At 36.4% G+C, this 271525-nt stretch overlaps 43 protein-coding genes, 1 non-coding gene and 1 pseudogene across 84 annotated transcripts; 24 read left to right on the forward strand and 21 right to left on the reverse strand.

Annotated features, from left to right (window-relative positions):
- Nucleotides 1-1039: 1039 nt before the first annotated feature.
- Nucleotides 1040-11472, forward strand: LOC105177126 (Protein kinase superfamily protein). The gene is made up of 21 exons (XM_088884671.1): nucleotides 1040-1416; nucleotides 2796-3420; nucleotides 4099-4353; nucleotides 4707-4831; nucleotides 4951-4995; nucleotides 5083-5164; nucleotides 5256-5324; nucleotides 5395-5565; nucleotides 5670-5735; nucleotides 6946-7014; nucleotides 7096-7236; nucleotides 7481-7554; nucleotides 8353-8616; nucleotides 9272-9363; nucleotides 9484-9560; nucleotides 9999-10121; nucleotides 10195-10237; nucleotides 10329-10375; nucleotides 10531-10595; nucleotides 10678-10729; nucleotides 11002-11472. The coding sequence occupies exons 2-21, from the start codon at nucleotides 3253-3255 to the stop codon at nucleotides 11053-11055; spliced, it is 2082 nt and encodes a 693-aa protein (XP_088740797.1). The 5' UTR covers nucleotides 1040-1416; nucleotides 2796-3252; the 3' UTR covers nucleotides 11056-11472.
- A 300-nt stretch (nucleotides 11473-11772) lies between these two features.
- Nucleotides 11773-14383, reverse strand: LOC105177125 (proteasome assembly chaperone-like protein). Its single transcript, XM_011100164.3, has 7 exons — nucleotides 14119-14383; nucleotides 13846-13893; nucleotides 13718-13764; nucleotides 12425-12491; nucleotides 12272-12315; nucleotides 12140-12197; nucleotides 11773-12034 (listed from the first exon to the last, which is right to left on the reverse strand). Exons 1-7 carry the CDS (start codon nucleotides 14176-14178, stop codon nucleotides 11978-11980), a joined length of 381 nt encoding a protein of 126 aa, XP_011098466.1. The 5' UTR covers nucleotides 14179-14383; the 3' UTR covers nucleotides 11773-11977.
- A 3809-nt stretch (nucleotides 14384-18192) lies between these two features.
- LOC105177124 (NAD(P)-binding Rossmann-fold superfamily protein) lies at nucleotides 18193-21337 on the forward strand. Of its 2 annotated transcripts, none has more exons than XM_020699123.2 (4): nucleotides 18193-18695; nucleotides 19359-19537; nucleotides 20427-20621; nucleotides 20713-21337. In XM_020699123.2, exons 1-4 carry the CDS (start codon nucleotides 18437-18439, stop codon nucleotides 21157-21159), a joined length of 1080 nt encoding a protein of 359 aa, XP_020554782.1. In that variant the 5' UTR covers nucleotides 18193-18436; the 3' UTR covers nucleotides 21160-21337. The 2 variants fall into 2 exon arrangements, with proteins under 2 accessions (XP_020554782.1, XP_011098464.1); XM_011100162.3 differs by having other exon boundaries at nucleotides 18200-18695; nucleotides 19356-19537.
- Nucleotides 21338-22181: 844 nt separating this feature from the next.
- LOC105177123 (uncharacterized) lies at nucleotides 22182-28343 on the forward strand. Its single transcript, XM_020699012.2, has 3 exons — nucleotides 22182-22543; nucleotides 24210-24295; nucleotides 27371-28343. Exon 3 carries the CDS (start codon nucleotides 27573-27575, stop codon nucleotides 28107-28109), a length of 537 nt encoding a protein of 178 aa, XP_020554671.1. The 5' UTR covers nucleotides 22182-22543; nucleotides 24210-24295; nucleotides 27371-27572; the 3' UTR covers nucleotides 28110-28343.
- Nucleotides 28344-31199: 2856 nt separating this feature from the next.
- LOC105177122 (universal stress protein A-like protein) lies at nucleotides 31200-34014 on the forward strand. The gene is made up of 4 exons (XM_011100160.3): nucleotides 31200-31646; nucleotides 33207-33328; nucleotides 33511-33629; nucleotides 33810-34014. The coding sequence occupies exons 1-4, from the start codon at nucleotides 31460-31462 to the stop codon at nucleotides 33916-33918; spliced, it is 537 nt and encodes a 178-aa protein (XP_011098462.1). The 5' UTR covers nucleotides 31200-31459; the 3' UTR covers nucleotides 33919-34014.
- A 439-nt stretch (nucleotides 34015-34453) lies between these two features.
- Nucleotides 34454-37409, reverse strand: LOC105177120 (PWWP domain-containing protein 6). The gene has a single exon (XM_011100159.3). The coding sequence runs from the start codon at nucleotides 37407-37409 to the stop codon at nucleotides 34806-34808; it is 2604 nt and encodes an 867-aa protein (XP_011098461.1). The 3' UTR covers nucleotides 34454-34805.
- Nucleotides 37410-39388: 1979 nt separating this feature from the next.
- Nucleotides 39389-40205, reverse strand: LOC105177338 (large ribosomal subunit protein bL12c). Its single transcript, XM_011100461.2, has one exon. The coding sequence runs from the start codon at nucleotides 40101-40103 to the stop codon at nucleotides 39531-39533; it is 573 nt and encodes a 190-aa protein (XP_011098763.2). The 5' UTR covers nucleotides 40104-40205; the 3' UTR covers nucleotides 39389-39530.
- Nucleotides 40206-40433: 228 nt separating this feature from the next.
- On the reverse strand, nucleotides 40434-40505 carry TRNAP-UGG (transfer RNA proline (anticodon UGG)). Its single transcript has one exon. It is a non-coding gene; the product is annotated as a tRNA-Pro (tRNA).
- A 142-nt stretch (nucleotides 40506-40647) lies between these two features.
- On the reverse strand, nucleotides 40648-45830 carry MDAR4 (monodehydroascorbate reductase 4). Of its 2 annotated transcripts, XM_011100157.3 has the most exons (8): nucleotides 45695-45830; nucleotides 45435-45589; nucleotides 44657-44708; nucleotides 43898-43978; nucleotides 43218-43336; nucleotides 42456-42675; nucleotides 42082-42200; nucleotides 40648-41625 (listed from the first exon to the last, which is right to left on the reverse strand). In XM_011100157.3, the coding sequence occupies exons 2-8, from the start codon at nucleotides 45552-45554 to the stop codon at nucleotides 40897-40899; spliced, it is 1440 nt and encodes a 479-aa protein (XP_011098459.1). In that variant the 5' UTR covers nucleotides 45555-45589; nucleotides 45695-45830; the 3' UTR covers nucleotides 40648-40896. The 2 variants fall into 2 exon arrangements, with proteins under 2 accessions (XP_011098459.1, XP_088741484.1); XM_088885358.1 differs by lacking the exon at nucleotides 45695-45830 and having other exon boundaries at nucleotides 45435-45674.
- Nucleotides 45831-48771: 2941 nt separating this feature from the next.
- On the reverse strand, nucleotides 48772-51798 carry LOC105177337 (MYB-like transcription factor EOBII). Its single transcript, XM_088884395.1, has 3 exons — nucleotides 51565-51798; nucleotides 51264-51393; nucleotides 48772-49223 (listed from the first exon to the last, which is right to left on the reverse strand). Exons 1-3 carry the CDS (start codon nucleotides 51698-51700, stop codon nucleotides 48905-48907), a joined length of 585 nt encoding a protein of 194 aa, XP_088740521.1. The 5' UTR covers nucleotides 51701-51798; the 3' UTR covers nucleotides 48772-48904.
- Nucleotides 51799-59081: 7283 nt separating this feature from the next.
- Nucleotides 59082-62849, forward strand: LOC148787030 (uncharacterized). Its single transcript, XM_088885039.1, has one exon. The coding sequence runs from the start codon at nucleotides 59082-59084 to the stop codon at nucleotides 62847-62849; it is 3768 nt and encodes a 1255-aa protein (XP_088741165.1).
- Nucleotides 62850-63651: 802 nt separating this feature from the next.
- Nucleotides 63652-65925, reverse strand: LOC148787031 (polygalacturonase At1g48100-like; annotated as a pseudogene).
- A 689-nt stretch (nucleotides 65926-66614) lies between these two features.
- On the reverse strand, nucleotides 66615-72339 carry LOC105177118 (uncharacterized). 15 transcript variants are annotated; one of them, XM_088885489.1, is made up of 7 exons: nucleotides 72164-72338; nucleotides 71743-71923; nucleotides 71537-71642; nucleotides 70838-70998; nucleotides 70566-70761; nucleotides 70129-70191; nucleotides 66615-66949 (listed from the first exon to the last, which is right to left on the reverse strand). In XM_088885489.1, the coding sequence occupies exons 2-5, from the start codon at nucleotides 71751-71753 to the stop codon at nucleotides 70620-70622; spliced, it is 420 nt and encodes a 139-aa protein (XP_088741615.1). In that variant the 5' UTR covers nucleotides 71754-71923; nucleotides 72164-72338; the 3' UTR covers nucleotides 66615-66949; nucleotides 70129-70191; nucleotides 70566-70619. The 15 variants fall into 15 exon arrangements, 6 of the variants coding, with proteins under 6 accessions (XP_088741615.1, XP_088741616.1, XP_088741613.1 ...); XM_088885490.1 differs by having other exon boundaries at nucleotides 70117-70191; XM_088885487.1 differs by having other exon boundaries at nucleotides 70129-70309.
- Nucleotides 72340-72848: 509 nt separating this feature from the next.
- On the reverse strand, nucleotides 72849-75135 carry LOC105177336 (polygalacturonase At1g48100). The gene is made up of 7 exons (XM_011100459.3): nucleotides 74834-75135; nucleotides 74532-74663; nucleotides 74229-74426; nucleotides 74073-74117; nucleotides 73787-73994; nucleotides 73502-73692; nucleotides 72849-73408 (listed from the first exon to the last, which is right to left on the reverse strand). Exons 1-7 carry the CDS (start codon nucleotides 75065-75067, stop codon nucleotides 73019-73021), a joined length of 1398 nt encoding a protein of 465 aa, XP_011098761.2. The 5' UTR covers nucleotides 75068-75135; the 3' UTR covers nucleotides 72849-73018.
- Nucleotides 75136-78641: 3506 nt separating this feature from the next.
- Nucleotides 78642-81381, forward strand: LOC105177117 (DNA (cytosine-5)-methyltransferase DRM2-like). 6 transcript variants are annotated; one of them, XM_011100152.3, is made up of 5 exons: nucleotides 78642-78782; nucleotides 78905-79009; nucleotides 80219-80360; nucleotides 80480-80564; nucleotides 80803-81381. In XM_011100152.3, the coding sequence occupies exons 3-5, from the start codon at nucleotides 80353-80355 to the stop codon at nucleotides 81064-81066; spliced, it is 357 nt and encodes a 118-aa protein (XP_011098454.1). In that variant the 5' UTR covers nucleotides 78642-78782; nucleotides 78905-79009; nucleotides 80219-80352; the 3' UTR covers nucleotides 81067-81381. The 6 variants fall into 6 exon arrangements, with proteins under 6 accessions (XP_011098454.1, XP_088740782.1, XP_011098456.1 ...); XM_088884656.1 differs by having other exon boundaries at nucleotides 78905-78998; nucleotides 80772-81381; XM_011100154.3 differs by having other exon boundaries at nucleotides 78905-78998.
- An 843-nt stretch (nucleotides 81382-82224) lies between these two features.
- On the forward strand, nucleotides 82225-88061 carry LOC105177116 (ATP-dependent RNA helicase-like protein DB10). The gene is made up of 9 exons (XM_011100151.3): nucleotides 82225-82439; nucleotides 83087-83415; nucleotides 83608-83748; nucleotides 84207-84275; nucleotides 84789-85058; nucleotides 85359-85709; nucleotides 85832-86109; nucleotides 86733-87104; nucleotides 87255-88061. The coding sequence occupies exons 2-9, from the start codon at nucleotides 83110-83112 to the stop codon at nucleotides 87877-87879; spliced, it is 2412 nt and encodes an 803-aa protein (XP_011098453.1). The 5' UTR covers nucleotides 82225-82439; nucleotides 83087-83109; the 3' UTR covers nucleotides 87880-88061.
- Nucleotides 88062-89857: 1796 nt separating this feature from the next.
- On the forward strand, nucleotides 89858-92016 carry LOC105177335 (uncharacterized). Its single transcript, XM_020698892.2, has 3 exons — nucleotides 89858-90441; nucleotides 90585-90711; nucleotides 91481-92016. Exons 1-3 carry the CDS (start codon nucleotides 89861-89863, stop codon nucleotides 91961-91963), a joined length of 1191 nt encoding a protein of 396 aa, XP_020554551.2. The 5' UTR covers nucleotides 89858-89860; the 3' UTR covers nucleotides 91964-92016.
- A 140-nt stretch (nucleotides 92017-92156) lies between these two features.
- LOC105177115 (S-adenosyl-L-methionine-dependent methyltransferases superfamily protein) lies at nucleotides 92157-94451 on the reverse strand. The gene is made up of 4 exons (XM_011100150.3): nucleotides 94181-94451; nucleotides 93593-94076; nucleotides 92672-92916; nucleotides 92157-92581 (listed from the first exon to the last, which is right to left on the reverse strand). Exons 2-4 carry the CDS (start codon nucleotides 94039-94041, stop codon nucleotides 92355-92357), a joined length of 921 nt encoding a protein of 306 aa, XP_011098452.1. The 5' UTR covers nucleotides 94042-94076; nucleotides 94181-94451; the 3' UTR covers nucleotides 92157-92354.
- Nucleotides 94452-95073: 622 nt separating this feature from the next.
- LOC105177113 (uncharacterized) lies at nucleotides 95074-99889 on the forward strand. Of its 2 annotated transcripts, XM_088885132.1 has the most exons (10): nucleotides 95074-95467; nucleotides 95624-95795; nucleotides 96147-96482; nucleotides 96671-96704; nucleotides 96873-97097; nucleotides 97613-97702; nucleotides 98430-98495; nucleotides 98594-98685; nucleotides 98763-98810; nucleotides 99358-99889. In XM_088885132.1, the coding sequence occupies exons 3-10, from the start codon at nucleotides 96148-96150 to the stop codon at nucleotides 99473-99475; spliced, it is 1008 nt and encodes a 335-aa protein (XP_088741258.1). In that variant the 5' UTR covers nucleotides 95074-95467; nucleotides 95624-95795; nucleotide 96147; the 3' UTR covers nucleotides 99476-99889. The 2 variants fall into 2 exon arrangements, with proteins under 2 accessions (XP_088741258.1, XP_011098451.1); XM_011100149.3 differs by lacking the exon at nucleotides 95624-95795 and having other exon boundaries at nucleotides 95076-95467.
- A 380-nt stretch (nucleotides 99890-100269) lies between these two features.
- Nucleotides 100270-103589, forward strand: LOC105177112 (anthranilate phosphoribosyltransferase, chloroplastic). Of its 3 annotated transcripts, none has more exons than XM_088885131.1 (11): nucleotides 100270-100630; nucleotides 100726-100869; nucleotides 100968-101129; nucleotides 101246-101329; nucleotides 101532-101720; nucleotides 101798-101865; nucleotides 102140-102225; nucleotides 102320-102379; nucleotides 102745-102863; nucleotides 102945-103079; nucleotides 103175-103589. In XM_088885131.1, the coding sequence occupies exons 1-11, from the start codon at nucleotides 100436-100438 to the stop codon at nucleotides 103202-103204; spliced, it is 1272 nt and encodes a 423-aa protein (XP_088741257.1). In that variant the 5' UTR covers nucleotides 100270-100435; the 3' UTR covers nucleotides 103205-103589. The 3 variants fall into 3 exon arrangements, with proteins under 3 accessions (XP_088741257.1, XP_088741256.1, XP_011098449.1); XM_088885130.1 differs by having other exon boundaries at nucleotides 100272-100630; nucleotides 103172-103589; XM_011100147.3 differs by lacking the exon at nucleotides 101798-101865 and having other exon boundaries at nucleotides 100282-100630; nucleotides 102135-102225; nucleotides 103172-103589.
- Nucleotides 103590-105898: 2309 nt separating this feature from the next.
- On the reverse strand, nucleotides 105899-107876 carry LOC105177111 (glutaredoxin). 3 transcript variants are annotated; one of them, XR_016067414.1, is made up of 5 exons: nucleotides 107715-107876; nucleotides 107415-107503; nucleotides 106921-107019; nucleotides 106691-106827; nucleotides 105899-106166 (listed from the first exon to the last, which is right to left on the reverse strand). XR_016067414.1 is itself a non-coding variant. In XM_011100145.3 (4 exons), the coding sequence occupies exons 1-4, from the start codon at nucleotides 107768-107770 to the stop codon at nucleotides 106748-106750; spliced, it is 324 nt and encodes a 107-aa protein (XP_011098447.1). In that variant the 5' UTR covers nucleotides 107771-107876; the 3' UTR covers nucleotides 106552-106747. The 3 variants fall into 3 exon arrangements, 1 of the variants encoding a protein (XP_011098447.1); XR_016067413.1 differs by lacking the exon at nucleotides 105899-106166 and adding an exon at nucleotides 106198-106484; XM_011100145.3 differs by lacking the exon at nucleotides 105899-106166 and having other exon boundaries at nucleotides 106552-106827.
- Nucleotides 107877-109404: 1528 nt separating this feature from the next.
- LOC105177110 (polyribonucleotide nucleotidyltransferase) lies at nucleotides 109405-117817 on the forward strand. The gene is made up of 17 exons (XM_011100144.3): nucleotides 109405-109818; nucleotides 110711-110866; nucleotides 110959-111129; nucleotides 111782-111907; nucleotides 111976-112137; nucleotides 112258-112377; nucleotides 112651-112788; nucleotides 112920-113082; nucleotides 113512-113637; nucleotides 113826-113956; nucleotides 114587-114806; nucleotides 114994-115077; nucleotides 115280-115359; nucleotides 115877-116020; nucleotides 116110-116437; nucleotides 116578-116705; nucleotides 117247-117817. The coding sequence occupies exons 1-17, from the start codon at nucleotides 109492-109494 to the stop codon at nucleotides 117346-117348; spliced, it is 2706 nt and encodes a 901-aa protein (XP_011098446.1). The 5' UTR covers nucleotides 109405-109491; the 3' UTR covers nucleotides 117349-117817.
- Nucleotides 117818-121482: 3665 nt separating this feature from the next.
- CRK42 (cysteine-rich RLK (RECEPTOR-like protein kinase) 42) lies at nucleotides 121483-124993 on the forward strand. Its single transcript, XM_011100143.3, has 6 exons — nucleotides 121483-122382; nucleotides 122991-123104; nucleotides 123212-123562; nucleotides 123654-123888; nucleotides 123992-124136; nucleotides 124232-124993. The coding sequence occupies exons 1-6, from the start codon at nucleotides 121620-121622 to the stop codon at nucleotides 124607-124609; spliced, it is 1986 nt and encodes a 661-aa protein (XP_011098445.1). The 5' UTR covers nucleotides 121483-121619; the 3' UTR covers nucleotides 124610-124993.
- Nucleotides 124994-126260: 1267 nt separating this feature from the next.
- On the reverse strand, nucleotides 126261-127436 carry LOC105177108 (Cytochrome c oxidase subunit Vc family protein). 4 transcript variants are annotated; one of them, XM_011100142.3, is made up of 2 exons: nucleotides 127281-127436; nucleotides 126261-126699 (listed from the first exon to the last, which is right to left on the reverse strand). In XM_011100142.3, the coding sequence occupies exon 2, from the start codon at nucleotides 126689-126691 to the stop codon at nucleotides 126506-126508; it is 186 nt and encodes a 61-aa protein (XP_011098444.1). In that variant the 5' UTR covers nucleotides 126692-126699; nucleotides 127281-127436; the 3' UTR covers nucleotides 126261-126505. The 4 variants fall into 4 exon arrangements, with proteins under 4 accessions (XP_011098444.1, XP_088741610.1, XP_088741609.1 ...); XM_088885484.1 differs by lacking the exon at nucleotides 127281-127436 and adding an exon at nucleotides 127245-127277; XM_088885483.1 differs by lacking the exon at nucleotides 127281-127436 and adding an exon at nucleotides 127240-127275.
- Nucleotides 127437-127726: 290 nt separating this feature from the next.
- Nucleotides 127727-129327, forward strand: LOC105177106 (chaperone protein dnaJ C76, chloroplastic). The gene is made up of 6 exons (XM_011100137.3): nucleotides 127727-127978; nucleotides 128070-128238; nucleotides 128307-128481; nucleotides 128558-128664; nucleotides 128768-128969; nucleotides 129094-129327. Exons 1-6 carry the CDS (start codon nucleotides 127884-127886, stop codon nucleotides 129216-129218), a joined length of 873 nt encoding a protein of 290 aa, XP_011098439.1. The 5' UTR covers nucleotides 127727-127883; the 3' UTR covers nucleotides 129219-129327.
- Nucleotides 129328-129373: 46 nt separating this feature from the next.
- Nucleotides 129374-131466, reverse strand: SIRB (sirohydrochlorin ferrochelatase B). 3 transcript variants are annotated; one of them, XM_011100139.3, is made up of 6 exons: nucleotides 131309-131466; nucleotides 130964-131175; nucleotides 130560-130621; nucleotides 130320-130430; nucleotides 130101-130193; nucleotides 129374-129749 (listed from the first exon to the last, which is right to left on the reverse strand). In XM_011100139.3, the coding sequence occupies exons 1-6, from the start codon at nucleotides 131353-131355 to the stop codon at nucleotides 129645-129647; spliced, it is 630 nt and encodes a 209-aa protein (XP_011098441.1). In that variant the 5' UTR covers nucleotides 131356-131466; the 3' UTR covers nucleotides 129374-129644. The 3 variants fall into 3 exon arrangements, with proteins under 3 accessions (XP_011098441.1, XP_011098442.1, XP_011098440.1); XM_011100140.3 differs by having other exon boundaries at nucleotides 130964-131172; nucleotides 131309-131462; XM_011100138.3 differs by lacking the exon at nucleotides 131309-131466 and having other exon boundaries at nucleotides 130964-131302.
- A 1595-nt stretch (nucleotides 131467-133061) lies between these two features.
- Nucleotides 133062-136215, forward strand: LOC105177105 (glycosyltransferase BC10). Its single transcript, XM_011100135.3, has 11 exons — nucleotides 133062-133292; nucleotides 133758-133874; nucleotides 134057-134157; nucleotides 134261-134332; nucleotides 134445-134526; nucleotides 134689-134769; nucleotides 134872-134910; nucleotides 135058-135123; nucleotides 135218-135367; nucleotides 135758-135886; nucleotides 136008-136215. Exons 1-11 carry the CDS (start codon nucleotides 133062-133064, stop codon nucleotides 136050-136052), a joined length of 1113 nt encoding a protein of 370 aa, XP_011098437.1. The 3' UTR covers nucleotides 136053-136215.
- A 5600-nt stretch (nucleotides 136216-141815) lies between these two features.
- Nucleotides 141816-144789, forward strand: SIP1 (Raffinose synthase family protein). The gene is made up of 4 exons (XM_011100134.3): nucleotides 141816-143239; nucleotides 143338-143515; nucleotides 143614-143981; nucleotides 144076-144789. Exons 1-4 carry the CDS (start codon nucleotides 141995-141997, stop codon nucleotides 144637-144639), a joined length of 2355 nt encoding a protein of 784 aa, XP_011098436.2. The 5' UTR covers nucleotides 141816-141994; the 3' UTR covers nucleotides 144640-144789.
- Nucleotides 144790-145380: 591 nt separating this feature from the next.
- Nucleotides 145381-148858, forward strand: LOC105177103 (uncharacterized). Its single transcript, XM_011100133.3, has 3 exons — nucleotides 145381-145925; nucleotides 146428-146718; nucleotides 147630-148858. Exons 1-3 carry the CDS (start codon nucleotides 145620-145622, stop codon nucleotides 148725-148727), a joined length of 1695 nt encoding a protein of 564 aa, XP_011098435.1. The 5' UTR covers nucleotides 145381-145619; the 3' UTR covers nucleotides 148728-148858.
- Nucleotides 148859-149767: 909 nt separating this feature from the next.
- On the forward strand, nucleotides 149768-156914 carry LOC105177102 (zinc finger (CCCH-type) family protein / RNA recognition motif (RRM)-containing protein). The gene is made up of 5 exons (XM_011100132.3): nucleotides 149768-150115; nucleotides 151808-152710; nucleotides 153532-154746; nucleotides 155287-155607; nucleotides 155998-156914. Exons 2-5 carry the CDS (start codon nucleotides 151931-151933, stop codon nucleotides 156535-156537), a joined length of 2856 nt encoding a protein of 951 aa, XP_011098434.1. The 5' UTR covers nucleotides 149768-150115; nucleotides 151808-151930; the 3' UTR covers nucleotides 156538-156914.
- A 511-nt stretch (nucleotides 156915-157425) lies between these two features.
- RST1 (ARM repeat superfamily protein) lies at nucleotides 157426-174943 on the reverse strand. Of its 2 annotated transcripts, XM_088884345.1 has the most exons (26): nucleotides 174387-174943; nucleotides 172875-173156; nucleotides 172631-172714; nucleotides 172239-172515; nucleotides 171588-171838; nucleotides 170868-171051; nucleotides 170220-170410; nucleotides 169973-170073; nucleotides 169138-169213; nucleotides 168761-168892; nucleotides 168603-168684; nucleotides 167428-167500; nucleotides 165932-166100; nucleotides 165539-165669; nucleotides 165352-165449; nucleotides 164768-164853; nucleotides 164483-164698; nucleotides 164311-164388; nucleotides 163625-163807; nucleotides 162258-163148; nucleotides 161550-161846; nucleotides 160641-161300; nucleotides 159735-159885; nucleotides 159490-159608; nucleotides 158218-158599; nucleotides 157426-158059 (listed from the first exon to the last, which is right to left on the reverse strand). In XM_088884345.1, exons 1-25 carry the CDS (start codon nucleotides 174765-174767, stop codon nucleotides 158237-158239), a joined length of 5556 nt encoding a protein of 1851 aa, XP_088740471.1. In that variant the 5' UTR covers nucleotides 174768-174943; the 3' UTR covers nucleotides 157426-158059; nucleotides 158218-158236. The 2 variants fall into 2 exon arrangements, with proteins under 2 accessions (XP_088740471.1, XP_011098433.1); XM_011100131.3 differs by having other exon boundaries at nucleotides 157426-158599.
- A 613-nt stretch (nucleotides 174944-175556) lies between these two features.
- On the reverse strand, nucleotides 175557-176338 carry LOC105177100 (oleosin 18.2 kDa-like). Its single transcript, NM_001305986.1, is given in 1 exon segment — nucleotides 175557-176338. A coding segment is annotated over 1 exon segment (501 nt). The 5' UTR covers nucleotides 176316-176338; the 3' UTR covers nucleotides 175557-175814.
- Nucleotides 176339-185364: 9026 nt separating this feature from the next.
- Nucleotides 185365-187467, reverse strand: LBD25 (LOB domain-containing protein 25). Of its 3 annotated transcripts, XM_011100128.3 has the most exons (3): nucleotides 186993-187467; nucleotides 186878-186911; nucleotides 185365-186230 (listed from the first exon to the last, which is right to left on the reverse strand). In XM_011100128.3, the coding sequence occupies exon 3, from the start codon at nucleotides 186218-186220 to the stop codon at nucleotides 185615-185617; it is 606 nt and encodes a 201-aa protein (XP_011098430.1). In that variant the 5' UTR covers nucleotides 186221-186230; nucleotides 186878-186911; nucleotides 186993-187467; the 3' UTR covers nucleotides 185365-185614. The 3 variants fall into 3 exon arrangements, with proteins under 3 accessions (XP_011098430.1, XP_088741597.1, XP_011098429.1); XM_088885471.1 differs by having other exon boundaries at nucleotides 186878-187467; XM_011100127.3 differs by lacking the exon at nucleotides 186878-186911 and having other exon boundaries at nucleotides 186993-187465.
- Nucleotides 187468-189997: 2530 nt separating this feature from the next.
- On the reverse strand, nucleotides 189998-194988 carry LOC105177097 (Transducin/WD40 repeat-like superfamily protein). The gene is made up of 16 exons (XM_011100125.3): nucleotides 194683-194988; nucleotides 194472-194584; nucleotides 194282-194390; nucleotides 194105-194169; nucleotides 192966-193004; nucleotides 192649-192745; nucleotides 192411-192498; nucleotides 192137-192200; nucleotides 191980-192056; nucleotides 191796-191871; nucleotides 191474-191553; nucleotides 191161-191245; nucleotides 191002-191070; nucleotides 190863-190930; nucleotides 190723-190771; nucleotides 189998-190634 (listed from the first exon to the last, which is right to left on the reverse strand). Exons 1-16 carry the CDS (start codon nucleotides 194864-194866, stop codon nucleotides 190266-190268), a joined length of 1632 nt encoding a protein of 543 aa, XP_011098427.1. The 5' UTR covers nucleotides 194867-194988; the 3' UTR covers nucleotides 189998-190265.
- A 1177-nt stretch (nucleotides 194989-196165) lies between these two features.
- On the reverse strand, nucleotides 196166-212016 carry LOC105177096 (A-kinase anchor-like protein). Of its 4 annotated transcripts, none has more exons than XM_011100123.3 (24): nucleotides 211876-212016; nucleotides 209424-210860; nucleotides 209161-209289; nucleotides 208562-209002; nucleotides 208306-208434; nucleotides 207718-208152; nucleotides 207432-207560; nucleotides 206851-207294; nucleotides 206246-206695; nucleotides 205714-206112; nucleotides 205121-205573; nucleotides 204520-204966; nucleotides 203954-204376; nucleotides 203446-203859; nucleotides 202889-203290; nucleotides 202381-202737; nucleotides 201828-202235; nucleotides 201336-201689; nucleotides 201043-201249; nucleotides 200326-200442; nucleotides 198754-200229; nucleotides 198505-198642; nucleotides 198211-198405; nucleotides 196166-197993 (listed from the first exon to the last, which is right to left on the reverse strand). In XM_011100123.3, the coding sequence occupies exons 1-24, from the start codon at nucleotides 211921-211923 to the stop codon at nucleotides 196305-196307; spliced, it is 11121 nt and encodes a 3706-aa protein (XP_011098425.1). In that variant the 5' UTR covers nucleotides 211924-212016; the 3' UTR covers nucleotides 196166-196304. The 4 variants fall into 4 exon arrangements, with proteins under 4 accessions (XP_011098425.1, XP_011098424.1, XP_011098426.1 ...); XM_011100122.3 differs by having other exon boundaries at nucleotides 203966-204376; nucleotides 206851-207312; XM_011100124.3 differs by having other exon boundaries at nucleotides 201043-201216; nucleotides 206851-207312.
- Nucleotides 212017-216805: 4789 nt separating this feature from the next.
- On the forward strand, nucleotides 216806-217867 carry LOC105177095 (cyclin-dependent kinase inhibitor SMR3-like protein). The gene has a single exon (XM_011100120.3). It carries the CDS (start codon nucleotides 217270-217272, stop codon nucleotides 217588-217590), a length of 321 nt encoding a protein of 106 aa, XP_011098422.1. The 5' UTR covers nucleotides 216806-217269; the 3' UTR covers nucleotides 217591-217867.
- Nucleotides 217868-224247: 6380 nt separating this feature from the next.
- Nucleotides 224248-225956, reverse strand: LOC105177334 (RNI-like superfamily protein). The gene has a single exon (XM_011100456.3). It carries the CDS (start codon nucleotides 225860-225862, stop codon nucleotides 224465-224467), a length of 1398 nt encoding a protein of 465 aa, XP_011098758.3. The 5' UTR covers nucleotides 225863-225956; the 3' UTR covers nucleotides 224248-224464.
- Nucleotides 225957-228041: 2085 nt separating this feature from the next.
- LOC105177094 (ABC transporter B family member 26, chloroplastic) lies at nucleotides 228042-234229 on the forward strand. 3 transcript variants are annotated; one of them, XR_002288401.2, is made up of 10 exons: nucleotides 228042-228700; nucleotides 229132-229259; nucleotides 229361-229403; nucleotides 230430-230474; nucleotides 230578-230700; nucleotides 230778-230881; nucleotides 231432-231486; nucleotides 231577-231647; nucleotides 233383-233514; nucleotides 233630-233769. XR_002288401.2 is itself a non-coding variant. In XM_011100118.3 (10 exons), exons 1-10 carry the CDS (start codon nucleotides 228254-228256, stop codon nucleotides 233834-233836), a joined length of 1326 nt encoding a protein of 441 aa, XP_011098420.1. In that variant the 5' UTR covers nucleotides 228048-228253; the 3' UTR covers nucleotides 233837-234229. The 3 variants fall into 3 exon arrangements, 2 of the variants coding, with proteins under 2 accessions (XP_011098420.1, XP_088741465.1); XM_011100118.3 differs by having other exon boundaries at nucleotides 228048-228700; nucleotides 233412-233514; nucleotides 233630-234229; XM_088885339.1 differs by having other exon boundaries at nucleotides 228526-228700; nucleotides 229181-229259; nucleotides 233412-233514; nucleotides 233630-234229.
- A 1784-nt stretch (nucleotides 234230-236013) lies between these two features.
- EMB3012 (embryo defective 3012) lies at nucleotides 236014-243521 on the forward strand. Its single transcript, XM_011100115.3, has 3 exons — nucleotides 236014-236468; nucleotides 236568-236833; nucleotides 237829-243521. The coding sequence occupies exons 1-3, from the start codon at nucleotides 236296-236298 to the stop codon at nucleotides 243231-243233; spliced, it is 5844 nt and encodes a 1947-aa protein (XP_011098417.2). The 5' UTR covers nucleotides 236014-236295; the 3' UTR covers nucleotides 243234-243521.
- A 315-nt stretch (nucleotides 243522-243836) lies between these two features.
- Nucleotides 243837-246386, forward strand: LOC105177093 (RNA-binding (RRM/RBD/RNP motifs) family protein). The gene is made up of 6 exons (XM_011100116.3): nucleotides 243837-244163; nucleotides 244264-244304; nucleotides 244582-244745; nucleotides 244864-244960; nucleotides 245081-245250; nucleotides 245618-246386. The coding sequence occupies exons 1-6, from the start codon at nucleotides 244033-244035 to the stop codon at nucleotides 246155-246157; spliced, it is 1143 nt and encodes a 380-aa protein (XP_011098418.1). The 5' UTR covers nucleotides 243837-244032; the 3' UTR covers nucleotides 246158-246386.
- Nucleotides 246387-247111: 725 nt separating this feature from the next.
- Nucleotides 247112-248763, forward strand: LOC105177091 (uncharacterized). Its single transcript, XM_011100114.3, has 3 exons — nucleotides 247112-247389; nucleotides 247476-247595; nucleotides 248483-248763. The coding sequence occupies exons 1-3, from the start codon at nucleotides 247354-247356 to the stop codon at nucleotides 248660-248662; spliced, it is 336 nt and encodes a 111-aa protein (XP_011098416.1). The 5' UTR covers nucleotides 247112-247353; the 3' UTR covers nucleotides 248663-248763.
- A 2921-nt stretch (nucleotides 248764-251684) lies between these two features.
- On the forward strand, nucleotides 251685-255698 carry LOC105177089 (protein kinase PVPK-1). Its single transcript, XM_011100113.3, has 3 exons — nucleotides 251685-252515; nucleotides 253085-254258; nucleotides 254724-255698. Exons 2-3 carry the CDS (start codon nucleotides 253090-253092, stop codon nucleotides 255589-255591), a joined length of 2037 nt encoding a protein of 678 aa, XP_011098415.1. The 5' UTR covers nucleotides 251685-252515; nucleotides 253085-253089; the 3' UTR covers nucleotides 255592-255698.
- Nucleotides 255699-256065: 367 nt separating this feature from the next.
- LOC105177333 (U-box domain-containing protein 45) lies at nucleotides 256066-257607 on the reverse strand. The gene is made up of 3 exons (XM_011100455.3): nucleotides 257199-257607; nucleotides 256701-257112; nucleotides 256066-256592 (listed from the first exon to the last, which is right to left on the reverse strand). The coding sequence occupies exons 1-3, from the start codon at nucleotides 257405-257407 to the stop codon at nucleotides 256218-256220; spliced, it is 996 nt and encodes a 331-aa protein (XP_011098757.1). The 5' UTR covers nucleotides 257408-257607; the 3' UTR covers nucleotides 256066-256217.
- A 1764-nt stretch (nucleotides 257608-259371) lies between these two features.
- On the forward strand, nucleotides 259372-262349 carry LOC105177088 (putative glucose-6-phosphate 1-epimerase). 2 transcript variants are annotated; one of them, XM_088885340.1, is made up of 9 exons: nucleotides 259372-259529; nucleotides 259793-259935; nucleotides 260319-260393; nucleotides 260664-260720; nucleotides 260803-260960; nucleotides 261048-261179; nucleotides 261408-261510; nucleotides 261738-261837; nucleotides 261929-262349. In XM_088885340.1, exons 2-9 carry the CDS (start codon nucleotides 259861-259863, stop codon nucleotides 262141-262143), a joined length of 915 nt encoding a protein of 304 aa, XP_088741466.1. In that variant the 5' UTR covers nucleotides 259372-259529; nucleotides 259793-259860; the 3' UTR covers nucleotides 262144-262349. The 2 variants fall into 2 exon arrangements, with proteins under 2 accessions (XP_088741466.1, XP_020554948.1); XM_020699289.2 differs by lacking the exon at nucleotides 259372-259529 and having other exon boundaries at nucleotides 259735-259935.
- A 189-nt stretch (nucleotides 262350-262538) lies between these two features.
- On the reverse strand, nucleotides 262539-263976 carry LOC105177087 (chalcone isomerase-like protein 1). Its single transcript, XM_011100111.3, has 4 exons — nucleotides 263563-263976; nucleotides 263166-263406; nucleotides 262971-263062; nucleotides 262539-262882 (listed from the first exon to the last, which is right to left on the reverse strand). Exons 1-4 carry the CDS (start codon nucleotides 263900-263902, stop codon nucleotides 262749-262751), a joined length of 807 nt encoding a protein of 268 aa, XP_011098413.1. The 5' UTR covers nucleotides 263903-263976; the 3' UTR covers nucleotides 262539-262748.
- Between the last annotated feature and the right edge of the window lie 7549 nt (nucleotides 263977-271525).

Raw genomic sequence — 271525 nt, forward strand, 5'->3', positions numbered from 1 at the left:
GGCGTATGAATTCTAGATCGTTTACGTGTTATTTAAACCATATTTGAAAGCATTTCAATAACATAATTCATGTATGACTAACACATCATTTGTCCACAAAAATGACAATTTAAATGGGCTCAAAGTATCTTACCATTTCTCCTAAAAAGAATTAAAAAAAATCATAATTGTGCTCTTAGTTAGGACATCACTTACTAAAATGATTATAAATCAGGACAAGTCAAAGTGCAATATCTCTGACACGACTAAAATATCCAAAAAAAAAAAATAATGAAAAGATAAAAAAAAAATATTTGATATGACTGGAAAGGAATTAATTAGGCTTCTTGATTCAGGTACATACCATGAAATTCCCCCGAAAAGGCCCAAATATTACTGTCTTGGCCCAGTGTCCAACATCTTCTGCATAATGGGCCTTCTTATGGTTCAGAAAAAAAATGGCCCAGCTAATGTTCCAATTAATAAGCAAAAACCATTTGACTATAATATTATTTATCCAACCACACTTAACAATAGATGAGAATGAGAACATGACAAGTTGCTTGGTGATCACAAGAAATTACAACATTAGAAATAATACAGAACATTATAATCATATTCTAATAAATAACAGAAAATGGACAACCAATATCTTCTCGATCTACTACAACTAGTCTTGACTTAACGCTATCAAGCCAAGCCATTATACATACATACATATATGATATATTTATAAAATGTATTTTCAAAGAAAATTATGAAATCATAATGATAGTTGACTAATAATAGTTCGAATTCATGTGATGTGATTCAGTCATCTCTCTTTACCTGTTCTGTGGTGTGTCCTCTCTCCTCCCCCAGATCCCCACTGCCGATTTTGATCCACGGCTCATATCACCTTCTCTCGGTCCCACACCAATGTGCTTCTCTCACTCATACAGTTGTACTCTCATTTCTTTTTTAATTTCCCTTCATAGAAATAGAATTTCCCGGTTCGGCTTATATCTATCTATCTTTATTATTACATTACCCCCACCTGCCAAATTATTCCAAAATATTAGTATAATAAAGTTTTTCTTTGTAAATATAATTACTCAGAGATACTGGAAATTGTAAAATTTCATCTGCTTTTACTACTTTTATCAAAAATATTTCTGAAAAACAAAAGTAAATTTGGAAACTCTCTTTTTTTTTTTTTTTTAATTGGAAAGACGCAGTCATAAAGTTATTAGTTTAGTCAGTCCGCAGGCGGAAGAGCTTCTTATATCTGATTGATGATTTCTATTGACATCGTCTACGGCGGACTACTCCAAACCAGAGGATTTTATCACCGCCGTGGGGGCTGTTTGCTCGGCTTGCACTTCATCGACGGTTAATCAGAACAGCCTGTTTTCTGTTTTGTTTACTGTCCAGGAATCTCCGGCGCCGAAACCCTAGGTCCGTTGGAACACTATCGGAACTGTTGCTGAGTTGATGACTGTTTATCGGTTTTTTGTCTAGTTTCTCTCGTGATTGTTACTTTTGCTGCGTCCTTCAATTTTCTGCTATCTGGTGTTGGTGGAGAGCTGAACTTTTGTTAAATACTCTCTAAGATTGTTTTGATTTGGTCATGTTGCCGTTGGGAGATCGTCTTGGTTATGCGTTCTCGATTGATACTCCAGGGTTATTAGACATCTTGTTATTCGAATTTTTAGCTTGAACGCAACCTAGCATTGCAGTAGCACTTGAGTAATTTGGTAGAAGCTCTTCCATAGGACAAACGGAACTGTTTCTTCTTTTGGTCAATGTTTAGTTGTTTAACATTACACAGTTTGCGTTATTATTTTTTTTTTTTAGCTTTTCCATGATCTCACCCTATCACATAGCCAATTGAACTTCAGCCTGCGAATCCACAGTTCTTTGATGTAAATGTGACACTTTGTAAGTTGAGGCTTCTGTTGTGCTTATTAAATATTTCATGGTGCACTTTATTGGTGGAAAAGAATGCAACTTAACTGCCTTTCTGTTTCTATTTCTGTTAGACTGTGTTTGATCTTTTGGTCACTTCAGATTATGTGATTTGAGATGATTGAGTAATTATTATATATCCCTATACACACCAGCATCTTGAGCCACCTTGATTTAGGCAAAATGGAAGTATATAAAACAGCTTCTGCTCTGGTTGCGAATATTTAAAGTGATTTGGTGATAGATTTAAAAACTTCACAGATCCATAATTAGGTTATTAAGCTTCCTAAAGAAGGCAAGTTGTGTTGTTTACCTGAGTTGAGGTATGTGAAAGTTGTTGGTTTGTATACTTTCACATGATCATGTGACCTCATTTGGCTGGGATAGTAGCAAAACATCTTTAGGAAACATACGACAAAGACAAAATTGGAGAATTTGTTAACTTCTAGAATTTGACAATCTCAAGCAGTGAGTTAGGGTTTCTAAGTGGATGAGTTAAGTTTCAAATACATGTACTGATATAAAATTAAAAGAAATTCAATTTGAATTCTGAGATACTTTACCAATACCCACTCAATTTACATACTTTTAACTCCTTATTCCTAGTTTGCTTTTGGAAGACCCAGTGAGGAGATGAAGTATATCCTGCAAAGATTAAAGTGTGCTATTATCACTAGAATATTCTAGTATCTTGCCTTTGGTTAGACCTGGCTGTTCACAGAATGTGATAAGCAGATAAGTATCACTGTAATTATGCACTCATGAACCTGGTTGATGCATTTCTACCCCCCAGGTTATCTGATTGCATAATGTTATTTTTTATTGAAGTCTTTTATTTTATATATTATAACATCAGCTTCTATGAACAGGCGAATTTGGTTCTTGCATTTAGCTGAACTCCTGGAGTTTCACAAGACAAGAAATTCTCAGAGAAGTATGAAGCATGGTCCTGATTAACCTCTCTTACCATATATAGAACTGGATAATAATCTCTTCTATAAGTGTTGAATACGATTCTGTTAGTTATCTTCAGGCATCGAGGCTTTGATTGGCAGTGTGGAATTTCAGTGGCTGTTTTGTTCTTTATGTTTGTTCTCTCGGAAGGGTCATGATTGGATATTGACCTGGAATGGTATCCACATCAAAATATAGGGGCTTAGTATACAAAGTTTTGAGGTTGCTGCAACCTTTTGTGGATGAGGACAATGTTAAATTATTGGCATCGTCATGACATTGCTTGGCTTCCTGCCTCCATTGTCTGTAGCCAGTTGATGTTTAACAGGGCATCCAGTTGTAGAAGAGTAACATTATAACATAAGGAAAATCATGGAACAGGCTTCAGAGAAAAAATATCCCCTTACTGCGAAAGATTACAAGTTGTATGAGGAAGTTGGAGAAGGCGTCAGTGCTACTGTTTATAGAGCTCTTTGTGTTCCACTTAACGAGATCGTTGCAATCAAGGTTCTTGATCTTGAGAAGTGCAACAATGACTTGGTATGTAATCTTATTATGACTGTTCTAGTTAAATGGATGCCTCTTTTATACAGTTTTATGGTGTAGGGAGCAATCTAACTTTCTCTGCTACTCTTTTACTGTGACATCTTTTGAATCCATCCTGATGTTTCTTACTTCATTTTTCCATATTTTCCTAAATCTGAGTTTTTTCCTTTTTTAGTTGTTTTAGTTCCTAAATCTGTGGTAATGTATGTCCTATCTGGTTTTTCTGTCTATAAAAAGGAATTTAAATTCATGTGATTTGTATCTGCAGAACTCATTTTAGGAGTCAGACTTTCAGCAAATTTGAACTTGTGTGTTGTGCCACAAAATTTGATATAGAAAGCTTGACTTCACGAGTAATATGATCTGCACACCAAAATGTTATTTAACAGGGCATCATTCAACTTCTCACATTAAATGAAATTTCTAAATATGTGTTTCTGAATGAGAAGAAATTGGCTGGAAAGGCATTGCGAGCAGATGTAATGAGAATTTTTGAAGTAAGATTTTGTACACTCCATTGGAGCAAGAATGAGGAAGGCACTTAGCTGTCAATATGTGCAAGGGAGAAAAATATTGTCTTAATTGTTAAATCCTTATTCATAATTTGTAGTTGCAATTGCTACAACTTTTCTCCTCTCTCTCAATCTCGCTATTGGGTTGTCAAATCAATAGGATGGCATTCGGCGTGAGGTACAGACAATGATTTTGATTGATCATCCAAATGTCTTGCGAGCTCACTGCTCCTTCACCACCGGCCATAACCTATGGGTTGTGATGCCATACATGGCTGGTGGATCTTGCCTTCATATTATGAAATCAGCTTTCCCAGAAGGTTTTGAGGAGCCTGTTATTGCTACATTATTACGCGAGGTTTTGAAAGCTCTTGTTTATCTTCATGCTCATGGACATATCCACAGAGATGTGAAGGTATCAGTTTTGCACTTTGTTTTCTTCCTATTGTTCTTAAGCTTTTTCCTGTTGTGTTTTATGTGTTATTTAATTTCTTGACCTGAGTCCTTTTTCTATTTACCAATATAGATTCATCTTGTATATTGGTACTCTGACTGTCTTCTCAATCTTTTAGCTTCTCTGGTAATACTAGACATTTCCTTGCCTCGGGCATCTTTGTTATTTTCAGACCATTTTTGGTCATTTGTGTCATGTAGTATATGATTCATATGCTTTTGTCCATCCAGCCAATTGTTTTTGTCGTTTGTGATTTAATATTTTCAACAGCCATATCACTTTATTTACTTCTCTTTCTTTGTTGCACATTGCAGGCTGGGAACATACTGATTGATTCTAATGGTGCTGTTAAATTAGCAGACTTTGGAGTTGCTGCATGTATGTTTGATACTGGTGATCGTCAGCGTTCAAGAAATACTTTTGTTGGGACACCATGCTGGTAAACTATCTTGCATGAGTGGCAATGTTATGGTTTATTAGGTAGTTATTACTTTCTAGATGGACAACTTTATTGACTTTGAACCTTTTTTTTTTGCTTAAATTTATGTATTACACCAGGATGGCTCCTGAAGTCATGCAACAATTACATGGATATGATTTCAAGTGAGCATCATCTGAACAAATTTATTCTATTAATTTCTTTAACTTAGTTATGTTTCTATGCTTAAGCAAAAAATTTTGCTTTGACAGAGCAGATATCTGGTCATTTGGAATAACAGCTCTTGAACTTGCTCATGGTCATGCACCATTCTCGAAGTACCCGCCAATGAAGGTTGTTATGTTATCATATATCTAAATCTTACTTTTCAATCATAATTTGCAGGAACATAATGATCTGAACCTTGTTTGTTAACTAAATGCAGGTTCTGCTGATGACTCTACAAAATGCTCCACCTGGGCTGGATTATGAAAGAGACAAAAGATTCTCAAAGGTTTGCCTTGTTTTGGGAGAACTTTACTGCTGAATGTTGTGTATTGTTGCTGAAATACTGCATTTTGCAGTCTTTCAAAGATCTGGTTGCTGCTTGCTTGGTGAAGGATCCCAAAAAACGTCCCAGCTCTGAAAAACTTTTGAAGCACCCTTTCTTTAAACATGCTCGCTCAAATGATTATTTGGCGCGTACAATCCTTGATGGTCTGTCGCCGCTAGGTGAACGTTTTAGGAATCTTAAGGTCTCATGCTAATCTCATTCTTTTGCCTTTATAGAAATGGTAATTTCCACATTAATCTAATTTTTGCTTTCTCAGAATTTCTCTATAACCACATTGCATTTCAGGATAAAGAAGCAGATATTCTTTTACAAAATAAGGCACTGTATGAGGACAAGGAACAGTTATCACAGGTAAGCAGCCAAAGTCAAATTTACAAAATTTGTCTAAAGAACAAAACGCTTACATAAAATCTTAATGCTTCAAAATTGCAAATCGAATTTGCTTGATTTTGAGTCTTATTTGGAGTTGATTGAGCATATCTCACTTACTCTGGAACTCTAATTCAAATAAACCACCAAATATTCAACACTCCTGCAAATGCACTTGCTGGTCAAAAAGTCCATCCAGGATAGGCGAACACTTCCATGATTTTATGCGTTGATCAGCTTTCCCTCTCTAATCTCTAACTGCCTGATTTTCTTCTGTGTGCTTGGTTTTGCTTACCAAGTCCAAAGTGGACAAAGACTTCATGCATATGTTAATATTCAGGAACCAAAACTGTACCAGAGACCAAAATTTCATAATTAATTGAAAGAGAAACTTCCATTCAGCAACCAGAAGGAAGTCTTCGTGTTATCCTCTCTTGTGCTTAAAGCAACTTCCATTATACTTGTCTCACGTAAAATGATGAGGCAGTTAAGCTTGCTGGTACCTTTTGCTGAGGCTCCTTATTTCTTTTAACTTAAACCATCAAGCAATTAGAATGACTGATCTGATGTTGATTAGTTATTTAATGCACCTATACTAGTCTACTTCTTGTGCATTGGAAATGATGAGGCTGAGGCAGTTGGGCAACTGCAGCAAGCATTTATTACGGCTGTAGTAGATGGATCATTTGTGTGTATTAAACCTTCAATAATAATTAAAATTACCAGACATGATAGTGAGTATATTTTTAACACACTTATATTTTATCTTTCTGAAAAAATTATTTCAGCTGGATGCCTAAGATGTGACAATTTAAACTGGTATTTCTGAAACTTAAAGAAATTAATGATGGAGAGTATGCTAATGGGAATAGCATAATTAGGTGAATAAGACTGAGAAAATCAGAAGAGCATGTGATAAACCTTAGGATACAGTAAGTGAAGGAATGGCCAATTCATTGTTTATAAATATATTGAATTTATTACATTTATTCTTGCTGTTATCGTGCTTTGGCTTTATTTGTAATGATAAAATTGGGTCTTCCTGTGGCTGCATGTGGTTCCTTAAACTGAAGATAAATGGTTAAGATATGATCATCCGATACTAGCGCAATAAAATTACAAATTTCTTTCCCAAACATATTACTACAGCAGTTGAGATTCTACCCTTACCATGACCTGTTGTTATCTGCAGCAAGAGTACATTCGAGGAATCAGTGCATGGAATTTCAATCTCGAGGATCTGAAAAATCAAGCTGCCCTTGTATGCCATATATCCAGTGATAAGTTGGTCAATATTCACTTCCTAAATGCCAGCTTTATAAGTTCTATCTGTTGCTTGCAGATTCAAGATGATCCTGTTTTAAGTTCAGAAGAGTCAAGTGTGAGTGGGAAGCACACAGATGGCCATGATGATGATGTCACCCCTGTGGATAGGGTGTACTCGGAGCGGGCTAATCACTCAAATGCTGCATGTCAATTGGAAGTAAGAGTTATAACTGGAGATATTGCATGGTTCTTATCTAGACACCCCTATAATACTTTATAGTTTGTTTGCATTACCTTACTGTCCGTTTGTTGTTTATTATTTTCTAGGATGAGCTCAATGATATTGATGGTTGGAGAACTTGCTTGCCTCATTCCATTTGAATACTTTATAGCTTCTTTACATTGCCTTATTATCTTTTTGGTTTTCTTTTCCTGACATGTATAGTTCTTAATTATCGTAGGAGGAACTCAACAATATTGATGATTTGGAGAATTCACTTGCTGCATTTCCTATAAAACCTCTTCAGGCTCTCAAGTATGCCATCAATATCTATTTGACCTGTTAGCTTCTGCTCTTGTTTTCCAGCTAAGATAATGCTTCACCTTTATTTGTGTTAATTTGCTTGCTAGCTGTTACTACAGTGCTGTCAAACTTAACTGGGTATAATGGAGTTTTCTGATGCATATATTCTGATCAGAAAATATTTCTCCCAAAATGATGTTGAAAGAAGAAATCAACTGGTCTAAGCTCTTCATTTTCTTATGTTAAAACTGCTTTTTTTCTTTTTTTTCTCTCTTCTAAAGAGTTTAGTAATGCCTTGCCTATCGTACTCTAGGATGTTCATTGTTGAATTTGAACAATTCTTGTGTGTGAGATCAACATGTTCGAACCAACTTATAGAAGAGAAGATCTTTAGAGTTACTCTTTACATGCTCTTAGCACTTGGACGCATGAAAGTAGGTTCAAGGTGTCTATCATGTCAGCTTTTTATCCTCTTACTTGGAAGTAGCTTCAAGGTGTGTGCGCTTACTTCGTGGCCAAAATTGGAAGCCACCAGCTTTTGGACTTTTTTTTAAGGTTTCTCAACAAGAAAAGATTCAACTCTCTCATAAAAGAGGAAAATGTTGTATATTGCGGGTGTTCCTGGAATCAAGCATAGGTATAATAAATATGCATCCTCAGGCTTCTTGTGATTCCCAACCCATCCACTGGATTGATGAGTCAATTTGAGGATTTCATCAGCCACTACCATGTGATTTTAGATATTCACTGTGCAAATGCACTTTTAAGGACTAAAGTTATTGAACTTATGGAAATCTTCTATAAACACAGAGGTTGTTTTGATGTATGCGATGATGACATGGGTGCTGGTAGTCCAAATTCAAGAGATTCTGCGCATTCAGATTCTGAACAGCAAAGTCAACAACAGTCATTGATGGGTGATGTGGATCGAGAATCAGGAAGAGATGACGCCGGAGATTCTGGTGAAAGCTCTTTGTCATACTCTGTCCCTGCAGCGCCAAAAAAGTTTTCTAGTGGTTCGCTGCTGCAGGATAATGTTCTCGCCCATAAAAAGTTAACTGGTGATGGTGACAGGTATAGTCATCTCTTTGCGGTTTAAAATCCATAGTGAGAAAATAATTTTTTTTTTTAGTTTTGATAGTTAAATGGCTGGACCGGGAAACTGGTTGCCTCTAGATTATAACTACTGATTTGGACAAGTAATTTTTTCCGAGTTTTTTTAACTCTGTGGATGTATGTTCTTTACAGATATAAATTTTAAATTTATTCAGCATTTCATCTTCAGACTTGCCTGCTTATCCTTTTTTCCCCTTTTTTCTTTTTCATTTCCTGCGTCATGGGGAGGATTTGTTTTGGTAGCTGACGGGATTTGTGGGTGAAAATGCACCAAGTTTCCTTTAGATAACGAAATAACTTTACTAGTAATGAAAGAAATATCCGCGTCGTTAAAAGGTTTTGTGGGGAATTAAACCCGATCTGCATCCAAGATTTTTTTGTAAATGTACATAATGAGAGATATTACTGAAACTCAGCTGATTAGATTTGCAAATTTTGAGTATGATGTGGTATACAAGTCAACATGCCGGTTGAGGACTTTTGCCTTCCCACACTATAAATATGATACTTGTGTAACTTGTCACGAGTTTCTATACTATTTCTTGCTTCTGCTTCCATGCATTTCTTGTAAACTTGTTTGTAATTTTGTAATCTCATTTTAATTTATATGAAGGGAATATCACCAACCAAAATACCCGACCGAGCGGAATTATAGTGGACCTATGCAGTATCGTCAGAAGAAAGATTTTAGTAACTCTACAGCTGGTAATTTATGTCGAACAAAAATTTTGCATTATTTTCTCAGATAAATCAACCTAAGCTGTCAGATTAATTATTTTACTTGATACTTTTTTGTTTCATCTTATATCATAATGTACATTTTAGGGGAAGATCCATCAGAAGGTGGTCTCATTGAACGGAGAGGACGTTTTAAAGTCACCTCAGCAGATTTGAGTCCCAAGGTATCAGTTAGGTCATATCCTATATGTTAGTTGCAGCCACCACCTTAAGTTTTTGTTTTATATTGTTAAGAAATTGGAATTAGAAGTAATAAATATCAGATTAGTACGAATGCTGCAACTAACAAGCAAGTAAATTTAGTGTTGATGTTGTACCTGGCAAACTTTTCTTGGATATACTTTGTTCTTTTTCCACTGTGATTAGTTAGTGATGTTTACTCATTCCTTGTCTCTTCAATGGCAAGTGCCACCATTAGTGTATAATATTTTTCCTTGTAGTGTAGCATTTAAACATGTAATCATTTGTTTTTTTACTTCAAATCTTCTTTCTGCTATGAGTACATGCCCTAATGATGCTCAGCTCAAAATGGCGAGTTAAACATGGCTATATTTTTAGGCAATGGCATTGTAACCATTGCCTTCTTTTTTTATCTTATTCAGGGTCCAGTCAACTACTTTAACTCAATTGCTGGTGGTTCCACAAGCCCAACAGTTCCAAGCGTCTCAGCTGCTTCCATTTTCCCGTCCTTACAATGCCTTTTGCAGCAGAACGCTATGCAAAGAGTAAGATCTGCTCATCTCGCCCATACCTTATGTCATTGACATGCTGCTTATTTGTGACTACTCATCTTATCAGGAAGAGTTACTTAAATTGATCAAGTTTGTGGAACAAGCCTCAGGTAATGACATAGATGCTTAATCCCTTGCATGCCCATTTTTAGCCTTTTGTCTCATCTTAGTATGACAGACCCTGATTTTTCTTGTATGCAGGCAATGGTGGTGATTTGACGGAGGCAGGAATAAATGATCTTGCGCAGGTAGAGTTGCTTATGTTAAAGACTCCAATTTGGCTCCGTACTAATAAGTTATCAATGTGGTTTACATTTTGGAATGACTTTGATGATGCTTTCCTATACAATTTTGCTACTCATTCACACGGAAGTGAGAATAATATTCTGTTTGGATTAAATAGCTGATGAGCCCTAGTTCTGTGCGGGAGCGAGAGTTGCAAGCTCAGGTGATTCAGATGCAACAGAGGTATAAAGCAAAACACTTGATTATGGTCTGAGCTTGCTTTGATTTACTGTCCTACCATACTTATACCAGTTTAACGTTTCAGCATTGGGAGTCTGGTTGAAGAATTACAGAGACTGAAGACGAGAAATAGTCAGGTTTGTATTCGTTTGGTAACCCAGCAACTGGCTTAGTTTCAGATATTTGGGGTTTCACATTTCTTTCTAATTTCCACGAGGACAATCTGTTCTATATCTGAAATTTCCTCCCTTTTTTTTTTGGGTGGAGAACATAATTTTGCCTACAAATGATTTTTCACAAAACTTGAATTACTTCCTGAGTCGCTTTGTTTGTCAATACCTAAGAGCTTGCAGTTGAGCTCATGCATATCATATTTGACAAAAAACAATCTTTTCTTGCTTTTTGGCAGTTAGAAAGAAAATTGAATGCCATGCTCAAGAAAGATGACAAGATACGAGAATAATGCCTCTCTAGAAAGAAAGTAAAGTTGGGTGGCGTGCATCGTATCAGATCACCCTGCCTTGTCACTCTCTTTCTTCGTTGGTTTTTGGTTGCCAATTTTTCCTACAATCTCCTATGTGATACGAGTTTCTAGCTGGGTTGGATTTTGGTGTATCACCTGAATGTACATGTTCAAGGTACATAATGTCTGGGATATAAGTGGGTTAAGTTTGTGTATTATGTGTAAAGGTTAGATTGCTCGCAGTTTCGAGTTGCCATTCCCATGGTTGATATGTAATCTTTATTTGTGTTCTGAGTTGTATTCTTGTTTAAATGTGTATTCTAGTTTGCAGTTCCATGTTGTAATTAATGTATTCTATATATTAGTTTCAACTCCTCAAGAGCAATCTTTGAGCTGATACAGAACACCTTTCCGTGACTTTGCTTGTCTTCTTTCTAGATCGCTCAATCAATGGAAAATGTGAATGCCTTTCCGTTCACACATCTGGCTTGTTTGTACCTTTTGTTATATAGCTGCTCTTGTTACATCACAAGTCAAAAGACTAGTTTGTTTCTGAAACATGTTCTATTAGTTTGGTGTGGATGTTCCGGATCATCAGCTTAAAGCAGCATATGGTATATTTTTCTTTTTAATCAAAACTAACATGGTATTTATCACTGTTATAGGATGAAATTCCCTTGCATCTCCTACCACACGGATTAGACATGCACACGAAGCTTCTGTTGTAAATAACTTTGTTACAGCTCAATATATGCTACTTCAAGTATGGATGTCAAGTGGTGAGAGTGATCTGACTAATGTCTCACTGACAAAAAAAGAGAACAAAAGCAAAGAAATTATGCAGACCGGGCAATTCTACATGTTTACATTACCAGACAAGTCAATTTTTTTTTTTAAAATTAGAACAGTTGCTCTAATCACATCAAGTTACCTCGGCAAATTTCTCAATTACAGCAGAAACTATGCCCTTGAGTGTCTCCTGCACGGGGAGTGGGGGATGGTGGGCACAAATAATGTTAAATGGTGACCTTAGTTGCCGTAACTTTATAGTTTATAGTTGAGATAAAAGGTTATATGACTGTACCCTGGAATGGTCTCGGAGACCAAGGGACAGCACTAATGCTTTTGACGATCCAGATTTACTGTAGACCATAGAAGGAAGTAGTTATATTGCAAAACAAATAAGGATATGCAGTGAAATCGTATTGCTGAATACCTTATGTGTTCAATTAATTGCCGAGCACAAGTGATTAGCATGGGCTGCACATAGTCAACTGGTACATCAGTATCTTCTGTTGATGTAGGCATCAACATGCTGTAGTAAGAAGGTACAAGATCGAAAGACATTGAATTTCATTCCAGATATTACCTCATCTCTTTTACCTAATACCACACGGACACTGAAAGTTGGATCAACTGAAACACCTTCCTCTTTCCTGGCAATCAACAAATATGATTATAAGTTTCATGATGCACATCTGCAAGTTTAAAACTTAGAACAAGAAATGCAACTTTAATCACCAATAACAGATTGCAACATCTAAGTTACAGTTGAATGACAATTGGCAAGATAAACTTAGCACAACAAATACAATTGGCAACATCTTATACTCATATATCATGTCATAGCATCAGTTATGTGTTTCCTTATTAAGTAGAACTAATACAGAAAAAATATATATATATTTAACCGGACTTTAACCTAATAAAATTGAAAACTCAACAGACTCTGCATTAACGCACCCAGACTCTCACACCAAGATCTAATATAACATTAGGGAATCTGATTTCAGCAATGGTTTTCTAAAAATAATACCATCAACTTGGTTTATAACAGTAGTTTATCCGTATGCTACTTAGACGAGAATAAGAAAACACACCCTATCTTTATTTTTTTCATGTAGAGAGTTAGGAGAGTAACAGGGAACGTAGGCTGTTACTGAGAAGAGTAGTCTAGAATCACATCATCAATGATTAATGATTTATCTTTGGTGATTATCACATGGTTCAAAACCTTCCAGTCAAAGTATAATACACTTGACAAATTATAATGCAAGCTATGCGACAGTATTTCTTCAAACTTGGGATCAGTAGAAAAGCAAGCTATTATGAGTTGCCCTTGCCTCCTGGAAATCAAGTACTCTGATATCACTCCCCTATAACTACATATCTACAGTTGAACTAGTGTAAGATTTTCTAATTTTCCAAGGTATTGCAGAAAATATCTCAGAACCAATAAAACTATGAATGATGACTCCAGGTACATATTTATGTGCCAGTGAAATGTCTCAATCCATCCATAGACCTATTGTCAAACATGGTTTCTTCAATTCACACAGTCAATTATTCAGATTCAGCCCCCTGAATTCAAAGTAAGCACAAAAACTAAATCCTTCGGACAAGCACTCCGACTCTTTCAGGACATCTATGGAATGATGGAACGGACGAATCAAATGCCTACAACTTCATGTAACCAAATTAGGAACTGATAGAATTACTGCAAACAATTCACCATGGCACAGATTTAGTGCACAACAAACTTGCATTCTCCAGCAGAAACAAGTAAGATATTTTTCCCTCAGGTTAACAATCGGTAAAAGTCATAGGCTTCAGATACCAAAAATTATATAATATAACCAAGTATTCGATGATAAGCGCACACCTAGCATGCAATATTGTTCCCATGCTTCCAATCTGAGTTGCAATAACCTGAAATATATCTAAAATATTGAGATGACTAACATAGCAAACCTGCAAACTAAAAGCGAGAGGGAACAGAAGAAATCTCACAAGAAAATGATCTTCGTAGCTGCTTATTACAATATCCGTCTTGTGCTCCTGGAGAAAACAAGCGAGAAAACAAACTGAAATCACGACTTTCATGGAGGGGGTAAAAAGAGGATTTCAACGCACGGAAACTTTGCTCTGAATTTGTCAAAAGGATAAACTCAACAAATTCGTGAGAAGCGGCGGAGTATTTTGAGCATCGCACGCTAAAATTAGCAAAACATTTGTCAGAAATTACATAATCAGTAAACGTGAAGCAGAAGGAACGGCACTCACCTTGATATTCAGACTGAACATGGTGTTGCGTACGGGGAAACCAGGATCTGACACTTCCATTTTCGTATAATCTCGAACTTTGAAGGTATTTAGGGTTTCTTTTCCTCGACAAAACCCCAGACCTGATATAAACTGATGTATGCTATTAGTATTACTGTATCAGTGTATTGTGAGTGTGGAGTGCAAATTCAAACCAGCGCGAGGATTCCAATCTCCACTTTTTATATTGGCTCGGCTCTGGAATTGAATATTGGCCCGTCCCCGTCATCAATGTTTTGACCCTACATCCATATTTTTACAGACCGGACCCTCTTACTTGGATAGTCCGGATCATTAACGGAACTTCACCATACGGGTACCCGCATGGACTCGGAGCCCACTGATTGTGGATGCCAACCAGCCCAATTAGATACAATAGTGGGCCAGTTTGGTTGGGTTGTTAATTTGGGCTCTAGATGAAAAGTATACGCCTTATCTTTTTATTTATCAATAGCTACTATGTCCGGAAGCTCCTTTTTTTTTAAAAAAAGAAAAGAAAAGAAAAATAAATAGTAATTATATTAATACTTTAATAATTTGAGTCATATATTAATTAATATATTAACATAATTACAATTAATAAAATAAATTATAAAAAGAATCATATAAAATTAAATACCTTGTATCCTGCCCCTTTATTTAATAGCTAGTTCTTATCTTATATTTTTTTTTTGTAGACTTGCATCTGTATTTAATCTGTGCCGATTTTATTACCAATCAGGTCTTTGGAGTGGGGAGCTCTATGTTATTTTTTCATATAGAGCCACCGTAGTTTCAGCTGGCAGCAAGAGTATCTCACTAGGTTTGAAATAACAAAATTTAGTTCACATTTCAATCCTAGCAACCATAGTGGTCTTGTTCTTGTAGATTGCAATTTTTTTGCATTCAGTGAAGCGAATAGCTCAACCTCATTGTTTGAAGCTTTACTAAGAGGCTCTACTTCTTAAAGCTTTCTTTTCCCTAACAGTTTCAAAAGACTTTTTTAGACCTACAACTATAATATAAGTAAAAGCCTCTCTTTGATAGCAACCATAAGGGATTTTAGAAATGATCTTATCATAGATAAAGACCCGAACTTATGTGAGACAGAGGCAAAAGTAGCCAAGTGGATCAAGACAATAGATTGTAAATCCATCATGTATGGGTTCAAAATAAATATCCACATAATTAGTGAAAATCAAACTCATAATTTTAAAGTATTAAAAGAGCTTAATATTAAATTATTAAGCCAAAACATCATTGACCATTTTTTTCCCCTCAATTTGTTGTTAGTTGGAAGCTAATAAAGTTTTCAATTTGTGACAATGTTACATTTGTCCACGAAGTAAAGATCGTAGCATGTGCTTTGGGCTACTATTGCAATCAACAAGGGAGTTTGGTCCTACTATTTCCTTATGAGATCATTATTCCCTTCATAGACTACTAATAAAAAATATCCATCACATGGCTCATGTTGATCCACACGGGCGCGCGCACACACACACACATATATATATATATATATACATATTAAAGATTCAATTAAATTTAAAAGAAATAAGATAATAGTTAATCAAACTCAATCAAATAAAGTAATTTTAAATGTACATAACAAAAATATTGTCATGACAATTAATTAAAAAATAATTATTTTGTAAAAGTAATAATATATAGTTAGGAACACTTTAATTCATGCTTGCCTTTTTTAAATAAAATAATTAATCTAAATTGTTTTCCTTAATAAATAGCCTAGATAAATATTTTTTCTTTTGAGGGAATTGAGATGTATATCTATACTAATGAAACTATCGCACCAATTATTTATGAAGTTAAAATTGTCATTCAATTGATAAAATAATTAATTTATTCAATTTTTTGAATTTTACATTAATTGATAAATTAAAATTTTCATTTTTTTTAAATATAATATATTAATTTATATATTTTTTCTTTATAATATTTAAAAATATAAAAAATATTTATTGGAATGTATATATGTAATTTAATGAATAATTAACAGGAATGATCTCTCATCCATCTACCACCGCTTCCCACATGATCCACTCCATGCGCATCGCACCTGCCGTTCAACGCTTGAGGCAGCTAACAGATCAAGTCACTTTAGTTTCTACCCCGTTGACGAATTGAGCAAGCCAGCCGCCCAAAATTCCTTAGCCGAGCCGGTACTGCTGGACGCTCGCCGTCTTTGTGTAATAATTAAATAGTCTGCAAGCTCACGAGTCACGAATCGCGTGTGAGAAAAATATTATTATTTTACTAAATAAGACAACTTGCAATAATTTCTATATCTGTATCGTATAAATAAATCGTAAAAATTATAAAATAAATAATAGTATAATATGAAAAAAAATAGTTTAATATTTATAAATTACAGTAACTATTTATACAACTGTTGTTTGTAATATAAAAATATCAAAAATAAAATAAAAATATTTTTTTCCAACATATTTTTCAGTACTAAGTCGATGATTATTTATTTTCACTATTTACAAATTCTGAAATAACGTGCACGATAAAATTCATTTCAAACTTAAAGAAAGTTTTCATTTAACTTTTTAAATCCATGATCTAAAATTTAACTAACTTTTTCTTGTAATCAAACTCACGTGTTGTTCATTTTGCAATGCTTTACTCGATTATCCATATATATATATAAATTAATATGTATTTAAGCAAAATTGGAAAATAATAATTTTAAACATATGACGTTGAATTCGAAAATTTTTTGTACTTCATTTAGGAAATTTGGTGGCGTGACGTTCATTATTTATTGAATATGGTTAGGTAAACAAAATATATTAAACTGATTTAATTTAATTATTACTGAATATTTTTGTCATCTTCTAAGTATGGTTGGTATGTCAAATAAATTATTTTTTTGAAAAGATAAGATAAAAAATTAATTCTGCTTGTACAATTATTTTATTCATTGAAATTTATCGTTACCCAACCAAAAAAAAAAAAAAAAATGCATGGGGAAAATAGTAAGAAGAGGGTGTTTGTTTTAAACTTATTTAAAATATAAACTCAATAAGTCGTTGAAGTGTTTAGATAAAAGATTATACAGACTATAAAATATTAATAATGAAATTTATAATTAAATTTTTTCAATCAAAAATTAAAATTTCTGCAGTCTTTTTAAAGAACTTATAAAGCCCGGCATCTTATTTTTTTTTTTATCTTATAAACATATTTTTCTTGACAAATAATTTGTAAAATCTTTATAATATATCTTTTAACAATTTATAAGTTGGTCTGAACACCCTTTGAATTTATTGGTTTAGTATTTGCATATTGATTAACTGAAGTACCTCATAAAGTTTATTTATTTTCATAATTTTTTTTTTATAATCTCTAATAACATCTAGCAATTTTATTTTTATAATATAATAATATGTAGAAATTTAAAAATATGGCAATTGGACGGATCCTCTCGAATTCAAGACTCATCTCCAATAAAAATCCCAACATACTAGATGTGTGAGCAGGGAAAACTTGGGACTCATCTTATACGCTACTAAGTTTATTATTTCTTTTTAGGAATAATTATGCTCTCATTTTTTAAATAAATAAGTTTATTCGTTAATTAAAATTTATTGATATTAATAAAAAAAATTTATATTTACTCATGATTGATTCATTGTATGTCATATAAATTTTTTTTTATAATCAAATTGTCCTTATACGTTTAAATGTATTAGTACCAAATGTTATATAATTTTTTTTTATAATCAAATTGTCCATATACGTTTAAATGTATTAGTACATGTAAAAAAAATTATAATTACAAAAATAATTTAATGAAAAAAAATTATTTGAGGAGTCCCAAATTAGAGTTATTAGACCCGGGCTCGGAACCCGCCTATTAAGAAGTCAAACCCATTCCGAATGGGACGGCTCTAGACGGGCCCCCAGCTAACTGTCCCGTTGCCGTCCCTAGCAGCAAATATATTGTAAATGAAGCACGCCACGTGCTTTTAGAACATCGACACGTTTTCGTGTTGCTTGTGCCGTAACCTGGAGTCGAGCCAGCTTATTCCAAGAGCCGAGCATTGGAGTTTTTGCTATTTTCACGAGTAAATAACCAGCGGAAAAGCCGACGCGCTTCATACATGATGACCGCTTATTTCTCCAACTAAACCCTTTTGTTGTTTTTGGATTTCTTGATAGATCTCCAACTAAAACCTCGAGCCATCTGTTTATCTCCAGTGTCAGTTACAAGTACTTTTGCAGAAGCTCATTAAGCTATTACCTGGTTTTGTTTGACTGAGAAGCTGCAATGGGGATTGTGAGGTTGGAGGAGACCCAGAAGGCGGAGCTCGAGGAGTTCCGCCGGATGCTGTTATCTTGCGCAGCTGTGCACCGCCGCAAGGTCGATGACGGGTTCAGGGGCCAAGAGAATGCGGTGCCTGCGGGAAACGGCGACGTGCTGGACAGGCTGGTTTGTGTCACCAGCGGCGTGTCCTACCTCGGCATCGCTATTGTGAACCAGCTCCTTGTGAACGGCTACTCTGTTCGTATCATCGTTGATAATGAAGGTGCTTTTCTCTAATTTCTCCTTTAATCTATGGTAAAATCGTTAGTTTCATGAATGAGATGTGCAATATCACGCCAAGTTCGGTTTGATTTAAAGTTTGCAGTACTTATTTGATCGTCGACGTTTCTAGTACTCTGCTAAGATTTGTTAATTCGACTTCCGTTATAGTTTCATGTATTCGTCGGATTTTGCTACTTGTTCCCAGTTTATTAAGCTTTCGTCTGGAAGACTTCTTTCCCTCTTTTCTTGGGGCATGTATCTAGCGATAAATGCAGTATTTTGGAAAGAAATGATCCATTTATTGAATACTTGAAGTAACTATTGCAGTTCTTTTTCAGATTCCATCTATCAGATTTCTTTTCATATAGGATCAATTGAAATTTTGGACTTTCAATCTTTCTTCCCTGGTAATCTTCAAGAAAAGTTGTTTATGTTTTTCGAATATAGCTGTCGCTGATATTGTAAATAATTATTTTTCTTTACTTCCGCTGGTGGTTCCCACTTGCGTCGCCCCCTTAGTGTATTCTTTTTTCATGTGTCATAATCAAGAAAACCAGGATGTCAACTCTTCGTTCAATCTTTCTTGAATGCAGTGTAGTCCCTTTTTGAATTTTATGTATAGGGTTGGTATGAAATTGATAGCATTAAATTGGAACTGCAGAAGATGTGGAAAAGCTGAGGGAAATGGGAAATTCTGGTGAAATGAGACTTAACAACAGCTTTGTTGAAGTTGTCATGGCCAAGCTCACAGAAGTTGAAAGCCTGACTGAGGCATTTGATGGTTGCCGTGGCGTCTTTCACACCGCTGCCTTTGTGGACCCTGCTGGACTATCCGGTTACTCTGTGAGTGCTTTTCATTTTTGGGTAAAAGAGAATCGAAGTTTCTAGCTAGTTTACCAAACTCAACTAGTATACAGCAAATGTAGTTACTATAGGGCTGCTGCCCACTGGAATTTCTTCATAAAGGTCTAAACCTGATCAGTACGCCAACTAACTTATTGTGTTGGTTGAGTAACCTAATTCTTCAATATCATTAATGTATGATTGTGCTGCTTGAAATAGACCTCTGGTGGTTTCCACTACACAGGTAAGACATGAAAGTGGAGGTTGGTGTAAAATGATTATTGCACTTGAACTAGAACCCGACATATTATTTAAAACCAAAATCTAGCTAATCACTTTACTGAAATATGCAGTGTTAAGGAAATTGGTATCAACCAATTATGTATGACCTGCTTTTTTGATTTAGGTGTACATAGGCCCATTGGAGAGCTTTGTTAATAACAAGATGATGAAGGAAATGGTTCTATTTAATGTATATGTCTTATACTATTATTATTAGATGATGATTGATCATGTTAAGTTTACTGTAAAGCAGCATTACAACAGTAGACAACTTGACAGGTTATCATCGTTCTAGCACGTGAAGTGGTCATAGTTCGGATGCAAGCTTTTGCTCATGATTTTTTGTGTTTTAACTTATGAAGTATTAATAGTTAGAATGCCCAACTTCTTACCTTGACAATCTGCTATGTTACTGCTTTCTTCCAAATAGCAAGACCATCTTTGTGGAAAATGATTATTGTCGAAATGCATAGTTAGCTATTTGAAAGAATCTTTACAAATCTTAGACCCTGGAGATATTGTATTGTCTTTTTTTTATTGTTGCTGCAACTTCGTCTAAGGCCCTGCTTTGCTGCTGCAACTCATCAAAAAATTTATCTTTCTGTAGAAAGCCATGGCTGATATTGAAGTGAATGCAAGCAAGAACGTCATAAAGGCATGTGGCTTGTCACCTTCCGTCAGACACTGTGTCCTCACCTCATCTCTTTTGACCTGTATTTGGCGAGAGAACCCACCTGATGAAACTTCAAACGTAATCGACCACAAGTGCTGGAGTGATGAATCTGTATGCCTAAACAAAAAGGTAAAACCCGTAGAAACAAGATCTAAAATCTGAGTATACTCTAGTACAAAGAAATTGTGCGTTAGCATAACTGTGTTCCTAAAATTGACAGCTCTGGTATGCGTTGGGGAAGCTGAGGGCAGAAAAAGCTGCATGGGATATTGCCAAACAGAGCGGTTTGAAGCTGGCTACTATCTGTCCAGGACTCATCACAGGCTCAAAGTTCTACGAGAGAAATCCAACATTTACTATTGCTTACCTTAAAGGAGCTCAAGAGATGTATACATATGGATTGCTGGCAACTGTTGACATAGACAAATTAGCAAAGGCCCATGTTCGTGTCTTTGAGGACATGAAGAAGACGGCCACTGGAAGGTACATTTGCTTTGATCAAGTAATAGAGAGGGAAGACGAGGTTGAAGAGCTGGCACGTGAGACAGGCATAAATGCAAGCTCAATCGCAGGGGGCGCCTCATGCAGTAACAGGCCTCGATATGAGTTGTCAAATGCAAAGCTTACTCGATTAATGTTGCGAACACGAAGGTGTCCTATTGAATGATGACGCAGTGGTTGTGGAAATCAAATTTTGTCATTTGATCAGTTGAAGAGCACTGCGTTAGACTTTCGAGCTTTGTGAGCGTGAAGTACGGGGTGGGTTGGAGTTTAAACGGGGTACATGTATAGCGTATTGTGAATGTGGCAGTGAAATCTAAATCAGTACTGGAGTTCTTTATTCAGCTTTTATCGTTGGTTCCAATTTCCAAACATGAAAAATGCCCTCCACTCATATTACGTAAAAAAGGTTAAAACACAACCCATATAGTTCATCCGCTGGGGATTTTGGTCCAATGGGCTATCATTTGGGCTTTGGCTACAGAAACAAATCATTGGAAATTTTTTATCCAAATTAAATTTGGTCAGATTAAACTAAATCACACTTCATCCCTCATGCTGTTGGTTCAAATCTGATCAACAATTTTGTTAATCTTCCCACCTTTTCACACTAGTACATGTATGGGCTGTAGGCTGAAAACCTTACAACTCTTCTTCCATGGCTGCATTATCAGCAACTGAATTCAATTGTACCACGCCTTATAATCCCCACAATCATGACAATTTTTTACTCAAAATAAATTTGAATGAATTAAACTAATAATAGAGTAAATATAATACTTTTTGTCATTCAATTGATCACACTTATTTTAATATGTACATCAATTATACTACAAGTATATTGTATTTGCTGTATAATTGATTCAGATTTGATTAATCTAATCTGAGTAAGAATTTTTTAAAACAATCATATACCAAACCAACATACACGAGAACCTGAAGAGGACAAAAAATAGAAAAGAACTAGCTATACGTAATACTCAAGCTCACGTTCGTGCCCACCACCACGCAGAAAGAAAAAGGACAAGTATTTTTCTACTCCTGAAATCATCATCCATTTCATATAGCCATGAACATACTCTAAACTCTATAATTAATTTTAATATATATATATATATTTTCACTCCTGTCTCCGGATAAACATATAACTACATATTAAATTATCAGGGGACAAACAAAAAAAAAAAAAGAAAGAAAGATGCTTTGCTGTAGTCAAGATTCACAAATGATTAGAATATGATTTTCAGAAGAAAGTCAGGACGAGGATGATGCATACACATACACACACACACACACACACACTGGGGCATAAATACCACAGATCTGAATTCTTAATTGCAAACATCTCAACATGAGAATGAGATGCTGATGATGATGAGAAGTAGTAGTATCTCTGTCCCTGCTTGCTTCACATAATTCTGCACTTGTTTATTTCTTCTCCTTCACCTCCCCTACATCATCCCTACGTCTTGCGAGTTCTTCTCTGAATCTACGAGCTTCTTACTGGCGGGCGACATGGAAACCAGCGACGATCTTCGAATGTATCTCAGGTACGTACGATTCGTGTGTGTAGACAATGTCTTAATTAATGACACTGCCAAAATGTGTTTATGGTTGATTTGCAATTAGGGATTATTATCAATTGAGAATGTGATTAGATGAAGAGGAGAATGTAGGTAGGAATGAGGAACAGTGGTTGACAATGAAAAAAGGCAGGCAGTGAGGAGAGTCGTTTCTCTTTCTTCTTCCTCTTTTCCCTATTTTGAGGGTTGAAGTACATGTAAAGTAGTTTATATGCCATCAAACTTTACAATGTTTCCAGTACTTTAGGATTCACATTCAACTTTCAACTGCTCACCCAATTATTCTTCTGCATTCCAACCCCTCTCTCTCTCTCTTGGATAATTAACATTTTCATCTTCAACACCTATGATTTATTTATACAAATTATTTATATATTTTAAAAAATTATACATATATTCATAGAAAACATCGATATTAATTACGCAAATCACTTATATTTTTTAAAAAATTATACCAATATTTTTTTAAAATATTAGCATCATTGTACAAATTATTTTTATTTTTTAGGTGTTATCAATAATTTTTGAAAATTACGCAAAATATAGGATTATTTATATAAATACATTATGAGCAAGGAGTATAAATGGAATTATCTTGTGTGTATTGGGGGTGGGGAGGGTGGACTAATTGCTTTTGCTTTTTTGCTTGGTAGAAAAGGATTGAATGTTTCTCAAGTTTGAACAGAGAGTAGTTTTTCACTTTCAGTTGGAACTTGGAACAATGAATGCCCCATTTCTCCCACTCCGCGTCAACGGCTTCTTTTTTAATATTCCAATAATCACCTTCAAACATCTTAATTTGATTAATATATCACTTTTACTGGATTTAGTATTTACTTAATAAGTTCCAAGGTCTTTAATTACTAATATGCTCCTCAAATTCATCCCCTCCCCCTTTTCCCCCTTGATGCACTTAACTCAAGTAATAATTTACACTTTCATCCATTACATATATGGCAAAAGTATTTGTAACATTATAGAAAATTCTAACATAGATCCACATTTATATTTCAAAACAAATGTGTCATATTTGCTCTATGATATTTGCTTTATGATTGGTTTGGTTTGACCAAACTTGATTTTTGTAATAACAACTCCAGTTCTGAGGATCACGTATTGTTTTGTTTCTTCCACTATTGTAATTGAAGCTTTTTTCACTAGGACTGGTGGTTGAAGACTGTAAGCAGATTAAAATCACTTTTAAATTTAAATTCTTAAACCGCTCTTCACTTATTTAAAAAAAAAACTCTCATCTCAACAATCAACATAGAAAAACAAGTAAACACTCGCATCCCATCGTAAAAACTGTTCATATGATTAGTAAAAAGTTCCTATTTCCCGATAATTGCATTCTTTTTCTCCTTATGGTGAATATTAATAGTTGAATGTTAGTCGCATCACATAAAATTCAAGAAATTAGACATATTTTTTATGTAAATATATATATATATATATATAATTTGGGGAAGTTTTTTTAAATTGAATCAATAATTTTTAGATCCATCCAAACTTAATTTGGGATAGAAGTTTACTTAATTTGAGATGTGAAGATTAGTGTTAACTAAATAGAGGGTCGGGGGTTATCATTAGTTGTAATTAATTAAATTGGGAATTAATTTAGTCCTGATGTCAGATGCTTGGTGGAGCTGAAGATTTAAAAAAATCGACCGTCAAGAAATGGGCAGCCAGCATAAAACTACAAGGCAAGATTAACTATAGGTAACACCCCATGTGGAATCTCCACGCTTCCTTTGCCTCTTCGTTTTCTTTTTTTATTCGCTATTTACCTTTAAAATTATAGATTGAAATTTTTTATTTTTAAATTTTGTTGCATTTGTTTAATTTTAATTAACATATATATGTTCCATGTATAAATATCTTGCATTATTTTGTTTTAAGCAATATAAAAAAGGCATATTTACCCTTACATTCGAGTATTATTTTTAGGGTTTGGGGATGAAGTGGGAATAATATCTTTGATTAACTCAAGATGTCATGAATTTCCGTGTGACTAACAATTAAAAAATCCTGCTCTCCCTCGGGAAAAGATACATAATTATTAAACAAGTAGCTAAAGTTTGTTGGGAAAAAACAATTTTGTGCCTCTTTACCTTTTATTATTGAGTTGTTCAATACATTTATTTTGCACTATGGGAGTTTAATTTTATCCTTAAATCACTATTTCTATTCTTTTTTTTTTTACCCAAATAATTAATATAAAGTAGGGGCGTGGTAATTTGAGTAGGTAATATGGTAAATAGAGGAGGGAGGGGTAAATCTATTATTGAAGAGAAGAGAAATGATGGATGGAAATAGGAATAGGAATAGGGAGGGAGTACAGAGAGGGAAGAGTGGTTTTCGGCGAAGACAAAGTAAGAAACTGTTGAAAAGGTTGTATTGGCAGAAGAGAAGAGAAGAAATGAAAGGAACTGACATTCCAAATGGAGGCAAACTTTTCATGAGTTGGGGGGGGGGGGGGGGGGATTGAGTGGTGCCTGCTCACTGCTCCCTCTCTATCTTACTCCGCACCATCACATTCCCCTTCATAGCTCTTCTTTCATATTTTTGGCCAAAATATAACAACCCCACCTTCCTGAATCACCACTCAATCACCCATGTCTTTTCCACCCCCCAACCCTTTGCCCTTCCCTTCACAAATCATCAAAATTAAATTTTAATTTATTGAGTCATCATTTTTTTGGCTTCAGATATTTTGTCGAAATATATCTCCACTGTATATTAAGAGAGAGTTTTTTTTGGTATCTATTTTTGTTTTTTTTTTTCTATTTCTTAAATATTTTTTTTAATTCTTCATCTAACTCCTCGCTCCTCCACTATCTTTTGATAGTTACTTCTTTTCTCATGTATCTTTTTATAAATTTGATATTAATTTATTATTTTATAAATACTATTAAATGACAAATATTTTTATTTTAAATAGTATTATAGAATTTACACACAGACAAGTGCGATTTGGACTCGTCAGTCGAGCTCTATGCCCCAATTTGGCTCAACGGCTGTATAATTTATTACAAACAATTAATTTTAAAATAATATGATTATATAATTTGGATTCATAATGTCATAATTATTTTTTAAGTGAAAAAAATAAATTGTATTAAATTTGAATAAATCAATATTAATCATCAATATCAAATATTTATATTTAACAACAATTGACAACTATATCACTCATATATTAATCATTAACATCATATAATTGTATCTAAGCAATAACTACTATTAATATAAAATGAACCTACTATTAAAGTATAATAGATCCCATCCATTTATGAGGTTTGAACAATAAAGTTAAAATCCTAGAATCTCAACATCCCCAATTGAATTAGGTTTCATTAACTTCACAATGTCATAATTATTGGTTGTATAAATGTAGATTGTAGTTGAATTATAAAGCTGACTTAATTCTTACTGGCAATGACGAAAAATAAAAATTATTTATTGGGTATTAATCAATAATTAGGTAAGTACGGGTATTGTAGCTTTTACCACAAAATAATATTTAAAATTGAAGTTTCATGTGAAACAAAGCAGACAAATTAGCAAATAAAATTAAGTGAGTCGAAGAAAATAGGAGTAATGCATATATTTATTTTTTTCTCTAATTGACATGTTATTCTACTACGTAACTACTGCTACTATACTTAACTGAAGTTGAATAATTATCCTTAATTAACACAGTAGTTACCGTTTGGAAAATACCAAGATGTCGTGTTCTTATTTCTCTGTTTCCCAATCATAACGCGGGTAAATCTTATCCTCAGATATTTTTGTTGCTGCCAAATTGTCAATTAGCCAAAATAGGAATATGCTGCACAAGTATTACACACCCCAAATACTTTTTTCTGTACAATCTTTATTATGTATATGTGCAACTCTTTTTTAAAAATAAAAAATAAAAATATAACAATATTTTAGCATAAATTACAATGAGCTTCCATAAAATTTGATATAATTGTGAATATTCCCTTATTATTTAAAAAATTACAAGTACCCAACTGAAATTAACAACCCGTTTAATGAATACCCTCTACAAGGGGTTTTCACGAGTGAGTATTTGTTAAATAATCGTTAATTTTAGAGGAATATCTATAACTTTTCAAGCAACGAGAGAGTATTTATAATTATAACAAACCTCGGGTGAGCCTATTGTAATATAGATTAATATTTATCTATACTAATATAAAAGGAAAAGCGCCTTCATGCTCATAAATGACGATTAATGACACCACTAGACTAGTTTTTTATAAAGTTAAAAATATCCTTGAACTCACAAAATAACCAACTTATCTAACTTTTGAAGTTATACATTAACTGATAAATTAGTTTTTTTTCTTTTAATTTTTTTAATGTAATGTATTGATTTGTATATTTTACTTTTATTTATATTATATTTTAAAATATAAAAAATTATTTATCATATAAATGTAGAAACGACGTGCCACAACTACTAATATTATAAAATTAAATGAAAGTAAAGGGATTTGAGGTACAAAACACGCGCTATGAGTGCGGGTGGTGGTGTTGGTTTCCTGGTTTCTTTTTTCAGCAAAACTTTCAACCCTCGCTACACTAAATACATGGACCTCTGCACCTCTTTGGAATTACAAGAATAAGTGCATGGAAAAACACCATATCTTGTACGTTAAAGCAATTAATATTTTACGAAACCCCTCTCCCCCAACTCGCCCTTCCCACTCCCCAGTCATTCCACCCTTTAAATCCTCTCCACTCATATATATTTCTTCATACACCTTGTTTTCATATGTGCAGAAATGGAGATTTTTCTTTATGATTTGTGAGAGAAAATTTTTATGTCTGCTCATTGTCTGTCCACCCCACTAATAAAAGAAACTCCAGTTCGTGTATGGGCACCCCTCATTGTACCAGCAGAGCTTCCGTTTGCAGAGAGAGAGTGTGTTTCCTCGCAGGCGTTTTTGCCGCATTGTAGGAACGATCGAGAAAAGGTCATCAAATGGACGATAAGTATCCATCTTCAGCTTCTTCGTCAACGTCGAGCACTGCTGTCGTCAAACCATGCCGACGACGCCACGCGGTGGAGGATGAGGGCGGAGATCCGGTGGCGTGCACGGGGAAGTCGTGCCAGTCCTGCACGGCGGGGGTGATCGCCGACTGCGTAGCAGTGTGCTGCTGCCCTTGCGCGGTAGTGAACATCTTAGCGCTGGCGTTTTTTAAGCTGCCGTGGGCTGTGGCGCGTAAATGCCTCGGAGGGTGGAAGAAGAAGAGCCGGCGGGGTATGCTGGAAGGAAAGAAGGAATGCAGTAGGTTGAAGGACAGAGGTGGGATTTCGGAAAAGGGAAGGGTGGAAAACGGGACATCGGAAAATGCATTGTCGTCCCCTGGAGGTAGGATTGGAGAAGAAGAGCAAAATGACAATTTTAGTGCGGAGTTTAGGGCAGAGGAGGTGTGGTTAGAACTGTATGAGGTTGGCCATTTGGGTTTTGGTAGGGTTTCTTTTACTGGAGTTCCTTTCCACGACAAGGGCAATTAAGGGAATTCCGTCTTTTTTTCCTTTTTTTGCTTTCTTGTCAAGGTAAAAATTTCTGGATATATTAGATATTTCTTCCTTGGGATCGGAGAGGAGAGTGCCCAACCTTTTAAGTCTATTTCCCTTTCTATTTCTAGTTTTTTTTTTCTTTTTTTCTTTTTTGGGCTTAAAGGGGTTATTAATAGCTCATTATTAAGTACCTATTTTACCCTTTGGTTGAGAGGTGTCCTGCTTTAATTTCCCAAGTGCTCATTCTCTATAAATTGTACACTTCAATTGGGGAAATTGCACTTTCAATCCGTTGAGAGTGTTGCATTTTTTATTTTATAATTTATACACTTAGCACGTTTGATTTTTCATATGCTAAAAAATTATAACATTTGAAATAAAAATTACTATAATTTTTTATCGAATCAGATCAAATATATTAAATTTATATATTATAAAATCAAAAGTAGAATTTTCCCCGCGTTAATGGTCTTTCTCCGGCCTTTTTCTTTTTTTATTTCTTTAATTGTCATTCCTCTTTAATCCGTACATCAAATATATAAATAAATCAATAATTTAGATAAGCAATTAATTAGGATATTTATTAACATTTACTGATTAAACTACAAATCTTATTCTTAATTAGAGTAGGAGGTGGGCATGGGAAGAAGAGCCAAAGCTGTGACACACAACGTCAAAGAGCATCCATCCTCATTATTATTTTAGTATTGACGCATCATTAAGTATAACTAATTAATTATGAAGCAAAACTTTTGTGCCCTTTTGGGATCATCAACTCTAAACTTCCTTTGATTTATTCACTCCTTTTTTCCTTTGGTACATTTATAAATATCTCATTATTATTTAATAAATTAGTTATATTCTTGATAATAATTTTTGTCCCACAATTTATTGACTTATTGATAATATATTGAATTGTTTAAAATATTATTTTTAAATTCTGAATAATAATTTTATAAGTATTACATTATTTTAAATATTATTTTTAAATTCTGAATAATAATTTTATAAGTATTACATTATTTTTGTTGGCTTGAAAAGTCATCTAATTCATTTTATATCAAGATATATACCTTATCACGGCATTTCTAATCTTCTTGTGATCAAGAAACGTCACATTGAAGCATATAATTAGGTAGGTAGGTTCGAGTTCACCTCTTCATTTATTTATTTTATATCATTAAAATTAAATATCCCCAAGAAGCACATATATATATATATATATATATATATATATATTCCTCCAACAGTTTCTTGCAATTAAATACTTTTTCATATTTAATTGTGTCTGTGTGATAATGCTTACTTGTCTCTCCCAATCCTTTTCTCTTTTTTTTTTGTCTTGTTTGTTGGCTAATCATGGATATTATTTTTTTTAATAGAACTGACAGTTACATAATTACATCGATATTTTAATAAATTAAATAATTAAATGATATATTAGTTCGATCAATACATCAATATAATTAAAAACTACAGAATAAATTAAAAAAAACTCAACATAAAGTGAGACAAACAAACTACATATTCGGTAATTAGGCTATGAATTAAATTTAATATGATTTTAATATCGGTAATTAAAATCTTTAGTTAACATATGTTACAACATTAGCAAGTTTTTTAATTATTTGATAAACAAAATTCAGAATAATATAATAGGCAACATATATTTGAGTTTTTCTTCCAAAAAAAAAAAAGGAAAGAAAAGAAAAGAAAGTAAAGGATTAATTAAAACATATTTATTTAAAAACTCCACGAATGGAATTAATCGAAAAGAAATGGAGTATTGTAATAATAACTCAAAATTAGAAATGAATATATATAAGGAGAAAAGAAATAGTAGGTATGGGAGTACGTAGATGGAGGTACGTGTAGTGTGTAGACAAATTTTGTTACTTGGCCTTTGAAATTCTGTCCCTTGACATTCCAAAATTGAGCATCGCACGTTGGGTACGCATAGAAAGCAACTCATGTGATCTGTTAAGGTGTTTTGAGTTTGAAGTTTATATATAGCAAAGGAACTCCTCATTTCCTACAATTATCAACTCTTCATTTCAACATTCCTCCCTACTCTATTATTATTCATCATCTCCTTCCTTTCTTTTTTATTATACTTCTATTTATACTCCAATTCATTTTTTTTTTTATATTATTTAGTTTTCACCCCCTTTTTTCTCCTTCCCATTCCAAATTCCTTTATATTTTTTCATCTCAAAATATTATCTTTTTTACTTTAATTTTTTCTATTATATGTTAGAAATTGTATTCCCCCCCCCCAAATAAATAGTGGTAAGTTGTGTGAATCTAGTTGGGAGTGAACCAACTTGTTGTAATGACGCCTTCTTGTACTAGTTATTTTTGACTTCGTGGTCATCATCCTCTAATCTATCTTATATATCCAAAAGAAAAGAAATAATACGCTAACGGATATTAGTTTAATTAAAGAAATTAAAGTTCTATGATTATGAGGTAATATGTTCAATTTATGGAATATTTCGTATTATTATGAATGTTAATACATAATGATAATTAATATTTACAATATATTTATAACCAATACGAAAAAATACAAAGTGAATAGTGGGTTTTTTTTTTTTTTGTGATTGATCACAGGTTTGAGTCGTAATTGTCTTCGTTTAGAGTTTTCAATAATCAATTATGATAACTGAAAAGTGTGAATATTTTTGCATTTTAACATGAGAAGTAATGTTTGATAATTAATTAGTGTTGCAATATCATTATTAATTTTAAATAAGTTGATACTTATGGGGAAATAATTTTGAAAATAGGATGCTATTAGTATTTTTTTCCCAAAAGTTGGTTAAGCCTATTTCTTAGGAAATGTATAAGGATTTAAGTAGATTTAGAATTTGAAGACCCTTAAAGAAAGGAATGGGCCCAAACAAAATGGGGTCAGCCCATTGGGCTTCATTTTATATTTAATATGAACACATGTTAGGAGGCCAAGCCCACTAATAATCCCGCCACTTCTCTTCTATCGAAGTGGTGACACGTCGTCTTTATGAAACTCGCATAAAAATGATCTGCTTCAACAGCTGTTTTATGGGTCACATGACATACACAAGACCGTTCCACACGGAAACATGGTCCACTTTGGGCTTGTTTGGCAGGACATAACCAGAGGATGAAGCTGAATTAATCTACTCAAAATACCTCTCTTTTTAATTTTTCTTTTTGGGAGTGAACCAAACACAGCCTTTGCTCAGTGAATTATTAAAACTGATTCATATTATGAAGTTTGTACTTTATGCGGTTCGGGCTCGCGCAGAAGCTTGTCGTGGTGGAAGAGTGGCGTGGCTCGGAGTTTGACTCGGTGAGTGGCGATGGCAGCAGAGAGCGCCGATCCCACTAGGATAATGGTGGCGGTGAACCAGTCGACGATCAAAGGGTATCCGCACGCGTCGATAAGCAGTAGCGGTGCTTTCGAGTGGACAGTGAAGAAAATCATACGCTCTAATACTTCTGGTTTCAAACTCCTATTGCTTCATGTTCAAGTACCTGATGAAGACGGTATAACTGCTAAAATCAGTCCTCGATTTCTATTAATTTATTTAGAATGTTGTTTTTATGTACTCGTGCTCGCAGCTTTGGTAAATGCTTTCATGTTGCTTATTTTGTTTGGAAATGTGTCGAATGTTTTTGCTTAGATTTTTAATATGCCTTGATTCTTTTTTTATTTGTTTTTCCTGAGTATGCTTTTGGAGCAGATGATGGTAACGAAAGAATGTTTTGTTTGGCCTGTGGTAATTTGCGAATTGATTTTTTTGGATACACCGAGTGAGTGAGTGAGTTTCCCGGAATCTGACTTATGTATAACGTGTCTAGCATGAGCTCTTTTGCGGTTGTCTATTTTCTGTTTGTCGGAGGATTGTCTGTCTTATTTGAGATTATAATTTGTGTATTATAATTTATCATTCACTACAGCTTTGAGATAATACGGTGGTGAATTGCACTTGGATTGTGGTATATCTGGTGCACTGGCTCATGTTGGCGGATATGTGCAATTCTAATTTTACGTTTTCCTGTGTTAGATATCACTAAATTTAATGGCTCTTTTGGATAGAACTGGAGAAGTTAATTAATCTATTTAGTTTTTGACATTGCTTTCTGCCTCTCCTTTGTTGGGTCTGTGGCAGTATTTCCAACTCCACTTTAAGTTTTCAACTTATAGAAAACTATTTGTGCTTTCACAGACTTCCTTTTCATGTTAAGTCTGTGTACGTAAGATCACGTGCCTTTTATAGACCTCTGTAGAATGATCAGTGTTTTGTGGGCAGACCAATTAGTCCATGAGCTTAACAGCAGCTCTCGATGCCTTTGTCCGGTGCTACCAATCATTCTTGGTTGTCTTTAGCGATGAATGAATGTGCTACAGAGGGTATGTTCATGCTCAGTAATAATATAGGGTTTTCTATTCAAGACACCACTCTATCTCCAGGGATTTGTGGATCAAGAAAATCTTACTTGCAAATATGGTGCTTCGGATATGCAAACACCTGACAACCTTATGTATCTTTGTGTTCTACAGTTCCAGTATATATTCTGAACTTGACTCTTGACTCGGCAGTACTTGCCCGCAAATTGTGACTGTGAAATCATTTCTAGTTTCTCTTTAATTTTATTAGATGATTCTTAAGCCCATGAGGACCACCTGATTTTTCTTTAAGCTGTTCATGGACGATGTTTGTATTATGTACTTACTGTTTCAGTGAGGAGTTTCATGATTCTTTGGCCTCCCAAGCAAATGTTACATAGGTTTTTCAATATGACAGAGTCCCTCCAGGGATGAACCTTGAAACAATACAAGTTTTGTAATGTGTATACGATGCTTGAATAGCGGTAGTCTCGGATGCAGAGATTGCTGGACATAGCCTTTTTCCTCCATGCCGGGACAAATCCACTACTTAAGCAATTTGTTTCTCATATTCCTTATTATAAAATACAATGTAATGATGTGCCCATGTCAGTTTGTTCTCTGTATTGTGTAACTTATTTATCCTGTTTAAACAGATAGGTACTTTATCTCTATGAAAGACATGTCGAAAATACTAAATTCCTCTATTTGTCTAGGCTTTGATGATATGGATAGCATATATGCTTCTCCTGCGGATTTCATGATTATGAAGCACAGAGACCGGATAAGGGGACTTCATCTTTTGGAGTACTTTGTGAAGCAATGCAATGAAATTGGGGTAAGAAAGGACTCCTCTAGTGGATCTTGCAATCCTCCCTCTTTGAGCTCACTTTGCCTGCATGTGTTTGTACCACGCAACTTTTTCCGATGTCCTTAGAAGTTAATCTGCCCTAGTCAGCATCTTTCAATATTTTTTTCTTTTCTGAATCACCCTTAATGAAGGAAAAATTATGATTGTAGGTTGCCTGTGAAGCATGGGTTAAGAAAGGTGATCCTAAAGAAATCATCTGCCATGAGGTAAAACGGGTACAGCCAGATTTTCTTGTCCTTGGAAGCAGGGGCCTTGGTCCTTTTCAGAAGTAAGTATACATTAGGCATCCATTACAAAATGAATGTTGAAAAATTATGGAACAATAGCCTCTGTTCATGGTTTGATCCATCATTGGAATTGTTCATGAGATGTATTCTACCTGTAAGAGTTTGAGCTGCTCTTAATGTTCTCATCAGGGGGGCGTTCAAATTTCTGATTGACTTTGTAGGGTTTTTGTTGGGACCGTCAGCGAATTCTGTGCAAAGCATGCTGATTGCCCTGTCATTGCAATCAAGCGCAATGCAGCTGAAACTCCTCAAGACCCTGTTGAAGACTGAGAGATTCTAGGAATATGATGTGGAACCATTCATCATTTGTAACTGGAACCTCTTTCTTTTAATGTAAATGGAGCATTGATTTCTTGTTTCTCTCTATTTATATTTAGTTCACGAAGTTTCAAATAGTTTTTATCCTTATATTGAATGTAACTCCTTGTTAAACCAACTCCTGAAGCATTATATTACGAATGCAATTGCTTCGGGATGTTTTTCTTGCCTCTTTTCCACTTGTTCTTGGAAACGGATTTTTATCCCTTCATGTATGTATTGCACAGTACTGAATGAGTTTCATGGCCCTGCTTCTTGATTTCAATCCCAATCTTTGGATTTGAGCTCCACTTAATTTGAAATAACAGAAGAACTTAGCTTGGAAATTATCAAATTGAATGGCTAGCTTTAGGCCAACTTGGCGTATTTAAAGTCTAAATCAAAAATTGTCAACATGCAGAACGAGCAAAATTTAACTTTTAGCATTGATGCCGTCAGAGGATATTAAGGGAACTAGACACACTGCAGAGAAATGGAATGCAAATAATTTAAACATCCGCAAATAAGAAGATAGTCTATTTTCAGTTAAAATTTCCAGAAAGGCGCATCAACAGGCCAAGACCCAGCTTCTACAAAATGTCAGGCCACCGTCACAGAGGTTTAAGAGTTGAATTGTGCAGCCGATAAAGGAATACAAAAACCAAAATAGGCTGATCCACTAGTGTCAGGCCTACTATAACAAGACTGATTAATTGTCCTATTACTATCATACAGGAGTCCTAAAGAAAGCAAAAGGATTAGCAACTGTCCTTATAAGAGTTGACTACAAAGAACCTCCAAGAAAATGAATCAGTAGATTGCCTCACACCCCCCATACAATACTCAATCTTCTTCAAAGATCACGTACTCTCGGCCATGACTCGTACCTTCTCACTCGCTGTTTCTACACTCTCCATGAGACGTTTCATCTCATCCTTCAAGCTGGACTTCTCCTCGGGTGAGAATTTGGAATGGTAATTTTCAAGAATAGCAGTCATTATCTCCAGTTTTCGCATGATGACTCTAACATCTAACATAACATCACCCGTTGGTGGTGTGGAAATATCTTGCCTGTGAGGGGCCCGGTCGGTAGACAAAGAAAGTTTTGGATGAGATTCATGAGACTTTGAGTCAGATGAAGGATGCTGCAACTGATAATCAACAGTCTCAACACCAAATGGACTGCGACTTACTGATGATCTAAAGGCTGCTTCTGCATCAGCGGCCTTCATGTAGACAATCTGGACTGAGCGGGTATCTGTCACCAATTTGGTTTCCTTCTCATTCAGGCTCCCAAACTCACCAAAGAGCCTCACAATTTCTTCCTTTGAGGGCAAAGGAAATCCGGGTCTGAATGTCAGAGAAAGGCACAACGAAGAATTTCCCTCTAGTTTCTTTGCATTTTTTTCGGCACGAGATTTCTCAGCAGCATCCTTGGACTTGGATGTTTCTGGCTTTCTTTCAGTCTTAGCGGATTTGGGAGTTTTCCGGTCACTTGATTTGGCATTTTCTTGGGCAAGGTCATTTTCTTCATTTCCCAGCCGAGAGGGCATTGATTTTCTTTTCCTACCTGTTTTGCACTTCTGATATAATTTATAGTCTGATCCGTGAAAATAGGTAGAGCTTCTGAGTGCAGAAACAAATGCCCAAATCATATCCAGAGCACCCTCCTTGCTCAAGTAAAGAGGATCAACAGCTGCATGCTGGACCTCTGATAGCAATTCATTCACAGGGAGATCAACATCAGTTACGGCAAAAGTCATCTTACTATCATTCTTCACTGTCGGATGGCTATTATTAGCAGATTTAATCTCACTGTCAGGCAATTCTCCTTCAGATGCATTATCAACAGATCTGGAAACAGGTGGTGATGTACAATGGTCTCCAGAAGCCTTCATTACGTGCTCTCCCAACCTATCTGTCTTGGTAACTTTATTAGTTTCTCTTTCCTTGGAGCTCGAATTTCCAATTGTTGACCAACTAGGATTTGTATAAGGAGGAGATAAGTACTTACTTTTCTTCCTTTCCCTGGGTGTAGATGCCTCATCCAATTCCTCTTTGGCTCCAGAAGTATTTTCAATAACATCAACTTCAATTTCTTTTGGTTTGCCTTTCTTTACACTATTGACAGCCGCAGCTGCACTGTTTTCTGCAGTTAGAACAGTATCATCATTTCCTATTTTGGGAGATTCAGAAACTTCAGCCTGTCTCTTCTTACCAATCTTCCCTGTTAAAGAAGAAGGCCTGCCCTCACCACCTTCCATTACTTCTCTATCATTATTCTTCTTCCTCTTCAAGGAGGATGTGGACTTTCCACAGTCTTTTTCCTCTTTTACTGTAGCTTTCTTCCGAATTTTGGACTTGACAGTAGTTTTTTCTCCCATAAGCTCAGCAACACTTTTCTGCTTCCGTCTATGATATATCTTATCATCTGATGAGACCTGGGATTTTGCAGCGTTAACTGTAGGTGAAGTGATCAAGTCATCCTCCGTAGGTCTCAAGATAGGGACTTCAATTGGAACACTAAAATCATCAGCTACAACAGCCACATTTTTATTCTTGTCTTCCATGCCTTCAATCTGAAGCGGTTCCAGGTATATTGGCAACTTATAACCACCTTTGGCTCGATAGAATGCAGAGAGCCAGCTTCTCAAGACAGCAAGCTCAAACACACTGTCAAAGCGGACAGCTCGGGAAACGCGCACCAATTCTGCGAGTATGTCAGCAGGCTCATATTCTGGGATAGGAAATCGACGGATATCTACCTCCGGCACAAGTACTCCTGCTCTCACTCCAGCATTTGCCGCCACAGGCCTGGCGAGGCCATCTCTTTTCTCCAACGGTACACACTTACATGTCATCTTGGACTCCAGAAGCCTACCAATCTCATTGACGGCACTCTGTACAGCATTGAGAGAGCTCTTAGAAGTACTATCCATTGACATCTCTTTGAAATTCTCCACAAAGGGTACCAGCTGTGAGGGTAAGCACCACGAACAAGAACCATCACCAAAAAAGGCCACAAGAAGACGACCCTCCTGGCTATGCTTCACAGCAAAATCTGAGGCATCTTTTGGATCGTAAATCTGGCCAGGGCACCATGGATGACACTTAATTTTACCCCACACAAAATCCCCTACACAAAACCTATTGTCACAATCCTCAACCTTCTCACCGTTCCCATATCCTTTCTCATCTCCATTCACATAAGCATATGTACAGTTTCTTTCAATTACATTAAATTTCTCATCACCATTTCCACCATTATCCTTGCAAGACCCCCTGCCATCTTGAACCTTTTCATCCCTCCCAAGCACACGATCTGAAGAACCAACAAGACCATCCCGGAGATCAATCTCATTAACCGGAACACTTGCACCACCATTTGACACACTGCTCATTAGGTTGTCAGAATTCTCAGCAACAACTTTCGTCGCCGCTACAATATCTTCAAGACTGGCCATTTATACAAAGAACACGAAATCCCCGAAAATCTTCTTTTCAACTTTAGGGGATATAGCTAGACCTGTAAAACACCAAATAAAAAGGAGAACTGTAAGAAGTTAGTTCATCAACTAAACAATAAAACAATAAACAAACATCAACCACAAACTGCTTTAGGGTTTTTCGCTTAAACCTCTTGAAGAAAAAAACAAGGAACCACGGTACACACCAACAACCAAAGCGGCAAACATTTCAAATAAAAAATAAAAAAGTAGAAGAAAACATAAACTATAGTTTCTGCGGTGATTTTCTCGCAAAACCGAATAAAAAATAGTTTCCAACGCGAATACAAAGAAAATAAAAAATAAAAAAGAATACGAACCGCAACAACAAAAGAAAATATTTCTTCTCAACTAATATCTTCAAGAAGAGTGTTCTTCAAACTATATCCGCGGAGAGCTCATGCGAAGGAGAGAAGGATCTTTCTTACAAGTGCCCCCAAAAATTAGGGTTTGATTTGGAGCTGCAATGGACAGTGTGTTTATTTATTTTATTTCCAAAGAAACAAAGATAATAATAATAATAATTACCAAAAATAAATGTGGAGCTGAGAGTGAGAAGAGCTTTTTTCCGGGCGGTGACGTTTCGTACTCTGCGATTTGAAATGGTTAAAAGTGTGCCATATACTCTCCAGAGTAGGAGCTATACGCATACTCGCCGGGTCTCGCGTGGATTTGCAACACTATCGCATGTGGGGATGGAAGGGGGCGAGTAGGAGGAGTGTTCCAGAGATGGAGAGTGAATGAGAGATTGGAAAGTTGAAAGGTGCAGGCCGGTTGTCGGTTCACGTTTGGTGTATGAAGCTGCGAGGGCGGGTAAGAAAATAGTTCAACGTGGCAGCCTCTCAATACTAGACTTTTATATCCATTTTTTTTTATTTATGTTTCTTAATTTTCTTTTATCAAAATATATTATCTAACAGAACGAAGTTTGACTAAATTAAGTTAAATTTTTGATACACCACTTCATATGTATATCTATATTTCTATTTAAATTTCTATATTTTGGTATCTTTTATACATCAGTTTAAATGTACTATTTACATTCTTTAAACTTTTACTTTATAATTTAATTTTGTTATTCTCTTTCACATTTTATATTTTTTCTATAAAAATAAATAATTTTATTTCTGTAATTCTACTGGTTTAATATTTATCTCTTTGTATTTATTATAAATTATTTTTTATATATTATAGTTTCATCCATTAAATTTTTTCTTTATATATTTTTTTTATTTTTTTGTCAAGATTTTTTATCTGTTTTGTTTTTATTTTGAAATAAAAGGAATAGATTCATTTAGTGCTAATAGGTACATATTCCATTTACTATTATCAGTCATTCTTTATTCCTATTTAAATATTTGTCCCTTTGTATTTTTTAATATATTCATTTAATATTTTTTTGTATAACTCTATTCAAATAATGATTTAGTTTTTATTACTGTTTCAATATTTATCTCTTTATATTTTATATAAACCATTTTTATTATAAATTACCATTCAATCAGTATATTAAAAAATTTTATTTTATAGTTTAATTACTTTTGTTTTTTTCTAGATTTTTTACAACAAAAAGGAACGAATTCATTTAGTGCCAACAGATACATATTTTATTTAATATTAATTTGTATAATTCTACTCAAATTATCATTTACTATTTATTTATGTTTAAATATTTACCCCTGTGATTTTTATATTCAATAAATTCATAGTATAGTCAACTAATATTATAATAAATTTAAATTAAATACACATCATAATAACCTGAGATTAAACAAAATAAACATTTAAACGCAGGAATTGGAATCCATGAGTTTCAACTGGTTATTGTATAAATTTGATATGATCAGTCCTATATATCCGAGTATAATTATATTTCCTTTGGTATAACTTAAAATAAGAATTTATAGATGTTGGAGTTATAGTTATGCAATTGGAAATGGAAGAGAAAGTTGGGTTGAAATTAAATACGAATCCACAATCACTCCATCTACATATATTTTAACTCAACTAAAAAAATAAATCGACAAAACATACGTCCAATTCCTTTCTCAATTGTTTTTCATTAACTGAGCAGCCACACTAAACAATGGCGATCTTGGCGCCGGCCTCTTCCAGCTGCTTCTTCGCCTCCTCAGCTTCCTCTTTCGACACTGCCTCCTTAAATTTCTTCGGTAATCCTTCAATCAATTCCTTCGCTTCCTTCAAAGCTAAGTTGGTCAAAGCCCTAACCACCTTAATGGTGGCAATTCTAGCATTGCTAGGAACATCCTCGATCACAACATCAAACTCCGTCTTCTCCTCAACGGCTGCGGGCGCCTCGCCTGCCGCAGGCGCCGCAGCTACGGCAGCAACGGGGGCGAAGGACGCGGCGGAGACGCCGAGCTTGTCTTGGAGGTACTCAACGAGCTTCTGCGCATCAGCAAGGGTTAGGTTTGAGATCTGGTCCCCAAGCTCGACGACTTTTTCAGGGGCGTCGACGGCAGCGAGAGGGCGGATGGAGGTGGCGCGGCGGCGAAGTAGAGTGGTGCTGTTTTTGAGGGGAAAATCGAGGGATTGTTTGGGAAATGTAACGGAGGGGTGGGAAGAATAAGCGGTTGAGGGTGTAGGGAAAGAGGGAGAGCGTAGAGCGACGGAGGACAACGCTGAAGCCATTGCGTATTAGAGAGAGATGAGAGCAGTGATGAAAAAGAAGAAGATAGGATAAGGGTTGAGGGATGAATTGTGATGTGAATACTAGAGGCACTGTTCGAAGTCTGTCTTGTCCATTCACACAAATGCCCTTGAAAGTTTGATTCAAAATAAAATGAAAAGGGACTGGGCCTGGAAATCTGGGCTGATTTCTGAGTTTTAAGGAATTGGGCCTAGCCCAGCCCATTAATATTGTTTGCACTCAAAACTTTAAAGATTATAGAATAATTGATGAGATTAGGTTAGGTTTGGTAATTGATAGGAGATGGATAACACAAGGAAAAGAAGGAAAAAGGGGCATTCCGAGAATCGAACTCGGGACCTCTCGCACCCAAAGCGAGAATCATACCACTAGACCAAATGCCCTGCTTTATGCTATTGGTTTATCACGTACTAAATTACACAAAACATGCTCACAGCAGAGCCGTACAAGTGTTTGTGCTGAATTCACAAGCCCTCTGACAACCATTGATATGTCAAACTATGAGCAGAAAACGAATTATATGAGTTAGCCCTTGGAACGTGATTTTATTTCAGATAATTGAATGTAGAGTAGGACTTCAGTATATACACCATGAATTGTGTTTGATAAATTTAAATCCGAGAACAATAAATACTTGGGAGTCTACTTCTGCCTTAAAAGTAAATTATTGTGTTATGGAAAGAGTTTCAAGTCTCATTACCCTAAAATGCTACAACATTGGTATTGCATCGTACAATCATAAATATGAAGCTTCCTTGAAGATGCCATAACATGTCACCACCTTCTTCGTCTTCTGCCATACCAATAGGCAAAGGCTGCCACTGATGCAGCAACAATAACTCCAGCAGCTGCATGCCAGGCATATAATGGTTTCTCCAGTATCATGCCAGAACCACCACCAACCTCAGTTGGCCGCGGAGAGGGAGCTTTCTCGCTCACCGACAATGCAAATTCCACGCCCTGCCTCTCAAGCTCGGCCAAATCTTCAACTTTTGGTTTAAGCCTTGTAGCCTGGGCTATGGCCTCATACTGTTCTTTAGTTCCACCCTCAAGGAAAGACCCAACAAGTTGGCCCTTGTGTATCCAGTAAGCCCCAAACGTATTTCCAGAGAAATCTCCAAAATGGACGACTTCCCCTGCATTGTCCCCATAGAACTGCCACGACAATGTGAAGACTCTGGAGTAAAAGAAGGGCAGGTAGTCAAATTCACCTGACTTTTCAGGTTCCTTGATTGCAGCAACTGCATGCCTTGCAGACTTTCGTGCAGAGTCAACATGCTCAAGTCTGCGTGTTTCTCCAACGACCTTGACTGGAAAAGCGGCAACATCACCAATTGCATAGACAGAACTGTTGCTTGATTGCATTTTGCCGTTAACTTTGATTCCTCCCTTCTCCATGGTTAGTTGACCTTCAAACAGACTTGTGTTAGGACGAATCCCAATCCCAATCACAACCATATCTGCTGGAAGCTTGCTCCCATCTCTAAGATTTACTGCAGTCACCTGTACGGAAAGTTGGTCAATCTAAATGATAGTAGCATTTGCAGGCCAAATATTAGCTAAAGAACAATAAAGTTCAACAGCAATAATTAGAAACACATATCAGTATGGATTAATTTTCAATCTGAATGGTATGGATATCTTTGAGATTGTTCCTAAAGTTGCATTAGCCAGCTCATAGTCGTAGTTTATCTGGAAGTGTTTATAATTGGGTTCATAACCTTTTGGTAAGTGATTATACTCTTTAGAACCATCATTCATTAACCGCAGTGCAGCAACACGAAGGAAATGAGAATATGTTTGAAGTTAATGAGATTGTGTTTTATATTGAACTGTGGTGCCAAATCAATATATTTCCAATAAGTACATGTAAACATGTCTTCACTTTAATAACTGTTTGGAAAACTGAAAACTCAAATGAAAACATAAACAAACAGTCAAAGAGATGAAAGTGTTTACCTTCCCATCAGCGTTAAAATCAAATGATGCCAGCACAGTTCCTTTGATAAACTTCACTCCTTTGGACTGATAAAATTCTTCATAATAACTAGCAATCTTGGGGGTAAATAATCGGGCCACTGCAGAAACCAAAAGGACTATAGGACTTGGGAAGGAAGGTTACTTAGAATAGCATGCTGACTAATGAAGACAAGTGTTTTCCTTGAAAATGGTGAGTACAAGTGTAAGGACAAACAAAGGGTGGGAGGAATAGCAAAACCATAATACTCTTTACCCAAATTTATTCTATCATATCATACTTCAAACAGTTTGATCAATTAAGAAAAAGTAAACCTTGGAAATGGAAATTTTAGGCATATAAGGAAATAACTTACTGCAATGTGCCTCTGGGAATACCATGGTAACATTTAATTTGTTTATCACCAAAGATGCTGCACATTCCATTCCTATGTAGCCACCACCAATCACAACAGCATTTCCACCAGTACAAGATTGCATCACACTCACAAGTCTGTCTGCATCAGCCAAATCTCGTAAATAACACACATTAGCTGCATCTGATCCATTTACTCCAAACTCTTCAAGCTTCAAGGCCTATAATGATGTGCCACAAAATCAATCATAAACTTGGATACTTTGGTCTTTTTATTATGTCAACTTGGCCAGGCCTTATGCAATCAAACTTGGACTTCAAAGTTGAACTTGGTCCACGCCAACCACACCACTAACTCAAGGATAACTTGTGCATTTTCATACACTAAAAATTGACTGAAATTGCATAGCAGACAACAATAAGAGCATATACTAGTTCCAACCACAAATTCAGAATCTATAAAGGATATGTATACTATTCTTATGGCTCTTGGACCATCCCAAGACCACTTTGACTTAGGGAGAGATTTTGCTGCTCCCCACACAGAAAAACTAACATTCACCAATCCTTGGCTGAGCATCAAGGGCATTCTGGTAGAATAAAATGAGGCTCAAAAAGCAAAATACGCCAATGATTTTTTGTTTGTGTTTTTTTGGTTTTTAGAAGAAAAATAAACTCCAGAAATTATTTGTGAAGACAAATAAGATAAACTGCTTAACAAGCATAAGAATATCAGAACATGGAAAAAGATGAGCTTCAATACCCGAGCCCCGGTTGCAACAATGAGATATTTGTAGCTTATGGTTTCTCCTGTTGCAGTTAGCAATGTCTTCCGCCTCACATCTGCAGACTTAACTCGAGTTCCGAGAATCAATTCGATACCTGAAGAAACCAAATTTATGTGTAAGTAATACTGAATTCTAAATATGATATCCTGCAACTAATACAATCTCTAATATACATCAGAAGCGAAATAAGAGAATAGTAATGGAAGGAAATAGTTTCTGTATCAGTTTATTAAAATTTGAAATAAGATGGTACGCAGCAAATCCCCAGTAATTTATAGAAGAACACATGTCCTGGGGAAAGGAGGGGAACCCAGTTCATTTACTGGATAAGTATTGTAGTCATTGATTGAAGTAGCACGTTTAAACCAAGATCTTCCTTCAACCGATGCTTGTTTTCTATCAAGTTTTGAATTATTTCCATTGACTTAAAAAGGAAACCAATCAACTGAATACAAGAATCTGAAAGATGAAAATACCCCAACAAAAACCAAACTAATCTCATTTCAAATAGTATTTTGTTTAAATAACTTACAAGTGCCTTCTTCAATAAGCAGGTTATACACTTGCTATCCAATATGCTCAGCCGTCTAAGAAGCTGCTAATTATCCAAATAAAAAATACTATAACAATTGCTATTTTGCTAACAGATAATTACCATGTTCTTTGTACCATTTTGGAGCCAACCTTTCCTCATTGGTACCCACACAACAGTGAAATGAAGGGAGGCGTGCAGGAGCTGCATGGAATAAAAGACAAAAAGTAAATCAAATAGATGAGGATATCCTCATTCTCACGCAAACAGTAAATGAGGGATGATAATAACTTTGCATGCACATAACAGACATAGAGCAGGACAAAGGGAATGCACATGTACCTGAAAAAAGGGATCAATTAGAACTGTTCAAATTCTTAAAACTGAAACATATCGATGCTTAAGTGGAATGAGGAAGAATTTTTTATTGCAAGACTTAAGGAAATAACTCTCTCATGAAGCAGCATTTGATTTTTGCAAAATCAAATATATTAATAGGCAATATGAGTTTATAATTTGGAGGGGCATAATGACATACTGATTCTACATGTCACTTATCATTTATGATTCTTGTGCGTTCACAAAATTGCCATCAAGACATTCATTTTTACAAGTATTATGCACACAATTCACATTCTGCCCATGGGACAAGGTAAACATAGATAATAGAGCACGTGTTAGTGGTCACTACAATATATTTCAATTAATAATGGCAATACAAATATAAGAAAACAGTGAAGTCAATCTTAAGGAGACGGCTGGTCAAACTCAAGGTGGCAAGATAATTCTAGTATAGATGCCAGTACAAAGGGTGTTAAGAAGCATGTTCACATGAAATAAGTTTGCAAACACTGCTGATCTAGGAAAGCTGAGGGATAATACCTTCCGGAAGTAAATAACCTTTGCTTAATGCAGGCCTTTCATAAGGTGCAACCTGCAGAAGGCATGCCACCATGAACACTGTACCAAACTATTTTGAATAACAAATCCAGACAGACCCTTTAACATGTATAAATAGCATTGTATCATTAGCCAAACCCTTGTCTAACCTCATAACAAAACTACACCAGTATCTGAAAAGCATACTAAGTGTTTCAAATCGATAACCATAAGTGATAATGTAATATATCTGCACATCTCTGTAAATTTAATTAAGGGAAGTAATTAAATGGTTCTCAAAATAACAAGGGGTTGACCTGGATCATCCAAACCACAACTGTAAATTTTGGCAATCAAAACAAAGGCTGGAAAAATTCCTCCAAAACATAAAATCCCTGAAGCGGCTAAAATAAAAATTACACTACTCAATGTTATTCTGCACTCGTCTAAGCTTTTCCAGAACTGACATCAGACTCAAATTCAAATTGTATCTCCAAATTCCAGTTGATACGAGCCCCGGATTCTATGCGCGTAAACAGGACTATCGCAAACCATAATTGAAGCCGATTTTACAAACAAAAAGTCCAACCACCGCAAAACCATTGGCAACAAATACACCGAGGAAAGGAAACAATTGACTAATAGCGACTCCAAGAGCCGCAAACTATACAGATACAACAACACATAATTACATGTGCAGATAAATACAAATAACACACACACACACACACATATATATATATACATATATATATATATAGAGAGAGAGAGAGAGAGTTACAGGCTCTTCAGAGATGATGCAAAGTTCACCCTGAGAAACGCCTCTCTTGACAAATTCATGGGCGGCGTAGCCAGCTGCGACTCCTCCTCCAACAATCACATAAACAAACGCTCTCCCCATTTGCTGCCCAAACACTGCCTCCCCCGATTCGCCCCCTTTTTGAATATAGAATAGAAGCAGTAATGAGATTAAGAATGAATTATGGGCGTTGAGTTTCTCCCTCCAGAAGCAGAAGAGAAAAAACAGTATAGAATTTCTACCTTCCTTGAGAGTTGAGCCACCTCCCCCGCCCGCAGACTTCACCCTCTGACCAAAATAACTACCACTTTCATTATTATTATTTTTTAATTAAAATATTTTTTCCAAAGGAAATATATAAATTAAAATAGGGACCATTAATTCTCAATCCTATTTTATCCTCCCCCGACAAATTCTCAATTTTATTAATTTTTAGTTATAGCAAATAACATTATTACACATTGTAGTAATCCAACTTCTTACAACACATCTTTTCATTAAAAATATATAATATATTATTAATTACATCATTCAATATATTTAAATATTAACAAATACATCCAAATAACAACATCTATCGTTCGTGGTACTCGACAAGATTGCGGGCCTTAAGCAATATCTCATTAATAATTTCTTACAGCATATCAAAATTAATAAATTCATTCATTCATTCTACGACAATATTATTAAATAAATATTTTAGATATTGCGTGCAATATAATAAAATTATGTACTACTCATAGCATTAGGTATAAATTTGAAGGTTCTCTTTTAGCCCAATTATTAAAATTAAAAGAATTTGATTAGGAAATGTATATTTGAATTGAAATATGAATGATGATGATGATGATGAAGGATGGGTGGGGTTTGTGGAGTATTTGGATAAAGGTTGAAAAGAAATGTGATTTGTATTGAATAGTGTGAGAGTGGGAAGGGGATGAGAGAGATATATATGTTTGTATGTCACTCATGCAGATGCAGACTTAGGCTGCGTCTGCGTGCGTCCAAATTCTGGATTACCCTTTTCATATCTACCACCCATACCCTTTTGCTTTGGATATTATTATCCTTTTTCCTAACTTCAGAATTTAAATTATATTTCTTTCTTTTTTCACATACTTTTAAGGCCTTGTGTATTTTCTATTATTAAATTATATAAGCAGCTCAATACACCAAAATAAGGTGTTTACTTTGCATTATGGAGGTCCGAACAACCTAAGTAAATATAATCTAATTAATACATGATTTTTTTTTTTTTTTATATTGTCATTCAACTAACTCGTATCATAAAGTTAACAGAGCCTAATTAAAATAAGATGGACGCATTTAATCTTGTAACTACGTGGTGAACAAATTTAGTACTATAGTGAAATACACACTATTTTTCTTCAATTATCAGCCAACTTAGAACCAATTGGATTTAAATTTTGAACCCAGGACTTTGTATCACATGCACTACCAACACCCAAGTCCACAACTCTTAACATTTACCATTATGGTCCGTGAAAGGTCGTTCTCGGCCCAATAAGGAGCCCAAACATTATAGATGGCCCATTCTTATATGGGCCTGAAGTTGAATTTTGATCCATTTTGTCTTTTTATTTCTTATAGTTTTATAAACCCATTTATAACGTGATGGGAAATTTGCAATAGAGAGAGAGAGAGAGTGTTGTTTTTGGCATTGCCGACCCGCCATGTGATTATTGTTTATCCTTCACGTGCTATCCCTTTGTCGTCACCACCAATTTTCCACTTCAAACATGTGAGGAAAGAATAAACAAGTGGCTCCAATTTCTCAAGAGAGTTTTTTCTTTTTTTCCTTGGAAGAATAATTTGTGAGAATATTTTGCCGATAAATGATTACTTATTTTTTAAAATTTTTAAAAGTTTCACGTTATAAAGATATTCACTATTTTATAAATTTAATTTTGCGAGAATATTATAACATGTTTCAGAGTATAAGATGCTACAGAGTGATTGATAAATTTTATAGGAAAATATCTCAAATTTTAAAAATAAAATGTTTAGAGCTTATAAGTTTTTTTTTTTTTAAAAAAAAAGAGTAGGGAGTGACTTATTTATTCTTAAAATCTTAACAAATTCATTTGAATTAATTATAAAATTGTCATCACTAACATCTCATAAACTCCGTAATTTTATTTTACCCAAATATTTAATAAATTTATTTTTAAAATAAGATATGATATCTTATATATAAACTTATAAGATGTTTTAAATAATAAATTAATCGTGAAGGTGGGGTTGGGGGGTTTGGAGAATTCCGAAAGAGGGAGTTAGGAGTTAGGCACGAGTCCAACTTCAAATTGGCATCGCCAATCACAAATTTAGTTCTATATAGAAAGCAAATATTCAATCTTGCCAAAAATAGCTACACAACTTTTCCACGTGCCTATTCATCCTCGTCTCAGTTCGGTATTTGTTTGCTGCATCTATCTTAGTGAGTTGCCATCCACTTCACCCATTTGCAATATATCTATATATATATACATCTATGTGCATGTGCAATTCTTTAGGTGCATATATATGCATGATGCAGTTATAAGTACTCCATGCATGTATGTACATGAATTGCGTACACACATACACATTAATCGTGTGGGGGAAGAAAACCCTAGAAGACAGGGTGGGGATGAGGCATATTATAACCTTTTCGTCCTCAATGATGTGTGTGTGAAAGATACGAATGAATCAGGAAAGACGACGACGTCTTTCAAATTTGAGGTTAAGACAGTAGTTTTATATGATTAGTCGGCTGATGATGATAAAGTCACTGTCACATAAACAAGTTAATAAGTTAGCAAGCAAAGTGCTTGAGATTTCGTCGATATATAGACATGTGAGTAAGCAATGAATTATTAGATTAAGACAATCAACTAATCATTTTTTCCTTCCTATATATGCGTAACTAATTATTTAAAGTTCGATTCTTCCTATATATGCGTAGCTGATTATTTAAAGTTCGATAGACCATGTATTATATATATATATGAAGTATGCATTTTGATTGGACACGAAGTTTTTATATAATTAATTAGTGTCGAAAGGAATAAAATTTTTGTATAATGTATACTTTATATTATTGTCTTTAAAGATCGATAATGGTTGTGATCAGATAATACTTATATCACATCAATCAACATGATTAAATTTCGAGATATTAATATCACAAGATAATTGTAGGTTTAGTGTATAAACATACGGAATTCATATATACCTAACCACCATATTACATGTGAACTAATACTTAATTGAAGGACTAGAAATTGAAGTAGTACGTAGAGATATATGAACTAATTAATTAATTCATATAATATATATGTATATATATATATACGGACATCGAACGATACTAGCTAGGGCTTGGAGTTGACGACGCGTGAAAGTATACTACTACTACTATTATTATTATTATTATTATTTTGTCTTCTCCATTAATTGAGTAACTGCATGGACCAAAGGTCCTCCATGCTCCAAAAGTTGTCATTTGATTCAGTGGGGAAAGGGCCTTGAAAAGCTTCCATATTGGGATTAAAGGATGGGGGAGAGTAAGATTCAACTGCATGATCCGCAGGTCCGCAACTGGAGAGTTGGCTGGTGCTGGCTTGATCATTGGTGTGATGATGATGATGATCCGCAGGTTGGCCTGTGAAGTTTTCAGCTTGCTTTATATGCTTTTGGATTCGAGTCCTCCAGTAATTCTTGATCTCATTATCTGTTCTTCCAGGCAGATGCTTCGCGATTTTCGACCACCTGCAATATTCCCATCCATATATAACTAAATATCAAATAAAATTTGAATTAATTCACTAATTGTATAATAATACTAATATTTAATAGTTGTAAAAAATATTGAGCTCATAATTAGGTGCATCATCAAAATGGTATGAATGGACGCAATGCTGCAATGTTTTGAATGAGTACGTACATGGATGAACAGTTGAGACACGTTTATTTGGTGGTGGAAAAACGTGCTTGGCAGCGCATGTTCTACGGTTCAAATTTAAAGTAGTCGTTACTCCCAAAATTTATTTAAAGGAAACACGAGCTCTTATTGAAAGCCCCTCTCAGCACTGACAACTACTACTATATGCAGTGCACCCCCTCACTATCACTTTGATACTTACACAAATGCCATAGATCCAACAAAATCCAGTGTTTGGATAGTGTTCTGTTTGGAAGAGGAAAAGATGGCATCATCTCTAGCTCCATCAATATGGCTTCTCCATCGTCTCTCTATCGTCCTCTCAATCAAAAATGTACCGAGGTTTGATAAATTTTTCATGAAATTCCCAAAAAAATGAACATAATTAATATTATTAAAATACATAAGTTTTTCATATGAAAATAATTTAATTAAAATGATATATTTCCTTTATGCAATATATATATATATATATATATGTGTGTGTGTGTGTGTGTGTGTGTGTGTTACATTGTTAATTAATTAAATTAGACATATATACACTAAACTTTTGAGGTGGAATTAAGGGTTGATTTTCAAATTTATATTTATATGTATATATAATGCATGCATTCCAAATAATAATCATATATATAGGCATGTGGTTATTTATCCCTCAATCCATTGTCTCTATTAAAAAGATAATTAATTAATTATATGTGATGAAGCATATATATTCAAAGGGATAAAATCAAACGTCATGGGAATTCTGTCCTTGGATGCTATGCGTGCGTGTGTGTATATATATATATATATATATATATTTAATTAATTTAATTCATCCTTGTGCTTTTCTATATAAAAATAGACTAACATATGAAAAAATGAGTAACCATCCACAATATTATATGTTTTTTTATTTAATTACTCCATCATGAATTTTATTTTTTAATTGTTTGTATATAGTTAATTAGATGGATGAAAATAATTAAATAAATAGAATAAGGGTTTAATAGGGGTGGTGTAAATTGTCCTGAAAAGACCAAAACAATATGGGCAGCTGTCTACTTCAACATAAGTAGCCAGCAATTGGGAGCGCCTCTTTTCAAACTCATTGGAGTTCTTAACATGTGACCTATTGCAAAAGGGTTCTCCCAAATATGGAAAAATTCTATCCTTTTGCTCCTCCTCGTTTCACAACGTGTTCTTGTTCCACTACCTTTTCTATTTTTCTTTTTCATACATACCTTAATTAACACTAATTATACGTACACTAGTAACAACCATAGATCTACCGTCAATCGGCCAACCGTGCCCCCACTTCTTTTATACCAAAAAAAACAAAAAAAAAAAAAAAAAGAAAGGAAGAAGAAGAAGAAACTACTCTCCGATCTACGATGTATAATTTCGTTGAAGAAAAATAATTATATATATATATGTGTGTGTATGTGCATGTCTTATATTGTTTTAGAATTTGTATGAAATTAATAATTGGTTCTATAGAAAAACTTATATAGATCCATTCATATATATACATATATATATATATGTGTACTTGTTTTATAGATACTAAAATTGGGAAGAAACAAATTGATGGGAGAAATTTTTGTTAGCCATGATGAATAGACTCTATCTCTCTCCAAATCTAGATAGTACGTACTTACTCTTATATGCATCAAGAACACGATATCCACGAGCTCAAATTGTAAGACAATGAGAATGACACCGAGCTAGGATCAAACTCTTGGATGAGAACCAACCTTCCCCCTTTTTCTTTTTCAAGGGTTTTCTCTTTTTGCTGTTTTTGTTACTTTTTTGGCTTCAAATGGGTTAATGCTATGTAAGAATTAAAACCCTACGTACGTACCACACATGAAAACATGACTTACCTGTTACCCCACTTAGCATGCAGCTCCATGATCAAAAGCTGCTCCTCTGGCGTGATATTTCCCCTCCTAACGTCCGGCCGGAGGTAATTCAGCCACCGTAGACGGCAGCTTTTTCCAGTGCGTTTGAGCCCTACATCAAAATACCCACAAATAAAAAGGTGTTCATCAGATATTAGGGTTTTCTTTTTCTTTCACTAGGGTTTTTCTCTCTATGTATGGGGGGGGGGGGGAGAGAGTAGAAGAAGATGGCGATATATATACGTATATAAATAAATATATAAATGAAGTAAGAAGTGAGTACCGGCAGATCGAGCTAGAGAATTCCAGACGCCTTCTCCATGATTAGCAATGTAGTTCATGAGAATCAGATCTTCTTCCATAGTCCATGGCCCTTTCCTCACTTCAACATCTTGAGATTTGCATGGTTTCTTATCCATCCTGCTGGAGAGAGAAAGAGTGTGTGCGTTTGTGTGTGTGTGTGTGAGAGAGAGAGAGAGAGAGAGAAGAGTTATGGTAGATATTCGAAGAAAATAATGGAGTTTGGTGCCCAATTTATAGATAGATTGTGTAAAAGACTTCTTTTTTACGAGTTAAATGAGATAGAGATAGATACTAATTGAGGTTTTCACCTAACTTAATTTGTCTTGTCATTTGTAATTAGGGTCTTAATCTAATAGCTTAACCACAATTAAATGTATGCATCCATGCATTAAAAACACGGTTTGTGAACCTTCACGAGTCAAGAATACATTATATACTGGTTTGAGTTAATTAATTACTTTATATTGAGCGATATTGGAGAAATATATATAGTATTAAAAAAATAAATTAATTTACTCGATACTTGATTAAAATTGATTGATTAAAGTTCTTTCAAACATGGCTCGTTAAATTTACATACTAAATTTGAATTTTTTTTCTTTTTCTTTTTTTGAGAAGTTTTTAAGTTCAACCCCGACTTGTTTGATTCACTTAATACTTGTTTTAGTTTAATTCAATCAATAATCAAATCAAGCTCAAAATACATATTTTTCAGCTCAGTAATGAATCAAACAAGTTTGAAATGTGATGTGCAGCTTGACTCGATTCATTTACCGCGAATAAAAACACAACTGAACTTATTATTATTTTTTTATTAAGAAAAAAGAAATGCTAAAAGTATATTCGTACGTAACTTAAATAATATGGGAAAATATAAAGATCAAAAATGGAAAAAAATTACATGAAAAAAGAATGTTAGAATTATAATATATAATAGTCAGAAGGGGACATACATAAAAACATAAATAAATAAATATTTACATATATTAACTATATCAATCTTTTTTTCTTTTCTGATAGTGTGCATTGCTGCAAGATATTCTTTTATATATTCTTTATAATATATCACAAGTCGATCTATAACTACAAATACGTGCTTTCATGTGCATTTCACGTAATATATATATACATAATTTATATAATACATATATAATTAATATAAACATCAAAATTTAATGATGGGAATCGACATAACATGAAAATTCGGCCCCAGATATTTTCATATGTCGACAAATGTAATTTGGGACAAAATAATGCTGGCTGATACGTGTATATGTGTATTACCAGCCAATGATTAAATTAAGTGAATTGCTATGAATAATAATTAATGATTTCATTAATAATGTCTTTGTTTAGTAATTTAAAGTTAGAGTTTACGAATAAATTAGAGGTTATGAATTTGAATGTCTTTGTCTCACTTTACGTCAGTTTATTTGCATAAATTGGTCGATGTAATAATGTATTTACTACTTTCGAAACAAATGAATAAGAAAAATAAGAAATGAGAAAAATAAAGGGTCTTTTTTTTTAAAAAAAAGAAATAAAATAAGAATAAAAATAAACTTGAGTCCATCCTCTAATTGAATAAGAAAAATAACGAAAAAATATTCACATCTCATGCTGAATGCGATATGAATTAGAGTGATGTGATTAATTACCAAGAGTTAATGACCACAGGTCCATTTATATATGTCAAATCGAAGAACAACGTACGACTAATTGACTGAATTAAATGTCTAAGTCTTGACATTGTGGTAAAACAATTAAGATTTTCCAGAAATTAAGAAAAAGGGAAAAAATGTTAGTACTCATAAATTAAAAGCTTTTCTTCACGCTCCCGCTTCTGCTTCTCCAATTAATTATTAATCCCTGAATTCCATTTCTTAGTAACAATATTTAGCCAAAATTTGATTATATATAGTCTAAGTATATATATATATACACTTATTTTTCATGTTATTTTACATGTAATTAGGGTGAATTCCATTTAATTATAATTTATCTCTGGAGTCAACATATAATAAAGAATTCATGTGGTCATCGCGACTACATAGAAAAACCTTTACGCTTTCTATACGCAAAAGCGGCTTAAGAATCAAGGAAAAAAATAATTATCTTTGGGACAACAATATAAATAATGGAGCTTCCTCAATTAATTTAAAACAACTGCATGATTATATACACTCTCATTTCACTTGACAATCGACTCCAAAACAGTAGTCAACTTTAGTATAAACAACCAAAAAATCGAGAATTTTCCAATTTCATGATTGAAAAAAAATAAATAAAAACAACAACTCCTCCTCTTGTGCCGTGCATCAAATATTAATTAAATAGGGTTGACTTAATAGCTCTGTAGGACTGATCAGAAATCACATCCTTCCAACACGTAGATCCTGTAAAGCCAAATATTTTGATTTATAATTAATGATAACGGATTATTCAAAAATAAATTTAAAAAAAGAAAAAAGAATCATCTAAATCAAATCTTAAATACTTAATGTCAAAATAATATATAGCAACATGGATAAAAAGATCATGAGAAAGGGTAATGTAAGTGTGAATGTGGAGAAATTGTTATTAAAGTATTACTAAAGAAAGCAAAAGGTTTGACCGAAATCGAAAGACGGAGTACCCAAATCAAGTTTTATTTCAGTAGTGTCGTGACAAGACGTGGTAAACATGCCCAGACAAACGACTTTCTATATGTAGAAACTGCTGACCTGTTAACTGTTTTCTGCGTTGTGATTGGTCTTCATTTCTTTCAAGAATAAACTAAGTACATTGCATTCAACCACTACTGCCGCATCCGCATAGTATGTATGTATATATATATATATATATGTAGCCTCTTTAAATATTTTCTCTCCAAGCAATCTTGTAGAATTTCACAGACATGTAATCTATAGATTACGGCATTATATTGACAATTTTTTTTAATATTTATTTTTTCTACTAATAATCTGCATATATGCAGGATTATTCTTTTGACATTTGAAAATTTATTAGATAATGCAATGAATTTGATCGTGTCCGTTTAGATAAGTTGATATTAAGTTAAGGAAAAAAGAAAATTTTTGTCCTATAACTTTGATTTGAATTCATTTTGGTCCTTTGCCTTTGACAATATTATATTTAGTCCTTAATCTATCAATTTTGCGTAGATTTGGTCTTTTAGCGTAATTTAGGACTCTTTTGCCTTTTTTATGATAAAGGCTAATAATCTATCCCAATGCTATAAGTGTAATATATAAATAAGTATTTTTTTAATAAATCTAGATTTTTATACCATTTTATGCTAGCATTAGCTACAAGATGCAAAATAAATGGATATATATGGACTAAAATTGCTTGAAAAGTTGTATAAGGGTAAAATTTTCAGAAATTGGGCCAAAATTAAGTAATTTTGAAAGTTATTGGACTAAAATTAAAATAAATAAATCTAAAGGACTAAAATTAATAGCAGATAAAGTTAAAGGACTAAAGAAATAATTTTCTTTTAATTTAATAAAAGGTAGTATATATGAACACTTAACCTTCACATTATTACGCATTAAAAAATACTAAAAATCCTAGCGAAAATTATTCAATACTTAAATTCGACAGAATACTATAGATAGTTTAGGGTCATAAATTTCTAAGGAAATGTTAATCTAAATCATATTTGGTCAAATTTGAAATGATTATATGGCAAATATAGTTTAATTATTGTATGATTAGTGTATAGTTCAAGAAAAGTAATCAATACATGATACGTTTGGTTCGACCAATCCTAGTCACAAAATCTTTGAAATTCTTCAATTTTAAACATGAAAATTTTGTTTTGTCATTAAGGGACAATCTGGTGGTCTGAGTTTCAAAATCTCTTTTGAGAGGTTTTGGGTTTGAATTTGAATATGTCTTATGAGTGAGGAGAAAAAACAAAAATTCGAATTATATTTTATTGAATAGTGATAAATTTTGAATTCTTTTATTATGAAGTTATATTTAAAATTCTTGTTTCGAATTCAAGCCTATCAATTCAGCAGCAATTAATATTATAAATTAGTGATAGTAAACGTGAATTACATACCTCGTAAATATAAATGTAGTAAATGTAAGTATTTACATATAATTGATATATCATTGGGACCAGACTGTAGAGTGATGAATTAATGAGGTAGGAAATGACAACGTAGTGATCACATAGAAAAAAACAATGATGGGTAGTAATGATGGTGTTTTTACCACGTATATATATATATATATATATATATATCTAAGAGCAGTTTGAAGAAATAGAGAATTAGGGAGGGCATGAATAATTAATATTGATGATGATTAAAGCAAGGAAAGAGCAGAGCCATCGATGGAGTTAGGTTTAAGCACTACACGACCGACTTGTTATGAGCTCGCTCTTGATTCTTATCCACACAACAAAAGTCTACAGAGGAAATTAAGACAGGAAGGGACAAAATCACTTGTACTGCTTTATCATCTCTTGTCTAGGCTTAACCTATTAACAGTTCATCAACCCTTACATGACTCATTCCTAACTTGGATAATTATTAATATCCATCCATCCACCACTCGTCTCGTTCATCAATCTCTATTTTTACCACTGCAGAGAGCTGCACACTTCCCACAAAAGTTTCATCAAAAGAATTCTATTCTAGGATCATTTAAAAGAATTTAATTTCTTACCTAAATTAAGGTTAATTAATCTAATCTGAACTACTGTTTTAAATCTTGTATGCACTCTTGTCCTTGAGGGAAGTATACATATATAGTATAGCAGTAGAAAGAATGATATCATGTGTATTTTAAGTAACTGATCAATAAAGTGTAGGTAGTCGATTTTTTCTATTGTATATAGAGTAATACGGAGGTTTTCTTGATTGAAGGCACGCGTCAGTATGCTATACATAATTCGTGAATTGTTGGATTAATACATGACAATAATATCATGTGTGATCTAACAGTTAATATCTTATGTATGTAGGTATAAATTCACATAGACGGCATTACAGAACCTGTAAGTTAGTAGTCTTAATCAGACTCTTTTGCCATCTGATTGTGTGTCAATGTCCGATTAGTATTATCATTATATACGTATTGACTTAATTCAACCCAGTATAGAATTAATGAAATTACTGTAATAAAATAAAATTTTTAAACATCATCAATGAGATAGCGATAATAATCCAAACAAGAACTCATAAAAAGCTGGATTATAACAACTAATAATAACATGGAAAAATTTCACTAAAAGAGAATTAGAGTCTAAAAAAGCGTCCTTGACATGGAAGTGTCATTAGCAAAGCACCACTTGTTATCCTTTAAGTGTTAGCCACATGTAATGTAGTCCGAGCAAGAACACACAGTATTATGACCTTAATTAGTCGCCTTTCCCATATTCCCAAATGGAGAAATCGCTTTTACGACTTATCCTAATTCACACTCTTTCCATAAATGGATGTAAGAACCGAAAGCTATCCTATTACAGACTTTGAAGCTGTGCTTAGTTGTGATTGTCGTGGTCGTGGTATGGCTAAAACCTAAAGGGCCTGTTAAGTACGTCATTTTCTGACCACAAGCCCAGTATGTGGACTTAAAACGGGATTAATTAAGTGGGCCTGGACTATTATAACCACCAGTTTTAGCTACCTAATCAGCAATTAATGATGGTTTGTGTAAGTTAATTATTCATCACTGATTTAGTAAGATTTTCACGAGGTTTTCCATCTAACAAGGACTTGCTAGCGAAATTAAGGGTATTTGCATGTGATTGACAGCTGTGTACATGGATTGTTATTAATTATTTAATTATCGATAAATCACTCTGTTTTAATAGGGTTACTAATTATTATTTTTTCAATGGGTTCTCAAGAAACTGCAGACGTGTGAAATGTGTACGTCCCCTATCCCCTATTTAGGTTGTTTTGATGTTAACTAGGTTTTGGATGCTTGTGTTGTAACAGTTAATATTGGGTCAAACCTCAGAAGTCTGCAATAAAGGAATTGTAAAAGGTGCAGTGGAGCTGCTTCCAGAAACAGTAGAATGGAAAAGAGGACTGAGACATTGCGAGAGGTTGAGTGAAAAAGACATGGATTTCATGCATTAAATGTGGATTAGCTTTTCTTAATGGATTCAAATTATGGGCCTTATGGTGTGAAGAATGCTTGAGGATATGAGCCCATATCGCCCATGGCAAAGCCCATCATTTACGGCCTTATCTCGATTTAATTTAAAGGCTTGGTTCAATGCACCAAATACACTAGAATATCTACCACTAGCTTGGTGCCTTATTTGGCAATCCAAACCAATGCATCCTTATACGTAATTGGAAATTACAATTTGAATTGAATTGGATGCATCGAATATAAATTAATTATACAATAAGTATAATATATTTATTGTGTAATTTGTGTATTGATGAGTACTCAAATATCATACCTGCAAAAGGACCAAAACACCCCTCATTAAGGGCATTACAGTCATTTTGAGGTCAGGATCCGCGAATATTGTAACAGGCGGGTCGCATGGGACCCGACCCGGATCGCGTACACCGACTGGTAACCCGGACATTCACCACCGTTCGATCGGGACGTACACCAACGAGATAAGGCCACGTGGCCCAGTACTTACCGTACAACTGTATGTTATAAATAGACCCCGACACGCCATAAATGAGGTAACTGATACGCTTTAATTGAGACCGAACTCCTAGATCGAACCAATTTCATTCGACCAAACTAACTTGAGCGTCGGAGGGTCATTGTCGGGGACGTGCCCGACGAGCTCACAGTTCGTGTTTTCATTCTCAGGGAACCCAAAATCTGGTCTTGGACGAATAGGCGCTTCGAGTGGAGATCGAATCACGAGATCGCATTTTTCGACCCGGATCAGTTGGCGCCGTCTGTGGGAACATCTGAGAATTCCTTAGCATAATGGAAGGTTTGTCAAGGAGAAACGCCGGAGAAGAAGAGACACCAAGGAAAGGGGTGGGAGCAACCATCCAACTAACCCCCGATGAGTTACAGAAAATGATAGAGGAAGCTAGTCGAAAAGCAATCGTGGAATATGAAAGAAGAACTGCGACCCCCCTGGTCAAGGAGACAGCGAGGAGGCAACTGTTCGAAAATGTGGAGCCGCCCCGAGAGTCAAGAATACAGGGCGGACAGGAGCATCGCAGTAAACGACCAGCGTCATCCGACGCTGGCTCTAGCAGTCATAGTCGTGCGAAGAGAAGGGAACCGGTAATCTCGAGAGCGGAGGTAGAAAGTGTGGGAAGGCAGATCGAGAACCTTAACAGACAGATAGATGAACTCAAAAAATGAGGAGAAATAGTTGCGCACAACAAAAATTCACCCTTTAGCAACGACATCCTGGTTCAAGTGGTGGAACCCGGCTTCCGAGTACCCGATTTGCCAAGATATGATGGAACTAAGGACCCCTACGAACACGTAGCGGCCTTTGATATGGTTATGAACTTATACGGGCAGCCAGGCCCAATCATGGCCAAATTGTTTGCGACCACATTAACTGGAAAGGCACAAGAATGGTTCACCAATTTACCTAGGGGAAGCATTGTTTCACATGAGCAAATGATCCAAAAATTCTCCTTCCACTTTGCAAGCCGGAGGAAGCAAAAGAGATCTGCCACCCATTTATTCACCATACGGCAGAGAGAGGACGAGACATTGAAAAGTTTCGTAGGGAGATTCAATAACGAAATGATAGAGATACAGGACCTGCGTATAGATATGATGGTCAGTATTTTGATTCATGGTTTGAAAAAGGGCCCGTTCGCATCCGCACTTGCACGCGACCCACCTGGAGACGCCGAGCAGCTCATGGCCCTAGCCCAGAAATATATAGACGAGGAGGAGATGAATGCGATGAAGGACTATGAGCGGAAGGAGCGCGAGCAGATGTACAGGAAACCAAATGAAGCAAGAGAGGTCGGGGGAAGTAGACAGAAGCAAGAAAAGCTAAGAGAGCCCAAATACATTCCCAAATATCACAACTACACCCCACTGCCAATGTCGCGGGAAAAAGCGTTGATGATGGTCGAGAATGCGGATGTTCTCAAATGGCCAAGGCACACTAGATATACACCCTCCAAGAAATTTTCCAACAAATACTGCAGGTTTCACCGGGAGAGAGGGCACAACACGGAAGAGTGCTTCCAATTGAAAGACGAAATCGAAAGGTTAATGAGGCAGGGGTACTTTAGAGACCGAGTCCCCCACAACTGCAGAACAGGCAGGGAGGAACCAAGGAGAAGCAGGTCGAGGAGCAGAGACAGAAACCCGGGGCCATCGAAGTCGATGCACGCCCAGACCACCCCAAACAACGCGCCAACTAAAGGAGTAATTTACACGATTGCAGGGGGATCTAGCTCGAATAGCTCGAACAGGGATAGGAAGAGATGCGCCAGAACTTCGAACTCAAGCAGAGGAAAAGAGTTCGTGCTGAAAGTGGAAGAAGAGGAGGCCATTTCCTTTAGCAGCTCTGATAAACCCGAGGAGACGGGAGAGATGAACGACCCGATCGTCATCAGACTTGACATCGCTAATTTCACAGTTCACAAGGTCTTGGTGGACAGCGGGAGTTCCGCAGATATCATCTTCAAAAATGTGATTGACAAAATGGGCTTGGAAAATCTTCGGTTGGAGCCGGTAAAAACACCGCTAGTCGGTTTTGGGGGAAGCGAGGTAACGTCCTTAGGAATGATCGAGTTGCCAGTATCCATAGGGGACGAGCCCAGGCGGAGGACAACAATGGTAAAATTTTTGGTAGTGGATACCCCATTTGCGTACAATGTGATATTGGGCAGGCCAGGACTGAACTCTTTCAGGGCAGTCATCTCCACCTACCATATGAAGGTGAAATTCCCAACAGATCGCGGGGTAGGAGAGGTAGCGTGCGACCGGAAAGAGGCGCGGAAATGCTACAATCTATCACTGAAGGGAGAACCCGAAGCGAAGAAGAGAAGAATGAAAGAAGACGCTGAACCTCGGCCCTACGAGCCGGAGCACCTAAAGCCCACTGAGGAGTACAAAGTCGTCCAGCTCACTCCTGATGAGCCGGACAGAACCACCAGGATAGGAGCGAGCCTGAAGGAGAGAGAGGTGGCCATGATCGAATTCCTGAAAGAGAACATGGACGTGTTCGCGTGGGGTCCATCTGATTTCACAGGAATCGACCCTGGGGTGATCGTGCATAGGTTGAATACAGACCCAACGATGCGACCTGTGCGACAAAAGAAGAGGTCTTTCGGGAGCGACAAAAATGAAATCATCCGAAAAGAAGTGACCAAGCTGCTCAATGCCGGGTATGTAGAGGAGATTCAGTACACCGATTGGCTATCTAACGTGGTGCTTGTCCCCAAATCCGCAGGGAAATGGCGAATGTGTGTGGACTTCACGGATCTGAACAAGGCGTGCCCCAAAGATCCCTATCCGTTGCCCCAGATCGACGTCATGGTGGACTCCACCGCAGGTTACGAGATGTTCTCGATGATGGACGCGTACCAGGGGTATCACCAGATACACATGGCGGAAGAAGACAAGGACAAGACTTCGTTCATCACAGAAAAAGGAATCTTTTGTTACAATATGATGCCGTTTGGTTTAAAGAACGCAGGAGCTACATACCAGCGCCTGGTTAACAAGATGTTCGGAGACCTGCTCGGAAAGACGATGGAGGTGTACGTGGATGACATGCTCGTAAAAAGCAAGAGGTCGCAGGATCACCTCACTGATCTCGCCCAGGCGTTCGCTATCATGAGATCATACGGGATGAAACTCAACCCAGACAAATGCACGTTTGGAGTAGGTGGAGGAAAATTTTTGGGATATATGGTTAGCGAACGGGGAATCGAAGCTAACCCGGAGAAAATTCGAGCCATCATGGATCTGCGCTCTCCAGCCACGATCAAAGACGTCCAGAAGTTGACAGGGAAAATCACCTCTCTCGGAAGGTTTATCTCGCGGTCAGCTGACAAAAGTCTCCCTTTTTTCAGGATTTTGAGAAAACCCAAGAACTTCGAATGGAACGAGGAGTGTGAGAAGGCCTTGCACGAGCTGAAGAAGTACCTGACGACCCCTCCCTTATTAGCAAACCCGAAGGAACACGAAGAACTATTCCTCTACCTGGGTGTATCGGAACATGCAGTAAGCTCGGTGTTGGTGAGAGAAGAAGGAGGTCAGCAGAACCCCATCTACTACGTAAGCAAAATGCTCCAAGGGGCCGAATTGAGATACACGGAGATGGAGAAGTTGGCACTCGCGCTCGTGGTCACCGCTCGAAAGCTACGACCATACTTCCAATCGCATAAGGTGATCGTGCTAACGAACTACCCCTTGAAGCACATCATGTCGCGACCCGAAGCATCAGGTCGATTGATCAAGTGGACGGTAGAGTTGGGCCAACATGACATAGAATATCGACCTAGGACGGCCCAAAAAGCACAAGTACTAGCAGATTTTGTGACAGAGCTAGCAGGTGAACCCGATCTACCCAGAATGGTCGAAGAGCAAACCTCCAAATGGATACTACACGTAGATGGAGCCTCGAACGCCAACAGTGGAGGGGCCGGAGTATGGATACAGGGACCGAAGGGAGTCGAGATCGAAGCAGCCATTCGCCTGGCCTTCCCCGTGACAAACAATGAAGCCGAGTACGAGGCGCTCGTACTGGGACTAGAGCTCGCCTTCCAGGCGGGCGCCCAAGATTTGGAGGTGTTCACGGACTCTCAGTTAATCGCTCTGCAGATCGAAGGGACGTATGAGACGAGAGAGAAAACCATGACAGCCTACAAGGAAATCGCTCAGCAGTGGATGAAAAAATTTGACAGATGTTCGGTTTTGCAGGTCCCAAGAGCAGAAAATGACAAGGCAGACGCCTTATCCAAGTTCGGGGCCGCCATGGATGGGATTGGAGATCGCAAGATCACGGCTCTGGTTCGAGCACGACCAAGTATCGCAGGCGGAAAGGAGGTGCAGACGATCGCAGAACCTGAATCATGGAAGGACGAAATTGCCAAATATCTTAAAGACGGCACCTTGCCTCTTGACCCCATTGCCGCTAAGAGAGTCAAATTCAGAGCCACCCGATTCACTATGTTGTCAGGACAGCTCTATAAGCGAACGGTGGATGGACCTCTCCTGAAGTGTTTGGATGAGGAAAGAGCTCTATATGTTATGCGAGAAATTCATGAAGGGAGCTGTGGTAACCACTCTGGAAGCTGCAGGTCGAATTCGAACTTCAGGCTGTAAAAATGGTCGCCGAAAGTCAGTATGTGGGGCAGGAGAAATGTTTTGAAAGCTGGGAGTATTTATAGGCAAAGCCCCTTGAGATACGCGCCACAGATCAGACTGATAGGAGGGAGACACGTGTCCGCAGCGACGATTCGACTTCCTCTAAAGCGCGAGCTCGCACTTTGAGAAACTGAGGGAGTAATGATGAGTACTCAAATATCATACCTGCAAAAGGACCAAAACACCCCTCATTAAGGGCATTACAGTCATTTTGAGGTCAGGATCCGCGAATATTGTAACAGGCGGGTCGCATGGGACCCGACCCGGATCGCGTACACCGACTGGTAACCCGGACATTCACCACCGTTCGATCGGGACGTACACCAACGAGATAAGGCCACGTGGCCCAGTACTTACCGTACAACTGTATGTTATAAATAGACCCCGACACGCCATAAATGAGGTAACTGATACGCTTTAATTGAGACCGAACTCCTAGATCGAACCAATTTCATTCGACCAAACTAACTTGAGCGTCGGAGGGTCATTGTCGGGGACGTGCCCGACGAGCTCACAGTTCGTGTTTTCATTCTCAGGGAACCCAAAATCTGGTCTTGGACGAATAGGCGCTTCGAGTGGAGATCGAATCACGAGATCGCATTTTTCGACCCGGATCATGTATATTTAAAATTTTCAATTTGTTGATACCATGATCTGATGTGAGAGAAACATGCAACTATTATTGGAGTGTGATGCTCTCTCTTGCTCTTATTTGTTCTTATCGTCGTTGACTTAAAATTATGGCGAGTTGTAAGAGTTATCAGAACAGATAGCCAACAGCCTGCGGTGGCATAGGCACAGCTGCTTCGGGCAACAAACAGTCCTGTAATGGAGGAGAAGTATTTGTAAGCACTCTTCCATAAGCATTTTTGCAGTAGGGTGCACCCTCCTTATCTCCACCTCCCTGCCTGCTCCCTTCTGAGGCTACTATGTCGATGATCGCCACCGTCAAATTTCTACACGGCTTATACTCGCTACAATTAAGAGACACAGATATAGACGTGTATGTCCCTGTTATGTTCTCATACGCCACGCTCGTTATAGCCACCGCATTCGTATCATTTGTACAATTGCAAATCTTGGCGTCGCCGCAGTAGTTTTGGTCTATGGTTATCGGGGTTTTAACGTTGGTCACTGTAATGTTCGAGAATCTAATGTCGTGCACCGAGCCATAGCCACCCTGGAGCGTCCATGAAACAAGACGGTCAAATGAATACTTGTTATACGATTGATCGCTGTTCTTTTCTAGGCAGCACTTTCCTGAAGTACCACCACAAGAAGTGACAGAATGTGAAAGAATAATAAGTGAAGTTGGTTTTGAGGGTACCCGCCAAGTTTTGATCCTGACTCCCGTCAAGGAGTCTTGCACCGTAGAGTTGAAAACAACAATGTCTGAAACCTGAGCTTGGGTCTTGTTTGGGCCTAGTCCTCCAATGCTGTACCCATGACCAGGTCCACAATTCACATTGTATATTCTTACATCAGAGCATCCGGACACAATCATCTCCTGCAGAAGTGGGAGTTGTCAAATCATGTTTCCTATGTATATATATATATATAGATATGATATATAATATTTTGTAATAATTATATTTATATTTCTAATCTATGTTCTATTTATATCTTTGTATAATTACAAAAATCACCCATGACACCTAAAAAGTAAATATAGTTCATTTAATAATATTGATTTTTTGGGGAATGTATGTATAATTTTTCAAAAAGTATAAGTGTTTCGTATAAATAATATTGACATTTCTCATAAATGTAAGTGCAACTATTCAAAAGGTAAAATTAATTTGTAGAAATAAATTATAAATGAGGAAGTATAAATAAAATTATTCCCAATGTATTGTTTTAGGGTTTATGGTTGAGAAATTACCACAAGCAAGATTCGAGTCATGAATTTGAACGTGCTGAACATTTGAAATGTGAATGCTGTCAGTGTTAGAGCTGTCGGCTGGCAAAACGCATGCTGCTGTGAACAAGTAAAACACAGGACAACGTAAATGAAAAACATAAGATATGTTTGGGGACACATTTTCATTGTGTTTTTTGTGTGTGATTTTGTTGTGCAAAGGTTTTGAAATATTATGTGTGTGTATATGTATATAGGGGAAAGAAACCCGACAGGTAAATTTCACACATAATAAGATTTTTGAATTTTATAAATCATAATGAATGATTTAATTTCTATAATTATTATTGGGTAATTATAAAGGTCAAGTAGGTACTAATTATTAAATCCTAATGCAGATAATCCCAACATATTACAACAATTCTATAGTGTTAATCTTCGCTTGATTGGATTACTTTTTGACTAATTACCTATAATTTTCTTTTTTTCTTTTTAAATTTATTTATCTTTCCAAATGATAGAAAATTAAGTATTTTACATCATTGTTGGGTCGTTGTTATATCATGATATATATATATATATATAAAATTAATTACATATAATAAAAATAGTTGTGTTTCAAAAAATTGGAACCAACATCACGTTTGTGAACAATACTGCGAAATAATTAATCAGTACTAAATAAAAAAAGAATGGGCCGTTTTGATTTTAATTAAGGATCACAATTTTAAGCACGTAGCCTTCATTTTGATAAAAGAACTTGAATGCACGACCTTCTAATCTTTGAATGAAAATTGAATTTTCTTTTAATTTTTATCTCCCCTTGGTTTTTCAACTCTCCGTGAAGGTCGTTGTTGATGGAGGAGATGCTTCAATGAGCTTTAGAGGATTATTTAAGATAGTTAGGGGCTATATGTGCAGTTTCAAATATCATGACATTTTGTTGAATTATTCTCTATATATAGTTAGGGGCTATATGTGCAGTTTCAAATATCATGAGGACTTAACGTATATATGTCTTCTTTGGAGAGACGTTATATCATCTCAAGTCTCTTATACATGCAAATTCAAATAAAAAACCGAGAAACCTTTGTAACATTTACGATTCTTGTGTTGTTGCCAATTGAGAGTCATGCACATTTTGTACTTGTTTGAGATAGTTAAACATCGCTTCATCCCTATTTCGAGGAGAAAAGTTCAAAAATTCATTTTTCCCTATTAGATTAGAAAAGATTTGTTTAATCGACAATAAGTACTAAATAATAAGTTAATTAAGTTAAATATAGAATTTCATTCAAATCTTTTTGCTGATATTAACAAATTCTATGGATTTTGGTTAACGAATTGATTTATTTATTTAGAATTAGAAATGGTCCATGATTATAGGACTTTCTTTCCACTTTAGAAATTTGAATGTTTGACTACTTATTCTTACAATAATCCTGCACTTCATTTTACAAGTTTACTTAAAAATAAAATGTAAACACTTCGCGGGGATTAGATGTTTATACCAAAGACATGAACCCCAATGAAATTGACAATGTTTAAGTCACTATTAATGTCAGAAGTAATAAATTAAAGGGGTTTTTTGTAGTCATATATTTTGTTGATAATGCACCTAAAGTTACTATATACAAAGGTAAAAGATTAAATTAAATTACTCAATCTTTGATAGAAATTGATTGATAAATGTTGGTGAAATATAATAGACCAAACTTGGACATGCATGATTTCTTATTCGACAAAGCTTTCAAGAATGGGACAATTTTCTTAACATGAATTTAAGTTGTGGATCAAAGTTTGCGAATTGAATATGAAAAAATAGAAAGGCGAAACACATTCATTCGTTTTGTTTTTTCAACTGGTTAACAGAAATATCAAAACGTTTAAATTAATTTTCTTTTAATTTCTTTAGATGTGTCTCTAAAATGATACAGAGAAGCCAGGAGAGTACTAGAAACAAGACGTTCTTATTCACATGGGCAAGAACTTGTTTTTACATTAGATGTACGCAAATGGCCTCCAACACCCTTGATGAGGCTCATACTTAGAATCATTTGAACATGAGACAATCCGGACCTAGCACCGCAAACTTTCTTCAACAACGTTAAGTATTGTCTAGTATGCCGCTTCCATTGCACGGCGATCGAAGTCACCTTTAGCCACGCTTCGGAAGGCAATTCTTTGATCCAATGTCAGCCTGAAAGAAAAAAGAGAATGCAGAATCAAGGATATCATCAGTTTAAAGTTTGTATTTGGTTATTCCATTCTGTGCTGACCTAAATAACATCATTTCTTAAAATCTCTATGGGAATTCGAAGGTTGTATAGAAGATTTAAACATTCAACTGAAACTGTTTCATATTGACTGCTTAAAGTAATGCACTTTGACATCAAATTCAGAACCAAAGGATGGCCTGCATATCTACCTATTCCTCTCCATCATTTTTCTAACAAAAAACACAACCATTGCCCATTATCAATTTCCTCCCTACCAATTCTTCACATATCTAAAAATCAAGAAATCTACATACCATTGTATTTTTCTTTGTACACTACAAACCCAAAGGTGTTTCTGATTTTTAGAAAAACTTCACGTTCTCAACATTCTAATTTGGAATCAATAGGATTGTAAATTTTGAGAAGGCTTTAAATGTGACAAATGTAAGTTCCAAGTGGAGGCCTAAACAGGAGATAATCCTCCACTGCTTTTGCTAATTTATTCTTGGTGTATGCATTGCGTTAGACCTCATTCCAAGTTTGCTTTATCACAACTTTTTGCCGTCACACGGTCAACATTTTTGAACGAATTTGATAGAAATCGTATTTGTCTATGTCGTTGACATTGCAATTTTGCAGATGCATCACAAAAAGTTCGTTGAAACATCATTATTATACATCCATTAATTAGTTCACTTGTGAACTTCAGAAATGAAACATCACATACTATATTGTAGAAAGATCGTCTAGATGCCAACTGCATTAATTATTTTTAAAATTACCTGTATCTACATTTTTAAAAGCCCTTTCATCATATCTTGGAAAATTGCGATATAGTTAGTAATGCATATTTTTTTTAAGTGATGTTAAGAACCTGTTTAAATTCAATTATCATTAATTACAAGAAAAGTTAATTGAGCAGTTTCTTTGAAAATCCAAAAAACATGTTATTTTCCTGCATTTGTCCAAAAAATAGAAAATATGCATCTTAAAGTGTTCCAGAAAACTGCAAAAGCTATTTTAAATCCAGAATTTTTTATGAGAAAAAAAATTAATAAAACATTTTAAATCTAAAATTGTGAATTTCACGCATTTATCCGAAAACAAGAAAATGATAAATTGTTCATATTCAAACTGCACAATGATTAATTAAATATAATGTATACTTAGTTAACTTATCTTCATTATCTTTGAAGAGAAATTAGCACACGTTGATTTTGAAAATATAAGTTGATAACAGAAGATCGCTTGATAAGAGAAAACATTTGAGTAAACATGAAAAATAAATTTGTGAGTGATATAATTTTCCTCAATAAATCCAAAAGCTTCATGTTTTTTTTTTTTATAAATAAACCACCTAAGGGTGGGAGGAGCTTTTCGGGGTCCCTGATCCTTCTTTATTAAAAACCAAAAGCTTCATGTTTAAATATTATTTCAGTTACCAAAACTTTGTATTTCTCAAAAAATCATTCGGTATTATGTAAAATTCAAAAAGAAAAAAAAAATGGAAAGAAATTTAAGTTGGCATCTAGACTACTATTCCACAATTTAGCGAAGCATTTCATTTCCAAAATTCACAAATAAAATAATTAATGGTTATATAATATAGACATATCAACATACTTTTTACGTGATACACCTGCAAAAACAGTATTTCAACAACATAAACCAACATGATTTCTATAAATTCATACAAGAATGGTAACTGCATAACAACAAAAAAATTGAAAGCAAGCTCATAAAGAGAACCCAACGCAATAAATAAACCAAGAATAAATCTACAAAAAGAGAGGACCTTTTTTCTCCAATTCAATTAGGTCTCAACTCAATACTTGCATCCTTCACATTTTTAGCGTCCTCCAAAATTCCAACCCTACTATTTCCAAATAAAAATGGTGGTAGCGTGGGCTTTTCAAAGAAATCAGTGCAACAAATTTGGGTTTGAAATTTACAAAGTGTAAAATCAATGGTTTTAGCCTTTCTTGATTTCAAAATATGTGAGAAAATTCGTTAAAGAAGGATTGAACGGGGCATTGGTTACATTTTTGTTAAAAACTTGAAGAGAGGAATATGAAGATACGTAGGCTACCATTAGATTCTAAAATATCGTCGAAAGCATGCTTTTAGCAGTCAAAATGTGTTTCAATTGAGCGTTTAAATCGTACTTAACCCATTCGATTCCCATTCGTATCTCAAAGATATGACGTTATTTAGTTCACATGGAACTGGTAAACCAAATTAAAACTCTAGCCCATCAGTCTTTTAATAAACTTTTATATACAGATAACCTATACTAATCGATATTCTTCACCTGTAGAATCAAATAAATACATGTTACAAGTATTACTAGAAACGACATATATAACGTGGAATCCAGATATTGTATGCTATATGTGTTATGGGTAAGTTACTAAGTTGACACCTTTTAATAGTTGTATGCTATATGTGTTATGGTAAAGAAAATCAGATATTGCCTCCATGCTACTACATTGATTTTGAAATCCAGCATTTTTCTAAGATGTGGAAAGCTCAAGGTGTATTGCATAGGTCTACCATCGATTTCTCTCTTCTTTCCTCAACTACACAACACAGTCATCTGCATGCAACATGTTTACCATTCATGAAATAATTCGCCCACTCATTTACGGAACAGTCCAGAATATGAACATTTCAATATACCCTTGTCTTTTCATGAAAGATTAAGATCGAGAATAGTGGGAGGATATGTGACAAAACTAGATAGTTGCAAGGTGAAAGCACAAAAAGGTATATCTGTGTAGCCAGAAATTAACAATGATCCTGGTCCTTGCCATGTGCAAGAGTCAGAGAGCTAGATAACTATCAGCAGAAATGATGAGCAAACTTTTAGATTTGTATATCAATAGACAACATTTAAGGCATGCCTACAATTTAATTTCTACTGAACATTTCAGGCTCTTGGACTTCACAATACCATTGTGTGCTATTATGTTAGTTTGTTATCATAATTTTTTTCCCCCTCAAAAATTCCAAAAATGCAAATAAGAATGACCCAGAAAGGCAAGACTAAACAAAATTAGCAGCGTAGATAAGCAACACCAGTTTCAAGATGCAGAAATTTGAAAAGAAAAAAAACACAGTGCAAGAAATGCAGAGGAAAATACCAAACCTGAGTCAATACCTTGTCACGAATCCAAGTCATTGTCACCGCACACCATGAATGAAGTTGTCAGCATGACATGTTCTGTCCAGCATATAACATACATAGTATTACCAATTTCTGTTTTGTGGCCAAAGAAAAATCCCTTCAGGGGCAGGCCAAATTAGACCTCCTTCCGAAACTGAAAAAGAATACATGTTGGCTGCATGAGTTGAATAGGGAAGAGAATAAAAGGAAAGAATTAGAGCCTCGACCACTGCAAAGCCAAGATATATCCACCATCTTAAGGAGGTCACAGATAGATGAGCACTGGATCTTGCAATCAAAAGGTATTATGCAGTCAACTAAAATTTCAGAAGGGCTCATCTCAACCTGCTTGAGATGAATAACTTAGCACACAAATGAATCTTGATCCTCTTATGACCAACTAAGCCTTCTTTTACAACATGATAACGCACCTGGACAAGGATTTCTGCAAATTACCACCAAGTCCTGGTGTGCCACCGTTCAACCTAGCCATCCAAGTTAGAAATCACTACATCTGGGGAAGAACCAGATTTAGCTCCATTGTCTGATTGAGAGAACCCATTCAGAGCCTTCCACTTAAAGAAATCAGCATCAACATTACTGAGGCAGGACAAAGTCAGAGCACAACTATAAAACCAATTCAATTTATAGTAAAAATATGACCTCAAAGAGATGAAACCTACATGAGGATTGATGTTGCTACCTGAGAACTGATCCCAAGCCGAATAACATAAAGCTTAAGTCTGGCATCAAATCACCAAGCACATTCGTATATGGTGAATTATACAAACTGACTGAATTGTTTATGAGCAGCTTGTGTTTGAAGAGAAAAGAATAGGAACGTACTTCACAAGGCAATTCAAGCTGGAGAAGTTAATGAAAGAAATGATGAAATAGATATCCAAGATTGATAAAGGATATAATGCAGGAAAAAACAAGACACATTTCATGTGGAACAGCCGATCAGAAAAACATACATGAAACAATGGTTCGTATTCGGCTCGTCAATGGCCAAAAAATGATTGCCATACTTTGTCAACTACTGACACACATTAACCAATGCTGAAGCTGCTTAGAAAAAAATTCCAACCAAAGAGAAACCATTCTGCAATATTTCCAGTAACTTAGACTAGTCTCGATTCAACAACTGCAAGAATTCAATGAAACCATGCAAAGGCAATGCAGGAATTATTCAAAAACAAGGCTCCAACATTCAATTTTGGAGAGTAACAAACAAGATGATGATATATAATTAATATATAGGAAAACAAATTAAAGCCCAACACCCAAGAAACATTAAACCTCAATAAAAACAAGAATTAATTCTCTGCCAATTCCCTACTAATGGAGTACCCAAATCAACCTCGGAAAGAATACAAGAAAATAATGGAAATTTACTCACCAACAGATTTTTTGGCATCAACCTCCTACCAGATCTCGGTAAGGGAATAAAGTAGCCAATTCGACTCACTACTATCAAGGTCACAGTCATGAACAGAAGGATTCCGCTGTAATGAAAATCACCAAGCAACACATAATTCAAAACCATATTCCTCAATGTCTCAGGCTTCGGCTCCAAAAATCAACACAAGTCTCAAAACTACTCACATTCTGTCCATGCGGCCTGATCATTTACCGAGTCCTTGGGAAAACAATTTAACGACAGAAACCCTCTATCAGGAATTCACGCTTTCTTGATAAGCAAAACAGCCTTCTAGTTAATTCTGCAGTTGTCTTTAGGGAAATATGAGTTTATGAAAATCTTGAATCGTAATATGGAGGATTACGGCTGCAAAATAAAAGAAAAGCAAGAAACAGTCAACATTTGGAAGAACAACTTAGAAACCATATGATTTCTTGCCAAAATCTTGGACAAAAAAAGTAAAAAATAAATTAAATCTTTAAACAAAAGCAAAAGAATTATGAATTCTTGATAATCAAGACAATACAACAAGAACAGGACTATATAGTACAGAAGATGAAAAGAATCATAATCATTACAAAGTAAGAAAGATTTAGAAGAAGAAACCTTGAACAGAGACATGGGGTTGAGGTTTTAGGAGAGCGGATTCCACTGAAGTGGTAGTGGTGACTCTGATGATGCAAAATTTGGAAGAAACGAGAGAAAACTGCCAATTATATGCTCTACCGACTCGCCTGCTCTATTGGTGGGAACTAATGAAGTTCACTTTTGATGAGGCATGCACAGGCTCCTTAATATAATTGGTCTGATCCACAGTGCATACATAAAAAGGCCTATATGCTTCGTAATTTAATTTATTACAAATAAAGGCCTGACCCAAGCTGAAATCGAGTTACGGCCTGTTTGGGATTGCTGTGTATTTTTGTTTCTTGATTGTGCGTCGTGCACGTTTAATGTTTTATTGAAATGAAATTAGTGGAAAATTTTTCGAGAGCTAAGGATCTCCAGTTCATTATCGAGCAGGTGGCGCCAAAAATACTAAAGAGATTATTATTATTGTTACTATCTATACTATATTATTAAAATTGAGGATGTGTATTATATATGTTTATGGAGTAATTCAACCCCGACTAAAAATAAGTCTTTATGCTTCATTCTCTTTCCTCTCCATCGTATTATACTTTATATCCCGTAATTTTATAAAAGTTGTTTATGAATAAATTCATGATTATTACCATGTTCATTTCGAAAAAAATCACATTTAAGGTAATCAAATGTGGCGTATGTAATATGGTACTAATACTAATATTCTATTATTTTCAACTTTTTAAGCTACAAATACATGATCTCATACATACCACTTATCCTCTTAAATTTTGCTTGCATCAAACCAAGCTCATATCCTATTGTAAATTTCACAAACAACTATATATTTATGATTGAGTCTAATAAAAATATTGATCAGCATGAACCCCCATTGTTATTTGGTTGTTTATGGGAAGCACCTCCTGTTTGCAAACAATCAATAGGAGGAGTGGTGGCTGTTTGCAGCTCCCCATAGGCCTTCCAACAGAAGGGATTATCATTCTTCGCCTCTGATGATGGGTTCAGTACTATGCTTGATAGCGTTATCCCGGCACACGGTGTGGAGTCGCTGCATGCAAAACTCACAGGATTAACCGTGTAAGTTCCCTTTATGGACTGATAGGAAACACCAGAAACGGCTACAGCCGATGTCTTGTTAGGGCATGTGTGCCCGTTGCAATAGAATTGGTCGATAATTATAGGAGTTTCTACTTCAGAAACTTGAATGTTGGAAAACATCACTCCTTGCACTGATCCTGACCCGCCCTGTAGTTCACAAATATAGATCTAATTAGAAATAAAGAAAATCAATAATAAAAGACTGCATATTGCAAATATGCACCAAATATAAAATTTTACCTGCCAAGTCTTTATTCTTACACCATTCAACGTATTTTGTATCGTAGAGTCGCGAACGGTAATATTGGAGACACAAGCTTTAGTACCATCCTTCCCTAGTCCACCGATGCTTATACCGTGCCCAGGTCCGCAGTTCACATTGTGAACGTATACCCCTGAGCACCCTGTTTGTATTGAAATGCAATCATCTCCTGGAAAATAGTACATGTCGATCTCAAATTAAGTCGTACCATGTTTTGGCGGTGATTAAATTGTCTGATTTCAGGGGATTAATTCAATTATTACCACAGGCAAGAGAGGTGGTATGGATGACGACATCCTGGGAGTTTTGGAGGTGGATTCCGTCTGTGTTGGGACTGTCTCCAGGGGACGAGATGCTTATACCGAAGACCTGAACCCCAATACAATCGTCGAATTTTAAGTGTGTTTGTGGGCTGTTTTGAATTGTTATCCCCGTCACTGTAACATCGGTACTTCCGTAAAATCTAAGTGCCTGGAATTCAGAAACAGGGCGATTATTTTCTATACAACTCAATTAGCACGAAATTTTCCAGGGAAAGTCTGTACTCACTGTTGGCCTGGTGCTTGGCATTCCTCCTTTAGCCTCAGCGCTTGCCTGCCGAGAGAATTGGAAACGAAGCATGCATGATAAGTTTTATACATATTTGAGACTGATTTTCCCACTTGTATTCGAATTAAATACGGATAAATGTAAGCTTGTGATTACCCAATCTGGAGAACCTGCTGCGTCTGATTCGTCGGTTGGATTTGCTGTCGAGTAGTCATCCCACCAGACAGACCCTTGACCGTCGATACTTCCCTTACCTCTGATTGTTATTCCTTTCAGTTTCGTGAATTCCAGCCATTGTAAGAGCCCTGATCCCCACGCTCCCGAACTCCTTGGAGCGATTATTTTACCATCCAACTGCAGGAAAACAAGAGGAAAAAGGAGCGCATCAGCTGATAATCTGTAGGTTAATAATGCTTAATTTGCTTACGTTCTTACTGAAATTGCATACTAAAAAATTACCTGGAAAACAATGTTGGACATGCAATTGGGGCCTGAAAAGGAGATAGGTTTGACGAGGAATACCGATCCTGACGGGACCAACATCACTGATCCTTGTTCTTGGCACGCATCAGTCCATGCTGCCTCAAACGCCTGCCAAGCATTACTACAGTAAGTCAATCCCTTTTCACATGTAATAACTCCTTTGTCATGTCAACTGCTTCACTAGTAATAAACCATACATACAGTCTATGATCAAATTATAAGACGAAAACGAGATATGATCACGATAACGACATGATTAAGGTGAAACATATGCTTACATTTGTGTCGTCGGCAATGCCATCGCCTTTAGCACCATAGTTCAATACATTAAAGGTGGTGGAACTATCTGCATCGTTGTTTTCCGACATTCCACCACCAGGATATGCACTAATATTGGATTTTCCTACCTTCCTGTGCTTGTGGATTTTCGCACTACTAATGCAAAACAAACGGTTCGATGAAAGCCAGGCAAGAAATGTAACATGTACTAGAAATTTAACCATATTCTTCATTCTGAAACTGTAACTACAACACTCTTGTTTGTTTGTATGTATGTGGATGGTAATAATAATTATACTGATGATGGGGATGATTCAGATGAATGCTTGAGAGCCATATTTATACTTGGTGAAGATATGACAAGAATCACTGTAAAGCCATGGGCTCAACAGTAAAATATTGACAATTTCTTGTGCGTACGCATAACGTAATCCACTAGAAACTACCAAGCCGTCTTAACAGAGAAGCCTGGCCTGTTGACGGAAATTTTTTACACAAATCAGGTTCGGTCAAATCCAATCAATCACATAATAAGTATAATATATTTATCGTGTGAGTAGTTACTTTTCTCGAATTGTACAACAATCACACGACAAATAAATTGCACTTACACATATAATTAATTCAGATTCGACCAAATCCAATCTGAATTAAAAAAACACATTTTAATATACTTAAACTTCACTTCAACAACCCATCAATCTTTAAAATATAAGGAGTTTATTTAATTATCATGAACTCATAAGTAATAAAATAAAAACAGTGTGCTTATTAGTTTGTGTTCCAGAATCATTTGGCTTATCCAGTTTAATTTATTGAAAGGGGTAAAAAACAATAGGATAGATCTCATCTATCATGATTTGAGGGATTTTGCGCATTCCACTCATAGGCATGGGGGGGAAGAAAAAAATAAAAAGGAGTGCGTAGCATGTTGAATTAATAATTAATATTATCGTAGAACTTAAACCAAATAAAATGTTAATTTTATCAAGAAAAAAATTAAATTAGTAGGACTTAGACCAATTGATACGCCAGCAATTCTTGACAAGGATCAAGAGATTTGGCAAGGTTGCTGCACATGATGATGCTGGTTTTAATTTTCAAATTTCCAGTGAAAGGAATTGGGAGATTAATTAAGTACATCCATTTATGTTTATTGTTTAATTATCATGTTATAATTAAGCTACTGATTACCAAGAAATGTGGACTTGGAGATTTTGAAGTCAAGAGTGTGAAATATAAAACAATTAAAATATAAAATACATTTCTGGTTTGATTGGTATGACTAATATCAAGATTCGTGTATTTCTCACACGGGTTGGTTCGTCCCTGATCCGTCTCAACCCGAGAATCTAGAATTAAGTCCATTCAATGTCTCTATACTTGAGGGCTCGGGATTGCGCCACGTGTATCCATATAAATGTTCACGTCTATTTTGGGTTAACAGTACGTCATATTTTCACAATAGGCATTCCTTACGATCTCTCGAACTAACTTAACTATCTAAGGTGTCTTTGAGGACTATTCAGCGATCCTAACAATCTTCTTTCTTCTCAGGTCCCAAAACACCCAATTCGAATTGCTTCCGTTTTGGATCATTGTTTATTCTAGTTTTGTATGAGGTTCATAATTTATCCTAAAAGAGAACCTCACTAAAGAGATGAGAATTTGAAGTTTATAAACCGTTAAAGCTGGTCGTTTACAACCATTTTAAAACGTTTGGCGACATCACCCATAAATTAATAAACTCTCCTTTTCATTTTCTTCTCCATGGTTGAAACCAAGCATAGGTTCAAGTTATTTTTTTCTTGGGAAAAAGCCACGAAAGGCGGCAAGGGACAAGGTAGATTGTTGACTCTGAGGGAGGTTTAGAGGTAACATGTAGAAAAAATTTGATGAACCTATAGTTGTCGAATGTGATGCGATTATTACAGTTAACATGTGAATGTCGTTTTCAACGTTAGTGATAAACCGTTACAATTAGTATTTCATCGTCCAGAAATCATGCAATGCAATGCCTTTTGGGATTCCTTTTTTCCTCAAGAAATAATTAATTAAGAAACGCGATGCTGATAATTTTAATTACGTAACAGTGATGAAGACATGAATTATGTATATGTTGCATAAATATTTTAGGGCACGTGAAATTGCAATTTTGATCGCAGCCTATCACACTTTATATACTATTATAATAATTTGACCGATCATTTTTTTTTAATTAAACTGTACAATAATCGCATAGTAAATTATATTTATTAATTTGGATAAGACTCAAATTTTAAAATGTTGAGGATGGGCATAATAGTTAATATTATCAATAAGACCTAAGTGATGTTATTCAATAACTAAAAAAATGTAGTAAGTAATTGCATATAAAAAACTATATAAAAAAAAAAAGCGAAAATTTTCACCAACAATTTTCCGATCTAATGATTAAAATTGAGGTCTCATAGAAAAGCTTGAGGCCCTGAGTTTGAATTCCACCAAATGTATGGATATTTATTTTATTTACTGTGAATTTATTGTAATGGGTAATTTTTGTCTCGTTTAATATCAATTTATTGTAACATGAGTTTATTAATAGAATCCATGTATTTTTTAATTTATTAATATTATTGTAACTATAATAATCACCATTTATAAAAAAAATAATAATAATTGATATTTTTTGGCGTGTGGTATGAATCCAAAATCTAATGATTGGCGGTTACGAAGATAAAGAAATTAATGTGAAATGAATTAAAAGGCACCATCAAAGGACAATAATTATTGTCAAGAAATATACATTTTTAATACAATATGGCAAATACTATAGTTTTTTTCTTTTTTTTATCTTGTAGTGGACATGTGAACCTTAGGGTATAATTTATGATAAGTTGATTTAGACACGCAGCAATCTTATCATGCCCAAAAACAAAAATGCTACATTTGGAATTATACATAAACCTTTTTTTAATTATTTCGCGATCCACTTGTCAATTGATAGTTAATTCTAATGAACCCACATCTTCTTCCTTATTCATGTAATCATAATAAGATCAGAATGGGAGGATTTATTGATGTTGAAGCATCTCTTGACTTCTACAATGCTTACAAAATTAATTAAAATATAATTATAAAACAAAAAATTCATATATATATGAAGCTACCAATGTCATGTGCTTGGAATTAATTTATGTACATTGGATTATGAAAATAGTCCACTAAGCAGCATGTCACGGGCGCACATGTGAATGAACACCATACTATTTGTTGTTTGACTATAAGTAAAAATAATGTCATGTAAATAATAATAATAATAATAGAAAATAACAAATGCAGCATCATGGAGTTGGAATATTTCGTAAACATCAGTTTCTGGCTCCACAACCACTCAATATATATATATATATATATATATATATGAATACATAATGCATTTTAGATATGTGGTAGAAAATTATAAATCATCTTGAAATACGATATCAAGGCGTAAGCAGTGCTTAAATAGCTTAACATCACTTATGTTGAACTTGAACACCATGAACTTTGACAGACCAAACTTTGAATCTATTTCGGCTCAATTAGTCAATTAAAAATAAAGTAACGATATTGTATTTATTTTGAAACAATACATTAGAAATGAATAAAGCCTTGGTAAGAGTTTATTCGAATTTCTCTAGCTGAGAAATAGCTTTAGCCATTTCGCAGCTGGCTAATCACTGGTAGCCCAAAATGTCTTGGGTTTCTTAATAATACATGGCCCAATTTAGGCCCATTCCTTCTTGTATTATTAACATAGGGTCAGATGTTCCCAGTAGTCAACACCCAACATCATACAGAGAATGCTCGAATCACTGCCCTTTTTCTCTCTTTTTCACTTACTTCGTCAGAAAAATATCTCTCCACTCAGATTGTTCTTCTCTAATTTATTTCTTATCTCCTTGACTGTCAGTGAGATTTATGTAGGTATGTGCGTTTCTCTGCATGCTGCCGGTTTTTTCCGTTTCCCTTAATTTTCTTCTGTTGTGAATTTCGACTGTTTCATTCTTGTTGAAGCTGATATAATTCTGTTGTTATTTTGCTCCAAGTTTGTTTGGATTTTTGTTTGTAGGAGAAAGTACATTGCCTCTTTTGTATGAAGGGGGGTAAAAGGAAGGATTGGCGTGGAACGTTGTTCGTAAGGTAGTTTTTTGGTGAGGATCATTTCTTCTTTTGTTCCTTTTTTTTTTTTTTTCCTCCATGAGAATTTGCACGCTTTTACTTTTGATGCATTTTATTTGATAATTGAATGACATGCAAAAGGCCGGAGTCTTAAGAATTTCATGTGTCGAATGTCTTTCTGGTGGTTGGACTGAAATTTATGGGGGTTCCAAGATGAAGACGTTACAATGTTACGTAGAGTACGAAGAGAGCATGAAAAATTAAAACTGATTTCGAATCGCTAGAAAACCAAATCCAGTGTTCAAGTTTCGACACGTATTGGATCTTATCATCAATAGGAGCATTAAGATGGAATTCAGAGTGCACGGGGTGAACTCCTCAAATTCAAGAATTCCATTATGTTTTGTGTCAAACAAGTCGAATACCTGCTTTTGAAGTTGGAGAATGAGAAACGACATTCACAAGAATATTTTTTGAAATATTTCTTAAGTATAAACACATTCATCAACTAAAAGGTTTTTACAAATATCTCAAATACAAGATACCAGGCTAAAAATGTTTTTAGTAATAGAACATTATGAACGTAACATGCATGTGTAATACTTAAATTCAGTGGACTTACTGAGGATTTGGTGAGTTTGTGGGGTTAAGTTGAAGTTGATTTGACTAATTATGGATGAATGGCCGATGTAATTGTACTAGCCATTTCTTTGACTAGGTTGCTGAAAAAAACATTAGAATTAGCAATTGTACTAAGTAATTCTGTATTATCTTCCCTAGCATGAAAAGAAGCTGGGCTTTACTTCTTGTTTGGTCAAAGATCTTTTCAGCTTTTACCATTGGTGGCATGCCCTCATTCAGAAGCATGTGTTTGTTATTTTGATGCCCTAGATTTAATGATTCTTAATGGTTGTGTTTTTCTTAAAATAGGTGATTTAGCTTGATATTGTTGGATCAAACACTACACGTGCCATTTACAACTCACTAAAGATCAAATATTTGGCCCTTGCATTAGTCGGATTTTAACCTTGATTTTTACATGCTTTTTTGAAAAGGTTGAGTTGCTTTGCCTGGTGAATCTTTGGGAGAAATGGTAGTTTTTCCTTTTGGTTTTATCATTATTACTTGTGAAAGATTAGGGTATCTGGCATCTTGTTTTAGTAGTGATGAGATATTGATGACGTTTGCAATCGTTGTTAGCTTCATTTGCTTACCCTGATGTTTGAGCCCAATGATCACAGGATGGGGATGCCTCTGGAGAGGAAGGTGCTAGTGTTGATTGGACTAAGAGATGATGAACTAGAAATTCTCGCCGAAATTGGAACATCTTCTCCTCCAATTCTAACAACTAACGGTATAGACGTTGTTACTGGCAATGAAGAGGTAAAAGCTATATGCTTATAGTGATGGTTAATGCTGTGCATATATTGATTAGTGGGCCAAATTGGTTGGAAGATTGAATTGCTATATGACTGTATATCATGTATGTTCAACTTTTTCAGGCAAGTGACTTTCCCAAAGAACCACACAAGGGGAGGTGGGATAAGTAGGACCAATAGATATAAGTCTCTTGGCAACTCCTTTCAGGTTACCATTCTTCCATTTTTTGTTTTTTTCCCCAAGCTTTCCCGTGTTGTCTTCTTTCTTAAATATTTGAAGATACAATCTCAGTTGTAAGGACAAGTACTAGAATTAAAATAAGCTATGTAAATTGTTTGCCTACTGAAGTTCAGTTTATTATATTGATCCAATTTTTTATTATATTGATTCAACATGTTGAATAGCAATTTCCAGGTCAATGATTCTGATAGATTAGACTTGCTAGGTTGATGCGGCGGCTGACCACCTTTTTGTCCTGAAGGAAATTTTCCCAGACAGCCTAAACCTGTTATCCCTTTTCTCTGGAATTGGCGGTGGAGAAGTTGCACTTCATCGACTTGGCATTAAGTTGAAGAATGTGGTTTCAGATGAAAAGTCTAAAGTGAACAGGGACATAGTCAGGAGTTGGTGGGAACAAACTAACCAGAGGGGGAAATTAATTGACTTTGATGATATCCAACAGCTAGATAGCGACAGTTGGAGATTATAATGAATTCTGTAAGTCATTTTGATCTGATTATTGGTGGAAGCCCTTGCAACAATCGTGCAGGTAGTAACAGGGTTAGGAGGGATGGTCTGGAGCGCAAAGAATCATCACTCTTCTTTGAATATTTCCGGGTATTGGATTTTGTTGGGTGCTATAGCGAGCAGACTAATGCAACTGAAATTGATACCACATTGTTTTGGTACTTTCTGATTATTTCTTGATAATGTCAATAATTGCCTATTTTATTTCTGGCTCGACAGTTTAGAAGAGGGCTATGCTTCTGCTATCAATGAATGCATCTTTTGTTTCTTTTTTTCTTGTCTCCTTTTCTGTTTTGGCTTTGCTTGTCTGTGTTGGTTTAGTCGGGGAGATAGGATTTGACTCCATATTTTTACTTCACTACAAACCGTTATTATTTCATAAAATGTTAAATAAACCCTTTATTTGGCATTTAGTTTTGCTAGAAACATGGAATTACTTTTAGTCGTAAAATGTATTCTTAACCGATATAGGATTTGAATAAATTCTCTTGTTGTAATCCAAAAAAGCAAGATGAGATGTGATAACCGTTCGGTAAAACTACATGAGAATGAGACTTTCATACGCTATATTTCACAAATATGGCACACTAGTCGTTTGTGTATTATATGATCACTGATATCTACTATCAAAATAAATGATGAGTATTTGGAAACATGTAATAATCTAACTTTTTTTGGGGGAAAAACTGCAGTCATTTTTCTTGTCAAACAGAAACGTAAACAGGTGTTCTCAAATACTGAAAATAAACACTTATCAATTTTGTGTAGAATGAATTGAAAATAATGTCTTGTTTTAAGTATTTTATTTTTTAATTATTTAAATTAAATTAATTTAAATAAAAAAAATTATCAATAATTTCCTATCAATCAGTATTGTAAAATTAATTTATTCAACTTTTATTTTACACACTTTAACTTTACTACTATTTAATTATAGTGATTTCTATAATTTATTACCACAGTAAAAATAAAAAATATTGGAAAGAGCAGCCTGGACCTGGAACACCAACAAATCAGGTCGTCTAACACTTTCCATAATTGAAAATTGAAATATCAATAAAATATAATGGCTTACGGCTTAGCTTTTTTTTTTAAGGGGCCATATAAATACCCCGCGTCCCTCTATCTCCTAACTCGCCCTACGCTTCTGGTTTCTCGGAAGCGTAGATCTCTCCCCTGACCTCTCTCTCTCTACCTCTTCTGTACGCAAACATATGTTATAACTTAGTCCGCAATTACTTATCAGAGAGAAAGAGAGACTTCCATTACGGAGAGAGCGCCGGAGTAAAACGGTTTCTGTTCTCACCTTTTTATTCGGGAAAAATACGTCCTCTGGTACCTTTCTCGTCCTTGCCCTAAATTTTTGCTATTAATTTTTTGTATTTTCTGTTTGGATTGGTAAGGTTTCTAGATCTAGACGTAATAGCTGAGAATTGTTGTTTCGGTGAGAAAATTCATAATAGTTTTGTTAGGGTTTCAGATCAGGGTTTTTCTGGTGGATAACTAATGTGAATGCGTTTGCTTTAGTGTCTAGATTTTTGTTTGCTATTTTTTGGTTGATTTACATGCTCGTTCTCCATCAACAACAGCATATGAATTGAGTATTATTTTTTCTGATGTATGTATTACGAATCATATTATTGCATATATTGGGCGTCCTTGTATCTGCTAATTTTGAACGAATGGGTAAACGATGACTCTCTGTAAGTTATATGAGTATTTGTTCTCTCTCTCTCTTGTTTTAATCCGACAAGTATCTCTACTATGAGCACGCAGTTGATTTCGCATCATGTTAATCAGAAGCTCTTATTTTGCATAGTTTTTCCCCCTTTTCATATGGCTTAGCTGGATACACTCCATGTGTTTCCTATTGACAATTGAAATATAGTATTTCTTCACTTCCAGTGTGATAAACTGAATTTGGTTCGGGTTTCTGATATTTGTGTCATTCTTTGGGATTATTTTGCATTTTTTGGTGCCAGGATACTTATAGGGGAGCTTTGATATGGCAGCTACTGCAACTGGTATACGGTATGCGCCTGAGGATCCCACCCTCCCAAAACCATGGAAAGGACTGGTTGATGATACGACTGGATATCTTTACTACTGGAACCCAGAAACCAATATTACCCAATATGAGAGGCCTGTTGCATCCTCCCATGCAAGCTCCACACCATCTCACAAGTTTTTGAGTTCATCTGTTCAAAAGTCCCCCCAAGGACGCCGCAGCAACAATGGTGATGATGATAGATACATCAAAACTAGCAATGGTGGACCAACAAAGGTTGCTTCTGGAGCAGGAAACTATCAGGTGTCTCAACTGGTTCTTTAATCAATTTTCTGCATACCTTTCCATTGAATGCATGCAGTTACATTATTTCTGGACCTGTCCTTTTAAGCATTCTATTTTTGTCTTCCTTGGCGTGTTAACTGATAAACTCCTGCCCGAGCTAATTCAGGAACTTCAGTCACTAAGCTCTTTTCTTATTTTATGTTGTGTTAGACTGCCAGGAGCAGATCAGATTATTTGCAGATTGATGCAGATGTGAAAACCAGTTTTGGATATGGGTCATATGCTGCCAAAGATGCAGAAAATGGTTTGTCTGCCGAGTCGTATCGTCGACAGCATGAAATTTCTGTAACTGTGAGCATCTATACATTGTGTGCACATGCCTTTTTCTAGTCTCTGTCGACTTGGTTATTTTGACCTTAGATCAATCTCCAGTGTTGGCCCAACTTTTGTTAAAATGGGTATCGGTATTTAGATTCCAATTTGTAGAGTGTTATATTTTACGTAAACTTAATGGACTCCTCAGTATGGAATATTGTGGTTGGATATACAGAACTAAAAGTAGCTTGGATAGTTTTCTAATGCTGTTGTTTTTGGTTTGTGGTGTAAATTGGAATTCCATTTGACCGTTTTATTATTGGTAGTTGACATGTTGAACAAACCTGTTTAGTGTTTGGTGTATGAGCATTTCAGTTTATATTTAGTATTTACATTGATCTCGTTTCCTTCTTCTGTCTGCATGTTTATCATGTATTGCTACATGTTCTTTTTTTGGTAAATTCTAAATGGTTGGCTTCCCTTCAATTTGCTAGGGAGATAATGTCCCTCAACCTTTCAGCTCATTTCAAGTCACTGGTTTCCCTTCGGAGATTCTAAGGGAGGTATGGAGTTAATTTGTTTGTATAGAACTTCAAGTGCTAGAAACATTTGTACGTCTAAATTGTGAGTCAAATTAGTTTCTCGTAATGTTGAAATACTACTGCATGTCCAATATGGAGATTAAGGACTCATGCTCAATTTTTCCATCTGTACTTTTTGTCGCAGGTGCGATATTTGCTCCAGGAGGAGCCAAATGTCGTACGCTGTGCCACCCTCCTGTGGGGCTTGCATGTATTTGGAGCGCCCAAATTGGTGGACCAATTTATGTGAGGGGCTTTCCGAATCATCCAAGCTTGACCGGGACTTCTGTTGGTACCGATTCAGTCTGCCCCTTGGTCCGAATAGAAGAAGAGGCGTTCCTACTATTGCTTGCTTCGGCAAGCAGTGCATGATTTCATTGGGGGATGATGCTTCTTCTTTCCTTGGCCACTTGCTTAAGTCCAAGAGAAACAATCAGAAATTTTGAAGCACCACCACCACTTATGAGGTTGCCGGTTTCTTGTTCCATTTTACAGGTACAGCATGCTGGTTTTTCTGCTCCTACACCGATACAGGCACAGTCGTGGCCGATTGCCCTTCAAGGTCGTGATATAGTAGCTATTGCCAAGACAGGCTCTGGGAAAACTTTAGGTTACTTAATTCCTGGCTTTATTCATCTGAAACAAAGGCGTAATAATCCAAGATTAGGTCCAACAGTTTTGGTGCTGGCTCCAACAAGAGAGTTGGCAACTCAAATACAAGATGAAGCAGTGAAGTTTGGAAGATCATCAAAGATATCTTGCACAGTACGGTTTTAAGATTGCATTCTGCAAAATAATGTTTTTTTCCAGCATTTTTAGGTCTGCTTTTTGATCTTTACTGGAGGAAATGCATAAATACTCTTTTGGTGTGTCCTCAAATACTCTTTCTGTCCTGCCACCTTTATAGTTTAAACAAATTCTAATCATTGGGATTGCATTAGATCGTTGGGTTTGTTTAAAGCACTCTTTCCACTTTGACACTTTCTAAACAGTTGATGTTGTTGGGGGTGGGTGTTAAGTCATGTTGGTTTTCCTGCTGATTTGGTTTAATGTTGTCTGATGAAGTGCTTATATGGAGGTGCACCTAAAGGTCCTCAGTTGAAAGACCTTGACAGAGGTGTAGATGTCGTGGTGGCTACTCCTGGACGATTGAATGATATTCTGGAGATGAGAAAAATTAGCCTTCATCAAGTGTCATATTTGGTGTTGGATGAGGCAGACAGGATGCTAGACATGGGTTTTGAACCCCAGATAAGGAAAATTGTGAAGGAGGTGCCTTCTCGTAGGCAAACCCTGATGTACACAGCAACATGGCCGAAGGAGGTGCGAAGAATTGCTGCTGATTTGCTAGTTAACCCTGCCCAGGTTAATATTGGAAATGTTGATGAGCTTGCTGCAAACAAGGCAATAACCCAGGTACGTGTTGGAATGATGGAATGATCTCTGCATTTGATTTATTTTCTGTAATAAGAAAAGAGGAATGTTCAGATTTTTCAAGTTTGGCTTTGAATAACTTGGTAGTTTATCTTTTTCCGCAGTATGTTGAGGTATTATCACCAATGGATAAACGCAGACGTCTTGAACAAATATTGAGATCTCAAGAACCAGGATCAAAGATAATCATTTTCTGCTCTACAAAGAAAATGTGTGACCAACTTGCAGGAAACTTAACCCGGCAATTTGGAGCTGCTGCTATTCATGGAGACAAATCTCAGGGTGAGAGGGATCATGTGTTGAATCAGTTTCGAACAGGAAGGTCCCCAGTGCTTGTAGCCACTGATGTTGCTGCTCGCGGTCTTGATATTAAAGATATCAGGTTGGTGGCCGTTAAATTGATCTCTTGGATATTATGCAATGGGCACGACATTCACGGTATCTTTAGAACAATCAACTTTGCTCATTATTTAAGTCTACTTACATCCATATGTAAGAACTCATTGCATTTTGCAGAGAGAAATTGCAATAGTTTTTGGAGAATTTTAACTGTGATATGATCGTTCAGAATTTATCCTGAATACCAGGAGATCAATTAATCTTTGAACAAATTTATGAGACTTCTATCTTACTGTAAATGCTTATCTTCAACTGCGTGACCCTGTAAGCTTCCCCTTTAGTCATTTCTGTTGGCAATTAGTGTTTGTTGGACTCTTTGTTAGATAAATAATTATATCGAATATTTTTATTATTTGGATTTGGCAGAAAGCTTTGAAACATCTTCATATGTTATAACTTGGTTCTGAAGTCGTCTCTCGACCATTTTTCTTTGTGATACATATTTGTACTATTCCATGTTTTCTTTTTTGTTGCTGGAACTGTGTTTGTTATCTTCACAACTTGTTCAACCTCAATGCAAAATCCTTTAAAATAACAGACAATCTAATGAGTGTTGAGTTTTGCTGATGTGATTTATCTTATTTGATCATATGGTTTCTATGTCAGGGTGGTTATAAATTATGACTTCCCAACAGGAGTAGAGGACTATGTTCACAGAATCGGAAGAACTGGACGGGCAGGTGCCACTGGAGTGGCTTATACTTTTTTCTGTGACCAGGATGCGAAGCATGCTTCAGATCTTGTTAAAGTTTTGGAAGGGGCCAATCAGAATGTTCCTGTTGAACTTCGTAATATGGCTTCACGTGGTGGTGGAATGGGAAGGGCAAGACGTCAGTGGGGCTCAGGCCCTGGTGGACGTGATGGAGGTCGTGGTGGACGTTATGATACTTCCTACGGCGGAAGAGATGGGGGGAGGACTGGTTGGGGAATGTCGTCAATTCCAGCTAAGGGTGTCAACCGTGGGTATGAGCGTGATCGGTATGTATCAATTTTTTTTTTTAATTGTTATTTGAATGGTGGGAATGTTTGTGTTTTTTTCCCCCTTTTCTTTTCATTTTTTATTTTTATGATTATTTGTGGAATGTCTAGCTTTTGTATGTCAAAACTCTCTTTGTCCTATGCTGACAGACATGGTTCCGGAACCTCTGATGGGCAAGACACAATTGGCTTCCATTATAAGAGCTTCCATGAGAGCGTGACGGCTACTGCAAAGAACAGAGGTAGAAGTCGCAGCCGTAGCAGAAGCCCCAACAGGAATTCAGGATGGGGTGAAAGACATGGAAAAACTCGAAGTCGTAGCCGGAGCCGTAGCAGAAGCCCCTACAGGAGTTCAGGGTGGGGTGACAAACATGGGAAAACTCGAAGTCATAGCCGCAGCCGTAGCTCTGAAAGATTTAATGGAGCTGCTCCCACCAGAAAAAGCTTCCATGAATCTGTGATGGAGGGGGTTCGAGCTTCACCATCAAAGCATGCAAGAGCCTTTTCTTATGGCAACCCCACTAGCAAGGATTACAAAAATTATGATAATTTGAAGGTGGTTGATGGCGAGAAATCACTCTCACCTCGTGTTAACGAAAAGGGAACTGTTAGAGGTTCGAATAACAGTGCTGCGGAGAAAAGGAGAAGATCACCACCCAGGCAATCAACAGGTTATGAAGAATTTGCCAATGGGTTGAACTCCAATTTCAGAGACGAGGAAGAGGATGGTATGCTGCCACCAGAAGATAATGGTTTGTTTAGACCTCCAAATTGAGGATCTGACGTGTTTCTGACCGGACTTCCAGAAGTGCATTGTTCCTCTGTTGTGCATCAACATCTTATCTAATGTTGTAGTAGCTGCTAATGGGTGATTTTGTTTGTCGACAGTAAAAAGAACACGGAAAGTAATTCTGTGGAGCTTTCCCCATTGAATTGAAACATATTTTTTAGGCTGCCCGCATATTTTGTCATACATTTGTTGAGTACTGATACGAGTTTCACAGGGTTTATAGGCTGCAATGCTAATGTATTTGGCAGGTCTAGAAGAAGTCATACTTCTAGTGTTATTGGTGCAAGTATTACATCTCATCTTCTATGTGGATTTCTTTGAAAGTTCCATGAGAATTTAATCCTCTATACCACTCCACTCGCCTTTTCTTGAACTAATGACTTGACTGACTGCATAGGATGATGGGTAGCCGGTGAAAAGGCAGGCAATGAATGGTGGTGGGAAACCAACACCTTGAAATGAGTGGAAAATGTGAACAAATACAATTATGACGGATATTTATACTCTCATCTCCTTAAGTTTGATGTAATTATACATAAATTCTTGTAATTTGAGAAATTTCATTCAGCATATTTGAGGTTTGTTTTTGTTTAACAAATAAATCTCTATATTAATTAAAATTAATCGAATTTGTTAATATTAACAAAAGAAATAAAAAAAAATTATATTTATTACTGATTTATAGTAAGTTAAATAAATATTTTTGTGATCAAATTGTCCTCTTACGTTTTCACACATTAATGTATGTGAGGAGGTATATTTTCATTGTTATAAGAGTAGTTTAATTCGAAAAAATTTATTTGACCTGCAATAAGTTATTAATAAGTCAATCGAGTGTAAATATTAATTTTGCATTTAGTTTTTCTGTTAATAGTACCAAATTAAGTGAATTTTGATTAATGAAAAATTTATTTGTTAAACGAAAATAAATTAATATAATTTTCGAAACTATAGAGAATCTATAATTATATCAAATCTTGAGGAAGGAAAATGTAATTATCCCTAATTTGAAAGTTTGACGAATATTCTACTACAACCCCTTTTTCCTTTTTCCGCTTGTTCGTTGATAAAATAAAACAGAAACACACAGCCCTTTTTGTGTTTTGTTTTGGTTTTTATTTTTTGGGAAAAAGGTCAGAGGCATAAGATTTGTGGGTGGTGTAGGTGTAGGTACTCATAACTGAACAATGAATTAAATTATTAGAAATGAATGCTATCATTTCAAGAGTCAAAGCGGGATTTAAGCACTCTATTTGAATTAATTATTATTATTATAATAAATAATAATTTGTGAAGACATAAATAGAATTGATCACCTGTTTAATTACAAAATTAGAGTGCCAACTCACAATTAATTTAGAGGCTTAATCATGGAATTAAATTTATGTAGTGGTCAAATTGTGAACCCAACCTTACCTTGTCTCTAATATCTAATCTATACCATGAAAAATCATTCTCAATCACTTTTCCATAGTGAAAAATAACTTGTACTTTTCTAATTAATCATATTTTTTATTCCCAATATTAAAATTTATGCATTTCCTATTTTCATAAAATATATTTGCTAAATTAGTAATTAAGGCCCTATAATTTATATATATATATATAGAAATGGGGGGAAAAAAGCAATGATATTTTACAAGAAATGAAGCTTTGTAACGTGTGAAAAAGGAGCTGAGATCAAAATATAATCTAAATAGAAATACAAATAAATCATAATTTTCCATTTTTATTTTATTTATTAGTGTTATTATCTTTTAACGCGCGAAACTTAACAGTCTCCAATTCCCCACCGTCAGATTGGCCTCCACAACGGACGGTCATTAAATTTTATTAAACCTAACACTAATGCTCATTTTTCACTAATAAAGCTATTACGCCCCGCACACTTCACTCCTCACAGCTTATCATACTTTCACCAAACCCTCTCTCTCTCTCTTAAGCGTGTGTTGTATGCGTTTTTTGCATGGATTTTGAAGTAAAGCTTGGTCCATATGCAAAGCTTTTCTTGGAAAGTCCATACATACCACAAATGGATGAGGGTTTCTCTTCTTCTTCATCCAACGGTCCGGCCCAAGTTCTTGAAAATCTTGATCATCATTTCATGGTGGAGGGCTCTTCTCCCAACCCTTGTCATATTTTCTATTCGCCTTTCTATGATCCCTTTGATCCATTTCAATCCTCCTCTGGAAAAGTACTGAACCTAGAATTCTCTACTAGTTTCGGACAAGACAATCATGTTCACATGCACGGTACAAGGTTTTTCGATGTTGGTTCAAGAGATAAATCATGTCAAACGTTCATGAACATCGACCATCATCAGTATTATCAAGTTATGAGTTGTGAGGCGTTGGATCTTCAGATGATGAGTTCGCCAGACATAAAGTACTTAGAGAACGGATCGTGCTTGATGTCGTTGGAAGATGGTGATCATGATGATGGTAAGAACAGGAGTAGGGGTGGGGTGTTGATGCAGAAGAAAAGGAAAAGAATCAGCAAAAAGAAGTCTGAAATAGTTAAAGGGCAATGGACTCCTGAAGAAGATGGGTACTTTAATTTGTTTTATGATCATCATTCACTTGTATTTTTGTTTAATTTCAGACATGCAAAAACCATTTATATATATATATTATTAGGTGATCATAGTTAAGTAGTAAATTTTATGTAGTACTAATTGTATTGTATTGTAGGCTGCTGGTGGAGTTGGTGGAGAAGCATGGATTGAGAAAATGGTCTTCCATTGCTCAAATGCTTCCGGGTAGAATTGGGAAGCAATGTAGGGAAAGATGGCACAACCATTTAAAGCCTAACATTAAGGTTTTCCCAAACATTCTTCTATCATATTATTATCTTCCATTTCCATCATTTTTAATTCCATTTTTACTTATTTCCTGCAAATATTAATTTGCACATGCTATGAATTTACAGGATTATGTACTCTCCAAAAATTTATATATATATGGCTAAAAATCTAATAATTTATAATTTTTCTACTTTAGCCTAATTTATATAAGTGATAACATCACAACACAAAAAAGGGAAAAATATTTTCATGTGTAAATGTTCGACCTTTCGATAATTTTGAAAAGGGCAGTAGAATAATGATTAGATCTTACAATCAAAAAATTGTGAGTTCGAATCCTACGATTATAGGTATTTAGTTTAATTTGAATAGTATAATGTTGCTTCTTTGTTTATTTTGAATTTATTGATTGATTTAGATATATTGACACATTGCATACTGAATGTACCAATAATAGTATGTTAATTTGGACAAGTTGTTTCACTGCATCGTTTTGTTCCGTTCACTGTCCTTCCAAAAAGGAGATATCATAACTCAATTGCATATATGCGATGTTCAATTTTCTTAATTCTGCAGTCAATTCGGACCTCATATATAAGTAGTAAGTATTCCCTTACATCCAGGTCAAAGTCTTTTAGTACATAATTTGCTGAAAAAGATATTTATATACCCTATAAAAGATGACTAATTGATAAATATAATGCTTTGACATATATGATTTAGATTTACGTGCACACTAATTAACAACATAAGGTATACAATACAATGCAACGTTATTTGCAGAAAGATCGATGGTCTGAGGAAGAAGATAGGATACTGATTGAAGCTCACAGACAATTAGGAAACAGATGGGCAGAAATTGCACGAAGCTTGCCTGGAAGGAGTGAAAACACTATAAAGAACCACTGGAATGCAACAAAGAGAAGGCAACTCTCGTCCCGCAAAAGCAGCAAAGCAGCGAAGTCCAATAGTCCCTTGCAGAACTACATCAAGAGTGTGATTTCGACTAATTCTTCCGATGACAAGGGCTATCTGGAGGATTCCTCTTCAGCTTCTGCATCACCCGCAATTGTGAATTCCAATCAATTTGGGGAAATGGGCTGCCCAAATTTGAATCCTGAAAATGATCATCAGACTGTTGCAGCAGCCGATGAAAGCTTTAAGTTACAGCTGCAGCAGACTTCAGTGGATGCTCAAATGCATATGCAATTTGATCTACAGAAAGAGATGGATTTCATGGAAATGCTATCATATGGGTACATCTGAGTTTTAGTTTTTTCACCATGGGTTCATTTGAGACATGGAAGTAGTATGTGCCTGCATGCTTGTCGTATTTTCTCAATTAGACTTTCATGCTACGGTTGGATTTTTACTCATGACTTGTGTTTCTCTTGTAATGATATGATTTGATTATTTCTGGTGTTCATCTGATCATATTGATGGCTGAGAAAATTTCCCATTTTCTCTGCAATCCAAGCTTTGAAACCTCCATTAGAATACATATGCTTCAGAATTTCAAAGAATACACCAACTAATCTTCTACAAAAACTAGAACTGGAGCAAGAAAGATAACAGGGTGATCCAGCAGAGACAACTGTTGAAACAGAACCATTGACCTGTTAAAACTTAAAACCTCAGCCAACTAACTAGAAAAAGTTTACATAGTACACTTGAGTCTGGCAAATGTTAAATAACCGGTATGGCCTCTGGTCTCACCATTGCGTCTTGCCATTATAGTCTTTGGCTTAGAACTTTCCAGCCCATTTCCAGAACGCTGCCTCTTCTTGTTACTCTTATGCAAGCCCCCATCACTATCTTGCCAGCTCTCTAAGTTCCCTTCTCGAACTTCATATGCGTGGAGGAGGACTTCGAAAGTTCTTATATCTGCAACAAGTAATATAAAAAAGCTTAGACGCAAGAGTATCGGTTATGTCATCGCAAAACAATTAGATTGTCAAAATCTTAGAAGCCTACCAGTAAAATGGGATTTTAGTGTTTCGCAAGATCTCTGTACTTGCTCAATACATGGTGAGAATGAGCACAAGACACCATCTTGTTGCAGAACTTTTGAAGCAGAAGGAATAGCCAACCAGGGTTGTGGCAGGTCAAGGAAAACAGAATCAGCTTGCCCTAAAAATTCATCTGGGAACCCCTCACCCTGTATGTCTCTCACTCCGACTGTCACCAAACTACTCAATCCTGTCCTTTCAAAATCCTCCCTGATGAAAATAATAAAACATGTGTCATCAACGCACACAAAAAAACTGTAGAAGTATGGTGTGCGCAGCAGCAGCAGCAAGAAGAAAGACCCAAGTCTGTTTGTTATTTAATTGACCGTCTTCAAAAGTCACATTTTATATTTTCACATTTTTTTGGTTGAGTAGTAAGTAGATTACATTTCTTTACCTGAAGTTAGTTAGGGACAGTTGCTTTCTACTCCTTGTCTATAAGCTTTGTTCAAGTAGTTTCAGAAACAGTATGAAGGAAATATACTCCAGATAGCTACCCAACTTCTCTGTGAGCTCAAGAGATCGATTCCTCTGTCCCATGGATTTTACAATGCACTTGTTAAACTTTGATTTCCTACAAAAACCTATTTAACTGTTTGATGTTTGTTGGAGCTCGCAATACACAAGGTCCAACAGAATTAACAACACCTTCACCAAGACAATAATTCCCAGAACTTCATCATAACAATCAATTACAAGGACAAAAATATGATACCTATGAAAAAGTTCACAGATATATCTCAAAATCATCCGTAGCACATTTCCCTCATACTTCCCTTTAGAACGACTAGACAGAAAATTATCCTTGTCATTTTTCCTCAAGATACATATCTAGCACTTAAATATAAAATCCATACATTGAATCAATGATTAGATAACTCCTCACCTAGCTGATGCAGCCCTCTGTTCATGGAAATCAAATGTAAATACATGCCCGTTTGGAGCAACTGCACGTGCAAGAGATGTAGTCAAGGATCCACTTCCAGTCCCGGACTCGAGCACCACACAACCGGGAACTATCTCCAAGTACATAACAACAAAGCTAATATCCGCGATATATAAAATCTGCGTCCTGTGGCTTAAAACCAGAGTCCACAACTCAGGAGTTGGAGCTAGCAAGTAAACAAATCCACCCTTATTGCTGAACACTTTCGAGCCAAACGCTTTTCCAATCCAATCGGAATGCTTAAATACACCAAAGCGGTTTTGCAGAACCCCATTTTCAGTAACTTTTACGGGCTTCATACTATCATATCTCTCGTATACTACAACCAAATCTCCCTCCATTATCCGACGATTAAAAGATAATTTGTTGGTGGGATCAACCGGCAACATTTTTAGCAGTTCAAGTCAATTTTCAATCCAATACTCTGCATTTCCCGGAAGGAAAATCACAATGACGAGCTATCAGAGTCAAATTTGAAAAGAAAAACACTAAAACAAAACTGAAATAAACATAATAAGGCTGACTTACGTGTGAATACAAGAGGATCGGCAATGGCCGCTAGCGCTTAGGGGCCGGCCGGTTTGATGATCAAAGACCCACTGGGACTGGGTTGAAGAAAGAGGGACAGCAGCAAATTTGGGTGCGATACAAAGGATAAATCATGAAATTCAGAATTTGGGTGTTAGGGTTTCCCTCCAAGGACGTCAAAAATCGCTAATGAGCAAAGTCGCTTCACCACTGCAAATTGCAAGTCGTGTGCGCGACGACTAGTCGTACAGTAGTAGTCAGTATTTGTGCTCTCCTTGTCTCACAAACTGTCGACGGTTTATTTATACTTATTTTGTTCAATTTAAGGAATAATTATATGTCCGACCTGAAATTTAATATAATTTTACATATAAAATTCTCTATAAAAAATAAAATGGGTTTTGAAAATTTCCAAAACCACGTAATTCTCAATTATTTTTATTTTGTAACGATATATACCAAAATCACTATTTAATAATGTGTTTTGTTAAATAGAATAATGTAATGTGTTTGTCCAAAAAAATGAAATTAGCACATATCATTTTTCACGTTGAAATGGAGTGGTTAGAAGATGAAGTCATCCCACATTTTCTTGTTGAGAAGTTGGACAAATTTTGTTTTATTTTATGTTGTATTTGTTTGGTAAGTAAAGGGGCGGCAACTGCCAGTGGCTGGACTCCAAACTTTCTTATTTGATATTATCTATTTACATTGAGTTTCATGTGACTATTATTCAATGATTGTGTTCTCAAAGCAGCCCCGAGTCCTCATAATTGACGCCTCACATATTTTTAAAATAATATTTAGTTTTCAGAACTATAATATAAATTAATTTCTTTTCCTTTTTCAATATTTCAAATAAATCATAGATGAGGGGAAAATGTTTGATTCCAAAATATGAGAGAGGCAGGTAGTTTATCGTTGTAAGAAACTATTATAAACAATGGATGAATTGGGTAAACAATTATAAGAAAAAAAAACTTGAGATTGTCTCATCAATGGAAATTGAAGCAAGATCCCGAGGAAAGTCTCTAGAAATTCTCATGTGCGGATACGGATCAACGTGTGGTTATGGTCCACGTTCGTTTCAAAGCACGTGTTGCGTCAGCTCAATCATCATATATACATACATATATAATTCTTCTACTATGAAAAGGGACAAACTCAAACCCAGCACTCCTCCTCTTCCAATCTTATCATAGCTCCTCATTCCCAATCCCATTTCCAAAACCCAAATTTGTTTTTGTCACTCCCCTTCACTTATTTGCCGTGTTTCGTATCCTGGAGGTAGGTTACTTTGATTCTATTGCTATGCGGTTCAGCGTTTTTACTTGATTTTGATTTTTGGATGTTTCTGATCCATATGATTTGATTCATGCCCTCCACACGCTTGTTAATATGCGTGTTTATCTTTTTTTCTCGGGGTCTGGGTTTTTAGCGCAGTTGATACGTATGTCATTGGACGATTAAGTTCGACAAGTTTTCGGATTCAGAGTATGCGGTTTCTTTGATAATCCTCTGGGTCCCGACTTTGTACATTGATGTGCGTGTACGAATAGCTTGCCCGTCGCCAACGAGATTAGGACTATAAATTCTTTCTAACAGTTACCACCTAGTAAGAACTATGGTTTTCCTTCTATTGTGCCAATATGAATATGGTTTAGCCTAAGATGGTGCTAGATGGATTAGAGGATCGAGAAATTGATGTCTTGTAGCCAGAAGAGGCCATTTGTAGTTGTTGTTACTGGTGGACTAGAAATATATTAAGAAGAAAATTTTGAACATTCATTTTGTTTTACAAATTAGCTGCATGTTTTTATCATTGATATCAAATGATTAACCATCGACGTTAGCTGTGTGATTATTTTAGTGACTTATCAATAATCAGGCAAACTGTTTTTCTTCTCCCTTCTTATGTCATAGTTGTGATGAACCACTGTGACATTGGTATTGGTTTCTGTAACAGGATGCAGCTGCTCGGGACTGATGATCCTACTAATCTGAGTTATTGGTTGAATTGGAGAGTGGTTGTCTGTGCAATATGGGTGTTGCCACCTATGATTATTTCAGCATTTCTAATCTGGAAATATGAACATTCAGACAATTTAGACTCTGATGGAGAGAGGACACAACAAGAGCACTCACATATTTTGCACCATGATGAATCTTGGAGACCTTGTTTAAAAGGAATTCACCCCATCTTTTTGATGTTCTTTAGGATGGTTGCTTTCTGTCTGCTTCTGATAGCTCTGAGTTTTGATCTTGCTGTCCACGGAGTTGAATTATTTTACTACTATACTCAGTAAGTCATTCTTGTCCCTTGTTAGTGATTAGGCAATACTTATTAACAACAGATACATATAGGATCAGATGAATTATGCAAAAAGTGGAATTTAGTTGTTGATATTTGTACCATCTTCTTGCTAATTCTGTTCTTACTCTTGACAGTCTTTCTGATTGTCTCTAACTACAATATGTGCTTCATTACAGGTGGACTTTTACTTTAGTCACCATCTATTTTGGGGTATGGTTTGTGATTTCTGTTCTGACCTAAAGTAGAGACGAAATGGATCCATAACAGCGGTGTTACTGTTTTGAACCCTTTTGTACATACCCAACCTTCTGCTGCACAAGACTATTCAGTCATCAGATTTATCTTGTGACGTCTTATGTTCTCTAGTTCCTCTTGCAGCTTGGGTCGTTGCTTTCTATACATGGGTGTTACCACCATCTCAAAATAAATAGCAGCACGAAGTGCCATTTACCAGAGGAGCTGGAGCAAGGTTTATACACGCCTCTAGCACGTGGAGCGAATGGTGATCGAGTGAAATTATTAGAAAGGTTGAACCACCATGGGAAATTTGGCGCTTTACTAACTTCAGGCTTTTGGGGTCATGTGTTTCAAATTTTATTCCAGGTAAAGTTCATGTTTGTTCAATGTGAGAGGACAAAGCTGCTAAACATGTTGCCCTGGAGTATTATACACATGCAGTACACAAAACAATTCATTAGTGCATTGATCCTTTCATGGAATCTCCTTGTTGTTTGTCTATTTGTTGTATCATGGATTAATATGTTTCCTTTTGCAAAGTTATTTGGTTGTAGAGGAGTCCATCTTGGCCTTGCATAAGCTCCTATTGTTTGATATAAAGGTGCAATTTTTGAATGAAGTATGATAAATAAGCTTCATTGTGGTCAGTTTCTCTTGAGAATTCTTACTTCAGGCTATCTTCATCGAACTATTTTACTGTTCTTTACTTTCAGGATGTAATTTTTATGTATTCCCTATCTGTAATTTTGGAAACATTATCACTTTATTAGGGCGTGTATAGTTCATATAATTGTATACAACATCTTAATGCCTGTATAGAATTTACTTGTGCTTTTTAAAGCTTCAACAAGTTAAACATGTTAATACTTTTGCATGAACAGATGACAGCAGGGGCAGTAACTCTCACTGATTTTGTTTACTGGTCCGTGATATTCCCATTTCTGACTCTCAGAGATTATGAAATGAATTTTGTAAGTGCTTATCTGCTAATAATCCCTTGTGCTTCTATTATTGAGTGTCATTTTTACTGATTATAAACTCATCCTCAGATATTTGTGACTAGAGCGTAATAATGAATAATTCTATTTTCCCTCTAGCTAGAAACTTTCTTTTTACTTGCTACTGAACAATCAAGGCTGCTAAATCTGATTAGATGAGAATTCACTACCTTGCTCTTCTACTTTGGTTTTTAATTCAGACAATGAATTCTGGCTCTGTTTCTGAGGATAGTGTCAATATATTGTTAGCCCTGGAAACTTCATAAATGCTTCTTTTTGCTGTGAATAAAGATGGACCAAGTATACAAATTTCCCAATATGTAGCTTCCAGCAGTCTAAAATCACAATTTGCATCTCTATTATGTTTTCCATGTGTCCAGCTTTGACTAGTTATTCTGGGGAATGCCTATAATCATAATTATACATACTGCTGGTGCGTTATTTTCACTTGAATTTTTTTTTGGTATGATATGACCTGGAGTGTTCACTATAAGATTATTTTGCATTTAACTACGCTTGGAAATTTCCGGCATCTCCAATCAATAAATTTTGCCTTGTGTCATAGATTTTCAGGATACTACTTTCTCTGGGTTTATTTGATTTCATGAATCGAAATGCTCAATTAGTTCCTATCTGCTCCTTATTTTAGTTTTTAGTATCACCTCTGAAATTTAAGAAACATGTCTGTTTTTCTGATTAGTTGACGATTACTACGCATTCGCTGAATGCCATCTTGCTGCTTGGAGATACAGCTTTGAATAGTCTGGTGAGCTGCTGCATATTCTCTTTTTCTCTTTTGGCTAGTTGCATCCATAATAAATTATTTATTTGGTTTTTGATATAATATTTAAATCTTCTTTTCAGCAATTCCCATGGTTCCGGATTTCTTACTTCATTATATGGACGGGTTCTTATGTCATCTTCCAGTGGATTGTTCACGCGTCTGTGGCAATTTGGCAAGTGTAATTCCAATTTGGTTATTACCATTGAAAAGATATCTTGCTGATCGTTTTCCGGTGATTGTTTCTTTTAGGTGGCCATATCCTTTTCTTGACTTGTCAATGCCTAATGCTCCACTATGGTAAGTTATTAATCATCAGCAAATTTAGTATACGTCAAGTTCTCCCTCATGCATGGACAACTTTTTCTCATAACGTACTAATTTATTTGGAAACTAAATAAATAGGATGTCAAGGTTGGAGCTTACTTACCATCTGGAGGGTTATGATAGATAATAATGGGGGGAAATTGCAAGCAAAACTTATTATATTATAAATGAGCAAATTATCCCCTTAAAAAAAATATAGCAAAACAACTTTATATTTTTTTTTAAAAAATGAAGCAATTTACCTCCTTATATAGGCGATAAATTACTCTATTTTTAAAAATATTGGGAGATAAATTTTTTTTTTTTTTCCATATGGGATAATTGCTCATTTACAAATAGCAATAAATTCCATAACAATATGAAAATAGAATATAATTAACAGAAAGAAAAATAATGTTGAAAGAGAAACGTAATTAAACAAAAGAAACACTTTAATATTAGTTCCACCTATATTCTTGATTGTGCCATCCTCGGACCGTCTCAGCAACTTCTTTCCGGTATTCCAACATTTAATTGGCAGGTATTTGGTGGTGGCAGTACTGCATGTCCCGTGTTACGCTATCTTTCTACTGGTTGTGAAAGTAAAACATTTGTTATTATCCAGATGGTTCCCTCAATCCTATCAGTGTTATTCATAAGATTTGGGAGACCAAAATAGTATTTCCTGTTGGCACACAAGTTTCACAACTAATCAATTTTCCCTTGAGGGCGGTTTACAAGAAATGAGCATTTCGATTCCTGAAGGTATGGAGGAAAGACTGGGAACGGTATTATTGCAAACAACTGCAGAAGATAGGGTGACTTATACTTCTCTGCAGTGTGTTTAATCCAGAGAAGATGAACTGTCTTTGTGTTGTTAAAATTCATCTTTATTTACTTCATTCCCACACAAACAAAAGAGAGAAGAATCACCCAACAATAACCTGATTCTTGTCGTTGTTTCTATTCATTCAAAAACTTGTACAGATAATGCTTTGGCATGTAGATGAATGAATGGTTGGGGAAGATAGAACACCCGTGTGATGAATTATTGTATTGCTTGATTTGCTCAATGGTTCTCCACTGTGTTTGTGTGTGTATTTTTCCTCTAACTAATGAAGAGAGCATGTTTTCTACATAATTAAACTTTATGAGCATTATCCCTCACCAAAATACATGAAAAGGGCCGATGAAATAAGACTACAAAACATACAGTGAGAACAGGGGAAAGGGGTTTAGGCCCAATTGAGGCATCAAGAAACATTACAGTCCAAAGGTCTGCTTTCCCTCCAATCTTTGACTCACCCACCTGTTTAAATTTCAAGAAAGATTTATGCTCATTACAAATTCACAGCACATACAAGATTAAATGTTCTTACCAAACAAATATTAAATGCACCTGACACAAGCCATACGGATTATATTTATATCAGTATTAAAGAAAAGAATTAGGAGTGTAGCCTGTTAAATGTTAAGCCGTTTATCGATCAAAGATAATGATAATCATAATTCCCAAGACATTGAATGGGCAAGCCAGTTGTGAATTTCTGGCCTCCATTCAAAAAACTAAAGCAGACTACACAAAACAACTCGTCGAGTAAACAGAGCGTCATGCAGTTATGGCTGTGATTTGGAAAAGCGCCGTTCTTTCTTCCCCTTCTCCTCTGATATTCAACAACTGCAGTTACTCTTCCGAGTTTCACAAATCTTCTTTCTTCAAACCAAACTCCAGCAATTCATTCCTGAGGAGATCATTTCTCCAACCTGATTTTCACCGCCCCCCACTTCACCTGCCCATTTCATCTCCCAAAGAGGTTTCTTTTTCTTTCTTCTTTATTTTTTTTGGTAAATTACAACCCTTAGCTGCGTTTTCCGTTTCTTATCTTTATCTAATTCTGGGTTTTTCCAGCTAATTGAGTGCCTACTGAAGAAGGAGGACTTGACTGAAGAGGAAGCAGAGGGATCACTTGATTTCTTGCTAAGTGAAGGAAGTCAAGCTTTAATCAGTGCTTTTCTTGTTCTCCTAAGAGCCAAAGGCGAAACCTATGAAGAAGTAATTCATCTTTCTGTTCTCTTTTTCTTTTATGTTCTTTCCCGTTCCCTTCTTTCTAAGCTGATGTTTGTTATTTGACCGTAACATTGCAAATTTAGATCGTGGGTCTGGCGAGAGCTATGATAAAATGCTGTAAAAAGGTTGAAGGGTTGGAAAATGCGGTGGACATCGTAGGGACTGGCGGTGATGGCGCAAACACAGTGAATATCTCAACAGGTGCGGCAATTCTTGCGGCCGCTTGTGGGGCTAAAGTTGCTAAGGTGAATCGTGCTGATCAATCATCAATGTGGCGATTAAAATGTAATGTGTTTATATCTGTGAAAAGTCCAATACTGAGAATGGTCTGCGTATGTTTGCTTCTTTCTCTTTGTTACAGCAAGGGAATCGGTCGAGTTCTTCTGCTTGCGGAAGCGCGGACGTTTTGGAAGCACTAGGAGTGGCTATTGGCCTCGAGCCCGAGGTTAGTCTGTTTTAAGTTTTCACCACCAGTGAGTCCTTTTTGGTTGTTCATAACTATGATGATGAGGCATTGCCAAGTTCTAAGTTTGCAATTTACTACTGAAATATGTTAAACCAAATAGTTATGAATGCATATTGCCTTGAAAAACATTGTATATGTATTCCTAACACTGAAGTGATGATACCTCTGTTCCTAAAATTAGGGAGTGAAGAGATGCGTGGAAGAAGTGGGAATTGGATTCATGATGTCCCCGAACTATCATCCTGCGATGAAGACTTTTGCTCCTGTAAGGAGGAAGCTTGGAGTGAAGACTGTATTTAACATCCTCGGTCCCATGTTAAATCCAGCTCGTGTACCTTTTTCTGTGGTCGGAGTCTACAAAGAAGACATGGTACTATGTTCATTATTTACAATTACCTTCTTGATAATAAAACAGTGTTCTGCCCAAAGACTTATTTGTCTCTATAGTTTGTACTGATACCGACAGGTTTTGCTGCTGCATCAGAGTTGAGCTTCAATATGCATGCATTGGGAGGGTACAAAAATCAGTACAATCTGTGAATGGGAGTGTTAAATGATATCATTATGATAAAGTTTAGTCTAATGACTTTATCATAGAAAATTATCCCATTATATGTTCTCCTACATGCTGCTTATGCAATTAGATTTTCTACTACGTGGACCCTTGTAGCACCAATGACAGAACTTCGAGATAGCCTAATATAGATAAACAATTTCCTCTGGAATTTAAGAACAAGATATCTTATTTGTTGTTTGCAAATTAACTCACGTCCTACTTGGATAGGTCAGTAAGATGGCTAAAGCGCTACAACGATACGGAATGGAGAGAGCATTGGTTGTTCATTCAGAGGGCTTAGATGAAATGAGTCCACTTGGTAAGAGAATTTAAAATTTTCTTCTTTAGCAACTCCTACTTGCTTTCTTCAGTTATTCACTTTTCTCGTTAAAATTACCTTTTGATTTTATCAGGGCCAGGGGTGGTGCTTGATATTACGCCTGAAAAGATTGAGAAGTTCTTTTTTGATCCGTGTAAGAATTTCATCTAGCTTTTTTGGTTAAGTGTACTTTAAACTGTTGCAAGTTTGCGATTCTGGTCGATCACTGTTCTTTTTTGAATGATATTTATGATGAGTTTTTGTCAGAACAGAACTTAGTAAGTTTAAGATTTTACTCTTGAATACCGTTGCTCATTGAAGATTCTTCTCCCTCTATGAAGATGCTCATGGTGACTGGTCATCAAGCAATTTTGTCCACTGATAACTTTATATTGTTCCTCATGAGAATTAGAATGAGCACTTAGAAGTCATTACTAAACCTTTAATACTTAATGATTAACTCATTTCTGGAGTGAATCTGAAACCCTTTATTCTCTGGTAACTCTGCTGTACTTGCAGTAGATTTTGGTATTCCTCGATGCACCTTAGGAGATTTACAAGGGGGAGACCCAAAATATAACGCTGACGTGCTAAGGTTTGTGCTCTCTGGCAAGAAAGGAGCTGTGGCAGATGCATTTGTAAGTTATCTTAAACGGTTCCTTTCCACTAGCTTCTAGATTATGCCTGGATGAGGTGACTGAGAGGATGCTATGTTTCAGGTCTTAAATGCAGCTGCAGCATTGTTTGTCAGCGGGCATGTAGGCAACTTTGCTGAAGGGATAGCTCTGGCACGTGAAACACAGAGATCAGGGAAAGCTCTTGATACTCTTGATTGCTGGATTCGTGTCTCAAATGTAAGTTTGGTGTCACTTATGTCTGCTGATCTTTTCATGAAATAGTACATTCTGTTTCTGTTCCTTGTTCTATAAATGTGTATTTGCTATAGAAGGTGAAAGCACATAGAGCCATAACTGCCTGAGTGTAGAAGAAGAGAGGACCTACAGTCATTCATACAAGCAGCAAAAACTTTGCTTCTTGAGCTTGCCATTTGGACTCTGGACGAGATAAAGCGGCAAGAGGAGAATGTTTGTTGCCTGATTTTGATTCTCGCTAGTGGGTGTAGTCAAATTATGTTAACTGTGAACACTTGCAAATTGCTTTCATTCTGTAAATGTGCAGCTAGAACTATGTATAACCATAGGTCTTGGGGTGTAAGGACTTTTTAGCTTTTGTTGCTAAGCCTCTGTTTCTTTAGCATCACAACAGCAGGTGAAGAGAATAGCTTGTTATAAATACGCAAACATGCTGTTCGTGAACATGTAATTCCCTCAATAATGAAGCCATCTCCAGCTGTTTATAAGTTACTCATCGATGAAAACATTCAAAATACACAGCATGTGGAATAACAATTATCAAATAAAGTTGCCCACTAACCCAATAGGACAGACATGAAAAGCCAGGCCACGTAAATGTACCGAGACTTTATTATCACAGTAGCATACAGAATCACTGAGCAATCTAAGCAGAAGAATTGATAACTGCTCCAGCTTGAGTTAGCAGTGGAACAAGCTTTCCTTGATTGTGCAGAGCCATTGCCACTGCAAAACATGCAAATACGTCAATTGGGAATATGAAATCGGTTTTTAGTATGCAAGCAAATTCACAACCCAGTAATGTTAAGTCACAATACCACCAGAACCACCAATGTGCCTCCCACCAACGAACACATTCGGCAATGTTGGCTGCGCAGTCAATTTAGTCAGAGCAGACTGATATCTTAGGTCCATCATCTTCAGTTTATTTGGAAACAAACATGATTCAGAAAGAAATTCACATCAGGAACAAGAATCTAGTGGTTAGTAAGTGATTTTTCACACATCAAAAGGGTTAGAGCAGCAGAAGTTGTGATAACTTTTCAATCCTAAACCCTTTTTCTCAATTTTTAATGCTAACTTAGTTATCGGATCGGTTGAACTTCGTCTTTAATTAGGATTAGAAATGGTGGTAGATACTTCTAATTTCTGAAAACATTTTCATTTCAGTTCCATCTACGGAGAGACGCATAGAATCTTTTGTATTTTTCAATCAAAATTCACAGAATCAACGGAATAGTACGAGAGAGACGAAAGAACTAACCCTCTTTGTCCATTTCAATCAATTTGAAGGAGAGACAGGGCTTTGTCAGAAAATCCTTCCCGTGATCGCAGAAAAACAAAGATCCATACATTAATTTTCTACGTCAAAACCTTGAATTCACAGAACACAACTCTACGCACAAAAATACAATTCCTCTTCCAACATCTTTCTTTAGTACTAAATCAAACAACATTCACATTCATCAGAATTCAAAAAAATTCTCTGTGACACAAATTTTCAGTTAATATAAAAAAATACATAATAGAGTTTCTAGGACCTGAAGACGACGACAGGGTTAGAAGAAACGAGCTCCTTAACCTTGAGAAGCGCCATATCTCTCTCTGTCCCGCTGGAAATGATCTTTGAATCTCAATTGAAACGGGAAAATCAGAGTCTGATGACGACCACCACCGAAGAGGTAGATTTATATGTATTCTGGAAGATTTTGAGGTAAATGGAAGGAAACTGCGGCCTTGTCACATAATTCTGTTCTGAAAAAATACGCATTATAAGGAAAATGAGGTCTTAGGCCTATCAATTGGACAAATCCCCCCTTGTTCTTGATTCATAGTATCACCATGCATGCAAATTGAATTAATTACAATCGCTTCAATATACCAATATCAAAGTAGAGTTGGCGTGTAATTTATATATCCTAATTTGCAAAAACTTAAATGATGTGATTTTCATGTTATAGTTTCAAATGTATAATTTTTTTGTTTATGTTTATCTTAAATCAAATTAAAATAAACTATAATTGTAAATTGATGAGAAAGTTCTTATGGCAGTTAATTAAGGTATTTTGTAAATAAAATTTGACCTTTTGCCTTAATTGTTTTTTTTGTATATCTCGAAAATAATCTTGACTAAAATCTATCCACATATCATGAAAATTAAAAATTTAAATAATATCATAAATAATTTTTTACCCGACACTCCACATCAATAGTTTTCTATTTATAACTATTGCTTCTAAATACTCAACTTTTATATTTTCATCACTTATCTATTTTTTATCTTAGATTGTAGGGTGTGGCTTGCGGTGTAGCGCCAATCATGATCAGGACCTCACTAGTAATAATCCTGATGTTTTCAATCTCTGATGCTCAAAACCCTTTACACCCTAAAACCCCAACGTCTGATCTCTTTCCCGATGGGACCGCAGGCGAGAAAACCCAATCCGCTGCTCTCAAAAGCACCATGGCGGCGAATCATAATCTGCAGGATCTCCAGTGGACCCGCACCATCCTCGATCGTCAACTGCCGTCGAGTCCGCAACGAAATCGGATCTGTTGTTTTGGCTATGGTCTTGGCCAAAGTGCTGTCCACAGTATCCTCAGCCAACCGAACTCGTTACTTCTTGCCCCTCACTATAGGCGCTTTTACATTATAATAATAATAAAGCACTCACTTTCGTAGAATTTTGTGTTGCCTTGTGCTCGGTTGAAATCACTTCTTTGACATTTTTTTGTTGTTATTTATTGAAATTGGGAAACTTTATTGGATAATGCTTTAAGATTTTGAGTGTATGACGAAATTGCCTGCTAATGTTAATCGGATTCGGCATTGTTGGATATATCCTATCCCATCCATCTCATAAACTCTTTCATATGGAAATGTAAACCTTTTTTAAGCCCATCTCGACTCATTTAACATATTACATCAACTCTAGTCCTCTCAACTTCAATCAAATTATTTTTATTGGACTTTTTCTCTGTGAGATGAGATGGATGTCAAACAATACAACCTTTAGTTTAAAGCACATCTTTCTCTCTCTTTCGACTCTTAAGAACTTGTGTCCTTACCTGCAACATCAACAACAATCAAAGCCAAAGCTAGCAAGAAACAGAAATCTTGTTCTTAACGTTACACGACACTCATAAGAATCTTTTTCTTGCATGATAGTTATTGTAACTATAAAATTTCAGCCATGGGCCAACATCGCCTGCAACCGCAAATATTCAGGATCAGAGCAACACCAGGTTTGAACCTTTTTAGTTGTCTAAAGTAACTTAAGAACCTCGAGTGTTCCCTCATGCATGAACGGCTTTTTCTCTTAACATACTTGTATAACCACTTGCATCTATTTCTTTAGCACCACTACTACAGGTGAAGGAAATAGCCTGCCACAGATAAGCAAACATGCTGTTCATGAACATGTAATTCTCTCACTATGAAGTCATCTGCATCTAGTTATAAGTGACTTGTCGATAAACCATTTAAACGTACATAGAGCACAGCATTCAGTATAATTATTTTCATATCAAAAGAAGTTGCCCGCTAACCAATCGCACAGGCATATCAAACCAGGCAAAGTAAAAGTACCCACACTTTATTATCAGAGTTGCATACAGGATTACTGAGCAGGTACTGATTCATGAGCAGTCTAAGCAGAAGCTTTGGCAACTACTCCAGCTTCAGTTAGCAGTGGAACAAGCTTTCCTTGGGCGTGCAGACCAGTTGTTGCTGCAAAATATGCAAATGCGTCAACTGGGAATATATAATCCGCCTTTTAGTATGCAAGCAAATTCAAAATCCAGTAATGTTAAGTCACAATACCATCACAACCACCAATGTGCTTCCCACCAATGAACACATTCGGCACTGTTCGCTGCCCAGTCCATTCAGCCAGAGCAGATTGTATCTCAGTTCCATCACCTTTGGTTTATTTGGAGACACATGATTCAGAAAGAATTCACATCAGGAACAGGAATCTAGTAGTAAGTGATTTTTCACACATCAGAAAGGGTAGAGCAGAAGTTGTGGAAACTTTCAATCATAAACCTAGTCTTCTCAAATTTTAATGCTAACTTAGTTATCAGATCGATTGACGTTCGTTTTTGAATAGGATTAGAAATGGTCCTATTAAACTCAGAGTAGATATTCTAATTTCTTGAGCAATTCAAGGATCTGAAAACATTTTCAGTTCAATATAAAAGGGTGAAAGTTTCATCTACGGGAAGCTAAGTTTTTAAAGACGCATAAAATCACTTGTATCTTTCAATCAAAATTAACAGAGTCAACGGAAAAACGCAAGAGACGAAAGAACGAACCCTCTTTATCCAATTCAATGGCTTTGAAGGAGGCGCCGAGCTTTGTCAGCAATTCCTTCACGGTCACGCAGAAGGGGCAGTAGGTTTTGCTGCCACCGTTGAAGAAAAACTCAGATCCATACATTTCTACGTCAAAATCTTAAATTCACAGAACACAACTCTACGCACAATAAAAATACAATCCATCCTCCAACAACTTTCTTTCAATTCTTAAAATCAAACAACATTCACATCCATCATAATTCAAAAATTTTCAAATTTTCAGTTAATATACCAAATACACAATAGAGTTTGTAGGACCTGAAGACGACGACGGGATTAGTAGAAACGAGCTCCTTAGCCTTGGGAAGCGCCATATCTCTCTCTGTCCTGCTGGAATTGGTCTTTGAACCTCAATTGAAAGAGGAAAATCAGAGTGTGACGACCACTGCGGAAGAGGTAGATTTATATGCATTCTGGAAAATTTTGAGGGATGTGAATTAAATAGAAGGAAATTGTACGGCACGGGCCAATAGGTCCATTATCTGTAGATAGTGGTCCAGGATTCTGGGGAGGGCCATCAAGTCGGCCGGCCCGCGACTTACACATTGCCAATTGCAAGTAGGGAACAATTTTAGATCCGTTGAAATCCGAGTGAATTACGCGGCGCCGTAATCATGTATTGTTCTTTGCTAGAGTTAAGCGTTCCTTTGTTTCAACTGGGGGAGTGGGAAAGTGAAAGGAAGACGAGAGGTGAAAATGCGACAAAAAATTAATAATATTAATTTTAAATTATTTAGTATGATTAGAAGAAAAATAAATTTTAAATATTTTTTTTGTTTGGTATGTATGATAGTAATTCATAAAAAAAAGACTATTTTTTTTGAATTTTTACTGATCAGTCCTTTTTCTTCATTTTGTATTATAAAATAAAAAGCTTATGTTATACTAAATAATTTTAAGTTGCTAAATGTTAAAATTAAATTTAAAGTTTTGTTTATAAAAATATTCATCAATAAAAGATGAGAATATTTTTTATATGATTATTTTTCTTCAAAAATTATGTAGGAATGTTATTTGCGAAAAAAAAAAGAAAGAACTTTAAGGAAATTATATGCATGATTAATAGACTAAATAGAAAAAATAGTTACCTTTTTATTAATTTTTGATACTGTCACTTTTCTATCCTATTTTGGATGGAAATAAAAATTGATTCTTGGAGGGGTTCTATATACATCTAATTTTATATTCTCTTCGTCAATTTTTTCTAATCAAATACCAAATTTCTTTTTATATATTCTTCTTTATCTATTTGTTCTATTCACTTATTTTTTATCCAACAAAACAAGCTCTAAAATTACTAATAATTCTTTTTAACTTGTACGATATATATTAATACATTCATAAATAAATAATTACTCTTCCTGCATATATTATTATACTAAAATTTTAAATACTTTTCATATAAGCCAAGTCATTTTAGTTATTTGCCAGCTTAAACCTTGGAGTTGGACTCCGTCTTGGTGCTAATCGTCATAAAAATCCAATAAAATCATATTTAAGAATCTATGATTTAATGTGTACTTGTGGCTCGTGATCCCGAGCTGCGTGACATCATGTTTATTTTGAGTCTTGTCTTGTAATTTTTCCAAAATAACGGATTATAAGGATATTGAGGTATTCGGCCTATCAATCGTACTAGTTTTTTTTGTTTATAATTTAATTCTGATTGAAGTTGTTAATCACGTCGAGCGTCTTTTAAATAGTACTTGGGACTTAAGAAAAGAGCCCATCGTTAGTTTTTTGGGATGTCTCTAACTAAAATCTTTTGATAATTAAGTTGAGATTGAGATAAACTAAAACTATTTGAATGTATTGAATATGATTTTGAGTATAATAAATATTTTATCATAAATAAAGCATAAATAGTGAATTTATACTGTTTTAAAGAATCACTTCCGGAATGTTGCTTGCGGTGTAGCGAGAATATTTCCAGCGCGATGCACATGATCCGAACTCACTAGTAAAGAACCCAACGTTCTGGTGCTCAAAACCATTTAAACCCTAAAGGCTAAAACCCCAACGTCTCTCTTTCCCCATGGCACCGGTGGCGAGTAAAGCCAATCCTCTCCTCTCAAAAGTACCATGGCGGCGAATCATACTCCGCAGAATTTCCGGTGGCGGCATTGCACGCGCACCATCCTCGTCAACTGCCACCGAGTCCGAAACTGTAATAGCCGGAACGAAATTTCTAGAGACGTTCTCCGAGGAGTTCGAAATCGGATCGCGAAAAATTACTTTGGAAACTGGTAAAATTGCGCGATTTGCAAACGGCGCTGTTGTTCTGGCTATGGAAGAGACCAAAGTGCTGTCCACAGTTGCCTCAGCTAAGAGTGACGGCACTCGTGACTTCTTGCCCCTCACTGTAGGCGCTTTTACATTATACAGCATCCATTTTCGTGGAATTTTATGTTGCCTTTTGCTCAGTTGAATTCACTTCGGCGATATTTTTGCCGTTGTTATTTATTTAAATGGGGAAAGTTTGGTGGAATAATGCTTCAAGTTTTCTAATGTATGACGAAATGGGGCGAACGAATTGCCTGCTAAAGTAAGCTGGAGCACATTGCTTGTTGGATATATCCCATCCATCTCATCTCATCTCATCTCCTGAACTATTTCATATGTGATGTATACTTTGTAAAACCTATCTCAACTCATTTACTTAAAATAAATACCAAAAAATACTATATCAACTCTGGTCCTCTCAGTTTCGATCAAATTATTTTTATTTAATTTTTCTTTGTGTGATGTGATGGATGTCAGACAATTACAACCTTATAGTTTATATTCTATCAGCTTCTTTAGAGTGTGAAACTTTGTGATGAAACTTAAAAAATAGGAGTTCTAAAATATGGACATATTGTCAGCATGAACAAATTAAAACCAGTTCTGTTTTTATCATTATGAAGAATTTATTTAATTGGTTGGATCTTATTAGCTTGAGGGAAGTTCTGTGTGTATTAGGTATTGGAAATGAAAAGTAAACTAGGAGAAAGCGGAAATTGAATCCAGGAAATAGAAACATGTTGGTTTTACAACAAGTTAACTGCATGTTAAGAGGTTTATTCAGTTTGAAACTTGTGTTTCTCGATTAAGATGGATTAAATTGGTACATTATCTCTTCTTTTGTCAGTGCTAAGTATTCCGGGGGACAACTTAGTTGGTGGCCTGTAATTATTTAAGGTGGGAATTGGGAAATGGAGGGGCATTTTTTGTTTCTTGCTATGATGAATAGATTAATTTTGTGTTTTTTCCAGGTTGAATATCAGGAGAAACAGTTTGCTCAGGGTATGATTCCGAACACATTTATGCGGAGGGAGGGTGCTCCAAAAGAACGTGAACTATTATGTGGTCGTCTCATTGATCGACCTATAAGACCCCTCTTTCCACCTGGATTTTACCATGAGGTCCAGGTATGTCAGTACTGTGTGATATCTATGTACTATATCTTTTATATTAAACATCTGCTTTACTGCTCGTCCTGAGCTTTGTTCCTTTTCTCCAGGTCATGTCAAGTGTTCTTTCTTCTGATGGGAAACAAGATCCAGATGTCATGGCAGCCAATGCTACATCCGCTGCTCTGATGTTATCAGATATTCCATGGGGTGGCCCCATTGGAGTAATACGTATAGGGAGGATTTCTGGTCAGTTTATTGTTAATCCCAGCATGGATGAGGTATTTCATATGATTTCTTGTGTCAATGGAAGATTTATTTTTGTTCATCATATCCTTTGAGCAGTATATGATTTCTTTGTCAATTGGTATTTCCCGTAAGCAGCATTTGGTAGAAATTTAAGGTGCTCTCCCATTTTTACCGGTCTTATTGCCTGCTCAGCATGTATGAGTTCGATGGCTCTTTTTGAGTACGAACTAATGAACTATTGTTGAGTTTTATTTAATTGGTTATTTGGAACATGACTAGTCAATGATTTATTTTGGCTTTTGGTAGCACTTTGACCTCCCAAAATGACTTCATACAGTATTTGGTTTTCCAATTATTAATAAAAAACTAAGCATTACTAGATGAAAAAATTATATGTATTGTGAGTGAATCTGCCATTAGTAGTACTGGAATTTGGTAGTTCATTGAGCTATAGGTAGAGCAGAAACAAGAAACTACTAAAGGACAGATAAGGACGTGGATAATTAAGTTGGCTGTTGTCATATCAGTAATCTTGGCCTTTTTGTCTCAACCTGATTAAAGTCCACATTGAGATGTTTTTACGATAGTGAACTGATGGCTGGGTTTCTGTAATATGACGTCCAGTAAAGTAACTCATGATGCTATTGACATGATTTTTATCTATTTGTCATGGATGTTTTGCAGCTTAGTCTGAGCGATCTTAACTTGGTATATGCATGCACGAGAGACAAAACTTTGATGATAGATGTCCAAGCACGTGAGATATCAGAGAAAGACTTAGAAGCTGCTCTAAGATTGGCTCATCCTGAAGTGAGTTTTACTCTCTGTGTTGGTGAATACTGTACTTGTTTTTAAGATGCTTATCTTTGATTCTTTAGGCAGTGAAATATCTCGAGCCTCAAATAAGGCTGGCAGGCAAAGCTGGTAAACAGAAAAAGGAGTATAAGTTATCCATGGTGTCCGAGGAAACATATGAAAAAATTAGGAGTTTGGCTGAAGCTCCCATTGAAGCTGTATTTACAGACCCTACATATGGCAAGGTTCCCTACCTACCTAAATGCTGATTGCTTTATACAGAATCGTAGTGTCATGTCACTATAATCTGGTTGCAGCGTGGATTATTTCATGTTTCCAGATATGCTTTTTATGTATATGTGCAGTTTGAAAGGGGAGAAGCCTTGGATAATATTACGCATGATGTCAAAAAGAAACTTGAAGAAGAATGTGATGAGGAAGGCCTGAAAGTTCTATCCAAAACAGTAGATACTGTGCGGAAAAAGGTATTTGATATAAGTATTAACCCCCTTTAAATATATCTCTATTTGATTGCTTAAATTGTGAATCCGTGTAGAAGAGAAGAGATATATGATCCTGAAGATGATAAGCCAGCTCCAAATGAAGTTTACTTGAGGAGAAATGTTAACTGTTAAGTTTTAGGTCAATGAACCCACGGTCCTCAGGGGTCCTTTATTTTAAATAATTAGATTCCTCTCCTTACATTTTCTTTAGACATCTTGTCAAGGTAGTGACTTGTTAAGTTCTGACCATGTCAGGTCGTTCGCAGAAGGATAATTAGTGAGGGACTTAGAGTTGATGGAAGACGTCTTGATGAGGTCAGGCCCCTGTATTGTGAGGCTGGTAATTTGCCCGTACTACATGGTTCATCAATCTTTTCTCGTGGAGAAACTCAGGTCAGTAACTGTGCTGCCCTAGGCATTGCCCAAAGAGTCTGTTGATAATAAGGTGAATGGATACATTTGATGCTTGGACGCTTTCTCCTATGATGCCTAATCCTTTCTAGCACTAAATGTGTTGGTTACAGGTTCTTTGTACTGTAACCCTTGGAGCACCTGGAGAAGCTCAGCGTCTAGATTCTTTGGTTGGTCCTCCATCCAAGAGATTCATGCTTCACTACAGTTTCCCACCATTCTGCATTAATGAAGTCGGTAAACGAGTTGGCCTCAACAGACGAGAAGTTGGACACGGTAAGCTACTTGTATTTCCATGATAGTCATGAAGTTCCAATCTTATGATTCACTGCTACTCTTGACTGCGTGATATTTTTCCTATCATCTCCATCCACTGATAGTTTTGGCTTATTCTGTTGTTTTCTGATTGTGTCTGTTTCCAAAAAGGAGGGGGGCCAAAAAAAACCATATGCTATCGACATTAGACTTTATGCATGTGACATGGTGAAAAAGATTTATCTATGTTTTACATTTTATTGTCTATTTAGTCCTTGTGTATTATTTGAAAAAAACAATTTTCGTAAAGGAGAAAGGAGTTTTGGCTGTTAACTATTTCTCTTTAGTTGGAGTTTATTTCCCAAATGCCTGTCTTATAATCATCAGTTATCAAATTCTACTGACTAAATTTTTGTTCACATTGTTTTATATTGGATTTTCATTTTACAGGTACCCTTGCTGAGAAAGCTCTACTTGCTGTTTTACCTCCTGAAGATGATTGTCCATACACTGTTCGTGTCAATGCAGAAGTCATGGCATCTGATGGATCAACATCAATGGCGTCTGTTTGTGCAGGTAGTCATTTCGGAGCTATACTCTTGCCATATAAGCTTTATTATCTTATGCACCAGACTGTTGTCCAGAGCTTTAATTCCAGTGATGAAGTGCCCTCTTTCCGGGCATTGCTTCAGGCAGTCTTTCTTGTGATAATTATATTGAAGTATTTATGCAGAATGTCATGAAAATGCATTCATTCTTTGTAGGCAGCATGGCATTGATGGATGCTGGCATTCCACTGGGAGAACATGTAGCAGGTCTGTCAGTGGGCCTTGTCAGTGAAACCGATCCCTCAACTGGTGAAATCACAGACTACAGAATATTAACTGATATCCTGGTAAGGAATGCCCTTGAACTATGCGAGTATTTTGCTTCTTGTGAAAACAGCCTCTTATTTATTTCAGCTTCTGGTGTAAAAAATTTGAATCATTGAGGTTGTTAAGTTTGAGAGAAGAAAATTATTCTGGATCCCTGAAGCAAATATATCATACTTTAGTTACTGTTGGAGAATTTGGTCAACTCCTTGCCCAATTTTATTGTTTGAGAGAAAAAATTATAGTAATTATGTGTCGTTGATAGTTGTTATCCAGACTTTGTTATGAAAGATTTATTAATTGTATGCCAATCCCAGTTGAGATTACCACCATCCAGACATAGCCTGAAGGATTCATTTAGCTGACTTTGACGTTAGCCTGTAAAAACATTATATTGTCTACAAAATGGATGTGGAGAAACACCCACAATTTATTTGTTCTCTGTCCGTTAGGGTAATCTTGAGGACTTCGATTGGCAATTTGGTATCCAGTCTGTCTGGTTTTAAGGTTTTAGGTTGCATCTCTTGGTATAGAACCCCATGAAATTTCATACCAGGTTTCTGTGGTCTTTGAATTCCTGAAGAATCTCTTTTGTTGTATAAATATTTTGACTGTTTATTTGTGAGTGTTCTTTTGTTATGTATTATTTACAGGGTTTGGAGGATCATCTAGGGGATATGGACTTCAAAATTGCTGGAACCCGAAATGGAGTTACAGCAATTCAGTTGGACATAAAGCCTGCGGGAATCCCTTTAGACATCATATGTGAGAGTTTGGAGCCCGCACGTAAAGGTCGGCTTCAAATCCTTGATCATATGGAGCGAGAGATAAATGTACCACGTACTCAGGATGGCAGAAACTCCCCCCGGATATGTAAGATTATCATTTATGTATCTATCTTGTTTATGAGGAAGATGAGTTATCGTAAAGCTTTAGCTTCAAACGTCTCTGCATCTTGGTGTTGACATTCAACCAGTTCTTTTAAATATGACGCCATCAATGTCACTATCCATGTTGTGATTGAATCTCACCCATCTCACTGTTGTGACAACTGATGCAGTGACCTTAAAGTATAGCAATGATGCTATCCGCCGGTTAATTGGTCCTCTTGGTGCCTTGAAGATAAAAATTGAAGAAGAAACAGGTTTGCTTTAGTCTGCTATCATTGCTAAAGATTTCTGCGTTCTATGCGGTTAGACTTGCTATAATTCTGATAACCCTGTAGTATTCTTGTGTTCTGCATTTTCTCAATCTTGTCAGTCTCAGTGGTCTCTGGTGAAAATCTGAGATGCATGGTTTAACTCGAAATTATCTTCTATGTGTTCTGAGCCCATTGTATGCTACAGGTGGAAGGATTTCAGTGAGTGATGGTTTACTTACCATTGTTGCTAAAAATCAATCAGTATTGGATAAAGTGATGGAAAAGGTAACCATTTTATGCTTTTTTCCATGCATTTGGTTGTGAATTAAATTTGGAAGATAGACTACTTCAGCATAGCCAGTTGGCTTCACTTAACCCCACCAGTACTTGATTCTGGAGTTATGAAATTCAAGTTATTGTTAACATGGAAGTATCATGTAATTCTAGCAAAACAATTCAGTTCCAAAATTCACATTTGCAGTAGTTTCAGGAAAATTGGGTCATCTTGAAGCCATCTAATTCCCGTCTACCAAGTTACTTTATGTCTCTGAGGTATACCACAGCGAACAAAGTGCCATGAAAATAACAGTCTCTGAATGAATACTCAGTTTTCTAACTTCTGTTTCCTGGCATCCGTTCTTATGCTATGGAGTGAAAAGAATCATCAATATTTTAAATTCCTTTGCAGGCGATATTCCATTTTTATTTGTTCTATATTCTTATTATATCTGTGTTTTTCAGCTCATATATTTGCTTTCTGGACTTTACACCATAGACTTGCCTTTAAACTTGCTTATTTCAGATTGAGTTCATCGTGGGTCGTGAGATTGTAAAGGGAGGCATATATAAAGGCATTGTAACATCAATTAAGGAATATGGTGCCTTTGTGGAGTTCAATGGAGGCCAGCAAGGTCTCCTGCATATTTCTGAGTTGTCGCATGAACCGGTTTGTGAAATTTATTATATGTTCAGTTTTCATGTTGTAGGCTTGTACTGTAGTTTGTGATTCTTACAAGATATGTTGATTTCAATCAGGTGTCCCGAGTTTCTGATGTGGTTTCAGTCGGCCAAGTACTGAACCTAATGTGCATTGGATTGGACGTGCGTGGTAATATTAACTTATCTCTCAAAGCTATTCTACCTAAACTGGGATCAAACACAGACCCTGCAGTAGGAGAATCTGTTGCTCCTGTGCCACAACCACCTAAAGTCTGGAAGCCTGTTAACAATGTCCAAAAGGACCGAGAAAGTAAAGATGATCCACCAATGGGTGTTGGGGAGAGCCTGTCATCAATTGTGATCCGAAGTGCTGCTGAATGTGACGATGAGGAAAAATCTGCTGGTCTGAATCGGAGTTGTAAAGGTAGCAGTTGACTCCACTTTGTCTGTCAAGAATCTTGCCGAATTGGCAATCATGACCTTAATATGTGATAGATAAACAATATCAAATGTCTAGGGTTTGGTACACATTATTTCGTATTCTGAACAAATGTTAATCTACAGGTGAGGTTCCGATGGATGCGAAAAAATTGAAGCTTGGGACTGAAGTGACAGCTAAAGTTCATCAAATTCGTGCACACGGGCTGGTCCTTGATTTGGGTGGTGGCATCCGTGGGATGTTTCGGTTTGAGGTAAATGACAACTTATCTTTATGAACCTGATTGGTCCTTAAGTTAGGAGTTTCTGATGGGTGGTATGATATATTTTCATTTCAAGCCTCAATGCTTTTCTTTATCATGGCATTTACTACTTTTAAGTTCTTTTACCCTTATTTCTGAGTTAAAAGTTGAATATGCTAAATAATTGTGAGACCTTACCAAGTTATTTCCATTTTTCTGAAATGGAATTTCTTAAAGTTCTCATGTGAGATTAGGGATAGGCCCTTGAATTATACCTTTTTAAATCATGTTGGAAGTCTAGGTAGGCCGATATGAATGCTTTTAGAATGTTACAAATATGCTCGAAGACTTCAGCCTCTGGGTACGAGTTTTAAAATGGAGAGTGTCTGTGATGGAGTATTACGTGATTCTTCTTATGCTGGATGTAACACAGCATTCTCCATTATCAGAATATTTCTTCTCCCTCTCGCTTCTCGAATGTTGTGGGTGGCTATTCTCTCTTCCTTCTGTTTTACCACTAGCATTATTTTCATAGAATCTCTGTGCCTTGTAGACTGGTTCCAGGAGAGACTTTGAGGTTGGTGAGGAGATGCGAGTAAAGTGCTCTAGTTTCTCCAGCAAGGGGATCCCTGTAATGACTTTGGTGCGGAAGTAGGAGTCTTCTCTTGATCATATTACTTGCGAGTACAATGCTCGGCAAGTAGCTCGAACTTTGACATAAACTCCAGACCCTTGCCAGTAACTGGAGGTGTAGCGTCAGCAAAACGTGTACAATGTTCTTGGACCTGATTGCATCAGAGGCAATATTCCAGGTAGCTTTCATGCTTCCTAAGGGAAAGCTTATATATCAAAACATAATCTGCAGATGAGTCACACAATATAGAGCAACTACAATTTTGATTATTTAGATATTCGTCCTAAGTCAAGAGTAGTGTAAAATTTTTGTACCGTATATTCTTTTTATGTATATTTAACTGCCTTTTCCCTGGAGGAACAAGAATTATGTAATGATGAGAGTAGTTTACCCGTTGGAATAAGTTAATGTTCTCAAGAACGATGTTTTCGAACTCTTATGTGGGTGAAATTTTGTAGTCGTTCCTCGAATATGGAATACTTTTTACCAATCTTTTACTGGATGCAATCCAAGATTCAATAGTATAACATATTGATATTTCTGCCTAGGTCTTTTCATAACCATGGTGATTATATATATATATATTAAAGCAAAGAAACGTAGACTTGAAGATTCAATCCAGGCTTCACGTACATGAGAAGCCATATTCCACTTGGTCTTATTATTATTCTATGTCAAAGGAAATAAATGGTTCCCCCGTGCATGGAATGAATGCCCTTTCAGTATCCCTTTTCCAAGTTGGATAATTCTTCTAGAATTTATCTCCAGACGACACGAAACTCATTTGTCTTCAACCTCACTGCTGCTTTCCTCCATTTCAATTCTCCACTCCTAACTCATAAGAATAAAAGCCGTTGATCAAGGCTTCCACTTTTTATTTGACTTGAGCAGTTGAGAGCTGACAAGAAGATTTTATATAGCGGAATTATCATTACCATGTGTAGCCGTTTCTTTTGAATTTTCTTTTCTCCTTGTCATCTTCACCAACCCACCCACATCACCCTTTCTTTATTCTATAGGGTTTATTACCAAATCCAGCTTCATAACAGCATATATATGGAAATTATTAACTCCTTTGCTGTCGTTCCAAATAAGATTAGTTTTATTTCTAATGTGAGACGAGAAAACCTGTAGTGAAAAGAAAAAAAGGAGCAATGAACTTTTATTAGAGTTAGGGTATAAGCACAAATAGTAGAGGTCTTTATTTTTAGTACACTAATTTAGAGAATATTTGATTGGATTTACTTGGATGTTAAAAAGTACTTTATAAGATGTTTGATAATTTATAAGTTATCTAAAAAACTTCAATTATATTATAAATTTAAAAATGATTTTAATCAGACGTCCCGCCAAATATTATATATATAGAGAGAGACAGAAGTGTGTAGCACGATATATTTTATTTGTGGCGAGTAAATCTGCAGACAAATTTAGCGGGATTACATGGAATTGACAGAAGTAGCTTATATGTATGTAGATATGTTGGACTTTGTTCATCAAAATTTGTCCATAGATATGAAGTCCTTTTCCTCTTCTTATAAAGTTGGGGTTGCGGAAGAGAAGTCCAATTTAACGGCTGCCAACCAATAAGAAGTCTGCATCAAGATCAACCCACCTATAATATTATTACTATTAGATAATTACATCTTCATCTTATTATGCATAATTTTTTTGTAGTCTAGAAAGCTACATCTAGTAATTTTTCTTTTGTTATGCTTAAAAAATTAGATACTTTCCTTGGTTTAAAATTTTGCCGAATTTGTTGTCATAAGCAACAAAGAATGAATGAAAATTCATATTTATTTGACTTATTACAGATCGTGTATTTTTTTTTTTTAACCAAACTACCTTTATAAGTGAGAAAATATATTCCTCACATGTATTATCGTGTGAAGATGTATAAAGATAATCAGTATAAATCAATCGGGTTGAATATGAAGTTCCATTCAATTTTTTTTAATATTAGCAAATTCGATAAATTTTAACTAATGAATGAATACTAAATGTATAATTTTACAAGTCATGGAGGATTTACGTATAATTAACGTCAAACTTTAAGAGAGAATTGACATAATTATCTCTATTATTAATAACATAAGTATTTCTTTTCTTTCCTTTTTATTTTTAAATCAATGATGGGATTGATGTTTGTAAGTTGTAGGTGATGGTAAAATCAGTTTTCCCTTAGAAAAGAAAAAATGAAGAAAACAAATGGAATCTTAGAAAAATCAACAAGACATGACAGTACTTGATTTTGATGGGGATGGTATGATAAACTTGGCAATATTTTACTACTTTATTCTCACAATTTTGACTATACGAACCCAACAAAATTTTAATTCCTTTTTTTTTTTTGGACTGGTAATCGTTTCCACTGTTAAAAAAGGGGGCAATTATTTCAATTTTTTACAGCTGTTCTAGAGTTTCTTGAGTTGACCATAGCAACCATTGCTGGGAATCTTCTTCTCTGGTATATGTATGTCCCTATCTATCTACATTTAATAAAACCAAAACGACGACTTTCTTTTAAGTTATATCAACTCAATTAATAAAAATTCATTATTTATCATTCAAAAATTATGTCCGACCCTCTTTATTTTTCATATATATATATATGTGTGTGTCTGTGATATCATATTGATAGGTGGTTTGTAAGTATTTATATAATTTATAACGATGATGGAGTAGAAGCCACTTAAGAAGTAAAATAAATATGAATTGACGAAAAGTAGGAAGTTGCAGAAAAAAAAAGAGCTGCATGGAGTGTATGCAATATTTTTAAAATTGGATTGAATCGATTAAGCTACTGCCTATTGTGTAATTGGTTTGATTGGTTGGATCGAATTAAGAAAATCAATAGATTTGGGCATTATTATACACAGTTCATAACAATATTTTTATAATATGGTACAATTTATAATAATTTAATATTAAAATACTACAAACCTCTTGATGGAAGCAAATTAAATTAAAATTCAAACTAACAAAAAATTAAAATTGAAGACCCTCCGAGTATATTATATATGATTAATAACATAAATACAATTTATGATAAGATTTTAGCAACCATTGCCTTCATTTAATTTTAAAAAAATAAAAAAAAAATTGGAGAAACAAAAAAATAGATTATGAAAAAAAAAAATCTCTATTGACTATTAGAACTACTCATTGTCCCGTATTGAAAAAATATAAGCCCAATTTATTATTTTCTCATTATCCCACATTAAAAAATATAACTCAAGATTATGTGCTTTTTTATTTGTCTCACTTTGAAAAAGTATAAAACAAGCTTATCGATCTATACTGAGTTGCTTGAAACCAATTTTATAATCATGATTTAGACCGTATGTACGAGCAGTTCCCAATCGAACCGACCGGCCAATTCCATTGGGACCTGAAAAACATAGAGAATGAGAAATGAGGAAGTTGAAAAAAATTGGAGGTGAAAAGGGAGTTTGAGAATGAGGGGAAGAAAGAAAGAAAGCATATCATACATTGATGACAACTAATCCTATTGCCATTTTCTTTTTGCCCCAAAGACTTATTTGATTCTTTTAATTATGAAAAGAAAAAAAGATAAAAATAAAAGAGGGGGAACAAAATAAGGTGGTTTTGGACACCCACCCTTTGACATTGTTGCATCAATCAATTATTTTGGAATAATGTTTTATGATATCCATCAACCTATTTATTTCTCTATTATGTGAACATAAATAATCATATTTTCTAATAGCATAATACTATTTCATTTCAGGGTCTATGTACAATATATATTTATATATAAATAAACATCAGCAATATGAAAAATGTGATAAAATATCGCTCACCCTTATAATTTACTAATTTTCTTTACAGGTCATTTAATTTGTTCAATTTTTCCAACAATATATGTAGTGAGTGGTTAAATTATTAGTAAGATACAAAATATTTAGAATTTACTTATTGAAAAGTAAAAAATTTTGAAGACAAGGAGATTAGAGAAAGGGAGAGGGAGGCATGGTAAGTGAGAGGGAAATATTGACATATTTATGTGTGTGTGTGTATATATATTGATTATTGTTATTTGAAATATTGGAATGGACGCATGATTCATAACACCAAGAGTGAGAACACAAGGAAACAAGAGACTGCTGCAATTTGTCCCTACAACTACCATTCACTGCCACTGCCGCTGCCAAGAACCAAACCTCCACATAAACTGCCGCTTTTCTCCTTTCCCTCTTCTCCATCTGCATCTGCATCTGCATCTGCTGCTTTAATCACATCCCAGAAAAGAAAAGCAACTTCCGTACATGCATTTATCAACCTCCACCTTCCCCCACCTACCAATACCATGCTTCTTCCTTCTCCTCCTCTTCCATGCCCCTTTTTCTCTATCCAACCCCCGAATTTCCGAAGCCGGGTTGTTCTGCGGCCAGTCTCGCCCCCCGCCCAATGTCAGCTACATCCCGCTCTTTGTCAGAGGAATGGAAGTTCTTTCCCAGCTCGTCACCGCCAACGACTGGGGTAATTATGCTGTAAACGCAACTAATATTTCCATATACACTTTGGCTCAATGCTACGCCGATTTGTCTCACAACGATTGCCTCCAGTGCTACGCCGCCAGCCGCACTCGCCTCCCTCGCTGCCTCCCCGCTGTCTCCGGCCGCATTTTTTTAGACGGGTGCTTCCTCCGCTACGACAGTTACGCCTTTTTCAACGAAAGCGTGGACCCCGCTTGGGATAAGGTGAATTGCAATAGCTCGGTGGGGTCGGCGGGTGGGGTCGGCCTGGAATTCGAGAAGGATGTCCGGGAGCTGATCGATAACCTGACGGCGAGAGCGGTGGTGAATGGGCGGTACGCGGTGATGGGGAATAAGGGCGTGTTTGGATTGGCGGAGTGTTGGAATACTGTGAACAGGGAGGGGTGCAGGGCTTGTTTGGCTAAGGCCAGTAGAGATATTGGAGGGTGTTTGCCGGGCAAGGAAGGCAGGGCGTTGAATACTGGTTGCTATTTGAGGTATTCTACTCAGAAGTTCTTCTCTAATCAGTCTCAGGAAACAAACAGTAATTCTGGTGAGTTGGACACAAATCTTGCTTTTTCCTGTTAATTCTTTAAGCTTGATCAGAAATTCAGAATCATTATTGGATTCTTTGTTTGAAGATCGGCGATTATGATTTCTAGTTCTTTCCTCAATGTTTTGACTTAATTCATTTCCAGATGATTATCTGTTCCCTTTTCCAGTTTTCAATTCTCTTCTTCCTTTTAGGTGTTTCTACCACTACAACTCTTTGAAATGGTTGTGGTTTGCAGCTCTTGATTGCTGAATAAATTAATGCCCACCTCCTTTCTACCATTCTTGATTATTTTATTAATGGTCATGATCTGGGCTTTTCAGATGATTTTCACTTGTCAACTTTTGATTGCTGAGTACGTCAATGGCTGCCCCCTTTTCTTTTTCTTCCCCCCCCCCCCCCCCCCACTTTCCGATTCTTTATTAATTGTGATGATCTGGACTCTATTACATGCGTGATGATCAAGCATGGTGGGTTGCTTGGAAGGTTGATTTGCTTGACTTTTTTTCTTGTTACTTTATAATTTAATGATTTGGCCAAATGTTGATTTTCACTGTCATCACACCATTCGTTACTCATTGTTTATTTTGGTTCTGATTTGTTTTCAGGGGCCTCTAGAAGAGGTGCAATCGTGGCAATTGTTTTGTCCGTGGCGGCCTTCTGTATGCTCTGTCTCTTTGCTGCTTATGCAGCCTATGGCAGATGGAAAAAAAGAACGCAAGGTATTCAGTTCTAGAAGATTGGGCAGTAACTCTTCTACCTAAAACATGGTATTGCTATAATAGTAATAATAGAACTTTATTATATCATTAATTTCGATTCCATGCAGAACGTAATAATCTTGGCCGGATTTCATATTCTTACAACAAGTCCAATTTGAACTTCAAATATGAAACGCTGGAGAAGGCAACAAATTATTTTGATCCATCAAGAAAACTGGGCCAAGGAGGAGCAGGTTCTGTGTACAGAGGAACCCTTCCTAATGGGAAAACTGTGGCTGTGAAAAGGTTGTTCTTCAGCACCAGGCAATGGGTGGATGAGTTCTTCAATGAGGTGAATCTCATTAGTGGGATTGAGCACAAGAACCTTGTCAAGCTTCTGGGCTGCAGCATTGAGGGCCCTGAAAGCCTCCTCGTTTATGAATTTGTGCCTAATAAGAGCCTTGAGCAGTACCTCTTAGGTCAGTCTTTCTTTTACAAATAACACTTTGGATAAATCTCCGCTAATGAATCTATTTTCAGATGAATTAACTTTTTCCATTCTCATTGCAGATAAAAACAAGGTTAAGATTCTTAATTGGAAGGAGAGGTATAATATTATTGTCGGGACAGCTGAAGGGATTGCTTTCCTTCATGGAGGTTCTGAGTTCAGAATCATCCACAGAGACATCAAGAGCAGCAACATTCTTCTAGATGAGAATCTTGACGCCAAGATAGCTGATTTTGGTCTCGCTCGGAATTTTGCAGCTGATAAGACTCATCTCAGCACTGGAATTGCAGGCACATTGTAAGCTAAATTTCTTCCAATATTCCCTACAGACACATTTATGAGTCCGTTCAGTTCCCAGGTAATCTGAAGATTTTGATAAATCATGGTTGTTGGTGCACAGAGGATACATGGCTCCCGAATACCTAGTGAAAGGGCAGCTTACAGAGAAGGCTGATGTTTATAGTTACGGTGTGTTGGTTCTTGAAATTGTGTGCGGTAGGAAGAACAATGCCTTTGTGGAGGATTCTGGATCTCTTCTACAAACAGTAATCTTCCAGACTATCTAATACTGAATTTATGTAAAGTCACAATCTTTTAGTTGGACATTTGTTGCTTAACAATCTTGCTGTTTCGGCTTCAGGTTTGGAAGCTCTACAAGACGGATAGATTGACGGAATCAGTTGATCCTTGTTTGAATGGTGATTTTCCAGCAACCGAGGCAGTGAAAGTGCTGAAGGTCGGGCTCTTATGCGCACAGGCGTCTGTAGCTCAGAGACCATCAATGGCAGAAGCTGTTAGGATGCTTACAGACGAAAATTACGAAGTCCCAGAGCCAAGTCAGCCGCCATTTTTAAACACTGGTGCCCTCTCGGCCAGCTCTACCAGGTCATCTTACAGCATTAATAGTTTAGCATCAAATATGGTGACAAGACACGGAACATCGTATCCCTCCACCGAGTCTTTCAGTATTCAGAGTTCTGATGGACAGTCCAGAAGCGAAGAGGTAAGGCTGAGGTAGAAAACTCAATTTTCCTATGATCATTTCATAACAAAAACAGAGTTGCTTGAGATCCTGTGGAAAAGATAAGGAAACAGAAGTGCAATTCATGTACAATCCGTGAAGTTCAAGAGTCGAAGTCAGTAAAAAGTTTTTTGCCAGATTTTGTAGAATTTGGTTCTTAGGAAGAGAATGTTTTAAATACAGCCGGTGTAGCACAAGATGTGTAGCAGTGTGCAAGTAAACGTCGTTGTGTTAGTGAGTGAGGTTGCATCATAGGCCAAAATGGTCTGTTTTGGATAGAGATTGCTCTTCAAATTTAAATATTTAGGGCAGGTAACGTGGGCGGTTGATGCCGGTGACGGGACCCCATTTGCTTTATTATACAAACACACATTCTTTTCATGAGCTTTGTATTCTTCCACTTGGCAACATTGTTGTGAACAGCTCATCACTCTCTTAACTTTTCAACACACAACTGATACTGTTTCAATCATATGGCTACCAATGCTGCTCTAATTAATGATGGGACAAGGAAAAAAGCTATGGAGGAACATAATTCAAACAAGCGTTTGAGCCAAATAATGATGTACCATAATGAAATTGGCTGCAAACCTAATAGTTCCTTTATTATACATATATACATACTGGAGGAGACAAAACATAGCTGCTAACAAGCACAAAACTTGGCTCTCATCAATAGTAAGTAAATTCTACAAGGAAAAACACATCGATATAACATGTCTATTGAGTTCATTTAGCAATCAAACAGAATAGGTAGCCATAAAAAAAATCAAACATCACGGACCAAAACTAAGAAAGTAAAAAACATGTAAAGCCAAAATTCAAGTTGAAAACATGTTTATGCTTGCCTTAAGTGATTGTGTTGCAACACAATAAGATTACTGCAGAATTTGATCATGGAACAAAAAAGAATAACTTGTTGACAAGACACCGGGGGATTACTGAGACATGCCATTGGGACCTCAGATTCAGGCCGACATCCAACCAACTGCAGATTGTAGAGGTAGATGCTCGGGACCATATTGGCTGTCTCTACTAATTGCCTAGTCATTTCTGATATAAATATAATATAGCCTTTCTTCGAACCTAAGTGACACATTTTATATCATTCAGTTGACAGTAAAAATGCCTGTCAATTTCCAGGTTCAAATAATTGAAGCAATAGACACAGCAGATGAGCGCAATAAATTTAAAAAGTTCAATGAGACCTGGACCACATGTAATAACAACAACACTTTGGCTAGCCACATTAATTAGGTTCTTATCTGATTAGCAAATCTCCACGTACCAGTTCACCTACCTCATGCCAACTTCACAAAGACAAGTTTTCTTACACCTAGCAATGATGAATAAATTAAGCAATTAAGCCTCCCATGATTCATATAGGACACCATATATTACAGCTACCTAGAGATGGTGCATCATAGAAACTTGTAATTTATAATCACAAGACACCGTTTTTATGCCAATCTCTTTCAAGATTCATCTAATATAACATACCAGTTGCGCACCGCAGGGGCATATTCTAAAGGGTGCAGACAATACACGCATGTCAACTCGTCTTCAAAGGGCACGCCATTTTCATACTTAAGAAGAAACATAACTTGTTACCAGGGCCTATAAGTAAGAAAAAGAAGCAAAGGCATAATGCAGATAAATTGGAATGCCTTAACAGGAGATAAGGATGAGCACGCACGGATTGAAACTGTCATCTCCTTGCAGGTTTTAAAACTCTCATCACACAAGTTCCACCAAATTATTAAGACGAAGGACAAAGGTTATGTATTCAAGTTCCTAACCAAGAAAGTGCATATATGCATAGGGTCGAGCCAAGAACTTCCATATGCTAGATATGCATAATAGCACATAAGCAAAGATCCAGCAATGACCCTACTACTCATCCTCCCTAACAACACTGATTTCACCTTTGTCAAGTAGATCATAAAATTCCTTGGTTCTTTTCTGGTTGTTCCAATGGTGCATCTTCCAAAAACCTCCGGCCACTAGGCCAAGACCAATGCCAATGAGAATTTCCTTCAAAACACTTGGGCCCTTGTAAACTACATGCGCGGCAGCCATCCTCTCCCCTGAAAAATCAAAATCGGATACAATCAATAATCATTCAGAGGAAACAAGGATACAAGTCACAACTGTAAATAAACTAAGTGATGTGCAAATAAGTTGTTGTTCACTATTTTGCTTCTAAGGCAAGGTTCAACTTGATTTGTGTTGATTAAGAGAATCAGTTGGGTCGCTCAAGCTCAATTAAGAGGCCTACTTGTGAGCTCAAACTTAGTTTAAAAAAATCATAGAAAACTAAACAAATTAACTCAGAATATCCAATCCATCTGTACTTAAACAATATAACATGAAATATAGTTTGATACAAAAGATAAAACACAGTGAATGAGTTCAAACAGCAATCAAATTTATACAGTTGCTACTTTTTTCCTAACAAAAGAAAAGAAGAAGAATGAACAATCCATTAACTTTCAATTTCTCAACTTCTTAAACAAAACAAAAAACGAAATCCAAGTTCGTGTCTTATGCGGAAAATCTAAATACCTAAGGACATTAAAGAAAAATAATACAGAAACCACGAAATAGATTAGCGCAAGTAAAATTACTGAACCAGAAGGTAGAAATTGTTGAAACAAAAGAGACGTACCTCTCGGTTGCCAAATTTCGAGCTAAGCTAATTCCGAAGCTCCAAGCAACCGAAAACTTTTGCGAAGGGTCACGAAGCAAGACAAGACAGGATTCTATGTGGCCAAGCATACAATTCATACGTACTCCATCGGTGCGGAACCTAGATTTGCATCATGGGAAAATGGATCGAACGATCGTGATCCGTAAGTTGACCTTGCTGCGGTCAAAATTAACTAGAAGCGTGGGAACACGCACGTGAATACGCCTGCGTGCATGGGAAATTGGCGAGCAGTGTTTTGGCGCCACCACATTATATTGTCCGCCCATTAGGGACCAGCGGTTGATTTGGCGGGTTTTTGTCCGTTGCCTTTCATTTTTTCCCCTGAAATACAGTAACTAGAAGCGTTACTTCAAAAGCATAAATTAAGTCGCATTTGCGCCTTTTACATTTAGACAACGCCTCAAGATTAACTTGGTAGCAGAAGAAAAGCGACGCTGCAGAAATATCTTACAACCATTATCAAGAAATAGGAAAGTATCTGAGGTTTTGGATATTTCTTCACCAACAAACAGGCTGCAAAATTCTAGCAAACCAACAATTACTGGGAAGAAGAGAACCAAAATGCTTTCCTCCTTCTCATGTCATCAGCAATTCTCTAGGCCAAACTCTTTGCAAACTCGTCCACACTTCAATCTAAAAAATCCCGTCTGGTGGAGGTAACATGAACTGAACCCCTTCGCTAGTGAATGATCAGTTCACTTATCTTAGCGTTCTGCCTAAGATTTCTTGAAGTTGTTGTTTATGTAGGCGGAGGCAGAACTCTGTTGTGGTGGTCAGATGTGGTCGGAACGAAGTTGAAGAAAGCAAGAATTACTATGAACTGCTAGGAGTCTGTGTTGATGCGAGTTCCCAAGAAATCAAGGATGCTTACAGAAAACTGCAAAAGAAGTATCATCCAGACATTGCGGGGGAAAAGGTCGTCTCTTTTCATGTTGGTTTCAATCTTCAAAATTAGTGTTAACAGCTTGATGTGATGAGTTTCAGGGTCATGAGAGTACATTGATGTTGAACAAAGCCTACAAGGTTTTAGTGAAGGATGATCTCAGGAAGCAGTACGATGCATCAATTGGCAAGATCAGTAACAATCTTAGGATTGGCAGCATTTGGGAAGGATCCTTGAGATCTCAAGCTCTATTTGTCGATGAAAACGCTTGTATAGGTAAACAACGATTAGCCTGTTTACTTTCTATATGATGCTGAATTCACTTTAATTAAGGAACAGTGTTAACTTTCAGGTTGCAGAGAATGCGTGCACCACGCAGGTAACACGTTCATGATGGATGAAGGTTTTGGGACTGCCCGTGTTAAGGTTCAATATGGTGATGATGAGGAAAGAATAGAGGTACCTTTTGCAATATAACTGGAACAATTTTAACCAAGTTTTAGAAGAAGTAATCAGAAATCCTACCATTTCATCACTCCATTGCGACTTTGTTACCCAACAGATATCGGTGGATTCGTGCCCAGTAAACTGCATTCACTGGGTTGATACAGAAGAATTGGAAGTGCTTGAGTACTTAATTCAGCCTCAACCTAAGGTGGGCTATGGCATATATGGCCAAGGATGGGAGAGACCTGCAAATGTCTTCATGGCCGCCAAATCCTTCAATAAACAATTGAAGCAGCAGGAAGAAAACCAACAGAGATGTAGTAACTACACTCTTGCTTACTTTATATAATATCTAAATGTGCTGAAGCGGTTTTGATGTTTCACGGCAAAAATCTATATGTTCCAAAGGTAGATATATGACATAAACTACTGTAATTGCAGCAAAATCAACTGATGAGGAGGAAACTCCTGCTCAGTCACAGGCACGTGAAAGTGCATATAGGGAGCTGAAGGTTGGAAGGTTTGCTAGAATTTGGAGCTGGATGAAGAGAAGCACTGGCCAATGAACAAATGGTTGCAGATTATTAAAGAAATTATACCATGTCAATAAAGTTACCGACCATAAGAAATCGAAGGAACCAAACTGTATATATATCAGAAGCTTATATTTCAGCATTCTCTTGTATTTCTAATTTTAACATGCTGCAGGAAACCTGGGAAATGAAAACAAGAAGGTATATATCATACTATTCCGATCGAGGGAAACATATCAGAATGCGTGAGCTTAGGTATGTCAAGAGTACACAAAAGTGAATATTTTTAAAGCAGATTTCCAACTTGCGAACAGCAAAAACTACACATTTCTTAGCTTGAGCCAAGATGTTCAAGCCCCGATGGTGGAGCAGTGTGGTTTAGATACAGCAATTGCTGATTCCTCAAATCTAGCTGAGAGATTGCAGTTTCAGCAAAGCCCCCCACAAAAAACTATTCCGCTAATTATAAAGGCGGCATTTTCCTGTTCCAGCACATACTGAGCACTCATCTTCCTCGCCAGCAACATGGCTTAAGCAATAATTGATTCTGTCATTCACCACATCCTGTCACATTTATCAAAGAAAAATGCCCCATAAAAAGTCAAGGTATAAATAAAAATTAACTGATAATGATTGTCATAGAAACTATAAAATGAGTGGAGAGATTAAGTGCTGACAGTATTCCATGTAAGAAAAAGAATGATAATTAGCATGATATCCTTTTTAAATAATCTACAGGACATTAGCATTACAAAACGAGAAGGCAAGCTACTTATAGTTTACGAATGTCTAACTGCAGCATAACTGCTATAAATGTCAAAAAAATTATCCACCCCAAATAGCTTAATTTACTTTGTTAAGTTTCAGATGGGAACAAATAGAGCAGTACAACAAGAAAAAGGATAAAAGTCATACCACAAGCAGTTCATGCAGACCAAGAGGGGCAGTAATGACATAAGGCACCCCTGGATGATCCTTTGCAGCTTCAGCTGTTAGAGAAGGAATATCCTGTAAAATGAGATGCTAAATGTCAGTTTCAATTGACCTTCAGTTGACATAAACATCAGGTATCAAGTACTATGAATATCCAAGCATCATGTTCATTATATTCAAATTTCTGTAGCGCATAGTTACCTGGTGCCAATGTCTTCCAGGAAACAAGAAAAATGGGCTTACTATAACACGTTGTGCCCCTTGTTGAACACAGGAACTGAAAGCATCCTTGATGGACGGTTCAGCCAATTCCTAATTTCAATTGGAAAAGATGGGAGGAATTAGCTTTGGAATTCACAAGAAAATCTTTTTCTCAAATACAAAAAATGGGAGGAATTGATATTTTGCATCAGTATGTTTGCTGATATGAGTAATTGATACCATGTGAGCAGGCTCCACGATTGGATATTTGGTTTTCTCTCTGAACATAACCACAAACTCATCTGAACAAACAACGTAGAAACAAAGCTTTACGGACAAAAGATTGGGTGTATACCATATCAAGCTAGCTATAACAATTAACACAATAGGGTAAAGTACATATCAAACCTCTTTATAGGCCATATCATATAAAGACACTTGTTCCAGAACCAGTCTACTGAAGTTCAGGCTTTACACACAGGACGACAGGAAGTGTAAAAAACTAGTTCATTCAGTTAAAAAACAATGATTGAGAGACAACGGGTGATGGATCCTAAATAGCACAAACAACTAAAAATCCACTAAGTTGTTTTCAATTGACAGACTAATGCATTAATAATCAAAAGAGCAGAAGAAAAACTCACTCAGCATAAGATTGGAGTCATTGCGACGCGAACCATGGTCAACAATAATGACAGCATCACCTCGACCAACCCCTTTAAGCTCCTTCCTGAAGCCACCACCATTAGCAGTGGCGAAACAGAACCTTGAGGATAAATATTTGGTTTTGAAGGGGTCTCCAGGCAATTTCACAAAACCAGGAATTACCCAACAAGGGCCTCCCCCAAATTCTCTTCTAGTCGTGGCCGGGTTTAATTCAGGAACAAAAGAAATGGAAATTTTAAGTATTGACATTATTAGGTTCTCATAGCACTCTGAATTAAAATTCAAAAAAGTAAAATTAAAAAAGAAAAAAAAGTAAAAAATACCTGGTGAAAGTGAGGGAAGAAGAAGAAGATGATGATGATGCCTCCATTTTGGCATCTCCTCCAGCTCCAGAAAGTCCTTTTTCTTTCTTTCAGAAAAATCAACTCAAGCCCAATACTCAAAGGAGTGTAGATTAGGCCCAGTCCAGAAAAGCAATTGAACCCTATACCCAATTTGTGTAGATCCAGCCCACTTCTAGTCTCCTAGTCTACAAATGTGATGGCAGACTTATATATATAATAATAATAATTTGAAGCTTTGACATTCTTCTTAATTATTTATAAATAGAAAAAAGAGTTAATTATAGAATGGGAAGCTGAAGTAGTGTAGTTGAGGAACCCTCGCACGCACATGCTCATGCTGTTGTGCAAAACAATCTTAACCCAAAGTCAATAATCCTAAAAATAAAAAAGTGCATTTATTATATATGTTTATGTATGGGGGAGGTATTAATATTATTATGCTAAAGCTTTAGTAAACAAATGAGTTAGTAGCACTACCAAACCATGTGCTTTTCTTCTTCTTCTTCTTCTTTCTTTTTTAATTAACAATAATTGTAATTAAGAAAGGGTTTGATTTGATGGAACCCCTCACCTGACCTCCCCATTTATCAACTAATAAAAGGTATAAGTGTGGCAAATGGGTGAGACCTGCATAAATAGGTTGAGTTTCTACCCATATTGCCACCCCTAAGTGCTGCATAAATAGATAGGTATCCTAATTTAGAAAAAGACAAGGAGAGAAATAAGTAGATAGAGCTTGCTTTTACGTTTTCTATGTCAAGAAATAGTTAAATTAAGTGATTAAGAGAATAAGTGTTGAATACTGGATTTTGCCTAATACTAATGCTTTTTTCTTCAACCCTATCAACTTTTATTGCTGCATCCCCTCCCTTCCCTTTATTATTTTTATGTGTATATAAAACTTAATATTTTCTTTGATTTTATGGTACAATTCAACTCCAATACGATAAAATTTAAGTTGTACATTTATATTTTTTAAAAATAATAATAATAGTGTCAGTTATATATGAAGTAATATTGTATGCGGTGATGACGACTCTTATAAAACATGATTCCCTTTGTGAGTGTGGTGGATGAGTTATTTGTAGTTGAAGTGAGAAAAATAATAGATTATTAAAAAGGGAGTTATAAGTTGTTCTTGTAAATGAAGCATCCACCAAACACACGCAACGAACCTGCGTCTGCGTGTGGTAGCGACTAGTGTGTGTGTGTGTGTATATATATAGTTAGATGAGATGGATCTCCCTCTCTCGCTGCTACTCATCCTATAACTCCGATCATATGTGCTCACTTTCAATCCCAAGTCTTCTTCACTCTCTCTCCTTTTCTGTTCCAACACCTCGCGGACTGGAGAATTTTGCAGACTTTTCACGCGATTCTCACTCGAGATTCCCCATTTTTCTGGCAATCTTATTTTCTCGTACCTCGTGAAGCTGCTGCTACTCCGCCAGTCCGTGACAAATTCACGGAATTCTAGAATATGTGCTGAATCTTAAAAAGTTTTTTTCGTCTTTTTTTCCCTGTGTTTGGATCTGTTAGTTGTCCTGCGAGTAATGAAATCCAAATTGAACCGGAGTTTATGCATAGAGAAAACTACTAGTACGTGATTGCACTTGATGAACTGAAAAATGCAGTTCGAATGCGGGGAGCTTATTTATGTAGTGAAAGAATTTTCTAAAGCTTGGAGTTTTGAAACACATAAAGCCCTAACCTTGAAGCGCATTTAACACGGATGAAGCGGAAGCCGAATTCTCATAAATATCATCACAGATGGAAGAGGAAACTTTTGGTTGTGCTCTTACTGGTATTTTGTTTCGCGACCTTCGTTGTGATGGAATCGCAGTACAATAGCATCAAAATGCTGACATTAGTATCCCTGCCTTTACAAAAGCCGAAAATTGCTTTCCTTTTTATTGCCCGGAATCGGATTCCACTTGACATGGTTTGGGATATATTTTTCCAGGTTATTTGACTTCTCTTACCATATTTTGGTTTTATTACATTTATTGAGATTGATCATAATTCATTTAATTGCATTTACCGTTCGGTTGTTTGGTGGTTTGCTACAGTGACACAACGAATTAGTTTCCTATTGAGAATTCATATGGAAAGTGTGAAGATTAGGAGAAGCTATTGTTAACTTCTGTAACACTATACTTAAGTAGGTTGTAGACTTGTCTGATTGTAGGAGAAGGAAAACTCCACCACTCCGACCCCATTTTGTTATCTCCAAATTCTAATAACTTTGTGAAAAAGTTCATATGCAGTGTTCTATTGTCTTATCAGTTATGGTTGCCTGTGCATCACCATTAGCTATATCACTCTCCATCACTATCAGCATTCTCCATTCATGGCTGATTACTGTGAAGTGTGAACAATATATAGAGATCTGTATTTTTATCTGCAAAACTTTTGTGTTGATTTACAGGGTGATGCTGAGAATAGATTTTCTATCTACGTTCATTCAAGGCCTGGATTCTTGTTGAACTCAGCAACAACTAGATCAACGTTCTTCTTAAATCGTCAAATTAATGATAGCATACAGGTTAAATTTTGTGTAAAGATTATATCTTCTTACAGTAACAATTTCCATTATCTACCTGATGCACTTCAAACTTCTTTGCAATATTTTGGCGTAGTTATATTTTTTATTCAACTGAAAATGTGACCATATATCCATGCTGCAGTATTGGTTGCTTTGACCTATATGTTGGTTAATTTTATTAGGTAGATTGGGGAGAAGCAAGCATGATCCAGGCAGAGCGTATTTTGCTTCAAAATGCACTAACTGATCCTTTTAATGAGAGGTTTCTCTTCCTCTCAGATAGGTAAAAAAAATTGATGTCAACTGTGAGAGTTCTAGTATGTCCCCTACATTTTCCATTCCTCAAAAACTTGTATAATTTCTTTTTCTTTTCCCCCTTGTTACAGCTGCATACCTCTATATAATTTCAGCTACACATACGACTATATAATGTCTGCCTCAACTAGTTTTGTGGACAGGTATTGGGAATGCAATTAATATTTCTTAGTCTTTCTGTTTCTTGCCTCCTAAATTTCATCTCTCTAGTTTTTCCATATTTGTAGTGTTCATTGGTTTATAATTGTGGAGCAGTTTTTCTGATACGAAAGAAAGTCGTTACAATCCAAGAATGGATCCAGTGATTCCTGTTGACAACTGGAGGAAAGGATCTCAGGTAACATCTAATTTTGTTTTAGGATGCGTTTCCAGAGTTAAATTAGTTGGAAAGCTACCATCCCCAAAGTAAGGAAATATGAAAATGAAAACAGAAGAAATAAACACTATAAGTATCTCTTCGATTGTCTAGCTTGTTATCTTCTTTCATTCGCTCTTGCAGTGGGTTGTTCTGACCAGAAAGCATGCCAGGACTGTAGTTGAAGATAAAACTGTATTTCCTATCTTTCAGTTGCATTGCAAGGCAAGTGTCTCTGTCATTCTGATTTGCATCATTTTGTCATCAAGAGTTGGATGTATTTCTCAGGGAAATGACGAATCTTCCTTTTGTTCCCTCTACAAACAGAAAAGGTCTTTACCTGAATTTTGGCGAGACCAGCCTCAAGTAAGTTTCTGTCTGTTTATTTCCTTTCATGTCTCTTTCTGCAGCATATGGTATTTACACTAATGATAGACGGCTAAATATTTATGGGGCCTTTCATGATCGTGGTCATGATTAGTTGAAGGAGACTGATAATTATGTTTCTTGCAGCCTGTTGACGCGTCTAAAGAGCATAACTGTGTACCTGATGAACACTATGTTCAGACCTTGCTTGCTGTATGTTGATCCTTCTTTAGTCAACCTGCGCTAAGCATTCAGCTAGTGTTACCTGTAATATTGTCAGTATCCACTGATATCTTTGCATATTCAGCAAAAAGGCCTGGAGGGAGAAATTACTAGGAGGTCACTCACTCACAGTTCTTGGGATCTTTATTCTTCCAAAGATCCTAAAAGGCGAGGATGGCATCCCGTGACCTACAAGTTGGCTGATGCTACTTCCACGCTGATCGAATCTATCAAGGTATTTTTTCTACTGGGATGGACTTCCTGATCTTCCTATATTCCAACTTATATGATGCTGTAAAGCTAGAACCTGCAATAGTATTGGGACAACCTGAACCTGAAGCCTGCAAAAGAATTTGCATAATGTGTGGAATAAAATGTGAAAACCTTGTGGATATCCTGCCATTTGATGGTCAGACCGATTTGATTCCTTAGAGAAATCAGTACCTTAGAGTGAAACTATTGGGTGTGGACCAGGACTGCTATAATACTACAAAATTTATACACTAGAAAATACTACTTTTATCGTGTCAGAATACTACACTTCTACACTCTTGACAGTGAAAATAATAGAAATTCATGATGTCAAATGATGTTTAGGGCTTTATATATTTGATTACTTCTCCAGGGCATAAATAACATCTATTATGAGACCGAGTACAGAAGAGAATGGTGCACTAGCAAGGGGAAACCCTCTCAGTGCTTCCTTTTCGCAAGGAAGTTTACACGGCCTGCTGCCCTGCGGCTTCTTGATATGGTGAGTTAATTCTATTTTCAGTTTCTGTTTCTTTAAGATGAAAACTAGAAGCATTGGATGACTGAAGATTCACTATGAAAACTTCCAATTCCTCAATAAAATGCATTGGGCATTTCTGCAGTCTACTTTGGGAGTTTCCAGGGAAGCAACAGCAAGTAGAGCCTGATCTAGTGGGAGTAGAGGTTCAACTAGAACGGAATTTGTAACACATTGTGGATAAGCCAGAAAGTTGTATAGTAGCAAGATGGATATGGAAAATGAGTTGTATCTTGGTATTGTTGTTGTAATGAAGGTGATCGATCGTATTAATATGTTACTCTTTATTTTGAGATGCGAATGTTGCGCAATAAGGCTTGTGGCTAAGCAATTGTGAGATAGCTATAGCTGGAGTGTTAGCAGATTAGCTTTATTACCCTCAACAGTGTAGGGCCTGAAGTTGGGCCATTGTTCTGGATTGAGTGTTCCAGTTGATGGAATCATTCACTTTCGTGTATGTATATTAAAAAAAAGTGCAATTTTCGCTCAACATATACAAGTTTGGATTTCTTAGGGAAAAATGAAGTCGCAACATTTTAGGCCCATATTAGATAGTCTACTAGCAAACACAAGTGTGTAGTGAAAGAATAAGGAATCCCTGCAACTAATCCATGAAAAATACAGCCCTGTAAGGCTGTTCCAGATCCGTGTTTCCTCGTGACAATGAAATTTGCTGGTGAAGACTATTATATCTTTAGCCATGAAACAATTAAATTGAGTGGTTATGCAGCGGATTCAATTTCAAGAATCTTTGACAATCCCAATTCCCAACCACAAGTTTTCCTTTCATCTACCCACTTTTCTCGAATATCCGGCTCGGACCGTTCTAGCGTTTTAGAGTTTGCCCAACTCATTAGTTGACACCACCCACTAAATAACAATATCTATTAGCACCTAAAAGACGAGTCATAATCTGTACTAAAAATTGGGTGGCGTAAAAAGGGAGATGAATTCACATGGATGGTGTTCATTGGCGGGAGATAGAAGTGTAGAATTTGTGAGGTGAGGTCTATTTCCGAAAGTTGCCTGACTGTAGAAAAAGATAACCTGATCAAAAGGATACGTCTAGATTGTAATGAAATTGATACTTAATAAATTCGTAGGATTTCCTTCACTAGCTAATGCCACCTATAATTTCGGGACTGATTCTAGATTGTTCAATATTTATTATTGGCAGGGAAAATTGAACGGGAATCACAAGATTTCTCTAATTGAAACCCCTCAAGCATAGCAAGTGCAGGTTCTCATTTAATTCAGATAATTGCAGCAGGTGGGACACCAGAATTTATGGGGGACAAAACAGGTCCATAATGAGTATTTTTTGCATATAAATTCGAAAAGAATAATACCGGTAGCTGTTAGTTAACAAGTTTATACGGTGCACTAATCGATCAATACTACGACAGGGAGGATCACAAAAATATTTTCATCTAATCCTTTTATACTTACATACGAATATATAAATCTGTGCCAAAATAATTCAGGAAAATAAAGATCAAAATTAAAATTAAAAAAAAAATTAGTGGTCACTATTTATGCTCCTAAGAATTCCAACCGACACCAACGGTATGACCGTTGAATTAAAATGGCATTCGCCCACGTACTTAGTTAACGTCGCTTTTCTCTCCATTAATTTCTCCCAATTGACCTTTCTCATTTTTCTATTTTTTGCTATTTCATTTTTTGTATGGTAGAAAATAAATAAATCTTGAATCAACAAATTCACCTATTTACATTTTCACACACATATTTTCTAAATATGACTAATAATATCAATTAATTTTTTATTTGAAGTGTAAGGTTGAGATTCGAATAATACAAACGTAGGTCGACTACAATAATATATTGATTTATTAATAAGTAATTCCAAGTTCTAAATTTAACAGTAAACCGTGTTAACGGATAGCCTAAATTAATTAAAATTGACATTAACCTCACCTCAGAAAATCTCTTATCCATATTCCTATTTCCTACTTCAACTGCCCTACCAAGTCAAACTGTCTGCTTAACCAAATCCAGGGAAAACTGCAACACCACGTGCAGCGCAGTGCATTGGCACATCTGTACCTTAGATCAGAGACACGAAAAACATAGTACTAATATAGGGAGGCGGTTGAGGCCCAACGGTAATTTGACCTGTAGCAGTTACAATTAGTTAGTTTTTCGTTTGAATTAGTCGTACCAAATCTTCATTACTTGTCTCATAAGCCTTCTCGTGGCACCATTTGTAGGCCTCCACCTGTCTACTTTTGAATTTCTTGTGGGCAAGAATGCATAGTGCCCCCCGTGGTCGGTGGCGGTGGGGGCCAGGGGACACGATCCCACCGCCCCTACTAACCGTGAGGATGGCCGCAAATTTGTGTACTTTCTTATTTTGGGCCCCACATCCATCTAAAAGCTCACTCGCTTTTGATTAAAAAATAGAAAAATAATAAAAAGATTGCCTTTATTATCCACCAAGTATTATACAAATAAAGATTTGTATAATGAAGTAAAGTGTGCCCACTTCAATTTACTAATTTTTATAAAGTCCTCACTGTAAATTATCAGATTTGATACTTTTTATAAAGTACCATTTGGGATGTGTAATATCATGTTTGAATTGTAAAATTTATTTTACTTTTGTAAGTATATTGATCGGAATTGGGGTTCTCAATGATCTGATAAAGATTGACATACACACATAATGCTCGGCTTGTTTCAACTAAAATCTTCCAATAATTAAGTTAATATGAGCTCGCGCTATAGGAGTTTAAAATGCAATCTCAATATAATAAATGCATACTTGTCAAATAAACATCCAATATCTTTAGGTCAAAGAGGTGAAGGTGCGCTAAGAAAGAAACAAACTCTTAAAATGTTTATAGATTTTTCTATTTTTGGAGGGCAAATCTATTCTTCATGAGCCTATTCACTGTATTTTCCCAATCATATATCTCGCGACATAATTATTACAAAATTTCGTTACGTGCTGACTGAAAATAACTAATGCTTTGGCTTATTTAATACTTAGTTATATAATAATGTAATTTTTTTTATTATTTATATTCTTGAGGTTGAATATAAAAATAAAAAGTAATGATAATAAAATGCATTTAGTATATTCTCAAATGATATGCATGCAACGGCCAAAAAGTGTAAAAGTATTATCACTTTCTCGGAATTCTTAAGGACCACCGGAGAGTTTATTTATGTGTAGAAAAGGAAAAGAGAGAATTATAGTATTTATATATACAAATTCATGTAATTTATATATATATATATTTAAAAAAAATAGCATTTGTTGTAAAGAGAGAAAGGATCGCTTTATTCCTATTTTATTTGGATTTTGCGGAAATGATAAGTGAAGGGTAAGGTCTTTGAGGGGGTGGATAGGCTGATGCCTTCTCTCTTTTTTCACAATTTGATCAAAGATATATATATATATATATATGTATATGAGAATTTTACAAGAAAAAAGAATTTAATATGTTGGTTTTTTTCACAAAAATTGATTTGATATATATATAGTTTATTTTTTTAAGGACTATTTTCCATGATTCTTTTGAACTTTTAAAAGGTTGTACGTATTTGGGGGGAATATATGTACACATAATGTCATAACTACCCTCATGCATGTCTTCCTTACTGGTGAAGGCATGCCCAAAATTTGATCAGCAAAGTTGTGGACAATACATTAATCATAATAATATTTGCATAAATTTGAAGTGCCAAAAGTAATTTTTACCACAACAATCATTTTATAAAAATTAAAGTAGGTAGCTATATATTGATTAAAATTTCATAAAATCCCACTTTTTTCTAATATTTAATTTAATAAAAAAAAGGGGTAGCTGAGGATGGATGACAAGTCACAATTTCATTTACAAAAAGATAAAAGGAAATGAAATAAGAGTAATGAGCAGTAGAGAATAATGTAGCAACGTATGAAAAAGGTATCATGCGATAAAAAGAAGAATGTAACCAATTGCATGGTATTGTAGGAGAAGTTGGTTAGAAAAGGATCCATCAATTCAATTTTAGCTACCTTTTTATTAATATAGTTTATTTATTTAATTTCATGAATTAAGTAGTTACCAAAGTAATTAAAATGAATTATGATATATATATATATATAATGGAGAAAATATTCCATTTAATTAAGTACTGACTCCAACTTGATTCACAACGTCTGAATTAGATACAAAAAGGGCGTACGACACCGTATAATTCTTTCATATTTATTCTAGTCGTTAGGTCTTGAGATGCCATTCTCTCAATTTCAATTTCAAAAGAAATTATTTGTATAATTCTTATTTTTTTTCCTATAATTAATTATTTATTTAGTATCTGCTACGTGGTTTTTAATTATTAATTTTGAATTATTTTATTGCTCAGATTATGATCATGTAATTAATTCTACTGTCTAAACTAATTATAATATATATAATCTTTTGTATGATCACTTGTCATGAAATTGACGTTAATTATCGGAACTTTATTTAATTAAGAAATGAGTTTTTTTTTTTGGTTTAATCTCTCTAGATCAATGACTGATAAAATGAATTAATATTATGGAAAAAGAAAGAAAAAAGAATCTGAAGAATGAAGGATATATATATATAATAAGATGCATGGGGATGGAGGGGCAGAATAGATGCAAAAAGTTGCCTTTCTGTAAAGAAATTAAAATACCTTTGTTCTATTATTTTATATATATAAATAAAATTGGTTGAGTGGATGATTATATGATTCTTTACATGAATTTGAATTGTAAATATCGCATCTTATCAAGATAGGTTGATTTTAACTACTCTTGAGTTTTTTGAAGATCTCCAGGCATAATTTCATCATATGGCTTACGATTTTGGGGGAACTATCCACAGTTGATAAACTATGGCTATCATGCCTAGACGTTTGTATATTATGTGATGAGGGCGCAATGGAATACTCACCTATTTTTTCGATGCCGTTATGCTACAAGATGCCTGATAGTGATTCGACGGATTGTTCGATTTGAATGGCCTAATAGAGAGTGGCCACGGGACGTTGAGTGGGCTGCAAGGAAATGGAGAGAAAAATATATTATTAACTTGGCTTATCTTGCACTCCTTGCTGCTTGCATTTACCACATTTGGAGGGAACAAAATTTGAGACGCTTTGAGCATACCGAGCGACCACCGAGCATCATAACCACCATTATTATGGAAGATATTAGACAGAGGATTATCAGTGTTAATTTATCTCGTTCTGTTAGTTAATATGCGTTATATAAATTATGGCGTATCCCTTGACTTGTCAAGGGATCAACCACCAGTTGAGCATTGTTGTACTGTACAATCTTATTTTATTAATGAAATTTATATTTACCCAAAAAAAGAAAATATCGCATCTTATATTTATGGACCAATACCATAAAGTCTTGTAACTTTTCTCATAATTATAATCTCATAAAAAACCTCCAATATTCTTAATTACTATCAGCTTTTACAATTGGTAGCTGAATAAATATAGACATTACATTTTCTGGAGTTTATTAGTATAACTATATGCAATAAAAAAACAAAGGAAAAAGAAAGAAGAAGACAGATGCGCGCAGTTATAGCTCATGACGTCGGCAGCTAATTCAAACTCCAATCCAAGCTTGTCAACACATAATCTTCCCTCTTCACCCCATTAATTAATTAAGAAATAAATATTATGGAGGAAAATGACATTTTGGATAATATTATTAATTAACATAGTCCCCAACTGAGGGTCCCACCCACTCTCACTTGTATTCTAACCTCACCTTAACCTTTGAACCACCTCTTCCCCATTCTCATCAGCGATCCATCGCCTATATATTCCCCCTCCATCATCATCATCATCACAACTCATTAATCCATAATTTCTTCATTTTCATCACTTGTGTTTCACACCACATTCATTCATATTCCATTATTCCAGATTCTCTCAAGCTTTTTTTGCCTCCTCAACATCTATATAAACCTCCTTCCCCTCTCCTTTTTTCTTCACCAATCCCTCAACTCCACCTTTTCTCTCATTTTTTCTGCATCCTTTCTTTCTTTATACCAATTATTCTTTAATATAATGGCTCCAAGTTTGAGCAAAGGTGGTTCAAACGCCACTGTTCTTGTTGATGGAGTCACCGACTCTTTGATAACTCTCGATGACTCTAATTTCACTGTCAATGATCATGTCTTTCTCACTGAAGTTCCTCCTAATATCACCGCCATGCCCTCCCCCTACTTCGCCGGGGATAAGGCTGTTCCGCCTCCATCCGCTGCCTCCCCCGGCTGCTTTGTGGGGTTCGACACCAAAGAGCCCGGCAACCACCATGTTGTCCCAATTGGGAAGCTTAAGAACATTAAATTCATGTCCATTTTCAGGTTCAAAGTCTGGTGGACCACCCACTGGATCGGGAATAAGGGTTCCGACCTCGAGCGTGAAACTCAAATCGTCGTCCTTGACAAATCCGATGACAGCAAAAGACCCTACGTTGTGCTGCTTCCGCTCATCGAGGGCCCGTTTCGGGCCTCCCTCCAGCCAGGGACCGATGACTACATAGACATTTGCGTCGAAAGCGGGTCAACAAAGGTCAATGGATCCTCGTTCCGGGCCTCGCTCTACATGCACGCTGGGGACGACCCATTCACCCTCGTCAAAGACGCCATCAAGGTGGCGCGCCACCAACTCGGAACTTTCAAGCTGTTGGAGGAGAAAACTGCGCCCGGAATCGTCGACAAATTCGGGTGGTGCACGTGGGACGCGTTCTACCTGACCGTCCACCCCCAGGGCGTTTGGGAGGGGGTGAAAGGACTAGTCGACGGCGGATGCCCGCCGGGGCTGGTGTTGATCGACGACGGTTGGCAGTCCATCTGCCACGACGAGGACCCGATCACCTCCGAGGGGATGAACCGGACCTCTGCCGGTGAGCAAATGCCGTGCAGGCTCATCCAGTTCCAGGAGAACTATAAGTTCAGAGAGTACGAGAGCCCGTACAAATCCCGGCCTGGCCCGAAGACGGGGATGGGGGCCTTCATTCGGGACCTCAAGGAGAATTTTAACACTGTGGACTACGTGTACGTCTGGCATGCACTGTGTGGGTACTGGGGTGGGCTTAGGCCCAATGTTCCTGGCCTGCCCGAGGCAAAGGTGATCCAGCCCAAGTTGACACCTGGGCTCCAGACCACAATGGAAGATTTGGCTGTTGACAAGATTGTGAACAACGGTGTTGGGCTGGTCCCGCCCGAAATTGCTGACCGTATGTACGAAGGACTACACTCTCATCTGGAGAGAGTCGGAATTGATGGAGTCAAAGTGGACGTCATCCATGTAACTTCTCTTACTTCAAAGTCATCATATCCTTTTCAATTTTCTTTTGCTTCAACGCCCTTTTGATCTTCTTTTCTCCCGGATGTTTTGATGTACAGTTGTTGGAAATGCTGTGCGAGGACTATGGTGGAAGAGTGGAGTTAGCAAAAGCTTATTACGATGCATTGACATCCTCAGTGAGGAACCATTTCAAAGGGAATGGTGTGATCGCAAGCATGGAGCACTGTAATGACTTCATGTTCCTTGGTACTGAGGCCATTTCTCTCGGCCGTGTCGGTACGTTGCTGCAGAAATTCATATCTGATGATCAATTCTTTATACCCTATTATTGTCTTTCTTGCTAATTAGTACAAGTATGTGTTTGGATTGAACAGGAGATGACTTCTGGTGCACTGATCCATCCGGCGATCCCAACGGCACATTCTGGCTGCAGGGATGCCACATGGTGCACTGTGCCTACAACAGCTTGTGGATGGGCAACTTCATCCACCCCGACTGGGACATGTTCCAGTCCACCCACCCTTGTGCTGAGTTCCACGCCGCCTCACGAGCCATCTCCGGCGGACCTATTTACGTCAGTGACTCAGTCGGCAAGCACAACTTCGAGCTGCTCAAGAGCCTCGTCCTCCCCGATGGTTCCATCCTTCGCTGCGACTACTATGCTTTGCCCACTCGCGACTGCCTCTTCGACGACCCACTTCACAACGGCAAGACCATGTTGAAGATTTGGAACCTCAACAAGGTAAGACTAAATTCCAATGGAAAGTTCCAACCCTAATTTACTTTGATCGAATATCAACGGCGTTTCTCATCATATATCAATTTGGTTGCACCAGTTCACCGCAGTGGTGGGGGCGTTCAACTGCCAAGGCGGCGGGTGGAGCCGCGAAGAGCGCCGCAACAAGTGCGCTTCCGAGTACTCCCACGTTGTCTCCTCCGTGACAGGCCCCAGCGACATAGAATGGAAGCAGGGCAACAATCCAATCTCCGTCGACGGAGTTCAAACATTCGCCATGTACTTGTTCCACGAGAAGAAGCTGGTCCTCTCCAAACCATCTGGCACCATCGACTTGTCGCTGGAGCCATTCGAATTCGAGCTCATCACAGTCTCCCCTGTCAAGGTTCTGCCCAAGAGTTCCGTCCAGTTTGCTCCGATTGGTCTGGTTAACATGCTGAACACCGGTGGTGCCATTCAGTCGTTGGTGTACAATGATCGGGCGAATTCAGTTCAAATTGGAGTGAAGGGAAGTGGAGAAATGAGGGCGTTTGCTTCTCAGAGACCAGTGGTGTGCAAAGTGAACGGTGAGAGCGTGAGATTTGCGTACGAGGATTACATGGTGGTAACTCAAGTGCCATGGCCGAACTCTTCTGGGCTGTCTGTCATCGAATACTTGTTCTGATCATCATCACGAAATTAAAAAGGATGCCCAAGTTAAGATATTGTTAAGGGGCATTTGGTTTTTTTTTTTTACTGATTATCATGTATTTCTTTGAAGCAAGAAAATGTATTTCCAATCAATGAAATATGAATAAGTTGAAGTTTTTGCATCTATCCTTCTTACGCTCTACTTGTATACATTTTTTTTTTGTTTTCCCTTTTTCCATGCGATAAGTAAAAAACATGAGACGTGAGATTCGAACAAATTATATAAGAATTTTATCACAGTAAAATATTAGATCTTATTGTTTTCTATAATCAAGTTACGAAAATATTACTATACTGAAATTTGTAGTTAAATTGGGTCAATTCGAAAATGTTCTAATTTATGGATGCTTGTAGATTTATATGGTTAAATTTGGCGAAAAGATAATATTTTATTTATCAAGAAAGCATAAATATTTGTAGATGACAATATTCTGCAATTAATAGTTTACTACTTAAGAAAATTAAAAAAACAGTTTAAGGCCTTGAATCAATTATTCTCACTTATTAGGGTTTATTGACAAATTGGGCTAACCCAAGCTTCCAGGCCCAACAGATTTAAGGGCCCAATCAACTGACAAGAGTGATGATATCCGCAACTCTCTCTTCAGTTTCATCCCTCCAATTTCCTTCAGTTTTAGCTGAATTCATCCTACTCAAAAGCGACTAAACCGATTTCTCTGCTCCCATTCCTTTTAGGTCTCCTGCTAGCGACTTTAGTCCAAAAATAAGTATCGGAACAGAATGGAAATCTCGACCCGCACCAAGAAGTAACAGAGACGACGACTTCCACATTTCAGTTGTCTTCTTCTTCGTTCCATTTTCTCTGAAAAAAATCCCCACCAAATATCCAAAAACAAGCATTCCCTCTCCCCGATTTTTCATTATATATATATACATATACAGGCGCATATACATAGGACGGCTTGATTTGCGTGTGATCGCTTGAGTACTCAGATGAATAACAATTCGACGTCGCAGTACATGGACAAGCAGATCATGGATCTATCCAATTCCCAGGGCCCTGCTGCTACTAACAACAACAGTAGCAGCAGTAACAATGACTTCATCGATTTCATGAACCGTCCGCCGGAGAAGAAAGACGACATCGTTCCCAGCTATGATTTCATGCCGATTCGAACCGCAGTCGGACCGTCTTCGCCGACTGTCGCCCGGTCTTCGAATTTTGATTCCGGTGACGATGATGCTCCCCACAGGACGTGGAATTCTTTTGATTCCAAACCAAATGCCTCTTCAATCAGGGTATTTTGCTAAAACCTCATTTTTCTGATCTCTGACCTTGTTTTAGTGTATGCGTCTGTGTTTGAATGTAGGTACGATTATCTGTTGTTTTGATTCCGTGTTTGGCCGAGAATGGTTTGTTCTGTGATTTTGGGTGGGATGAATGATAGTAGTGATTTTATAGGGAAGAAAGCTGTTAATTTTGGTACGGAATTGGTTTGGGAATTTGTAACGGTTGAAATGCTTTTCTCCTTTGTTTGCTGGGAGCTGTTTTCGGATTGCTTTCACTCTTTGATTGTTGGCTTACTACTATGCTTAATTACTTTTTTCAGTGAATGGTACTTTATCTCTTAGGGGGAGTGTATAAGTATTTTGCTCTTTACGGGACTGGAGCTGCTGGGATGGGAATGACATGGTTAATTATGAGGAGATTTTGATTTTACTGTTCTATGTATTACGAGGCACCCTTGAGGGGATTTCCTTGGTGCATTGTTGATTGTTCATTTTTTTGTTTTGTTTTCAGAATTACAGTTCTCTTGATGCTGATGAACCTGCCAAATTTATTTTGGGGAAGAATCATAAACCTAGCAATGTGCCTTTGGATGTGTCTTTGGTTTCCGAGATTGATAAGACAATGAAAAAGTATATGGAGAATCTTATGCATGAAGTCGATAAGATGAGTGCACGATTATCACAATTGGAGACAAGAACTCGCAGCCTGGAAAATTCCATTGATGATCTAAAGGTGTCTGTTGGGAGCAACTGCGGCAGCACTGATGGAAAAATGAGACTCTTGGAGAATATTTTGAGAGAGGTATCTTCGACGTCTCTACCTATTTGTATATGCTTTTAAGGAGCATAGATATATGTGATACGTAGTTGACATGGATTAGCAGCCTGCATGTTATTGTTGGGGGACAGTGTTCCTTTTACTTTCCTTTATAATCGTCTCTTGATAACTCTTTTTTTGCAGCTTGCCTGATAACTTAATTTGGCCAATTCAGTGTTTCAGCCCATATCTTAGAGCTTGTTATATTAGATTGAAGCATTAACCTTTGAATTGTTAATTAGAGAAAAGTAGTAGTTCTTATGACGATATTGTGCATCCCCTTCAATCTTTTTGATTCTAAACTTTTCAGGAGTGATGAAAAACTGCAACAGCTACATTTTATATGCCTAATCAAATTACAGCTATATGGATCATAGTTGGAAGTTTAACATAAACTATGAAAATTAAAATATTATGCAGGTTGTCTGTATCCTATTTACTTTACATAGATCAATTTCATTATTCACATTCATTTAGAGAAGCAGGGAAGAAATCAGCAGTACCTGAATTGCATCTTAAGTTAGTTGGTTATGCAGGCATTTTAGTTGCTTACATGGTGCCTTATGACAGCTCTGTATACTTATTCCTGTTCTAATATCTAGACATCCTAAAAGTTGCAAGCATTAAATTAATGGGACACTTTTACTGCCTATGCTCTAGCCTGCTTTACTGTCATTCTACCTTTTCTATAACATAATTAAATTTAAGACTACAATTGAATGTTCGAGTACTGTCTAGATTGAAGGTGTATTTTGAATCCAAATTGCTGTAGGTTTGACGGTCCCTGATTCAGTGCTGTAATATTTAAGCTTCAGTTAAGCTTGTCATTTGTAGCATGTTTAAGCTGCATCCTTAACCTTCTTGCACCTTCTTGGTTATCATAATATTGTCTGCAGGTGCAAACAGGCGTACAGGTGATAAGGGATAAACAAGAAATAGTAGAAGCTCAATTGCACATTGCTAAGCTGCAGGTTCCGAAGGTGGAACAGGTTGACAGCAAGAACACTGCACACACTGATTCTTCGCAGACAGGAGTACCTGCTCCCCAGCAGTTCTCTACTGCTTCTGTGACACAGCCACCTCCAACTCCACCTCCATCTAATGCTCCTCCACCGCCTCCACAGCAGAACTTACAACCTCAGGTTCAGCTTCCTAACCAGTTCCCCCAAAACCAAGTTCCTCCTGTCTCTCAGCGTGAGTCTTACTTTCCCCCATCCAGTCAACCTCCAGAAAACCCAAGTCAGCAGTACCAAATATGCCCACCACAGCAGCAGCTGCAACCTGCCCCTCCCCCACCCCAGCACCAATATCAGTCACCTCCTCAGCCACATTACTCTCAGCCTCCGCCGCCTTCTCAACCACACCCTCCATTCTCAGCTGTTAACCCCTCTCTACCTCAGCCACCATTAGGTCATCATCCTGAAGAAACACCATATATGCCAGCCCAAACTTATTCAGCAGGTATTCGCCCACCTTCCTCTCATCCATCCACTGGAGTTCCTCCCCCTACCTCTCAACAATACTATGGTGCTACTCCCAATGTGTATGAGCCTCCATCCAGCAGGCCTGGTCCAGGATATTCTGGTTCTTTTGGTCCATCATCCACTCATGGGGAACCATATCCATACAGCAGCTCTCCATCAAAGTACGGTGGTGGTTCCCCTATAAAACCCCAGCATCTTTCTTCTTCTGGTATGGGCCATGGTGGTGGCAGTGGTCATCCACAGCTACCTACTGCCAGAATATTACCTCAGGCATTGCCAACAGCCTCTGCAGTAGGTGGTGGGTCTGGATCTGGTGGTGGTTCTGGGAACAGGGTTCCTATCGATGATGTGGTTGACCGAGTGACAAATATGGGATTTCCAAGAGACCAAGTGAGGGCAACAGTTCGCAAGTTAACAGAAAATGGGCAAGCGGTTGATTTGAATGTAGTCTTGGACAAGTTGATGAATGATGGGGATGGACAAGCTCCACGAGGTTGGTTTGGCCGGTAATAGGGTTACTTTTGTAGAATTTGAATTACCCATTTCTGAGTTAACTCTGCTGAAAAAGATAACTTCTCCTGTAATTTGCTTCTACACTGTTTGCATTTTTTTTGTTAATAGAGGTGTTCATAAAACCTTTATTCTTGTCTGTCATTGTGACTTGTTGCTGTGATTCTCCGTTTTCCTTTTTCTGGAGTGGTATTTCCAGATATATATATATATTCCTAACTTCTAACCATTGTCTCAACATATTTCTTTTGGAGTATGATGACGAGGCCTTACAACTCCTGGTCTAGAATGTTCCGGAGCACATCAATTTAAACAAGTTGTTGCCATTTTCTCTATGATGTAGGGAATCAGGCACCACCTATATGTTTCTTGATTTCTTTCTAGATACAAGATACAGCTGTCTTTCCAAACATATAAATGTAAAATTATGTATAGGCGGGCAGACACATTTTGTACTACAACAACAGAAGTCATTGACGGCTTTCGCATTTGAGGCTCATATATTTTCATCTCTTTCATTTTATTTTTCTCAAAGAATATAAAATTTGAATATTGTACATCAATTAATTAATCCATAGCAAACAAATGCATAGATTGCAAGACTGAATATTGAATATTGTTTTGCTAGTTGCCTCATTCAAAGCAAGCTATTAACCTGCCATAAATTTTTCAACCTTTAACTCGCATTCATAAATATGTATATAGGCCCTATTACTGTAACTTATTTATACTTGGAAACACGATTTTGAGCACTCGTTCCTCAAAACACAATCTCCGGTTATTGGCAATTAACTTGATATATATATTTGTTCATGTTTGTTACGATAAAAATGCATAAATAATTTTCAAGGACAAAAAGGTAAATTGGATGTTTGTTTCACCTCCTCAACTGGGACCGGGAGTGGGAGGTAGGCTGTAGAAGCCCTGTCCTCAACCTGACAAAAACCAAAATAAAGGGGGCTAATCTACAATAACACAAAAGATCAAACACCAAACTGTAAATGCTATATAATTCCAGGTCTCAAACACACATATTTTTCCACCCAAACAGTGCAGTAAAACGAAGAGCGAGCACGCTTCGCACATTTCTTCAAATTATGGGTTCTTCTTAATTTTTTTTTGTCCTATCCAATCCCTAAACCCCCTTTCAGCTTTTTCCTCTCCTCCATCCTAGAGAGAGAAAACTGAGAAATATACATACATAAGACACACAGCTCAACGCATACACAACCGCGGGATTATGAAAAATATTAGAAGAATAGGGCAGTAGAATTCCTGGGTCTGGTGTCGATTGAATCTCCATCCAATGAAATATATGTAAAGCCGATACGTATTTACGAATAGAAGGAACGAGGAATAAAAACCCTAGGCAAAATCCCGTTTATCAGGTTTGCTGAGCTACCTCTCCATTGTTATTTTCCTATTAAGCTTTATGTACGAGCGACTGCGTTGCATATGAGCTTTTAATATGCTGTCTATTTTGCCTTTTTATTGTGTGATTGATTCCTGTTCAATTTTTTTCCCAAGCAAAAAACCTCTTTCTCACTGTATTTTTTTTTTAATTTTTTCTTGATTTTGATATGTAGGTCTGAGAATGTGCGTTGTTTCAGTGAGTACCGGTAATTAGAAATATTTTTGTACTTTTTATTGAAGATAGGATTGACGGAAGCTCTGGATGAGTGTGTTTTTGTGTGGGATATTGATTCTGGATGCCTCTTCATTGTATCTGTAATTATATATGGATTGCAGCGAACTCATACAAATAGGTTTCCTTACAAAATACTTGCCTGTAAAAAGCACTACCCTTCCCTATTTAAAGAATTCAACTGGGAGTTTTGGATTTAAGTACCCAATGACAGTGAGGAAAGGCAGTTGGTTGCTAGGTCATGTGCACTGCATGTCAGCTGATTTGGAGTTTCCTACATTTCTATAAGAATATATGACTTCCATGTGTGAGATTGGAGGAAATATCTAGATTCTGAAACTGATTGCTGATCCCAAATTGCTTTTAACTTCTACTGCAGTTCTGCCACATGTAACTATTTTCTTGAAAAATCCATACTCCGCTTGGCCTGAATGATTATAGTAGTTTACTGGTACATATCCTAGCTAATTAAACATGAAGATGGGTGTTTATGTTTATATCTAAAGTGAGAATGATGAACTTTGTAGGTGCCTTCTCATAGATAGTTTAAACCATCTTTTCGAAATTTAAGTAAGTTTAAGTTATCTTAGCAGTGTATATGTCAGGTTAGGAAATGCATTTTGAAAAGATTGTTCGCAGGCGCTAGCTGATTGCCTATAGCTCCCATGTGATTGGACATCCTTATTTGAATATGAAGGTCCTGAGGGTTGGGGAAGTTAGCAGCTGCTGTGAGTTCTTGTGTTTACCCCTAAAATAGTTAACCCAGCAATCTGACTGCCTAAACAATAGGAATTAGAAGTTTAGGACCATATTTAAGCTTCAGATCTGGACATGTTTCTTGGGAGCAAAAATGTAGTAGCAGACAGATCTTTGAATGAAATATGCTTCAAATATCTCCTTCACTGAATCCAATCTATATGAATACTTCATCTAGTAGACAACTCAAATTGTCTGCTGATTCGAGTCCTGCCGCTTAATAATCCCTTTATGGGTGAGTCCCTATTAATTTATCATTCTCCATTTTTTGATTTCATATATCATATTCAACAGCTCAGTCTCCTTTCTGGAGGACCCGCTTTACCTAGTTAAAATTTTTACAGGAGGAATGAAATCTGTTTGGCATTTTAATGCTCCCTACTACACTCTCATCCTCTTGATGTGACATAGGAAAGAGGGAAAGAATTATTATGCATTATTATGGCAATATGCACTTATATTTAATATTATGAAATTGAATTGAGAACCCCATGTTTTTTGGTACATAACTGGTTTAGCTCTTTTAAATGGTCTGATCTAGTTGCTGTGATGTTATAATTTTTGTTTTAGTTTTCGAAATTATTGACAGTTGGAAATTGTGCTTTGTTATTTTGCACCAGTTGATTTAGCCGTATAAACCTTGTTTTTCCTTCCTTGATATGGGCTTCTCCCTTTTCAGGTCCTGGAGCTACCACAGATCGATTTATGGGACTTTGGTTAACTCCACCAACGCATCAGCTAGAAGAATAGAACTACAGGGCATAACTAACCTGATATATTTTGTTCCTTTACAAACATCCCCATGGAGCTAAAGGTTTCTTCGGAAAAGCCTGGATTTTCATCGTCTGATTGCGGCAGTGATCCTGATGAGAAAGAAATCAGTGAAGGTGAAGATGAGGATGATGATCGTAACCATAAGCATCGTCGACGCGAAGCACGTTCTCAATCTCTGGAGGAGAATTCTATTGATCAAGGTTTGGCAAGACCATATAGAAAAAGGAACAGGCCTTTTGAAAATGGGTACTCTTACAGGGAAGGTGACCCTCAATCAGGTGAAACCTGGAAAAATTATAATATTGCTACGGAGAGAGACTTCTCAAGGTTTGAGAAGAGACGTTCATACCAGGCCTCATATTCTAGAGCTCCCCTGGAATTAAACCAAAGAATCAGGGTAAACCAAACACTGTCAGGTGAAGTTGGCCCTGTTAGAGGTAGAGGAAGGGATCCTATTTCCTGGGGCATTCGAGATTCCAGGCTTGGCTTGGTTGATGTTGCATCTCAAATTGCTCAACCTGGACCTGTTCCTTCCGCCCTGTTTGGGAGAGGCTTGCCAAATATGTCTACTGCACCGAGCACATCCTGGAATGCATTTGGATTGGTTCCAGGAGTTCCTAATGGTGGACTTGACTCACTTCACCCCCTAGGTTTGCAAGGGGCGTTAAGACCAGCTATTAGTCCACCAATGAGCATTGGGATTCCACGGCAAAGGTGTAGAGACTTTGAGGAACGTGGTTTTTGCCTTAGAGGAGACATGTGCCCAATGGAACATGGTGTTAATCGTATTGTAATCGAAGATGTTCAGGTGTGTGAACTGTGCAACTGATAAGTCCTTTTTATTGTAGTATAATTCACTTGTGTGTTTGGAATTCCTTTGCTGGTTGTTCAAACTTTGAAACAAGTACTTGATTGTTTCAGAGTACTTGATTCAGATGTTTCACATATCTATGTTCTGGAACAATTAGCTGGCTGTGCATGAAAAATGCATTTAAGAGAACGATTTTGTAGTAAGAAATTAAGTTTTTATATGTTTTTAAAACTTGCAAGCTGTCTTAAGTTTCATATTTCTACAGATTCGATCAACTTCTTTAGTTTGGGGACTTTTAGAGTGGTATTGACGTCCATGCATCGGAAGGTTGTTACAAATATAGCGTGGCGGTAGTTCTTCCCCATCTTTTAAGGATTCCTGTTGTTCGGATTCCTTATATCTACCTGAACTCATGACTATAATTAAATACCTTAATCAAGAAAAATATGTTGTTTTGATTTGTTCTTTATTATTTGGAAGAATAGAAATAGGAATATCCCTTGGTTCGAATTCGTAAGGAACTTCTAGTTACACAAATCTGAAAAGTTTCCATGCTAGTATCACTGTCTGCCTATGTTCATGGATAGTGTCATCACTGTAGCCAAGAAAGAAACAAGTCACCTGCTGTTATTAGATTTTTGTCTTTCTGACAATTCAATAGATTAGCACTTCTGCCCTGCAATCTCTTTTGGATGAGAATATCTTTTTAATATATATGGTCATTTCGCCCGAGATTTATCCATTAGTTTTCCATTCAGATTTTGATTGGTTGTACTTATCACAATCACTTGATTAACTATTGTGTCTAAAATTTGCAGAGCCTTTCACAGTTCAATCTCCCTGTTTCACTTCCTGGTTCACAGCTTATGGGGACATCTTCTGCACAAGGAGCTTTACCTGTAGTAAATAGCAAAGCTTTTCCTTCAAAAAATAGCAAGTCTGGAATGACTGAGGATGGGTTTTCCCTGAATGGTGGTGTCATGGGAGGTTCTGTGGTGGGGGCATCTGATGTGTATGATCCAGATCAACCTTTATGGACAAACGATAACCCTGAAACATCAGCAGCACTCCTAGCACTTAATCAATCGAATGCTGATGAAACAGAGGCTTTCCTGGATATGGACCCATCTGATCGGCAGAACATTGAATCATATGAAGGATTTAATGATGAACGTCCACTTAGAAATGCCTCAACTGCTGGATCTCAGAGTTCATCTGTTTGGGGTCGCATAGGTAGTTCAAAACGTGGTTCCGGAGTAAAGGAAAAAAGTGATTCTGTTGCACCACCCTCTAGTTATCTTGAAAGGAACATCAATGGTGAGGAGGCTCGAAAGACAAGTCTTCCCAGTGTTCCAGATCAAGGAAAGTGGACTAGTGCAGATGGAAATGGTCCATTACTTAAGGAATCATCTCTGAAGCCACATGGTGATTCTGTTCGAAATATTCGAAAACCATCTCAAAAGGCACTTCGCACTCTATTTGTCAATGGCATTCCTTTGAAAGATAACAAAAGGGAAGCTCTTCTTTCACATTTTCAGAAATTTGGTGAGGTCATCGACATTTATATTCCCATGCACAGTGAACGGGCTTTTGTGCAATTTTCAAAAAGGGAAGAAGCGGAAGCCGCATTAAAGGCACCTGATGCAGTAATGGGCAATCGATTTATCAAGCTTTGGTGGGCAAATCGAGATAATATTCCTGATGATGGGATAAGTGGCACCAGTAATGTCCCAATTACTCCTCGTGGAGTGACAGTTAAGCCTGCTCTTCCACATTCATTTGTCCTTGATAAAGGGAAAGAAACTCCTCATCTGCCAGGTGGCAAAGATGGTAATGCTCATGGCGCTGGTACTCAAGTTCCAGTCTATGAACATCCCAAGCCTATGGTGGCTAATGGTCCCAAAGCTCTTCCCCCACAACAAAAGAAATTGGAGAGCTTAGAGCTTTTAAAGGAAGAACTTCGTAAGAAGCAGGAGATGCTGGAACAGAAACGAAATGAGTTTCGCCGCCAATTAGACAAACTCGAAAAACAAGTAATTCTCGAATTTCTGCATTTAGACTATGCCAGAAGAAATGTTTTGAGTTGTTAAAATTTTCTAATGCTCATGCCAGTTTTTTTGCAAATTTTCTTTCTCCTTTCCACATTGAGTTTCTGACATTTTAGTCCCTGGAGTGGCATAGGTTTCTCATTTTTGGTGTTTATCTGGCACAGCTGTCTCTGTTTTGGTGCTTGTAAACAAGCAGCCTCTAAATAAAGGATTATGAGATAGGTGCTAGTGCAAAGTTGACCCTGCTTATTTTGGGGGTGGCTTGGTGTTGATTTGGATGTAGTTGCTACTTGAATTAATGGGCTGATGCAGATAACGGGAAAAGTGATTGTTTTCAGGAATGAAGTGTTGTACCTATGCAAGTCTCCTTTTTTCTTTTATAAATGAAAGTATTTGCATTATGGAGTTATTGTTGGTAAAATGACATGAAACACAAAGTCCCATTCAACTTCTAATATTGGTCGAAGATTCTTTTGCCCGCTTGCTTCCATGGTTTGCCATCCTCAAGTTTTCATCCTTTTGCAGGCTGTGGGCTCCAAGGACGTGACTGTATCAGATCTGACCACTAGAAGATCTAAAGGTGAAATACCACCTGATCATGCAAAAGCAGAAACTTCCAAGTCATCACCAAGAGATGCCATAACCACTGGCAACGACACTTCTGCTGAGCATGTTGTCCCACATGCTTCCACTTCAAATCCAAGTGCGCCTGTGCGGGAACCTTTGAAACCTTCACATCGCCCGCTAGCAGCCGCTGGGCCACCTTTTACAGCAAACAGATTCAAACTGGATAATCGGCCCACAGCTTTCAGAATTCTTTCACCATTGCCTGCTGGCCTTGCAAATGTAATTTCTTACTTTCTTTCATATATATCGTCATGTATTTATTTCTCTTTGGATGAAATTTACATTGCCCATATAATTCAGGTGAGCTGTTCTTGTCAAATGGCTATTTTACATGCATGCACCTCCATTGGCCTCTTATATCATGGATTACGTACTTTGTGTACTACTGAGGTTATAACTTTCTGTTGGAAGTATTGGTATAGTGGTGTAGGACTTTTCGGGATTCTTGAATATATAAAACTCTTGAGTTAGTATATGAGATCGGGGAACTGAGTATTTTCTCTTGAGTTAGTATATTACCAGCATACGTTGAGTAGCTATCATGTGAATTATATGACGTTACCCAGTTTATACTATATGATTATAAACAATTGAGTCTCTGTTTATTAGGTCGCTGCTTTGGAGGAGCACTTCTCTACCTATGGTGATCTTTCTTCTGTGGAAATGGAAGAGTCAAAGCTTCAAGAGACTAATGATGCTTCAGTGCCATCTGATATTTCAGCTCGTATTTCCTTCACAGCACGACGGTTTGCTGAGAAAGCATTCTTGCATGGTAAATGCTGGCAAGGCCACAAGTTGCAGTTTATGTGGCTGACATCTACTAGTTCTGGGAAGGAAGGTGGTGCCGCTGGAAATCTTTCATCTTCGCCTAATATGACATCAGATGCTAAGGTTCAGCCTACTGGAGAGGATGCATCCATGCATTCTCAGAAAATTTCTGGAAAAGAAGGTGCTATTTCTGGAAATCTTTCGTCTTCTTCCAATACGATATTAGATTCTAATGTTCAGCCTAGCGGAGAAGACGCCTCCACCCATCAGCAGGAGATTGCCGCCTCAGAAACTGGTGAACCTGACCACCCAGCAACAGAAGTTGATGCAGATTCCACTGAACAGGACAAAGATGCTAAATCTTTTTCAACCTCATTTTAAAGCAAAAAGCAGCTTTCTTGAAGCTCTTGGACCCTCCACGATGCTTGTTGAGTTGTACAGTGAGGTAAAAATGATTTTCAAAATTAAATACAATTCATATGGTCTAGCTATAGCTAAATTCTGGTTTCAGCCTTATATTTCCCATTTTTGCGATATGTAAAAAGAAATCTCTGATTTTCAACTCTTTTCTGTTATTACCTTCAACTTGTATTGTTTTGTGTTCCTTTCTCTATTGATATTTCTAGGAACAAGGAGTAGAATTGAAAAAATTCGTTCCGTACTTTGGAACATTGAGCCTCCGGTCTGCTGTTTTTACATTGTGGAATTATTTAAACAACTTGCTTTCACATGTTATAACAGTCTTGGCTTCAATGTTACTTCTGCTTTTTGGATGATACATCTCACAAAATTGTGAAGTTGAAAGTTTTTAACATCATATGCTATTGTTTGTTTGGAATCAAACATATGACGCCAAACTTAAATTGGGTTAGCTATGCTGCATATTGTCTTACTTTCTCGTATGTGTACACCTGGATAAATTTCACTGGAAGTTGCTTGTAGGAACCGCAAAAGCCTATTCCAGATGTTTTGTTCCTCGCTGTTTATTTAGTTTGGATTTTGCTAGCATAATCTCTAGGCGCAGCCAACAACAATTACACCATATGACGTATTACAAGCCTTCATGTTCCTCTTCTGAACTCATGCAGCATATCATTTTCTTCAAATCGAAAAGCATAACAAGCATTTAGAAAATTTGTTTACAGACTTGTCTCGTATTGACTTTGAATAGCCAGCCTCCAGAATTTATTCCGACCTAAACCCCAAATCTTTAAAGGCAAATCACATTTAACCAACATTATTTTATCACATGCTTTTTGTGAAACTCCAGATCCAAACGCACTTGATATGTTATTTTCCTTAACTAACTTGTTCTCTATTTTATTGGAAATGGCTTACCTCGTTGAAGAGGCACTTATATTGTTTGTCATTGATGTTAATTACTCCGTGACTTCCACTTTGATCCAAGACAAATCAAACAATAGAAAAAAGAAAATGATAAGTGGAAATCCTGCACATCGTTACCAAAATCATGTTGTCCTTATCGATACTTAGAACCCTGTGAAGAAATGCCATCACAAATATCATGCACGTCCATAAGGTCTTTTGATCCCGGGAATGCTGTACTTGTTCTGCTCCGCACTCACTGCCTTCTTTTATTTCAAAGCCCAAAAATGTAATTAGTTGCAGATAGCCGGCTTGTAGATGGTTCCAACAAATAGGACCAGGGATAATTTCACAACACTTCAACATCAGTGTCCCGGGGAGGCCCTGATTGGTACCTCTAAAATGGCAAATATCAAGAAGGCTAAACTTCATCCCAATTGTGATAGCGAACCACCACACCTAAATGACTCCTGGGTAGTAATTAATATTAAGCCTTTTGACATCCAACCGAGTACTATTGTCCATGGCTTCATCAGAATGTATTAGTCTGCAATCTCCTTATCGGTTGCTATAGTTTCTGCCCGACACAGAAGAAAATGCCATCTCTTCACATAAAATCCAGAAAAGGTGTTCTAGTTTATCATAGACATCCATGAAAAGTTTCATTACGGGAATTTAGGCCATCTTCCTACTCTCTGCAAATAAGTTGAAACAACAAACTATTCTGCAGTTTACCTCAATTGTTTCCACACATTCATGTGACAACCATGTTAGCAAGCCCCAGCTGTTTCTCTACAGGCAAATATTGTTTCAGAGAAACACAGGTATGGTGCATCACTTGCAACAAGAAATCAGCCATGTGATTCTCAGTCTCGTCAATAGGTTGTGAGCCAGGCACATAAACACCACGCTTTACATGTCTGGCCCAATCATGAATTCGTTCTGTTGATTTCCAAACATATGATGCTACAGAATCTGCAACTACACCCCACCCAGGGCCCAAGAGGAGAGATGAAAGAGTGGCAGGGAGGTCCGTCAAGACATTGTTCCTGTCAGCAACCAAAACAGGCATATATTTGCAGCAGCTGCCACTTAACAGACCAAGAAACCGCAGAGCCTGCATAAAAAGAGACCATAAAGTAGCAGTTGACACGGAAAAACTAAAGATTGGGATAAGAATTATAGTGGATAGAAATAGGAACTACGACAACTAGTTTTGCGTTTCTAAGAAAAGATTAGCACTTTTTGACGCCCGTTTTTTAGCCAAGGGAACTATAATGCAGCAAGTTTTCAAAAGAATTTTGGATTTGTATCTAATCAAGTTATACATGCAAATGCCCACAGTCAGCCACATCTGCTGTTTTTGATCGAGTCCAGTAGTCCACTTATGGACTGCGGATCTGACGGATTCCAAAGCAACACATTACCCAAAGAATGGATTTTCTGGGTTGACTGTGCAATCCGAGTCCTTATTACAGCCAGCCAAGCAGAGTCGACCTTGATTAGTTTTGATCTTAAATAAAAACAGGAACCTAAAGATGATTGCCACATCAAGGACAATAAAGTTTACAACCTACATGAGCAAAACTCACATAGTATCCAGATAAAGTAGCAGAAAGGAAAGACCGAGAAACCACAATAATCGCCTTAAACTGAACCACCAAAGTTCCAGAGAAAAATCCAATATGTACTTCCATATGACTGACAAAACAATATATGCAGATTCACATTTTTTTGCATCTGTAAGGTGCATATTTAATAATGAATTGAAGTTGCATATGTTTCAATGTTGATTAAATGAAATCCAGGTTCAATCATGTGCAAATTTGCATATCTACTGTTACATGAAATATGGGAAACTAACTTCCAAAGAATATAGTATGACAGACTAGATTTTCGAACAATGAAAATCCTTGGTTCATAGTTCATACAGTTGAATGGCGAGTTATCATGAAGAATATTGTATGACTAGATTATTAATGAATATTGAAAGTCTATAGTTCATACCGTTGAAGGGTAACTGGTCACACAGAGAATTTCCGCTGTGTCAACAAGCCATTGTTTTCGAGTACTTTCATCACTTTTTTGCAAAGTTACAGCAGCTTCTACCAGGATGTTCCAGATAACTGCAGGTTGAGACATTGGGTATTCTGTTAGTGTGGATGAAGGAGTCTCAATGTCATTAACTTAAAAATCTCTTGGTATGGCTCAGGAGATTTAAACGTCATTCACTACATATTTCAGAGGCTAACCTTCTGAATTTGTGTCCAACATATATGCTTTCAACTTTGCAAGTTCCAACAGCGGGATGGAGCCAATTCGAACCAGTGCGGCTTTAACTTGAACCTTTTTTAAAGGTTTGGCAATTTGGTCATTTTCCTTTTTGAAATCGGTATCTGAAACCTGAACAACAATATAAAACAAGCTACTCAGTTATTCCGATTGACATCATGGGCATTTCCATGATTGGAAAGGCAATCCTCTCTAACAACTTCAAGGGCATTCAACATGATATTAACTCGACAGAAACAACCTTTCATTGGTACCATTCTGTCACTCTACAAGTGAATTTCAGTACTTAAAAAGGTTTACACATGTTTGATATTATATCAGGTCACTTTGCAACTCAGTTGAACGTTTGCAGCTGAGAGAGATATTTATGAGTAATGAATAAAATAATAAGCGTATTTTGCAATGGAGGCCAGGTGCACGGTTGAAAACTTTACATCAAGTGAGTTAGTTCCCTAACCATGGACATATTAACACAATCTACCAGTCTCATGTACCTACTTTGACTGCATGAGTTTAAGATGAGTTAAAAAAATGGGCTCTGCGTATGTTCTCAAAATGACCCTAAAAAAAGTGATGGCATCAAATTATTACTTTATGAAAGGGTGTCTGTTGGAAGAATTTCTCGGTTTAGGAAATGTATTATTTTAGGGCATTCCAAAAAAGAAGCACTAGTCATAAATCTGGGACACAGGATGTAAGGGTCCAACAAATTCCACAGAAGACGCAATCATAGAATTTCAGAAGGCAGATGGAGTCAGAATGAGTTACTTGCCCATAGCTACCTTGACTTCCACACTCTAAGGTGGTAAGCTTTTATGTAATTTGAGAGCTTGAACATGCAAAACCCAGTTGAAACAAAATATTACCAGCAGAAGATCTGATAGCCAGCCTTGCCGAGCCTTCCCAAGACATCCAATTGCTTCAGTCCATTCCAATTTGGAAATCTTCTGATATGATTCAAGAGTAACACCTGAATGAGACCATGGCAACATTCTAAACAGAACTTCCATGCAATGTTCCAAATGATATGCATAATATTGTGTCTCGAGTGCAGAATCATTCAAACATATCCGCAGACCCTTCCAGCATGAAACTCGTAAGGACATTTTTTCTTCTTGGTTGTATTGATCAGAAGAAACAGACCACTGTAAGAAGTCAGCCACATCATCAAAAAGCTTCACAACTCTAGAATTGGAGAATATCTTCAACAGGTCTGCCAGGTGCAAGAGCATTAATGATTGCAGATTTGACTCGAGTGACTTGAGCCTTGCTAGATCAGATAGTTCATCAAGGAAGCCAATAAGTGAATCAAATTGGTTTGCATGAGATAACAAGAATAGAAGACAATCCTCCCTCAGACTTCCTCTTCTGGGGGCTATACTTTGGGAAGGCATCTCAGCAACTTGACCACTATACTTCATGCATCGTCTGATGACTGCTTCCCAATCAAACGATGGCAATCTTGGAGCGTGTGACAGGCATCGCAAAGCAAAAGCAGTTGTTTTGATGTTTATACTGGTACCAAGCTGAAATTATAAAAAAGAAAAGGTTCGCTGATCAGAATTTTAGCTTAGCTGTACCAAAAGGAGTTGGGATTTTAGCCACAGTGGGACAATACATATTTGCTACAGAGTACAACACTGTCAAACAAAGTCGGATGATCTCAAGATAGCAACATAAACTTGCAAGGATGCTATGAAAACCTGATTTTAACTTTAAGAGCAAAATGCGATTTTGAATCTATAACCTTTTAGAATCAAACGAAGCAGGGTTACCTCAGAATAATTCATCTGCACGAGCCACACACAGAGTTTCATGACAATACTGTCTTCAGCGAATCCCTGAGGAACTGACTTACGGACACCAGAGTCATTATGTACAGCATCCTCCTCATTTCTGTGTCCTATAGAGAAGACAAAATGCCTGAGAAATGAAACTGCCCAAGCTGCATACTGCTGTAACTGAGGATCTTCAGAGTTTTGTGCCACAAGGAATATGTCTTGAATCAGTGACGTTGCTTCGGCCTCCAGATCATGATTAGAAAGTAGAGGACCCAAAACATGAGAGAGTTCCTGCCGAGAAATATGTATATCAACCCACTGACAAATAAAAATGTAAGTAAACTTATTCTTTTTCCCTCCTCTATAAATTCCACCTTTTGCCTATTTCAGGTTTGCTCATCTTCTAAACAGTAAACTGCTTATTTATTCTGTTGACAAACTATCAAAGTATCTTTGAATTGAAACCCAAGAATTTTCTTTCATTGCATTAGCACACAACAAAACTTTTCCTTTTCACATCAAGCATCAAATACAATAAAAAAAACACATTTTCATTTCATTTATGTTCTTACTCCTCAGTTTATTCCAGTTATATCATCAAAACTTACATTTCTGCATTCTTTATTATAGTTGGGAAGAGGAAAGGATAATGCCTTTTTGTAAGAGAGGATACAAGCACCAAAAGTGACTGCGACTAACAACCTTTTGATTGACTGTACTGGCCTTGGCGGGTAAAGGTAAGTGTCCTATCAGTGTCCCTGCACCAGCCCCCATCACATTTATAACACCAAGCATTCCTCCTAGATGTGTAAATGGTGGGTTAGGACTTGAGTAAGTTCTTCTAAATAATGCCAGCAAACCTCTAACATAATTGACTTCTAGAGAATGCAACCCCGCATTGAAAACAATAGGAAGGAGGCTGCCGGATGCAGCACAAGACGCCATCAACAAGCTGCAGTGGAAGGTATCAGATGGTCCAACAGACAACAGTCCAGAGATGAGATCCATGAAGATGCTCACAAGATGGGCTAACTCAAGATCATCAATCAGTTCAACCTTAATGCAGAAAGATGTTATGGTTGGTAGCGCAAGGCATGCTCCCAGAGACAACATTTGAAAACATGTTTCGCCTGCAACAGACTTTGAGAACAAAATATTTGCAGTAGGAATCCACGAAACAATGAGGGCTTTTAAATAAAGAACTGCATCACGAGCGCCAGCTCTGTATATTGCCCCAAGTGAATTCCCTAAACCGATGATAGGTCCAGCAACACTCCATGCATCCTCCTCTAGATAACTACTATCCTCCCTCAGAATTTCAACTTCAGATGAGGAGCAATCATCCGTTCCTAGTGGAAAATATATGGCCAGCTTTTCCAGAATACTAGATGAAGATCCGGTGAACTGATATATCATCTGGACTAAGGTCCTCAGGATTTTTCTTAACAGTTCAGTTTCCTGCATCCAGTATGTTTCTTTTTCAAATTTAGTATCAGCTCCAGAATCAACTCTGGTTAGAAGATCTTGACATGAAAAACCCAATCCAATTCCACAAGCTCCTCTGACAAGGGTGCTCTTGCTAATAGATGCAACCTGTAAAAGAACAAACTCAACATAATTGTAGCAAATATCAAGTGAACACAGCTAAGCAAGCTATAATACAACTAGGATAAGATTTCACAATTCATGTCTCAACAAGTAATACACTAACTTTAAAATATAAATCCATATACAAGGCAAGTAATAGAGACACAATTTTAAGTAATCATTCCAATTCATGCATCAAGTATATCGCAACCCCACTCCCACTCCAAAAAGCAGATTAAATGGTTCAGCCAAGTACACAAACAAATAAGAGACCTAGAAAACCTTTTCATAGGAAAAGGTTTCAACTCTCAAGACATGTTCTAGCGGACCCAAAAGCCTCCAAATAGCAAGAAATATAAATATTGCAAGAGCATAAATGGTGGGAGACAACCATACATATTTGTCATAAGTCAGAACACTTGCAGTAACTGAGCCCTTAATTTGTTTAATATCTGAAAATAATTGCAATAACAAACCCCTACCTCAAGGAGTCCATTTATATTCTTGAACTTCTGCTTGTGATCCGTCACATGCAGGCAACTTGAGATTAACCCAAGAGAAATCGCTGCCGACCACTGGCGATATTCATGCTCGTATTGAGACAACCAATTTAGCAAGAAATTTGAAGCCACTGACTTGATCGTATGTGAAGATGCAGGCAGTACCTACACTAGGGAATATCATCGAGCAATCCATAAAAGATACTTTACAAAGAAAAAAGATACCCATAACTTTCACTCACTTTTAATTCGAAACTTGTTCCCATTGAAATCTAATATGACAATGGCTAGTTACTTTTTGGGTATAGCTCAAAGAACATGTATGAGGGATAATAAGTTTAGCCGCTAGTTTGATTAATTAGCCCAGAAAATTATGTGTCACACTCTATAATTTCTCTTACAAATTCTATTTGCTTCTACCACTAGTTTTATTATGGTTTTGAGCCAAATGGATGGACGATATGAATGCTCCAGGACCAAATATGCATGTCATGAGCAATGCAGCACCAGCAAACAACAGAGGAGATCTTAAAATGTTTCTGATTGTGTATATACTCTGGGATTTAGTTTCCTGATTATGGTACACAAAATGAGTGGATATCGACATGTTAGAAGAAAGCATCAAATATTCCCTTCAGATGGTCAAAAGCATTCGTCCAGTTGATTACCAGACAAAAGGCCCCAAGTGCTAGAGCGACATTCTCTGCAGCTCGGGGCACTGCTGCTTCTGCTAACCTTGTTAAAGTCTGCAAGATTACATGCAACTCCATAAGCAAAATCTTTCAAACAACAACATGACTAAAGCATACACAAACACAAAAAAACAGAAGTCTACTGAACCTTCAGAATATCATTAGCAGCCTTCGAAGTTTTGTCTAACAAAGCACGATCCGCCTTTGCCTCATCTACCATGGTGCAAGACCTCAACCATCTTTGCATGAAAGGTTTCCATGATTGCACAGATAGAAGGGCAAGCAAACTATTTCTTGATAGCTGAAGAGAGGCACATATTTCCACAACTGTATCCTCATATTTAGCATGCACGTCCTGTAAACCCTGCAAAATGATGATAAAACCTCAACCCCAGCAAATGATTTGACCAAACACAGAAAATAGTTCTCTCACTTTTGACAGTCCTTGGTTCTTGATATCTTTTTGAGTAGGAAGGCAGAGTAAAGCTGCTCCAGGTAATTCTTTAATCCTGGTACTTCCTGCAAAGGAAATGTTCATACCACCGAGGACTGAAATTAAAGAATGTGGCCAACCGGCCATCTAGCTACGAATAAAAAATTTGTGATGATACATTGCCTATCTATTTTCATGATTACAGTAAATAATGGAATGATTCATGGTTCTATCAGCTTTTCAATGAAAACTAACCCCCTTGTTTCATGATTACAGTATATAATGAACTAATCGTGGTGCTACCAGTTTTGTCAAAAGCTTATAATTTATTACAAACTAAGGTTCTCTTTGGCTTAACACCTTTCTTTCAGTATAAGCCAAAGTCATAATCCTTGGGAATCAAAAGGTGTTGTCCCAAAAGTTTATGAAGAACACTGCAAATCCTATGAGTAACCACTAAATGTGCACGCAAGTAAAGGATTTCATCTAAAAAGTTAATATGTCAAGCAATTACTAGGAAAAATAAACACACCACTTTCTGTTAATTACTCGTACTAGGACTTATAGGACCAGCTGGTTTGCACCTGAACTAAAAATAACCTCGGGGACAACATCTAACAACTTGAAAATCTTGCTTCCAGATGCAGAGACCCTTTTCTGCTTTACAAATCTGCGCCTTGTACTGCAAAAACAATCAAGGATCATCAATGTGACATTTTGCAGTAGTTCATTCAAAGTAACATATAGATGAGAAAAGTAATCCTTCTTAACATGTGTTCATAATTCATAATTCTGATTTCAAATTCTTCCAATGCTGTCAGTAAATCAGGGTTAGCCTCAGAAATCAGAAATTCCATGTTCCTGGTGCTGAAATCTGGAATGCTTCTCTTAATATGCACCACCTGAGAAAAAGTGAAATGAGAAAAACCATTCAAACAGTGAAGAAAACAGAATGGCAGAGAAGGATATCATAATGCAGAAAAGAATTTTAATGAAGTCATAAGAAAGTGGTGACTTATATTAACATGGTTGGCTCTAAACTAAGTTATATCTCCAAGGTCCCTCCAATACCTGATTCACTATCACATATTTTTGGCAAGGTCAAATACAAATATACAGAATAAAACACCCGAAGAAGCAATAAAGGCATCGAAAAATACCAACCTCATATTGCCTTAAAGCTGTGAAGGCTGCTTCTCGAGCTCTCGTCCATAAAGAACTCTGAATAACTTCTCCTCTTGTTCCAATATCCCACAATATGTTCAAAACTTTTGTAGCAGCTTCTGGGTATGCTTCAGCATCCATTGCCCCCCATCTCAAAAGAAGAGACAGCCTAACGAGTGAAAATGGTCATAAAATGTCAATGGCACCACTGGAGAAAAGAGAATACTCTAAAGGAACACACCTTACATTAGTGAACTATAGAAGCAAAAGATAAAATCTCAAGGAAACAGCCTCTCTAAGAAGTCTTGACCACTCCATATTTGAAGACAATTAAATAATCGACCGATGACCAAAAAGCAGAGAAAAAGGAAGAATAGATGAAATTTCAAAAGTATAAGGCATCAATATAGAACCTTTAAGTTATCTAAGAAAAAATCCAGTCAGCTACACGGATCTCCTTCTAGTTATAAGTAAACCACCAAGGACCCTGAAGTGATTTTTGGGTTGCCTTTTTTTCTCTAAGTTCACCATTGATGAGAGTCTTATATCTTTTCCCAACTAGTTTTCGCCTCTGTTTCAAAATAAATCAGGGAGGAACAAATTAGATTAGCATATTTTTCAAGAATCCTACATCTATATAAGTTATTAAGTGAAAGACCCATAGAGTAACTAACTGTAGTTGTTATTGATTGATTAAAATACCCACAAATATATTAATATTTTTTCCACAAGACAACCATCTCTTTAATCAATTAATTATATCAACAATAATCTCTATTCATGCACATATCAAGTTAATTCATTTCATCTTTCTTCTCCTTAATTTAATGTAATTTAATAAATATAATAAAAATATTTAGGTTAGACACAAGCACTGATTGTGCTTTGGCAGCTAGTTTTTATATAGTGTGGAAAACAAATTAAAATAAACATATAAATGTCCAAGCATACATCACACATGAACATTGTAACCCGAGAAGACACAAGCCAGAACCCACTGCCAAGTAGGATCATTCTTGTTCCTATGAATCTTTAGTTCATTCTTCACCAGAACAATGAAAAAAACGTGGAAGGAAAACAATCCTTTGGAAAATAAAAATTGCTAAGTTCTGCTGAGCCAAGAATGAGCTGATGAATCAACGTATTAGGTACTGCATCAAAAACTTAAAAAGCATGACAAGAAAGCATTATTTTTTATGAAATACTAGTCTGTAATATGTACTACAGAAATATATACAGAAATGCAATGAAATAATTTGTCTAGAAAGTTCTATTATTGTCCTTTATAACTTGTTAGAAGTAACCCATTGCATTACATATAAAAAGGCATGAAATATATAGATTACCATAGAAAGTATTCATTATCTAACAGCATCATAGCTCATGCTCAATAATTCAACCCAATTGTAATTATTTGCATTTGGATGGATTTACATCTTAAAGATCATGTAGAAGTGCAAGGAAGGAGTAACAAAGAATAGCAAGTGAATAGATACCCATAAGCAACAATGGCATTTCCGAGGTAGTTCTGAATATGCTTTGCAATCACACCCCAGGCAGTATAAAAATCTGGATCAAGAGGACGACAAGACCAATCAATTTGATAACACCAAAAGAGACACAATGACAAACCAGTCTTCATATGACAAGAAAAGCATGTGTCACAATAGGAAATGGTCATCAACATGAATCTCTTGATTTGGCTTGATGAGACATTACTTTTAGCATAAGAACAATCCTCCCCAAATGCATGTCATTGTGAGAGAAAGCATCTTACTCTTTTGGAGACTACTTGTGGGTGATAAAATTGAGTTTTTGTTTATGCCAGCTGAAGGCCGAGTCCAGTTTTATGTAGGTTAACTTGAAGAATACTAAGTGGGTTGCCTTGAATTTAATTACACTTATACAGCCTTGAGAGGCAGTTGGCTCCCGTGTCGCTTGATTTAATCTTGCATGCGTTCATTTCATCCTCTGTGGATTAGTAGGTGTACAAGTAAGCTCTTTCGGGTTTCCCTATTAATTGGAGAAGAAAGGATATAGAAGGACTACTCCACCTTCAAACTACCATAAATGTTCATATGTTATGTACTGTACATTTACTTTACAGTATTTCATGTAATTATATTGCACATTAGGCATCTGCCAAATTCTCATCCCTGCAAAATCAGAATAATCTTTCAGCTAACAACACCAGCTACTGAAGTTACTTCTACTGCAAAGGCTTCCACCATGCAACACTTAGTTCTTACTAAGGCAGCCAATGTTACCCGTAACCAAGCTGACACAGTAAAAACTTATGTAAACACTTATCTTGTAGAACAGTTTTGAAAAATCAACTGCTGATTAAAGAGAAATCTGTTCGATTAAATGAAAGTTTTAAAAGGTCAATTCTGCCTTCTCAAGCATACTGTGTTAATCGGGGACCAATGGCATATAACCAGTCCACATATATGAAGGATATTAGTTATAAAAAATTAACCACATATTAGTGTATTAAAAGAAAAAACCAAAACCAAAACTAATCTACATATTAATATTAGTTTTGCAACTTGTTTAAGTAGCTAACCAGCAATTTTGTTTTTGTGAGGAATGGAAAACTGAAGTTACATTCAAATCGTTCCTACATAAGTAGCTCAAAGTTAAAGTACTTTAAACATAAAACTCAGATTACCAATCACATCAGCTTCACAAAGATGGGCAAGGCTTTGTAACCCAAGGGACTTAACCAAAGGATCATGGTTTTCTATGCAAGCCTGATAATTCAATAGAGTAATTAGAGACAGTCACGATGCAATCATAAGAAATCTAAACAAAATTAATAGAGCATACCGCAACAGACAAAATAATGTCCACACCCCTATCTGGATTTCTTTTGCAAACATCTCGAATCGAAACTGCAATACTGATACAGATATCTCTTTCAGCATCATATTGTACTATTCCACTTGGGTGCAACATTCCCTAAAACCCACAAGGAAATCATTAAGCAAGCTATTGAAAAACAAAATAAAAAAAAAGAAAAACATTTTCTTTTTGCCTTACAACTAGTTGCTTTCCTCTTTTATCCTTTTCGGATGTATAGAAATGACAGGATTAATCCAGCAATGTTAACATTGCAGTTTTCAAGAAAATCAACACTAGGTTAATGACCAAGCAATATAAACACCCCATGTGCTATATGAATAGACGACATAACAAATTCATGCCTGCAAACTCCCAAAGACACGATCATTGATCTCCCAGGTCTTACATATCAAGCGGATGGCAGTAGCTTTTACAGCACTGAAAGACGAACCAATAAAACAGAAGAAGGATAAATAGATGAAACAAGCATAAACATAGTATACTGTAAAAGAACATTTGTTTCTTTATTTTACTCCAACTTTCAGAATAAGAATTAAGGAAACAAGGAGCTCCAAAAGAAGGTACAGGAGAAATGAATCTTGTCCCTGGTACTTGTAATCTCTCAAAATCCATAATCTCAGCAGTCAGCATTCCGGAGATGCTTTTTGTGAACATTATACTGCTTCCTAACCAAAGAATTGAATATTGAAATTTCATATTGTGCAGTGTGGATATGGATCTCTTCACTCATGTTCTTTCATTAAATCTGTCCCGGGTTACCGTCCTGAGTAAACCCAAATTTGGTAATTCTCAGCCTAGTTTACCTTAACCTTCACCACTCCAATACCAGCTTTGTTTTTCTAACAACCAAATAATTCCTCATCGCGAATACCTCTACCTCTAAAACTGGTAAAACCATGCCATGTTCTTCTCTCTCATTTGTCGGCCTCTTTCATATGGAACTTTGCATTATAGGTCAGCCTAAACCATGAAAAGCATTGGAAAAATGTGGAACTACAAATAAACTCCAACACATGCAGTAAGCCACCGCTGCCGTGGAAAAGCTGGAATTTTGGAGATTGGAGAGTCACCATGTACTGTCACCCACACTCTCACATTCAATACCATCATGTGTTGTGCAGTCAATGTATACAGTGAAAAAGGACACATATACATTAATAACTGCAGATGACATACGGATTTACATCCTTTTGAAGCATTGGCATAAGAATCTGAAGTGCCAGTGGTATCATTGCAGGATGTGAAGCAACTGATGGAAGCAAACCCAAGAGTTTAAGCTGCATATAGGAAATAACAATAAAATTTCTCTTTAAATGAATGGAGGGTCAAACATTTCTTAGCACAAACATACACAACCAGATAACCGAAAGAAAGAGTGCGTGGTGTATGAATTTCAGGTCCGAGGCAATATCTAACATCTCACCTGCATATCATGAAAATCATTATCTTTTTCTTTAGTTGATAATATATGATTGTAGAAGAGAATCATAAGCAGCAAAGGAACACCAAGCTTAGGTTCAACATTACTGCCAATAGCCAACAGATCGATTGCAGAGTTTCCCATTTGATGCAAGAAGAAGACACTAGCAACTGCACAAAGTATTACAGGCATCTCTGCAAGGACAAAGAGTATAGAGGATATGAAATTCCAGAATGACTTCATATTGGATTTGAGTCTATTATAAGAACTCAATCCAATACCCGATTTGTATGCTTAGGGTTGCATTTTAAGGCCATCTGTTTTCTAGGATAAGGACATATAGTTAGAGATATATTACAAATAACCCCTTGATTTACAGAAAACTATAAACCATCAACCCCAAAAAAAAAAAATATAAACATATGAGCACACTCAGCCTCAGGAGATAATGTTCATTTAATAAACCGATAATTTGACCATTTCCTTTAATTTTTTAAATCAAGGCAAAATGGTCAATTCTTCCATTTGGGCTTTTTAACAGAGAACACTTAAAGGAAAAGTCTTTGTAATCATGAAAGTGGAAGATGATAACTTCGCAATTCAGTTTATTCAGAAGGGATGCAAGCTTAAATAAGCATAAAATGCCTTTACCTGTAAGAAATATTTCTTCTGACTGAGAGATGGTTGATCTGGATTTCTGCTTTCCAATAATTCCTAAATAATACTCCCTTACAGAGGAAGCCCAAGCTTTTAGTTGACAATGCTCTTCAGTCCCATAGACACCACCATCAGAAAAAAGATTGACATAAACCAAACCATGCAACGACAATTGATCCTGCAAAAAAGACAGTAATTGTTTTAAGGCCTGAAAAAGATGCTGCAATGGAAGAATTATTTTAAGTCAATCTCCCAATAACTAGTATTAAATTTATAAGGGAACTAAATAAGAAGAGAAGCAAGCAACCCGTATTCAGGACATTGCATATACCACAGCATATATTCCAATTGACATTAATTTAAATCAAAGGGATAGAGAACATAAGATAAGAAAATCATTTTTTAGATTAAAGTTGTCAAAATCTTGGTCAGAGTAATAAATGTAATGATAAACTCTTACTTTTAAAATATTACTACATTATACTTTAAATCAAAATGACACTTGCAACATGATCGAGTAAATGAAGACTTTCACCATAGGGCGCTCATGTTTATCTCCATTCATAATAATCTGAATCTTTTATTACTCAAAAGATTTCTTAGAAACAAACAATGTATTGATTTTCTGGCCTAATTAATGGTAAGGTGACAGGTTAGTCAGCCAACACAGAGCCCTTAAAGCACTATCTTTGGTGTGGAAGACAATTGTTATACCTCAAACCAAAGATTCCTTAAAAACCTAAACGTGATGCTTCCAGGAGCAGTGACTGAAAGATGCTTTCCATCTGTAACTCGTGTTCCCTTTGGTGCAATTTTTAAATCAGCAGCAATCTTTCCCAGAATAGAAAGTAAATCAGTGGCAGTTTGTTTGACAAATCTGGATGGAGAGGAAACAAGTGCAAGAACAGGGAAAATAAACAAAAGCTCTTCACTCAATTGACTTGGAAAAGCACCAATTCCATGTTCTGCAAAAGCAAGCAAATTATGATATTGAGAAAACATAATATACATTAATCAAGAAAAAGAAAAGAATACAAAGTACCAAGGCATTCATCATAGAAGCATGCAAGTACCAAAAATATCCCACACAACATACTCATGAAACCGACATCTTCCTAGATGATGGGAGCTTATCAACAAATTGCAACGAGACTGTAACTCATCTAGGAATAATTGACTAAGACAGAGCAAAGAAAAAAAAAATGATGCAGCAGTAATTGGTAAGGACGTAACCAGAAAGGACCGCAAATGTGGTGGCCTATGATTATCAAGCGTTTGGTTGTTTGGCGTTTCATTTTCAAGTGTACTTTTTCTACATCAGAAGCAAAACGTGATCAGAGTTTGAATTGCAGAAGATAACTGTACCGTCTTCATTCTTCCATCTTAAGAGAAACAAAACCAGTTTCAATATAGAATACTGTTCATGTTCTAGCTCCGACTGGACGAGAATTGGGAACAAGGATAACATTAGTGACGAAAGTTCAGTCACGTAATTAAGGCCAAGCTCTTTCTGGATGGCCAATAAGTGCCTTGTTACATCTAAAATTTTCTCAACCCCACCCGAGCACTTGGCAAAATCCCTATGTTGCAATAAAACTGCCTCCAGCAGTGCCAAGCCACATAACTGAGCTTCATGAACAAGCTGATTACAAAATCAAATTGAGTAAAAAAGGAAGCATAATTAGTTCAGAAATTAAACGTAGGAGAACCGGAGATTGGCATCAAAAGAAATTTGACATTTTGTATAACTAACTTACAGATCCCATCCCAACCAAAAGCCTCAGAACCACCAGATATGCATCCACCAAGCACTCAAAGATATAAGAAACATTTGTAACCTCCTACAAAATGGATATAGCAGCAAGGAAGAACTTCAGAACCTCTAAGGATAATCGAACCAAGTTCATAAAGAACCTTTCCAAAGCCATGTTGCTTACTCCATTTTGAAACCAAGAAAAGACAAATCAAAATTGCACTATCTCAAGCAACATTTAAGCTTACCTCGGCATTATTACTTGGGAAATATTTGAAACGACGTGTAAACAGTTTAATAATGGGAACAGCCTCCAGAGGAAACGAACAGCAGAATGCTGCCATTGTGGACATCAAATTCCTCACAAATGCGAAACTGGAACTTGAAGTAGGAACTTTAACAATGCAATAATTCAAGAAAGGGCCCAAGAAATCACAGACAGCCTCCATCCCTAGATGTTTACACTTCGTCATAAATATAATTACTTGTTTCACAAGCTCGCCTTGAACTTCAATACCGCAAGAAAGTATCTGCCACTCCAAGATAAAAGCATCACATTTTTATCAAGTAAACTAAATCTTAGCTAAAAATTCTCAGGGTTTCAGATAAGTATAAGAGGATATAGATTGACTGCAAACTGTGCAGCATCATGGGTGCGATGGCTATAATACAAAAAACAAAAAGACTTGCCTGTACAATAGAAACCCAGGACAACTGGTTTTACATGTATTTCATTCTTAACTCAAAAGCTATCTTCCAATATAATGGAAAATCATGAAAACAAAAGGAAATCTAATAATTAAAATTGGTAATGTCTAGGTTGCATTAACTTTTTCTTTCATTTTTTTTCTTTAGGGTTGATTACATGGACATCCTTCGAGAGTCACGTTTCTTTCATGTTTTTCTTTATGGTTGATTACATGAACCTCCTTCGGGAGTTACTGTAATCACGAAATATATTCATCTGCCATTTGAAATTATCAAAATGTTTCAAGCTACAGTGTCCACATTCTTCCACTAGAAGTTCCCAAAAACATCAGGTCCCCCTAATCTTAACAAATAGGTAATCATAAGGACATGGATGATAGAGATGTTCTTTCGGAACCATGGGAATATATGAGGATTCCATTAACGTTCTCTGTCTTGTTGTTCCATTGTTAAATTACTCTAAGAGTAAATTTGTTTTTATAATGGCTAGCAGAATTGATTCACGCATGAAAAAAAAAAAAGGGCATTGCTTACTTCAAAGTAAATGAGGTTCCCTTTATATCAATATGTTTACAATTTGGAATAGTATTTAAAGAGCTAATATTACAAAATTTAGAGCCAATAAATTGTAACGTAGGTATATAATACAAATAATATTACCTTACAATTGAATCTCTTGCGAATTCCAGTTCATTACAAAAACAACATCCAAATATATTAAATTGACAAAGGAAATGATTAAATTGAAAAAAATAACATCATCATGTTTTGTCCTAAACCCGGAATCATATGGCAGGTAACTGTTAAGGGCTTAGTAGTGTTCTTATCATTTATAATGGTCAAATGGAAATAAATATATATAATACTTATATAAATATGTATATATATAATCAATAACAATACAGATTTTTGGAGAAGGTAATTATAATCAATCATTTCCTTTCAAACTGAACAGAATCAATGAAGATAGCCCAATATCATGATACGAAATGAACTAACGTGTAAATGAAAAGAAAAAGGCACCGGAGTATGGGTACAAAAAATACCCTTACCTTGACGAATGGGTGATTATCCGACGAGTTAAACCGGAATGAATATGGCTTTTCTTCGAAACCAAGTCTAGTGAGTAACCCAATCGCTTTGATGAAAACACCGGCGAATTGCGGACTAGAGGACTCCTCGAGAGCGGACTGAAGTTCCAGCAACCCAGTTGAGATATCCAATTTCGAGTCCTTAACGAGGCGGCAGAGTTCCCGGGTTGACTGATCGACAACGGCGGGGGAGGTGGATCGGAGACAGAGGCTGACAGCATCCCGACCGTGATTGGAGGGTGGGATGGAACGGAACTTGTCGAAGATAGAGATAACGGCTAGTTTCTGGAGTGAAGGTTGGGGTATTCGGATTTTCTCGAGGAGTGGAGCGTAGGAATCCATTCCGAGTTGAAGGAGGAAAGAGGAACAAACCACCACTTCAGGGTTGGTTAAATACTTTACCTAGGGTCCACCAGTACTCGGTGATTTTAAGATATTTTAATTTCGGACAAGCGATGCTTGACGAAATTTAGGGCAATTGGAGGAGCGCTACCGCAGGGGCGAAAAAAACACTAAGTTGGATTGTACATCCAATGCAGGGAGTGTTTCAGTCGGAATATTTTGTAAGATGTTATAAATTGTTTCGTTTTGAATCAAAAATTTTAAAAATAAAATATTGAAAGTTTATAATTTTTTTTTAAGAAAAATACGGTAAATAATTACTAATTTATTTATCAGATCTCAACAAATTTCTTATATCATATACTAACTCTTATATTTTTAATTTAAAATATATTCCAACATCTTATAAAATTTAATTATAAAAATAAGAGCTGAGCTTTTATATAAGTTTAGGCAAATATTCTCTCTCTTAATCCAGACGAATTATGGAAGGATTGATCAAGTTTTGCGACAATTGAGTACTAGAAAATATTACTTGGACGATGGGATATAAGTTATGATAATCTTTCCCATTTCCGGCAGAGGTATTAGATATCTGCATTGTCAATTACACGTCAAATAAACAACGATGCTGTGGTTGTTCAGTAGTTTGTAATATCTCTGGTCTTTTCCTGAAATGTGATACAAATGGGGCAATCAATGAGATACAATTAACTATAGTAGGCCTTCCTATCCTCTACTTGTAGTGTCTGTAGAAGAAATGGGGGGGTCTTGACCACCATCAAGTATAGCGGAGAATACCAAGGAGGACAGCCACATCCACCTATTTTCATTGATTTCCAGCAAGTGATTTACAAATATTCTCTCATGGACCATCCATCACATTCTACACAAACCCAACAAAAATTTAAAACTCCCCACACCAGCACCAGCACCAGCACTCACACACACACACATACAAAACTAGAGATACAAAATAAATAACAATTCTGCGTCATTATTGATATGTTTCCCGGCCACGGATGCATGCAGCTTCACCCATATTCTTCAAGTCCGTGCAGTCCCTTCTCGCCCTCCTTCCTTGGCTGTGCTCTTAATCGCTTCGCCCGCTTGCTTCGTCTTCTCTCCCACATACAAAGTCCCCTCCTGCACGCCTCGCTTCGCGTACTCCAACGGCCCCTGCCCCGTCGCCCGTCTGAATGAATTCAGAACCCAAGAAAGCGACGAAAGCCCCGTCAGCCCAAAAGCCCCGGACGTCAAAAACGCCGTGACCGCGCCGGCTATCAGTATGGCTGCGGGAACCAGAACAGGGCTGAAGATCACGAAGACTGGGGTGGCGACTGCAAGTCCGATGAGGGTCCCGACGAGCGTGATCCCAGCTAGGCAAAGAAGCGTGCCGCTGATGGGAAGGAGGGTGATTATGGCGAGAATCTGGGTGGTGGAGGGGCCCTTTTGAGGGAGGAGAGACTTGACGCCACCTTCATAGCGGTGCGGATGTTGAGGGTGGACTTGAATTTGGTGGGGGTGTGGACGGTCGCGGTCCGCCATGGGGGAAGAGATTTGAAATGGAGATGAGGATGATAAAAAAGTGAAGTGATATGGGTGAAAGAGGGGTGAGGTGGAGGTATAAAAAGAGAGGGAGAAGTGCAACGTGTTGGAGTGCATGTGTGAGGTAAAGAGGAGAGTGCTTGCATGAGATACAAGTTTCATATTTGTTTTGCCACATTTTTTGCTTTGTTTTTTCATCAGCTTTCCTCCTGTGGGCGGTATTTGCATCGGTTTTTGTTTGTGTTTGCGCAATAGAATGGGCTCAAGTATGCGGCGTTTCCGGCCCACTGATTACTAAGAAACTTTTACGTCCTGTTTTCGGTCCATTTTAATTATGATCTGCTATCTGGAATGGGCTATTATATATACGTGCACTTTAGGCCCATTCTGCTGTCAAGTCATGCTTTTCTTGTTACCAATGAATGTTGTATTTCATTTTTCTCAATACAAATTTCTTCAAATTATTTACAACTGGATAGATAGGTTTCAGGGATTGATACTGATTTGGAATAAAAATATTTTTAAAATTAACCATCATTCTAATAAATATTTTCTCATCACAATTCATTGTAATAAGATATTTCGTTAATTAAATAAAATATATTTATAATTATAATAAATTTTTTAAAAAATTTTCATGATAAAATTTAGTCATAAAATTTATTTTAAAAAAGAAAAGAAAGATAATTAGGTTGATGTCAGGCTTTTTTTAGGCTTTCAAATCAATCAATCGCAGGTAATTGAGATTGCTAAATTTTGGTTAAACGTTGGAGTTGGGGGGGGGGGGCCTTGATGGGAGGACTGGACTTGGGGATTCCTGGGCGGTTGGGAGGGCCCGTTCCATTCAGAATGACTGACGCGACTCTTTTACTTTCAATCCCACAAATCTCATCAAATGTTTTTTTCAAATGAATGTAAATCAGCAAAAAGCATTGTTATATTATTTAATTTGATAGCACGCGTGAATTACTTTATACCAAATGGACAATATATTTTGATGTTGAAAGTGTTTTTCTAATAATTTATTTCCTACATCAAATTAAGTTCCCTCCACCACCCTACTACCCTAAACCCTAGGGGGACCGGGACCGGGACCGGGACCCCGCCTAATTACTTCACATCCATATGTTTTTTCCAGTACCAAACAATTTCATTCTAAATGCGCTTTTCTTGTAGCCCAGTGGGGACGACCAGGGTTAATTCTTGTGCTATTCATAAACTAACATAAATCGCTATTTTGTTTTTTAGATGGTGAAGGTGTATAAATAATCAAAGACTCAGTACTCATCGTAAATTTAATTAATGATGTTATGAAAAAAAATTTAAAATTATGAATTTGAATTCCAACGAACGTGTGTCTGTTATGATTTATTTTATTATTTTTTGTTACATTAATGCAATGATCGACACGATGATTGTTCAATTTATTGAAATATTCATGATAATAATGTAATTACTGCTTTTATAATTAAAAAAACAATTATGTAAATTTAAACGCACACCCACACGCATGCACATTAATTATTTTACAGTAGAATTAATTAATCAAATGCATGGGTAATTAAAATTTCTAATTTAAGAATTGAATTAATTAAAACTTATAAAAAGAAACATTTAATTTTGAATATAGATATAGTAATTAGGGGTGTGTGTGCATGGAATTAAGTGCTGTTGGTTCACGTTGGTTCACATGGGAGAAAAATCTTGTTTGGATTTTTTAACTGTTGCTAGACAATGACAATGACAATCATATTCATATCATATTATATAGGTAGGGGAGATATGTATGCTCCATCCGAATTTTTTTTTAGATACAGCAAATAAAATATTATTACAATATTCGATACGCAATGTAATAATATTTTTAAATCAATCAATAATTTCAGATGGAACAAACAAACGACATACACATACTACAATAAAAGTAAACTAACACGTACATCTGTATATACTCACGACCTGTGAATTGTGGGACCTCAATCTCATCATCCAGATAAGGAATCATTTATGATCGGAATTATTCGTGAAGCGTAAAAGAGATGATGGGCTATTTTTAATTAATACTTGTGTGGAAAAATGATGAAGATTTGTAAATTAAGTCAATTTATTCCAATATTGTTTTCGTCCTTCTTGACTACAAAGTAGAGAGAACAAAAACATGTTTGAAATTCTGATCCCCTAATCTGCGACCATAATTTTTGGTTTTCATTTACTCGTAGCTAGCTGGATATCTATATCTATGTAGGCTATATATGTTATTATATTTATAATTTCATAAATTTCATAATTAGATTAATCAAAAGATAGAAATACAGTTTGGTAACATTTTCGATTAATTAGAAATAGAAAACTACTTATTACATGTTATAATTCTCATTTTACGTAAAAATCATAAAAATATTAATGCAGTCTAACAAAACTAATATGAAGACTTAATGTAATTTTGACCATAATTAATTAAAATTTATCATAGTTTTAGCTGTGGGCAAAATATTTACTGTAATTTTTAGCTACAAGTAATGTTTGGATCTTACGTGTAGATTATAATAGCCGTTATGCAGACGTAATTATTTAATGTTCGGTATTATTTTTTTTAACCACATATAGTAATTAACTATTAATCTAAACTCATAATTGTTGTAATGTTTTTTTTTTTTTTTTTTGTAATAATACTCAGTGATCGTTGATATATGGGCAAAATCTTGTTTTGGTACCATTAAAAAAGGTTAGTTTTGTTTTTGGTACCACACATTTTGCAAGTTCGGGTTTTGGTACCATTAAACCAAAAAATGAACATTTTTGGTACCAACTTAACAGCAGAGCCCATGTGCACCTTAACGACCGTCAACCCCACAATTTTGGCGGGAAAAGTCACGTGAGGCTGAGAAAAAAGAGGAAAAAATGGTCTTCCAACATTCCTTTGTGTTTTGGTACCATTAAACCTAAAAATAAACTTTTTTGGTCCCATAAGTAATACAACACATTTCAAAAGAAAAGATAAAATCCATAAATATGAAGCAAAATATATTGGTTATAAGTACACGATTTGAGCTCATTAAACCTGATTTGACAAAACTCGCTTGACAAAAGAGATGCATTGCAATGCATAATTTTTCACTAATAACCTGCCAAAAGACTTCCACTTATACAAAAAATCTCTACTTTTTTGTCTACATCTTTCTCTTTCCTTTATCCTTAGGTTGTGCCTTCTGAGATGTCATTACACTGCGCAAATTTGATAAAGTGACATATTTTTTACCATCCTGTATAATGATATCTCCAATAGGACCTGTCATATTCAAGTTAAGGCTGATTAGATACGAAACAGAAATATGATAGCAAGATAAAATTTAATGTGGAATTGTTTACCTTGTGTGGGACGAGAAACAAAACCAGGAGGGTGTCCTACCATAGGTGGTGGTGCCCTAATGTTGACTCTTGCATGCATGAAACGTGGTGTTGGTACTAATACAGGGGCATTAATTTGATCTTGTCCCTGTAATATGAAACAACAACATTAACATCAACACTAGAATAGAATCAACAACAACGACACTAACACCAACACCAGTATATAACATGAACAACAACACTAACACTAACACCAATATCGGAATAGGAACAACAACACTAACACCAACACCACACCAGTATAGAAACATAAACAACAACACTAACACCAACCCAGTACCGGAATAGGAGCAACAACACTAACACCAACACCACACCAGTATAGAAACATGAACAACAACACTAACACCAGTACCGAAATATGAACAACAACACTAACACCAACACCACACCAGTATAGAAATATGAACAACACTAACACCAATACCAGTACCGAAATATGAACAACAACACTAACACCAACACCACACCAGTATAGAAACATGAACAACAACACTAACACCAACACCAGTATAGTAGCATGAACACCAACACCAACATTAGAATAGCACGAATAACAACATTAATAGTAACTACTTAATTATAAAAATTTAATACCAACACTAGAATAGAAAAAATAAAACATCATAACTTTATATTAATAGTAAACAAATGAAAATAATGAAAACTTACAGAACCATCAGTTTCAGGTTGACTAACTACTTCAGGTTGGCTTATTGGGGGGCAATCTTCATTCACAATCACCTCATCTTGTTGTACAGGTGCTGTTACATGTTCAGTTGCTGCAGTCTGCTCAAACCCATCATCGACTGGGAATTCTTCAGCAAATTTCTTCCACTTGCAACCTTTTGTCGTGTGTCCTACTTGATGACAGAATTTGCATATCCTTTTTCCTCTTTGCCTTGGCAATTTGTCGATTATTGTTGCAGGTTTCTTGCCCTTACGAATCTCGTCAGGTTCCAATCTCCTTGCCCTTGCAGGCCTCCCCTTTTTCCTCCCAAAGTTTGGAGGCACAGGTGGAACGTAACCAGCTTTTTCCCACATTTCTAGTCCATCAAGAGGCATGATTGCTGGTGCATATACCTTGCAGAAAGTGTCAACATGATAACAGTCGTGCACAAAGTCATCAGGATCCAAAACTTGTGCAGATATTGCACTCATTGCATGGTTGCATGGGATACCTGTCAAATCCCATGATCTACAAGAACAAGTTTTTTCCTTCAAGTCAATTGTGTATCTTGCACCATCAAAATATTGTACTTCATAATGTATGTCGTCGGACTTCACTGGGATGCAATCAGCGGCTTTTTTCAGATTATTATCCACAATCTTCTTTATCTTTGGGCATAATTTCCTGCCTTCCCACAACCTCTCAGCCCTATCCCTAAGTTGTTGCATTCTGGTCATTACATACTCCCTTATCCACTCCAACATTGTCAATATAGGCTTCTCTCTTGCCTCGAGGATACAACTGTTGAAGGATTCACACAAGTTGTTAAGTAGAAAATCACACTTCGGGTATGTACTGAAATGACTCTTTGACCATTGTGAGGCTGGTTTGTCTTGCAACCACTCAAGGCATCTTACATCCAAATCAGCTATGTCTTGCATTGCTCTTTGAAATTGGCTGACTGTAGTAGTCTTTGCTGCCTTCCATAAAGCCTTCTTGTACCCCAACCCCTTGAAGCCAGCAGTCTTCATGTTACCATGAAGATGTCTCACGCAAAATCTATTTTCTACTCCAGGAAGAACCTTTTCAAATGCTGGTAAAAGACCCTTTTGTTTGTCTGAAATGAAGGTGTAGGCATCATCCCTTATAATGTTCAAATCTTCCTTCAATAATGTCAGAAACCATTCCCAATTTTCTTTGTTTTCACTCAGAACAACTGCATATGCAAGTGGGAATTGATTATTATTTGGGTCGACACCTACTGCTGTGAGTAGAACACCACCATGGGGGCCCTTTAAATGACAGCCATCAACACCTATGAAAGGCCTACACCCGCTCAAGAATCCATTCTTTACTGCTGCAAAGCACACATAAAACCTTTTAAATTTTTTCTTTCCTGTTGCATCAGCATCTTCTAGGTTCATGATTATTGTTGAGCCCGGATTCTTGTTTCTCAAAGCACCAGCATAATCCCACAGTCTTGCATATTGCTCAGCTCCATCCCCTTGTATTTCTTGTAAACATCTTCTTTTTGTCGCGTATGCTTGTCCCCTAGACACATTGCAACGTAGCTGTCTGATTACATCTTGTCTGAAACCTTTTGCACTTCTATTGGGATCAGATCTGAATGCCTCCACATACTTTTGTGATAGCCAATTTATCCTCACATTCTTCACATTGAAACTAGCCCCACAATTGTGCACATGATTGTACTCCCTGATTTGAAATCCCAATTCATCTCGTATCTTCACTGCATTAATATGCCATGAACACCCGTCGACCTTACATCTTGCATAAATCCTCCTTTTGTCATTTCTTGTGATCACAAGATTTCTTCTTGTCATAATGGCATGAGAATGAATGGCCTCCCGAAATTCCTTTTTATTACTAAATTTCATTCCCAATGCAAATCTAGGATCAAATTTGTCATCGGTACAGAAAACTGGCGCCTTCCCAACATCATCTTCATCACTGTTCTTTTGACTATCGAATTCATCTGGGCTATCACCATCGGTATGATCATCACTGTCAAACCGCATCTCATCTTCAAAGGTATCTTGCAATATGCCAGCCCATTCTGCATCCTTGTCTACATTCTCATCAAAACACTCATCATCCTCATCATAATCAACACTTTCATCTCCATCGAACAAGTCATCTTCAGAATCAACCAACCATTCTTCAGTTTCTCTCATATCTTCGTCATCCCTATCCCAATCAGCTCTCTCACCATCCCCACTCTCTTCTATTATCACACCCTTCCCTTTGTCTCTATTATATGGCACAGATTCTTCCTCAATCACAGTATTTTTTTTCTTATCACCCTCAGTCGCAATATTCTTACCCTCATCACCCCCCTGAATTTCAGCAGCAACAATGGGGCTTCTAACTGCTTCAAGGTATACCCTAATCTCACCCCCATAGCCATCTATAAGTTGAAAAAGGTCTGTTTCAAAGCATAATGCTCTAAACATTTTTAACAGATCGATTCTAAAGTATTTTTTCCTACCCAAATAGCCCAACTGTTCACAACACTTGTCAAGTACTTGCATTGAAAAAGTGTCCTTATCAACAAAGTCAAACACACTTTCCATACCCCCTCTATACTCAGCTTCAGGATGGAATATCAATTTACCTCCATGATAAATTCGTAAGCTGATAAGAAATTTATATTTACCTGCAAATATAACAAATTGAAATATTTTAAACATAAGATGACAAATTCCAAAGAAATACTTGCAAAACTAGAATGACTTGCAAAAACTTGAATGACTTGCAAAACTTACAATATAGAGCTAATCAAGTTCCAATTAAACTAGAAAAAGGTTATCAATCATAGGATAGAGACAACAATAACAATTCACAGCACTCATTACTGCACTCTGATTCATGATTTACTATTATGCTATAGAATTTAATTCTACAGAGTACATAACAGATTAAGTATGTGTTTCCTTCGCTTTCACAGTGTCAACACCAAGCCTAGTTAATGTCTCTACTCTCCACTGAGAATGAAACACTCTTGTATGCTTTGAGGCAAAAGGAAATTTAGGCTCTGAAATCTGCACATTGTAGTAGTTTCTTTGGGCTGAGAAAGTTAAAATATACACTAAGAATCACAAATAGTTTACAAATATAAATATTCTCAACTACAAAAGAATTTCACTGTATTTTAGTGCAACCTAGCTTCTTTAATGCCAAGATCAGCTGTGGCTTCAATGTTCCGACATAAAGCAAACAACCAACAGATATACATATGAGAAGAACATGAGATCAACAAAGCTGGAAATTCTAGCAAAGTCGAGAAGGAAACAAGTGTTTTCCTTTAGAAATAAGAAAAGCAGAGTACTAAAAAACAGAGTACTAAAAATTCGAATCAAATGTCATGCTTCAGGAAACTGAGATAGATCTAACAAAACTCAAGTAATCAAACACTAACACCAAAATTACGCTTCAAGTAATCAAACACCAAAAAAAGCTGAGGCACATGAGTTGCATAAAGAACTCAACTTTGCTCTGGAACGAGGAGATGTATACAACAAGAACTCAACTTTCACCAAGTACAAGCATTCGGCATAAAGAAATATCATTATAAAAAATTAACTTCAAGAATTTATAAATAATAATACAATTAATGAGAAGCAAAAAAGGGATATTACATTTTAGACAAAGCATCAAAAAGATTAGAAGAAGAAAAAAAAACTCACCATAATCTGGTACACCATCTGACACCAATGAATCGGGTCGAAGGATGGGCGTCAACACCATGTCTTCAAATCAACCACGAACACCAGCCTCCTCGCTCTCGGATTCAGATTCTCAATTAAATATTTGGCTTAATTTTCGAATTTATCTTCAATTTTGAGGTTAGGGTTTTCAAAAGGGGGAAAGTTCTTCTTTGGAGGAGTGAAAGAGGGTTCTGTACTTTTTTGCCCGTTTTTTTTGTCTTTAGAAGTCAACAAAATTGGCACGTGATTTGACGGGATTTAACGGCCGTTAAGGCCCATGTGCCGTGCACATGGGCTCTACTGTTAAGTTGGTACCAAAAATATTCAATTTTTGGTTTAATGGTACCAAAAGCCGAACTTGTAAAATTTGTGGTACCAAAAACAAAACCGACCTTTTTTAATGGTACCAAAACACGATTTTGCCCTTGATATATATTGTAATTATCTCCAGGATCATCCCAACAGTTCTCCTCACAGTTTACTTTATCTATATATATGTGATCATATAAATATAGATAAGATATATAGGAAGTGTGAGCATTGATTCTTTGAATCATTCCACAATCTTTCTTGCTTTGATTTATATATGTATTTTTTTTTTTTTTAATCATTGATTAGACATAAATTTATACATGCCTTTTACATTATTTATGTTTCTTCTCTTTGTCGGGATCCGAGACTTCCAATCAAGCCAGAACTTGAAGACTAGTGTTTAACTAATTACAACACATACTAACAAGATCAACCTGACCATGGACCAGTAGATCTGATTGTGGAATATTTCTGCCCCACGAACCCATAATATGTATATGATTTTCAGTGTTGTGCATCCATTTTTCTTATTTTGATCAGGTGGGATTAACCTTAATCACATGAATTAACTAATTTAGACCTCTCGAAATTAGGGATGTAGATAAATCTATTAGCTAGAAGTCGAGTTGAACACATTCGACTAGAACTCAAGCGAGCATTAATTAGATTGAACGTTCGAACAATTTGATGCTTCTGAGCATTATTCTGTAATCTTTTATTAATTGACTTGTTTTATGTTCTAAACCTGTTTCACGTTCAAACTGCTTAAAACTCTTAATTACGAGCAATTGAAACCCCAGCTATGGAAAAAATTTCCCTTACAGTTTCATTATTGAAACCCAAGATCGAAATATATATATATATATTGTCGAAGATCCATCACCATATACATACCTCTTCTAGTAAAATACATCACGACAATGATGTCTCATATGTCTAACTACACACGAAATATATACTATAGCCCGAACAACAATATCTAGTAACAAGTTGTTCTACATTAATAAATATTATACCATAATTAGTATTGATAGCGATCCAAATTAATCATGGCTTAGCATTTGAAGGAAATTGCTGGATGGAGTTCCCCCTGATGATGATATATATCATGTCCCCTCGCAAATTAAATATAGTATGTACAATACATACATGATGAACTTAATTGATGATCGTGGTACTTAGCTGCTGCAGCTATCTCCACCTGCATCAGGCCCTTGATCCCCTGGATGCCCAGTATTCCATGGGCAAGAAGAATATGGAGAAAACCCTGAGTTCGGGTCGAAAGAACCCGATCCAAAATCCACTCTCCTCCCAAACCCATGTCCATAATTTCTACTGCTATTACCACTTCTCTGCTGATTGCTGTTGATGATTAGGTTCATGGAAACATGAGCAGGATCAGGATGATACGGGTTATGATCATTGCCGACGAAACGCATTAAATCAGCGTTGGTAGCGTCCAGTTCTTTCTGAAGGTTAAGGACTTGCCTTTGCAGAACAGAAATGGCTCCAACACAGCCATAAACAGGATCTTTGAGCCGGGCGTCGGCTTCGTATGCAAGAGAATTGACAGCATCTTCTCTTTGATGAGGGGGGATCTCGTTCAGCAGCTTGCTCACGTTGCTGGCGCCGAAGATTTTGTGTACATTGACGAACTTAGTGGGCTCCTCTGGAGGAAAATAGGGAGCAAAAATGCAGCCGGGCAGGCATTTTCGCCTCAGGAACTTGCAGGCAGCGCAGGGAGGGTTTGAATAGCCACTGCTGGAACTGGAAGAAGCCATCATCTTCTGCTAGCTACAATATGTGTAGTTCAATTTCATCAACCCCATGAATGAACAAGGATCAATAATCATCACATTTTGCTTGCTTCTGATCTCAACCATGTATATATATTTATGCAAAAGCTAGCTAGTGTTCACAAACAAATGGTGCAATTCTTGATTTCTCCCAGACATAACCAAACAAGTTGATTACAAGACTGGTGATCTGGGGATCCTTAAAGAAGGAAAGTCATATAAATATATAGGCAAAATCATGATGATGATCGATATGATTTACCCTTCTAAGACTAATGGGTTTTTTAATCTGACCATGAAAATTTAAGCAGGAAGCGAAATAATTAGCTAAGCTATTTGCTTATCATCTTGAGGAATCAAGTAATACCCCTGAAGCTCTCTCTATATATTAACACAACTGGAATACAAATCAAAGCGGAGTTGTGTATATATATTCTTCAGGAAATTCACTGGAATCTTAATTTGGTAGTTATACACCGAAATCAGTGTGGTTTCTCCTTTTTATGTGCTGCAAAGTGCAAATAGAAATTAAAAATTTCACGCACACAATTAACACATATGTGCGTGTTTTGAATTAAGTAGATTTTTATCTGACGCTTTTTTTTCCCCTTAAATGACAAAAGAGAAAGTCACAGATGCAGCAACCTAATTGTTCCTGCTTTGCTTCATCTAAAATGTCCTGCAAAAGAGATAAAGGTCAAAAAAAGAAGGATCTGTATTGGAAGTTGAGAGTGAAGAAAGGTGGGTGCAGCATATATACCTCATTAACTGGATCTTGATTTGCAAATCCCAGCAATTCCAACTGCAAGAAGACAACCTACTTTCCCCTTAATTATTTCTAGAAAAGGGTTTTCTTTCTTCAGAAGAAAATGGAACTAAGCTGCTGCTGCTGCTGCTGCTGCTGCTATATAGATATATATATATATATATGTGTGTGTAGTGTGTGTGTTTAATTATATGGATACATATATATATCTTCTCCTTTCTTCTTCTTTAAGGTGCTCATGTTTGGAGCCATGATTTTTCTCCATCTCACTCCTCCCCCATTTATATATATCTAAGTCTATGATTTCTTGTTGCTGAATGAAAAAGAGTGCAAAAAAGGAAAACCCTAAAATCAAGACACAGTAAAGGAGGTGCAGTAGCAGTAGCAGTACTACTGCTGCTGCTGCAGGGAATGTAAAGCAAAACTCTCTCTCCCTCTCTCTCCACAGAGGGTATAATTAATAAAGCTGCACAGTGGTTAAACATTAATGCTGACTCTGACACTGACTCACCCCCCCCCCCTTCCTCTTAATAAATTAACACTAATTAAATGTACAATACACAAACTCAAATTTCATACTGTTCTCAGGTCTACTTATCTCATCTCTATATTGCTTTCCCAATATTTCCATTTACATCCATCATTATGTTTCACACATTTTTTTCTATATATCATTCTTTAATTTTATTTTAATTAATTAATTTGATCATATAGACGGACCATTTTTCAAGTTAATTACAAACATTCTTCGTGCTTTCGTACCTTTATTTGTTGAATTCATATTGTCAAAAGCAATTGCTTTTTTGTATACGTACGATTGATATATTGATTTTCAACGGGTTTTATATATATATTTGAAAAAGTTGGACAAGTGGGAGAATTCGGCTACTGCATTATGCCTAACTAACCTTCGAGACAAGACGATTCCTAACCCAAATAATAATTTACCCATAATGTAATTAAACATAATAAAACCTCTTAATTTCTTCATTATTATCTGTCTTTTCCAATTACATGTGTTAACTTGATTTAAATTAATTAATTGGTAGGAGTTTGTTACATTTGAACCCTCTAATGTGTGTGTCAAAACCTGCAGATTTGCAGTGTACATAAGTCAATATGGATATGTAGATTGATTCAGTCGAGAAGATTTTCCATCAGAGGACTAATGATGAGGATTCAGGATTCAGCTGTTCCTCACCGACATGCCCATGTCGACATGTTGAGGGTAATGAGTATTTGTCAGAAAATAATAATGTAATTTAAGACAAATTCTGTGCCCAAATAGTATTCAGACGAAACAGACAAGGAGATAAAGCTAGCCGATATTTGTGTCGCCGCACCACCTTATACCATAGAGTAAGGCTTCATCCATACTGTTATAATGGAAAGAGGTGATATACATACATACTGACAATTTTGATATTATTGCACTAATTTTTCAATTGATAAAATAATTAATATATTCAATTTTTTAAATTTTGTAAAAACTTAACTGTCCAATTAATATATTTTATATTTATTTATAATATATTTTAAAGTATAAAAAATTATTTATTATACACACATGAACGACATGTAATACGATGGCTAATATGTATTACGAGAGCTAATAAGAAGAAAATAAGTATATATATATATAGTCACCGGCCTAGAGTTTGCCCTAAATATTTAATTTGGTAGCTAGCCTGCTTAACAAAGATTAAGTATATTAAACAAACTTAGTTCCATAATTGGCTTCCCCAACTCATGTTTGGATGCAGAATTAATGTAAGTGGCGAAAAGGGACAGACATTGATCAGAATCAGCAAGCATTCTTTTTTTTTTTTTTTTGAATGATAGACTGATTAAAAGATGCAAGTGCAAACTTATATTATTAAATTTAATTAAGTATTATATAAAGAAAATAGTGTGCTAACTTTTTTCGTCCCCTCAAATTAATTAAGTTGAAGTTTGGTGCGTAAGCAAGAATCTATTGGTGGCAATGCATGCTTTCAAGAATATATACTTTACAATATATATAGGGTAGGAATTTTTTGAAGAGTTTTAATTGCAATAAGAAAGATGCGGATATGGATGAATAGTGCAAAGTGTGGTTCTCATGATTAGGGATCCTCACCCTCTATGTTGTTCACATCCAATCAGCTATATATATCAACATATTCGCCTCCAAAACCTAACTGATGCAGTAGCTTGACCCTTATGTTTTTAAATAAATGGATGAATTTTAGACAATATATATTAATGTGGTTAACATTAAAATAGATGGACAGGCGTAAGAATTGAGCACCAAAGATTCATACTTATAGAATGTTTGTTAAGGCCTCAATTATTGTGTTTTGAGTTATTGGGTCCCATCAGTAATTGCTGCATTTTGCAGGGGCTTTAGATGGGACGGATCTAATAATATGTCATGGCAATTTTAATCAATACTGAGTTTGGTCGATTTTAAATTAATTAATCAATAAATACAATGCATTTATTCTATAATTAATATAATGTACTTATTTTATAATTAAAGTACAATTCAAAAAAAATAATCAATTACGTAATAAATATATTTCACTTACTTTATAATTGATTTAATTCAATAAAACTTAATTTAAATAAGACTGCTAGTACATATCTTCACAGGGACAGCAATTTTGTTTTTTAATTCCTACTCCTCGGGTCATGGTCATGGTCATGCCATGCCCAACTTAGAAAAGGGGTTGCAGGGGCATCATTGTATAATGATAACTATTCCATTCGCTTTATTAGGAATGATAGAACAGATCAATGCTGGGACAGCCCATTATTGAGCATTAATTTTATTATTATTTATATAAAAGGCCCAAAAAAAAAAGGACCCGAAAACCAAGTTCCCTGACTTTCTTAAATTAGCAGGCATGGAAAGGAGCAGGAAAAACACTTTCTTGCAGTCAGTTGAACATAAGTAACAAAAATTCTGAATAAATTCAGAAATGAGATTACCTGTAAGATGAAATGCAATGAAACCATAAACCTTATAATATGCTGTTTGCAATTCCAATACCACCATGCTAACGTATTATGTGGAGCAGCTCCCTTGAAAAATACAATGATCAATTCAATTGCTTTGGTTACAGAACTAGGATATTTTAAATAGCTATTACTCTCTCTAATACAAGTTTTACTCTCATGTCATCCTTGCATCGAAAAATTTGTCTGCAGGCATATACATTGACCTAGGTATATTCATCAACTGTACAGCAGTCATAATTTACTGGAAGTATTATAAAAGTTTTATCAGGAAACTGGAAAGTAGTCCCGGATTGTCTTTCTCTTTAGTGAGGAAGGAGGATTTAAAACAGAAGAAGGGCTTTTCATTTCAGCTTCTGGAGTTCTCTCTAAATTTTCTTTCACTTCAAAACTCATTGAAAACTTTTTCTTCTGAGATTCTGGGGTACTCACTTCTACCGTTCTGATGGGAGGGGGTGAGTTAACATTGCACAGTACACTATGAGGAATGCTTTCTGCATCACTTTTTGTGCACAAGGCCTCATCCAAGAGAAGTTTTCTCCTCTGCATTCTTGGAAGTGCCCTTACTCTCTTCCGCATTGACGATGGGGATCGTGTATTTGAATAACAACTGCTTTGGATGTTCCAAAGGCGAACCTAAAAAAGATTAATAGAAATGAGAATCCCTCATTCATACAAATTGTGGAGATTCCTAAGAATGTGGCATCAGAAATATAATGCTTACAGTGAAATCATCTGAGCAAGTGGCCACCTTCCCCATCTCTGATGGGCACCTGGAGTAAATAAATTACCAGAAACTTGGTTAAATTTTGTCGAATGGCAACTCAAAAAATTTACAAAATAATATGTTCTTGGAAGCCTTACCAATCTACTGCTGTTACTTCCCCATCATGGCTTTTCAGAGTGATAGGGTCCAGCTGAGGTTTGTTCACCTGCTTTAATAAGGTCGGCTTAAATTTACTGTCATTGAGCCGGAAAAGAGGGGATAGTGAAAGAGATTAACCTGCCATATGTAGGCATTTCCATCACTGGAACCACTCAGTATGTGAGCCGCATCAGGACTGATTGCTGCCTGTAATAAGAGCAAAACATTAGATTTGAGAGCATACAAAGCTGACAATATCTGTCTTAAGGACCCCAATATATTGTACAAACTGTATACCTTCACAAAGAATGAATCAGTCCGACCTCCGGAGAAAGTTCTCATAGGCCCCTTTTCCAGCTGAAGTACATTATATAGATATATTCTGGAAGAACAAAAGTATCAAAATCAAGGCTATGTATTTCAAATTTAATTTTAGTTGTATTCAACCACATTTTGTTTTTAGAAACAGAATGTGAGCCGCTATATTACAAATGAATCATTAAACCACAAGATTCAGTTTTGCTTGGGGATATCAGATGTCATATCATTTACTTGCTTCAACCAATTTGCATATCCTACAGTGAAATTCAACTCAGAGTACAAAGTTTACCTGTGATCCATGCATGAGGCCGCAATAAAGACTCCATTTAAATCTTGAGACAAACTGGATATGCCATGTAATCTTTTTTCCTATAAAAGAATCATTGAATCCAGTCAATCTTTTTAGTGTTCTGAATGAATCTCAATACATGGGGAAGGGACTTCACATCATGTCTTTCACCTTACAAATGTTTATTTGTAAACCAAGAATTTTATATAAATAGCCCAAGCATCAGAAATTCCACAGATATAGACAGATTTCCATTTTAAGGTAAATCATTCCTTAACTAATAAAAAAAAGGAAACTACTCTGCAGAGTAATTAACACATACCTCGCTCGATTCTGAATTTGGGCATGCATGAGTAACTGGAGCTTTTAGATGCCTTGAGTCCCATAACTTAATAACACTGAGCAGGGGGGGGGAACCCAGAGTCAATTGATGAAGTCTCAAGACAAGAATCAACAAGATAATTGTAGATCTGAATCATATAGAATTTATAGAGCTTGTATGGCACCTATCGACTGCTCCTGCAGTAGCAATAGAAACTTCATCCTTGAGATAAAGCACCGATGTGATGCTCCTAGATTCAGCCTAGAAATACTTGAAGTCACTTGGAGAGCAAATGTTGAATATTTGGATAAATAAAATTCAAAAGAAAAAATAAGACAAACCTTTCCACGCCTAGGCCGTCTTCGACCAGGAGAAGTATGGGCCTCATGGATTACAGAAATAGGCCTAAAATATTCAGAATCACAATGGATACATTAGCATAACTAGTCAGAGCTGTAACATAAAGAACTAGAAAATGATATTTTGTTAACAATGCATATTTTCTAAGTCAACAAGCGATTTATCATTTATTCAGGGGTAAATAAAAGATCAAAGAACATGTTATGCAGCTGGTGCTTTTGCTGTAAGCAACTGACAGGAGAATGTGGAACTTACGGTACACAAAATTTCTGATTGGTGTTTCTGGAGCATCTGGTGTCCCATACAGCAAATGACCCATCTCTTGAGCCAGACACAACTAGCTCTGGAACAGCATAAAATGAACCCAAAAATAAGCACACAGGGATCTGTGTTCTCAAAGTGTTGGAGTTGGAAGCAACACAAGAAAGGGACATCTTGATTGAAACCACCTTGACAAAAAATAAAATAACAAAGGCACTGCTCAGGAACCTACCCTGATTAGTAGGATGGCAACTGATGGACTTGATGCTTCCAGTGTGCCCCATCAATGCTCTTATGCATTTCTTTTGTTCTGTATCCCAAACTTTTATCTACTCAAAATTCAGAATGGGGTATGATCAGCCTACAAGTCGAATAATTGAATAAAGGAACCTATTTAGCTCCTTTTGGGTCTCCATCTAAATGGGAATGTTGGGTTGAATTAAATATTCCTCAAAGGATCAAATATATCCTCAAAAATCCTTTTGTTTGAGTATATATGTGATACTGGCAGAGAAGGGAACTGTCTTTTTGAGAAGCAAGGTGACTTACACTTTGATCTCCCGAAGCAGTTAACATAAGGGCATCATCCTGCAGAAGATCATTCCAGTCAGTTTCCATCTAAGCAAAAGTTGCCAAAAAAGAAAAGATGCATGCACATTAAGCAAATTTCAATGCTTTATCAGTTCCAGTTCTACTCTCGGGCAGATTTCTGATGAGTCCAAATCCCTCCCAGTAATTACCAAGAATCACCTTATTCTACAACACATGATATAACCCCTAAACCTAAGGAAATTTTTGGTTGACGAATCATGAGGGTAACCAGCATATCAACCTACACCACTATATTTAGGCCTTGTAAAGTCTAAGTAATATACTTCTGGAAAAATGAAAAACAAAAATTAAGCATCAAAAGGTTATTAGGAAGTTCACATATGTATTATAATGAAAGAGATCCAATAAACCAAAGCCACTTTAGCTTATTTTACTGACAAATCACCTAGGCTACATTTGGATACAATGATTTTGATTTCATGAAAGAATTCAGAAAAAATACGTCGAGTTCATATAAAAAAAATTGAAATCCAATACCATTTCACAAAACATATAATTCAAAATGAGAGTTGAAGCAGTTGAAATCATTTCTAGTATGGAATTATCCAAATAAATTTAAAAGATTTGTTACTAAAAAATTCCTAACTTCAAATACACCAACTCAAACACAACATTAATTATTTTTGGAACTGCATGGCTCAGTGACACACTTTCCAAAAAGTTAGGAAGAACTGATTCTCTTGAAGTGAGCTTATATAAAACAGAGGCGTTACCATTTTTAGCTTAGAAGCCCCAAACTCAAACAAATGTGGTGACAGAACAATCATTCTCCTGATATCTTTCTTACTATCTGTATTCCAGTAAAGTTTTACAAGGAGCTGTGGAAGATGAAGTTTGTTTGACCAGCAATTTAAAAAATATAAGTACTATAAGTGATCTATCTTACTGATAATAATCAGAATCCATGTCCCGTGCCTTCAAATCAAAAGGATTGGATTACCAAAAATAACTACATTGACTTGGATATCATTGATACAAGAGTTCAGCATATGAAGCATTTTGCTTATAATAAAAACAAAAAACCATTGTCTTTTGGAAACAAGTGCATAATTAGAGTGCAGGGATATATATAAAACCTTGATCCAGCATAGGTCAAATATGGCATTTGCGTGAGCCATCCACTCAGAAACCTTAGCCTTTTCTGCGAAACCAAACCCCAAAAGGAAAATGAAGAAAGAAAGAAAAATTAGAGCAAGCAAAAGAGACATAATTCCCAAACAGAAACATCTCTGAATGCCAAAAGTTGAATTTACCTGCGTTTTCTTGGTAAGAAGAGAAATCCAGAAATTTCTGCCTGGTATTAAACAGGGTAACATAACCCCCCTCGTCGGTGAGAGCAATAATATGGGCCTTTTTATTTGTCTATACAGCACAAGAAGGTACATCAACTAGACAATCCTTATATGAAATTTAAACTTGTATATATGACAACACGATATTAACCTTGCAGAAAGACAGAGCCATCGGAGGAGAAGGTTCTCCACTGTGCTCAACTGCCACAGCTCCGATTGGATCGAAATCTCGCGTGTCATTGCCCATATACGGGCGTTTCCTCACTGAGCATATCAACAAATTCATTGAAATTACAACTATATTACTGCAAAACCTTGAAAATAGATAGAGGAAAAACCAAAAAAGATGAATCAAAGCTTACCTCGGAAACCATTGAGTTCTCTTAATCTTAAGTCTTGGAAAAACGATTGAGGTTTCGGGGTTTCCATTTCCTCCTTTTTCTGTTGTTTGCTAGTCTCTCTCGCACTCACCTGCAGCAGGTGAAGAAGAAGAAGAAGAAGAGAGAGAGAGAGAGAGAGCTCGGATGGGGGCGAGAAGTCGATCATTGGGTATTTTGGTAAGAGGGTTAATTTAGCGCGCGATGGCGGGAGCGGGAATTTTTGAAATTTCGGATTTTAGACCCTTCTCCTCTGGCGGCAAAACTGTTTGCCACGATATATCTGTTCATCAAACCCCTTCAATTTTTTGCATTTATTTAAAATTGGAATTGTATGTTTAGAATTCCTCATAAAGTATGGACTTCAAAAATTAATTACCAGAACCAATATCTCATCTTATTTCTATTTTATAATAAGTTCAATGATTTTTTTTTATTTTTTAATGCTTCATCATTAAAAATGCTCAAACAATTTCAAATAATTTAAACTTTAAAACGAACATAGGAAGAACATAAAAAATCACTAAGGATTGTCTATAGAGCTTGCTGTTATATTATGCATGAATTTGAAAAAATAAAATAAAATCGGATCAACCCACATGATTTTTCATAAAAATAATTAAGCATGAGGTCATTAACAAATAAAAATAACTTCCATGGACTAATTTGAATATATTGATCAACAAGTGAGTCAATTTGTATTTTACAATTTAAATTTTGACTTTGCGGTTTTTTATAGTCAATTTTTTTTATTTAGGGTATGACTATCTTTTACCGTCAATACGAATCAAAATCAAGTTCATTATATCATAATTCATAACGAACGAATTATACTAAATGAATTCAGAGATGTTTCTGTTTGGGAATTTATGTACTTACATTTAATTTAGCATTGTTTGTAATGTAATACATATATTAAAATTCAATGTAGATATAAGCCCATATATTAATAAAAATTGTATTTATATAATACCACTCTTTATACGATAATCATATAATTTCAATCGACATAGTTCAATATTTCACACTTCAATTTTACTAAATGATCTTTAATCACAGAATTCTCTAATACTTTTATTGAAGTTTGTCGAATCTTCTCAAAATTATTGATTTGTCTAACGACAATGTTCGTTGTTGCCCTTTAAAATATTTATATGTGTTTTTATGTTTTATCATTCACATTGAATTTGACATATTTGAATTTTTGGTGCTATTTGTAACAATGTTCATCCATTTTCCATACTTGTCATGGATACTGAGCAATAGGGATTGAATTGAAAAGGGAATCTCATGTACTACCCTATCGACATTAATCACATATCTAAATTACAGTATTGACGTGAGTTTAAATTTCATGAATATATATATATGTTTATTTTTATAATAATTTATTATTTTTTGTTAAGCATTAAAACTTTTTTAAAATAAACGTACTAAAAATAGTAAAATAAAAAATACAGAACTGATATAGATTTACAAAACCCATGCATAAGCTTGAAAAGTGAAAAAGTAATTTACAAATCCTTGACAAAAGTAAGCAAAACAGTCAAGAAACTTGAAGCGATAATTTGACTGAAAGGCGAAAGCTGTTTTTGAGATTGATCACCTTACTTTGGGGATGGCGGCTTTTGGTGAGAGTGAGATGATTTGCCGGTGATGGCTTTCTTTACCTTGGCAATTGAATGCTTCATTTTCGATCCGACGCCAGAGAGTATGTTGTGTGATTTCTTGTGAGCAACTTTGGCATCTGCATCCCTCACATCCACCATTACCGGAGCTTCAGAACAAATGTCTGCTCTTTGCTGTTCACTTGATTCTTCTTCGTCATCTCTTTCTTCATCAGTTTTTGTGCCTTCATGCTCAGCCTCATCAGGTTTTTCTGCATGCAGGTCTTCTCTGTGGGTAGTTGGCTCCTTTTCGGTGGCGGAATGATCTGCCATTTTTGAGGTTTCTTTAATGGATACATGAAGAAGGTCGGCCAGTGATTGCTTATCTATCTCTTTTGATTCAGAGTTCTCCCTAGATTTGGTCATTTCATCATGTCCGCAATTTGCTGCGTCTTGCTCAAAACCAGAAGGTTTTAGAGTTTCGCCTTCACCCTGAGAAAATTCTGCAGAGTCCCCATGTTCAATTACTGAGGTATCCTTGTTCCCAATTGAATTATCAGGATTCACATTCTTTGTATGATCTGCTTCCAGAACGACATGTTTATCTTTAGCGGGCGGAGGGGTTCCCTCTAGCTCTTTCTCATCAGTGCCATACTGTCCTGCAAGATTCACTGGGAGATCTTTTTCTGCTGTTTCAGTTTCTGAACATTTGGGGTGTAGCAAAATAGGACGAAAGTCAATTTGCAGTTGACCTTCTTTATTTTTGTCAGTTTGAGCTGTATCGCCCGCAGAACAGTGATAAATGTTGGATTCTGAGACCGTTTCTATCACTGCACTAGAGGATTTCTCTAGCAAGTCATTGCATTCATGAGCTATTGTTTTCTTTTCTACACAATCCAGCCCTTTTGCTTTTGAGACACCCTCACAAGTCCTTCCTGGTTGTTGTTCTTCCATCTCTTCCCCGAGAGTTTCCAACACTGGGGCTTTCTGAATTGAATCTGCTGAGCACCTGATCTCTATGTTTTCATTTGGATCTACCTCCATTGGATTCTCCTTATTTATCATTGCAATGGAGCCTTCATTTAACTCCTGCACATCCTGATCAGTTATATCGCTGACAATTTGAAGATCAATTGGACCATCTTTCTGTGCGATTTTCACTACAGAATCCATGATATGTGATTCTTGGGGGAACTCATGAAGTGTGGTGAGGTTATCTTCGGCCTCCAATGAGGTTTCCGCCACGTATTCCTGAAATATTTTTGATGTGGAAACCTCAGTAGGTTCTACTGACATGGAGGTCTCTGCCATCTCTTTGCATTTATGACTTGCTTCCTCCATTTGTTGACTATCCACCCCTGTTGCTTCTGGTTCAGCACCGGAATCACTTGCTCCTCTTGTTTCCTGCATTTCCAAAGTGATTTTTGTAGCTTTTGAGACTTGTTCTATTAGTTCAATGTCTTTGCTGACTGCGGACATTTGGGATTCCATACTTTTATTTGGATATTTCTCTTCAAAATACTCATTTTTGGATGTGGAGTTTTTATTGTCTTCTGAAATATCCTGGTCGCCGTCACTGCGTGAAACTTCTGATGTATGCTTGGTATTAGATGAAAAACCAAGCCTCTCAGCCTCAATACAGGTTTGTGCTTCCTCATTGCCTTCACTTGCTGAAAGGATCAGGTTTTCCTGTAGAACAAGTATCAACTTTAAAATGGTCGTTTCAATTGTCATAACTTTTGTGTTTGCAGGGAAAATTCTTGCTATTAAGCACCCTACTTACTAGATATTCAAGGCCATTAAAATGGTAGAGGATGAAAGGTACAATTGTTAATATGAGTAACTCATACATATCTGCCACACTTGGATTCTGTACATGGTAAAAAGTAAGCTTTAAAGCACATACCTCTTTTCTTGAATCCTCGGTTCCTGTCTTTATATTTACATGGTCTATCCCATCAGCCTCTTCAGTGTCTAATATTGTTGTCACCTCCTCAATGCACTTTCCCAGCAGGCTTCTATCAATTGATTCATTTGTGACTAAATTTTCTTCTGTTTTTTCGGTGGCTTTGTCATCGGGCTCTTCAAGAACTTTAGATACCTGTATGATAAATGAGATTTCAACATTATGAATGAAGATATTCATGAAGTAAAGAAAATAATGTGCACATTTTTCTTTTAAATCTTTTCTACCCCTCACCTTTTCTGTTTCATTTGTTTTCTTTATAGCCTCAAATAATTCTTCAGTGTTTATCTCATCTTGTAAGTGACTTTCGGTGATCACTTCTTCCTCAAGAGAACCAAGATAATCTTCTACATCTTCATCATCTTCCTTGATCTGTGTTTTCATTCCGTGGTTAGTATTTCTTAGTGTTAATTCAACACATAGCGGATGGGCAAAATGCTTATGAGAATACACTACAGGTAGAGTTAAGTGTTGGTATAGCACCTTCTTGCTTGACATATTGATGTTGATGGTTTCTTTTGGTTCAAATATATCCTCCGCCACAACTTCGTTGGACCTTTTTATTTCTGTGGCTTCACGATTCTCTTCACATGTTCTTGTCTCTTCTGCTTCTGAGACACTGTCACAATTTTGAACTTGGGCAATAGACTCAAGCACCTCATTTTTCGGCTCATATTCACTTCTGTTCTCTCCATGTCCAAGTTCAGCTTCATCTGAGTCCAACTTTTCCTCAGTCACACTGCCACTGGGTGCATGCTCATATTTACCTCCTTCACCTTGAGATATCAACATAGAGATTTCTCCAACAGTTGTGCTCTCAAGTTCTTGACCTTTTGTAGTGGTTGGAGTCAACTCTGTTGTTTTGGGAGCTTCATCTTCTGAATTCTCTTTAAGGTCCACAATAGACCTATTACTGACAAGAATGTCCTCCACCGTGCTTTGTGTAGTATTGGCTGTCTCGTAAAAGATATTGGCTTCCCCCAAAAATTTCCCAGTGAAAGTTTCCTCCAGAGCTGCAGAACTGAAGTCTGATACTTTGTGTTTGCTTGCTTCCTCTTCTTTGTTGATCGTATCAGTTTTTGTCTCTTCATTACCTGATGCTGTTTTTCCTTCGTGCAATCCTTCTTTATCCGTAGTCAGCTCTCTGTCAGTGGCGGAATGATCTACTTCTGAGGTTTCTTTGAAAGATTTTGGAAGGAAATCGCTAGCTACTGTAGTTGATGTAGACACTTTGATTTCTTCTACTGTTTCATCTGACATTACTTTCTCCTGTCTACATACTGTTTTCTCTTGTTTTTGAGCTTCTTTATTCCCAGTCTCTTGCTGTATTTGCCTTCTGGATTCCTGGTAAGGGTTGTATGTTGAGACTTCCTCTGATGCCACATTGGACGATGAGACATCTCCTAATACCACATCGGTGGTACTGCCTGATATTTCTTCGCAGTTATCTGAATTTCTTTTCTTTTCTTCAGCAGTCACCTCATTTGATCCTGAGACGTCCTGGGAACCCTTGGTAGGAAGATCTTCTTCTATGTCCTGCTGGTCTGTTCTTGCCTCTGGGTCTGGTTGTATTAATTCTGCTTCTTTTTTTACTTTTGCAGCTTGGGTCTCTGTATCTGTGCTTTCTTTTTTATCTGTTTCTACTGGATTCTCATTTGTTGTTATTGTGATGGAGCCATCATATAGCTCTCCTGCTTTCTCTGTATCTGTCTTATCACTGCAATTATATGCTTTGGCAACAACTTCGTAATCACCAGTCAGCTTTGGTGCTTCAGACGCCAAGCTGGTCATATTTGTAACCTTCTCATGGCTTATCGGTAGATGTTCTTCTAACTCTTTTGTGATGGATGATTCCTCCTGCTTGTAATTGGGAGCTTCAGCGAGATCCACCATTTCTTCTTTAGCATCTAAACTTTTTGTACAGGGAATCTTTACAGCTATTGAATCTGAGACCAGTTCCTATTTCACATACAATTTTGAAGTTTCAACAACAGAAGAAAACTCAAGGACATCTAGCTGCCTACTTGAAAATTCTTTTCCAATTACGAAACTTACCTCATGAGCTGCTATATTGACTGCAGTTGCCATCTGAAGATCCTTCAGATAGCCTTCTTCCTCATTGAACTCCATAGTTTTTGCTTTAAAGTCAGCATTTTCAATCTCTTTCGGTAACTGGAGATTCCATAAAAGGTGAATCAGTGATGCAAATATTTATCTTTTTTCCTTTCTTTTGAAGCCAAACTAGGTGATTAACGAGGAACATTTACACAAGCTAGGGTTATGTGTTGGCTTATCTTCAGACAGATGTCCATCTTTAGTCACTTTGTTAAAGAACTATTAATTAGTAACACATCATCCTCCTAAACAATATATGATTTTACCCCGCTACATGGTTCTCTTAGACATTCCTTCTGATTTGTGTTTTCAACATCAGCTTTTTCCAACTCAAAAGACCACATTAACACTGAGCGATTTTGAAAATATGAGCATGTGTGATACTGGTGAAAAGGTCCATAGTCGCTCTGAGTTTACTTTTACTACCTAAATGCGGTCTGAGTCAGTTGTAGTATCAGTGTTGGACTACGAGAGTCCTTGACTTTATGAGTCTGGGGGCATTCATTCTTGAACTTTGCCATTTTTTCATGGTAAATTGAGAATACGAAGAGTACTTGAGTCTTACTGGGTAAATGAAGTTAACTTTCTGTATACGTGGTACAGTTACCAAAAACATTGTCCTCTCTATTGATTTAAAAACAGTTTTCATAAACTGACCTCTGTGTCGGGTTCCAGCTCTTTGTTTTCGACTTCACTTGAAGGCCCGGAGTCTTTTGACTCATCATTGGCATTCCCTGTTGAAGCTTCTCCTACAGATGGCATCTGTGAGCCATCTACTTTGATTGTTGAGTTAACTTCGTTGTCTCTGTCTGGAACATTTGTTGCTAGGTCCTGCCGCAAGAATTGAAAACTTACAACTGTATTCTGTTTCATGAAGTTATTTATTTAACGTCATGTATGTGCTTAATAATCTAACAACAATAGAGTTCAACTGATAGTATGATTTTCACCTGATTCTTAAGAATTTCCTCATTCATTGCATTTGCATCTATAGATTTTTCCTCTGTTTTGTCACCTGAAATTTCTCGTGGATCCTCAGTTAGGATTTGCTCTTTGATAGAACTTATTTCTGCGACTTGATTGGAATCGTATGCTTTAATATTCTTACTAACTACTTCCAAAGAGTCAATAAGCTTTTCCATCTGTGCTTCTTCTTTCACTGAAGCACTTTCCTCTGTGTCCTTTTCCAGAGCTTCTGCCAAAGATGGATTTTCACTTTCCTTTACCAAATGTTCCTCATATTCCATTTCTGAGCTGTCTGCTTCAATTTGTGTGTTCTCTCTTGGACTAGTGGCTGTAATATTCTGCAGTGAGAATAAAACACTTATTAAGTATGTTCATTTTGTACAACAAAGACTGTCAGCAACTTCTTTTTCCTGAGAACATAGCAATTCATTCTTCAACAATGTGTAAGCTAAGTTTGAGATAAGTTTATTTACTACCATGATTTTCACCATCTCCTCAGGAGTTTCTTCCTTCAGGTCAGTTGCATCAATTGTTTTGTCCTCTTTCTGGTCACCTTTGATTCCTTGAGGATTTGGAGTTAGGTTTTCCTCCTCTAGTAAACATGTTTCTCTATCTTGACCCAAAGGAGATGCTTTAATATCCTCTGGCAGCACTGCCACTCGAATGGACTCAGTATGTACTTCTTCATTTACCACACCACCTTCTGTATTTTTCTTGTGCTCGGAGAGGACTTCATCCTCAAATTTGGCATCCTGCAGAAGTGTTGACTCATCACCATTGGCGTTCCTCTTTGAAGAATATATTGGAAATGGCTTCTGTGAGCTATCTGTTTCGAGTAGTGAGTTTTCATCATTTTCTCCAGTTGGAGCATTTGTTGCAATATCCTGCGAGTAAAAATTTCAAAAACTCTATTCAGTTTAAAAGAAACATGCTGTCCTTCATCTTTTTGTTCTTCCAGAACCTAGTATGTTCATGCATATCCCAGATATGCTAATTACGATAGAGTTCAGTTGATAGTATGATTTTCACCTGTGCCTCAAGAGTTTCTTCATTTCTGTAAGCTGTATCAATAGTTTTTTCCTCTATTCTGTCGTTTGAGGTTTCTTGTTGGTTTGTAGTTAGGACTTGCTCCTCGATTGAACTTGTTTCTATATCTTGACCTGAACCAGATGCTTTGATTTCTTGAGTTGCTACTTGTAAGGAGTCAATACACTTCTCACCCAGTTCTTCCTCCACCAAAGTGCTTCCTGTGGTGTCCCCTGTTGAAGATTTTTCCACAGATGGGTCATCACTTTCCTTTTCCACAATATGTTCCTTTTGTGAGCAATCCACTTGAATTGGTGAGCTCTTTTCAATGTCCTCATATGGAAGTGTTGATGCTACATCCTGCAACAAGGACAGAACACTCATTAAGTCAATTCAATTTGTAGAAATAAGATGGTAAAAGACTTGTTTCCTGCAGCACATAGCATTTCTTCTTTAAAAATGTGTAAACTAAGTTTGGGATATCAAAGTCAAGTACCAGATGATTTCTCACCTTATCCTCAGGAGTTTCTTCCTTCATGTCAATTACATGGTTTGTTTCATCTTCTTTGTAGTCACCCATGATGCCTTGAGGATTTTCAGTTAGGCTTTGCTCCTCTAGAGAGCTTGTTTCTCTTTCTTGACTTGATGCAGATGCTTTAATCTTCTCAGCTGCTTGCGAGGACTCACTAGATACTTCTTCCTTTGCCGAAGTAAAATCTATATTGTGCTCATCTTTGGACAAGTTGGTTTTTATCGAGCTTTCATCCTCAAAATTGGTCTCATGGATGATGATGGGCTCATCATTATTGAGGTTTCCCATCGACTCTTCTTCCAAAAATGGTTTTTGTGAGCCAGTTTCTTTAATTGGTGAGTCATCTTCGTTGACTCCATCTGGAACATTTGTTGCAATATCCTGTAGAAAGAATAAACAACTTATATGATCTGTTCAGTTAGAAGAAGAAATCCTCCTCTCCAGTTTCTTTCTTTCCCGGACTTGTCATTTATTATTCACTTATTTGGCTACATAATCTAACAATAATAGAGTTCGATCAATAGTATGATTTTCACCTGTATCTCAATCTTTTCCTCTTTGTCAGTTGCATTAGTAGTTTTATCCTCTGCTTTGTCACCTGATATTTCCTGTGAATCTGCAGTTTGGATTTGATCCTTGGTAGAATCTATCTCAATGTCTTGACTTGAATCAGTTGCTTCAATATCTTTAGTAGCTACTTGCAAGGAGTGAAGAGGCTTCTCAATGTTTGTTTCTTCCTCCACTGATGTACTTACTGTTCCTTTCTCTGATAATTCAGATTTTATTTGGTCTTCATCATGCATATTCTTTGACTTGTATTCATTGGTTTCCTGGGTTGGAACTTCTGCCAATAGTGGGATTTCATTTTCTGTTTCCAAATGTTCCTCATGTTCCATCTGGACAGTTGAGTTCTCTTCAGCTTCCTCATATGATAATGATTTTGCAACATTCTGCAGCAGAATGAAACAATAACTGTGTTGGGTGTAAGGGGAAAGTATTGCTTGTCTTATACTAGATAAGTGATGTATGTATGCTTTCCTATACCTCAAGAGTTACCTCCTTCGCGTACGTTGCATCAATTGTTTTGTTGCTTGTGATTGCTTGAAGATTTGAGGTTAAGCTTTGCTCCTCGAGATAACAAGTTGTTTGAATATTTTCCATTGAAGCAGATGCTTTACAAACCTCAGAAGCATCTAAAGCATCCTGCAAGTCCTCTTTCTCCAGCCAAGTTCTGTCTTCATTTTTCTCAATCTCGGATGATTCCACTTTCCTTATGGATTCAACCCCAATTTTGGCTTCATGCATAATTGTAGACCTGTCATCATTGACATCCTCGGTTGAAGCTTCTGTTAATGATGATATTTCCATTTCCTTCTCCAAATATTCCTCATGTTTCATTTCTGAGACATCCACTTGGGTTAATGAGGTCTGGTCATTGTCCACATTTGGGACATTTATCAAAACATTCTGCAGCAAGAAATAAGAAAACTGAATAATCTGTTGAATTTGCAAAACAGAAAAAGATTTTTGTTCACTATTTTTAAGGTGGTCATCATTCAAGTCTGTCCTACTGAGTAATAACACAATCCAATTCCTAGGATGGTTGTCACCTGCAGCTCTCGAGTTTTTTCGTCAGTGTCAGCTCCTTCTGTTTTCTCCTCCACTTTGTAATCCTGGATTCCTTGAGGATTTTCAATCAATCTTTGCTCCTCCATGAAACCTGTTTTTTCTGTGTGTTGACCCAAATCAGATACTTTAACATCATCAACAGTAGCATTGAAGGATTCTATAGGCTCCTCTATCTTCAGTTCTTCCTTCAGCAAAGTGCTCTCTGTATTTCTCTTATTTCCAAAGAATTCTGCTCTTTGTTGGTTTTCATCCTCAATTTTGTGTTCATCCGTTTGAGTTAACTCATCATCATTGGCTGCCCCTGTGAAATCTTTTATTGAGGATGGTTTTTCACTTTCCTTTTCCAAATACTCCTTAATTTGTGAGCCATTGCCTTCGATCAGTGGGTTCTCATTGGTCTTCTCATTTGAAACAATTGTTTCAAAAATCTGCAACAAAATAATAAGTGAAGTAACTATTTTGAGTTTGAAAAATGAATATTATTCTTCATATTTATTTTTCTTTGGAAGAATAGCTTTATTGCTTCATTTATGTGTAATTTGACTTGTTATAATAGAGGTCAAATGGTATAACATTTCTGACCTGTCCATCAGGAGTTTCCTCCTTTGTTTCAGCTGCATCAATAGTTTTTTCCTCTGTTTTGTCAACTGAGATTTCTTGTCGAGCTGCAGATAGGATTTGTTCCTTGATAGAACTTACTTCAATGTCTTGAATTGAATCAGTTGCTTCAATATCTTCAGTAGCTACTGGCAAGGAGTCAATAGGCTTCTCCAAGTGTGCTTCTTTCTTCACCAATGTACTTACTGCATCTTTCTCATTTTCCGATAATTCAGATTTTATTGGGTCTTCTGCCCCATCATAGGGTTCATGTGTATTCTTTGACTTGTCTTTATTGGTTTCCTCAATTGCAGCTTCTAACAAAGGTGGGATTTCACATTCCCTGTCCAGATGTTCCCCGTGTTTCATATGTAGGCAATCCAATTGGATACTTGAGTTCCCTTCAGTGTGCTCATGTGGTAATGTTTTTGCAGCATTCTGCAGCAAGAATGAAACATTAGTGGTGCTGGGTATAAAGGGAAAGTATTGCTTGTCTCATCCTAGATAACTGACGAATGTTTAAGAATGTTTTTAACTGGTAATAAAATTCTATTATGATGCTTCCCCATGAGAGTTACCTCCTTCGCATCCGTTGCATCAATTGTTTTGTCACTCGTAATTGCTTGAAGATTTGCAGTTAAGCTGTGCTCCTTGAGATAAGAAGTTGACTCTATATTTTCACTTGAAGTAGAGGCTTTATGAACCTCAGAAGCATCCTGAAAGTCTTCTTTCTCCGGCAAAGTACTGTCTATATTTTTGTTGGTTTCGAATAATTCCACTTTTCTTATGATTTCATCCCCAATTGTGGGTTCATGCCTAATTGTTGACTTGTCATCATTGGCATCCTTGGTTGAAGCTTCTCCAGGTGATGGTTTTTCCATTTCCCTCTCCAAATATTCCTCATGTTCCATTTCTGAGGTATCCACTTGGATTAATGAACTCTGATCATTGTCCTCATCTGAGACATTTAATGAAATCTGTGGCAAGAAACAGAAAAACTAAATAATCTGTTTTGCAGAAAAAAAAAAAGTTAGACAGTGTTTGTCATTCAAGTCTACGCCAAATGAGTAATAAGTGATAACAAAGTCCAATTCCTAGTATGATTTTCACCTGCAGCTCTCGAGTCTTTTCATCAGCGTCTGCTGTATCTGTTTTCTCCTCCACGTCATCCGGGTTTCCTTGTGGATTTTCAATTACGGTTTGCTCCTCGATGAAACCTGTTTTTTCTGTGTGTTGACCCGAATCAGACACTTGAAAATCCTCAATGGTAGTATTGGAGGATTCTACAGGCTTCTCTATCTGCAGTTCTTCTTTAAGCAAAGCGTTTTCTATATTTTTTTTCTCTTCAAACAATTGTGATCTTCTTGGGGTTTCATCCTCAATTTTGACATCATCCATTAAAGTTAACTCATCATCATTGGTATTCCCTTTGAAATCTTCTTTGGAGGATGGTTTTTCACTTTCCTTTTCTAGATGCTCCTCATCTGCCTTTTGTAAGCCATCACCTTGGATCAATGAGCTCTCGTTGGTCTTCTCATTTGAGTCAGTTGGTGCAAAATTCTGCAACAAAAGTAATAAGTTCACTAACTTTTTTCAGTTTGAAGAAATATATCTTGTTCTACATATCTTTTTTTTCTCTGGAAGAATGGCTCTGAAAATTGATGTACGTGTAGTAACCCATTATAATAGAAGTCAAATAGTGTAAAATTCCTGACCTGTAGCTCAGAATTTTCCTCCTCTATTTCAGCTGCACTAACGATTTCTTTGTCTGTATTCTCATCCAGAATCCCTTGTGGATTTGCTGCTAGGCTTTCCTCGTCAGCAGAAACTCTTGTTTCTATATCATGACCCGAATCAGATGCTTTTATATTCTCAGAAATTACATCCAAGGAATTTTCTGGCTTCTCTATTTTGGATTCTATCTTCATATTCTCTATACTTGTCTCATTTTCACGTAAGTCAGCTTCTTCTCCATCCTCAATTGGAGTCTCTCGCTCAACTGTTGAGCCATCATCACTGGCTTCCCTTGCCAAATGTATTGGCGAAGATTTTGTAATGCTTTCCTTTTCCAATTGCTCTTCACTTTTTATTTCTGAGTCATCCACTTTGACAGTCAAGTTTTCTTCAATATACTCATTGGAAATAATTGTTGAAAAATTCTGCAACAAGAATGAATACTGATAAACACTGTCAAGTTTAAACTTTAAAGAGAAAAGAACAATTTTCTTTTCTGAATGAAGCTTTTATTTCCCAAATACGTCAAAGATTCAGTTCTTAGCATGACTCTTATCCATACCTCAAGAACTTCCTTTTGTTTGTCAGGCTCATCAATCATTTTCTCAGCCGTACTGTCAGTCATGGCTTTTTGTAAATTTGCATCTATGCTTCCTTCCTCTGGAGGAGTTGATACAATTGTCGAAAAACTCTGCAACAAGAATATACATTTATTAACTCCATTAAACTGATAAACTATTTTTATCATAAAGCTATTATTCATGAAGTATGTGTAATTAAACCCAGTAATAATACAAGTGAAAATAGTGTAAATAGGGACCAAATAACGTATTATCCCCAACATGTACCTCAGGAGTTTCCTCCTTTATTTCAGCTGCACCAACTATTTGTCTGTCTGTTTTCTCATCCAGGATCCCTTGTGGATTTGCTGCTAGGCCCTCCTTGGCTAAAACTCTCGTTTCTACTTCTTGACCAGAATCAGATGCTTTTATATTCTCAGAAGTTACATCCAAGTTATTTTCTGGTTTCTCTATTTTGAGTTCTATCTTCACATTTTCTATACTTATCTTATTTTCACATAATTCAGTTTTTTCTGCATCCTCAATTGGAGTCTCTTGCTCAGCAGTTGACTCATTGTCATTGGCTTCCCTTGCCAAAGGTATCGGCGAAGATGTTTTTATGCTTTCCTTTTCTAGACACTCTTCATTTTTCATTTCTGACTCATCCAGTTTGACGTTCGAGTTTCCTTCAATTTCCTCATTTGAAACAATAGTTGAAAATTTCTGCAACAATAATGAACATTGATAAACTCTGTTGACTTCAAACTTTAAAGAGAAGAACTTTTTCTTTTCTGAATGAAGCTATTCATATCTCAAGTATGTGAACTAAAATAATAATAGAAAAGGTTCAGTTCTTAGTGCAACTCTTATCCATACCTCAAGAACTTCCTTTTGTGTGTCAAGCTCATCAATCATTTTTTCAACTGTGCTGTCACTCGTGACTTTTTGTAAATTTGCATCTATGCTTCCCTCCTCTGGAGTAATTGAGACTTTTGTTGAAAAACTCTGCAACAAGAATAACATTGTTAAGTCAATTGAACTGACAAATTCTTTTCATAATGAAGCTAGTATTCGTGAAGTATGTGTGATTAAACCAGTTGTAATTGAGGTGAAACAATGTAACATTCCTGACCTGTACCCCAGGAATTTCCTCCTTTAATTCAGCTGCACCAACTTTTTCTTTGTCTGTTTTCTCATCCAGGATCCCTTGTGGATTTGCTGCTATGCTTTCCTCCTCGCCAGAATCTCTTGTTTCTATTTCTTGACTCGAACTAGATGCTTTTATATCCTCAGAAGTTACTTCCAAGGAATTTTCTGGATTCTCTATTTTGGGTTCTATCTTCATATTTTCTGGACTTGTTTCATTTTCACATAATTCAGCTTTTTCTCCATCCTCAATTCGGGTCTCTTGCTCAGCAGTTGACTCATCTGCACTGGCTTCCCTTGCCAAAGGTATTGGCGAAGATGTTTTTCTGATTTGATTTTCTAGATGCTCTTCATCTTTCATTTCTGAGTCATCCACTTTCATGATTGAGTTTTCTTCAATTTGCTCATTTGGAACAGTTGAAAATTTCTGCAACAAGAATGATTTCATTGACAAACTCTTTTGAGTTTAAACTTTAAAGAGAAAAGAACTTTTTTCTTTTTTGGATGAAGCTATTTATTTCTCAAACATGTGAACTAAGATAATATCAGAAATGGTTCAGTTCTTAGTGCGACTCTTATCCATACCTCAAGAACTTCCATTTGTATGTCAAGCTCATCAATCAATTTTTTAGATGTACTGTCACTTGCGACTTCTTGTAAATTTGCATCTATACTTCCCTCCTCTGGAGGAATTGAAACAATCGTTGAAAAATTCTGCAACAAGAATAAACATTCATTAACTACATTGAACTGACAAATTCTTTTCTTAATGAAGCTATTATTTGTGAAGTATGTGTTATAAAGGTAAAACAATAAACTTAGATCCTTAGTATGAATCTTATCTGTACCTCGAGAGTTTCCTTCTTTGTGTCAACTGTATCAATTGTTTTTTCCTCGGAATTGTCACTCGTCATTCCTTGCTGATCTCCATCTGTCCTATGCTCTTCCTGAAAACTTGTTTTGTTGTCCTGGCCTAGATTAGATGCTTCAATATTCTCAGGAGCTACGTTCAAGGACTCCACAGGCTTCTCCACTTGCACTTCTTCCTTCTGTTGATTAATTCTTTTATTTTTCTCAATACCGTACATTTCAGCTTCTTCGAGGTCTTCATCCTCATCTTTCACCTTATCAATGATTGCCGACTCATTATCATTAGTGCCACCTGTTAATACTTCTGGCACTGGCAGTTCCTTACTTTCCTGTTCTAATTGCTCATCACATTGGATTTCTGAGCCATCAACTCGGACCAATGAGCACTCCTCAGTCTTCTCTGTGATATTTGTGTTGCCATGGGTTGTAACAAAACCTTCCAAGTTTCTGGACTGACTTTCTACAGCCACTTGGCTCTCGTCCACAATATTTTCTAACAGAATTCCAGAGCCTTCTGATGTTGGCACAGCCGTGTCATCTTCCTGGCTGAAAGAAGAATTTGATTCATTCTTGCTCAGTGGTTTGTCACTGCTAGAAGTTGCATCTGCTAGTGTACTATTTTCTTGACTGACTTTCTCTGCTATCCTGTCCAAGTTCTCTGCAAATCTTTTTTCATTGTCTGATCCCTCCTGTTCTGGGTTTATCTTACTTTGGTCATTTGGGCATTCTTCTTTACACACATCACTGGTTAGATTGAGAGAAATATCCTCTTCTGTCTTTTCTCCATCTCCGTTTGCATCATTTGTTTCCTTTACTTGGATATTAAAATCCTTTTCCCCTCCCAGGAGACTAGCTTCCTGCAAGTTCTCTTTAGAAAGCGCCATCTGTTTAGCTATAGAATCATTTACGCAATGATGATCACTTGTTGTGTCTTTAGACAGCTGAGTCTCCACTCTTAGATCGTCTGAATCAGGATCATGAAGTATATCTCCTGCTTGCATTCCTGAAGTCATCTCTCCTGAATACATGCTGTATTCTACTGGTAACACGCCTCTGTCCTCACCTTTCTCCGAGTCATTTGATTCTTCAGCATTCTGTTGGATTCTTTCTGAGCAAATCTCTTGACTCCCAGTAATTTCTAATGTTTGGTCACCTAATTTAGGTTTGCTAGGGAGCAAAACCTCAGTGTCATCCTTCACTGTCTGATCTGGCTTTTCAGCAACCATACTAGCATCTGGTGAAATGCTACTTACTTCACAATGAACCTTATCAATCAAGGGTGTTCCTAAAAAATTGTCTCCCTCAACTGTTGGAGGTTCATTACGTGTATCAGCTTGGGTCTTTTCTTCTTGGGGAATTTTATTGATCATTATATTGGTAGCAGCATCAGCTATGTTGCCACCTTGCTCCTTTCTCTGCGATAAAAGTTAATAGAACTACTGTGAAAAGAATGAAGATACAGAAAGGTCATATAGTTCAATATGGAAAGAGTAGCTGTTATTGGTTAAAAGCAAATTAGGATAGCCTTGATTTTTTTCTCTATATTTTTTTTATCCATCTTGATTTTTGCAATTGGAGTATGGAAGCAAGTCTCTGAGAGACTGCACTGCAGCTTCAGTTTTGGTAGTCTTATGAATGATCTAACTAGTTTGAATCCACATAGTTTTTTATCAAGCTCATAAACCATTGCTATAATATCCCATAAGGTTGCAAAAACAGAGTGAGCTTGCTAGTGAACGTGAGGTTCACTGAGTAAATTCTTACTATGTTTCCACAACTTATGTCGTACTATACTCTTAAGCTTTGAGATTACTAATTGTCTTAAAGGTGGTTTACTGCCTACGTACCCATCTTGCTTTTCTAGATGAAGTAAATATTATAACGTAGCAGCTGGTGATCAGTGCATATAATCTGGACTCAGACCTATAAATATTTAGTAGCTGCTGCTTCATATGATCATAGGTACCTAAGGGCGCAGAGTATGTATAGTATTTCTATTAGATGTATGAAGAATATAAATACTTGTCTTGTTGCTGTGAAACTGCATACTGAAAGGTAGCATAGGAATCTTTTTCAAGATTTATTTGCTGATAACAGGATCATCATGTTGAATCATCATAAAGTAGTAAATTCATGCTCAAGAACTGATCAACTTCTAATGGGTCATGTCTTTGCTGCATAATCTTCCTTAATTGTTAATTCATGTCGTATTCATGCTTTATCATTGAAAATTAATTCTCTGGCACCATCCAGATCATAGGTTTAGTTCGCATGTATCAAAGTTGATCCATAACTGAGATGGTATAATTCCAGTAGATCAGATCTTAAATCCTATAAAAACATTGTGCAGTGAATGACAACTAACTAGAATGATAATGATCTCCATACTGGAGGTCATAAAACAAACATCAGAGAGGTGATATTACTTACTGTTTCACATAGAATTGCAGTTGCTGGAATATCTGCTTCAGTTGCCATTTCTGGTACACCACTTGGAATCTGCTGGAATCGGATTATGGAACTTTTAGCACATCTAAAATTTGGAGGTAAGTATTCTCACATGCTAGTTATGTTGAGTTTTTCTCATCATAGGTATAAATAGAGAGGTTTTAAAGTTCTGATTATACATGGTAGATGCGTGTAATAATGTTCTGATTGAAACATTGCTAAAAGTTAGCAAAAGCTGACAAAATGCCACTTCACTTGTGCTATTATTATTGAGTTGGCTAGAGATTGACAATGGTCCTAGTGAATGATATGTCACATGCCCAAGTTGCTTGTGATGTAATTACTCTTCTAAAATGGGATCACTTATTCCTTCCCCAAAACAATTAAGAAAATGCCAGGTCCGAATAGTAGGTTCATATGCCTGTACGCTTTTCTTGTGGGATAATACTCCATTGAATTCTTCAGTTACAGTACAATATTTTGGCCTCTACTTCAAGAGTTTAAAAAAAAAGGATGCTGTTTACTCCTCCAGATTTGCTATTCATCTTTTCTTGCTGGCGAAGATCATCAGCCCTAAGCCTAAATCTTGATTCACATCAATCTTTCCTTGATGCTCCGGTTAAGACACAGTTGATCCATTCAAATAAATATTGATGGTTAATTTCCAGAATAGTTTGTTTCTCAGAGTTTAGTTGGAGGTACAGTTTTACACTTGGTTAATCTAGCTAATTTCACAATAAGCCAAAACTTGTATCTAGGATGATGATGATGCTTCACACCCTTTCTCCATTAGATATAGATCACATCATATGCAGTGCAAGGAATCTTGCTTTAATCAAGTGTATTGTGTGGTCAGATTGGCGCTCTTCCCCTTTCTTATAATACTTCCTAGTGACTAATAATGACTGGTACTACTGATCACTCTCCCATACACAAGTTTTTACTGTTTAGTTATGCTTACCTTTTCAACTGTATTATTAACAGGGAAGGCAAAACACCTTTAGTTGATGCCCGTTTAGAAGCTCAATGGGAACTGTCAAATCTGACTCCTTTCCCTCTGATTTGAGCCTCATCCAGGTTAGTCAATGCTTTGATTGTGAAAAATTAACGTACTCGATTTACCTTTCAGCCCAGTTATTTCTTTACTCTGCCCTCCTAACTTTGAAATTAGGTTAATTTCAAGAGATTTCAAGTGATATAGTTGAGTAGATCTCTGTTTAAAAACATACCCTTATTTCTACAGTTATTGACACATTTCCTCAAATTAAATAATACTTAAGTTGTTAAAACACTACTTTATTGAAGCCATCATAATTAAAAAATTAACAAAAAATAAATTAGGCTGGCGGCGCGTGCATCAATGGTCATGACGGTTGTCATGCAAAAAATTCAACATAATTACAACATATACTGACTTGATTTGAGTACTGAACACCATTTGGAGTTATATTGCTTATTGCGAGTATCAATTAGGAGAAGGCCTATTTTCATATAGTTTATTATCAGAGTTGAATTGCCACCCCAAATAGCATAAGCAGTATCATCACAAGAGCATAAATCTGAATCAAAAACCGACCAAAACAAAAATTCGTTGTCCCCCTCTGCCGCCCCTGTGTGGATCAATGCAACTCACTCAATTCTTTTTGTCCTTTTAACTACTTTTTGCATTATTAGATGACCCAGTAGCCTAACCCCTTTTTTATTTTTTATTTTTTATTTTTGATGAGTGGTAGGCTAACATTACGAGTAATCATCTAATTGCTTGAAAATTCTATTTTAAATTGGGTTTGATCGACCTTGAATCAGTTGTATGATAAGTGGAATACATTTATCGTATGATTGTTATATAATTCGAAAAAAATGACTAATCACATAATAAATATATTACATTTGGTTCTGTGATAAGTTTGATTTGGATAAACTTGATTTGAAAAAAGAAATTCCCAATTGTTTGATTCACATCCAACTTTTCCTAAAAATTCAACAACCCAACTATTAAGCCACTAATAGCAAATTCTTCCGGGGGGGAAAGGAAAGGTTGTTGACAAAGTATAGCAAAATTGATTGGGTGGAGCTACAATCGATCCATATTAATGTCCTGATCCAAAATTCCAATCGGAAAAAGACCAGTGTTGGGAGTGTCACATTCTCTAGGCCAGGGCCTGGGTATGGACAGCGGACTAACCATTTCTCATTTTGGCTATCAATCTCTCTACATGTCGTTATTATAAAAAAAAATGAATTCATTTTTGCTAGTAATTTTATTCGTACCAGCTATTCTTTCAAAACATTATTTGAAATTCTTTAGTTTAAGAAAACAAATTGGTATTGAAATAAATAAATATCGGATTCAGATCTTTGTAATTTTATGGAGGTGATTGAACTCCTCTCTCCTGTAATTATATAAGTACATGGAGTTAACTTTCAAAATCAAAATTGAGATTGAATTTTTTCAAATTTTACTCTAGGCCTTAATGTTTTTTTATTTTATAAATTATAAATGTTTTTTTTTATTGTAATTATGCAAAGGTATTATCCCTTCGTTTTGTTGAATGGGTATTATCATGTCTAATGTGTACGAGATTGAATTCAAGAGTCATATAGTCATACTATACTGAATAAATTCAAAATAAATGAAATTGATATACACCTATTAAAACAATAAAATAAAATATTAAAAAGCGCAGTGTATTGCTGTTCTGATGTCGATCTTAAACAGTTGTGAGAAAAAACTAATAAATTGGAAATGAAAGCAAAACAAGAACACTTATCTTAAACAGTGTTTGGGTGATTATTGATAGGCACTGACACGGAACATGCCGTCAATTTTGAATGAGGAAAAAAAAAAAAAGGAAATAAATAATAATGCATAGCGTATTGTGGGCCCTATAATAGGGGCCCAAATGCGAAGAAGGCCATGTTATTCAAAGAATCCAGTCCACTAGCAGCCTAAATGCTTACGAGGCGCACTGTCATGTCACTCTAGATTACTGATGTTTTGATTGGATGAGGTAAAGGCGGTGGCAGCCGCCCACTGGCCCCACCACCTGCTCCGCCGCAGCCACCGCCACCCAGTCTGTGATACGGTGGTGGCGTATTTGTCCTCAATTCTTATTTTTCACTATAAATACTCTATTATTGGCTCCTGCAAACGTAATATTTATTTTTAAGTATTTCTTTTTTGGATGATTGTTCTGACTCATTTTTTCACTGTAAAAATGTACATTTTCCAGTTTTTACTTATCAAATTCTTGAAAAAAAGGATGTTTTATTTAAAAGTGAAAAGCAGGTAGAGGGTTTTTTTTTACTGCTTTTGGTATTTCTGTAAATTATTTAAATTTTTTTTGCACATATTTTCCACTTCTTTTTTTTCTAATTTCTTACTAAACACTTCTGGCTTGTTTGATTTCATTTTCCTTTTGAAATATATTTGAAACAACATTGAAAATGAAAACATGTTTATTTATATGTATTCCCACTATAAATATTTTATTATCATCCTTATTTCAAGCATTACTTGTTTATATAATTTTATTATACATATAATTTTTTGTAAATTATTTATTTTATAAACTAATAATACTTGGATATGGCATCATTAACATTTCTAAATTAGAAAAATACGACTGTAAATAAATAAATAAATTAAATTTGGCAACACTAACAACAAAAAATAAAAATATCATTTTCACATCAAATTAAAAAAAATGATTGCTAACAATATAAAACATAATTACATCAACTAATATTTCAACAATATTCTCATTTTCACATATTTATATTCTATATTTTATTTTATACTTCTCACTATTTATTGCAAATATTGTCTATTTATACTCTTGTTTCAAATTTTAATTTTGTTTGGAAAATTATGACTATCCTGAAAGTAATAAAATTTTCACAAATGCTCCACAAAGAAATAGTTCTCATGCATTTATAGGATGATAACACTAGAGAAGTTTGCAGTCAATTTTGAAGGAGTAAAAGTTTACGCTATGTTTGGATGTCAATCTCAATAAGAACAATGTTGAAAATACAATTTTGATCTAAAGGGAAACAGTAATATATTTTTAGTTTTATCAATATAATTATCAAATTTCTTTTTTCATATAATTCTTTTATATTTTTCAATGATTATAGGTTTAATTCGAAAAAGACTAATATTTATAATTTCATCTTGGATTTTTTTTTTATAATAATTTTCATCTCGTATCGAATTTTCCTCATAAAAATCAAATATATCATATAATACATATTAAATTTATATATATTCTAAAAAATTATATTTTGTTAAGTGGAGGGTGTGGATGTGTAATCTCACATTGTCCTTCCACATCGTTGATATTAAGTCTGATGTCAATCTCATTTCAAAATGGTGCGTTGAACATAGACATGTGTTGGGATCTTAAATATGAACAACAAATGGATCGGATTTCCAATTTAAATTTTGTTGTATTTTTTATTTCGTTTAATATATATAAATTATGTGTGTAAGGATGATATTTTATTTTTTATTTAAGAAAAAAGTATATATATAACGTGTATATATTAAATAAATTAGAAGATATAACAGTATTTTAGAATAGAAAATTCGATATGCTAAACAAATCTGACGCTCATAACCTCTGGCCAGCACATACTCTCTAGCTTCCATTGCTCGGAACGACGCCGTAAAGGCAGCTGCATTTACATCAGCACAAGCCTGGTGGTGCAGTGAAGGAAATAACATTATGGAAGCAGGTCAAAACGGGAAACACAAGAACATTGGCGGGAATGAGAACCGTTGCTCCCAAAATTCCCAAAAAAAGGGCGCCAAAATCTCATTCCCAAACTTTAAAGCTGCCCGATAATTTTCACGGGCAGCCTCCCCCCCCCCCCAAAAAAATAATAAAAATATATATTCACACTTATCATCCCCCAATCAATAATCATGACTCATTAGAGAGTCCCCATATAAGCTCTACAATTCCCATACAAATTAGGCCTTTAAAACGTCTCTAATTAGGTGAAACCCTTTTCCTCCTTTTCCCTTTTTCTTCTCTCTTTTTCCCCCTCCCATATAAATCTCTCTCTTTAAAGCACAATTCCTCTCCTCTCCGTTTTGCCGCCATCACTTCTCCTTTCCCTTCGTTCAAAACTTCTTCAAATTCCCTTTTCTTAACCCCTTGTATTCGTCATATTCTCTCAAGAAAATACCACTAAGAAAGACCCTTTTCCCCCTTTCCGTTTATTCTCTAATTTTTCTTGATTTCTAGCTCTTTAGCACCCAAGAAAAAAAAAAAGGTCCAATTCTTGCTCAAGAATCAGTCTCCGAACCAAAGAATTTGTTCCCACTTGAGAAAAATTTCACCTTTTTTGGGTTTTTTTTTTTCCAACATGGGTTTTTCCAAGAAGCATCAAGTGGAAGTGAGCAAAGAATCAGAAGGCAAAAAATGGGTGATAGCCGGAATTGCAGTGAGGGCTCCTCTAAAACCAATATCCACGAGGGCTACTAGAGAGGAGTGCTCTGAAAATGAAGATGAGTGCTCCACAACCCCGACGGCGCGTGAATCAAAGATACCGGAAAAGTTGTCCTGCCCGCCGGCTCCAAGGAAGCGCCGCCCCACTTCAACATGCCATTTTAATGGAGTGAGGGAGTTCTTTAATCCTCCGGACTTGGAGTCAGTATTTATATGCCATGCTGAAAGAGCCAACTGATGAGAGTTTAAGGTTTTACTGAGGAGTTTAAGGTCAAGAAGTAGTACTCCTCTTGTTTTCTATTTCTATTACTTTTGTTTTTTTGGGATTTTCTTGGGTTTTAAGTTAGCAGTTTGTTGTTAGAAGTTATGAGTGTTAGTAGTTTGGTAGTAGCTTTAGGCTTTGATGATGATAGTAATAATAATAATAATAATAGTGTAATGTATAAATACAATAGTTATCTGAATGAATCTTCTGCTCTTATTACAACACAAAAATGTCTACATTTTGGAAGTAATTGTTTCCAAGATTCTGCCCTTTTTTATCTGGAAAAAATAGCATCAATCTGTGATTCTGTTGGATGCTCATATTCTTCTTTACTAACCTCCTCAAAGATTTAAGCTTCTTTCATGGACAGTAATCCATCATTTTTGAAAAAGAAAATCATTAATGTCGATTGAGAAAGATATAAAAACTACAGCACCCCCTCCAACTCACCTTCTAAATCAGCTCTAAAACCCTTAAACAGATCCTACTGTTTGTGGTTCTTGACAGTAGGAACACACGTGCGTCGTGCGTGCCTAGAAATACAAACAAAATACCCATCCCAGAAAGCAACAACCCATGTAAAAGTTAAAATCTTTTTCATGGTCCTAAATTCTTCAACAATATTTTCTTTTCTTTTCCATTGAAAGCCCTCCCCTTCTTGGTTTGGTGTGGGCCCAACTCCACCTGAGCTGGGACAGAGGGAGGGCCAAGTGTGAAGATGAAGAAGCCTTCCTTCCTACCTCCCTCGTAATGCTGCTTCGATGGTGGTAATAAAAAGGACAAGCACTTGCATAATTGAGCGTGTTAAATATGAGAATCCTATGTGGGGTTTTTTTATGACTTCAAGGCCTCTCTCTCTCTCTCTCTCTCCTACTCTCTTTCTTTATTTTCCCCCATTGCCCCCACATCATACTTCTTGATTATGACCCTCCCACCTATATATTCCCAACTACTACACATTTTTATCGTACCATTTCTTATTGCTATGTGGTACACTTATATACTACTACGTATGTTTTTGTATTAAAATTTATTCTCTACATATGTAATAGAAAGTTCACAATCAAAATTACTCTGCCACAATGCTCATTTTATTTCAAATTTATTGCTCTAATATTTATACGTATATGACAAGTACAATGCTTAAATTCCACTTTATCCAACATTTTGTAAGAAGAACTAGTGAATGTGCCTTTGACTAGAGAGGTGTTTGTAACAGTTTAATTTAAGTGCTAGCTAATTTTTTTTAAAATAAATTAAATATAGTTCTTTATGTTTATAGTTTATGCATTTGCACTATTTAAATTAAGTTCATTTAAGTTAAATGTTATAAGTTTTCTCCTATCAACTTTTGGAAGTGTTTTGCAAAAACATCTGTTTTTGCCTTTTAGAGAAATGATTTTTATAGAAAAAATTAAAAGCTTTAGCAGAATCAAAAGTAGGTAGTGTTAGTTAAAAAAGAGAGAAATAAACAAAAGCTAAATTGTGTAATGTCTAAAAAACCAAAAAAAAATACTTATAAAAAGTACTTTTCAAAAATGCTCGCAAACACTCTCTTTGGAGGTCATCGCTAAAAACGTCCATATTATGTTTATTTCCCACATGTTACTTGAATGTTTCTTTCACTATTATTTCTCGTTTTCAAATACTCTTAAATTTAACTACAAACCACAGTTAACACAAACATATCCTACTTAAAATGATTGAAAATTGAGGCACAACATATGGCTTTATTACAAGTCAACACGTTTTGTAAGGAAAAGAGTTGTGAACAAATTAAAGATTCTTAAATAATTGGTAGTGAACCAACTCCAGTTCATGTTTGTTTTATTTATAATTGGTTTTAAATAAAAGGTGTGATGAGGGGAATTAAGTTAAATGAAGAGTTATAAACAAAGTTGCCTTGGGATCATCATCACTTATTTTGCAACAGTTAACAAAAGCTGATGAGATTCCTCCTCCATTTTCAGATTAATTTTCTTCTGTATGTATAACAAAAACAATTGAATTAGTTTGAAACTTAGAATATGGTTCACATTGGATTCCTTAGCTTGTAGCAGATATTAAGGAGGAGTATCCATCTTATTATGACACTATTGTTTCCTTATAGGAAACAATTCCAACCTCTCTGCTCTGCTCTGTATAAAAGAAAAGGTATTCTCTTCATTTTGCTCAATAATTGGCATCACTATCTTATCCCTTTCTCCCCTCCCCCCCCCCCCCCCACTACAACACAGTAAAACTAAAGAGGGTTATATATATATATATATTAAGTTCATTTTGAACATTAGTGCTATGGTTGTATTATTTATGTAATGTTGACTGCATGCATAATTTAGTACTCTACTGGGGTTTCCATTATTGCTCATTCCATCCAAATATCTCTATTCACTTACATCCTATAATTTCAAATCCTGTGATATCTTTTATTTCAATTAATATATATATATATATATATATACATTACTACGTAGGTAAAGATTATGTTGTATGTCTAATGTCTAATATGCCCCTAGTTCTCCCCATAATTTCAATCATACCTGTTATGTGCAATTAAATGATATTGACACTTTTTTTTTTCTTTTAACAAATATATTAACCATTTTAGCGCTCTCTCTCCTAAATTCTTGCATGAAACGGAGGTGTGCATGTAGAGTTGTAGATCTCTACCTGATGGGTATACACGTCACCCCTGCAAAAAGACCGAACTACCCTTCATTAAGGGCATTAGAGTCATTTCGCGATTAGGATCCGCGCATTTTATAACGGGCGGGTCGCGGATGACCCGACCCGGATCGCATAGATTGACCGAAGACCCGGACAATGACAACCGTTCGATGAGAACGCGAGCCAGTAGGATAAGGCCACGTGGCCCAGTCAACAGTATCCAGCTGTGCTCTATAAATAGAACCAGAAACGCCGTTATTGAGGTAACTGTTATGCATTAATTGAGCTCGAACTTTGAGATCGCATACATTTCCCTCGATCAACCTAACTTGACCATCGGAGGGTCATTGTCGGGGACGTGCCCGACGAGCTTACGGTTCGTGTTTTATTCTCAGGGGACCCAAAATCTGGTTGGGAAGAGTTAGACCATTTGCAGTGAGATCGTCTCAAGAGATTGCTAATTTCGACCCGAATCACTACCCTTCTTTTGGAGGGATGAGAGAAGAGGAAGGAAGGAGATGACGGCGAGTGATGGTGCGAGGCCGATCGAGAAAAGGGGACGGAGGGCCGCAGTAATGTACAGAACTAAGGGAAGAAATGGAGGCGGGAGAGATAGAGATGGAATTGCCGATTGAGCGACAGATCAAGGTGGGCAGTGGGCGATGGTGCCAATGGAGGTGAGGGTGGGCGGTTGAAGGCAGGCGGCACCGGCGGGCGGTGGTTCCTGTTGTGCGCTCGTGTCGGGCATTTTTTGGATCTTTTATTAAAAAATCCGAATTTTTTTTCTAATTGATGGGAAATGGATAAGAGAAATATGAAAAATTGTTTATAATTGATGTGAAGTCGCTATGTAAAAAAAGGAAAAATTGCTGAGAGAAACATCATCATCATCATCATTATAATAATAATATAAATATTAAATTATGTATTTGTAGATTATAACAATAAATATATATTTGCATATAATAACTTTTTAACCATTAATTTAAAAGGAAGATGATAGAAGAAATTTGAGGTGATGTTAGGTATTATTTTTTGTCTTATTATGGGAACATATAAATATAATTTCACATTTTAATTCAATTTGTATAAACATGCAAAACCAGATAATCAAACAATTTATCCTCAAGATGTGTACATATAGTCCCATTTCGATATTGCACTATTTTAATCTATGTGTACATTTATCGTACCATGAAAGTAGATATGATCCTAAAAATATATTTTAAATTAATAAGGGACGTGCATATATTTAATAAAATAAAAGACACACCATGATCAATTAATATTATTATTATATCAAGGAACCAACAATTAAATGAGTGATGAATTAATCTATTAGAGTTTTAAATCTTATTAAATAAGATACACATATATATATATATATATGTAAGTAGCTAAAGTTGAATTTGAAATTATGTGTTGGAATTATGATGGGGTTGAGTGAAGAAAGGTATGGCTTTTAAGGTAAAATGATAGGTATTAGTAGAAAGGAGGACAAGATATTTGCATGTTATGTTCTAGTGAAGAAAGTAGGAGTGAGTAGGAGGATGCATCATTTAAGGTTGTCAACTTTCCTTTTCTTTCTGAATACATGGATTTTTAATTAATTATTTCTTTTTTTTATTATTATTAAATTTGAATATAATCATTGATATTTTAAATTTAAATATTGATGATGTAATTATTCACATATATTATTAAAATAAATAAATAAATGAACTTCAAAATTTGATCCAATTTGACTCTTTGAACAATAAGTATGGTAGCCAATTGTGGTTTGGGGTGGATTAATTTACCAATGTACCCTTGGGGAGCTACCCAACCCAACCCAAAATTCAAGTCTCATAATTGGGTCAAATTGATGAATAGGAATCCAATGCATGAAGTCAAGTATGTATGGGGGTATAGGCGGGGGGGGGGGGGGGGTAAAATGAATAGGAGGGGTAGGAAGAGGAAATTGGACAGAGCTAAAACATGCACATATGGGAGACTCGCAGGAATCCTATGAAGTTTAAGATTCTACTTTTAGAAATTTATTATTAGTAGTATCGAATGTCTTTATCAAATTGAAGGACATTAATTTGAATCTGATTATATATGTGGGTATTTATTTTACTTGATTTATTTTGTTTTATGTAATTTATTTATTAATCATATTGATGTATTAGTTAGAATTATGTGAAAAAGAATTATCTCTACCGAATTCATCCCCACTTTTTTCTTTTTGTTTTTTTAAACAAAAAAATACATATTCTAATTTTTTATTATTATTTAGCCTATTGGCGGTTGATGGGCCCATTTACTTTTTTTTCAGGTCCACAACACGGTTTCCAGACCCATGGGCCTGCCTGTGCCGGGCCCGAAAGGAAACCGCTCGACCTCGGCGAATTAGATCCCCTTGCCTGCCCGAACTGCCCGTAAAATAATTTGGCGGGAAATGCGTGTCGAAAATTTCCTGGCTTCCCGCCAAGGGAAACCGTATGCAGCCCGCGAAAAGCGGTGATTCTCTGGGGTCGGTGTTTGGTTGGACGCTGAGGTGTGGTGAGATGGCGACCGTTAGTTTGAATCGGATGGTGCGCATGAACTCGCGTATTTGGCTATAAATTTAAACAGCGACAGTAAACCCCAGTTGTTTTATGGGAGAACTTCCAAGACCGTATAACCTTTTATTGCTAAATATTACCCCAACAATTTAGTAATTTGTCTAGCAAACCCCCCACTAAAGGCCTTCATTCACTAGGAAAAAGAAAATTCTAAAATTTAGAAAGCGAGGGTGTTTTTTTGATAAAATCGAATTGAGTTCGGATTAAAATTTTAATAAATAAAAAATTCGATACATCAAAGTGTTGTATTGAAGTTTTTTTTTTTTTAATGTTTCAGTTAAATATTTGGTCTTTCATTAAAAATTATTAAAAAAAGTTAATAATTAAATATTATTAATAATAATTGCTTTTTTTTTTATTTCAATTTGGTATTTTGTAAATCTTGTTTTTTTTAATAAGTAAATTAACATAAATAGTATAAAAATAATTAACATAAAAAAAGTTATGTATATAAAAATCAATAAAAATAATATTCTAATATTAAGTATTATTCAATAAACTGACACTAAAAATCGAGATGGAGTAGAATACTTAGATATTAAAAAAAAAAGAAATCGTGTCCCGGATCATTTTTTCAATCAATTTGGGTGATCATATTATTTATATGTAAGTACGGATCAAAGCACATTCGATGTATGCTAATAATTTATATTTATATTTAATCAAATGAAAGACAAATAAGATAAAGTGAATAATTGATTCTAAAATCAATAAAATAAATTAAAATTAAATGAGAATAAATAGAAAATTATTAATGTAACTAATTAATACGATTTGTGAAATAAATAAGTATATTTGAAGGTATTTACGTTTAATTATATTTATCAATCGAAATTAAATACTGTACGACTTTAAGCCTAGTAGAGATAATCCTGTTGGGATTATTAAAAGTCAAAGCAAGCTACAAATTTTTCTCAAATAAAATTATATTATAAAATTGTTGATAATGATTATGAAGATTTCAATTGAATTAGAATGCTAGAGTTCATGATGATATGATAGAAAGAGCAATATTTGTTTTTAATAATATTTATCTTATTTAACAAATGTAGTTTTCTTGAAGCTGAACGGGATTGGATATTGGGTTGGGCTACACTCACCAACTACAGCCAGATAATTGGAATGGGCCATGGGACTCTGAATCCCTTCCACGGCTGCGTATCTACACCTTGCGCGTTCTTGCTTCCCAAGAATTTAAGCCTAAAACTAAACCCAACCTACTCTTAAAATTTCAACTCACTTGGACTGATGATGGCTACTTAAGTGAGGCTCATATATTTCCCCCCAAAACAGGTAAACAGATGTCAGGACAAATTCAGTGGAAAACTACCATATGTTCCGTGAAGAATACAATAGCTACAGCATAAATATTTGAATTATAGTATCAAGAAACGCCGAGTACAAGTGCCCAAAAAAAAAGTACCCTGCAGCTGTATTTCATAAACATCTTGTTGTGTTCACTATGCTGTATCCACAATTTCGCAGACCAACAGTTTGTTACTCAATTCGTTACTACTTCACATCAAGAATGGGCTGCTCTTTCACTTTTGTTTCTCAACGGCTCAAAGCATTGATCAGTATACAACCTCTATAAACTTATTCCATGCCCATCTTCTAGCAACTTCACACAGTTTGCTCTGCTCCACCTCCACTCGTCTCAATCGCGGAGCATTCAAAACGAAAAATTCAACTCCGTCCACCTCAATCCCACAGCAATGCTTTATATCAATATATTGCAACTGATTACGGCTTCTGATCATCGAACCTAAAGTTGCGTTAGTTAACCTACCGCAACCCCTCAGTTTCAGTTCAACCAAGCAATTACATGAGACGAGCATCGACGCAAGCTCTTTATCAAGCAGCATATCATTATAAGACAAGTCCAATTTTCTCAGCTTCTTCAAGCTCTGTCCTAACGTTGTTAATAAACCAGGTTCTCTCTGGACTACATCACAGTTAATTAAGGCAAGCTCCTCAAGGCTATCAGCTACTGCCCTCCCAAAAGCCTTTAACCCCTCACCACTAACAAGACAGCAACTTTGCAGCCTTAAACTTACCAAGCCCCTGAAGTTCAAATTCTCGGACAAGGCGATCAAATGGGAGTTATCAAGATCAAGGGGCAACCTCAAATCAAGCCTTCTCAGACTACACCTGCTCTGGTTAATGAATTGAAGCAAACCCTCTCTGCTACCACCATCATAAATCAACAAAGAATCGAGAGAAACACAAGTTTCAGCCAAATTCAACAAAACCACATCGATTATGCTCCGACAAGTTGTTAATTCCAGTTCTTGAAGACCACTTAAGCACTTGAGAAACCTCGAAAACGAGGAGTAATCTCCAATACTCTCGCAGCTCGTCAGCTGCAGTTTCTTAACATTCTTACAGTTTCTCCAGAGAAAGCTAAGCCCGTGATCCCCTGCCAGGATTCCACACAAAGACAGACTCTCCAAATTCATCTCCACATCAAAGACAGCATCTTCCATTTCGTTGACTTGATGATTATTAATCTCCGATGAAGGGTTCGTGAGAAAGAGAGAGAGGCGTTTTAAATAATTAAAACAACGCAGCCAATGGAAAGACAGGGGCCTAGATATAGTGACAGAAATAGAAGAGAGATGAATACAACAAGTGGAGAGAGTGTAAAGAGAGAAAGGAGAAACTGGGGAGCACGAGAATCTGAGGTGGTGGAGGTTCGGACAGGAAGCGGCGACTGCGAGAAGTAGAGGATCTTCGCCGCCGGGACCAGCGATAGAAAGAGAAGACAAGAAAGGGTGGTGGGTGAGAAAGGTGGAAAAAGAAGCGATGGTGGTGGGATCATAAGGAGGAGGGAAGTGGAGGGAAAGAGAGGTAGTGGAGGAGCGAAGGAGACGACGCCAGCGCTTGGAGACAAGGGAAACGACGGCGGAGGAGGGTAGGGGAATGCGGTGGAAGATTTCTTGGAGAAGCTCATCGCAGAGAAGTGCGTCCATTTTAGTTTCAGTACTCTGCTTCTCCAAAGTGCGGATGCCGTTTTATTGTAGTTGAGGTGGTGATGGTGACAAGAAATAGAATTTGTATAGTCGCCACACGTTTTATTCTTCACTGATTTTGTTTCAATTAATTGTGGAGAAGAAAGATTTTCAAATTTTATAATAATTGAACATCACACAAATTCAAGATTCCATTGCTGCGAATGCTTCTATTCTTTTGTTGCTCCAAATTACAGTGGACAGTGGAGACGCTGCCACCAAAGTTTTTATCCAAATTAAATTAATTATATAATATATGTAATTAATTATTTTTTTAAATTATATATTAATTATACTATAAATATATTATATTTTTTATATAATTAATTTAAATTTAACAAAACTCTATTAAATTAAAATTTTCTCTCATCCTCACACACAACAAGAATCTTCTTTTTTTTTTGTCATCGTCACAATTGTGGATTTATTAGTTATTATATTAATTACAGTAAATTATAATGATTTCTCCTACAATTTTACTGTATACTTAATTATGAATATTTTTTCGTTGTTTGAAAAATTACGTATACTCTCTGATATTTAATGCAATTATGTAATTGTCAACTATACTCTTACTGTATTGGACAGGATGATGAAACACTTAATTAATATAAAAAATAAAATTATAATTTTTGGTACACAATGACATTTTGATCAGTTAACCATAAAAAATGAATGAAAACTTAATGGATATTGACGGAATAAAGTAATTTTAAACAGTTGTTAAAATCCAAAAGGTATTGATAAATTTTCAAACAACGATGAGTTATTTGTAATCACGTCAACATTTAAATAATTTTCATGAATGAACTAATAATTATATTTTTGTCTCCAAGTTAAATATGTTGGAATGATTAGTGAGAGTCATATCTACTCTTAGAGGGACGAGCCTATGACTGTGAGTAAACAGTTAGATACCAATCAAAGAACCTTCAATGCAATGAAATATATATTCTCTTCATTTTTTATAAAAAAAAGAAGTTGGTTTTCCATAATAATAATAATTTATCTTGTCAATTTCCCACTAAAAATATGAAGGGTCGAGTAACGAAACGGCGTTTGTGGTCCATAGTGTGATTTGTGGAGCTGAGTTGGTGGGGTTGGGGGGAAGGGGATGTGACCGTTGGTTAGCAGACACCTAGAGGATAGCCCACTTTTTATTACCCCATTTAAGTGAAAGTGATGATTGAGAGTGGCTGCATTCCCATTTTGTAGTGAATGAATGGATGCCTGCAATTGCGATCCAACCATCTTTCAACCCCACAATTACAGTTACAAACGAGTCAAGCTCACCCAAATGTTTTTTAATTTTCCAGACATCCTCATTTTCTGCTACATTCTTGAAACTAAAATGATAAATTATGTTAAAATTACTCAGGAAGTGTTTGCAAAAATTTTTGTTTTTATAAAAGTAATTTTTGTTGAAAAAATTGGAAGTTGTAGTAGAATCAAAAGTTGGTAGTGTTTGTTGAAAAAAAATAAAAAGCAGATAAAAGTTAAATTGGATAATGTTTGGAGAAAAATCACTTCTAAAATAAACTTAATTGATTAAAAATCATGTTGTCTCTATGTGTTAAAAAGATACTATTTTTTTTACATATTATTTCACTTATTTTTTTGTCAATTAGTAATTACTTTTCACAAAAAATAATAAATTCTATTTCGATTAGCATATTTTATTTTATTATAAAAAATGTGTGTAATCAAATAATAATATGTGAACAAAATAATATAATTTAGATGTTATAGCAAATAAAATATAAAAATTTTAAAATAATATGTGAAAGTGTAAATTTGATTATTGCTAAATTTTTCAATATTCAAATAATTTTAAATAGAAACGGGACGAAACAAGATGGGAGCTGTGATTTGTTATTCGGGTGTCGGGATGGGTCTGGAGTCTGGACGGGCCGGTCCTATTTCCATCCCTAATTATTAATTCCAGCTACATGGATGGATTAAGATCAGATCACAATCTAATCGAAATTCAAATCTTAATTGATTATCATGATTTCATAAAAAAAAATGAAAAAGAAAGTAAATTATTAGATAGAATTATGTGGATATCTCGTCAAATCAATCATAATAAACATGACCAAAATTGATTATTTAGAAAAGGGCTAAACCGCACGAAAGAATTATATTTGCATTCAAAATTGTCAATCATAAGACTAAAAGAGACCTAAGGAATGAATGAAAAATCTGAAAAAAAGCTGATGCCAATTCACACATTTTAAAAGTCTATTACAGTCAACTTGAACTGAAATTGGAGCACGGACCTTACGGTTTGAATCGCCTCCACCGCCGGTGGCGGGGGTTTTATTCCCGCCGTACAGCTTGTATCCCTCCTCCATGGCCACCCTTCCGACAACGCTCCATTATTATATCTCCTTTAACGATCAGGAGACCGGCTCATTTCCTATTTCCACCTCCACGAGCAAACTCAAATTCCGGAATTCATCCGCAATTCTGACCCTAGCTCGGCCCAGCTATCCTATCTGCAATTACAGTTCAGTTTACGCACTTACGCCTATTTCAGATGGGTTCAAGCAAAATCGAGAGGGGTGTTGCGATACAAGGAATGAAGCTCTTCACTTCAAAGGATGGATGGAGACTGTTCGCGACATTTTGCCGGGTGGAAGTTGGTGGAATTTGAATGATGTCGATCAGAACACCAATGGCTCTCCCGTTGCAGCGAAGCCCATGGCTGTTATGGAAGCTCTGAGCCAAATATGGGCGCTGGTAGCTGACGAGAAATGGATTCTGTACACGGCCTTTGGTGCTTTAACTGTTGCTGCGGTGCGTTTGCTGGTTTACGCAGTTTGTTTGTTCGGCTATATGTTTATGTCGTGTTTGAAGTGAATGTTTCTATCTGATTGAGCATTATCCTTAAACGATTTCTATTTTTATTAGGTATTCCAGTGATTACATGTTTATCAATGATTAGTTTTAATGTTGTAATTGGCGAGTAGTTTTCGGTGCATGGTTGAGATTTACAATTTTAATGGATAGCCAATCTTACATGCTTTACCTGCATACGTTGTACAGGTAGATTGTTTTGGTTGATTAGTGCATCCCCCTGATGCTGATTTTGATCACAACTACAAGTTTCCTTTAGCTTTGAAAGAAAAATAGTCCACGCTAATTTATTTTCTGTTTCTCGTTAACTGTTTTTTTTTTCTTTTTTGGTTTTATCCTTACTATAATTTATAATACATGTATTTCTGCAGCTGTCAGAAATATCAATGCCAGGGATACTGACAGCATCTGTCTTTTCAGCACAAAATGGTGAAACCTTGGTGTTCTATCAAAAATCACGGCTTCTAGTTTTCTTGTGTTTAATCTCAGGAATATGCAGGTTGTCTTTTGTTATTTATTTTTCCTTTCCTGTTCTTCTTTCAATTAACAGCTTATTCTGATTATTTTCCTGTGCATTGTTCAACCTTTCTGGGACTGCAGTGGCCTGCGAAGTGGATGTTTTGCTATTGCAAATATGATTTTGGTGCGTCGAACAAGTTACGGTTTCCTTTATTCACTTTTTTTTACCTTGATGTTTGAACAGTTAACACTTGGAGAAGCTCAGACCGTGATGTTTGGACAGTTCAGTTTCAATTCCATGGATCTAAAGTGGAAATTATAGGACAACCTTTTCCCCAACTTGCATTTTGGTTGGAGAAAATTTTCAGCAATTAGTTTATTAAAGGACTTGTTCCCTGTCAACATGTGGAGTTTTTTTTATCTCCAGCCCAGATACCTTCCCCAATTCTATATTGCATATATTTCTTCCCAAATGAGCATGCATACAAATCTGCAATTCATGGTAACGCTCATGCATTGTCTTCGGTCTCCATTTCTCTTCCATTCCAAAGTTTTACAAACCTACTGGTAGAACAAGTCAAAGGCCCAATAATTTATTTCAGTAGACCAGTTCCACTTTTGAGATCCGTGATCAGTGAAATAATGGAATTCTGAGTTGTAATTCATATACTAGTAAATATCTTACGGCAAAGATGAAATCAACAATAGATACTCCCTAAGATTATGTAAATTCTACTCATACACCATGTAGGGCATAGTTATCTTATGAACCTACAAGTCAATGAATTCAAGTTTTTGGCTTTTCTCAATGATCTTACTGTTATAGGCTGGATGCTGTGTACTTCTAGTGAATTATCCTGTTTGAGTATGTAAAGGACTTTAAACGAGAAGCTTGCTGTATGGTAGTATTCTTTTCATTTCAGCTAGTCCATTTCGTTTCTTTTAAACTATTTTATTGGATTGGTTATGTGCATGTCTGAACTTTATCATCAGCAGTCTACATGATCTTGATACTCAGAGTTAGGTTCTACAGTCAAACTGTTTTGTGGTTACATATTTTTTCATTCTAGCATTGCATTCTGTTATAGTTGTCATTTGGGATTTCAAAATAAATTAATTTCTAGCTCCTGTACATCTTTCATATGTTTTCGCGTGCCTGCTTTTTTAATTAAGAGTGCAGGCATCAATTGGTGTTTCTCAATTCGTGCAGGTTAAGCGTCTCAGGGAAACTGTATATAAATCTCTTCTACTTCAGGTCTGAATATTATCTGAATTATGCATACTGGAGTGACTTATGTACCTTAACCGTATGTATGTATGTTTTCAATCTTAACATTGAAGTGTTACATTCGGTGTAGGATATGACCTTTTATGATACAGAAGCAGTTGGTGATCTTAATAGCAGGATTAATTCAGATTGCCAACGGTTATCTCGTACCATTGGAAATGATATACATTTGATCCTGCGAAATTTTCTCCAGGTGACTACTCAGGTTAATTTTATATTTTTCCCTGATCTTGTTATTGTCTAATCTCTGATTGACTGACATTGTTGCAGGGGATAGGTGCATTTATCCACTTGATGACTTTGTCGTGTCCTCTTGCACTGTCTTCCCTGGTTGTATGCATTACTTTGTCAGCAACATTCCTTATTTATGGGCGGTAAGTATTAAAAATCTTCATGTACTCAACTTTATAGTGGATACCTTCTATTCCTAATTTATAAGATGATCTTTCATCAGCAGTATCATGGGAGTCTCACATATAAACATTAGAACTGTCTCAGATAGTAATCAACGCATGCTTATTAAATATTAACAAAAACTGACCTTGTCGAGATATGTGTGGTTATTCAATGCTTTGGTTTGGTGGTAATAAACTCATCACAGTACAAACTGGTGGATATTTCTTAGTTTTAACTTCTTAGTTCTTACTGTAGTTCAGCTAACTAGTACCGACCATTTGGTCGTGTTTCAGAGAAAATAAAGTATATTTTTCTCTTGGCTCATGATTTGTCTTTATTTTATGTAATATTTTAATTCACATTAGTGTGGATCAATTTCTTATCGTGTAAATATGAGTGACTATGGATCAAAGGGATATGTATGCATCTATAATGTGAATGTTCAATGAACAGATCCTTGTATAAGAAGTGTGTTTGTGCTGAACCATGTTATGACATTTGGAGAAACTGGAATTGTTGCTTTGACAGGTACCGGAAGAAAGCAGCACAGCTTGCTCAAGATTTTGTTGCTTCTGCCAATGAAGTAAATCACAAAACTGACTAGTATTTCGAATTGTCTCTTAATCTCATATATTTTTTCGAGATCAAGGATTCCTTTTCCCAAAAATTTCAGGTTGCACAAGAAACATTGTCTTCGACAAGAACAGTCCGAGCATATGGAACCGAAAGAGAAGAATTTCAGAGGTAGTGAATTTTTTTTTTTAAGATTGGTAAATTGCATCCATATCCCTCCATGATTGGTATGAAGTAATGGGGTGGGAATGGACTTGGCATTCCCAACTCCATTCCTATACATATGGTTGGTATAACTAGGTATAAGTAAGGAAAAGAATTGGTGATTCCATAGGAATCCCTATTCCCTTAGGAAAGGGAATCGTGATTCCATCCCTACACCATGGGATTATCTATTCCTATTATGTTGGCAATGGAATTTTTTTCCCCTTGATAAAATTATCCGTATAAACCAAATAAAACCTACCTCTTTTTCATCTTTCACTTTCTCTCGTCGTCTTTTTTGTCTTCCAGTTTCTCTCATCGGCTTCTTCGTCTTTCGATTGCTCTCATCATCTTCTTAAAGTTTATCAAGTAAATTTTATTGGCTTTCACTTTTTGGTATTTAGTCTTAATTGTTAATTTATTTTTTTGATCAAATATTGAGACAAAGTAGTAGATCGTTGTGATTATATTATACACATTAACTAATTTGGTTGTTCAAATCAATATAATACCTTTTGCAGAAAAATATTATTTATGTGTTCTAAGTAAATAAATAATTTTTCCCATAATCTTTTTTATTGACGTATTAGATGTTTTATAAATGCATTCAATGTTCCCAAAACAAAAATATATTAAAGGGTAAATTTGTCATAAAAATAATTTATGACAATCATGTGAACGGAATCAACTAAAGAAAGATCATCCCATTGCCTTATATTTCTCGTTTATACCAATCATAGGAATGCTATTCAAATATGATTCCTTTCCCATCCTTAATCCATTCCCACTCAATCCCATTCCAGCATACCAATCATGCCCTTTAGGTTTGGCTTAATTATAGACCCACCCTTATTGTTCGAAAAACTAGAATATGTTGAGACTTGAGATGATTGTGTACCCTCACACGATGACATTGAAATGACAACATTCCTGTTATGGTATTCCTGAAGAGAAGGTAAAGGAAAAACTAAAAAATATAAAATGAGGGAATTACTTTTTACTGTACAGGGGTCTATATAATATTTGATATTATAATTGTTGTTAATGTTGCATATTGAAATTCATGTATCTTATTTTTTTGACATATTAAAATTATATACTTTTCTTTTTATTATTTTGTTCTTTGCACAATTGTTTTTATTTCCATTTATTTTCCTCCTGGGTTCTACATCCATCCTGTTCATTCAGCCAATCCCATTACGATGTATATGTGACGTTGCTCTGGACCTCACTCGCGTTACCCTTCAAATATTAGTTTTTCTTTTTCATTCTTTGTGTACTATCATCTCACTACATGTTCTGCTCATTTTTCCATTTCTGTAAGCAAATTCATCTCTATGGACTGTATATTCTCAGAACAGAGGAAGAAGTGCAATCTAAGCTTTTTTTGGAGACACTATTCTAATGGGATATGAACTATCGTAAAACTAGTCAGAATGAACCCCGGCCATACTATTATGTGCCATGCCACATACTCTTCCGCCCACCTCCAGCCCCTTTTCTTACCACTCTACCCCATCCTCAGTCCCTTCCTACTAGCACGACAAACATCAGGGTTCTCTTTTCGTGAATTATCAAATGTCGGGGTCAGATTTGTAGATCAAGTCAAACCATAGGCGATTACCCTTTGAAATGTGAATATTGAAACGAGGCAATCATACATGGTGATACTTCATATCATGTTTATCTGTGCTCATGGCAGGCTTATTAGCATATGGAATTCGTTTTTAGGTACAAGCAATGGCTTGACAGGTTAGCATCCGTGGGTGTGCGAGAAAGTGTAGCTTACGGGTTCTGGACTCTTAGTTTCAGCACATTTTACCGGTCCACACAGGTCTTGCTCTATTTTATGGATTCATGAAGTTTGTATCCTGTTAGATAGATACATGCAACTAATCTTTTCTGACATGTTATATTATCCTAATTAGCTATCAATTTATATTTTGTAGGTTTTGGCAGTCCTGTTCGGAGGAATGTCTATATTGAGTGGTTGCGTGTCGGCTGAGCAACTGACCAAGTATGTTTTGTATTGTGAGTGGTTAATTTATGCCGCCTGGAGGTTGCAAGACAGCATGTCATCCTTACTTCAGTCCCTTGGAGCCTGTACAAAAGTATTCGAGTTGATGCATCTTCCACCCAGTAGCGAATTCCTGTAGCGAATTCCCTTTTTCGCCCTCATTCTTTTTGGTCTTAGACACAATAAGTTTGTGTGATTGGTGCATCCTATTGCATCTATAACTTCCATCCTGCGCCAACGGCTCTCTTGATCCCAGAGATATATTAGACTGCAGGCTGCATGTAGCCCTTCTAAGAAACAGAAGATGGACATGATGAAATTAAGCATATGCAGCAGAGTTATAAATAGATAGTAAAGTTGCAGAGTTGTAAGCAGGTAGTAGAGTTGCTATTTTCTTAAAACTTACTTTTCTCTTCTTTTTAGTTAATTAGTTTTAACTAAAGCAGCAGTTATTAGTTGGTCGTAATTAGGTGATTAGTCAGTTAACATTCTGAGCTTATTGAAGCTCTGGGTTTGTACTCTCGATGCATGTCGACGGGAAATATGCAGATAACCCGATACTGTGTCCTTGTATGTCCATATGTGAATTGACACTGGGTTTAATTAATTGAAAAGGCCACAGTTTTAGATATTTTTCCAACTTTAACTTTACCAGGATTAACTGCCTTCCTGGTATCTTACACATTCCCCATGGTTTGTTTAACTTGCGTGAAACATTCAGATATAAATCTGTTGAAAGGTTGAGCTCATGGCATAGGTGGAAGATCACATTAATTATCTTTCTCTTCGCCTTCCTGAGGCAGTCGGCAGTAAGGTAAGCAGCAAGTGTTGTGTGTGTTTGAATTCGTTACTTTGATATGAATTTAATTGTTCCATGCATGAGCAAAATAGAGACGCTGCGACTCCCTCTGCGATGTGTATCTGTCTTGCTCTATCCTGTTTCCCATGCCTTGTGGACATTCACTCGGCGACGAGAATATGCACCACTACTAGTTGCTGCGTAGTTATATTCTTCATCTGCACAAGGCGGCGTTTGCAGATTCTTCTTCATTTTTTGAACTATAAAGAGGTGAATTAATTATCTTTACAAACCGAACCTAATGCTTTACTTGATTCTCATAGCTTTTAGGCGCATCTGTATTTAATTGTAAATGCTTCTAGGTTCTGTCAGCTTTTTGTACCTTTTTCTTCCCTTTCCCTCCATAAAGTTTTAATTTACTCTTCAATGTTTTTCCCACTATAAAATTCTGGATCCAAACACGACCTCCATGCGAGCAATTATTTTCTGGAAATTTTTTACATAATTCAGACACCTACAGATGGGTGCAATTAGGAAATAAAGCACCAACGCAAATAACACTGCTTCCAATGTTGTATATGAAAACATTATTGGAGCTAGCTAGCTAGCTAGCTGGTAGAATACAGTTGCAGTAATAAGAAGCGGTGGTGGTTGGCATGTTTCTCAGAGCTGCTCCAGGGCATGTGTGTTGAAATTACTGGGTTGTGGAACTTGTTGATGAGGAAGCCCTTTAACCTCGTCTGGTCTTTCCTTGTTAGTGCTGGAATTGGATTTCTCCTCATTTAACCCTTTGTCTTTGGTGCTGCTCTCATCGTTTTCACCTATCACGTCTTTGCTCGACTTCTCTTCCGCTTTCGCAGTTTTCTTCAAGCTTTCCATGTCTGATGCTTTAATTCGGGTGAAGAAAACACACAAGCCCCACGGCACCAGCTTTTTATTATGTTTTCTCTCAATATATATTATTGAGGTGGACAGGTTGCATTAAATTTTAGATGCCACGCCCACTTCCGCTTGGAGATGTGCTAAGTTGCTGCCAACGCCACGTGGTTTCGTACAGAAGGAGCAGAGCCCCCAGTATATATGTAATGGCATGAAATTAATTTTTAAAAGAATTTGATTGAATAGTGAACTTTAATATGAGTTGGGAAGTTTAACAATATTTTTATAATTATAGTAATTTGATGTTAGTAATATTAAAATTATTATTTTAAATTTAAAAATTCTTCTCCTTTTATAATAGTAGAGATAATATTTTTTAAGATAAATTAAATAGAAAATTGGATCATCAAAAAGTATAAATACGGTAAATTCATCTTCCATATCATCAACCTCTATCCCATATCTCTCAACCCATTACTCCATATTTCCTCTCACGTTCGTCATATATTTTTTTTTCACTCATAAACTTTTATATTTTGATAAATTCATAAATTATAATTTATTTTTTGTCTCTAATTTTTTCTTATATTTATTTCTTATTACATGCTTTTTTTTCTTTCTTTATGAATGAAGGACTAGTAAAGTATAAACCCCTGACATTAGTGGCACCGCCCAGCATCAGTCAAGGACACGTGGCCCACTCCAAATCCATCTTTTGCAATTTTACTTTCCCCCAAAAACCCTGCACAAAACCCTAATCCTCCTGTTCCCAGTACTTCCCACTTGCCACTAATAATTTCGCTCTCTTCCCCCTTCTTCTTTCCTTTTTCAAAAATCTTTCACTCCACAGCTCATCACTCACTCTCCTTCCTCCTTAATGATCTCTCCTTCTCCACCATTTTCACCTGAAAACTTAAGATATGTTTCGTTTAACTCTCTTCTTCACATCTTCACTCCTTCTAATGGCACTACACCACACTACCTCGCATTTAGGCGTCGGTCCTCACATCGCCGATGTAAACATACTCTTGCCTCCCAAAATGACTCACCCTGTTGAGTATAGACTTCAGGGCAGCGATGGTTGCTTCAAATGGTACATATTTATTGTTTTCTGCTTTCTGCTTTTCTTTTCTGTTTTTTTTTTTTTTTTTTTATATGAAGTAGTTTTCATATTTTGATTTTCTGTGCTTAGGTCATGGGACCATCATGATATATTATCAGTGTTGCCGGAGTTTAATTCGAGCAGCCATTGCTCAATGAGTGCGCGATTGAAGTCCATTGCTCCTTTTGGCGGCCGAAAGGAGACTGCTGTTTATGCGACTGATTTGAATACTGGAATGGTGATTCGTTGCAAGGTTTATATAGATATGGTCTCTAGGATCCAGATATTCCATAACTCTGTCAAGCTTGATCTTGATGGTCTTGCTACTCTTCGCGTCCGTGCCTTTGATAGTGAAGGTATTCTTTTCTTGTCAAAACTACTGATCTGGTGATTGATTTCGACCATGCTGGTTTAATGAATTTAATGCCATTTTGTCATGCATTCTTTTTTTTTTTTGGCCTTCTCTATTTCAATTTTTGGTATCAAAGTTTTTGATGAGTAGTTCTTTTTTTCTTCTTCTGCTTCTTTCTGTCCCTTATGAGAAGAGTACGATTCATTTGAGATTCAATTTTGTGTGATGCTTTAAGATTCTGTTTAGTTTTATGCCTCTTTTGTTCTGGTCTTTTACTATGTTGATTCTCCATATTCTGATGGAAGATGGTAAGTTAGTAAATTAGGAGGTGATTTCAAAAAGGCTAATGCAGGAAGTCTTCGTACTAAATGGATTCACATGCTAAATGTACATCTGTATTCGTTGTCTTCCTAATTCACGCGTGCTACAGTAGCCAGTAGTGAGTATAAGGTAATGAATCAGTAGGAATACGGGAGCTGACTGCTGGTATTATGCAGTTATGAGAACAAAAGAACTTGGCAAAAAAAGAAATCAACTGAAACTCATGGGGTCTGGAGTTGGAAGGACAAGGGAGAATAAAAAAGATATACATAAGTTAAGTGGGTCCTGAATCTTTTATGAAAATGCTAAAACTCATTCATACTGTTTATATTCTCTGTCAATAAGATGTTGGAACTTCAGCTTCTAAACACGAATACCATAAAAACTTAGGGGGTACAGGTTGATCTAATGGTTGCATTTAGTTCTACTTCTAGAGCCAAAATTTCGTTGTAGTGCTACCTCCTTTGGTTGTAGTTTCCTTAAAATTCTCTTTGTATGCTCTACAATTCTCGGACTTCGTAAGCAACAAAGCTTTACTGATTTTCAGTATATCTGAGCTATTTCCTGTTGTGAGTGCTCAATATTGTTCTAATGCATATATATGAAGGTCGTTCCTACATTTTTCTGTTGTGAATTATCTGATCTTTTTATTTTCCTTGTGATCTGACTGTTATCCAGAAAATGTTTTTTCCTCCTTGGTGGGCCTTCAATTTATGTGGAAATTGATGCCTGAAACCCCTGGATCACCGCATAACCTTGTGCACGTTCCTTTGAAGGACTCTCCATTAAGCGATTGTGGTGGCTTGTGTGGCGACTTGGATATCCCAGTAAAGCTTGAAGAAAGTGGTGTATTCTCGGATTTGTATGTGGTGAAAGGCACTGAAATCGGCCATGAGATTGTATCTGTTAATTTGCTAGAACCATCATTGGAGCACTTGGCAGACAAGATTGTTTTGACAGTTGCAGAAGCAATGTCTCTAGATCCTCCATCACCTGTATATGTCCTCGTCGGTGCTGTTGTCCATTATACTGTTAAAGTTATCCGTAGTAATACTCCAGAAGTTGTAAGTTTGCCATCCCCATTTCATCAGTGGTCTGTTTTGAACTCTTCAGTTGCTCAAGTGGACAGAGCATTGGGTACAGTTCAAGCATTGAACTTGGGGGCAACAACAATTGTTGTTGAAGACACTAGGGTTGTTGGACACATGCAGATATCATCTCTTCATGTTGTCTTGCCTGATAATTTATTATTATTTCTGTCACCTCTTTCTCCTTCTGGTGGTCATATTGAGGGTGTCAAGCCTATTTCCTCTGTATCACGCTGGTATGTTGTGGCTGGGCGACTGTATCTTGTTCATGTTAAGGTTTTTTTGCCAGGACCTGGTGCAGAAGAAATTTTTATAACAGAAAGTGATGAGATAGAGCTGCACGACAATCAGGATGAATTCTGGAATATGCTCCCAGTTTCAGAAGGTCTTACAACTAAGAAGAATTATAGACTTCTAAGTGCGAATTCATATGGATTGGGAAAGCTTACAGCAACTTTAGCTTACAGCACAGGTCATGATGTAAGGAAAGAAGTTGTCAAGGTTGTTCAAGAAGTTATGGTATGTGACCAAGTTAAATTCATTATGGAAGGAGACAGTAGTATTTCTCACAGAGTTCTCCTCCCATGGGTCCCTGGTGTCTATCAGGAGCTGGAGCTTAAAGCAAGTGGAGGTTGCGCAATGTCCTCCAGTGACTATAAGTGGTTTTCTTCGGACATGACTGTTGCTTCTGTATCTGTCTCTGGTATTGTTCAGGCAAAAAGGCCTGGAAAAACAACTATTACAGCAGTGTCCATCTTTGACTCATTGAATTATGATGAGATGGTTGTTGAAGTTTCTACCCCCTCATCGATGGTCATGCTGCCTAACTTTCCCGTGGAGACGCCTGTTGGGACACATCTTCAAGCTTCTTTAACATTGAAAGCGTCGAGTGGTGCCTATTTCTACGCATGTGATGCTGTCAGGTCCTCTATAAGATGGAAAACCGAGAGCGACTCTTTCTTAATTGTAAACTCAACTGACGAAGTTTTTGCTTCAGACAAGCAAGAAGCCGTGCATTCCTCATCTTTTGGTCCTCCATGTGCATGGACCCACATATATGCTTCAAGTACTGGTAGAACTGTGGTGCATGCAACATTGACTAGAGAAAGTCAACAGTATGACCATTTCAGTAGTGGATCTATTGTTTTGAAAGCGTCCTTGTCCATTGCTGCCTATTCACCACTTATTGTGCATCAGGCAAGTGATGGGAACCAGTTTGGTGGCTATTGGTTTGATTTGGCACGTACAGAATCTCAGCATCAGCTGAACAATTTAGATCATTTATATCTTGCGCCAGGCACTCATTTGGACATAATGCTTCATGGTGGACCAGAAAGGTGGGGCAAAGATGTTGAATTTATTGAAACTGTGGAAGTATTGGATGAACAGATTTCTTATGTGAAAGATGGAATTTTCATCCATCAAATGTCCACCAACTATGGTAATCCATACAGAATAGGATGCAAAAGCTTGGGAACCTTTAAACTTATTTTCAGACGTGGAAACTTAATTGGGGAAGACCATAATTTGCCTGCTGTGTCTGAGGTGCAATTATTAATTATGTGTAGCTTTCCATCTTCAATTGTGATAATAGTTGATGAAGCTTTGAATACTCCTTCAGTTATACAGTTGGCAGCTCGGGCTGATCGCACACCTGGAGGAATTCGTACCTCTCCAGTCACAGTAGCCAATGGACGCAGAATAAGAATGTCAGCTGTTGGTCTGAGTGATTCTGGGAAAGCTTTTGCAAATTCATCTTCTCTCAGTTTAAAATGGGAACTAACTGAATGTGAAGGGTTGGCTCTTTTGGACGATGCTTACAATTCAGCAGTATATTCCAGTTGGGAAAGATTTTTGATTTTGCAAAATAGATCTGGTGTGTGCATTGTGCGATCCACTGTTATTGGTCTTATTGATTCTCTTAGCCATTCTGATTTTGCCACAATGTTTGAAGCTTCTACAAATTTTCTTGTCGATGCTATCCAGCTGCAGCTTGTTTCTTCTATTAGAGTCAGTCCTGAATTCAGCTTGTTGTTTTTCAGTCCGGAAACTAGGTTGAATATTTCTATAACCGGAGGGAGCTGTTTCTTTGACACGCTGGTAAATGATACTCAAATTGTCGAAGTAACACAACAACTACCTGCTTATGAGTGTTCACAACTAGTGTTGGCTCCTAAAAGCCTGGGGTCAGCACTTGTGACAATTCAAGATATCGGGCTTGTTCCTCCTCTGGCTGCATCTTCTACAGTCCAAGTTGCAGAGATGGACTGGATTAAGATTTTAGCAGGAGAACGCATAAGCATTGAGGAGGGGAGTATTCAGTCTATAAACTTTTTGGTTGGGGTTGCTGATGGCCGTATTTTTGACCCTTCTCAGTACATTTACATGAGGATTCGTGTTCATATTGCAGAAAGTATAGTTGAGGTTGTGGAGAATTATGATTTTCCAATACCAACTGATGGTTTTGTGCAGGCGCCAAATTTCACATTACAAGCTAGACGTCTTGGGGTTACAAACATATATCTTAGTGCTATCCAACATTCTGGGATTGAAATAATGAGTCAGATAGTTAATGTGGAAGTATACGCCCCACCAAGAATACATCCCAGTAATATATTCCTTGTACCAGGAGCATCATATATGCTCACAGTAAGAGGAGGCCCTGAAATTGCTTCACGTGTTCAGTATGCCAGTATGGATGATCAGACTGTTAACATTCACAAGTTCTCAGGACGTGTCTTGGCAATTTCGCCAGGAAACAGTACCCTAGTCGCCACAATATATGGTGATGGTGATATCTTGCTTTGTCGAGCATATGGCAAAGTTAGCGTAGGGATTCCTTCATCAGCTGTTTTAAATGCTCAAAGTGAACAGCTTGCTGTTGGCCGCAGGATGCCAATACACCCTTCTTTGTCCGATGGGAATTTGTTTTCCTTCTATCAGCTCTGTAACAATTTTAAGTGGGCTGTGGAGGACAAAGGTGTATTGGATTTTCAGGAGGCAAACCATGCACATATTGTAGGGCATAGCGCTGTGAAAACATATCAAACTGACTCCTTGGATGGGCAAGACCTTAATTTTATTCAAGTTCTGCATGGAATATCTGCCGGCAAGACGAATATTGCAGTTTCATTCTCTTGTGATTACAAATTGTCTAATTCATTCTCGAAGTCAATGTTCTATAGTGCATCTATGTCATTGTGGGTGGTCCCGGATCTTCCACTTGCTCTTGGATCACCAATTACTTGGATCCTCCCTCCTCATTATACCTCATCAGATCTATTACCTTCATCTTCACATGTCTACAGTAAAGGGGATTCATTGAGTGACAAAGGTATCACTTATTCATTGTTAACACAGTCCAAGAGGAAGAATGATGAGATGGGAGATGATGATATATATATTGATGGGGCTAAAATTATAACTAAGGAGTTGGGCAATCTTGCATGCATTCACGCAAAAGACAGGTCAACTGGGAGGACTGAAGTTGCATCTTGTGTTAGGGCTGCGGAGGTGGCTCAAATCAGAATAATGGCAGATGAGTTTCCAGTTCTCATGCTGGCTGTAGGAGCTGAACTCGATCTTCAAACCAAATACCATGATTCTCTTGGAAATCCTTTTCACGAGGCTCATAACATTACGCTGTTTGAAGTGGAAACTAACTATCCTGATATTGTGTCAATTGACAAAGGTGATGGTCATGGAAACATCCATCTTTGGGCAAAAAGCCAGGGAATGGCTCTGGTTCAAATAGCTTTTGTAAGTAATCCTCAGAAATCAGTCTATGCGGTGATTTGTGTTGGTCCTCAGCTGTATCCCCAGAATCCCGTCATCCACAAAGGAAGTGGTCTTAACTTCAACATAAAAGGACTGAGTGATTCTGCATCAGGCCAGTGGTTCAGTGCCAACGAAAGTATTCTGCTTGTTGAGAGGCTATCTGGAAAAGCTGAAGCTATAGGAGAAGGTACCACCCTTGTTCGCTTTGAGAGTTCAACTTCTAAGCTTCATACTACAGTTACTGTATTGAAAGGGAATGTCGTGTCCGTTGATGCTCCCAGGGAGATACTCACAAATGTGCCATTTCCAGCGAAAGGATATGCTTTCTCTGTAAAATTCAGTGATGCTCACAACCATCCACATGAAGCTTCCGGGACCAACATGCTATTCTTGTTTGACTGTGAAGTTGATCCACCTAACATTGGTTTTGTTAAACCCTGGAAGGATCTTGACACTGGTAATTCATATTGCTTGTTCTTCCCCTACTCTCCGGAGCATTTGGCACGTTCAGCTCCCAATTCGGGTGATACTCTTCAGCAGGTTTCTGTTTCTGTTAGGGCTTCACTTAGAGGAGACCATCACATTTCTGGTTCTGCATCTGCGCTCTTCATTGGAGGATTTACTATTCTTGGAATGGACAAAAAATTGTTGCGTCTGAATCTAACACGAGACTCCAGCGAGAGTGTTGTAACAATAATTGGGAATAGAGATGTTGAAGTTAACTGGCATGATAAGAATCGCCTGTCTGTCAGGCCCATCCATGGTGCAGATCCTGCAGTCGGAAAATATGTTCAATACGAGGTCAAAGTTCGTGGAGCTGAGAGATTCCAAGATGAACTTACCTTCTCACTACCAGCCACAGGTCAGAGTGTTGGAATTAATATTAGCTATGTCCCTGAGGAGAGCAAAGCAGTAGCAAAACCAGCAAATGTGACTGTATGGGCTGGTGCATCTGGTCTTCTCATTCTGTTGATATTGACAGTGACTTTCATCATATGTTACCTTGATAGACCAGATAGATCTGGACCACCTGTTGCTTCCAGCAGTCCAAGTATTGCAGCACCTGCGACTCCTGAGCGCAGTAGTCCTGCTATTATAAATGACCAGTCTCCTCGGACACCACAGCCATTCATAGACTACGTTAGAAGGACTATAGATGAAACTCCGTATTACAGGCAAGACTTTAGGAGGAGGGCTAATCCACAAAATACATTCTAGCTTAATGGTCAAGATTTTACTGTCTACTATGGGTCGCATTGTCTTCAAAGTGAATTTAACTTGAAAGTTGAAGAATTATGTCGAGAAATCTGTCCATACTGCATAGACATCTAATGTATCATTTGTGTAATTCAGGTTCTGTTTGGTAGGAAATTACAGTGTACTAGGGATGAAGTCTTATTGTAGTTATGGTGGATAAACTGCATTAAGTGGCTCTGGGAAGTTGTTGGCTACATTGTATCAATGTGTTAAGCTTGGGATAGAAGAGTTGTGAAGATTGCCACCAAAGTCGATTCAAAAACAGTGATTCATCTCCATTAAAGAAGTGATACTACCTACGCATTAAAGAAAAGAAAAACTGTTCAAGTTAGAATTTACAAACTCTTGTATAAATAGGAGATAGATTGCCATTTGAATTCATTGTTGGTGGCGGTGGTTAGTAAAACTTAGAATTGGAGGAATTTTTTATTTGGTAGCGGAAGTTAAAAGCAGGGTGGTAGGAGGGCCAAAATAAAAAAAATTATGAAATCGTAATTATTATTTGTGGATGCGTAGTCTCGCACGCTTGCTTTCCATTAAAATATAAAAGCGAAAATAAAAATTCAGCTGCCGAACAATTGACCAATCAATCTCACGGTCCCCTTTAACGCTGTTAGGGTTTCGGCTATATTGAAAATCGTCGATAGCCATCGAATATTCGAACGCCATAACACACCGCCCATATCCTTCCAGACCCTTGCTTCTATCGGCTGCGGGCGCGGCGCTTCTTCTACCGGCGTTAAACCCTCCTGCTTCACTCATGGACGAGCATCAAAATGCCACCGAATTGGAACGCCTGCCCGACGGAGATGCTAACGATGTTGACAGAACCTCTCCTGACGTGAATTTCGATACCTCTCATCCTCACACCGGTGATGGAGCTAGTCCTGGGTAATTTGGGAATAACAAGCGCTTTTTATTTATTTATTTTTTGTTTCTATTTGCGGCATAAAAGGTTTGATTTTCTGTTTCAATGTTTTATGCGAGGTAGTAAAATATTTATTGGAGGTCTTGCTCGAGAAACAACTTCTGGTAATAGCATCTCCCGTTCTTTGTTGTTGCATTTGTTTATGTTGCGATTCAATTTAGTGACGGAAGCACTAAAATGGAAGGAATAACCAAATCTAGGAATAGGAACAGTATTCGACTACGTGCTTCAAGAGTATCGTTGTCATACTTATTTTGTGATGGGACAATATGTTTGATTTTAGTTCACAATACTCTATGTTCTGTTTTTTCCAGGCAAAGTGAGCCTTAATGTTTATTCTTACCGCTTTTCTTGATCTCCGATTTCTGATTGAAAATGCAGCTCAATTTATCAAGCATTTTGGTAAATATGGAGAGATTACAGACTCTGTGATAATGAAGGACCGGAAAACAGGGCAGCCTCGTGGGTTCGGGTTTGTGACATATGCTGACCCATCAGTGGTTGATAGAGTCATTGAGGACACTCACGTTATTCATGGAAAGCAAGTATGGCGACTCATTTTTCTTTTTAACTTGTAGCGCTGTTGTTTTAATTACCATTTTAAATTTGTCTTTTTTGTTGGGCTGGTTTTCTTATGTGTGTATTTCTTTGTAATTTTTCAAGGTAGAAATAAAGAGGACTATACCAAGAGGAGCTAACTCCAAAGATTTTAAGACTAAGAAGATTTTTGTTGGTGGGATTCCAACAACTGTTGGTGAAGGTAATTGATTGTAGGTGTTTTTGGACAAAATAAATGTGTCCTGACTTCAGTAGTGGCCCCGTGATTTTTTGGAAGGAAAAATTTTGAGATACTGATTTAGCTGCATGTATTATGTGCCAGATGAATTCAGGGACTTCTTTTCAAACTTTGGAGAGGTGAAGGAGCAACAGATTATGAGGGATCATTCTAGTGGTCGGTCTCGTGGATTTGGATTTATCACGTTTGAGTCTGAACAGTCTGTTGATGATCTCTTAGCTAATGGTAACCGGCTTGATTTTGCTGGAACTCAGGTTTGTAGAATACATTTTAACAAATGATTCTTTTAGTGCATATCCATAAAGCAATAAATGTTCTGATTTCCTGAATATGTAACTCCAAATTGTATTCTGTTTAAAAATAGAACTTGGGAAAATGAAGTCTTTAAGGTCGTTCTGTGGCATTAGGGGCAAAAATTATGCTTAACTACTAACAAGAATTTATTATTTTATACTCTGCAGTTTCCTGATTTTAGTTGGTTTGTTTCTTGAGACAAGGTTACATTTAGTTGGAAGTCAATCAAATGAATTCTTTGACCTCAAATTCTGAAAACCTGTCAGTCTGAGACAGTGCATGTTAATTCGTAGAATTATTAATTCCTTTTGTTCTCTGTGTTTGTAGGTTGAGATCAAGAAGGCAGAGCCTAAGAAGCCTAATCTTCCACCGCCTCCATCCAGGCGTCAAACTAATTCTAGAGCTGCATTTGGTGGAGGATATGGTGAGACTTATGGAGGATATCGTGGTGGTGGATTTGGTGGCAGTGGTTTTGGTTCCGATTCTTATAGATCGGGTGGAGCATATGGAGGTAGAGCTAGTGGATACGGTGGATATGGTGGAGGTGAATTTGGTGCATATGGAGGATATAGTGCCGGTAGTTATGGAGGTCTAAGGGCAGACCCCTCATTAGGATACTCTAGTCGTTTTGGGGGTGGCTTTGGTAGAGGTTATGATCTAGGCGGTGATTACGCTGGGCCAGGTGATAGTTATGCTGGCTATGGTGGTGGTGGTGGTGCTGCTGGTTTTGGAGGTGGCTATGGAGGTGGTTATGATGCTGGTTTTGGTGGCGGCTATGGAGGCGGTAGTGGAGGTGGTGCACTTTATGGAAGTAGAGGCGGCTATGGTGGTGCTGGGAGTGGAAGGTACCATCCTTATGGAAGATAAAGCAGAATTTAAATGTTAAAAGAGTAAAATCATTTTTAGTTTTAGAGTCATCAGAAAACCTTGTCCAAGGATATAAGATGCTTATTATTTGTTCAAATAGGATTCCCTGTTCTCATTTCTGAACTGTTATGTATGAAGATTTGATGGTTGCTTCCAGCCCTTTGTTTTATTGGGAAGAAGTGAACCTGATTCTTGGATGGTTAGTTTATCAGTCATTAGATTTACTTAATATTGGTCAGCCTCCAGGTACATCTAGGAACTCAGAATTGAGCGGAACCACATTAGAGCTTAACACCATATCTCTCTATTTTCCAAATCCATATTCTATTTGTCGATCACAGCAGCTGAGAAACGACTGAAAATTGCTGCATGCAGCAAAATAAGAGATAAGATCTCACTTAGAGTTGATCGGAAGGTAAACATTTCTGTGCTACGGAATTTTGCTAGAGCTTGTCTCGTTACTCTATGTATCTGCATTTTATCTTTGTATTGGAAAATATTAGTTGAAGTAAATTTCTCAGTCGGAGCAAAAATCTGGGTTTGGGCGGACGTGCTATCGGCGCAATCTAAATTGGAGTGGAGTCAAGTCGAAATTGGGTTGAAATTGCAGTTCCATCCCAATTAGATAAACTCCAATAAACGTAAGAGGAAATTTATATGTCAAGTTGTCGCAAAGCTCCAACTACAGTTTCTGTTGCATTTACTTCATTGTGAATGCAAAGTGTTGGCATAGATATGAATACTGCAAGCTAAATGAACATTGTGGATGGAGGAACCACGAAGAAACGGAAGAAAAACATGGCTTGTTCTATATCCATTCTTACTATATAGCTTCTTAACAGTTTGTATAAAATGAAACAATCTTCATGACTATCAATTATAAACAAAGGGAATAGGGAGTACATACGCAATTTCTGTATATAGTAAACTACTCGTTCTAAATGTGTTTGTTTTCCCAACATATTTAAAATTGACCTAAAGAAGACCACAGCCACAAACTCGTCGTCGTGTTTTAACAGAAAGTTTGTCAGATCTTCTGAAACACGCTTTAGCTTTTAACCAGTGATCTCAGAAATAGAGAAAAATATCGTCAGCTCTCCCATTGCTTCTGGTGCAGACTGCTGGGAAATAAAAGAATACCAAATAATAATTCAAGAATTCGGAAAAACAAAAAAAGAAGCAGCACTTGCAGGAAAATGGCGATGGTTTCTAGCTTCTCGACGTCGCGAAAGGTATAATCCTGTTACCTTTCGACTCTGGTATTCAGTAGTTATCGTGGATTTTTCTTAAGTAATAACTTTTAGCACATGATACGCAGATGCCGCAAGTTTTCTGCAGAAAAAAGGAGAAAGACAGAGGGGGTCAAAGCAATTATCCTTATAAAGTGATTGAAATCACTCCTCCGCCCAAGAATCTCGGAATTCGCTGCTTTCCATCTGTAAGCTTACTGAATATGTTTACGTGGTTTTGGTTTCATTGAATTGAAGAATTGGAACAGAATGTTAAATTGATTAATATTTCCATTTTGATTTGATGGGCTTCCAGGGGTTTCAATTGTTAAGATGAAATGCAAATGCATTTGCTTTGTCTTGTGTGTTATATTCATTACTTATCTGTTGCCCTCTGGCTATAGTCCGACTCTAAACTTAGTTTGTAGTCTGCATATCCGTTTGTTGGAGCTGCATCGTTTTGAAGTTTGTGCATTAAGGAAATTCAATGTGGGGAAATACAGATGTCGGATACTTGACTGAATGCTTCTAGGCGGAGCCTGCTAGTGCTTCTCCTTCCCTTTATTGAAAGTCTGCTTTTCATTTTTGTCTTTTGTGCATGGACATCAACTATATGGTCTGTATTGTAGTAGTGCTCAACATCTGGCTAAACAGATGCTTGACTTTGTGGGGAAGATAAGAGGACTGTTTACTGGTCTTGCTAAGGGTTTTTTAGTTTTGATTTCTGCAATGCAATTCAGAATATAGCAGAATAATTTGGAGAACGGAAGTCTTGCAGAGTTCTATATATTTGGACTATAACTGTTCAAGGAGAAAGTTGGCTGTCCTTGTTAGCGAGTATTCAGTTTTGCAATTGATGAGAATTCATGTTTAATTGCATATCATTTCTGCCTTAACAGAAGAGAAGAAGCCTGCAATAAAAGACCTTTCATTTTTGTAAATTCGGTGCTAGGAATTAAATAAGAAGCCAGTTTACTTATCAAATTGAGCTGATTTTAGTCCCCTGTAATTTGTGAATCAATCATGGGTCATTTGCAATTATGCAGTGCAAATAGCATTTGATAACATCTATCTAACTACTCATTTCTAATGGCAGAACCTGCAATGTGGTGAGAGTGTGATGATAGAAGGCCAAACTTATACTATTTCAGCTGTAACTCATCGTTATCAGCTCAGGAAAGGAAAATATGAGCCTAGTGAGAAAAGGCTTGATGTATTGTCGACAGGAAGGTATATATTAAACTTGTATTTAGAAAGTTTGCTGGAACAATCTTGATTTTGACCTTCATTTGAGATGGTTATGTACATGGAGGAAGACTGTGAATTCTTATTTAATATCGATGAGTTGCTCTGTTATCAGTTGCAGTTGTATGTAAATTATTTGTCAATCTGCCACAAGTTAATTTTCAGTGCATCACCCTTCCACTGCTTTTGAAAGTCAGCACCTTGTTAGGTTCACCTTTCAGACCACCTCTAGGATTTTAATTGCCAGCACTCTGTTCTGTTGGTATCAGTTGTCAGCAGTTAAACTTAAGCCAGTCTAAATGCATCAATTCAGAATCATTAGTCAAAATACCTGTTTTCCGAGGCTCTAGGAGATACCATCTGTGTTCTCGGTTTCTCAGCTTACAAAACGAACCATCTACAGGGTGAACTCACGAAGTACCATTGTTTATAAATAGTCGATGAACCCTGTGCCGCATTTGTTGTGTTATCATCTGACTGAATTAGACTGCTCCGCCACCATCCAAGAAAATAAAGAATAGAAAAGATAATGATGAAGGAATAAATAAATCAAAGCATTCCTCTACTTGTAGTTTTCACTTTTTTGGCCTTTTTTTTATCTTGCGGTTTGGGCTACTGAATTAGTGCTCCCAATTGTTGATTCCTTTCCCACATAGCTCATGGTCTGATATTGCGGGTCTAAATTATTGGCTACTCTGATCATGTGATGTGCTGGTAATGAGCTCAATAATGAGATCTTGAATACTAAAAGTCTTGCCTTTTGTTTTTCTATTTTAGATTTTTTAATATGCTAGATGGTAGATTTCATATAACATCTGCTAGTTTGGAAGCATCTCCACCATTCATTAAGTGAGAGTTACAGTGTTACTCCATCTGAAGCAGCAACAAATTCCAGAACCCACCAAGTAAATGATGAAGAGGGGTTAACAGCCCCTCCAAGAAGACTTGTGAAATCATGCATGGGGGGTTAAAATGAGAGAGATTTAAAGTTCATTATGACATTTAAAGCAAGATAAGAATGATATCAAGATGCACTCTGCATATGATTATTCTTAAACATGTTACATTGATTGGTGACATTAGTGGCCCCCTACTCAACTAAACTGTCTCCCCATTCCTCTACATGCAGATTTATTTCTCTATTACCACATACCAATCTCCTCTGTCCATTTCTTACTTTTGCTGGAATCCCTACTCTGATAGACGTGTCATTTGGGAACATGAAATTAAGAAAAAATGGTCAATGATGAAGTAGAGAGAAAACATAGGTCATGCCTGAAATTTAAGTTGTTCTTATTGTGTCTGTACATGAATTCATGTCCTCTCTCTCTCTCTCTCCCACTTGCTTCATTGCTGGTGTATTAACACCATTTCTCTTGCACCGTAAGAAGGGAAATCACATTTTTTTATCCCATATGGCACGATTCTTTTCAATTCAATTTCATATTACGGTTTCTCATATTGTATTTTATAAATTGAAAAATTTCTCAATTTTAATTTTTACATGCATTTTCCGTCCAATAAGTAACAGAGGAGTTAGCAGTCTCACGTGCATTTGCACACATTTTTCATTAATTATTAAACAAAAATGTACTTGAAAACTAAAATTGATTGGGCAAGAAATGCGAATTACTCGTGGTAAGTTTATCCAAGTATGAGGATAAAATTTTTGTTGTCTCAAACAAATACGGATTATTTTCGCCAATTTGGTCACAATATTAAGAATGTATTACATATTCTAATGTGAGTAAAAATACTATATAAATACAATTTTAATAATAAAATGACTATGTTTTAAATTCTTCATTGATGTTTAATCAAGAAGATAAGCTAGACTTTGCGTAGTTGGAGCATTGACCTATACATTAGTTAATTAATCATAATAGCTTAATTTAACAGGACCCATTTATTTTGTTCTTTATTTAATCACTTATTTTATGAGATGAGACGCACATAATTCAAAATTACAAGGGCTTAGGAATTAGGGTGTGTAATGTATTTTGAACTGTAACAATTTATTTATTTATAGTAATAATGGGACGGACGATTGGCAGCGGTCCACATGCGACGCTCCTCATTCACGTGCATGCATGTGACTCCTCTTTATTTTCGCTATTCATTCATAAATATATGTGCATTCACTTAATCCCTTGTCATTACTCATTATCATACCTCTTTTCTATTTTCTATCATAAATTACTAATATCAGTATGAGTAATATTTAATTGTAACTTATTTTCTTTTTCCCTTTCCCAGTTCCTTTGGGTTATTATGAACTAATCCATCACAAATCTCCATAATTCAAGACGTTATAAAATTATCTGTATCATAATTCTTTAATTATGTATGTAAATATATTAATTACTTACTGATTATTATTTTCCTTATAAACACAAAAATCGAATGTAATATAATTGTTTTTTGGTCGAATGAGAGTAAAAAGGGATTGATTATACATATTTTTAACGATATTTGGCTGAAATGATAAGGTCGAAGTCTAAAATTTCATATATTGAAATTCGAATCCCATCGAAAATATTGATTTGATATTTTTTATATTAGATCTTTTTTTAGTATATATATTAAATGATATAATAAAGTTTTATATTGTTTAAAAGTTTTCAATTGAGAAGAATTATTTGTGACTTGGGTTTTCGATAATCGTAATTTTATTGATAAATTACTGCCAAAGATTAAAAGAAAAAGAAAGAAAGTAATTTGCGGCAGTGTTAAGGGAAATATGCATGGGAATTCTGGGACGGCCCACTTTGAGGGTTGTCCCGTTTCGGAGTGTTTGATAACGAGAGATACAAAAAAAATATAATAATATTTGAAAATGATAATAAATGTCTTTCACGAGTTATAGAGTATGATCCTAACTTCCCATCACTATTTCTCCCCATTATTGCTTGGTTTTTTTTTTTTTTTTACTATATATCACCAAATATTTGTATCCAAAGTCAAATAATAATTTCTCTCCTATCATTATCTTTTATTTTATTTTTTGGGGTTGTCTATAATAATAATTGCCATTGCATTGAGAAAAGACTACGAGACATATTATCAATTTAATGTAATAAAAAAGGAAAAACAAGAGAGAGAGAGAGAGAGAGAGAGAGAGAGAATCTCTAGTGTGTTGCACTATGGTTTCAAGTATTAGTATTTCTTTAAGGAAAAAGAAGATCAACTCCATGGTGTTGGTGTCTATACAGATTTACAGTTGAGGAAGAGAGAGAGAAAGAGAGAGTGTGTGTGTGTGTGTGCGCGAGCGCATTTACTCCCTTCATGAAAAACAAGAAGTGCATACTGTATTTTGTACTACACACAGACAACGAGAAAAAAAAGAGAGCGTTACAAGAACAAGAAATGGTGGAGATTTAACGGCGAGAGGTTCTTGACAGAGTAAAGGCGGCCTTCAATTTCATTTCATACAAGCAAATATACAAGAAACCTCCACTCCCTTGTTGCCTTTTCTGCTTCTCCTTTTCCTTTTTTCTTACTTTTATAGTTTTGCTTGTGAACTTAGTTTCAGTTTCCGGGCTACTTTCTTTATTTTCTCTTGTTCTTTTCTCCTTACCATTTTGACTCCTTAAACGACAGAGAAAAGAAAATCTTCACTGGCTTTATCATTATTACTATTATCTTGTGACTCAGTCTTTTTCCTTTTCTTCTTTTTCTTGGTTTGATTTGCTGTGGTTTATCTATCAAAATCTGTTTCTTGTTTTGATCGGATCTGAAAAGGACTTGCACAACAATGTCGGAAAAACAGTAAAGCTGTTATCCAATACAAAGTTCATTTACTTTTTGTCATAGTTTATGCCAAAGCGTACGTTATTTATCAAGGGTGATGAAAGATTGTTCAGCCATTTGAATTCTCTGATAAGGTAAATCAAGAATCGCTCCATGTTCTTTTTACTGTTTTCTTTGTGTGGGATTTGCTTTTTCTTTAGTTGGTGTTAGTTTATTTGGTAATGCTGGTGTAGAAAAAGAATCTTGAATGTAATGGGACACAAGAATTGAATCACTTTATGATCAAGAAGAGCTTTATCTTTGTCTGGGGAATTCTTGGGGTTCTTTTACTTTTCTTGGTTAATGGGGTAGATGTGTTTGAAGAGACACTGGTTTTTCTGGGCATTACTGGTTTTGGCATTCTCTTGTGTTTCAGGAAAAAAGAATTGACAGAAGAAAGATTTCTTATGGATTCATGTATACTTAAATTAGGTCTATGTTCTCTTTTTCTCTATAATGTACAAGAGTTGCTTTCAGTGTAGGAGAGCTGTTGGTGGTCCCATTCAGCCTCCTTGGACAAATGGCTCCATGAATTCAGTCACCTAATATGCTCTACCGAAATATTTGATTCTTGAATCAAATTTTTCCTGAGAAACAACCATTTCATTACTGCTTGAACTTGATGTAGTCTAATTCTGTTCCACTTGGTGGTGATATGTTGCAGTGATTATGCCAGCTGTCACAATAGAATCACTCGTTGAGGGAATTGGTTCCTTACAGATGAGTTCCAATTCGGTTGTTAATGTAGAACATAATTCTTCTTTTGCACCCAGCAAAAGTCGTCCTCCCCACCCTCCATCTATACAACAAAATAGATATGAAGGGAGCTCATCTGGATCTCACGCACTTCCCAAGGATCATGTTATGAAGACTACCTATTCTCCGTCTGGATCCATGGACGTTTCGAAACTCACCTACAAAACTGCCCATCCCATTATGCAAAAAGATGGAGATAACAGCATACTCAAAGAAGAAAAAGAGCAACTTTTTAGCAGTGGTGATGGAGATGGCAAAATGGAGGACGAAAATACTCACAAGCTATCTATGAAATCCGATAGCAGTGATAATATCCAGCAACCAGTTGATGATGCCAAGACTTGCAATTCCAATGGCATTGTGGAATCAGCAAATTTTGCTACATTGCCAGCTAAAGGAGCTCTTGACCAGTTGCATCTTCAGTTACAATCTAAATCAGGAATGAGCTACTGTCCAAGCCCTCAAGGCAGTTTTTACTCTGCCGCACAGTACACTGAAGCTAAACAGAGCTTCACGAATACTGAAGTGAGCGAATGTGCTAGCAGTGTGGGGAAATCTGGTGAAAGTGGGGAAGTTAGCAACTCATGTGACTTTATTGAGAGTAGGAAAACTAGTATTTATAGAGGCAGCACTGGCAGCGATGTTAGCGATGAGAGCAGCTCTAGTAGTTTTAGCAGTGCTCTGTACAAACCACACAAATCAAATGATGTAAGATGGGAAGCAATTCAAGCCGTCCGGTCTCGAAACAATGGGGCACTGGAGTTGAAAAATTTCAGGATTTTCAAGAGATTGGGATGTGGGGACATAGGGAGTGTTCATCTGGCAGAGCTGATAGGCACAAGAACTTATTTTGCCATGAAAGTGATGGATAAAGAAGCTCTAGCGAGTAGGAAAAAGATTCTGAGAGCTCAGACTGAGAGAGAGATTCTACAATCTCTGGATCATCCCTTTCTTCCTACCTTGTATACTCACTTTGAGACGGAAAAATTGTCTTTCCTGGTGATGGAGTTTTGCCCTGGGGGAGATTTGCATGCGCTTCGGCAGAAACAACCTGGGAAGTTTTTCCCAGAGCATGCTGCCAGGTAATATTTGACGAAATACTGGAGTTGTCTGATACTTTTTGTGAATAAACCTTCAGGAGTGACTCTGTACTTTCATTTTTTCATATATCATCCCAGATTCATCATAATAAGTACCACTTTTGAAATAGGTGAACATCAAGAAACATATACATCTGTACTGAGGTTAATTTGATTGCCTAAGGAGCCTTAATATATGGGATAAAATGGCTATAGAACTGTCAGTTTATAATTTTCAATGGTAGGCTAAACTCCAACATGATTTTGGAACTTCTCCTCTGTGGATATGCCAGTGCTAAATTTATTGACTTGTGGTTTTTTTCTTTAATTTCTATATCATTTTTTTCTTTAACTACCCCAGCCCAATCATCTTTTTTGCAGGATGTTTCAATTAATAATATCTGTTCATTTATTTAAATCAAGTGAAGGCAAGTTTAAAGCATACATTATCTTATTCCAATATTTCAGGTTTTACTTGGCTGAAGTTCTTCTTGCTTTAGAATACTTGCACATGCTTGGAATCATATACAGAGATCTCAAACCAGAAAATGTTCTGGTGAGGGAAGATGGACATATAATGCTCTCCGATTTTGACCTCTCCTTGAGGTGTGCTGTGAGCCCAACCTTAGTCAAGTCCTCGAATCCCAACTCGGAATCCAAGAGCTCAGGATACTGCGTTCAACCTGCTTGCATGGAACCGTCGTGCGTCGTCCAGCCTGCTTGTATCCAACCCACATGCTTTGGCCCACGGTTTCTGGGCAAGTCCAAGAAAGAAAAGAAGTCCAAGCCAAAGACAGAAATACACAATCAGATCACCCCTCTTCCAGAACTGATAGCTGAGCCCACAAATGCTCGATCCATGTCTTTTGTTGGCACACATGAATATCTAGCACCGGAAATTATCAAAGGCGAAGGCCATGGCAGCGCAGTGGATTGGTGGACGTTCGGGATTTTTCTATACGAGCTCTTGTTTGGTAGGACACCATTTAAGGGAGCTGGGAATCGGGCTACTTTATTTAATGTTGTCGGGCAACCACTAAGGTTCCCAGAATCACCATCAGTTAGCTTTGCTGCACGGGATTTAATCAGAGGGTTGCTGGTGAAAGAGCCACAACATCGTCTTGCTTACAGGCGTGGAGCGACTGAAATCAAGCAGCATCCATTTTTCCAGAGCGTGAACTGGGCTCTGATACGTTGTGCCAGCCCTCCGGATGTACCGCCACCGTTCAAAATGCACGATGCAGGACCACCTGCACCAGCAGCAGCAGCAGCAGGAAAGGTGCAAGGTGTTGATGTTAAGCCTTCGGGTAATTACTATGAGATCGATTTCTTCTAGTTGATCTTTTTGTATTCGTTGAGATGGTTTCCATCCACTTGATTGAATTTTATTTCTAGGATTCTTGCTTTATTGGAAGGAATACAAATTTCTCAACGTTCCATTAACTGAACAAGTTTGCTGCGGTTCATTATTAATTTGGCTGAACTCCTCATTCCCTTAAATTGAGCACTTCCAACTTAAGCATGCATAGTTGAATAAAAAAGATCAAACATTGTTATATTCTGGACCAGGAATTTCAGAGCATCACAATCTGAGGGACCCTTATGACTAATCTTACCAAACGTGGGTCTTAACTTGACTTAGAAGCCGGGTTTGGTAAAATGAGACTTGAAGCCTAAGTTCTTGTACAATATGTGGTAATTGATTGCTACTGAGAAACATCCTTTCTACTTCTTGTATACCAAGGGAGGAAAAATACTATGTTGTCTGGTTCTTGATAATGAGTAAGCGAAAACTAGCTATGAAATGATATAATATTGAGGTGTTACTATAGGAACTAAAATTTTAGTAACACCAAGAAAATTTTCCTTTAACTATATTCCTGTACAGACCGAAGACCAAAACCTATATATCATAGTTTAAGGCAAATATAAACCATGATGTAGAACTAAAATAAAAGAAAATCATGTCCTAAGTTTGGCAATCATCTCCTCTACCAGCTGAATAGAAGTTCCAGCTCTCCCACCTCCATCAATCTGTCTCATAACCTCTTCAAACAAAACTCTCTTGGACTGCTTAACCCTCGACGATCCACCGCGAGAGCAATCTCTAAGCAGTAAAAGCAAATCTTTTGCCTTCTCTCTAGCCTGACGTGATCCATCAACGCTAAGCTGGAGGAGCCCTGGCATTGCCCCTTCTCTCAGAATCATCCCTCTGTATCTCTCTCCGCAGCTTCTGCATATCTGCTCAAGAATTCCCACCGCGTGCTCTTTGCACTGCCCAGTCCCGTCCTCTACGGCCTCCACCAGCACCCTGGTCGCCCCGCCCATTTCAGAAACCTGAACATATTAAATATTAATTAATTCTCCTCTCATAATTTCAAAATTCTCACTGAATGGGATTAGGACGTGAACAAGCAAAGTTAACAAAACTTTTTTGTTTAGTACCTGATTTAAGGCAATGTCTGAGGAAGAAATGATTGATTGTAGCAACGCCATCGCCTTCTCTGCTATGTCGGATGATTTATCGGACTCGTGAATAAGTTGTATTAGAGAGATTAAGCCACCGGAAAGAACGATTGAGGGGATGATCTGGGGGGAACTTGAGAGATTGTGTAGCGTGGATATGATATCAAGCTTGGCCTGATGGCTGATGCTTTGGCCAATGGGAAACTCCGAGGCCAAAAGGTGGATAAGAAGTTGAACAGCACCGGAAGATGCGATTTCAGGCTTATTTCCAGAGCAAGAAGAGAGGACCAAGAGGGCGGCGAGTGCGAGTTGGAGCAACGACTCGTTCCGGCATTGGAGGATCTTTAATATTGGTGGTATAGCCCCAGATTTTACTATGCGAAGTTTGTTCCTGCAGATTAACAGGCCGCAGATGACAGAATCAGTAGGGTGAATATTGTGTTAATGATATTTAGAGGAGGGATTGTTGGTAGCAACCTTTCACTGCCAAAGGCAAGATTGAGGAGAGCAAAGAGAGCAGCTTCAACAGATTGATAATCCTGGGTATGAAGCATGAAAACCAATTGAGAAATGAGTCCCTTTTCAGCTAATATTTGCTTCTGCTTGCTGCTGAGTTTGCCCACATCTCTGGCAGCCGAAATCTGAGCTTCTCTTTCACCAAACTCAAGGGCTGCTTCTTCTGCCATTGCTCTGCTTCTTGTTGTGTATGAAAAGAGTGAAGTGGAATTATAATGGGGAGTGGCTTGTAGAGGATGCAATTGCAAGGGGGTTGTTGCTTTTTGGGTTGTTTGAGTAAGAAGCAATGCGCTCTAATTCCTCACTCTCTTTTTCAGTTAAAACTGGAAATAGGAAATATGAATCTCAGAGTTTCCATATATAGAAGAAATCGGCGTCAGCCTTTAAAGTTGTTCCCCGGGAACGACTCTAATATTATTATTTTAATAAACCCACTCCTACCTTCCTACACACTATTCATCATCTTCAAAATCACTCATTCTTCTTTTTTCAAGAACATCATATCTATTTAATTGTTGAATGTGTTTTATTTAAATACAGGACTACCATTTCTCAAGTTTGGATAACATATAAAACTAAAACTGAAAATGCATATAAGACTAAACTTGATGACTATATAATTACAAGATTAAAGCGAATTTAAAATTTTTACTATATTTATTTATTGAAATGTATCAACCTTAATTAAACAAACATGCATGAAAATAAAAAAGTTGTTGATTAGAAAACTAATTTTTTAAAAAAAAAGATATTTAAAAGTATTTTAGTCTATACACATATTAGCCACCAATGATGATCATTAAATATGCCCCCAGTTAATATACAATATAGATTGATAATCATAACAATATTCATTGAATGTAAGAAAAAGTAGAAAACTGGTGACAACATATTTCTTGCCTGCAACAATATATGTTTAAGAGATGTCATATTTTATAATACATGAATCTCGGAATTGAACGCTACAAAGTTTGTCAGAAATGGATAAAATAGTGCGTGAAGCAGAGTGGGTGATGTGGTTGCTTGCTTCGAAAATTGTAACTGCAGCAGCAAAGAATAGATATAAATAAAAAATAAAAAAAAAAAGAGGGAGAGGGAGAGAGCAATGAGAATGAGCATATATGGGTTGGGTTCCGAAATCGAGGAATATCTTACTCTCAGCTTGTTAATAAATAGGGTATTGTCGTATTTATATTCAGAAAATAATCTTCATATTCATACCTTATATAATGTGTAAGAGATTCTATTCTATCCTAAATTCATAAAATTAAATGAGTAGATATGGATAGGGTCTAATATCCTAAAGATCCATGGGTATGGATGATCGCCTAATACCCTAAAATATACATGAATATTGATATAGATTAATGTCCAAAGATGTTCATTTCATTAATCCAACTCAAAACCCAGTTTTTGGGTAGGATCAAATCCAAACTCAGTTTTTTTACTCTGCAAATTATACTAATTTAAATAAAATCTTAGCCTACCCATTATCAGTATATGGCATTCGGGAAGTCATGTGGTGTCTGCCCTTCCCTATTGCTTTGACTGCTCACTTATGTTCACATACCTAAATAGATGCATGCACCCCTCAAAACTGTGGGCAGCCCACAACACAACCCCTTATTCTATCACCAATTTATTGCAGTATGATCAACCCTTATTCTTTATAAATCCTTACTCACTATTGGATGCCTAGAAAATTATTAGTCTCAACTATAACGCACCTCATTTATGTGCTAACAATTTATTTGTACTCTAAATTGATCTTTTGGTGTCATCTCATCTCATGCTCAACATAACTACTTTTCTTTTTTTTTTTATGTCAATTATGCTTCTTTTGCAAATCAAATTATTAATAGTAAATAGTTAGTTGATTATTATTTAAAAAAAGAAAAGATATGAGGTGGAAATGGTATAAATTGTGAGGCTGAGGCATAGGCCCAACTCCAAGTGTTAAGATGTGGGGCAGAGGCCCAAATTTGAAGTAAGATTGTGGGCCCATTCATTCATTCATTATTATTCAAACAATTTCTTTTTTCCCTCTTACTTTCAACAACTTGGAATAAGGAAATTTCCAAATAAAAAATAAGATTTGATGTATGTATGATAATGGCTATATCCATCCCATCCATCCATCCATCCTATGTGATTCGATTATTGCATGATTGTTATTATTATTGTGCGACTTCCGTATACAAAATGGACTCAAAAGTTGGTGGACAGTTCTTCAAACTCGAAGCCGATTTCTGATTAATTTATTCGTCTATTCAAATTCCTTTAACGCCAAATGTGTGATTCACTTTCATCTCCATCATTTTTTTATTTCTTTTTTCCATTAATCATTCAGATATCATATATATATTTCTTTTTTTTTTTTTTAATTCTTTCGTTTCCGATTATATAAATTAATATATAATGATAATTAATTTAGGTGTTTGAGGCGTGAAATCCATGATTTTCATTTTTTTTCCTGTCCGCATCTGCGCGAGTTTGATCCGTGGTTTTTTCTCATTTCTGTTTCGGTTTTGATTTCGCGGTATCTTTTTGTTTAGTGCGTAGCTGGGGTGGAGGAAGGAAAAGGTACAGCCTAATTCTGTGCGATTCCGGCGAAATAAGTACGATGGCTAATGTAATTCAGGACGGTGATGGATCCCCTCGGATTATATTGTCGGAGCCCATTGGCTCTACGGTTGAGGTTCGTATATTTTGGTGGCCATGTAGTATGTATTATTTTTTGTGTGAAAATCATTATTATGCTAATGAATAGGTTGATGAAATTGTTGCATCATGGCGTTGAAAATTCATCGTTTCTCCTTCCTGCTTTGCAGTTAGGGATTCTGAGATGCAATTCTGAGTTGAAACCTTGGAAAAGTAATTTTTATTAATGTTCTGATGATTACCAATAAGTTTGTGCATGCTCTGTATTAACAATCGGCTCGTCCTTGTTCGCATATGCAAAAACGACAAACTTGCTTTCTGTTTACGCGTGGAAACAAATTTAGCCATGATGAATTAGTCTTCGTATCCTGGATGAGGATCGGAAACAAATCTAATCCTACTCCTTTTTTGTTGTTCCAGGTCCTTTTGTATGGTGCGCAGGTGGTCTCTTGGAAGAATGAAAAAAGAGAAGAGATGCTCTTCACGACCAATAAGGTGAACTTTTGTAATCATTTAGCATCTAATTATCATAAAAAGACGTGAGTAAGTTGTCAGGGAGAAGGCATTGAAGATCTGTAATAGCTGTTGGGTGGATAATTTTGTTTTGGTGTATCTTTCTTTCTGTGTATAACTGCAGTTGGAAATGCTGACAGTGGTTGTTTAATCGTGGAGCAGCGCGTTCAGATTTATGCATCCATGTTATGACATTCAATAATATAATATACTTTTACTTATGGTAAATGTGCATTTCATGTTGTTCATCAGGCTTTATGGAAGCCAGGTAAGCCTGTCAGGGGTGGAATATCCATTTGCTTCCCACAGGTGAAACACTAACTTAACAAGCCAAACATTTACATCTTCTGTCTTGCCAGTTGAATTCTCATCTGTTATATGTACATTTTAGTTCTCAAATCTTGGTTCAATGGAGCAACCTGGATTCGTAAGGAATAGAATGTGGTCATTGGACAGTTCTCCTTCACCTCTGCCCCCAGCCAACAACCAGTCAACCGTGGATCTGATGCTAAAATCCACAGAAGAGGATCTAAAGTCCTGGCCACATAGGTGAGGAGAACATGAGATGTCTGCATTAGCTATGGTAATTTGTGTATTCTTGTCCAGTTTTCACATTGGTTCTGGTGGTGATCGCAGATTTGAGTTACGTATGCGAATTTCTCTGAGTGCTGGCAAGCTTACCGTGATCCCTCGTGTGCGGAACACTGATAGCAAGGCATTCTCATTCACATTTGCTTTGTGCAATTATCTATCTGTATCTGATATCAGGTTTTTTCTCATCTCTTACTAGATATTCTTCTTGCTGGCATGGTTGATATGTTATTACCACATGCTTTATTGTGTTTAAATTCAACCCTATTTGGTACGAAGTGCATTCACGCATCAGCTTGTTTTGCGTTGATGAGGAACTCTCTTTATTTTCCTAGTTAAATCTAAATCTGTTAGATACTTTGTTATCCTTTTCAGATAGGTTGCATGATGCTGTTTAATTTGCAGTGAAGTGCGTGTTGAGGGCTTGGAGACACTTGACTACTTTGATAATTTGTTACAAAGAGAAAGGTACACAGAGCAGGCAGATGCAATTACTTTTGATGGGGAGGTAACCTGTTTCACTTTCTTTCTCTTTTTGGTTTGTGTTTTTACACTTGCATATCTATTGGGCTGTGATTTCACACTTGCATATCTATTGGGGCTGTGATTTCACACTTGCAATTACTTTAGATGTAGTTCGTTCTGTTAGAGCTCAAAACTTTTGTATCTGCAAAGATTCTTCTGAATTTCAAACTTTTCAGTGCACTTTTTAGCATGTTCTCTATCTCTTAATAGATTGACCGAGTGTATTTATACACTCCAACAAAGATAGCCGTAATAGACCATGAGAAGAAGAGAACCTTTGTACTTCGCAAAGAAGGCATGCCTGATGCAGGTTTTATTCTCAACTGCCCTCTAATGTTGTTATTCGAAGCTTCACAACCGTTCCTGGAAACTGTTTTAATAGTTGTGACTATGGTGCGCAGCTGTATGGAACCCTTGGGACAAGAAAGCAAAGGCTATTCCAGATTTCGGCGATGAGGATTACAAAACAATGTTATGCGTTGATTCTGCTTCTCTTGAAACGCCTATAGCCTTGAAACCCTGTGAAGAGTGGAAGGGCCGTCAAGAGCTGACAGCTGTCTCCTCAAGTTACTGCAGTGGACAATTAGATCCTCGGAAAGTTCTTGGGTTCAAGTGATTGAATTTGGTGCACTTGAGGTTCTATTATCACTCATCTTTTGCATTATGTATAGTATGAGTTTGTTTTTTTCTTCCTTTCTTCTTTTCCTTTTTCTATTTGTTTCTTTTTTTGGGGTCTCTGTATGCAGACAACCATTTCTGGCGTAACATCTTTTGGTGATTTAAGTAGTAGTATATATATATGGGTATATGAGCTGCTTGTTATGTCTGTGGCCATCCTAATCCATTTGCATGTTGTTCGATGAGCTTCCTCATCTTTTCTTTAATTATGTGTGGATTGTTTGGTACTGTATCTAACGAAGGGAAGTGTGCTCATCCTGTCATTGCACTTCTTTATTTCATAACAAGGATATGGTACCTAACAACCTTAGAAATGTAATACATGCATTTACATCCACTAAGTTTTTTGTTCTTCTAATTAGTTGCAGAAATAAGTAGGATCTTACATATTCAAATGCCAATATGGAAAGTATTGAAACTTTGACACATGGGATGTTCATGAACTTCCTTCTTCTCACTACTTGCTTATTTGAGAAATTATTAGGTGCTACATAGTGGACTTCAAGTTTTATTCCTCAGCAGAGCAGACCTAGTCATTTTTCCTTAGAAAAGCGAAAGCAGGGATGTCCCAAATTTCTCCTTTGCTTCCTTGTCAAAAGGATCTTCTCCCAGATACATGTACATGAATGCCCTGCAAAGCAGTTCGTTTTCGACTGTGCTTACGACCTCATCCTTAACTGCGTTACAGGAAAAAGATCAAATGAGTTTACTTGTACTGGTACTTTTCCAATAAATGTCGGATGATAAGTTCACCACTTGTTTTACCTTTTGTTTGGAGTGTATATCCTGGAAGCCTGGATATCTCAATCACAGACCCTGGTGTCAGTTTTATGTCATCTGATGCTTCTCCCATAATCCTGGGATTGATAGATAAAAATGGTCAGCCTTTCGGGTTATGATTTTTTATTTTAATTTTCTTTCCTGCCAGTCAAAAACAATTTCATCAAAAGGCAATTATACCTTTTTGTGAGCTCTTCATTCTTCCCTCCTGTAAGCTTCTTGATGGATGCTCCCAGGCCTTCATCGAAGCTTTTCCTTACCATACTCATAGTTAGGCCAGAGAAAACAATAACTAATCGTACCAACATTTCCACATTGCTGTCGATCACCATTTGGTACATTTCCTTCGTTGGTTTAGGTGGTGCTTTCCCAGTTTTTGTCTTCAGGAGATCTTTGAGTTTCTCATTGTCTGCATATATCCCTGCAATTGGACATGTATAAGTCGATTTTTGCTGCTTTTTCTGTTTCTTTGCTGCTTAAACTTCATGGTATACGTGTGAATGAATGTCCATTTGGCATGAAAATGCATGATATATATGATCAAATAAAACAAAGGAGTTTTGTGATGGGTAAGTACCAAAGGCATATATCTTGATGCCAACGCCAATCATGCTCTTCTTTCTCAGACCAACGGCATTCAGCCGCTTTCCGTCAGCCAGCATAACTGGGAAAGATACTCCAGTTTTGGCTTCAACCTCAACTGGCACGTTCTCCTTCATTGCCTCCTTGGTTGGTTCTTCTTGCTCTTTCTTCTCTTCTTTTCCCACAGATTTGTTTTCATTCTCTCCTTCCAGCTTCTCCGTCTCCTGCTTGTTGCCCATATCTTTTGTTGTCGACTTCAAAGCCACACTGCTGTTGGGATCAATCTCCAACATTTCAGTTTTCTCCGCAACATCATTCACAGTGGTCGTCGGCATCTTCCGAGTAAAATGTGTTTTTATGCAGAGAATGTGAAATGTTTTCTGATTGTTGTGTGGATGGTTAGGAAAAGAAGCTGCACCCTACTTATATAGGGAAAAATGGGCAACATGTGCTGTGGCTCATTTAATTTTCAGGAAGAGATAGTCCCTGTTGAGCTGCCTCGGTTTGAGCATTATTGCGATGAGGGAAATCGCTAATTGAAAATTCCTATGTTCTATACAATTTACGCAAAAAAAAAATGTTTCAAACCAAAAGTATAGAGTTCTGATCAAGATTGGGGTGGAGATTACATCTATATTAAAACGAGATAATTATATTTACACCAGTTGATTTATTAGTTTGTTTATACAAATTATTTTTACCTTGTTTATAATTACCTATATCATTTTTTTTAGAAAATTATATATATACTTCGAAAAATCAACATCATTATATAAACTATTTATGTTTTTATTTGTCAGGGATCACTTCTGTAATTATACAAAATATATAAATAATTTATGCAAAGATACTGATTGTTTTCATGTAATTATCCATATTAAGATCACAGTTTGCAATGCATCCCGGAAACAAATGATGGCTATATCATCTTTTTCACCTATATGCATTTAGGGTTTTATAAATAAATGTTTTTGGATAAGACTTGTGGAGAGTGTAGTTATTGATCTTCCATGAATGCATGAAGAAGATGTGGGATAAGTTTTGTTGATAAGGTGTGGAAATCGAGTCGTGTCTTCTCGGAGGAATTAATTACCGTTGCTCTGTATATGTAATGCATAAAACACAGATGACAACACGATTGTCTTTAAAAACCTTGAAACACGACTTAAAGATTTCTATGTACTCAGGAATTACTATTAGCCCAGTCTAATAAGGATACTAGATTAATTGGGCCTGCTACTTAGCTTAGCTTCTGGCCCAGTTCATTGGTTCTAGAAAATACTTGGGCCAATTCTGGTCATTTTAGCTGTGATAAGACCATTTGGCCCAATTATATCGTTTCGGTTCGTCGGAGGGCCCATTTCTTTGTAGTTAAAGCCTTCCCTCCAACTCACAGGCACAGCTGCTGTTTTTCGACCGCGGAACAGTGAAGTGAACAAACATAATTTTGACGACGATATTAAATTAGAGAAATGAGGGAGGAGAAGCGGCAGCATAAAAGAGGGCGCCGCCGGCGTCCGTACCGTGACAAATAGTCAACTTTCTATTACTGTGTCTAGTTTTCTACTATTATGAGTGGCTTAAAATAGTTATCATCGTTCCTTGACAAGATACGTGCAAATGGTTTTCATAATTTGCCCAATAACTTTGAAAAATCTTATAGTTTGTTTATCTGCTTGTGATTGGGCAGATAGGGAGTTATTTCCGCATGATCAATGAGAAGCTCTATGCTTGCAGTTTCCACGCGTGTCATTTCCTAGTTTCCAAGCTCTATGATCAATCTGTTGTACTTTGTATCAATTTGATTTTTTTTTTCTGTTTTGTTTTTTATAACTGACAATGTGTTTTAGAATTGGAAAACACTTGACTGGCGCCTACTTTGATTATTTTTGTGAAGGTGCTTTTCCTTCCAACGAGGTATGAATGTTTTCTTTTGCTGTAACACAGAGGAGATGAAGCTCTTAACTATTTTAAAGAGGACCCACTATTTTTTAATGTGGTAAATTTACTTGGTTCATATGAGTGATCTCCTACTAATTTCTTTCAATGTGGTAAATTTACTGTGGGGAAATCCTGAATCATACATTATTCAGTAAAAGCATTGTTGCCTGTGTGGTTAATGAGTTCAATCAGCGCCCGAGAATGTGTGGATGCTGCTGTGCCCTATTTTCAATTGTCTTCCCTTGAATTATAAAGCTTTCGGCAGTTTCAAGTTTTGTGATTCTAAAAAAAGAAGCTGCCTTATCCTATCTTATGCATTACAAGTTTGAATTACTTTATATCACTTATCGTTTTCCGCTTCTTTTTCATTTTCTTTCTGTCTCTGTGCACTCAAACCCCTCTCCATCCCAAGGCTTTGGCGAAGTGGTGTTTAAGATGTGAGTTTTTCAGCGAAAACAGTCATGTCTAGCATACCCCGGAATATCTTTGCCTTTGGTTATCCAACTCATCATGCATTTTGGCTCTTGACAATGTAACTCAATGTTCACTTACGTCAACTGTATAGGTACCAAGAGCAAATGTTGTGTTGTCAAGAACAGCCAAATGATATTGTTATAAAATGCATAAAGGAACATCCTTCTCTCAATTTTACAGATTTTGCTTACGTTAAGATTCTTCAACCATTACCGGTAGTAAAGAACCTCATTTCAAATGCTGCTTTTGCAAGTTTATAGCCACAATTTATTCAGGGGATGCACATCTTGCTAGAGGTGTGAAGAATAAAATTTTTTCCTTTGATCTTGGCTCAAACAATCCTTCAGCCATTGCGTGTCATATGTCCAGTTTATGTGGCTAACCTTTTTCCTGTTTTTTCTGTCTGATATGTGGATTGGTAGCCTTGCTGGAAATGGTGGAGTTTTTGGATAATACCGCATCCATAGCATGAATCTATTTTACTGAAGAATATGACGATGACATGCAGACTCTGCTCGACCTTTCCTCTGTGAATGTTGCTAATGTCTTTTGTCTCTCACTGATGCCAAGTCCAACAGACTTTCCCTAGTTATCTTCTTGGAGCAAACAGGACCCTTAAGCCTCCAATAAGTTGATTTTGTGGATCTTCTAGTTAATCACTTAAAGCTATTTCAGTTCGTGCAGCGGGTGCTTTTAATACCAGAAATGAAAAGCAGGTTTGAGCGGAGTACAGACCCAGGTAGGTTTGTGAAAGCCCTATCTAAACTAGGATGTACCTCAGTTTCGAAGGTCTCAGATTTTGTTCCCTATTTATTTATATAGGACATGTACAATTGCAACTGTTACTAAAAGCGACCTTTCTTTGCAGTACTTCTCCAATAAAATGCTTATATTGTTCTATTTTCAGAAGAAGGTTGATAGTGCTGTGTGATCCTTCATTTCTAATGTTACATGATTAGTGCCTAATTAGTATCTGTTCCTTTCTCTTTTGTGCCGGAGAGACAAGCATTGAAGGACATTAAGTGGCCTGAATTGAACTGCACAAACATCTTAAGGTTCTATTACTTCTCAGTCGAACTTTTATGGACATAATTTGAGCTGCTTATTTGTTGCAGAAGTAGGTTTGTTTGATAGTGGTTAAGTAATACTCTATAATCTACTATATAAAGGATGCAGAACAGGAACGATGTAAATACTAGGTCTCTTAAGATGCTGATGCCTTGCCAGAAACTTATATATATAGGTAATATCAAACGGCTGGGTAAAGGTGCAAATTTAGTAGAGAAAGCGCACGAACAATTACAGCAACTTTATTTCCAAGATTTAACGTCTCCACAAGAAAACATGGGAAAAAAAAAAAACTAAACAAAAAAAGGGAACCGGTTATGTCAAATTGGATATAAAAATGATAACGTTGGTTAATTAGATTATTAAATTTGTTAGATATAGATATTACTATAGCTAATTTACATAATTCCATCGGAATTATTAACCAAATACGCAATTCTATGTATTATTGTTTAATTAAATTATATAATAGCGAGAAATTGACAGAAAATTCATAGAAATAATCCGAAAATTATATTTAAAAAATACTATGTTATTAAAGAGGGAAAAAGAAGTTTTCAATGATAACTTAATTTAGGAATGTTATTAAAAAACGATAGTTATAAATATATAAGGGGTTTGGTTAATGAATTCCTATTAATTACTTGATAAATTATAAATATTTTTATGAAGCCTAAAGTGTCTAGTTATTAAGAAGAACTAGAACGAAGATTTATATTTCGATAGAAATGAAATATTAAAGAATTATTAGAAATAGTGCGAATAATATTTAATATTTTATATAAAAAAAATTACGATATTCTCGATATATTAATTGTATGTGGTATAACTCATTATAGGATACGGGGGTAAGGTGAAAGGACTGACAATTATCGATTGAGTAGATAAAAGCGTTGTAAAATCGAGGTAAGTAACTAATTAGTATTATCTATATATGTTTTCTTTATTTGTGGTATTACTGTTATATAAATTTGTGGTTCATGTTGACGTTGATTTATCTGAAAATATATGAGTGGTGAATGATTTAATTTGATTGACGATATTGTATACGTGGAATGAGAAAATACGTTGAAACATTATGTTTGTTGTGTGATGTGTTGTGAGTGTCTGAGAATGAAAATATATTGATATATGATTTTACATTACTAGTTGCTTACAAGAATGGTAATATGTGGAAATAAGGGAGTGGTGGAAATTGAATATAATTGTGGTGTGAGTACCCCTTGATGTTGTTAAAAAGCCTGTAAGGCGAAATAAGATGAAAAGAGCTATGATGCTATATGAGAAAGAAATGAATGAAAAGAGCTTTGATGCGATACGAAAAGAGCTATGATGCGATATAAAAGAGTTATGATGCAATATAAAAAAGCTATGATGCGAAATGAGATTGATGAGCAGGCTGTCTAGGGGATTCACTTGAACTTATATAACAATGAGATTGAGTTGACGGTAAAAAACATGATATCACCTTCTGGTAAGCAAATTAGGAAAAATAGAAGTTTAATATATTGTCTTATTGCGAGATAGTTATGTGGTGTAATAAAGCTGATTATGTTGGGATTAAATTGACTATATTCCATGCATATTGCCAACTTATCCTGTTTGGGGCTATATTTGATATACACATATAGATAGAGCCGGTTATTTACTTATTGAGTGGCAGGCTCACCCCTCTGCTGATATATTTTTTTTTTTTTTCAGGAATAGATCTTGAGGTGTCTGTCTGTCGAATGCTAAGTCTAAATGCTATATTCAGGCAGGTCGGACCAGTACGCCGTTTTCTTCTCATTTTCAGTTAGAATACAAATCACATTTTGTCTGTAAAAGCATGGGGATTACTTGTGATTAATTACCTTGTGGTGTTTGATATGTGTGTATATATATATATAATATTGTGGGTTCATTATACCAGTTATGACGTTATGATTCCGTGTGCATATTGACTAGATGATTAAGTGCATATTTATATATATGGATACAGGGGTTACTTTAAGTATAATGTTTAGGAAATATATAGCCCTAGTAGCGATAGGCGGTGCTACATCTTTTAGTCCCATCTGCCAAATAGACATAGGCATTCTTAACATTATCATGCAGTAATTTAAATAGGCTGTTGTCCTTGCACATATGAGAAGAAGCCCCACTATCAACTACCCAAGTATTCTTACTAAGCTTAAGACAAGATATGTTTGGAGAACTTTTACCTGAGAAATTATCAAACATAGAATGAGTGTTGATTTGTTGTTTCTCATCACCTGGCATAAGTTTCTGCAGTTCCTTCTTGATCAAAACAGATACTGCTGCTGCTATATGATTTTCATTTTCTCCAGCACTTAAGACTTGATTACTGTTGGTTATTCCTTTCCTTTTTTCCATTAACGTTTTGTACCAATCCGGATAACCATAAATCTCAAAGCAATTGCTCTTAAGGTGTCCTGTTTTTCCACATTCATCACAATACATGTTGTTGCTTTTCAGACTGTGTCTTCTTTCTTTGTGTGAATCTTTGATTAAAAGTCCTCCTACTTTCTTTAACTTGCATGACCATAATAGGAAGTAACCTCATGAGCAGGAATTGCAATCGCAAAGTCATGGAGGCTCGCAATGCTGCTGGAGAAGGTGGTACTGTATCCGCTGACCCAGTTGATTATCTGGATATCCCAGGACTACCAGTTTTCCCACTCTTCCGGCTGCCACTTTTATTGGCAGGACTTCCAATTGCAGGAGTGGAGGTCACAGAAATCTTGCCAACTCCACGAGTAATTGCATTTAGTATGAATCGAGTGTTCGAATGTTAAGATATCATAATTATTGTTTAAACTTTTTTTATCTCATTATATATATAATAATATAATAATTAAAATTGTTCAACCATCATCATCATCATCATCATCATCATTATTATTATTATTATTATTATTATTATTATTATTATTATTACTAATAATAATAATATTATCATCATCATTATATAGATTAATTTATAGGGATCACTAAATTTCGATTGTGTTGTGCTAACAATCTTATAATGTACTTCTCTTTGCTTCTCAACCCTTAAAGTCGTAGAGTAAGCCTTGCTAACATTTGGTAAGGGTCCTATGAGCAAGATTTGATTCCTAACGTGATCATAACTATTATGTAACCCCATAAAAAATTGCATTAATTGATTGAAAAAATTCACTTCGGCCAAGGCCTTAGACGCCTTACATTCACACTGAGGCACAGGTGTAAGACAATTGAGTTCATCCCATAACCTTTTCAGATTAGCATATATGCAGAAGCAGTCAAGTCCCCTTGTGAAATAGATGCTATTTCTCTCTGTATTTGATATATCATGTGCCCATTACTTTCACCAAGATGATTTTCTAGTTCAACCCACAATTCCCTAGCTGAATTGATGTATAAAAAACTCTCAACAATATCCTTAGATGTAGAGTTAAGTATCTAAGAAGTGACCATATAGTCATTTCTTACCCATTGTTCATAGTCTTCCGAATCTTACCCATTGGTCAAAAGCAACTAACTAAAATCGGCTATGTAAAGGTGCTAATTTACTGAAGAAAACGCACTAATTATTACAACAACTTTATCTCAAAACAAATGCGAGTAAGCTAATGAAACTAAAACCCCCACTAATAAAAGCGTTATTGCTACTGCAATGAGTAGCAACTTCAACTAAGCATAACTATTCTTCAACGTCTTCAATTCTCTACAATTGTTACTGCTGCAGCTCTCTGTAACTGAGTTTGAGTTGAGAATTCTTCACATATTATCAAATTCGTCCTCTGGGACTAATTAAATTCTTGCATTTTCAACAATTCTTAGTAAAAGAATATACATAAAGAAAAGGGTGCAAGATTAGAAAAGCGAACTTAAAACAAAGAAAAGCGGCCCAAGAAATAATTACACTGCAATTTTCAAAAGATGGGAGAGGTTGATCTTGTGAAGTAGCAGGTTTTTTTCTCCATGGAAATTGTGTGAGAATGTATACAGAGGATTATGTGGAGAAAGCAAAGGAGTGAATAATTGAGGAGACTAAGTGACGCTCTGTATCTCTCTCTTTCTCTCTCTCTCGCATACGCTCCCTATTATATATTCTCTCCTTTTCTCTCACTACCCGTTTAGATCATCAAGACGTCATAAGATAATTAACGTATAAACCAATTTTTTCATATCGTCTGAACCATATTAATTCAAGTTTAAGAGTGCATAAATGAGAAAAAAAATTAAAGCTATCAGTAATTTTAAATGATGTTAGTCATATTCGTATATTGAGGGAGTTAAACATTTGGGTTATCTTCAGAACTGATTTTTTCAGGATTGATATTTCTTTTCTAACAAATGTCTCTGATGAAATGAAAAGACCGAATTTTTACACAATTGGATTCCTGATTTGGCTATTAGAGAAAACTATAAGTGTTTTTATTTAGAAAACTGATTTTCTTTTAATAATCCTTCAAGCCAAATAGCTTTTT

This window comes from Sesamum indicum, linkage group LG9, assembly GCF_026168435.1.
Source record: "Sesamum indicum cultivar Baizhima isolate 11 linkage group LG9, ASM2616843v1, whole genome shotgun sequence".
NCBI classification, from domain to species: domain Eukaryota; kingdom Viridiplantae; phylum Streptophyta; class Magnoliopsida; order Lamiales; family Pedaliaceae; genus Sesamum; species Sesamum indicum.

What these genes read in the sequence shown, in the direction of transcription:
- LOC105177093 (XM_011100116.3), top strand. Translation starts at nt 244,033, where the DNA reads ATGGACGAGCATCAAAATGCCACCGAATTGGAACGCCTGCCCGACGGA. An exon ending in TGCTCGAGAAACAACTTCTG is followed by an intron (nt 244,305 to 244,581) that starts GTAATAGCATCT and finishes TTGAAAATGCAG; the next exon opens with CTCAATTTATCAAGCATTTT. An exon ending in TTGATTTTGCTGGAACTCAG is followed by an intron (nt 245,251 to 245,617) that starts GTTTGTAGAATA and finishes CTGTGTTTGTAG; the next exon opens with GTTGAGATCAAGAAGGCAGA.
- LOC105177116 (XM_011100151.3), top strand. Translation starts at nt 83,110, where the DNA reads ATGGCAGCTACTGCAACTGGTATACGGTATGCGCCTGAGGATCCCACC. An exon ending in CTGGAGCAGGAAACTATCAG is followed by an intron (nt 83,416 to 83,607) that starts GTGTCTCAACTG and finishes ATGTTGTGTTAG; the next exon opens with ACTGCCAGGAGCAGATCAGA. An exon ending in CATCAAAGATATCTTGCACA is followed by an intron (nt 85,059 to 85,358) that starts GTACGGTTTTAA and finishes TGTCTGATGAAG; the next exon opens with TGCTTATATGGAGGTGCACC.
- LOC105177102 (XM_011100132.3), top strand. Translation starts at nt 151,931, where the DNA reads ATGGAGCTAAAGGTTTCTTCGGAAAAGCCTGGATTTTCATCGTCTGAT. An exon ending in TTGTAATCGAAGATGTTCAG is followed by an intron (nt 152,711 to 153,531) that starts GTGTGTGAACTG and finishes TAAAATTTGCAG; the next exon opens with AGCCTTTCACAGTTCAATCT. An exon ending in TAGACAAACTCGAAAAACAA is followed by an intron (nt 154,747 to 155,286) that starts GTAATTCTCGAA and finishes ATCCTTTTGCAG; the next exon opens with GCTGTGGGCTCCAAGGACGT.
- LOC105177105 (XM_011100135.3), top strand. Translation starts at nt 133,062, where the DNA reads ATGAAGCGGAAGCCGAATTCTCATAAATATCATCACAGATGGAAGAGG. An exon ending in TCAACTAGTTTTGTGGACAG is followed by an intron (nt 134,333 to 134,444) that starts GTATTGGGAATG and finishes ATTGTGGAGCAG; the next exon opens with TTTTTCTGATACGAAAGAAA. An exon ending in ACTGGAGGAAAGGATCTCAG is followed by an intron (nt 134,527 to 134,688) that starts GTAACATCTAAT and finishes TCGCTCTTGCAG; the next exon opens with TGGGTTGTTCTGACCAGAAA.
- LOC105177087 (XM_011100111.3), bottom strand. Translation starts at nt 263,902, where the DNA reads ATGCCGACGACCACTGTGAATGATGTTGCGGAGAAAACTGAAATGTTG. An exon ending in CATCAAGATATATGCCTTTG is followed by an intron (nt 263,407 to 263,562) that starts GTACTTACCCAT and finishes GTCCAATTGCAG; the next exon opens with GGATATATGCAGACAATGAG. An exon ending in ATATACACTCCAAACAAAAG is followed by an intron (nt 262,883 to 262,970) that starts GTAAAACAAGTG and finishes CCTGTAACGCAG; the next exon opens with TTAAGGATGAGGTCGTAAGC.
- LOC105177094 (XM_011100118.3), top strand. Translation starts at nt 228,254, where the DNA reads ATGGCCACCCTTCCGACAACGCTCCATTATTATATCTCCTTTAACGAT. An exon ending in CTATTGCAAATATGATTTTG is followed by an intron (nt 229,404 to 230,429) that starts GTGCGTCGAACA and finishes CAATTCGTGCAG; the next exon opens with GTTAAGCGTCTCAGGGAAAC. An exon ending in TTGTTGCTTCTGCCAATGAA is followed by an intron (nt 231,487 to 231,576) that starts GTAAATCACAAA and finishes CAAAAATTTCAG; the next exon opens with GTTGCACAAGAAACATTGTC.
- LOC105177095 (XM_011100120.3), top strand. Translation starts at nt 217,270, where the DNA reads ATGGGTTTTTCCAAGAAGCATCAAGTGGAAGTGAGCAAAGAATCAGAA.
- EMB3012 (XM_011100115.3), top strand. Translation starts at nt 236,296, where the DNA reads ATGTTTCGTTTAACTCTCTTCTTCACATCTTCACTCCTTCTAATGGCA. An exon ending in AGCGATGGTTGCTTCAAATG is followed by an intron (nt 236,469 to 236,567) that starts GTACATATTTAT and finishes TTCTGTGCTTAG; the next exon opens with GTCATGGGACCATCATGATA. An exon ending in CCGTGCCTTTGATAGTGAAG is followed by an intron (nt 236,834 to 237,828) that starts GTATTCTTTTCT and finishes ACTGTTATCCAG; the next exon opens with AAAATGTTTTTTCCTCCTTG.
- LOC105177338 (XM_011100461.2), bottom strand. Translation starts at nt 40,103, where the DNA reads ATGGCTTCAGCGTTGTCCTCCGTCGCTCTACGCTCTCCCTCTTTCCCT.
- LOC105177103 (XM_011100133.3), top strand. Translation starts at nt 145,620, where the DNA reads ATGAATAACAATTCGACGTCGCAGTACATGGACAAGCAGATCATGGAT. An exon ending in CAAATGCCTCTTCAATCAGG is followed by an intron (nt 145,926 to 146,427) that starts GTATTTTGCTAA and finishes TTTTGTTTTCAG; the next exon opens with AATTACAGTTCTCTTGATGC. An exon ending in TGGAGAATATTTTGAGAGAG is followed by an intron (nt 146,719 to 147,629) that starts GTATCTTCGACG and finishes TATTGTCTGCAG; the next exon opens with GTGCAAACAGGCGTACAGGT.
- LBD25 (XM_011100128.3), bottom strand. Translation starts at nt 186,220, where the DNA reads ATGATGGCTTCTTCCAGTTCCAGCAGTGGCTATTCAAACCCTCCCTGC.
- LOC105177336 (XM_011100459.3), bottom strand. Translation starts at nt 75,067, where the DNA reads ATGAAGAATATGGTTAAATTTCTAGTACATGTTACATTTCTTGCCTGG. An exon ending in TGTCCAACATTGTTTTCCAG is followed by an intron (nt 74,427 to 74,531) that starts GTAATTTTTTAG and finishes GTTTTCCTGCAG; the next exon opens with TTGGATGGTAAAATAATCGC. An exon ending in TGCCAAGCACCAGGCCAACA is followed by an intron (nt 73,995 to 74,072) that starts GTGAGTACAGAC and finishes TCTGAATTCCAG; the next exon opens with GCACTTAGATTTTACGGAAG.
- MDAR4 (XM_011100157.3), bottom strand. Translation starts at nt 45,554, where the DNA reads ATGGGGAGAGCGTTTGTTTATGTGATTGTTGGAGGAGGAGTCGCAGCT. An exon ending in GCATCATCTCTGAAGAGCCT is followed by an intron (nt 44,709 to 45,434) that starts GTAACTCTCTCT and finishes TGCCTTCTGCAG; the next exon opens with GTTGCACCTTATGAAAGGCC. An exon ending in TTGTTGCAACCGGGGCTCGG is followed by an intron (nt 42,676 to 43,217) that starts GTATTGAAGCTC and finishes ACATCATTATAG; the next exon opens with GCCTTGAAGCTTGAAGAGTT.
- LOC105177089 (XM_011100113.3), top strand. Translation starts at nt 253,090, where the DNA reads ATGCCAGCTGTCACAATAGAATCACTCGTTGAGGGAATTGGTTCCTTA. An exon ending in TTCCCAGAGCATGCTGCCAG is followed by an intron (nt 254,259 to 254,723) that starts GTAATATTTGAC and finishes CCAATATTTCAG; the next exon opens with GTTTTACTTGGCTGAAGTTC.
- LOC105177097 (XM_011100125.3), bottom strand. Translation starts at nt 194,866, where the DNA reads ATGATCGACTTCTCGCCCCCATCCGAGCTCTCTCTCTCTCTCTCTCTT. An exon ending in AATCAGAAATTTTGTGTACC is followed by an intron (nt 192,201 to 192,410) that starts GTAAGTTCCACA and finishes TGAATATTTTAG; the next exon opens with GCCTATTTCTGTAATCCATG. An exon ending in CAAATTCAGAATCGAGCGAG is followed by an intron (nt 191,554 to 191,795) that starts GTATGTGTTAAT and finishes ATTCTTTTATAG; the next exon opens with GAAAAAAGATTACATGGCAT.
- LOC105177125 (XM_011100164.3), bottom strand. Translation starts at nt 14,178, where the DNA reads ATGGAAGTGTCAGATCCTGGTTTCCCCGTACGCAACACCATGTTCAGT. An exon ending in CAATTAATTGAACACATAAG is followed by an intron (nt 12,198 to 12,271) that starts GTATTCAGCAAT and finishes TATGGTCTACAG; the next exon opens with TAAATCTGGATCGTCAAAAG. An exon ending in GTCTCCGAGACCATTCCAGG is followed by an intron (nt 12,035 to 12,139) that starts GTACAGTCATAT and finishes CTCCCCGTGCAG; the next exon opens with GAGACACTCAAGGGCATAGT.
- LOC105177096 (XM_011100121.3), bottom strand. Translation starts at nt 211,923, where the DNA reads ATGGCAACTGAAGCAGATATTCCAGCAACTGCAATTCTATGTGAAACA. An exon ending in AGGAAATTCCTGGGGTACAG is followed by an intron (nt 208,435 to 208,561) that starts GTCAGGAATGTT and finishes TTCTTGTTGCAG; the next exon opens with AGTTTTTCAACAAAAGTCTC. An exon ending in AAGAAACTCCTGAGGATAAG is followed by an intron (nt 202,738 to 202,888) that starts GTGAGAAATCAT and finishes TCCTTGTTGCAG; the next exon opens with GATGTAGCATCAACACTTCC.
- LOC105177333 (XM_011100455.3), bottom strand. Translation starts at nt 257,407, where the DNA reads ATGGCAGAAGAAGCAGCCCTTGAGTTTGGTGAAAGAGAAGCTCAGATT. An exon ending in CTTGCCTTTGGCAGTGAAAG is followed by an intron (nt 257,113 to 257,198) that starts GTTGCTACCAAC and finishes GTTAATCTGCAG; the next exon opens with GAACAAACTTCGCATAGTAA. An exon ending in CAGACATTGCCTTAAATCAG is followed by an intron (nt 256,593 to 256,700) that starts GTACTAAACAAA and finishes TAATATGTTCAG; the next exon opens with GTTTCTGAAATGGGCGGGGC.
- LOC105177091 (XM_011100114.3), top strand. Translation starts at nt 247,354, where the DNA reads ATGGCGATGGTTTCTAGCTTCTCGACGTCGCGAAAG. An exon ending in GCTTCTCGACGTCGCGAAAG is followed by an intron (nt 247,390 to 247,475) that starts GTATAATCCTGT and finishes CATGATACGCAG; the next exon opens with ATGCCGCAAGTTTTCTGCAG. An exon ending in GAATTCGCTGCTTTCCATCT is followed by an intron (nt 247,596 to 248,482) that starts GTAAGCTTACTG and finishes TTCTAATGGCAG; the next exon opens with AACCTGCAATGTGGTGAGAG.
- LOC105177112 (XM_088885130.1), top strand. Translation starts at nt 100,436, where the DNA reads ATGGCTGTGATTTGGAAAAGCGCCGTTCTTTCTTCCCCTTCTCCTCTG. An exon ending in AAGGCGAAACCTATGAAGAA is followed by an intron (nt 100,870 to 100,967) that starts GTAATTCATCTT and finishes TTGCAAATTTAG; the next exon opens with ATCGTGGGTCTGGCGAGAGC. An exon ending in GAAGTTCTTTTTTGATCCGT is followed by an intron (nt 102,380 to 102,744) that starts GTAAGAATTTCA and finishes CTGTACTTGCAG; the next exon opens with TAGATTTTGGTATTCCTCGA.
- LOC105177337 (XM_088884395.1), bottom strand. Translation starts at nt 51,700, where the DNA reads ATGGATAAGAAACCATGCAAATCTCAAGATGTTGAAGTGAGGAAAGGG. An exon ending in TTCTCTAGCTCGATCTGCCG is followed by an intron (nt 51,394 to 51,564) that starts GTACTCACTTCT and finishes ATTTTGATGTAG; the next exon opens with GGCTCAAACGCACTGGAAAA. An exon ending in CATGCTAAGTGGGGTAACAG is followed by an intron (nt 49,224 to 51,263) that starts GTAAGTCATGTT and finishes GGAATATTGCAG; the next exon opens with GTGGTCGAAAATCGCGAAGC.
- LOC105177088 (XM_088885340.1), top strand. Translation starts at nt 259,861, where the DNA reads ATGGCTAATGTAATTCAGGACGGTGATGGATCCCCTCGGATTATATTG. An exon ending in CCATTGGCTCTACGGTTGAG is followed by an intron (nt 259,936 to 260,318) that starts GTTCGTATATTT and finishes TTGTTGTTCCAG; the next exon opens with GTCCTTTTGTATGGTGCGCA. An exon ending in CAATTACTTTTGATGGGGAG is followed by an intron (nt 261,511 to 261,737) that starts GTAACCTGTTTC and finishes ATCTCTTAATAG; the next exon opens with ATTGACCGAGTGTATTTATA.
- SIRB (XM_011100138.3), bottom strand. Translation starts at nt 131,234, where the DNA reads ATGTCAATACTTAAAATTTCCATTTCTTTTGTTCCTGAATTAAACCCG. An exon ending in TGACTCCAATCTTATGCTGA is followed by an intron (nt 130,622 to 130,963) that starts GTGAGTTTTTCT and finishes TTGTTTGTTCAG; the next exon opens with ATGAGTTTGTGGTTATGTTC. An exon ending in GTCTGCATGAACTGCTTGTG is followed by an intron (nt 129,750 to 130,100) that starts GTATGACTTTTA and finishes TAAATGTGACAG; the next exon opens with GATGTGGTGAATGACAGAAT.
- LOC105177335 (XM_020698892.2), top strand. Translation starts at nt 89,861, where the DNA reads ATGGATTTTGAAGTAAAGCTTGGTCCATATGCAAAGCTTTTCTTGGAA. An exon ending in TGGACTCCTGAAGAAGATGG is followed by an intron (nt 90,442 to 90,584) that starts GTACTTTAATTT and finishes ATTGTATTGTAG; the next exon opens with GCTGCTGGTGGAGTTGGTGG. An exon ending in ATTTAAAGCCTAACATTAAG is followed by an intron (nt 90,712 to 91,480) that starts GTTTTCCCAAAC and finishes CGTTATTTGCAG; the next exon opens with AAAGATCGATGGTCTGAGGA.
- LOC105177123 (XM_020699012.2), top strand. Translation starts at nt 27,573, where the DNA reads ATGGACGATAAGTATCCATCTTCAGCTTCTTCGTCAACGTCGAGCACT.
- LOC105177118 (XM_088885489.1), bottom strand. An exon ending in TGATGCCAAAAAATCTGTTG is followed by an intron (nt 70,999 to 71,536) that starts GTGAGTAAATTT and finishes TAACTTCTCCAG; the next exon opens with CTTGAATTGCCTTGTGAAGT. An exon ending in GGCTTGGGATCAGTTCTCAG is followed by an intron (nt 70,762 to 70,837) that starts GTAGCAACATCA and finishes TTGGTTTTATAG; the next exon opens with TTGTGCTCTGACTTTGTCCT.
- LOC105177110 (XM_011100144.3), top strand. Translation starts at nt 109,492, where the DNA reads ATGGCACCGGTGGCGAGTAAAGCCAATCCTCTCCTCTCAAAAGTACCA. An exon ending in TGGATAAAGTGATGGAAAAG is followed by an intron (nt 115,360 to 115,876) that starts GTAACCATTTTA and finishes TGCTTATTTCAG; the next exon opens with ATTGAGTTCATCGTGGGTCG. An exon ending in GTGGGATGTTTCGGTTTGAG is followed by an intron (nt 116,706 to 117,246) that starts GTAAATGACAAC and finishes TGTGCCTTGTAG; the next exon opens with ACTGGTTCCAGGAGAGACTT.
- LOC105177115 (XM_011100150.3), bottom strand. Translation starts at nt 94,041, where the DNA reads ATGTTGCCGGTTGATCCCACCAACAAATTATCTTTTAATCGTCGGATA. An exon ending in CAGAGGGCTGCATCAGCTAG is followed by an intron (nt 92,917 to 93,592) that starts GTGAGGAGTTAT and finishes TATTTTCATCAG; the next exon opens with GGAGGATTTTGAAAGGACAG. An exon ending in ACTAAAATCCCATTTTACTG is followed by an intron (nt 92,582 to 92,671) that starts GTAGGCTTCTAA and finishes TACTTGTTGCAG; the next exon opens with ATATAAGAACTTTCGAAGTC.
- LOC105177120 (XM_011100159.3), bottom strand. Translation starts at nt 37,409, where the DNA reads ATGGCCAGTCTTGAAGATATTGTAGCGGCGACGAAAGTTGTTGCTGAG.
- LOC105177113 (XM_088885132.1), top strand. Translation starts at nt 96,148, where the DNA reads ATGCAGCTGCTCGGGACTGATGATCCTACTAATCTGAGTTATTGGTTG. An exon ending in TTATTTTACTACTATACTCA is followed by an intron (nt 96,483 to 96,670) that starts GTAAGTCATTCT and finishes GCTTCATTACAG; the next exon opens with GTGGACTTTTACTTTAGTCA. An exon ending in ATACAGCTTTGAATAGTCTG is followed by an intron (nt 98,496 to 98,593) that starts GTGAGCTGCTGC and finishes TCTTCTTTTCAG; the next exon opens with CAATTCCCATGGTTCCGGAT.
- SIP1 (XM_011100134.3), top strand. Translation starts at nt 141,995, where the DNA reads ATGGCTCCAAGTTTGAGCAAAGGTGGTTCAAACGCCACTGTTCTTGTT. An exon ending in TCAAAGTGGACGTCATCCAT is followed by an intron (nt 143,240 to 143,337) that starts GTAACTTCTCTT and finishes TTTGATGTACAG; the next exon opens with TTGTTGGAAATGCTGTGCGA. An exon ending in CATTTCTCTCGGCCGTGTCG is followed by an intron (nt 143,516 to 143,613) that starts GTACGTTGCTGC and finishes TGGATTGAACAG; the next exon opens with GAGATGACTTCTGGTGCACT.
- RST1 (XM_088884345.1), bottom strand. Translation starts at nt 174,767, where the DNA reads ATGGATTCCTACGCTCCACTCCTCGAGAAAATCCGAATACCCCAACCT. An exon ending in CAGCTTTAAGGCAATATGAG is followed by an intron (nt 165,670 to 165,931) that starts GTTGGTATTTTT and finishes ACTTTTTCTCAG; the next exon opens with GTGGTGCATATTAAGAGAAG. An exon ending in TGACCAGTTACCCTTCAACG is followed by an intron (nt 158,600 to 159,489) that starts GTATGAACTATA and finishes CTTTTTATGCAG; the next exon opens with GCTCTGCGGTTTCTTGGTCT.
- LOC148787030 (XM_088885039.1), top strand. Translation starts at nt 59,082, where the DNA reads ATGGCCAAATTGTTTGCGACCACATTAACTGGAAAGGCACAAGAATGG.
- CRK42 (XM_011100143.3), top strand. Translation starts at nt 121,620, where the DNA reads ATGCATTTATCAACCTCCACCTTCCCCCACCTACCAATACCATGCTTC. An exon ending in ATGGAAAAAAAGAACGCAAG is followed by an intron (nt 123,105 to 123,211) that starts GTATTCAGTTCT and finishes GATTCCATGCAG; the next exon opens with AACGTAATAATCTTGGCCGG. An exon ending in CTGGATCTCTTCTACAAACA is followed by an intron (nt 124,137 to 124,231) that starts GTAATCTTCCAG and finishes TTTCGGCTTCAG; the next exon opens with GTTTGGAAGCTCTACAAGAC.
- LOC105177111 (XM_011100145.3), bottom strand. Translation starts at nt 107,770, where the DNA reads ATGGCGCTTCCCAAGGCTAAGGAGCTCGTTTCTACTAATCCCGTCGTC. An exon ending in AATCCCGTCGTCGTCTTCAG is followed by an intron (nt 107,504 to 107,714) that starts GTCCTACAAACT and finishes CAACGGTGGCAG; the next exon opens with CAAAACCTACTGCCCCTTCT. An exon ending in GCACATTGGTGGTTGTGATG is followed by an intron (nt 106,828 to 106,920) that starts GTATTGTGACTT and finishes CATATTTTGCAG; the next exon opens with CAACAACTGGTCTGCACGCC.
- LOC105177126 (XM_088884671.1), top strand. Translation starts at nt 3,253, where the DNA reads ATGGAACAGGCTTCAGAGAAAAAATATCCCCTTACTGCGAAAGATTAC. An exon ending in TTACATGGATATGATTTCAA is followed by an intron (nt 4,996 to 5,082) that starts GTGAGCATCATC and finishes TTGCTTTGACAG; the next exon opens with AGCAGATATCTGGTCATTTG. An exon ending in ATGCTGCATGTCAATTGGAA is followed by an intron (nt 7,237 to 7,480) that starts GTAAGAGTTATA and finishes TAATTATCGTAG; the next exon opens with GAGGAACTCAACAATATTGA.
- LOC105177106 (XM_011100137.3), top strand. Translation starts at nt 127,884, where the DNA reads ATGCTTTCCTCCTTCTCATGTCATCAGCAATTCTCTAGGCCAAACTCT. An exon ending in AAAAATCCCGTCTGGTGGAG is followed by an intron (nt 127,979 to 128,069) that starts GTAACATGAACT and finishes TTGTTTATGTAG; the next exon opens with GCGGAGGCAGAACTCTGTTG. An exon ending in ATGATGAGGAAAGAATAGAG is followed by an intron (nt 128,665 to 128,767) that starts GTACCTTTTGCA and finishes GTTACCCAACAG; the next exon opens with ATATCGGTGGATTCGTGCCC.
- LOC105177122 (XM_011100160.3), top strand. Translation starts at nt 31,460, where the DNA reads ATGGCAGCAGAGAGCGCCGATCCCACTAGGATAATGGTGGCGGTGAAC. An exon ending in AGCAATGCAATGAAATTGGG is followed by an intron (nt 33,329 to 33,510) that starts GTAAGAAAGGAC and finishes TTATGATTGTAG; the next exon opens with GTTGCCTGTGAAGCATGGGT. An exon ending in GGCCTTGGTCCTTTTCAGAA is followed by an intron (nt 33,630 to 33,809) that starts GTAAGTATACAT and finishes TTGACTTTGTAG; the next exon opens with GGTTTTTGTTGGGACCGTCA.
- LOC105177124 (XM_011100162.3), top strand. Translation starts at nt 18,437, where the DNA reads ATGGGGATTGTGAGGTTGGAGGAGACCCAGAAGGCGGAGCTCGAGGAG. An exon ending in CTGGACTATCCGGTTACTCT is followed by an intron (nt 19,538 to 20,426) that starts GTGAGTGCTTTT and finishes ATCTTTCTGTAG; the next exon opens with AAAGCCATGGCTGATATTGA. An exon ending in CTGTATGCCTAAACAAAAAG is followed by an intron (nt 20,622 to 20,712) that starts GTAAAACCCGTA and finishes TAAAATTGACAG; the next exon opens with CTCTGGTATGCGTTGGGGAA.
- LOC105177117 (XM_011100152.3), top strand. An exon ending in CTCTTGGCAACTCCTTTCAG is followed by an intron (nt 80,565 to 80,802) that starts GTTACCATTCTT and finishes TAGACTTGCTAG; the next exon opens with GTTGATGCGGCGGCTGACCA.
- LOC105177334 (XM_011100456.3), bottom strand. Translation starts at nt 225,862, where the DNA reads ATGGACGCACTTCTCTGCGATGAGCTTCTCCAAGAAATCTTCCACCGC.